The sequence below is a fragment of the Chelonia mydas genome, chromosome 13 (assembly GCF_015237465.2).
Source record: "Chelonia mydas isolate rCheMyd1 chromosome 13, rCheMyd1.pri.v2, whole genome shotgun sequence".
NCBI lineage: Eukaryota > Metazoa > Chordata > Testudines > Cheloniidae > Chelonia > Chelonia mydas.
In genome coordinates this window covers 17471906-17760263 of record NC_051253.2, presented here as the reverse complement: position 1 = coordinate 17760263, position 288358 = coordinate 17471906, and the positions used below count along the sequence as shown (strand labels likewise).

The window sequence follows — 288358 nt, the reverse complement described above, 5'->3', positions numbered from 1 at the left end:
TGGTGATGAATACAAGCTCTCTTCACACTCACTCTGGTTTTGCACCCGTGCAACTCCATTGACTGTGGTGGAGTTACTCCTGATTTGCACTGATGTAAGTGAAAGGAGACTCAGTCCTGAGAAAAATAGAAGTGCCACTGAACACTGTGCTCCCCCTGGGATCCTTAGAGGCATTTACCATTTAAGGTGTGACCTCCCTATTCAGTGCCACTCCCCATGCTGCTGGGGACCATCGGGTGTTCACCCATCCCCAGCATGATTCAGTGCACAAAAGCAAAATTCAGGCCTATAACATTTTTGTGTTTCATGTAAATGCTTCCAAGAGCAAAGAACTACTTAAAATGTATGCTACTGATACAATATTGGTTCTAAATAGAAGTCTAGATTTACCGAACTATATGTCACCGTACATGGCAGCTGCACTTGTATTCCCCTTTTGTGGGCACTTCTCTGTAATTATTCTACACTACCTGACAGTCCAATTTAGGCTCGACTGATACCGTAATTCATCAGTGCTGGGGACCCTGGAAGCTCTTGAAGAGTTGCTGGGAATTTGTATACTTTCATGGCATATAGCATGGGAGACCTCCACTGTTTTCCTGTTGAATAAGAAAACTCCTGGTAAGCAGAGCAAGCTGACACAGGAAATAATGTGTGTGCTGGCTTTCTTGCTATGTGCCATGCATTAAATTATAAATCTCCTTCTTAAAGAAATTGAAAAGTTATCTTACCCAGTTGGTTCACCCCTGCCTAAACTTACAATGGCCCATATGAGAGGAAATGAAAGCCCAAGCAAACATTTCAGAAGGAGGTTGACAGAGATTGATGATGGTCACCAGGTGATAATAGGTAGATTTATAGTGATGTGATATTGGAAGTCAAAGAAGGGTGGAGCTGGATCTTCCAATTCCTGACAGAGGAATTGGACATGGAGGAAATTTGGATTGAGGAGCAGCGGGATTGGGGTGACTATATAGCCAAAGTTCAACAGTACTAGAAGCTCAGAAGAAGAAGAAACTAGAGAGTCCTCCTATTGTTGCAAGGGACGGAGATCCAGAGGATCAAATAGTTGGCCTGACTCATCAAAGGCAGGAGGACTCAGCAAGCTGTGAATGTGTACACTGCTACATACATTTATATACTTAATTTATTACAGGTACTTGCTTTTCATTAAGGAGTTTTTAAACTTTGTCTTTTTACATGGCATATAGTCTTTGCATCAAGTTCATCCCTGGGGTTATTCTGCTGGTGTGTTGTTTTTTGCGTCCGTAAAGATGTTGGGAACATGAGTAAAAAGGTGACCAAATTATTGGCAACACTGCTGTCCTCTGGGAACTGGGCTGAGACCACCATCTCATTTCAAATATGTCTCCAAAGAACCATCAGATGGTTCTGACTTTGGTTGCTATTGACCTGAGACTAAGTTCAATCAGTGGTCTACAGTAGAAGTAAAAGGCTCTGTGTCCCATTGCCAACCCCAGAGTCCTCCACACCCATATAAATTCTTGTGGAGTCACAAAAAGCTGAAAAACAACAGCTGTCATATTTCTGATTATGGTGACAAAAATTCTGTAGCTTATTTTTCTTTTTTTTTAAAGTCCAATGCCCCTAAAGTAATCAGATGAATGAGAGTCTTTAATGGCTGATGATTGGAGGAAAGCTTCACTGATTAAAGACCAAACCTGACAGAGTATCAATCACTGCTCTTTTTGATTAAGTACTAGACTAATCTCTGTCACTGTATAATGACTACCCTGGCAAACAGTCTGATTGCTGCAGGTAAATCATTTACATTAATCAAATAAAGTCAGACAGATAGTGATGAACTTCACTGTACAAGACAAGATGCTGGATATCTCATTGCTAAAGAAGCAGGCTGGATAAGCATGCCCTTTATGTATTGTAGACCTCTTTAGATGAACAAAAACCTCCAGCTGAAAGATATTGTAATGCTCCTTTGTTCCAAAAGCAGAATATAGGAGTCCTGACTTTTGCTTTCACCCACCCAGAGTGATTCTATAAACAATTCATCAGCAAAGCAAATTTTAATAGGGAAGGAATTCCAAATATAAATAGCAATTAGCAGGAAATTAATATTGAAAAGAAATCATGTTTTTTTCACAGTGCTAGGTTTAATATAAGGACAACCCATTAGAAGACCAGTCCAAAGGAACAGCATTGTCCAGTTGATTTCTGTACGCTGTCATGATTTTTGAGAGTCACTTACTTAAGATAGTAATTGTAGTAGGGGAGTATAATAGGAAATTAATAGCTTTTGTACTTGGTTAAACACCAAAAATAAAATTATAGCTCCATTCCACAAACATTATTCCTATCACACTGTGCTATTATCCCCATTTTAGAGATGGGATGAGGCACAGTGAGACTAACAGTACATCTACACCACAAATTAAGGTGTAATTGTAGAGCAGGTAGGCATATCCAAGCTAACTTTAATCTAGCTACAGGGGTAACAATCGTAGTGAAGGCTTGGAGAAACAGGTTGCAGTGCGGGCTCACTGTCCCAGTACAAGCTCACGAGGGACCGTGAATATGAACTTGGGTTGCTAGCCTGCAACAGAGTCTGTGCAGTAGAGACTTATCCTAAGTAACTTGCCTAAGCTCATGTAGGAAGTCTGTGCCAGATCATAGAATTGAAATTAGATGAAGGTTTCTAACCATCAGAGAAGAGAAGTTCTGGAACAGCTTCCAAGGAAAGCAGGGAGGACTAAAACCTAACTGGCTTCAAGACTGAGCTTAATAAGTTTATGTAGGGGTTGGTACGATGAGACTGCCTACAATGGCATGTAGCCAATCTGCAACTGCTAGTAGCAAATATCCCCAGTGACTGGACACTAGATGGTGGGGAGGGAAGGCTCTGAGTTACTAGTGAGAATTCTTTCCCGGTGTCTGGTTGTTGGGTCTTGCCAAAATGCTCCGGGTCTAACTGACTGCCATGTTTTGGGTTGGGAAGGAATTTTCTCTTGGGTCAGATTGGCAGAGACCCTGGGGTTGGGGTTTTTTTGCCTTCCTCTGCAGCATGGAGCACGGGTCACTTGCAGGTTTAAACTAGTGTAAATGGTGGATTCTGTGTAACTTGAAGTCTTTAAATCATGAGTTGAGGATTTCGGTAACTCAGCCAGAGGTCAGGGGTCTATTACAAGAGGGTATGGGTGAGGTTCTGTGGCCTGCAATGTGCAGGAGGTCAGACTAGCAGATGATCATGATGGTTCCTTCTGGCCTTGAAGTCTCTGAGTCTATCCTAAGTGCTGTACCATCCTTCTTCTCATGGCATTGGCCATGAAGTTTTGATGGCTGATTGCGAAAGGGCAGAAATAAACAGTGACTAATTCTTTGAGAAAGTGGTCTGTGTGAATAAAGGAATGGTGGTATTTGGGCACATAATTCATCCCTGTTGTAAAGCCATTGAAATCAATGTAGTTGTGATGCTGGTAGACCAGGTGCCAGCCCATGCCAAGGCTGCAAGCCTTTCTGATCTCTAACAAATGTATAGCTGAAATTAGTCCTGCTTGCCTGTGTGTTAACATCTAATATCTATCTATTTGATAATGCTAAGTTAATAAGAATGTGTTTAGTGTTTAGACTGAACAAAATGCTTGTAGGATGCTATATGTATTGATTTCACTTATAATCTCTATAGCCCAAGATATAAAGTCACATTGAGTGTTTGCATTGTAAACCTCTGTAATTGTGTAACTCACCAAATAGAAAAAGAAACATTAGTTAAGGTAACGTGGTCAAGCTGGTCCATTGAAGGCAAATGAGGTATTGTGTAGCATCAAAGGAGAGAGGCCCTGTTGACTGCATTCCTAACTCTCTACAGGAAGGAGAGACCTATGGATGAACTCATCCCATCAGTTTGGACTCTGGAGTGGAGGGGATAAAAATCCCTGTTTGGACTCTGACCATGGCTGGAGCTAAGAAATAAGAAGTAGAGATTCCCCAGGGTCAACCTGGGTTGGCCCTAAAAAGACATTCAGTGCTAACAGATTACTACATCTCTGTCACCTTTTGCAACCATGGACTGAGCTCATTTTTGTATATATGTTGCCTGCTTTAACCTGTAAATACTTCTTTCATTTATATTACCTAGTTATTAAATTCTTAATTAGTTTACTGTAGGATTGGCTACCAGTGCTGTCTTTGGTGTGAGAGCTAAGGTACAAATTGATCTGGGATAAGCAACTAGTCTCTTGGGACTGGAAGCAATCTGAATATTTTGTGACCATTTATGACTAAGTCCAGCTTGCCTGGGTAGCAAGATAGACGGCAATGTCCAAGAGGACAGTCTGTGATGCCATTATAAGACTATTGTAGTACTTTGGAAGTTCACATTTGTTACTGGGTTGGTGAAATCTAATGATAGAACATATGACCAGTTTGGTGCGTCTGCCCTGCTTTTTGACAGTCTGGCTTGAGGTTGGCACTCACAGTCATGAACCACTCCAGATAGTGTGACTGTAGTTATGCCAGGAACGAATTCAGGCCAATGCTAATAAATATATCCACTTGTTGGAGCAATGGCATTTTTGTTCTGGGCTGTGATTGACTGAAATCTTTCTCCTGTCATATAATTGGTGATTGTAAGTTGCTATGTACATTGATGGCTCTATAGAAATAATAAATTACTGCTGAACAAATGATATATGGGTAGAGACTATGAGAAACCAGTGGCTTATTTGAAAGAGCAATACCTTATTAGTTTTTAAATTAACAACACAAGAAAAATGGGTTCCATGTATTATGTGACAGACCTGCTACAAATATAATACATAACATGCTTTTGTGGCCAAAGATGCTTTGTCAGAGGGAATAAACCACAGCAAGGAGCTCAGATAGAAACTTGAATTTAAAATCAAAGGCCTTGATTTTCATCACATCTCATGCCAATGGCTGCATGCAATTGTGTGCTTAATTTGCAAACACAGTTACTGCACCTGTATGAGCAAACTGGGCAGTTACACATGCAACTGGACATTCAATTGGCCACTTAGTGTGCACAAATCAACACCCAATTTGGGTATGCCATTGCCGTAATTGTGTGCAGCCCTGCGTTTGTAACATTTTTAAAATCAGATCCCTGTAAGTGGAGAGTGGAATTGGAAGAATGAAAAGTGCAGAAAAGAAGAGGTCCAATATCATTTTTGAGGGGCATAGTCAAACATTTGAAGTTTGCCCACTAGTAGCTATTATGGATTTTGCCCAGGGCTTCCAGGCAAATGTAAGGAAGCCAAGCAAACCACTAAAACAAAGTATAAAATGTATTGCGAGATAAACGTTGATAGTGGTAACAAAATTACAGCTCTAAAGCATGTATACCCTGGGTCAATTATGAGATTTCATTGAGAGACAGACTGAGCCTTGTCAGCCTTCTTTCAGATGATGACATTTTAATGATGCGAGAAATTATGTCAGCCATAAATAATTTTGAATGAAGTGTCTGAACTACAGGTAACCAAAATAGTTTGGACTAGAGCAATACAAGCCTGCTGTTTAAAAATAAAACAGTGTAGTTAAAGTCCAAAAACCTACTAACTTCTTAACCACTGAATTTCTGAAGATATTGGTAAATTTCAGGTGTGGAATTAAGATGAATATATAGGAGACCTAAGTCATAATCAAATAATAAAATCATAATTTGAAGGAGTCTGGGTGGGATTTTCAAAGCATCTGAATGATTTAGGAACATTTTGGACATTCCATCCTGTGTCAACTTGGCCCAGTTGTTACATACTGCTCCCCACCACGAAAAAGAAATGAAAGAAAGAGCAGGAGGTGAATAAATGGAAAGCCTCTGAAAGACTGAACAGCACCACCAAGAGCAAATTTATTTTCCACTTTTCAAAAAGCATTTGTCCAACCAGCTGTGAAAGTTGGAACTTATGGCAAAGGATAAAAGACTCCACCATCTCTAGAGGGTTGTGACAGCCAACTTTTAAAACAGTCTGTGTTCAGTTTGTTTCTGTATAGTTTTCAGTATGCCCGTGAAATAGAATATTATAGGTGCTATTTTTCTGCTGTTGTCATAATAATATACTTTGGGAACAAGATGATACCTGTGATTACGCACTCATGAAATAACGCATTTTTATAACACTGATTATAACAAGAACAAAAAACTCTACAGAGAAATCCATTGTTTTGACAGTTTCTCCATTTTGATGGCAAAGATTTAACAAGCATAGGAAAGGGTATAAAAAGAATATTGATGTTGTGAGAGTCAAGATTATAATGTCATTGCTGTCAATAGAGGCTGCAGAAAGGACTGGGGGAAAGCAATTGATGAACTTACACTACAAAGAAAACCATAGAGACAATAGCACAGTTCTTCAAAGCTAAACTGGGCCAGTATCCATCATCTTAAACTGTGCCTTCCTCATATTTATGCAATTAAAACAGGAGGTGATTTTTGACTAACTAGTAACATAGAGTTAAAATAATGAAATAAACAAAAGTCACAACCCAATCTCCAAAAAAATACCTGTTTCTTTAATATCACCTGAATCCCAGTTTTCCTTGTTTTTTTTTTTATATTCTATGTTAGTATGTCTTGCAGTTAACGTTTCAAGTCCTCATTACCATCTTATTACAACCTCAAACATAGGAACATGAAACCATAGCAATTACCAGACTGGATCAGACCCGTAGTCCAACTGTCTCCAACAGTTGCCAGCTACAGGGGACAGTTCAAGAAACTGTGAAACAGTCAGATGTGGGATAATCTGCCACAATAGGATCCCTAATAATTAGAGATTAGCATAAACTTGGAAGCATGAGGTTTTATATCCCTTCTAAAAATTTTAGCATTAACTATTTATAACGCTGCATAGTCTAGTTTTCCAAATTTATATGGAATCTTGAATCTTGCTAAGTTCTTAGCCTCAACAATATCCTGTGACAATGAATTCACTGTCTAATTACATATAATGTAAAAAGGTAGTTGCTTTCATCAGTTTTGAATGTCATTTCTCATTTTCATTGAATGACCCCTTTTTCTGTCCATCAAAGTGCCAGATTAATTTCTTCAACCTTGCCTAAAATAAATAAACATTAAAAAAATTCTCACATAATTTTCCCTCTAGAGAAGGTAGAAAGAGAGAACCAGATGTGAGAGATGCTAGTCACATTGCTTAATGCATTTTTGGAAAGTGCTTAGATACCATGGAGATGGCCATGGCTTAAGAAGGAGAATAGAATAGAGTTATACTCATTTGTTCTGTTTTTATAGTGAATTCTATACTTCTGGATTACATTTGTTGTTTGTCTTCTCATATCTGGGCAAGATGGCCTTCTTACTATAAAGGAATACATTTCCAAAGGGTCTCCAAAGAGGCACCTGGGTCGTTTTCAAGCATTCCTGTCAGCATACATGCTATCACACATTTCAGTATTTGTATATATAAATGTCACCTTTTCAAAATTACAAAGTCTGCGTCTCATTAAACTAATTTGTCATAAGGGGACCAGATCTATTTGCAAACGTCACACTGAAAAAGTTCATTCAGTTTTGAAAGATTCTACACATTTGAGTGACATGTCCTAAACTTAACACAGGGAATGTTGTTGAAACCAGAAACATCTCTAACAACAGAACCAACTTTTAAGTGTGACTCAGATGAGCACCTGAGGATTGCTGACCCAAACTCACAGTAAGCAATAAATTTGGTGTGCAAGGCTGGCCCCGTTCATTCCACACTGATTAATTATGATCCCAGCTATAAGATTTATACTCTGATACAGGTGGACCCATTAGATAAGTGGGTATACTTAGACTATCCAGATTGTTCTCAGAGTAGCAGCCGTGTTAGTCTGTATTGGCAAAAAGAAAAGGAGTACTAGTGGCACCTTAGAGACTAACCAATTTATTTGAGCATAAGCTTTCGGGAGCTACAGAAAGCTTATGCTCAAATAAATTGGTTAGTCTCTAAGGTGCCACTAGTACTCCTTTTCTTTTTCCAGATTGTTCTGTCATTGAGCTGAGAGGCTGAAACTGAGACTATATGGCAAATCTTAAGGAAATCACCTTTTTAGCATATATTACATTCAGCTTCTAATAGTTTGGGAATATTGCAGGGTGACCTTCAGAATGGTCAAGTGATTATGATACTGGGTGCATATATGCAAAAACTGAAACGCTGTTGCCAATTAAGTGGGAGAAACTCATCTAATGCCGTATAACATAGCTTTCAAAACCCAGTGATCTAGGAAGAGTTTTAGCTTGTGTATGGTACACATTTCAAATCCCCCAAATTATATTTTAAGAAGCTTCTGGAAGCTGATCTGATTATAGCAGACCTTGTTGTTAGTGCTTCATAGTTGTTAATGTTGCTAGTGCAGCTTTTCTTGGCCCTCCAGTGTTAGCTACACTAGCGGAGAGTGCAGCATGTTCATTCAGCAGACCTCAATGTTAATCATAAAGAAAGACTCCAGGCTCAATTCAGTGGTGAAGGCACTCAGCCAGGTTTATTACTGACAAACCACTATAGTAGTGCCGCATAGGAGCTGCAGGTACACTAACTCATGTATGCCCACAACAAGGTACCAGTTAGGTCAGCACACTAGGACCCTGTTCCCAGACTAGTACAAAGATGCCTCTCCTATGATTTCTCCTTTTATTCATTGATACAAACAAGTTATGTATTACACTCCAGATGTTGTTAGTTACCACCCTTATCCTTGTGCCTGGTAGTTTGAACAAAACATCCTCATCCATTATCCTGTCATTCCTCTCTTTATCATCATGAGGGGTCGGTGTGTTCTTGTATCATCTTTTGAGAATGTGTTTACGTAATTATCTGAGAACTCTGTGTGTCTCTGCACCATCCTCTCAGGTCAGGAATGTGCTTACTTGCTTAGCTGACATCCAGCATTACTATTCTAACAAGGCCTACCCTAATGTAAGGGGACTGTTGCCCCCTTACTAACATTCAGTGGAGGTGTTTTGGTTGGCTAGCTCCCAGTACTAAAAGGGGGAAGGGTCAATGGGGAATCAGGACCCTGAGACTGACAGCCCCCAGGTACAACGGGGAGAGGCCAATGCTCTAGGTCAGCCTGAATGATAGGGCGAGCAGGCTAATCAGAGAGTCAGGAGGCCAGGGAGGTCCTGTCCTCTGTGTGAGCTGGATTTGCCTGGGTCAGACAGAGGGGGGCCCAAGCTAAGCTGGGGAGCAGAGCTGGGCCAGATCCAGAGGGACCAGAAAAACAGCCCAGAGAGAGCAGACCCTGTCCTGGGAGCAGAGCTGCAGCCCCAAAGCCAGAGGCACAGCCCAGAGAGAGCAGACTTGCCCTGGGGCAGAGCTGCAGCAACCAGAGCCAGAGGGGCCAGAAAAGCAGCCCAGGAAGCAGGTCAGTGCTGGGAGCAGAGTCACAGAAGCAGCCTGCAGAGCAGACCTGTCCTGGGAGCAGAGCTGCAGCAACCAGAGCCAGAGGGGCCAAAGAAGCAGCCCAGGGAGCTGGAGGCAGAGCAGTGCAGAGACAGAGTGGTGGAGCTGGGGCTGGAGCAGTCTAGAGCTGGGTGCGGTGAGCAGCTGGGAAGACCGAGGGGGACCCTGGGCAGCAGGCCCAGCACAGGGAGACGCCTCAGCCAAGAGGCTCTGCAGGCCAGGCTTGGATCGTAACCCCGGCAGGGCGGGGGCGACACAGGGAAGAAGGGTCCTATCACTTAGAGCCTGAGAGCGTGTGGCCAGCACCAGAGCAAGTGTCCAACCCACAGCATCCCTGCAGCACAGCCAGGGCCTGAGAAGAAGGCCTGGGACTTAAAAGGAACAGACTGTGAACGGCCCGGACATTCCAGAGACACTGTTTGTGATGTTCCCTGCCACTGAGCGGGGTGATGTGTTTCCTTTAACCTTTCCCATTATTCCTTATTCTTTTTAAAATTAATTGTTGATTAAATAACTTGCATTTGCTTTAACTTGTATGTAATGGTCAGTGGGTCAGAGAAGTGCCCAGTGCAAAGAGAGTACCCCGGAGTGGGGACACCCTAGCCCCTGTCCTAGGTGACCACAGCAGGGTTGGGGGTCGAGCCCCCAGGAATCCTGGGCCCAGCCTTGTTGGGATTATGAGGACTCTGCCAGACAGGAGAGTGGAAGAGGAGTCCTCAAGGGCAGGGAGGCCACTGGGTAAAGGAAGTGGGAGCGAGGACTCAGATCCTTTCGCTAGCCCACTTCACCAGGGTAGTGCAGAAGCCAGGAAAGTTCCCCACAAGAGCAGGACTATTCCCCTGCTTACACTAATACACAGCCGTTGGTTCATACTCTTTAGCCATGCCTAGAGCTCCAGCAAAGCCTACAGACCCTATTACGTCCACCCTGTAAATTCTCAATACTGCAGTAGTTTTTCTTTCTTTCATATCACACCTGACTTTGTGGCAGTCTCCAGCTAGTCTGGAAAATGAAGTGCCAGAGCAGAAGTCTGAAAGTCTTAATTCTGCAGATAATGCATTTTCCCCCACCGATAATGAGACATCCTGCTCAGACACCCAGAACTGGGAGCACTGTGTTACCGCTCTGCCTTAACAAGAGTGAGAGCATTGCTGCTGGGCAGGTTCTCTGACACACCAGCCTGTCTGCTGTGCTCACAAACTCTTCAAGACTCTGCGAGTCTAAACTTTGCCTTGCAGACAACCAGTGAACCCCAGTTCCTGAGTTCCCCAGAAACATCCCCTTGCAGTGTCCAGCCCCTCTTACTGGACACACACAGAGAAACTGTCAAGTTTGCTGCCTCCAAGCTCACAAAGGGCACATCAGCCTGTTAGGTTAGCTGAAAACTCACACTTTAAGACACAGCACTGAGATGGTTTTGTAATGGAAGAATAAGTTTATTAACAAAGAACAGAGAGTTAAGTGATACTAAGCAAGAGAAAAGGAGAGAGTTATGGTTACAAACAAAATAAAACATGCTTTCTAAAACTTAATCTTAGCAAGTTACAGGCTTTGCCCAAGCAGTTTTTGTACATTGTTACCCGCATCTCCAACCCAGGAGACCCAATGTTTACGGAATCAAAGGGTGATGGGCCCTTTGTTCGCTAAGTGAGGGATAAAAATAATGTCTCTCTGCTCCCCTTATATTACTCAAAGTCCATTGTGTCTGCCTCAAGATCCTGGAAGGATTCCTGGCTTCCGGACTCTGACCCCCCCCCCCCCCCCAAACTGCTGCTTCTTAACTTGATAGCTTTATTTACCATATGTGTAAATGTACTTTCCTTGTCCTCTGCCAGTAATCAAGCTGGTCAGACAGGTAAATACACATTCCTTTGCCAGGGCAGGCTGGGTTTATGCGCTGCCTCCGAAGCACATTTTAAGAACATATTTCCAGCCTACATATATAACTCTTTGTACTCAACCTATACATACATCATGCAATGATTTTTCGGGACCAGTATATCACCAGTTGACATATGATACCTTACAAGACACCTTTAAGATACGTATTATTAGGGTGACCAGATGTCCCAATTTTATAGGGCTTCTGCCTTATATAGGTGTCAATTCCCCGCTACTCCCTGTCCCGATTTTGCACCCTTGCTATCTGGTCACCCTACGTATTATGACAACAGTGTGTTGAGACTGATGAGTGTGTCAAGCCTCATATGAGCTACAATATGTTGGGCCCTCTGTCAGGTGGCACCAAGTGGCTCTTAAGGACACAGCTACGTCCCCAAGGTTCATTACTCCCACGTTCACCTTGAAATGACCCTGCACCATTTGCTTCAGTGTATTGGCCACATTTCCCCACATCTCTGGCACATGTATGTCACACAGCACTGATGAAAAGCAATCTAGTCATGAGGTCTCGGGTTGTCTTAATTAGGTGCAATGCAATATATCCCAATGTGTGATTCATGTCAGGAATAGCCTTCATCTGCTTTCAGAGTAAAGCATAGGCAGGCTGTGGCTTGTGACCAACAACTGTTAGTGCCAGTGTTAGGTGCCAAAGGGTGTAGTTCATTGCAGGCCAACTGTTTCAGGCATCTAACGGGTCTGCACACTCTGCAGTTTAGAAATATAATCAAGTTATTTATTAAGCTAAGCAAAGTCAAAATTAGGCTCCGGTGATTGTATGTTTGGGGTCTCCTTGTCTTGAATCGTTTTGCATGCTGAGATGGCTGTGGTGTGTTATGCTTCTCATCAGTCATGGGCTCTGTTGTTGCTTTCAGTCTCTGGGAGTATTTTACAAAAAATGTCTATTGGCAGCAGATAGTATTATATGATCAGCTGCACTTTCCTCATTGGTACTGGCATATGTTTTCCATAGGTTTCTTACTATCAGGCAAAGACTCTGATTTATTAGATAGCTTATTAATAATAAGAAGGCCCCGAAGCACAGAAAAAGAGCCCTTTCCTGCACTTCTTCAATTTGTGTGATGTGTTTACAATATCAGTTTTTTGCAGGGGAAACCACAGTCCCTTAGCTCAGTTCTTTAACGGTAACAGCTAACTGTCGAAGGAAATGGTTTTCAAATGTCCTGTTCAGAAAAGGCAGGGGTCTGACTCAAAACTGTGGATCCAGACATCCATGGACTTTGAGAAAGTTTCTATATTAAATGTTGGAAGATCTCTATCTCTAAACTAGGTCAAACCAGAATCCCAGATCCAGATGCCCCCAAAGTAGAGAAAAGTTCACATCTTGTTGGGACCCATCTCTAATTTTGTGCAATTAATTAAATGTGTGTGTCTAATGAAAATACAGTTATTACTATTTTAATTCTAAACCATGATTTTAAGGAATTCACGCACAAAACTCCATTCATTTGCACATATAAGTTGTATATGCAATGATCATAATTGTGTTTGCAATGTAAAAATCCGGGCCTTACAGTCAGGATATCCCCTGACTCTTCTCCCCAAAATATCAGCTTTACTCTACTGCAATTTCATTGATTTTAGTAAAGTTAATTCTAATTTACTCTGCTGTAAGTGAGAGTAAAATCAGGTCCATGGTCGGTTCAGGCTCAAATGTGCCTTGAAGCACAACTGTGAACAAGAGGTGGTGGCTGAGCTGCTGGGAAACTGAGTCACAGTTCCCTCCCTGTTTTGCTCTGGTGGCCGTAAGCTGTAGCTGGCCTATATCATATGTGACACCACCCATGCTGACTCAGCTGTGCTGGCTTGCAAGTTGCAGAAGAAAAAGCTCTGCCCACTCGCTGCTCCTCCCTGACCACTCCCACCTGTTCTGGGCAAGGCGCAGAGCAGTGGGCCTGGATTGCTGACTTACTACTGAATGGCTGGACCCATGGTCAGGGTAGCTCACACAGAGGTGTAAGGGTGTTCTAATTTTTCCTTGCACCCCTTTGCAGTTGGATAGTCTTAGTCAGAGACTAGCCCTTATATTATGCTAAAATTAAATTTATTTTATTCGAAAAAATTTTAAATTAATGCTATTCCAGTCATGTTTAACATGCCTGGGATTACAGATTGAACATAGCAGTGGCATTATGTTAATGTTTGAATCTGCCAAACAGAATCTGGAAGAAAATACCACTCAGGGTCTGAACAGCAGCAGTATGATGGTAATAGAGACTTTCCAGTTCTTTGTGCAATCAAGATCTATTCCAGCTTTCTGCTTTCATGCAAAGATCAAAGGTTGCACAGCAGAGTGTCTCACATGTATGTCCCTTTTCATGCTTTCTCCCTAGAAATGCTTTCTCACTAGAGACACAGTGATCAGATAACATAAAACAAACAAACTCCAAACCCAATGAAGCAACCTGTTATTGTCACCTTCTGTTCCTTAGCCATACCTGTACATGGCTTGATTAATTAAAAACAGTTTGCAGGAGATGCACAGTGCTACCAATGACTATTCACACATGCGTAGAATTTGTATTGTAAGATACTGAATTATAAAAAGGAAAGGACTTATGTGGACATCTTCTGAACTCTCCAGGCATGAACTGGGTTTCAGGAATCTGCATTGATGAGAGAAATACCCGTGTGAGCGAGGGAAATAAATTATTTCTGGACATAATAAATAATTGGCCATTTCTAGCTAACATCAAAAGATTCCCAAAGCAATCCTCTGCAGAGGAGCTGACATGCAGGATACTGCAATTGTGTATGTGCTTGGAGTAGAAGAACATAATAGATACATTTTTCCTCTCAATGAGTGACATGCCTGCTAAACCAAAAAGGTGCTGCCTGTCAATCTCTCCTTCCCAAGATGGTTTTGGATCTCCCAGCGGTCTCTACAGATGTGACTGCTGCATTTCAAAGAGAAAACAGACAGATTGTTGCATATGTACATGGACTGTAAAGGGAAGCAGCAGACTAAAATTAGCAGAAGGGGGAGGGCAGGGGAGCAAGAAACCATTGGCAAACAAAGTAGTAATAGAAACCACTTTAATCAATTAATAATTCCACAATGGTATGGGCCGCAGCCCCTGGTTAACTGAAGAAAAAGAGTCTTAGAAACAAAGAATATTAGGATGGGCATACCAGGGATCCATAATGTGTATCTTCCTACTTTGCCCAGATTATGGGATGCTAAACACACTTTACTTTGAACACATTTATTCTACCTGTTTTCACTTCTTCCAAATTCCAAGGATCCTTCCAGAGAGGAACATCCTTCCTAATTTCTATAGCCTTTTCTTATTATCTAAGTAGGAAGAGAATGAGGGGAAATCTTGCAAAGAGCCAGGAGTTGATAGAAGGATATAATAATTTTCAAATACCATTTTCCCTTGAGGAAAAAAACACAATCCACTCTAAAGTTAAGAGATCCCAGTTCTCCCTAAGTAACTTAATTCCTTTATGGTGTCTGGCTTGGCATTGAGGTCCATCAAGACTATAGGTCTCATCATGCAGTTTGACCTGGCTACTGGAACATGATGGAGAATTGCATGCTGGTCACTGAAGTCTTCAGGGGACACAAATTGATTTGAAGGATGAAAGGAGCTGCAGGCTGCACTATATAGCTCCCCGAAAAAAATAGTTTCTGGGCCAAACTGTGACCATCCCTGCAATAAAATCCCATCTGATTTTTGCACACAGGTTAATGTTGGTACCAGGGACAGCTGCAAATGATTTCTCTCCTCTCAGCTAAGGTTTCCTGCTGCTTTTAATAAACATGAGTACTTACTGCAAGTCATGCCATATCTCTGTCTGACGCACTTCCTAGTTTCATACTGAACACCTGTCTGGTGTGGAACAGATAAGTAGTTATGGGAACAATAACAATTAAGGCAAGGGCCTTCCTTGCGGATTAATGACCAGCTGGGAGAGTCTTTAAATACTGCCATTCCCAGCAGAAATATATGGTACCTTTTTTTTTTTTCATAAAGGAAAAAATTCAAAGTCTTTTACCTTTTTGTGAAAAGTGCTGCAGGGAGACAGAGTTTGAAAGACACTATAAGGATGTTGCCCTACAGGAATCATGTCTCCTACAATAGCACCTAGACATAAAGGGTGTAGGAATTCCTGAAGCTTCTGAAGGGCTATACTAGCTTACACAGAGGGTTTTGGTTATCGCAGTCTGCTGCATTGTAAAGCTATGTAATATGGGGTGCTGGATTCATTCAAGAGCTTTGGGCAAACCTAAACAGAGACTGTAGGGTGATCACTTTCACACCTGAGTAGCTAGAGTTAGGGACCTAAAACATATGTCGGCACCTATATTTAAGTGGAATTTTTTTAGGGGTGCTGAATGTTAGCAGTTTCCACTGCCTTCAGGGCTTGAAAATGGAAGTCACCCAAAAATGAATTCATTAGGAACTATGGGTTTTCAGTGCCTCTGAAAATGAGGCTGCTTTTATTTAGGTGCCTAACTATGCATGTAAGTGTTTAACTAAGATGGCAAAAATGTGGATCTGGATTTAAAATCCCCATAGTTCAGGAATGGTTGGTTTGAAACACTGTAATGGCAGGATGTGGTTGTAAATTTCATATGTGGCATTCATATTGGGGTAGGTCAGATCTGAGGTTCTAGCTTGGGTCCATTTCTCCTTCCTAGGCCTGGCTTCATAAAAGTCAATGCAATGTCTGTACATTTCTATGCTAAGTCTCTTGAGGATTGCTCTTGAATCTGGTTCAGCAATACAGCTCTTCATTTATTTGCATGGGAAAAGCTACAGTGCACCTTAAGTGCCTGCAGAGATCGTCTGACTTTTAATATTTTTGTAAATTTCAAAAACATAAACTTCAGTGAGTCATTTAAATATCCACTAATTAACTGACGTTCAGTTAACGTATGTATTCCTCTAGCAATTAACAGATGTACATCAGTGCCAGTGTCAAAAACTGGAAAGGAGCCAGTCTGGGGCTCATTATCGCACCAGAAATCCTTGGTCGCTAATCAGTACTTGATAAAGATTAGACAGTTCCCCGCTGACGCTTGGCTATTAAATTCCATTTATACTGTTGCCCCATAAATACTATAAATTCTCTTGCATTAGTACACTGCTCGCAAAACCCTTTGAAAATGGAAGTTTCGTTTGAGGATGACTGAACAAAATGGAATTTAATTAGGCCAGAAGACCCCCAAACCACCATCGTTTCTTAGTGTGTAGTAACTCCTCAGTAATTCTTTTAAAGCTGTTCTGCTACAGTATTTCAGAATAAATGTGTGGCATTAAATCAGTAGGGCTTAGCAAGCTGGGACACACAAAGGTTTTGGTCTAAAGGACATGGATTTACAGATACCCATGAAGAGAGTTGGGATTTTTTAAGTTGAATTGCGCCCATTCCACGCTGCTATTGTGGGAAACAACCAGTTTTGCTTCACAAAATCCTGATGAAAGTCAATTTTCCAGCTGTAGAAACTATGTCTGTGTTTTTGCACACAAATAACTTGAGGGGCATTAGAAATTTAGAACTGAAGGACATAATGCATTGATCTAGAATCTGAAGGGTTGTGTTGTTCTGAGTTCTGGATGCTCCTCCTTTCCTATTGGGTAGATGGGCTCCTATTGGGAGCAGTATCTTGTATATTATGTTATTTTATAATTTGGTTGGAGAATAAGAACATAAGAACATAAGAATGGCCATACTGGGTCAGACCAAAGGTCCATCCAGCCCACTATCCTGTCTACTGACAGTGGCCAATGCCAGGTGCCCCAGAGGGAGTGAACCTAACAAGTAATGATCAAGTGGTCTCTCTCCTGCCATCCATCTCCACCCTCTGACAAACAGAGGCTAGGGACGCCATTTCTTACCCCATCCTGGCTAATAGCCCTTAATGGACCTAACCTCCATGAATTTATCCACTTCTCTTTTAAACCCTGTTATAGTCCTAGCTTTCACAACCTCCTCAGGCAAGGAGTTCCACAGGTTGACTGTGCGCTGAGTGAAGAAGAACTTCCTTTTATTTGTTTTAAACCTGCTACCCATTCATTTCATTTGGTGGCCCCTATTTTTTTTTGTGGGAACAAGTAAATAACTTTTCCTTATTCACTTTCTCCACACCACTCATGATTTTATATACCTCTATCATATCTCCCCTTAGTCTCCTCTTTTCCAAGCTGAAAAGTCCTAGCCTCTTTAATCTCTCCTCATATGGGACCCGTTCCAAACCCCTAATCATTTTAGTTGTCCTTCTCTGAACCTTTTCTAATGCCAGTATATCTTTTTAGAGATAGGGGACCACATCTGTATGCAGTATTCAAGATGTGGGCATACCGTGGATTTATATAAGGGCAATAAGATATTCTCCGTCTTATTCTCTGTCCCTTTTTTAATGATTCCTAACATCCCGTTTGCTTTTTTGACTGCCGCTGCACACTGCGTGGATGTCTTCAGAGAACTATCCACGATGACGCCAAGATCTTTCTCCTGATGAGTTGTAGCTAAATTATCCTCCATCATATTGCATGTATAATTGGCGTTATTTTTTCCAATATGCATTACTTTACATTTATCCACATTAAATTTATTTGCCATTTTGTTGCCCAATCACTTAGAATGAGCTTGCAAAGACCAACTTGAAAGCCCACTAAAAATAATGTTGTTGCTCCTAAGCTTGTTAGACAGCTGTATTAAAGTCCAAACTCGGTGCCACCAAGCCAGCCTGTCCTTTGTGAGCCATTTACACATCAGCAATGGAAACCTGCATGGTTGGTGAGAAATAATATTTCAGGATCTTACATGCCAAGACAGACTGACTCTCCTTAGGGTTACTCTACGGCTGATGTTATGAATGATAATTGTGGTCAGGGATACGCACTGTTGATGCCCTAAGGTTTTTTGTAGAACACATGGGGCCTTAATAATGCTGGTAATCTTTAAGTATTTTTTCTGCCTTTCCATCCCTTACCGTGTACCCATCTTACTCGGCCACCAAGCTACCTACAAGTTCTTTAGGTCCCCTACCCCATTTTGACCTATTGGTGAGCCTTTAATTGATTTTAAAATGTCTTACATTTGGTTTCAATCCAAACTGACTTGGTGAAAATATGGCAGCTATGCCAATGACATAAATTTTAATTTCTCTGAGGGCAGCATTTGTTTGTTCTTCATCAGGTCTTTTATCAATGTGCTGCTAAATCTCTCTGATAACTGCACCCACTGTGCTAGTGTGTGTGATGGCAGGTCTATCTTGGGAAATTATAGGTATATATTGCAGGCTGTGGAAAATGCATGGGCCAATAAACCTAAATATTATTAACTGTAACATGCATCTAGGTACTACCAGTCACTAGGTTCATCTACTACACTGATATTACTGATTAATAGCAGCCTTGAAACAGACAACTCTCCTGCTTATTTCAGTCTGCGCGAAGGCTACTCATTACTGGTAAAAGAACTTAATGCCTATATGTTTGTGATTTAAGAAATTTCAAGTAATGGGGCAATAGAATCAGAGAGACAAGGGACACCTACACAGTCTGCTCTCCCACCCAGGAGTATTTAAATTTTTGTAGTACCTTGATATTTGGAAGTACATAGAAGTCATATTTAAAAAACAAAAAGGTGAGGTGGGAAGTTGCACCACACAAGTGTGTTAATTATGTGTGCAGATGTGCCCACTTAAGTAGATGATCCAATAAGTCTTTTCTATCTCTGACCTCCATAGAGAGTCAGGTAGGAGGGGATTCAGCCAATCAGAATGACTATCTTTAGCACAAGAAAGGTGAGCTTGATGGGGATGCATTTATTCGGTGTAACTAACTTTAAAAAAGGACAGCAGCTTCCTGTTTGGGGTTGCAGTGTCAGAAGATGGAGAACTTTATGAAATGATCTGAAAAAAACCCGATACTAATCTTTTCCTACCTTGCCCCATTGCATTATTGCATTAGCAAGAACCCTTTCTGAATCAAACTTGACATCATTAGTCACCTGCTGCCATCTTCTGTGGTTGTAAACAGTGTAGCAAATAGAAAATGAAATTTCATTGTGCCTTTTCCTCTCGGCAGATGATGGTCCCCTCCACCCTTCTTGAAATGAGCTCTGGGCAAGTGGTTCAGCTGGAGGAACTATTTTGTTGACAACATCTGGAATGTGTTTCACCCCCAAACGACTAGACCTTGTCAGAGCCATTAAACTCTAGATTACCAGAAAATAACCTCTTGCAGGTTCTTTCCTCTCAATTTCTTCAGCAGCAGCAGATTCCTAGCAGTGCAGCTTTATCACTCAGTGTTACATGTACACTGAAACCTGCCATTGCCATAGAGTTTATCCACATGCCTTAGAGACAGAACAGTTCTGATAGCAGGTAACCCCTACAGATGTTAGAAATATAAAAAGACTATTGTATTACCCAGTCTCTTACCTATGGTGTGTTTTCTAGTGTTTGGTGCAGTCTAGTGCTGGTATGAGATGGAAACCAGATTGAAATATCTTATCAACCATGTTGTAATAAATCTGTAGTCACCAGGGACTGCTGCACACTATGGCAGACTGACCTTCACATTGGCAGAAGTGACCAAATTCTTATTCTTCTGCACGAAGAGCACAAGCCCCTATCACTTGAACTAGGGGAGAACTTCCATTAGCCCTTCATCTGGTCCTGATTTGGCTTCCAATTAAGTCAATAGGAGTTTTGACAGCAAACAGACTCAGGCCCTCTATTGCTCTCTATCTATCTATGGGTACAGTATGTTAAATACATACTGTACATAGAAAAGCTTATTTTTATATCACGGGAATTGGTCATTTTAACTTTCATTGATTTCAGATTCTTAAATGACTTTTTATTTTGTTGCCTTGCTCCCACCTGGGGTTGGTATTTTTATACCAAAACACCATTTGCTTTTATTTTAGCAGCCTGTAGACTATCACAAAAGTAATAAATAATTCTGTTCTATTAAAAAACCCATATTTCTTAATGATAGTGTCAGGAATAAGAGCGCTGCTTTGAGAACTATAGATTACACTAACAGGATCTCAATATCCATTGCACTTACAGTGAAATATATGGCAGATAGTGACAATGGAACATCACGTACCAGTGCCTCATAATGATAATGGCGCAAGTGGGCAATCCCAGCAGGGCCTGGAAGTAAGCTGGTATCTTTCACAAAAGCAGACTAAGCCTGAAATTGTACTTTTCAGATCTGTTTTTTTCCCTTTTCTTGTTCTGTAGGGGGAAGGGGAAAAGGGTCATGGAAAGTTGCATCCTCCCTTCTCCATGCAGCTCTTTAAAATCCAAGATGGCTTGTGTTGTTAGAAACGCCAGAAAATTGTTGAATAATAGGTAGCCTTTCCCAGCCATTCAGAGATATTGTGAGTTTTGTCTGAGTAATTACCTCCTGTTTCATGTGTCTGCTACATATGTGTCCAACTGACTAATGGAGGAGGAGAAGGGATTCTGACTTTCCTGGCCTGTTTTATATGGATCATCTGTCGAGCTGCCCCAATATTTGGGGTGTTTTTTGTGATTTTTTAAAAAAAAACAGTTTTTGTTTAGCTCAAAATGTTTCACTTTTAATTCATCTTTCAACAACAACAAAAAATCAAAATGGAAATTTTCAAAATGTAACTTTTTTTTATTTTTTAGAAAATTTCATTTAATTTAGAAATATTTCTTTTTAAAATGTCAGGGATTTTTCTCCTTTCTCTCACTTCTTATTTTTTCTGCTGGAAAAGTGTGAATAAATTTGAAAAAAGGGAGCCAAAGAGTTACTTTCTCTTACTATTACAAAAAACTGCTTTCACATTTTTCCAGTAGAAAAAAGGGGACAAGAGAAAAATAAAAGTGAGAGAAAATGGGTTTTTTCCAATTCATTTCCAATGTTTACTTTTTCCATCATTCCTAGTGGGGAAAAAGTCAACAAGGAAAAGAAAAAGTAGAATTTTTTCCTTCACTTTCTCTAACATTTTTACTGCCCACCCCCAGTGGGAAAAAAGTGTGTGTTTAAAAACAGATCAGTGGGTAGTGATTGATCTATCGGGGATCGATTTATTGTGTCTCGTCTAGACGTGATCAATTGATCCCCGAATCAATTCCTGTACTCCACCTTGGCAGGAGAAGTAAGCAGAGTCGATGGGGGAGCCACCACGGTCGATTTGCCGCCATGAGGACAGCCAGGTAACTTGAACTAAGATACTTCGACTTCAGCTCTGTGAATAGTATAGCTGAAGTTGAGTATCTTAGTTCGAAACGCCCCGCCCCCGGCAGTGTAGCCCAGGCCTAAGAGTGGGAATTTCCCCACTCATTTGAAATGGAAAATTCAGAAAAATTCAAAACCATTTTGAAATTTGTCACTGTGAAATTTTTTGAAAGCCGAACTGTCGTAACATTTTTTATTTTTTGTGAAAAAAATTATTTTCAGTAAAACTCCATTTTTTGTCAAAAACACTTTTCATCAGAATAATTTTGACCAGCCCTAATCTTACCATTAGCCAGCAAAGACAAATCTTTGTTTGAATTTTTTAAAAAAAGACGTTTACTGATTTCACAATCTGATGTGAAGAAACTATGTTCACTTGCATGATACTGTTACTCTAGAACCCATTCATCCAGGCAGATAGGCGTGACTCCATAGAGGGCTAAATCCTGGTCCAACTGAAGTCAGTGTGAGTTTTGCCATTGACATCAATGGAACTATGTGTTGTGTGTTCTTCAAGTCACTCTTATTCCAGCTGTGTGTCTGATCTGTCTCAATGAGACACCCATACAGATACACTGATATGAGTGCAATTGTTAGGGGCACACTGATGTCTGTGTGGAGCTTGCAGTGACATCAGTGAGATATACCACAGAGAGCCATCCAGATACACTCAGAACAATAACTACAGAAATATGGAAGAAAACGAAAGCTTTCCCATAACAGGGAAGAGTTCCATGCCAATGATTGCTGTGTGTGCTGTGGGCACAGTCAGTGTGAATGAACTGGATGTGGGTGCTGGCTGTGTGGGTCAAGGGTATAGGTATCAAATACATGGCTATTGGTGCAAGAGCTCAGGTACATGGAGGTATTGGGTCCATGGGTCATGACTGAGTAGCCTGGGTGTGGGTAAAGTCAGCAGGATTTAACCTTTTGGGTTGGGAAATTAAAGCCTCTAGGTCCTTCACCAGGGTAGGGCTTAGATCTTGCTCACTGTACCCATCAATTCAAGATGACCGTGGGGGTAGTTCTTGAAAACTTGCTGTAGAGAAAGCACCACCACATTCTTACTAGGATTGGAGGAGTGATGATCCCCAAAATAACCACTATTCCTAAATTGTGTTGGAACTTTAAAAGAGCAGACTGGGAGAAACACTCAAGCTGACTAATGTGTATATAGTGTGCATGCCACATAATACCGCTATAGAAAATGCTTACACTTGCTTCTCCAAAGCAATCTTCAAAGCAGCCACTAAATCCATCCCACATGGCTAACAAAAGGCTTACATACCCTGCTTAGAAGAGGAATATGCAGAACTTTTGAAGCAGTGTGATGAATTTGGTGACTCAGAGATAGCAAAGCACCTCACTGATGGACTCAATGCCTATTGCAGGGAATGTTGGGAAGAAGTTACATCAAATATGGACATGACAAGATCTAGAAAGAAAGCATGGTCACTTATAAGGAAGACGGGAGCAGCACAGAAGTCACCACCTATATGTCAGTTTAAAGTGTCACCAAAAAGCATCGCCACACAGCTAACATGGCAAAAGTCAACAAGGACAAGTTTTTTGAGGCATCAGTATACAGAGAAGGTGCAGATATAGATTGGGCCCACCTTGGAGTGAAGAAGACATCTTCTAGCCTTTCTCCAGTGAGGACGTGGAGAGAGTACTGAGTCACATGAAAGCAGGAAAAGCAGGCAACTTTACCAAGATTTCGCCAGAAATGCTACTACTCCTTGGTAAGGAGATCATAAAATGGCTGTCAATTTTTATATCCCAGGTCATCCAAGAGAACAAGATGCCTAAGATATGGCAGAAAGCCAGAGTGGTAGCTATACCAAAACTATGAAAAAATTACACCCTTCCAGCTAGCTACTTTCCAATATCGCTTCTGAGCTGTGCTTACAAACTTCTGGAGTGACTAATTCCACAATGAATCATGCCTACAGTAGAGCATGCTCTGAGTGTTGCCCAGAGAGGCTTCAGACCTAATAGGAACACTTGTGACCAAGTTCTTGCTCTTACCCCCTTTACAGAAAATTGTTTTCAACAGAAGAAGATGGGGGCTGTGTTTCTTGACTTGACAGCAGCATATGATACTGTATGACACACTGGTCTGCTGGTCAAGATGTCAAAGATGTTACCTTGATGGGTTATTATGGCTATGGAAATGATACTTTGAAACAGACAATCCCAAGTGATGCTAGGCAGTAAACTGAGCACGTGGAGGATCCAGAAGAACAAACGCCCTCAGGGAGCTGTTTGTGCTTCAACTTCTTTCAATGTATTTATGAATGATCTGTCTCCAACATTTCAAGACCAATCAAGTATACAGGAGATATTGGCTGAGCTTCAAGAGTCAGACTTCAAAAAAAATGGACAAAAATCCGAACCAAGACATGGCAGCTATCAGTGGCTATTTCAAGAAGTGGAGACTTAAGCCCAGTGACATGTTTCCATCTCAATCATGCCAGTACTTCATGAGAACTCAATATCTTCTTGAATGAAGAATGACTGGCACAAAACCCAAAGCCAGTGTATCTAGGGGTAATTCTAGCTCACACGTTACCTACAAAAACCACCTCACCAATGTAGCTCAGGCGCTTACAAGCAGAAACGACCTTTTAAATAAGGATGCAGGCTCAACTTGGGGAGTTAGTGCACAAACACTGCACAGCTTGGCACCCTATCTTTACTACTCTGGTGAAGAATACTGCGCTCCTGTGTGGTTAAACTCTTCCCACATAAAAGCTAATTCCTATAAAATGGAATCAAATGAAGAGAATAATAACAGGGACTATGAGACTGACAAACATCAAGTGGCTACCAGTCCTCTCTAATATCCCATCTCCTAACATCAGATGCTATATTGCAGCAAAGAGCCCCCTTGAGAAATTCTGGGAGATGCCACAACTGTCACTTTTCAAAGATATATATAGGAAACACTTTGCCACTGACTCTTCAGTAGAAAACCAATTTGTATTATGTTACTGTCCACTTCTCTGGCGGATGATGCCATATTGTGGCGAGCAGTATGGGAACGAGCTGCTCCCTCTGTAAGGAACTCCTTCCTCATCACTCTGATGAGAGACCACCTGGCTTCGACCTGAGGTGTGCTGCAAATGACCACACCTGGGGACTCAGGAACAGCTCTCTGTGTAGCTACAATGTGACTGAAGATGCTACGCATCAACTGAATGGCTGCTCATCTCATGCTGGTCTATCAGGAGGACTTTCCAGACTCCACACTGTTGACCTCCCTTTGACACTTTTGAGTTTTTCACTCCTGTTTTATTTCGCTACTTTATATTTTGTGTTTTGAACTTTTTTCCATCTTTATTGCACTACTTGTGCATTCTCCAATAATAATAATAATTAATAATTAATAATAATGAGTTATATCAGGGTCACAGCTGATACAGGTGTTCCACTGCATGCCTAATAGCTGATTTCATAAGGAGGATAAGATTAAGCCTCCAACAGCTCCCTCCCTTCTGTTATTCTACATGCCTGACTCCTTCTGCTCCCAATCCCGTGTAAAGCTGTACTTACATGCTTAACTTTACTTCCATTGAAATCCGTGGCAATACTCACATGTACATGTATAAGTCTTTGCAGGATCGGAGCCATGTGAGCACAGGGTGACGTGAGCACTCAGTGCATTATTTTCAGTATGTTAATTTCACTTGTTCTTTGTGAAAAGCTTAAAGGCTCTGACTTCTTCTGTTTGCACTTTCAGGCTTGCAAGTAATTAAAATAGTGGCAGACATCATTTTACTACATGAGCAATGAGACCAATCAGATCATATGTCATTTGTGATATATGTGGTTAGTCATGCGTGAACTACTGTCTCACTACTTTATGAAGTGGTTCAGTCCAGGAGCATTTCTGAGTCTTATAGAGAAACCCAGGCATCTTTCTCATATGCCCTGCAGAATCAGGCTGGTGCATAGTTTGAAATCAGTGCACCAGTTAAAAATACTGGTGACCATATGTTTCCTTAACTGGTGCATTGATCTAAGACTGTAGTCATAACCAGAAAGAAGAATAACTTTTTCATATTGGGTGGTTACATTTTCAGCTATTTGGGGCAATCCAGGAATAATCAGTATATTTTCTGACATCTTCAGTATTGAAATTCTGAAGCTAACCCCAAAGGATTTGAGATGTTGTATGTAATGAATGGTCCATTTTCTTTCTTTCTTTCTTTCTTTCTTTCTTTCTTTCTCTAAAAGTTCCCACCCCCAGATACCACTGGAGAAAACAAGTGGTTATTTTTTCTCAGAAAAACGTCCTTGCCCTTGACTTGAATCAGAGCCCAGCATCTTGCGCTGCTAGTGCCTTTCCCGTCTCACAGAGATGTGGATCACTTTTGCATTGCACCATTATGATGTCATCTAAAGAGACAGCAAATATTGCAGATGAATCCTGCCAAAACTGAAGTAATTATTCTCTGAAAAGTGACAGGCGTGTTATTAAGGCCATATGGCATTACACGTAGTTGGTATAATCACTAACTGGAAAGAGCAGTATTTCTAGGACATAAATGTTTGGCAACATAAACTTGACTAATAATCTTAGTATTAAACATATGTGCACTTCTTGCCAGGAAACCAAGGAACCATCTATTCTTAGGGGAGTAAGCGCATCTTCTGGGTAGCAACACAAATTATTTCTGGGACTCGAAATAAAAATGATACTTGCCATCTATTTTCTGGTCAATTAAGATTGAAGATGGCCATCATAACCCTTAGGGCAGGCTGGCTAATCCTTTCTATGAGCATTTTTTGTTGTGGTTGTTGATAGTGAATGCACTTTGTGTATAGGTGATTCAAAATGTTCCTTTATCATGTCTGACCTCCTGGGCAGCTGGTGGTCGTCGTCAGTCTCCTCCAAGTGGAGTGGTGAAATCAGCTAGAAGGACAGTACCAGTTTCTGCTGGAAATAGTTTGTTTTCCTGGTCTGGCTCTAGGATTTACAGAATAAATATAAAATGACACTGGAGAGTCTCATTTGGCTCAGGTGGGCCTTGCATAGTTCTTAATAGCCTGCTGGTTCTGGGAGTGTTTTGTTGCCACAGCAATGATGGGAGAGGAGTACAGCAGTAATAGTTCCTCTGTTACTGCTGGAAATGTAACTGTGCAGATCAACATTAGGCAGGTTTTGCTAGAGCTAAGGAAAGCATGTCTGAGTGCTCGGTTTTGCCAGGAAACTCTTTATGTAGAGTCTGATCCAGGCACCCTGTAGTTGATAGGAATATTTCTCTGAACATCAATAGACATGGGTCAGGCCCTGGTGAAGAAAGCTGGGTCAACTGAAAACTGACGAAAGCCTCTAGGTTGAAGCTAGCTGGCACGGGGGTGGCACTCACGTTCATGAAGAGATATTCCGTAATGCTTTATGGTGAGGTGAGGATCATATTGCAGAGGCCTAGAGGCCCCAAAACCTCAGGGGCCCATTGTGCTAGACAGTGTGTGCACACAGTTCTGATATGGCACTGGGAACAGTCAAAGGGAATGGTAGGGCATTGGTATACTGTTCTCCAGAATTATACTGCTCACCTTTGCCTGCTCCATTAATGATGGTAGTTGGACAGTGCCATAATAGTAAACTACAGGCCTGCATGGCCTCCACTTTTTGAATTTGGCTCCCCTATGCTCGGGAGATACCTGCTGATTGACCAACAAGAACAAGAATGTATAATATTTTTGCTGTTGCATTATGGGTTTCATAATTCACTTTGCAGATGCTGAGACCAATTCATCCCCAATGCAATTCCACTGATCTCAGTGGCATCACACCAGGGATGAATTGGGTACATTGTATTACAAAAAATAGCTTGGTAATGGTTCTGGTAATGATAGTTGAAATCCATGGAATGGCTCATTATTCTGAATATATTGATACTCCTCCCCCACTGATGGTAGTTGTGAATTCTCAGTGCCTCTGGCCCTGTGTGTGTCAAGGTGGGTACTCTAAATTGATGAACACCTTTGAAAATATTGGCCTTAGTTTCTCTGGCCCAGATCCTCAAAGGTTCACATCTACGGGACTTAGGCATCTAAACACCTTTGAGGATCTGGGCCTCTTGGCCTCTATTTCACCGTTTGTAAAATGGGGCTAGTATACTTCCCAGGATTGTTGTGAGGATCAGTTAGGTACTCTTAGTACAGCAAACAAGAGCCAAGTATTATAATGAATGAGGCATATATTTGTTCATTGGACCCATAAACTTCTCTCCCAACCCATAAATTGATGAGACTTTTCTGGAGCAGATAGCACTTAGCCTTTAAAAAAAAATTATTTTTAGTAAAATCTTTGTCGTAATAAATCTTCTTTAATGTTTTTATTTTGAATGCCAGTTTCTAAGTGGTTACATTTAAGCTCTCCGAGAGCTCCAAAATATTTTCTTGTTCCCACAGAAATGCCACAGTGAAAAGCCTCTGGTGTTACTTTGATATTTATCTCACGGTTCTGTTGCTTTATGGTTTTCAGTTGCAGAGTGTTTTCTGTATTTTCTCATGTTTATAACATATATTGCTCTCAGTATCCCATTAACTGGTATATGGGCATTTTAAATACAGACTGTCCTTAATTTTGTAAGTTCAGAAAAAGGGAACAAACATGGATTCACCATTGTTAAGAAGATACAGAAGGCTAAATTAATCTCTGGTGATGCTTTATGATTTCAGTGAAGTTACATCAGGGATGTAGTTAACCCATAGTAATTGACATGGTGAACTTCAAACATGCACAGAGAATATGCTTTTTCTTTCATTGACCTTTGTGTGCACTTGATTGTGATTTTACTTCTTTTAACATGTCCCGAGGATCAAAATGGTGCTTTATCTGAGGAGGAAGGAAATACATACTCTGGCTGGGAAAGTCTGTGAGCGGGATACTGTCTCTTTTAGTTTGGAGTCTAAGACTGCAGTATATTACTCAGGATTGAGGCAGAGTAAACAGAGAGGAAGGCAGGGAGAAAAGCAAATCCTCCTGTCCTTGATAGGGGTAGAACTAGGCAATGAAAGTCTCCACTCTGAGGAAGGAACTTTTAATCCTCTGTGTAATGAGTGCCACTGCTGTTCTGCTTGAATAGGCTGTCGGGTTGAATATGCTTCTGGAATGAAGCTCCTGGCACAGCCTGTTTAATGCATAAGTAATGTATGTATTCAGTGGAAATAAAATGAAATTAAATGTGCATTAAAAACACTTATGCCATTTTTATTGCTAAGGTTGATGAGCTTATGCATAAAGCAGCATTCCCCTAGAGCTGGGCGAGAAGCCCTGGGGCACCTAGGGTTGCAGTGCACAAGGACCTTATGTTTGTTGTTCTGGGAGATGCAAAACAGAAAATGTGAGATGAATTGTACAATTCCTCCTTCGTGGGTAAAGGGCTAAGTGGCAAATAGGCTATAGCTGTCACAGGGCCAGCAGGCAGTGGTCTTCATGCAGTTGCAAACATGCCCATTCAAAGCAAAGGGAGCCCTACATGGACAGGCATGTCATTATGGGTCTGATCCAGGCAGAGCCGGCTCTGATCCAGGCAGGGCCGGCTCTATAGTTTTTGACGCCCCAAGCAGTGAAAAAACCTGCCGCCGTGGTCAGCAAAAGGGAGAAGCTGCCACCAATTTGCTGCCGCAGCCGGCAAAACAAAGAAGCTGCAGCCGAATTGCCGCTACAGCCGGCAGGACAGAGGAATTGCCGCTGCGGAAACACTGCCGCCCCTTTCTAACTGCCACCCCAAGCACCTGCTTGGAACGCTGGGGCCTGGAGCCGGCCCTGGATCCAGAGCCCACTGAAGTCCTTGGGAATCTTTCCATGGACTTCAATGGGTTTTGGATTGTGCCCTATATAAGTACTCTGAGGCACTGTCTGTGCCGGGGTTTAGCCCCTTTTTCAGTTCGTGGTGGCCAACCACCAGTGTAGTTACCCTGGTGGAATTCCATAGTGTAGATAAGAAAACTTGCAATTTGCACTAGTGGAATTTACCTTGAACTCAAGCAGGGGGAAAATTCTGGTATGGAAACTCTCTGAATAAGGCAGACTAGCTGCTGTCACTGCCCAGAAGGTGAAAAATTTGAGCGCTGGCTCCGCATGACAGGACAGGGAAGACGAAAAAACCCCCAGCAAACAAGATTGCAAAAGTGAGGGCACCTGCCATTTAAGGACAAATCTGGTGTAATTGGAGTAGCTGAAATGTGGCTGAATCAGGAAATAGGCTGTAATATTACATTACCAAGACTCACAGTGCACAGACAGGCTAAGTTCAATGAGAGGGGCAGGAGGAGATATGATAATATAAACAAGGAAGGACATTATGTTTGAAGAAAGAAATAACATTCACACTGGATGGTAAATTGAAGACACCTTGAGCTCAAGGCTAAACACTGACATGGTAAAACAATGATAATAGAAAACAATTACTGATCTCCCACGGCAAGGTGAGAAGACAGATCAGGAAATATTTATGCAGATAGAGGACTGTAGCAGGGTTAGACCATTGATCATAGGAGAGTGCAATTACTCTGACTTTGACTGGAATGAGAATTATGGAGGGATTTAGGAAGCAGAGGGTATATTTATTGACAGATTTCCTTATCCTGCGTTCTCAGCAGCCAACGAAATCAGAGGCCCTTTGGAAAAAATTGCAGTAGATAGGCGAAGGGAAGCATCTGCTGACTGAAATAATCAGATTCGAAGTGAGTCAGTCAGCGGTTAGGACAAAAGGAAATTGGTATTGAATAAGAGTCTGCCTCTGATTTACAAATGCACGAGGACATTGGAGGACCTTGTTATTTCATTTTACTTTTATTGTAGCCTTTGGATGAGCTGATCATCATTCAAAGGACAATACATCCTCTTTCAGGGCTCTCTGTCCTGCCCTTGACTGGAAAAGGACTCCGTGACCCAGGTGGGTCTTTTTTCATCTTCAATTATCTTAAACAAGTGCTGGCACGAACACTGCCATCTCCAGGAGAGAAGTCAGAGAGGGAAGTGTGTAGTTAAGAGCCTCATCTGCAAAACCAGTAGCACACTGAGGCCTCTATGTCTTCACTCTTCAGAAACCCCCATTCTCTGCCCATGCTCCATCCCCTTTATACCTTGCATTGCTGAGAGGAAGGGAGCAGGTGCACATGGGTCTTGGGACTTATCTCTCCTCACCCTTCTAAAGCACAATTTTTAACCTTGCCTGCTCCCACTTGCAGTATCCACTCAGCCTTACGCTCGAGCACAGCAGCCTTACATTCCCTGCTGAGCATCCATACAAGGATGTGCAGGATCTCCTATAACTGTGAACAAAGTGAGTCCCAGCAGCACTATCTCACAGCTGGGCGCCAATCAGGCAGCCCCTGGAATTCCAGATCACCCTTTGACTTCAGTGCAGTGTGGGTGCTTTGCAGGGCCATAAACTTGTCTATTGGACAATGCAACCACTTGAGTCCTGGTGTGATGGCTAATATCTTGGCTGAAATTTTAGGGTCCTCCAGAACTAAAATCTTGAACTAATTTTTCTAGATGGGGCTATAAGAGACTCACATCCTCTGTGGGTTGGGTATAGAAGAGGAGCTGTAACACACACTCACCAGTTAGTTACAATAGCCTTTCCTTTTGTGAGATCGTAGAAGCACCTGCTATCAACATTCTTTTTACTATAAAGCCATGATGAAAATAGCATCCATGGTTCACTAATGTAAAATAAGTTTTCACCAGTTTACCAGCTCCTTTGTTTTCCCATCCCACATTCTTTGCTGCAAGGACGGAGCCAGCTTTAAAAGAAAAACTAAGGAGAAGAAAAACCTGTGTTCATTCAAACAAAATTAAACTGTCAAAAATGACAACAAAAGCCCAGTGGGAGGAAGAAAATAAGCAAGGAGCAGTATTAAATATATACAAAAAGAATGTAAAAGCTATTGAAAAAAACTTCCTGAAAACAGGCAGAATAGGTAAATACAGGCTAATGGGAGAAAAAATATGAGCACTATATATTCACCAAATAATGTACAATAACACTTGTTAAAGTGCATAGAATACACTATAAACCAGATAAATATTAATGCAAACTCTGGCATTTCTCTCACTGAATTCTAATGAGACAGGAGGCTATAAATCCAGCAGAGAGCTAATGTGGAGTCCATTCATGCTGTTTTATTAAGATCATGGCAGCATATGTTTGAAGTCAGGTGACACATGCAAAAGTGGCCAACCCAGGGGTTCATTTTCAATTTGCCAGGGGACTAGGGGCTGCACCTAATTTGCATAGCAAGCTGTAGCTGCCCTCATTCTTAGTACCAAATTGTTCAACACTTACCCTTGAGCATAGACTCATAGAAGTCATTGGGATTACTCACATGCTCACTACTACAGGGGTCACACAACTGGGTTCTTAAACCCTAATCTAATCCCCCCACCCCATTCTTGTCTACTGCTGGAAATGGCCCACCTTGATTATCACTACAAAAGGCTCCCCCCACACCCCCACTCTCCTGCTGGTAATAGCTCACCTTACCTGATCACTCTCATTACAGTGTGTATGGTAACACCCATTGTTTCATGTTCTCTGTGTATATAAATCTCCCCACTGTATTTTCCACTGAATGCATCCGATGAAGTGAGCTGTAGCTCACGAAAGCTTATGTTCAAATAAATTTGTTAGTCTCTAAGGTGCCACAAGTACTCCTTTTCTTTTTGCGAATACAGACTAACACGGCTGCTACTCTGAAACTTTTCTTTTTGCTAATTCCCCTTGGAGTCAATGGGAGTCCGTTCCCCCCACCCCCCAATTTACTTCAATGGGAGCTGGATTGTGGCCTTAAAACTGAGCTGCTCAGCCTGCTGAAAGGAAGGGGGCGCACTGGTTGCTGAGACCTGTTGTCTCTGTAGGTTGCACCTTCATGGCTCAGGTGTGGCCAGCCATTGTACAACTCCAAGGGCCACAGCCAGACAGGCAACTCCTGATGTTCACTCCCTGGCGATTTCCACTCGCTGGATCAGATTCTCAGCCAGTGTAAATTGGCATAGCTCTACTGGCCTGAGGTCCATGGAACGATGACAATTTACACCAGCTTAGGATCTGTCCCTGTGACTGAACATTTCTGACACAAATACGAATTTGAAATATGCTTTCTGTGAATATACTCTAATAGTCACAGAGTATTCGCTGTTTCTGTGAACAGCCCTGCCTGGTTACTCCTTCACTAGAATATTGTGGACATGGAACAAAAAAAGGGGAAGATGGATAAACACAGAAATTCAAAAGAACGTTTATGTGTCTGTGCGCATGTGTGCATACATACACACACACAAATATATATACACAGTAGATGCAGCATGTGCTCAGGACATAAGGGCTACTGGATTGGGCCCAATATTCCTACTGGTTGTTTTAGAAGATAAGTAGTTCAGGAGGGATCCAAGAAGGATGGGTAACTCTGTAGTAGAGATAAGACAGCATATCACAGGCTCACACATGAGGATCACGCAATAATTGACCCTGTCTATTCCAGGTAAATGAGAAAGGGGCAACCACTGAAAAATGTCCAGCTAGGAAAAATAAATTCATGTTTAATTAAAAAGCTCAGCTACCCATATGAAGTCAAATCACTTTGAGACAAGGTGGGTGAGGTAATATCTTTTATTGGACCCACCTTGCCTCTCTGATATCCTGGGACTGACATGGCTATAACTGCACTGCATATAACAGTACTAAATAAGTTTCAGTTCCTGAGGTAAATCTGCTTATGGGGAGGGGTTGTGATGTCTGAACACCCCAATGGATTCAAGCAACTAGGCCCAGGGCTCTCACTGTGCTGTATAGCATGTATCCCTACATGCTGTATTACCATGAAAGCACTGCAGCTAGCCATAGCCACAACACAAAACCCATTGTTCTTTCTGTACTGTGAATGTGTGATTAGTGCTCATGAGAAATCCTGACTTGACAGCCCTGGTGAATCCTGTATCTATCCACCAGTTTGTCTCTTTCTTAGACACAAAGAGAAAGTAAAAGAACACCAAGAAAAAGAGAATAGCTATGTCCTTTAATTGCATGGAATTTAATTCTCTTAATGTGGCTATAATATGCGGTATTTCCTGCACACCGCACAACTAAAATGGCTCGATACCATACTGATGGCCATTATTTCAAGAAACTTTCACATGCAAAGAGAATTAGCACCATCTACCGGCCATATGAAAAATACATCCATTCATTCGGTATAGCAAACCTTCCCTCCCATGGAAGGGAGCACACTTCAGCGTTGTTCCTCCTTTTCACACTGCAGGCTGTTCAAGCATGTGAGTAGCTGTAGTACAGGCTATTCACTTTGACACTTGGATACCAAGGTGATATTCCCTTTATAGAGGGGAGGCAGCATGGTCCAGCAGATAGGGCCCCAGACTAGAAATGTGAGTGCTGTATCTGGCTCTGTGATCGGCTCAGTGTGTGACTGTGGGCAAGTCATTCGCCCTCTCTTTGCCTCCGCTTCTCCTTCTATAAAATAGAGATGACAATACCTATGCTCCTTTTTACTGCATATTGAGATCTCTGGATGGAAAGTACTGTGTAGGAGCTAATCATTATTACATGTCTAAAATAGATAGATTAAAACAGACAGAAATGGTCCTTACAGACCAATTGCAACTGCATCACCCCCTTACAAAATCTGTCTTTTCATGTCCAGCTCATCCCACCAATCACAACCTCAGCACACAACATCCTGGAGTTCAGAGACCAACCGGGGTTAACGGCTGGAGGAACAGCTGAGGGTCGTCAGCCCTTTTCAGCTAGTCATTTATTGCCCGTAAATGCCTTGTGCTGTCATTACTGCTTAAGTAACATCCCTGCCACTGCATATGAAAGGGGATAAAGAGATGGCTTTTGATTTATAGGATATGATCATTTCTATAAGGTATTTGTGTGTCCCTCAAGAGTATGATCTCTGGTAGCATTAGTTCTGTGATTGTTCTTTATCAGAATGATTTGGCTTGCCCATGGCCAGCTGAAATAATTTGTTTCAAAATATGTTTGAATTTTTTCACAAAAATTTATTTTCAAAAAAATGAAGTATCATATATTTTAGCCCTTCAACATCTTTCATTCACTGTGATCTCAAAGCTCTTATACAGCAATTATTTCAGCTACTGCTTAAATGCAGCCACCTCTGGGGTGGAATGTGTCAGCTTTTCAATAGCACACAGCATTGCTGCAAAAATATTTAGGCCAATGCACAGTGAAGAATTCAGTATCTAGTTGAAATTGCAGGGGGAATTTAGGGAATGTGGATGTCTTTACCCCAAGTGGAATTTAACCAAAGCCCTGGGGCTAGTACTTTCAGTCCACTGAAAAATGTTGCAGTAATAATTAAAATAAATAACGGTTGATTGTCTACGGTGCAGGTGTGGAATGTTGCATATCTAAGTACATGGAACAGAATAATGGATAGGAAGGAGAATGCAGGGGACACCAATTCTGTGTTATGAGAGTGTGACTTGTATCTCATTACAGGAGTGAGTCCAGAGAGGGAAGTATATAGCTAGCACCTTGTTAGCCTAATGAGGATCATGCTTAAATCCATGTCCTCTATAGACGCATCAGTTCGGTGCCCAAATCTCACCTCTTTCTTGACCCACCCCACATGCAAGTAGCAGTGGTCATTCAGGGTTTTGAGAGTTCTGCTCAGCACACAGGATTAAGCCTAGTGCTTAATTTTACTCATGCTTACATGTAGCCTCTATGTACATTTGCACTGAAGTGCAACAGTCCTTTGCACCATGCTGTGCACTGAGCTAGGACTTGCAGGGTACAGGGGTTTGCCTTTAATATTTTTTTCATGTTCCTACCACTTTACAAGCAGTGAGTAATTAATGGGGGTTCTTTCTACTTTGAGAGAATCATGCTGTTATCATTGGCTTCATCCATTGGCTATGTTATATTTATTATATATATATATATATATATATATATATATATATATATAATAAATATAACATATATATATATATATATGTTATATTTATTATATATATATATATATAATATATATATATATATATGTTATATTTATTATATATATATATATATATATATATAATATATAATATATATATATTTATTATATATATATTGGCTATGTTATATTTATCTGAATCTCTAAACATGCTGGGAGTCATCATGTCTACAACAGGACTCAAGAAGGTGCTTTTCAGCTGAAAAATAGCATTGTTGTTATCACCCTTACAAGAAGTCCTTCTCAGGGGTTTTAGCCAAAAGAACTGAGATGGGCAAAATCTAAGACTAGCATCCATGAGCTGATAACAGGTGGGCTCTCGATTTTAGGTGTAATTCCAGGCTATATAGGACCAGATTTACAAAGGTAGCCTAGGGGATTTTCAAAAGCACCTAAGTCAGTTAGGCACCTAGCTCACATTTTGCTAATTGAAAGTCAAATGTTTCAGTTGACCTGAATGCGTATTTTGATGAAAAGAAGTTCAGCCAAAAAATGTAGCCCAGCTCTATGTTTGTGTCAACTGGTGATTCCTTCTGGGAGAACACTTGGTTAGAGAGGCAAAGAGGACATCCAGAGAGAAACCAATAAAGCAATCGCCTCTTGTTGTGGTTTCAAACAGGAAATGAAAGAGCTGCTCAAGCTTCACTCTAACTTTTCCAAACTCTCCACGATGTGCAACCACAGTAAAGAAAAAAAAAAATCAAGGTGATTAAAACATAGCGTGGCTTTTAGGCGCTGTTCTTGCTGAGGCTTTTAACAGTCTCATTTTTTATTACAAGCAGTGACGACCTGTTAGTGATTGGTAAGAGGGAGGATGGATTGTGCACTTAGCTTTACCATCTGACTTGGTTAATCTTCCAAGATGCAGTTTATTCTCAGCGAATGTAATGGAACACAGAGTTAAAATGAGAAACCTGAAAAGCAAATATGGTCTATGGAGAAGCCAATCAATAATTGAACAATCTGACTCTCCAAGACCTGAGCCATCTTAATTTAATTGGAATGTATGGAAAAGTCATTACATTCCAGGGCCTACTAGCATCAACTTCCATTACTGGTGACACTGCTCTAAATATACACACGCCTTTCACATGCAATAATGTGAAAGGAGTGGGATTGGGGGGTTGTGCTATGTATTTTAAATCTATTCTGAGTGATTTTTGTGGTTTTGTAAAGAATGCACTTTCCTGCACATGTGGAACTTCTCAGCGTGTCTGAAAATTTTTATGGACTACAGTCTACCTAAACCTAACGAGGCTGAACATCTTTGAAACTAGTTACACTGAGTCACAAGAGTAATCCATCAGCTGTGGTTCCCCCAGATGAGCAAGAGTGGAACAAAAGTAATATTACCATAATGGTATTGTACAACAAATCACATGAATGACATCACATGCAGAAAGTTATATACAGTGAAATTTGTTTTAATAATCACCTTTAATACTGATCATTCAGCTGTTTTGATCAAAAATTGCTTTCTAAAAGCCAGTCCCTGGAAGTGCTGATATTTTGCTTCCTGCTCATACTAAAACTGGGGTACTCAGAAGGAGCAGAGTGGAAGTGATCCCTTTAATTTTCTTTGACTTTCAAAGATAAACAATTTCAGACTAGTTTGAGGGTCATACAGGTAAAGAATGTAACAGTTTGTGGGAGAACCAGTTTAAGGTAGCTGCAACTAACTCACCTTGCTTTGGTATTAAAATGCCTGCCAGGTCTCATTCTACCTTTGCTGGGAAGAGGTTTTGGTGCTGTATGTGTTCGGTTGAGGAAGTTCACCCTTTTATAACTCTGGCTGTGTATGTATAGGGATGATTCTACGTATATAATGGACCAGATCCAGAGCAGGTGTAAATTGAAATCAAGAGCTGATTTATACCCACTGAAGAGTTGGCCCAATATTTACATTATTGCTGTGGCCCATTAAAATCAATAAGAATTGGGGATTCATATCCATAGCCAAATCTAAGGCAGAATTGCTAATGCACCCATCGTTGTGTTATGCCTGGGCACCATTATTGTAAAGCTATTTCCATGCATATTTTTCAGGAGATAACTGAAAAGTGTTTGCTGAACAATTATTTAGGTTCAGGGTCTCCCCTCTCTTCCCCTTCCCCTCCCATTTGGAAGAGCAGAGAATGTGTGGTTTGGGGTCAACGTACATACCCTGTTATCACTTTAGATCAACCCTTCCTTGGAGATGAGTCCAGCAGTATAAACTTAACAGTAAGGAATAAGTGCACAGCACTATGGAGACAAAGCACCCGCCACATGAACTGTGTGATGAAAGATATGGGCTTTAATGGGATCTATAAGGAGGGAGCGAGGGGACAGTGCACCATGCTAGGAGGAAATATGGGGTATGTTCCAACCTCTGCCATTGACATACACAAATCACTTACCTTCTCTGCACTGTTTAGCTGCCTGCAGATGCAAAGCACTATTTGGTTGCTAAGGATTATTAATAGAGAGTTCTAATGATATTACAGCTGTGCAGCGGTTACTGACTGGGAAGTGTAGCCAGTATGTTTCCAGAATCTTTATTGAGAAGGGTCATAAAAAAATGGGATTGCTTTTGTGCAAGTGGCATCAACTTATTATGAATTCTTTGCACTTATTTACTTTAGTGTCTGAAAAAAAGCCTATTATTTCACCTGAAACCAACAGGGTTTTTACCTAGCAACAGGTAGTTCCATAGATTTCTTTAATGTATTTTACAGTTTTACTAGTGCCCACAACTAAAACTCTCTGGTTATGAGGAGTAAAATGAAAAAGTATTAGTCAGCTATAAAGGCTTTATGTGGCTCTGAAACTACTGATAATAAAAGCTGATTCTGAACAATATTTCTGAGGATTCTTGGCAAAGGGTGAAGGCAAAGAAAACATACTAGATGGGAGGAGGTGCTCAGAGCTGACCATGAGAAGCACGTGTTTGAGGAAGGGCAGCAGCATCTGGTTCATTAGATTTGAGAGAGTGGTTAGTACCAGCCTAGGGCTTAGAATAGCTGGGTTCAAGTCTCCGCTCCACCACAAACTTGCTGTGAAATCTTGGGCAAGTCACTTAGGCTATGTCTACACTGTGAGCTAGTGATGTTATTCCCCGGCTTGTATACACATACTCACACTAGCGCTTATCAAGCTCCCATGAGTATAAGTTGCAGTATAGCCACAGTAGCTCTGGTAGCAACAGTGGAGGTATGGCAGAGCCATGCATGCCTTGTACAAACCCACCTGAAACCAGTGATCTGAGATCAGGAGATGATATGGGGACTTGAGTCTGCCCTGTTTTGACTGGCCAGTGGCAAAAGATTTAGATGAGAAGTTCACTGACTGTTAAAACCAGAGGGTGGACTGGTGTTGGATAAGAAGCAGATTGTAAAGTGAAACGGGCTTGAAACAACCCCTACATCTAGACAACATTGACTTTGTGGCGGTTCAGATCTCTTACTTTCTGTCTGTGTAACGGGCCTAACCAAACCTATGAATACGAATCACACCTCAAAATCCAGATCTGAGTTTTATAGACTGAGTCAATCTTTAATCCAAAATTTAGATAATTGTGTCCAAGGAGTACATTCTGTTGATTTGTGAAGAGGTGCTGGCTCCTCGTCCTTATTTTCAGCTGTTGCATTAAATTGCATTAAAAGGCAGATGAAGTTACATTAAATACTTTCCTAATCTTACCATTCTGTGTAAGCAATTGATCTGGGATGATGTTATCCTGTTACAAAGGGGAAGGAAGGGGATTAGTGTAATTGCAAATAGAAGGGCAAGTGCTCCATTGGACTACTAAAGTGCAGTCCACACTGTTTAGAATTTTGAGACCCACTGCTTCATTCTTGCTGGGCCCGAACTAGACGCTGTTCATACTATTGTGACCCCCATTGAATTAATTGGAGAAACACCTGATTTATTCTAAGGTAATCTCTGTATTTGGCACTGGGGCGATTACTGCTGGAATATTGTGTCCAGTTCTGTGTTCACAATTTCATGATATATTGGAGAGGATTCAGAGAGAGCCATGAGAATGATTACAGCATTAGAAACCCTGCCTTATAATGATAGAATCAAGGAGCTCAATTTGCTTCTCTTAATAAAGAGAACCTTAAGGGGTTACTTGATTACAGTCTATAACAGGGGTGGGCAAACTTTTTGGCCCAAGGCCACAGCTGGGTATGGAAATTGTATGGCAAGCCATGAATGCTCATGAAATTGGGGTTGGGGTGTAGGAGGGTGTGAGGGCTCCAGCTGAAGGTGAAGGCTCTGGGGTGGGGCCAGAAATTAGGAGTTCAGGGTGTGGGCTAGGGCTCCGGGCGGGGTCAGGGGGTTGGGGTAAAGGGGGTGGAGGGCTCCCAGCTGGGGGTGCAGGCTCTGGGGTGGGGCTGGGACTGAGGGATTTAGAGAGCAGGAGGGGGATCAGGGCTGGGGCACAGGGAGGGACGGGATGGGACTCAGGGGTGCAGATTCCGGGCGGCGTTTACCTCAAGCAGCTCCCAAAAGCAGTGGCATGTCCCCCATTTGACTCCTATGCAGAGGCACGGCCAGGTGGCTGCGTGCTGTCCTATCCGTAGGCGCAGCCCCCTGCAGCTCCCGGAAGCAGTGGCATGCCCCTTCTCCGGCTCCTACATGGAGGTACAGCCAGGCAACTCTGCAGGCACCACCCCACAGCTCCCATTGGCCACGGTTCCCTGTGAGTGGGAGCTGCGGGGGCGGTACTTGGGGAAGGGGCAGCGTGTGGAGCCCCCTGGCTGCCCCTATGTGTAGGAGCCGGAGGAGGGACATGCTGCTGCTTCTGGGAGCCACGCAGAGCCACAGCACATGTGGAGTAGGGCAATCCCCCGACCCTGCACCCCGGCTGGAGCGACGGAGCAGGGCAAGCCCCAGACCCTGCTCCCCAGTGGGAGCTCGAGGGCCAGATTAAAATGTCTGACCAGCCAGATGCGGCCCATGGGCTGTACTTTGCCCACCCCTGGTATATAAGAGGGGAACAAATAACTGGTTATTCAATCTAGCAGAGAAAAGTATAACGTGATCCAATGGCTGGAAGTTGAAGCTACACTAATTCAGACGGGAAATGAGGTGTCAATTTTTAACAGTGAGAATAATTAACCATTAGAACAATTTACCAAGGGTTGTGGTGGATTCTTCATCACTGACAATTTAAAAATCAACATTGGATGTTTTTCTAAAAGATCTGCTCTAGGAATTATTTTGGGGAAGTTCTCTGGCCTGTATTATAGAAGATATCAGACTAGATGATCACAATGGTCCCTTCTGGCTGTGGAATCTATTCTATGAATCTATAAGCGAAAGGAAATAAGGCCCAATTTGCATATTATCCCATGCAGCAAGATACATTAGAGCTTGTATGGCTATAATGTTGCTTATTATTTCACAAAACTATAATAAAAACAAATTAAAAAAATAAAAGAGGGCCGAGTTCATGTGTGATCAGAGATATACGATGCATCTTTTGCAAATCCTTCATTTCCAAGCACTGTGTTCATGTGGTGGCTTCATTAACTCTCATGCAATAATTTGAAAAGGAATTCTCAACCCAAAAAAAGCAAGTTTTCAAGCTCTGCTAATAATATGAATTTGATTTTACGCGAATTTGATAAAACTGCGATAAAACCGTGCTAATTGTTTTTAATTATCTGAAGACAAAAATGCCTCACTCGTGTAACTAATTATGTACGTAATTTAAAGCTGATTAAATAATAATGATTCTCTGCTCATTGCCCTCAAAGTGCTTTTAACCAAATTTAATTTTAAGAAGGATCAAGAAAATAATGACTTGATTCAAACATTAATTACTAATTTTAATCCTAATTCATTAAAAAACAGACCTATTTTCTCCCTGCAGAGTTTACGGCGCATTAATCAGCATTTCTTAAAGTGAGTCATTTCTTTTTATTCTGGAGCAAACAGCCCTGTCCTAGAGAAATAGAGAGTATGTGGGTGGGAGTCAGGAGTCTTTCTACTTCCATCTTTCTCATCACCTGAAATGGGAATTAAAACTTAGTAAGGATTTCAGGATTTGGACATACACTATCTAGCCTTACAAGTGAAGGATTGGTCCTTGTGATATATTTTATGGGTTTTGATCTACTCTAATTAATTATCGACTTTCTCACCACTAGCCTGTCTGTCTGTCACTCAGGCCCACGACCTGGGCATCAGCTTCGATTCAGACTTCTCTCTCGATCCTCACATCTGGGCTCTGTCTAAATCTTGTCCATTCTTTCTGCATAACATTTCCAGAATACCGCCATTTCTATCCATCCATACAGCTCGAACTCTCATCCAGGCTCTTTTCATTCTGTGTCTCGATTATTGCTACAGCCTTCTCTCTGGCCTTGGCAAATGGAATCTTGCTGTGCTCATGTCCAGTCAGAATGCTGCTGCAAAGAGCATTTTCCTAGCCCATCACTTTGACCTGTTACCCCTCTGTTTGCATCACTCCACTGGCTTCCCCTTCTCTAGCGCATCAAATATAAGCTGCTTGTCATCACTTTTCAAGGCCCACATTACCTATTGTTCACTGTCTCTCACTTCCAGTCAGCCCGTGATGCCAGCTTCCATGGACCACTTATTAACTTTTCAATCAAACACCTTTGTGCTTTTCTCCCATGCTGCTGCAGCCGCTTGGGATGAGCTCCTGTAAACATCCTCAAAGCTCTCTTATTATCCTCCTTCAATCAAATCCCTCCTCAAAACTCTCCTTTGCCGTGATACCGACAAAAAAACTTGTCAATGGTTAGGCTGCCGATGTGCTGAGACCAATGCCAATCATGCTGACCAAGACTGTCTCGCTGTTTCCTTGCATTCCCCTGTCTGTCTGCCTGTCTCCATCTGTGGTCTCTTGTCGTATACTTAGATTGTGAGATCTTTTTGTTCTGTGATAGTACAGCACCTAGCACAGTGGGATTCTGCTCCATGACTGTGGCTCCTAGGCACTCTGATAATTAATAGTAATAGGCTCTTAGATTTTAAGGCAAGAAGGCACCATGATGGTTAGGCTTGAGAGGATTCAGTTTCTATTGGTAAATGTAAGTAAACATCAATTTCACTGTACACACCTAAACTGACAAAAATATTTCCATTGATAATAACAGGAATTTATAGATAGGCAAAGTAAGAAAAATGCTGCTTGAGACTTTATCAGAGTCCCATCTGAATGTGTATAAAATGTGTTGTAATGCCAGGGATCAATAATTATTGTCTGATCCCCCTCTTCACACAACTGTACAAATTTAAATAAATAAAAATTCTAAAAAATGTTTAAATGACCATTATCAGTTGAAATTATAAAAAAAATAAAAATCGAATTATAACAATCTAGTCTGACCTCCTGCATTACACAAACCATAAATTTCTCCCAGTGATTCTTGCGTCTAACTCAGCTAACGTGGTTAAAGGAGATCACCTCTAACTGTAGTTGTACACTCTATCTAGTGCTATAAGTACCAAGTGATATGGGCTTCCACCACTTCCCTTGGGAGACTAAAAGACCAAAGTTAATGGATTTCACCATTAGCCAGTTTTTCTTAACATTGAATTTAAATTTTTCCACTTGTGAATTTCACCGCCTTTCCTCTCCCTTCCTTTCCCCATAGAACTCATGATAAGCAGAGATAGAACTGGGTCAAGCTTCTTATGGTGGATACTAGAGAAACTGCACCTTCCAAAAGGAATTATTTGAATGATAGAAAACCAGCCAAAAAGCTGCATTTTCCCATTTTGCTTTACATATAAAACCTGTTTTGTATTGACCCAAAGTGCTCTCTGTACTTCACCAAACCCTGGCACAAGGAACATGTACAAAAGTAGAAACTGATAATTCAACTATATCAATCTCACTGGTCACACATAGCCATTCTGGGCATAAATGTAACAAGAGATGGCACCACATGACATGGTTTTATTGACTCTGTGTAAACATCAGTGCAACCCAGCCAGGTCTCTATAGTAATTAGAAGGTGATAGTTCAGAAAGAAAAAACACAATGTGTTAACTGAATGGCCAGTGTAAAACAGAGCGACCTGCACAAAACAGACAGCCATTTAATTTAATCATAAGAAAAGAGAATTAACTGACTCAAGGGGATTGCCAGTATTTGAGGGAGCACAGGGGCAACTCAGAAAGGGAAAGGAAATGAAACTGAAAGTTAAGACCCTTTTCTTGGCTATGGCAAAACAGAGCATTGCACTGCTGAGGGGTAGAGTGGGGGAGAAGATGGCCTTTAGACTAGGGTGACCAGATAGCAAATGTGAAAAATCGGGATGGGGTTGGGGGTAATAGGAGCCTATATAAGAAAAAGACCCCAAAATCAGGACTGTCCCTATAAAATTGGGACATCTGGTCACCCTACTTTGGATGCTTCTGAAGCTGGGCTGGCCACGTGCCAAGTTGGCCCCTGCTGTAGTCAAAGAGAGACTGAGGAGTGTGCAGGAAGCACAACATCCAAAACCTGATCGACCCAAGATCTGTGAGCCACTCAGTCATGCTCCCCTAAAGGTCCCCACTAGCTGTAGCAGCATGGCTCCTGTCTGGCCCACTGCTCCCTGTGAGGAGGGATCTATGTTGCACTGAACTGGATTTGGTTTTTCCTTCTACGTTTTGGAGCAGGGAATAATCATCCTAGCATGGCTGCCCCCTGCTTCTTCCTGGCACACCTCAATCACCCATTTATTGTGTAGTTTCTCATGTGCGAATTCAGCACACAGGGCCTCAAAGCAAGATGCTATGATGTCACTGACTTTCTCTGCATGCTGGCCAATTTCAATGGGTCTGGTCCTCCTCACACTGTACAGAGCAGATGAACATCTGGGCCGAAATAATTAGAAATCACTGATAACATTATAAACATAATAAACAGAAGAGAGAGCTAATGGAAAGGGCTAATGAGAAATGCACTGATGGTGCATTGGGCCTCACAGCTGATGCACAAGACAAAGGGCTTGGTCTGGAATGCAACAAGAGAGCGCAAGAGAGCTGCCAAAAGGCACATTTAGTCAGGCTGATGTAAGCACCATTGATATTTCAGACACAGACATCAAATATGATACAACAGAATATAATCAAACAAGGGGAAGACTCCTGGAATAAATAGTCTAATAACTAACATGCTGGAAGAGCTGTCCCTCAGAAGGGGATTGGAAGCCACACAAGGAACCCTGAAAGAAATGTGAAGAATCATCAGGAAGGAATATATTTCTCTCTAAGGACTGAGATGAAGCCATTATACATGGTTTGTACCGCACACAGAGAGACAGAGACTCTGCAGGTGTGTGTATCTATACACTAATACACCTGCTACACAGACTTCTTTTTTCTGCCGTGTTGCATCTAGGGCAAGCAGAAACAAACATGCAGAGGAATTTAAGTTATTTTGCTAATTTTCTAACTAAGGGGGAAAAAATAACATTGTTATGTGTTGCTGTTTACTAATTTCTTGTAACGGTGGCAGACTTGTGAGAATTCCAGCATTTTGTAAGAGTCTGACTATTACTAACATACAATGGAAACAGTTTCTAATTTCCTGTTGCTGCTCTGAGAAGACAGGATATTAATCTACATCACATTCATTTATTCTAGTCTGAAATTGTGTGCAGTATTGGTAGACTATTGGTATAAACTCCTCATCCCAGAGCTTCATTGGTTTTAAGTACCTAACTTCCTGTTGAAATCAATGGGAGTTAGGCTCCTAAATACCTTTGAGAATCTCAGGCTTGCCTTCTGATACCACTCTCTATTTAGAAGTACCATTGTCATATTGGCCCTTTGCTTTAGAAGGCCTAAGGTATAGAACTGGCTCAGTAAAGTCTGTCTCTTTTGGAGAACACTGTGAAAAGCTGCAGAGACCTTACCTGATTTCCAACAAGCAAGGAGTTAACTCTCTGCTCAATTACTAGTTCTCTACTTAGGTGATCAGGAGTAATGAAGCAGGGCTGGGGCAAAAGGGCCCAATCAGGAAAGGCAGGGAACTCTATAAAAACAACGGCTGAGGCAGAAGATGAGAAATGCTTCTGTTAAGGCAGGGTTCCCCACCTAAGTGCTACAGGGCTAAGCTGTACGAGGGAGGAAGGTTGTTTGTGGTTCTGAATTATATTAGCCTATTTTTGTGTCCTCCTTACTACCTACCTATTATAAATCCTTGAGAACAAAGCCCTGAGAAGGGAAACTTGCTGACTGAATTTTCTGTTGCTGAACCCAAATGCCTAACTCCTGTTATCCCTTGTTTTTCATTTTCCCTCCCTTTTTCCTTCTTTCTAAACCGGCTTGCCTTATTGTTTGAGGCTAATTTTTAATGTAGTGTAGTTTGTAATTTAGGATGAAACAATTGCACAGCTTCACCTAGTATGTTGGCGGGGGAGAGGAGGTGTATGTTATCTTCATCAACCTCTGTTAGGTTAATTTCTATTCATATACCACAGCAAACAATACTGTCTGGAGATTAATCCATTATTTATTAATGCTACCTATGGAATTTTAGTGGCAAATACACCCAGGCAGATGCAGCCTTGTTGTACTCACTTGTCTGATACATGTTTACTGGATCAACCCCTTAGAACGCTTTTTAGCAGACTAAAGAAGGTCCTTTGTTCAGGTGCAGAGATTCTGTAGCTTCAGCAGAAGGAGCCCGAGCATTGTTCTTTATGGAGCCCATGACTTAGCAGCATAATGATAGGCTTTTTATGTGCACATTTAAGTTCATTGCAAATGGAGTGGAAATGGTAAAAACATACCAACATTAAAAATCTCACAATTTGCAGGCAATTACAATTTTAGACCTAAACCACTTGACAGGCTAGATTTGAGTAAAGCTAGACTCCTGCCCTACTCTGTCGTGCAGTAATGGAACAGAACTGTGTTTTATTGCCCATCATCACAAAGGATCCCTCTTGAGACTTGCACTTCTCTTTGGGCAACATTTCTTTCTGCTCCTATGAATATCAGGGAACTAAACTGTTAGCTCCTGGCCAGAGGCATACAGGAGATGGTTTTTACAAGAGCTGACTCCATCTCAGTCTGCTTCCCCTTACTGGGAGCCTGCAGAAGTTTCTTCAGATGTGCAGGTGTATGCTGCTAATAATAAACACTGCAGTAGGGATGATCTCAAAGTGCCATGCAAACATTATATACTGTAAGTAAGCTTCCCAAGCCCCCTGGGAGATAGGGAAATGTTACATTTCCCATTTTACAGATGTCTAAAATGAGGCACAGAGAGGCTAAGTGATGCATAAAATCAGTGACATCTGGGAGTAAACTATAGGGACCCAGTCAGTCTGTATTTCCACTGCTCTAACTACTAGCCTGCAGTATATCAGGTGATGCCTTGGGATGTGATGAGTGCTGTCATTTCTTTGGGGATTTGGGATGAACTGAAGGATAAATAGTTAAATTAAAGCATGTAGGTTAGTTTGAGGGTATGTCTAGGACCTACCAGGGTTCCAGGGTTAAAGGAACCAAAGGAAATTGTAGATGTCAATTCAGACTTGAAAGGCAGTAGTCCTCTAATTTTGTGGTTGCAACTCTGTGTCCATAAATACTTGCACTAACAATTTTGTACATGCAATGATATCAGCTAATTGGACATTGAATGGCTTGTTTACAGGCACAAAGCAAGCAGATGTCCAAGTGTTACCTATTGTGCCTGTAGTTTGCTGTGAATGCTAAATTGCAAGTGTGGAATTTTGCCTACAGAATGAAAGGCTAGGTTGAGAATTACCTTAAAATTGGGCCCATGAAGTATTTAAGCTGGATCTCACAGTCTTTTCAGATGTGGAACTGCCGCTGACTTCAGTGGGAGTTATACCTGCAGAAACGCTGAAAGATGGATCCCACCAACTCTAAAATCCAGATCCCATGCCTGCTTATTCAGAAGAGCTAGGATCAAATGAGCAGTATTAGTTTGTTTCTTTAGTTCCAAACAGAGAAGAGTCCATTTAGGGGGACCCTGCTCCGCCCCTCCACACACACACTGATACTGTAAAGTGACTCTCTATGATGTATCATGGAGAGGGAGGCTGCTTGGCCAGTGCTTGCACACACAATGCAAAACCTCATGGACAAAGCAGGAGATGACTTCAACTATTTGCTCATCATAGCCAGCCAGAACAGATGTGGCCCAGTTGCAGGGATATCCTGGGGTTTGCCTCTGACTTTGGTTTTAGTCCTGAAGATTCTATAGCCTGAGCCTGCTCTGCTGACTTCACTTGTAGTTTAGCATGAGCATCACCTTCTGACTCTAACTCTGCTCACTTTTTCAGGCCTGGCCTCAAACTTTGCAATTATTCAGCCTCAGAACTGCTCTGTTCTATTTTTAATAAGAATTCTGAAGTGAAACCGCATCTGTAGGTGGTACTGCACAAACAGGAAGAGCTCAGCACTGCCGAGTCAGTTTGATCAGATATCAAAAACACCTTCAACTTTTGACCTTTCACAGCTCTGCAAAGTCCTAAATTCTGTCTAACAACAAAGAACTAAAGGGATAACTTCTATAAATAAAATCATATCCTCTTTCATTGTAATATAAACCAACTTTTAATAATAAAATGTTCTAGCATGTATTTAATGAGAATAACACATACATTTTAATGTAAAACAGTGCACAGTGTAAATGCCCTTAGATCATCTTCTATGCGCCTTTAATGTCTGTACGAACTGCATGCATGTAGGTCAGGATCCTCATCTGGCAGTTTAAATCAGATCCACTGAAGTCAACAAAACTATGCTGATTTACCCCAGGAGAGGATACTGGCCCCTATGTTTTTACTTCTTGGGTGTTTCAATAGTTTTTCTTTACATATCATTACAGTTAATTTTAAGTTAGGGGATTTTTCAAGAAATATTCTTTTCAACAGCAAATGGCAAGATTAAGTCTTCCAAGATTATGAAGAAGCACAAACTGCTTTGAAACAATGTTCTGCTGATCTGACTGCAGTGCAATGGATTCTACAGTAACTGACGCCTGTGTCTGAGATGTAACAGGAGACTGACTCACATAAGCCTCAGCTGTGGACTGAGGTGGGTCAGAAGGAATACTGAAAAGTAAATAAAACAAACAAAAGTGTGTTCTCTCCTACACCCCCTTTCCCCCCCCAAAAAAAATCAGTCTGAGAATGAAAGAAACAAAAATGTTAAAAACATTTAATAATTCAGGAAGCCAACACAACCCCTCAAAACTTGTAGTAAGTTATTTTGTGCTAGCTGAAGAAATCAAATTAAAAAAACCTTCACAGTCAGGTGGGAAGAGATGATTTTTAACTTTATATTTGGGATGGATTGGATTGTTAACCAAATAAAACTGGAGTTCATTAATGCCCTGTTCAGCACAAAAAACAAAACAAAACAAAAGAAAACCTTCATTCTCTAGAATGTCCATCATGCCAAACAGTTCCTGGAGTCTCCCAACAATGAATGGTTTTAAAAGAGACTATGGCTTTTCTATAGCGAGAGACAATAATGTTAAGTTCCCCCACTGCTGTGGAATTTTGTTAGATATAGGTGAATCATTATTAAGGCACTCACTCCAAAAGAACATTATTTCTGGCCTGAGACTGCTGACATTCTCAATGAGTATCAGCCAGTAATTTGGAGAAAATTACTGCACTAATGCTAATACTGATAGAATGGAGAACAATTTTGAAATAGGAAAAAAATAAAGTACATTATATACATGATTCCTTTTTCTTTTAACTTAAAAGCCTTCCTAATACATTTTAATAACTGTATTAAAGACTACTTAAATATTGAAAGATTTTAAATAATGTAGAATTGTTTCCAGTAAACTGGGATTAGCTGTGTAATTGCCAGCATATTGGTCCCATTTTAAACAATATAATTTTTATTTAAATCTTGTATATATAATAACATGATCCAAAACAGATACTCTACTCCACATAAATAATTATAGTTCTTCTGACCTGGTTTTAAAAACTACATCTGTTCAAATAATCAGAGTATAGGACTGCAATTTATTTTCTTTGTAATTTCTCCTAAAAAATCCTTCATTGCCAAACTCTCCTGTAAAATATTATTGTATTTCCAGAATACATAATAGACCATTAGTAAAAAATGTTAATCCCAAACCTGAACGCTACAGTAAGTAAGAGGAAGTAATGGTAAGAAGTATTATGGAATGTATACTCTGCAGCATACAGAGATTGGTTCTCACTGGGCTGAAGAGGAAAACGACTCTAGAAGAAATACTTTATATTCATATGGAAATAAACCAGAAACTTGAGCTACTCATGGTTCAAAAGTGCAGGTCAGTATGTTAAATCAGTGGTATTTCTGATGCTGTTACTCAAGACCACTGACCAAAATTATGCTGGCAATTAAATGGATGCCGGATACATTATTGGGATAGTAGATGTGCTTCGTCTTGCTTTTGCTTTACGGATCCATAACTTGAAGGCCACAACTTTCAGCCGGTAGCGCAGCTGAGTCATTAGTAAAGCTGCAGTTTCTTGACATGGAATTGCTATTCCTTCTGGGCATTCTGGCAGAAGGCAGTTCGTTTGTCTCAGCTCAAGAGTGTTTATGGTTAGAGAACTTCTCCAATAAGCCAAGGAACCGTAAGAATCTTTGCCCATATACTGTAGGAGTTCTCAGCAGGTGGGCGTCGCAGATTCATCTCTCACCGAACACGAGACACCCAGCACCATATCCTCCCATCTCCATTTAACACCACCAGTGTCAGTTGACATGGGTCCTCGAGCAGGGTTGCTTTCAGCTGAACATTTTATTGACTCCATAACATGAGTGTCTCTTTCATTTTTATAAGTCCCCATCTAAAGGTGGCTGACACAGCCTGTAGAGTCTATAAGGGAGGATTAAAAGTTGGTGTTACATGGAATAATGATAATAAAAAGTTGTTAGAATTAGCATGTGACATTCAGCTTCTTTATCACTCTAAAAAGCACTCATTGACCGGATTGACAGGAAAGATTCAGCTCGTTGTAATTATTAATCATTTCACAAACTAAATGTGCCACTAGAGAATTGCTAATTAAACCACAGAGGTGTTATCTTAAAAAATGACTTTTATTTTTGAGACCTTACTCCACCCCTGTGCAACCCAAGTCAGATTTTGGCCCTTGGCAGTTGGCAATCCATAAATTATGATTTTCACTAAGTTTTTTATTATTTTTCCTGGACATTTTTAACCGAGACAAGTCTCATTCCACTGTGATGCCATTCAATGTACTTGTCAATAGGGTTTGATTTCCTCTTGTTTACAGAGACATTTAAAAATACTAGAAATTGGAGATGAAAAAATCCCCACTTTCAGCATCTTGCCTAGCTCCCAAATACATGACAGTTCCCTGTAGTGTATTTTCCAGGGCTTTGGCCAGTTTAAGTTTAAATAACTCAAATGATGGGGCCTTCCATAACTTCCCTTCCAAGATTATTCCACAGTCTAACAGGCCTCACTGCTAGGAAATGTTTCCTGATACTTAGCCCAAATTCAGTTTACCTGAAATTAATGTACTTTTGCTCATTTTCGTTCCATTTAGTCTTATGCACTTCACACTGATAAAACCAAATAAGAACCTGTGTCTCTAGGCTTTTCAAATGCAAGTTTTCTAAAATGAACGGCTCTTTAAAACCCTAAAATCAAATATGAGGCTTTTCTCTCCTTCACTCTACTTTGTAAATCACAAGTACAGCTCCAGTGTTATTTATCCTGAATTACTTCAAACACATTCCACCTTTAGGATCATAAAAATGGATAATAGGTAATGAATATTCATTAATTGGGGGAAATGTCACGGCTACTTGAATTGTGATGCTTGACATTTGGGATATGGCACAAAGTCACATGTAGACAGTGCATATTCATCCCTTATGGAGCTGGTACTCAGAATCCGAGAGGAGGCAAATGTAGTAGAACCAAAATATTGTTCCCTGTGAAAGGTCTCTGAGAAAGCAAAACCAGGCCAAACTGTGTTACAGACAACTTCACCTCAACCACTGTTTTGATGCCACATGCTTGAAATAACTTTCTACAAGCACCTAAAGCAGTGGTTCCCAAACTAGGGGCACCGCTTATTCAGGAAAAGCCCTTGGCGGGCCGGGCCGGTTTGTTTACCTGCCGCGTCGGTTCGGCCAATCGCAGCTCCCACTGGCTGCGGTTCGCCATTCCAGGCCAATGGGGGCTGCGGGAAGCGGCGGCCAGCACATCCCTCAGCCGGCGCCACTTCCTGCAGCTCCCATTGGCCGAGAGCGGCAAACTACGGCCACTGGGAGCGCGATTGGCCGACCTGCAGATGCAGCAGGTAAACAAACCGGCCCGGCCTGTCAGTGGCTTTCCCTGAACAAGTGGCGCCCCTAGTTTGGGAACCACTGACCTAAAGGGTGTAGTTGCCACCGAAGGTGGGGAATTATTTAGGGTGGTCCAATGAGGTATAGGTCAGAGAAACTGGATGAAAAGGAAAAACTGACACTGAAATATACTATGATCTAAGCCCCATCTCATAGAGTTTTCAAAAGTGGATCAGATAAAACACTATAACAGAATAAACCTGCACTATCCAGGAGGAATGCTGTATACCTAATGATCTTTTCCACTGCTCATTTCAAGGGCCAGAGCTGACTTGCTTTACTCAAATGAATCCCATTAACTTCCATAGGAGCAGATGACTTCCATTGGCTACTGGCCTAGCCGAGCAGGATTCGGCCCTAGCATTCTATGAATGTTCAATGAAGCTATAATGGAACCCTCCTCTCTCTCCTGGGTCTGTTTGGGAGGAGGTGCGGGAGACAGAGAGAGGGGAAATGGGTTAAAAAATCTCTCTCAGAAATAAAGATAGTAAAAACCACCTGAAATTATGTCCTTCAGGGAGACACAATGAGTATCTTCAGCTCCTATTGGAGTCAGTGGGATTTGCAGGTGTATAGCACCTCTCAAGATTTGACCCTCAGACAACAGAATGGCAATAACTTTGGGCAATTGATTCTTCTAGAAATTGCATCACCATAATTTCACTCTGATCTGAACTGCTTGCTCTTAAACCCACTCTGCAGTAAATCATGAGACACTCAGGCTACTCCAGACAGTTCACGGGCGCTCTGGCCAAAGTATTAGCTCATGAATTATCTTTGCATAGTTGCAGTCGGATCTGCCGTTCAAGAATTTCTGCTCCTCAGCATTCCACAGATAACTGACAGCCACTGAGCTTTAGCAACGCATTGCCATTGTCAAAAAAATCAGCAGTGATGTTTTATTTAGACAACACAAGTTAATGGTGAGTGACAGGGGATTTGAAACAAAGCTTTTTTAAATACTGGTGCACTTGGTTTAGTATAGTGATGGCTGGGATAGTTCTGTGTATTGCTGCTGAAGAACTTGTCAATTTGAGAAGGAAATGGCACAGCTGGGTGCAAAGATGCATCACAAATACTCAGATAACACATACTGTATATAACCTACCGGGGTGCAGACTGCGGCATCTGATCCATCACTTTGAGATTTTTAGCAGAGATTTCAACCCTGGGTCCCTAAGGAAACACAGAACTTATGGCATTGATAATATCAATAAAACATCTGACCCTTAAGGGAAAATATTGTAACAGGAGTCTGATTTCTATCTGACAATCCATTAACTACTTTTAGTAGCTCTGGGATCCACTTGGTAGGTGCATCAGCCATCTGCGTTTACTTAAGATGACAGAAGTCCCAAAGCACTTTACAAGCACTACTGTCTAACACTAGGAGATTGCCACCATATAGCGTTGTATGCATGAGAACACATTATGGAATATACAGGATGTATATAAGTACACTATATGGCCTACATTTCAAACACCGGCCTCCTTTTCTTTTGTACATATTTATACACATACTTTACAAGGGCATGTGCCTGCACATTCTGTACATTTTTCGAACATCTGTGCACACAATTTAAATAATGTAACCCTAGGTATGCACTTTAAATAGCCTAATGTCCACACATGCAAATGTTAGAATTTGCTCCTGCAAAGTATGCATGCAGTTGTACGTATTTTACAATGTCTGGATGTGAGTGTGTATATGCACAACACACATCTCCACAGAGAAATTAACTGGTATCGCCACAAAAAGAGATCCCAGGGATTAAGATAGTGGCATGCAGGTGATCCAACTAAGGAAGTAGTAATAGGAAGAACCTAAATACTCACTTGCTTTCTCATGATGTCTGTAGCCTGCATGATACATTTGGGTAAAAGTCCATGACTTCGAGCCAGTATGGCTGCTTGTTCCAGGGACACACTCAATGTACTTCTGGACATGGGTACATAAGGGAATGATAATCCACAAACCATTTTTTAAAATTACTTATGAGTTTTAACAAAGTCTCGAGTTACGACTTTTAACAAAGCTATTTGGCTAGTAACTGCAAATTAACTTGGCCACTACACCATTTTTATGTTTACTTTCTGGCTTCCCATATAAAAATATATAACCAGTTCTGCAGCCCAGCTCAGTGACACCTCTCCCACACCAGGTAAGCTCAAGAAGCTACACTGTTGTGATTTCAGATGGCGCTATCACATGGCTGTGTCTCATTGCTGGTGGTTCACATCAGTGCCTTCCATGAGCTAAAAATCTTCTGAAAATGAGTTATTTTTAACACACAAATTTTGGGCCATTTAATAAAAAGGTTTTATTAGCATGTACAAAAAAAGATTTTAAAACGGTTTATTAGAGGAGGTCACCTCTGTGATCGAAAACTGTGTTGACTGAAAGACATTTGCTCTATGCCCACCCAGCAAAGGTTCTTAGTAGTTGCATTGGGACATTGAGTCTCAACCACTGTATGGCAGTGCTAGAAGTCACAACCCCCGGAAAATAAACCTTGCCAACAGAAGGGCTTTTTTCATTCTCAGTTGTAGGGGCCCATCTCTCGCTAGCAGTATGTAACTGGCTCAGATGCGTTGCTTAGATGCTTAGATTCTTATACAGAAAAAAAGTTAGTATCACAACAGTACCACGGAGGGTTTCTTAAATCTCACCTCTGCATCCCAGTGCCACACACGGCAATCTGACAGGCTCCGAGGCGGTAACAGAGCTCTGAGGATATAGGCAGCAGCCCAGCTCCTGGGGTGTTACTACTAGAGTATCCCGACTGGGTGGGTTTTGTAATAAAGGACTTCATCAGTCTGCACAGCTCATCCATTGCATTAATGGGGCGAATAAGCTACACAGGAACAGTGAACACATGCATCAGTGGCATATTTACTCCTTCATTTATATAGACTCTTATAAGAACTTTTTTCCTATGTCTAATACTCTATGGTAACAGCTCCTTGGTAGATCTCAAGTAACAACTATTCACAGTAGATACGATTTTCTGCACAAAAAAGTGAGGACTTGGCAAGGGTTTGAAACAGTCTGTTGCAAGTGAACACAAATCATATCAATCTACTTTCCAGTATATGTTAATAACTGCACTGACAGGGGAGTCCCTGAATTGTCTCCACTATAATAAAAACACCCAAATCTCGGTTTGCTTCTACAGCATGCGCAAACATTCACATGAAGCATCTGCCCCAAATACAGACTCTGTTTACTATGGAATTGAGCTTTAGGTGAGGGCCTGGGAGATGTTGCTTTTATTGTACTGTATGTTGTGAACAAAATTCTCAAAAAAATAGACTTAAGTGATCATTTCTAAAGTGATTGCAGGCATCAGATTTCTGGGTGACAGAACTCTAACTGATCCTCAGATAGGCTGATTCAAGGTCTTGGGGCAGGGACTGTCTATTTGTTCTGTGTTTGTGTCGCACCTAGTGCTAGAGAGCCCTAGTCCATGACTGGGGCTGTAAGGTGCTACCACAATATAAATAATAATAATAATACCTGGTCAATCTTCACTGCTGTTGTATTGGAATCAGTAGGCAAGTTGGATCTCTCAAGGTAAAATGTCCTGCAATTAGCCATTAAGAATCAGATTAGTTGGTGAGCATCTCACTTCACTAAGTACTGCATAACATCTCAGATGGATATGAAAGGAAGTCCTGTCGTCCAAGATGGTGTATTTTCTTACTGAAACACTTGGATTGTTTCTTTCTATAGTGATTGAAAGACTAACAAAAAGTCTTTTTGGTTTAACTTTAGCTCCAGTCAAAAATCTGAAGTCTCAATTGGATGGAAATTGTTTCTGACACATTCCTATATTCCAGGAGGAGTTTACAATTAAGGCTATTTTTTGCTAAATAATTTAAGAAGTTTTCAATACACCAAAGATTAAAAAAAACACCTTCTGATTAAAAAACAACATGTGAAACTTAAATGGAATATCTTCTTTCCTAGAACTCTCCTTTCCATATCACTGGCTTCTCCAAATAATCACTGTGTAGAAGACATGAGGCCACCAGGAAAGAAAAATCTGTCTGTGAAAGGTCCTGAACAAACAGCACCCTTTTCTTTTTTTATTAGGGGATGGGCGGAGAGGCACATTACCTGAGTTTACGGTAATATTGCTGCACTTTTTCAAGTGAGACGCCATTAATCTGTTGCGGGAGTTCTTCTAGAGATGAGTCACCTGGCTGTGGCTGGCTATCTGGGCTTTCAAGAGCTGGAAGGAGACAAGATTTTTAATAAATATATTACTCTGATTGTCTCTCTAGTTCATCCCCCTACTAGGTAGCTGCCAAAACATGTCAAAGACCAGCCATGTGAAAAATAAGATGAATTTATTTCCCTCAGTGGGGATGTCTTCTGTGAACCACAGTTTTCATTATGACTCCTCAAAGGGCAAGGGGTACTATGGTACCAGATCACTGGAATATGGTCATAGTGTTGTTGCATTGAAGGAAGTATCCTATGCTGGATGCCGCAATGCAGGACAGTGAATTAGCTGGTCCACAAGAGGTCCCTTGATTTTCAGCCCAGATGATTCTATGAATACACACATATGTGTGCACAGAAAATGTGTCCCTTAGAAATCCCAGTCTGTAGCATAGGAACATGGACATTTCCAGACTAGATCAGACCCATGGTATGTCTAGTCCAATATCCTGTCTCTGATTAGATGCTTCAGAGGAAGGTACAAGAAACCCCACAGTGGCATCTGTGGGGATAATCTGCTCCCCACGAACATCTCAACCTAACCTTCTTACAGCATATTAACCGCCCACCCCAGAGTATCAGATTATTATTTTGGGGAGAAGTTAATTTTTGCCTCTTAAAATATTTTCAATGGAGTTGTCAGTTTTGTTTCAATAACAAATTTATAGTCATTCCTTAATAATGAACCTTAAAATGTTTAGCACCTAATTAGATTCACATCACTTGTTTTTCTTGGTCAAGAATTTCGTGGGCACCTTTTGTAAAGAGCACCGTGTGCAGCTTCAAGCTTCCCCCATTCTGAAAGCGAGACGGCAGTTTGGAGAAGTAGTAGCTGTCAAGGTAAAAGATAATCTTCAAGGCCTGCCGACTTCCTTCAATGTGGTAGAAGACGTGAGTATCTGGGGAAACAAAGATAAAGACGTTTGTGTTTTTCCAAAACAGCTGTGAGAGACTAGCAGTGTCTGCGCATGTCAATCCATTTAATAACATCTCGTTACTGAAATGTTAGAAGTGGTAGTAAGCGAAGGAGATGCTGTGCTCAGAAGAAGCATGTTGTTTACAAGACATGCCATCAATTAACATGATGTTTGATACCATCACGCTGATTGCTTTGCTTGTACGTCAGATCCCTTTCCCCCACTGTGTGTCTCTTCTCCTCTCAGATTTCTAAACACTGTGGAACAGGGACTGTCTACTACTCTGTATCTATACATCACCTAGCACAATGGGGCCCTGTTCTTAGCTTGTCCCTAGGCACTAGTGCAGTAAACATGGTTAATCCTGTCATGTGAGCTTGTACTGGATAAACACGGCAAGAGTGTGTGTCCTTTCCCTTGCCGAAAGGCTGGTGAATTATAAACATCTGTCTGGAGCTGCTTGCCCCAGCTGTCGTCTTTCCACATGCTGGGCAAGAAACACAGGCAGGGCCCAGTGGTTCCCAACTGTAGAGAATTTACAAGTGGCATCATTAGATGAATGTAGGCAGTGAGGCTGACACTACTAGCCCTACTATTGTGCAGTCAATTAACAGGTCTGGAGGCAAGGTCCTCAGCAATTACCCGCAGTTATGATTATAATTTCTGTTACACTTTAGCCACTACAGTTGACAGAGACACAAATACTTACTATTCCAAATGTCAGACTTAGAAGGATAAGGGGCTAAGGAGATGGGATTTGAACCTGCAGTTTGAATCTAGATATTCCAAAATGGATAGTCAGTCTGATAAAAGATAGCAAGGGATACTCATCTCACTAAGTCTCTCTTCCTTGCTCATATGAGGCAAGTCCTAGCAGTAGTCCTGGTTATGAAGAAAGCTGATTGGCTACGTTGCTTTCCTACCTGGTCCAGAGAACAGGGAGAGCGGATGTGAGTGACCATTTTAGGGCCCAATCACACAATGTACCCTTGGGTGTGGTGCTGCGTGGCTTTAACTCCCATTACATTCCGTGGAAGTTGTGGGAGTGCGGCACTTCACAAGAGATGCTCAGCACCTTTCAGGATTGAGCACTTCTGAAGGATTTAATATCATGGAGTAAATTAACCAGGAATACAAGCAAGAAAGAAGAGTTCATAGAAAAACCTAAAAAATCTCACTTGCTACGAGGCTTTCGTCCAGCTGCTTGAAATAAAAGGCAACCTTATCCAGCTCAGACAGAGTGACTGGGATGTCTTCTAGCATGATGCGCTCTTCTTTCTGAGGTGGAGAGAAACAAATACGAATGGGTAATCTATCCAAAGGGAGAGTTTAGGCAGAAAAGCAGAGACATTAGAGGTGTGGAAAACTGGATGGTTCCAGAGACTGAGAACAGGGAGGGGAGAGCGAATCTTTCACCAAATCCAGCCCAGGTCAGTAATGAATGAAGGTTGTTTCCATTTGACAACTGTGTGAAATGAGCTTCGGTTGCCTCAGCCCAGTTCTTAGTGGACAGGGGTTCACCACTATTGGTAATATTGGCCCCCTTCTTGGTAGACTCTAAAGGAAGTCAAAGCAATGAACGGATCTTGGAGAGTAAACTCCCTTCTCCAAAATGTTCCCCCTCCCCTCATACTACCCTGAGGACGAAGCCAATTAGTTAGGGTGAAAAATATCTGTGTTCTCACATCTCCTGCAATTTCAAGGAATAACACAGCTGTGCACTGGATTGTATTTAATTTAACACATTGTCCATCATGTTTCTATTTAACAATGGGCATAAAATGTGTCTCCCTCATAGCTCTTGCTTTTGTCAGACCTGATTTCCCTTCATAGCTTCACACTCATTTTCCTTCTAAAATTATTATTTTAGCTTAGATCCTGCAGAAGTTGGTGGCATTTGCCTGAGAGCTTCCTACTCAACACAGGCCAGTGGATTTTATGAGTCCTGCCCTTCTCAGACCTAGACGTGGTGCCTCCAGGTCAGGCTTGGCGCACATAGTTAGGGCAGCATGACAGGAAGCTTTTAATACCACTGCCTGGGTTGCCCCTTCACTCAGCACATGGAGGAAGGACCAGATTTGCAGTTTGCTCTTAGCTCTGGGAACACCAAGAACCACTTTTGTCTGCTTGTTGAAATTCATTTTCTCACCAGCAGAGGTCAGGTCACACACACTTTCCCAGCAACTGTGAAATTAGTCCACAGTAAAGAAGGCAGCATTACTCCAGACAAGGAAACCTCTCTGGCAAAATACCAACCTGCCCCTTCTCTATTGGGCAGGCTGTCTATTATCTTTCAGTGGTGAAATGTGTTCACCTGGCCCAGGCCAGTAGTTTAGCATTTGTGGGGATCAGTGTGTGATGGGTAGGACATTAGGATGAGGATAACTGCGGATTCCTTGAGGGGGTAGGAGTTTCCATATAGATAAACCTGGCCAGGAGGTGAGTAGGAGGAAAGTGTCTAGGTGACCTTGAAGAGGCCAAGAGAGCCAGCATTCACTGTGGAACTGTGAAACCCATTCTTTAGAATCTCTCTTACCACACTGGGGGACAGCAGGGACTGGTAGTGGAGTAAAACCCCAGTGGCCGCTATCTGCTCCAGCCATTTCCTGCTGGCATCCCTGCTGCTATCTTCATACTCCCCATTGTTATTGTATCTGTAGTTGAGAGCAGCCAGCAACTGCTCGGAGAAAGTGCAAATAGCAGCCACGAGGGACTGGCAGAAAATGACATCTCGTCTCAACTGCAGCTCAGTATCTGCCAGAGAGAAGGGAAGAGAGTCACAAAGGAGTCAGAGGGAGTTTGTCTGAGATGGAATAGAAGGCAATCTCTGTATGACCTTTGATTTGAGCTGTCACCTTGCACGGGCTCCTGTTATCTGTCTCCTATTGGGAGTGGGTGGAGGGTGTGTGTGTGTGTGTGAGAGAGAGGATTTTCCAGCCCAGTCTTCCTTTTGTTTCTCCCAGACAGATGCCCTGTGCCTATTTATCCATTTGTCTGGATTACAAGGGCTAGATGAGGCTCCCCTGTGTCATCAATGCCAGACCTGGCCTGATCCCCTTCATTGACAACTGCATTCATGAAACAGGGTCTCCACTATTAGTGATGCCACTTCCCTTACCTCCCACGTTAGGAAGGTTTCCCAGACATGACCGTCCATTAATGGTACCATTTGGTTCATGTTTGCCTGGGGGAATCTCCACAGTGTTAATTGTGCTTCCACTGAGCTTGCCAGTCAGTCTTATGCTGGCCAGATAAACTGTGTCACACTTCAGGGGACTGTAGATTGTACAAAGAACATGCAAAGGGCAGGAAAGGGAAGCACATGAATAAATGAAGAGAGGCTTCCTAGGCACCTTGGGTTTCTCCTGATATGCAGTAGGTAGGTTATAGCAGCCTCTCTTGTTTCCAAGAAAGTGTTTTCTGCAGAACGAAGCTGAATACATCACACCGAGGCTTTGAAGATACAGACTATTTTTATAAAGCACGGAATGCAACAATGAAAGAACTCAGACAATCAAGACCAAGGACCAGTTCCTCAGCACAGGGCAAGTCTCCTTTGCATTGCTGGAGGTGAAGCAAAGAGGGCTCAGAGCTGCTCTACAGACAACGGAATCCATAGATGATGTAAAGGTGGCACGGCCAGCTCTACACCACTTGCTCCTCCACCCTCTATGAAGGGTGTTCCATAAAGGGCTGAGGAGGAGGGATAGGATGGGGCGGAGCCAAAGCCATTATAGCTGTACTTTATACCAGGGGTCGGTTTGGACCCCAGCCGGCCTCAGGATTGGGGGAAGCACAAAGGTGGCTTAGAGCCACCTTTGCCTCCCACCCTCACTTGGAGCAGCTTAGAATCAAGCCTCAGATTTTCAGCCATCTTTTAAAATGATCCAGCAAATGATGAGGGTATATTATTTGTTATTATGGATTGCCTTTTTTACAGATACAAAATATGGCTATTTAAATGTGCCAATGAAGTAACTGCATAAATAGGGAGAGAGAGTTATCTGATTTGCCAGTGTGTGTTTTTGCCCCTTGTAACAATGATGCCTGCAATGTATACTGGTACAAACTTAGGGTACGTCTACACTGCAATGTAAGTCCAGGGTTCAGATTCAGACTCAATGCCTAATCCCACCCCCACCTTCCGTCTACTCACAAATTGCACTAATCAAGGGTTCAGGCCAGGGTCCCAGGACAATATAGCGGGGAGGAGGGTCCAAGCCTGAGTCAAGTCAGGTCCCAGAATTCAAGCCCAAATTATTTGCAGTGTATACACAGCCCCACTGGACTCATGTTCTGGGAATCTGCCAAAAGTGTCCCCCAATCCCAAGGGCTGACTATTTTGTCCTCTGGACAGTCAAGTTTGGTGGACAATCAAGTTTTCCCACACTACACCATGAACAAAAAACTAGAGTGGTCCCATTTTGGGAGGGCGCAAGGAAGTCTGGGATATGGGTGGTTGGACTCAGGGCCGTATAATGCAGTGTAGATGCTGGGGCCCCACGTTTCAACAGGTCCTAACCTAGGTTACAAATGACTGTAGACTTTCAAGCGCGAGGTTAACAAACCCAGGGTTTACTACCTCAGTGTCTTCTAACCCTGGGCTTAGATTGCTGTGCAACATAGCCTTAGGGTCTTAGACTGCTCCTATTAAAATCAATAAGAAAACTCCCATTGTCTTCAGTAAGGCAGAATCAAGCCCTTAGGACTCTGATATGTAAGTTTGGCTCTTGTTAACACTAAAAGAGCTTATATAGGTGCACTGAGGAAACAATGAGCTGGTTAAAGAGGAAATGCCCATCCTGAAATTATACACAGGGCAAAACCCAAACTCCTTATCTGGGTAGTCTGCTTGAAAAGAATGACAGGCCCACAACCTCATCATGAATTGTGCAACAGTGTCTCGTTTTTTGCTGCATGTCTCCACTGCATCAAGAAACAGTGGAGGCCAACTGAGAATGAGTCTTACGCAAGGGGAAGAAGATGAAGAAAGGGCAAAGGGATATGGTATTTGATGACATTTACAGCATGCTTGGTGATACAAGAGCATAAGCAAGACTGAGCAAAAAGGAAGTAGGAAAAAGCTGCCCAGCATGAGGAGCACAAGAGATGGCATAATGTCATCAATAGTGCGGTTGAACCAGATTTGCAAGCACACCACTAGTTGGATAATGTATTGTGATCTCTGTAACAGGAGAGAGCGATTCAAACATAGGCATGCATGTACACGTGCCGGCCAAACTACACACTTTAGGACATCTGTCAGCATGGCAAAGTTTTCCACCAATACCCCAAACCAGAAGCCCTTACCTGTGCATTTTAGCAAGGCCAGAAGCAGTTGATTCTTCCCATCTAAAAGAGTAAAGAAAAGGAAGGACCTGATAAACATGATGCAAAGGTGGATTTGATTGTTCCCCGCTGACACCTCTCTCCATTTCTATTTTGTCTAGAGTTAATCCTCACTAAAAACATTTGATAAAACAGGGAGCGAGGAATAAATCAGGATCCTTGATAGATTAAATGCTCCATCGACTACCATGAATTATGGGGAACAAATTGCATATGTGGAGGAATCCCTACAGAGGTGACTTCAGTGCTGGGACTTGCACTTGAGTAGACACCACCAGACTCACTCATTCTACCTGAATCCTACTGGTGCTTTTTAAGCAAGACATTTTTTAAATGTAATGGTTCAGGGAGTTACAGGGACTGATTACACCCATCTTCTTCACTCATCTCCTTTCAGAATCTGCCTTTTTTCTATTTCATTTTCTTCAAATGTTTTTTAAAATTACACCAGCAAGTAAGTCACTCTGACACAATTCAGTCCCTACAGACTTCGGACGTAGACTAAGAGAATTAGAAAAAATTCCTCATGATCATTCAGTCACAGTTGTGGTGCTGCAATACATCATCACCGGGAAGAATAATAACCCACTCTCCCCACTTCCCTCTAAAATCCAGGTCTATTTATAATCTATATTTCAATTACCATATTAAACTTAGGGGACAAAATTAACCGCCAGAGTGGATGACCAGAAGTCTACCTAGCACGGCATCTTGTCTCTGATGTGGCCCCTATCAGCAGCTTCCAAGGGAGGTGCAACAAAAACAGTGCTTAATTTGTGCCAGGGCTTGCCAGGGCTGAGCACCTCTAGGCTTGACAGTTAATAGCCCCAGCACCTCTGGGCTTGCCGCGTCAGTTATGAAAGTGAAAAAATTCTTGAGCCCTAGCACCTTATTGCTTGAGCCTTGGCACCTCTTTCATACAAATTAAACACTGAACGAAACTGTGCACTAGACAGTTACAGAATAACCTGCCCCTTAGGAATGTTTCCTCTTGACCCTGATAGCTAAGATGTTGGCTTATGCTCTTTAGCATGAGGGCAAAAATAAAGCAAGAATTGGATATTTCAAACCCAATCCATTTTAATATTTTGCAAAGTTGCTGGACACTTAGGGAAGGAAGATTTTTCCATAGATACAATTTGTACCTTAACAATCAGGTGTGGGCCAAAACCAAATGTCAGAGCAACCCCAACCAGTGGAAATGTTTGGCTCCAAACTCTGCAACTGGTTTTTAGCTCCCTAATGAACTCAACAAAAACGCTGGATCAGGCCCCTCCCCCTTTTTATTCACTTCCATGAGTTTTACAGTTTTGCTCATCTCTAGAAACAAAACAATCCTTTAACACTGAAACTGATAAATGACCACCCCGCATTCACAGACCTTCCACATGTTTTTGAATGGTTTCAACAAGGTTCTTGATACGCAGTGGAAGGTTCCAGGGATCTTCTTGGACACTGACTTGAATATTTTTCTGGCACCTTACTGTGGTTTCTTCCTTCTGTTTAAATTCTGCCGCAAAAGAGAGAAATTAGTCCAGCCAGTGGAGAGATGCCTCAGAGTAGCTCATTAGCTATATAATTTTCATATAGGCCTAACCAATGAATACACCACCTACAGCAACCATCACCAATGAGGGAATTTCTTAAATGGGTCTGATACAGATGGAAAAAAAGATTGCTATTTCCTATAGTCTTGTCAAAAACAGAGTCCTAGCTTGTTATATTTTCAGCATCATACACAAAAATTAGGCATGCGACTCACATGCACAATACACTGGAACTGAGTGATTAACTTCTTTTGCAATATATTACAAATATATTCCTGAGCACCACAGCTGCAGAACTAAGCTCAGCATTCCCCTCTGGTTCTCTCTGTCTCTTCTAATGTATAGCCAAGTGTGTCTGTGTCACCTCCTGGGGGAAATCAGACCAACCCTGAGATTGACTGTCACACCTCCTTAAGGCTGGTTTCAGAGTAGCAGCCATGTTAATCTGTATTCGCAAAAAGAAAAAGAGTACTTGTGGCACCTTAGAGACTAACCAATTTATTTGAGCATAAGCTTTCGTGAGCTACAGCTCACTTCATCGGATACATAAAGATGCATCCGATGAAGTGAGCTGTAGCTCATGAAAGCTTATGCTCAGATAAATTGGTTAGTCTCTAAGGTGCCACGAGTACTCCTTTTCTTTCTACTTAAGGCTGCAGCTGCTGGGAAAGTATAAGCTAGTTAATATTCTGCTTTGCTTCACCAGGTAGAAATCTATGTATTTTGAACTGAAGAGGGTAAATTCTATTCCTTATGATGCAGTTATGCAGTTTAGCCAAACACTCTGGTGTCGGTGATACTGCGTGCCAAATTACTGTCTCCAAAAAGAGACAGGATGATTTGCAAATTCTCACCCATCACTGAGATGTGACCACGGTAAGCTCTCCTTTTCACGCTTATTTCCAACTCGGGACTGCATTAAGAAGGTAATTTGGGAAAAGATTCCAGCTGACTATAATCAGGGCTTGTCTATTCCTGTAGTGTGATTCCCGGTGATTAATATGGGACCATCCTGAAGCTGCAGTGAACTGAAAGGCTCTTTCAGTGCAATTGATCCAGTTTGAATAGACAAGTCTGTGTTTAAGTGAAACAAACAAAATAAAGCTTGAAGGAAATATATGCAGGGTGGCTGCTATTTCCTTACTGCATTCAAAGAACGTGAGGGCAGTGATAGGTACTCTACAGCTGTTTAAATGTCATAGGAACATGGCTTTTCAAAACATTTCCACAGCGTTCACAGGAGCCTCTCCTAACTCTGAAGAAGAGTGACCACGCAAGTTGCCAATGTAGCTAAAAATAGGAGATAAAAGAAAGAGAGAGAGCCCTTGACCAGAGCACCTGAAGATCAGCCAAGATAACAGAAGAGTTTAGGTTCCAAGAGGAAAAGGAAATGTAGCAAATATTTAGGAAATAAACTCCTCTTTTTCAGAGAGAAAAAAAACACATTCTGGTCACCAAACTCACGAGGCCAAATTCCCATCATCCTCTTTGAGGAAAAGAAACACAGCATCATTTGTGCTCTCTTTAGGAATGGGTTGATTTCCAGAATGTGCGTTGGTGTTGGTGTTACTCTGGCAATTATCCATCCCCAAAAAGATGTGGAGTAGTTCCTTAAGCAAACGTATGCAGAACTTTTGGGTGCCACAGAGCTGCAGTACCTGACCCTCCATCAGCTTGTTAGGGTTGTGCTACAGAAGTGAGTCCTCCAGGATGTGTAGAGATCCCACTGAACAGTACAGAATACCAACGGTCAACACGTCACTGGTCATTTATATGTCCAGTTATTGTGACTGCATACATAACTGTTGTAACTGTGTGTGCAAATTATCTGTGCACAATTTTGTACATGAACTCGGGTGTACTGACTTCTGAACCTCTAGTTCTTAATGTTAAGGGCTTGTTGTATTCTGGGAAATTACATCATTTAATGCAACCAAACTGTTTTTCTTTTACCTTGCAAACTGTGGTCCATTGGAAAGTGCTTGGTTTCTTCAAAGGCCTTGGTTATGACTGATCCTTTGAGGAGCGCATTGATAGCATCCACCTGGAGCAGGAATTATATTAGGTCACTCTTAGTAAAACTCCAGAATTTTTGAAGAGGCCACTTATTGCGGAAAAGTGCAAAAAGAGTTGCATTTGCTGCATGTTGGCATTAACATATTCACTTAAGCTAAGCTGGATGCCTCCACACCAGTCTAGAGCTATTAATTTTGATGGAAGTCTCATCCTTAGCAAACATAATTAAACCATTCCAGCCCTCATCTCTCCCCAGGAGCCTAGTATGAATTATGTGTATGCAGTATCGGCATGAGAGTCATGAGCTGGGCTCTGGTGAACAAGGGGGACAGAGAAGAACAATTTAGCTGAGGTTATAAATGTGTAAAGACATCTTTTGGTTACATTCTTTCCCGCTAATAGGAGGCTGTTTTTCCAAAAATTATGTCCATGAGATCTTTTCTGGCCACTCATAACAGGAAGATTTCACTCATTGTTGGTTTTCACTCATCTGTTTTCAAATCTCTTTGTCATGAATCCAAAGCTGCAGGTCACCCTTGTCCTAATCACACAGAGCGACTTGAATGTTGGTGGAGACAAAACGGTTTCCTCAAACTATCTTACATCCACTTCCTCGCATCTTATTCCAAAACCTTGTTAGCTGGATCTCTACTGAGATATGATTTAATAACGCAGACTCTGATATTTCTGACATCTTGTTCTGTGATGTAGTGTACGCTGCTTCATGTAACTGTGCTAGTGTCCTGTACCTGGTTAAAAAGATGCTCAAGACAGCCATGGAGTTTGTCTTGTTTGTCCGAAGGAATCCTCATGTCATTGGGAAGTTCGTCACCTAATAAAGGAAAGATGAATTTTTTTTTATAAACCATCTAATCAATTTGGGTCTCTCACATCTTGTGATGTGGTTACGGCACAACCAAAAAAGCACTGTGACCGTGATTTTCACAATGAAGAGTATTATTGCAATATAATCACCTTGAAGAGATCAGTGAAGACAAATTGAGTGGCTTGCAAGCTCTCCTTCCCCAGCCCACAGATCAAAATATTTTTCAGACTATGCAAATACCCTCTGTAAGCAAATCAGCAACAAAGGACTCTAATCTGGTCTAATTTCTCCTCCACACACCAAGAGTACAATGGTCCACTGAGGAAAGAGCAGACCTCTAACTCCTTAATTATCATGTGACTAGTTTGGTCTGTGTTCCTTTGAATGAACCGCCTTTGCAGCTAAACACCCTGGTAATAACAGCCAGCAAAGTTGTAGCCTGCTGTGCCATCTGATGTTGGAGAGCCTCTTTTATTACGCCTGGTTGATAGCCAGGCACTCACTCACCTGATCCCATCTCATCGCTGCCCAGGTAAGAGCTGTTACTCCGTACACTGGTGTAGGAGAGCACGGAGTCCCGGTTACTGTTACACTCACTGGAAGGAGAAGAAAGGAAGATGTTGAATATTTTTCCTTATCCGGGGCCTTGATTCAGTTATTACTTGGTTTATATTCAACCCTACAGTCCCTCAGGGAAATGTCCTTATTCATTAATGTGAGCTGACTTGAGTAAGGACTGAATAATACTAAGTGAGGCCTCCTGATTTGGCTAGTAAATGTATGTCTACACTGCCATTAAAAACCCATGTCTGGCCTGTGCCAGCTGACTCGGGCTAGGGGGCTGTTTAATTGCAGGGTAGATGTTCGGGCAGGAGCTGGGGCTCTAGGACGCTGCGAGGTGAGAGGGTCCCAGAGCTTGGTCTACACCACAATTAAACAGCCCCTTAGCCCAAACCCTGCAAGCCCAAGTCAGCTGGCTCTGGCCAGCCATGGGTTTTAATTGCAGTGTAGATGTACCCTAAGAGGACATCCTTCAGTTCTCGGGACTATTGAAGCATGATTGTGAGCAAGTCTCTTATAAAGGATGAACGCTGATTTCCCAGTGAGTGTCTCATCACTATCAGGGCACAGAGAGTTCATTAAAGATGCTCCTGGAACACCCAGAGAGGGTTACCAATACAAAATTAAACTCTGTGGGCTTGATTCTCCACTGAGCCCAAGCACAGGGGCCTGGTCATGTATTCTCAGCCATCTAACTCCAGCATACATTACAAAGTTGCAGGGGCAGAGCTGAAAGGGAAGGGAACCTTAAGGACCTTACGCCAGTGGAGAATTGAGCATAGTGGAGCCTTGCACTGTCATGCCCACTCCCTTCTCTTCCCTTACCACACTCCCTCCCCTCCCGCCCCTGCCATGCCTGTCTTCAGAGCTGGCGCAAGAAACAGGAGGGTCACTTCAACCAGCTTTACCCCAGAGGAGATTCCTGTACACAGGGGGAATTCTCCAGCACAAGTCTCCTCCTGCTTCAAGTTCACTGCCCCATACTCATGGTGCAAAGAGAACTGGATGGACTGGAGAATCCAGTTCACTGTTTTTATCTAGCCTTGGCTTAGAATTTTTCAAACCTTAGCTTTGGAAACTTACCAGCACTGATTTTAAAAAATGTAAACCTAAACCAGAAGGGCTCTGAACTTTGCTATTGTAAGAATGAAAGTAATTTCCCTCATTAATAAAAAGGACCTACAGAGTCCTATTTCCCTGAACTGGGTTTTGTTTGCCCTTGTAAGAGCTATTATCAGTCAGGTCTGTTTTCTCCTCTTTCTGAAAAAGTTTAAAGGGAGATAACCAGTACTGTTGAACTGAAGTACAAACCCTTTGGGAGAAACCTTCTGAATTAGTTCTCCCAACAGTCAATGAAAAAGGAGCCTGGTTAATGCAAACAAGGCATATTCTTATCTGTAATTTGCTCATTTTTGTAGCTCCTCAGTATCCATTTTCTGGATCAAAAACTATCAAAATACATTTGATTCCCCCTTGGGTAACTACCATATCTGTTACATGTACCTAATTGTTTGCCTCTATTTCATAAAGATAAGACAGAATAATCTTTCCTATTTTACATTTATGTGTAAAATTCTAAAGAAAGTGACAGCCCCACGGAGGCTCTATCTTTGATCTCACTGTGTTACCCATAATAGATTAGGCTCAATTGTTGAATCTGTGTAAGTAAAACAGGATTCAGAAATGGGCTTCCTATTAAAAGAGGGAGACAACTCTTTGCATTTCATTAAAAAGCACATAAGCAGGTTTTCATATTGGGGTGGGCAAATGTCTACTAGGAACAAGTTTGAACCCACCAAAGTCACCCTACTTGGTACCTAGACCAGGGTTTAAAATAAGAAAATGCATTTTTCTACTTGTAAAAAAGCTCCAGTGTTAGAGGAAATAAATGTTAATTCCTGTGAATGAGACTCTACAGCTCATGCTATCACTGTTTTAAAACAAGAAAGTAAAAGAAATAGCACTTCTAATCAACTAATCAACTGTTGTGGCCTATTTTTTTCCTTACTTTGTAGATTCTAAAATACGTTGAGGCTTTCACATAAATTAGCATGAACACTACCCAGTTCAGGGCTGTTTCTTAGTACCGTTTAGTGTTCAGTAGTCATTGCTGCTATCAGACTCATGCAAAGCTCTATCTAGCCACATTTGCATGGCCAATAATGCAGTGGACACGCTGAGCCTATCTAAAAGCCATCTACGTGCCTTACCACACAGAGCAAGAAGAGATCATATGGACTGTTGTGAAGAATTTCCAGATGCCAGCATCATCTAATGCAAAAAAGCTACAATTGCAAATACAGTTTTTGTAGGCTGGATGCTCTGTTCAGATACACTGGTTTAAATCTGGAATAACTATTGTCTTCACTTACAGCTGGTGTAACAGAGATCAGAATCTGGACCTTTTCATGCTTCAGGCCCAGGAACAACCAAACATGTGCTAACTCTCATTTGGGGTCACCCATGGTCAAATCACGACCTCTGAGAGTTTATCCCAACCTAGCACATAAGCAGATGCCAAAAGGTTAAACAGTTAAAGCAAGGCTTCTGATTTTTCACTGCTTTGCATCTTGTGTTGCCACTTACATCAGTGCACAATGAAGATAACATGCTACCATTCTGATAGAGTAGCATTTTATACCTCATTTGCATCAATGTAAATAGCAACAAGGAGAAAAGGTCCATACTGCACAAGCTTCAGTGATGCGTGATTAGACTGAATTATCCTGATTTTTATAACTCTCTTTGACAAGACTGCTCTGTACTAGAGCAGGCCTATAACATGCACATTCTTCTCCATTAGAAGATGAAAAAGACAACTTGTTTACTCTCTTCTGAAGTCCTGCCTTTAAAAACGTACTCTTCCAAGAAAGACGGCTCTTGTGGAGTGTGTGAGATTTCCTTCAGCAGCAAATATTCCAGGAGAAGCAGCAAGTCAATCTTGTCTCAAAAACAAGATTTTGAGACACCTGAGCAAATATTTGGGTTTGTGGTTTCAAAGATCCATTTTTTTAAAAAAAGGCGGGATGTCCATTTCTGCTTCTCAGTGTTTTAGGCTTCTGGGAAAATTATTCACAGACTTGAATGGAAAAATCCTCTTACAATAGCATCGATTATAAGATCAAGCAGTCTACAAACTCTGTTGAGCTTCTGTGGCTCACAGTTATATGGTATAGGAGGGGAAAAGTCACATTAAACTTTTTGATGTTCCAAGATAAGTACATTTTCTAAAAGCCTTGAATTGGAGGGGCTGTGAGTAGGGGATGGGGGAAGGAGTGTTTGCTATGCTTATCTGTGTGATAATAAGAGCAGTGAGATAACTTGAGCTTAATAATGTATAACTGACTACAAAATAAAGCACTGACTTGAAAATAATGCTGTTTATTTCCTAAGAGAAATAAGCCCCAGAGAACCTAGTTCTAACCTTGATCTGCACAGCTGGGTTCTAATCCCAAAACACATGGACTGGGATTTTCAAAGGACCTAAGGGAGTTGGGTGCCTAATTTTTTTTAGGCACCTTTAAAAATCCTAGCAGTAGTGGGCATTGCTGTCTCTCTCTAGGGGCACTCACTGTGGCACTGGTAATTATGCTGGGCTGTGCACCTCAGACCAGAAGCTGGTTCAGAGTGCTAACACCTGAGAAAAACCCTGTCTCTCTTCATTCTATTCTGAAAACCTGAAAGGGGACTCCCAAGAGCTGGCCAGAGGCTTCACAGGACTTCCTGCAAGAAATCATATGGGAGCCCTTGCACCTGCTGAAAGTCCATGAGAAACACACTACTTTAATATTTGCTTGAAGTGAGGACCCCTGCAAGATCTTCTGGTGCCCATAGTAGGTCTTATTGCTTTGTCCTAATAGATGATAAACTCTAGAGTGAACCCCAGGGCATTTGGGAATCTGAGGCAGGCAAAAATTAGCATTATCGGAGGATCCTAAATGGAGTAATTTGATGGGGAATATTCCAATACCATTCCACTTTAAATGCTATACTGGTCTTATAACTTTCCCAAGAATAGAAACACTCTTGGGACCACAACCATTCCTGGTATAATTCTACAAACATGACTGGAGATACACCAGGGATAAATCTGGATGTCTGTGTTTACCAGGGGAAATCCCATGGCGGTTAATCAGCCCACAGTGCGTAACTATTCTAAGAGTGGTTATCCTTGTAGCAAATACCACACCCATATTAATATCAGGAATTACAGTCCAGTACATGCTTTTCCTTTGCTTCCTTATCATTCAATGTATTGCCTAGAAACTGTTCTGCTTAAGACCTAAAATCACAAAGAACAATACAGCATCATTACAATCCTGCTGGTGGGCTCTCCTGACAACTGGTGCTACATTAACATTGTTTAGCCTAGAAACCTCAGACTGGAGCCAAGATACAACCATCAGCATAATCACTCCCAAACCCTAATTAGTCTGCATTTTCTGTGGACAATGTGTTTGTACACATGAGGCACTGAACCATCAGGATCAGATACAGAAGCTGCTGAGTAGGTCTTAAAGCAATGGGCTACACCTCCTGAAACCCTGGAGAATTCCCTCCTGCAGCTGCTGCACTTCATTGGAGAACAGCCTTCTCTCTGACCTTAGATGACTGTCTGATCTTTTGACCCTGCAGTAAATGGATCCTGTGGTAGCCTGTGTGACATGTGAGCCATGTCAAATGGATGAGACGTTGTGAATCCTGTACTGGATACACTTAAATGCATACCATATGAGCAGGAACTGGGGCCCATTCTTACATTCCCTGATGCTGATGGGAGTCTTGCCACAGGCTTCTGTGGGAATGGAATCAAGTCCTAAGTGTCCAGACATATAGGCCCATTAATTAGATAATGGGGGGAACACTGAAGCATTTACTCAATAATAAAAATTGAAGTTACTTCAAGGACAGTTTTGCTAAGTAAGCAGTAAGGATTTCAGGATATATGCTACAGTTTGTACGGCACTTTTAAAGTGTAAGCATAATGTATAACTACCACATATTAGTACTAATATGGTACTAGGTACTAATTCATTAGTATTATGCATTTCAGCAGCATTATCCTATGTATCAGTTACTTGACTTTCTGATTATTAATATGTCTTGATCTGTCTAACTACCATCCAGCACTGTAATATTAAGATTAAATAGCCTCAAAGTACTCTGCCGACCAGAATGGAGAGCCATGTATATCTTTGAACACACCTGTAGGAGTCTCTGAAACTCATTGTGTCATGTCCTGAGTCTTCCTGGTCCTCCTCAGAAACTTTGAAACAAACCTTCTTACTCCCACCATGCTCAGCTTTGTCAGTGTCGCTCTCTTCAGCCCCCAAGGAAGGTGGGGATGTCTCCTCACTGGACAGATGGTCACATGTGCCAGTGGGTTCTGTTATGGTGGACAAAAGCCTAGAAAGGTAAAACACATTGCTCTCAGTGACTGGTGAGTAATCTTGTGAGTTATGCATTCACTACTGTGATCTGAACTCAAGTGCACTTGAAATCAAAAGCAACATTTCTATTACTTCGGCTATATGTAGACGGGAGCTATATCCTACTCAGTTTGATTCGCATGCAAATTTTTTTTGGTTTTAGTTCATGTGAACTCACAATAGGTGAATTTTGCATTCATTCAGAACCTAAAGTGCAACATGAAACTTAGCTAAAACTGCCAAGTTCTGACTAGTTTAAGGTTAAAAGCACTGACTTTCAGATAGCTTGTACAAAAATATCAACCCAGGTTCAAAAACCTAATCAAACATGCCCTGCAAGAACTCTCAAAATCAGGTGAGTTTTGGTTATGAGAGTTTTGTGCAGGTCTAGATGATCCCCTCCCCATTAATACAGTGTTTGTAATAAAAAAAGACAGCAACACAGAACTGTGGCAGTATGCTAGGAATAGTCATCCACCCGATTTTCTGCAAAATACTGTGAGACTCTTAGGCACATTTTAAAGTGTAATTATTTGCTAAAATAAATTATTCTGCACAAATAGTCTCACTTCCATCAAGAGTGAAGAAACGTCCCCACGTTTGCATCCTTTTTCCTGCTGGATTTTTCCTCTAGACACTAACTGGCACTCCAAAAACCACAGAGTATACATCATAAATTTGCCTTTTATTGGCCAGTGGAGGAAGAATTCTAGTCAGTATGTGCTAACTCTTTCAGGAGATCTCATCCTGCTGAGACAGGCCCAAAGCCTTGCAGATTTTCCTGCGTGCTGAGTCTGCCAAACTGCAATCACATTTATAAAGAGTCCTTTTTACTTGACCTATTAAGCTGACTCCCATGGTTAAAGCCAGAAAAAGAAGGATAAAAGGCGAAGACTGAGCCCCTTCTGCTGTTCATCTTAGAATAAGAAAACATTATCCCCCACAACCCAAGTAGGGCATGTATCATAACAGTCTATGGCCTGACCCACACACACAACCACCATGGTCACGAGTTAAATGCACACACATGGGGCATAAGCAGTGGCCTTTGTAATTGATCCAACTCCTGCCATATCCCACCTTCCCTCTTCATTCCACTAACAATGTCAGCCTCATTGTTCCTTTCTTCTCCTGTTCCAATTTCTGTACCTTCTCCCATGCTTCCCCTCTCCATGGAATGAACTCTCAGTCCTAGTCTGCCAGGCCCTCCTTATTCAAATCCCTTTTGACTACTGACTTCCGATCTAAAATAGCTCCCTCATCTGGGCCTCCCAGTGTATTTTTATGTCAGTCTTATAGACAAACTCTTCGGGGCAGGGATTTTCCCAGTGTCTCTGTCTTCTACAGCACTTAGCCCACTCTTGGAGTTTAACAAATAATAGGAATCAGAACCAGAATGGACAACCTTTAGTTCTAACATAGACTTCAAGCCAGAGAGTGCAAAGAGCAGCTACACTAGCTCATTATGTAAGTGGAAATGACATATAGGTAGATGGATCTGCATTTGAGCAACTCCGGCCGCCTCCATCCAGCAAAAGGCCGTGTTGCAGTGCGGGGGGCGGGGGTATGCACACAAATACTAACATATTATAATTTGTGCTAATGGACACAGAATATATTTCTGTGGTTGCATATTTCCATTTTCTCAGATAGTGTGTCCCTTTATTTAGGACGTGCCCTCAGCAGCGCACACACAGGGGTCTCTTTACTCACTTATTTATCTGAAAGACGTATTGCTTCATTTCCTTCACTGCAATATCTAGTTTATTAAAAAGTTGAAGGTACGAGTCCTGTATCTCCCGGTCTTCTTCTTTCAGCAGAAAGCTGAGTCCCCTTTCCTCCTGGTTTGTTCCCCCATTCTGCTGGCCAAAGCTACCCTCATATTGTTCATGTGGGTTGAGTTCTCCATCTTCTGGGGTTAGGCACTTCCATGATGGTGCAGCCATGGTGGTGATGCAATGCTGAGTGTATGAGACTGGATTCAGAGTACCTACTAAACATTGAAGGAAGTAGTTAGTATGGCTCTAGTGACTGTATGTATTACCTCTCAATACTTAGAGCAGGTTTCTATGGAATTTAATAGGAATTAAAACAATAGGCTCATACAGAAATTTAAATAGGTTAGTCTATAGAAATTGCTCTAAAATCCTACAGTGTTTAAGAGAGAATGTGCGCTTCCCTATAGGAATCTTGAACCTTCTTTAAAACACTGTGGCAAAAATATAACTTTCTATTTATTCTATAGGACTTCTCCCTGGCATGCAAACTAAGTTTTTTGCCATTACTGTAGTTCATGATCATGGTAACTCATATAACTAATAATAGTACATTGCCCATTCATAGCACTGACCATCTGAGGAGCTCGATGCATTTTTAAAACGCTAACCAATTTAAGATTGAAACAAACCTGTTAGATCAGTATTATCCCAGCTTTACAGATGGGAAAACTGACCCCTGGGAAAATAACTATCATTGTCAGGAAAAGTAAAGAATAATTATTTTCATTTACAAATGGTGGCAAGGAGAATATCCGCAGCAGAGCTGGAACATGACTGTGATACTGTGATTATCCCCTCCTACTCTCATGAAAAGTGCCGTGGGATCTTTAAAAAGTACAAGTGGGCAGGGCTTCTCTCGTTGGCCTAATTTGAACAGGGTCTCCAACCATTCTTCAATATTTGGGATAGTCCAGATTTCCATGGGGCTGTCGCAAGTCCTCTTGCACACTCATTTTGTTGGACACTGAATGACTCAGAAGTATATTGTGAGAGGTACAACAGTGAAACATTGCAGCACAAGGATTTGCCTGGCAAGGAAATCCTAAGTAGTAGCCATATATCTGAAAGATAGCACCTCCCACATTACAGAGCCGCCTAGTGCCAATGTGGGGGATTAGTTTAGTAACGGCTCAGAGAGAAGAGCACTACTATCTGATTGGCTACTTGAGGTTTCTCACCCTTGCAATTATGATACAACTTCACATTATGGAACCACTTAGCCCCATCACTTTTTTCTTCCACTCAATAAGACAACACTTCTAAGTGGAAAAAACACCCCAGGGCATTTTAGGTGTGATGAGAAAGCCACATTACTTCGCAGTTAAAGATGTTTGACTTGAGGCCATACTCTGTGCCCAAGGCATTGAGTTATTTTACGGTAACTGCATACTGCCTGCCATCTTACTATGAGCATTTTAAGAAGAAGAAAAAAAGTATATTGTCAAGGCAACATTTCTTTGGATTTGTCTTGAACTCACTGAAAATACAACTCCTGTTTTTACTAAAATAATGCCACTGGAGCACTCATGAGCACCTTGTTCCGGATCAAGACCAATTATAGATGGCTTCCGTCCAATGCGAATGCTGAATGACCTTCCTGTTGAGGTAGTGTTTTTGGGGTAGGATACCTCCATGAGATTAATGTGGCAGTTGGTGGGGCAGAAATCCATGCTGTTGAGGGGGTGAGGCTCCGATGTGGCTTGTTTGAAGGCTGGGCTCACCTTCATTTTGAGCTCATCTGCAAACTGGGGGATAAAGCAAGTTTGTGAGATTTCATTTGCAAAAAAAGATGATGCAACACAGAAGATCCTTATTTTTCCCTGCCAGCCTGCCATTTCCACAGCCATATCATCTCTGCTATCCTGGAAGGTACTGTTCCAAAAATATCACTGGAAAAAATGACATTTTAATTTCCTTGAGAATTATTTAAAAAAGTTCTTCTGAGGGTCAGATTTCAAACATGTCAGATAACTGTACCGAAAGCATACTTAGTTTGTGCATACAGGTATACAATGTACTCAAGCAATCATAGTAACTTGTGTGCACAACACAGACATGTGACAGCTCTTGTCATTGATGGGGAACGGGGTTGGGCTCCTCATTTGGATGGGCAGGATGGATCTGTCAGCAGAGGCATGCATTCCAGCCCATAGAGACAACAGTGTGTAGATGCTCTAGAGACAAGTCCTTACCCCACAGAGCTTGCAATCTACATAACTTCTAGTTCTGTGCTCAGCTCAGTAGAACACTTCTCTCTAAAGCAATTAATGGAGAAAACACAGCAAAGAATACTCAGACCCCACTATCTTGACAGTATAGGACTGTCTAGATACGCCACTGAGATCTAATAACGCTGCACCTTGTGGTAGTTGGTGAGTCTTTTGCAGATGCTCTCCATCTTAGTGTCACAGGTTTGCCGGAAATCATACTCTGGCATGGTCTCCACAGCTCTGCTTTGGGAGATGAGCTTCTTGCAGTTCTTCACAAAGTGACTGTCATCTGCAGCAAAGGCTTCTAAAATCTGAAAAAGGAAACAAAATTCCAATGGTAAAGGCTGAGAGCCAGGAATACTGCAATATCCTTCCACTGCAGTATACACCCCACATTTTGGCATGTTTCAGGAAAGTGGCATTCAGCACACATCCAGCCCTCTTTCTTCCCTAATTAGCCCTTCTGAATCATTGTCATGCCTAATCTCAACACTTCAAAACTTCAGCCAGAAGTTTTTAAAATATATTGGATGTGCTCAAAACAGTCATTTTGCCACAGGGAATGTTCAGTCTCTGGCACATTTGCTCTGTCTTGTTATTTCTGCTTTGTCCCAGCATGGACATGCCAATAATGTTATTGTTACTTGATGCAGACATTTATTATTTGTCCATTGTAGTGCACACCAAAACATAATACCAATCATTCCTGCCCACACTAGGCAGCAATCAAACCCATGCTTCATAACAACCAACCCAACGCATCTGATGGGGAAAACCTCCATAGTCTTACCCCAAGGGGCAGGAAATGTTTGCCTGAAAGGATGAACCTCACATTTGCCCTGAGAAGCAGCAAACTCCTGCTCTAGTGGACAGACAAAAATGGGAGAGTTTCACTGGGAGAGTTTCCCAGCTGAGGACCCTCCTGCAAGAGTGTCTTGACTCAAGTCCTCAAGAGTTGAAATGAAGGGAGAGTCAGTGCAACTTGCCTGTACCAAACAGGAGTTAGTTACTCTCTACTGGTGCATTCTAATGAACTAGCCTAAGCTCCAGGCAGGGCCAATAGCATAACATGCCATGTCACCAAACAGACAAAGTGGGTAAGCCTGGCTCATTGGTTTCCCTTATTGTGCTTGGGAAGGAAGCTAGCAATGTATGGTGGCGGGTACCTTTGCAGTCAGATTGAAACAACCCTTTGGCTCTACGGTTTTCTCCAAGACATAACACTTGATCCCAGCAGTGCTGACGTATTCATACACCACCGCGTGTTCCAGATGGACATTGTCCACAGTCAAGCTAATGAGATGCATGTCTTCGCTCATGATCAACGGAGAGTCTGGAACCAAAGGCAAGCCGTTAGGGAACCAACACTCAGAAACACACACACACAGAAATGCAGGTGTGCATGTGCACACACATGCTCAGGAGACATGTATGCCCAGCACACATTTATGGCACAGATCATGGTACCTGGCAGGGACTCTCAAATGGGAGGTAAATTACATTAGCTCTCAACGTCCTTGATGAAACACGAAGCAGTTTACTGTTCCTAACTGACTTCCCTTGAAGCCCTGTCACCACTGTACTCCAAACTGCGTTAGTGCTGCAGGTTCACCCTGGTGAGTGCACTTCACATGCAGCTGTGCCAGGGAAGGGCAGTCAGTGCTATCACCACCTCCTCTCCAAGGCAGCTGTCAATGCCACTCAGCACGAACTTCACCAGCAGAGGCAGTCCAGAGGTGCTGCAGTGCGTCTTGCAGTGGCCTACCCCTGGTTTTTTCTGGACCAGCCCCTACCTTTTAGGAGCAGGGGCATGCGCAGGAATTTAAATTTGACCCCTTCTGTGGGGGGGCACAGAAGCTCTCTCTCCCCGCTCCCCACTGGCCCCGGGAGGAGCTTGCTACCCTCCCTCCCCTCCTGGTCCTGGGAGGAGCTTGCTGCCCCCCCTCCCCTCCCGGTCCCAGGAGGAGGTCACTTCCCCCCTTTCACCCCCGAGAGGAGCTCGCTGCCCCCCCTCCACCCAGCCAGAGCTCGCTGCCTCCCCTCTCTCCCTGGCCCCAGGAGGAACTCACAGCCCCCCCTCCCTGGGAAGAGCTTGCTCCCCCATCCCCCATACAGCCGGAGCTCACTGCCCTCCCACCCCCGGGGAGGAGCTTGCTGCCCCCTCCCAACCCAGCCCCAGGAGGAACTTGCTGTCCCCCCTCCCCACCCAGCCCCAGCAGCAGCTCAATCTTCCCTGCTTCTGCAGCCCTGGACCTGGAGAAGTTCTGTGCCTGCACAAATTTTGGGGTGGGGGGGCATGCCCCTGCTTGCCCCCCCTTGCACACACCCCTGTTTAGGAGATACAGTGTTTGGCTTCAGATCCCCTGGTGCATTAGGGTCTGCATGCAACTTGCATTGCTGTACACGTGATCCCAGATCTATTGTTAATAGGGGTCCAGTGAGTCTAGATTCAACTTGCATACCCCTTGGAGTGTTCTTTGGGAATGTCCTCCCACATCAATTAATTTTCTCTATCAATATCTTAATATGAAGTAAGTCAGTCTTTTTACTTATACTTAGACTAAGGGGAGGGTTGCCTGTAGAAAGTGATGTGCCCAGAAATGTTGCTGACACAATTTGCACACCCTCTGAAAATTTGGTCCGGAATATCAAAGTCACTTGAATTACAAAAAAAAGACATTATTCTAGCTGGAGTTATTTGCAGACCTTTAGTTTGCAGCCATGTCATCCACACAGCTCCAGGGAACACTTCTCCCTCCCCCTGCTGCTGCCATCACCCAGCCCTTCCTTTGTGGGAGATGATACCACACAGCTATCAGAAGTGCTCACTCCAGAAACTTTAATAATGAGCAATTGTCCTGGAGGGGTAAGACGGGGGATATTGCCATCTGGTTTCATTTGGCATAGCAGGCTAAGAAACACAGACAATATGTGGAAGAGATAAACATGGTGGGCCTGAGTCTTGCTTAAGCCCTAGTCTTGCAAATGATTTGTGCACATCCTTCACTGTACGCATGTCAGGAGTACCTCTGAAGCCAATATGGCATAGATGGCTGCTCAATGTGAATGGGGCTATCAGAATCTGCCCCTAAAGGTTAGATTGTACCATGCCAAAGAATCATGCCCAGGGCTCTGTTACATTTGGATTAAGTTTTCTGTTAAGTATAAATACCATATTTATTTTAGTCATAATCTAATGCCCACGATGGGAGCCACATGGCCAAAATGCCAAATGGGGGCCAGATGTCTCAGAGGAAGAACCTCCTCTCCTGTCATTTTAGCCTTTCATTTTCATCTCTCAGCTTTAGCTCACCCTATGGAGGCCAGTAAACCATATCCCATGGTCCCTTACTCAAGTTGAGACCCGACCCCTTACAGGGCTTGTTGAGTATCCCATACTCCAAGAGTGAATCAGTCCCTGCTTTCTACTGAGCAAGAGCTAGGAGAACTATCCAAAGAAGTTGAGCTACACGTGGCACAGGGGCGGGGCTCACTTCATGAAAAGTGTTTTCCAATGTGATGCATCTTGACCCAAAATTCAGACACCGTGTAATTATGCTGGGCTGTGGCTTGACGTCACAGCTACCGACTATACAACTCCTATTAGTACATACTCTCTCAGCATGTGGGGCCCCAGTCATTGACTGTAGGGCATGGCATGCAAGAGAGAATACTAAGCAGATGTACTGAAAAGAGGAGGGTTTTCTGCCTACCTAGCTTTGTGACATTCGTACTTATAGAGATTCCCGAAGGCGCCAGCAAGAAACAGGCTCTAAAACTCCACAATTAATTAATGCTGTCTCTTCTGTTCAGAGCAGGGGACATTCCTCTCTGTTGAGAGCCACAACAGCAAGATTTCCATGTTACATCCCAATTTCATGTTCCTCCCAAATAAACTGGAGCATGATAATATTTCACCTGGGAAGCTGCAGCTTGTTGCACATTTTGCTAGAATGAGAGATTTTCTACAGCAATAATTACATTTCACAGTTCCATCACCCCTTTTCTCCCGAGTAATCAGAAAGTGTCTGGCTTGCCTGCCTACATTTCCTTCCTTCATGAAATTGGGTGGGCTTTCCTTTACCTGCTTCCTGTTGGCTTTTATAAAGGGGATCCAGTTCTGCACTTCCTTCCACTGAGAGCTGTCCTTCGCTTGACTCAAGATGGCTGCCGTTCAGGTACGAGTTAAATGTTGGCTGCTGAGCTCTATCCTCTTCAGCGTCTTCGTGTGTTCGGTACACCCACTGGTACAATCCCTTTCAAAAGAACAGGAACATTATGAAGAGCTGCCTCAACTTCATCAGGGATACACCTGGATTTCACACTCTCTTCTCGCATGGATTTTAAGCCTTTTGATGATGGCTGTGAAAAGTTTTTGTCCTCTAGCAGTCAGGGGTTCTGTGTCATGTATGTGAGAGCTGAGTTTAGTCTACTGGCAACTGGAACCTTGTTGCAACCATAACCTAAGAATTAATAACTTAGATACAAACACCTGAACACTCTGAAGAAGGGGTGTAGGTTTGGAGCATAAACCTGGATGTGTATGTGAATTTTGCAGCTCATCCCTATCTCCAAAGTGGACTGGAGTAGAATCCAGGTCCGATCCCCCCTGAAATTTAGGTGTATGAAATATGAATCTGGGTTTAAATTTTGTAGTGCAAACCTACCTCTGCTATTAGCTGGGAAGCAATCTTTAGAAGTCTATGGACTGGAATACTTGTGATTCATACACATTTTACAACTAAGGGGTAAATTCTATTCAGGGTTTCACCCCAAGCATCTCCATTAATGACAGTAGGGTCCCATGGCAGCGGGCGGATAAGTTAAAACACACTTTTTAAGGAGCACCTGTGTATAAGACTATTATATTATTTTTCCCTCTCAAAACGTTAGGTTAAGTTCCATCCAGGCCTCACATCTGTGTACTTACCAGCAATTCCTGCTGCCTGTTCCTGTACGCTGTAAAGTGCTCCAGAACTTCTGTGTAATTTTCATTCATCATATTATTTCCATTAACTTTCAAAATGCACTGCCCTGAGTGGAGTCCCACAGCCGCAGCCTTGGAGCCTGAAACAGAGACAGACCAGAGGGGAGTTCAAACAGCTCAGCAGCCCAACTATGGAGCAGATTAAGAGAACAGAGGGAGTGAAAAGCATTTCTGGCTAAGATGTGTGGGGAGTCAGGATATTTGGGAGCTATCTTGTGGTTTTGCTGGGTTTGGTGAAAGAGCTCTGGAAGAGCTTTGTCATGTGAGGCAAATGTATATAACCTTCAAAAAGAGCCTTTCCTTTGGGCCCTCAGTGCACACATTATTACATCGTAGGTGATGTGCAAGATGAGGTTGTAAATTACATTCTGGTAAGTTGCTGTGTGTCTGTCTGATTCTCTAGTACTTTGCACTTTGTCTAGTCAGTTATTCCAGTGCATATGCATATGTGGATACTAAGAATTTAGGACTGGAAGGGACCTACTGAGTCATTGAGTCCAGTCCCCTGCTATCACAGGCACCTACATCATCTAATACCATTCATAAACTTATCAAGCACTGGCTGGCCCAGGATCAAGAGAACAGAAAAACAGGTCCCCTGCCCTCATTTACACATTGAATCCAGAGTGTCTAGCTTCATTCTAGAGGGCACAAAGTATACATGAAAGGGCTAGACTGGAGTGTTATACCCTGGAAAAGTCTTACAGATTTCACTGGGGTGATTTCTGATATACACTGTTGAAAGAAGAGATTCGGGCCCTTTGTGTCTGCCTAAAACACAGTGATTCACAGAATATATGTTAAGACTTGTAGGGTATGTCTATGCAGTAATTAAATACCTGCAAGGGGTGAGGGTCCCAGAGGCCAGGCTCCAGCCCAAGCTTGAATGTCCACACCACAATTAAACAGTCCGAGTCAGCTGATCCGGGTCAGTCACGGGTGTTTAATTGCAGTGTAGACCTACCCATAGAGTCCCTGTTTTGCCAAGCCTGTTTCCCAATTTTCAATGTTCTACAGTGAAAACAGAATCCATAATAAAGCAATGAATTAGTACAAAGAAATATTGATGTTACAATGCATGAACGGTTGGTTACTTTATGCAGATTTTCTGTCAAACACAATATTTTATCAACTGTACTGAAACTGGGACGTTCAATCTTATTTTGCAAATTATAAGAATTCCACAAGTCATTTTAAACGTTTATTTTAAGCCGCCCCCTCACTTATCACTGCAAGTTAGTGGTTTTAGCTATCAAACCAGGTTTTCATAATAAAAATTATAGGCAGGCAGCAAGTATGAAACAATTGTTTCATGTTATCGATGCACTTTGGATCATTGTCTAAAGTAATTCATTCCAAAATTACAGAAAATTCAGATCAGCTACAGGTAGCTCCCTCTAACTCACACATGTGGACATATAAGGTATGATTTGCCTCTGGCCTCAGTGGAGTTAATCCTGATTTACTGATTCAAAATTCTTAGAAACCAATGGAAAATCTGCTATTCACTTCAGTGACCTTTGGAAAATGTCCTAGTAAAGTGAGAGAGGGGAATCCGGCCCATTTAACAATGTAGAGTCCTTCTCTCTTTGACTGAAAGACAAATGTCTTTTTATTTAAGGACCACTTTTAAATCAATATGAATTTAAGGTTTACCCCTTCATATAACACAAAAACTAGAGGTTACCCAATGAAATTAATAGCCAGCATATTTAAAACAAACAAAAGGAAGTACCTCTTTACACAACGCACAGTCAACCTGTGAAACTCATTGTCAGGGGATGTTGAGAAGGCCAAAACTATAACTGGGTTCAAAAAAGAATTAGACAAGTTCATGGTCCATCAATGGCTATTAGCCAAGATGGTTAGGGTGTCCCTGAACCTCCAGCTGCCAGAAGCCAGGTCTGGACGAGAGGGGATGGATCGCTTGATAATTGCCCAGATCTGTTCATTCCCTCTGAAGCATCTGGCATTGGCCTCTGTCAGAAGAGAGGATACTGGGCTAGATGGACAATTTGTTTGACTCAGTATGGCCGTTCTTATATAAACCTGGATACAGTCACAGCAGAAAGCTAATGAAATTCTTACGGGGGGGAAACTTATCTTTTGGGAATCTTTGACGATTTTTTCTTTCTAGTCTTAATTGGCTAAGATGTTGTTTAAATTTGCATAACTATACAGTTTGCAGACTGTCGCGTGTTAATTGAAAGAAGCTGAATATTTCCCCATTAGGCAATTTGCCAGAGTCTAGGAACAGCATTCTAATGTCAGTTACACCAGAGTAAATCCAGAGTAATTCAACCAATTTGAGTAGATTTACATGAATGAAATTCAGATCAGAATTTAGCCCCTATGAGTCTACATTAAAGTCATAATTACTTTTTAAGCTCAATTATCTAAGATACAAACAATTTTAGTCAGTGTAATTAGTCCCTTTTCTAGTAAAGGCTTCAGAAATGCTAGCTAGCACATTAAGGAAATGCATTTGTACTTTGTCTTAAAAATTATATTTTGTGCTTGTTTGAAGGTATGTAATGAAAAGGTGCTTTGAAGTAGGGTATTGTTGCCAGTATATGGGATGATAAGTCTTTGCATTGTTTCTAAATACTGACATTATATATTTGTACATACACACAATCCTACTGAAGGAAGGAAGCCATATACAGTTGAAAGGTCTTACCCTTTGTAACTGCCAAAGATAAAGGTAGGAGCAATGCTTCATTTGTGGCTCATTTGACATTTACTCCTGAAGGCATTCTGTGCCAAAAAATTAAAATTCTGCAAAATTCTGCAAATTTTATTGGTCAGAGAAATGTGGAGGCACAGGCCACTGGCTGCACAAAGGTAGGAGATCACTGTGTATCTCGATGGAGGAGCAGCTCCCTGTACAGGGATCCCTCCTCCTGCAGCTGAGGAGCGATGGGTGCAGGAAGCTGGGGGGCAGTGGGAAGGGGGAGTTTGCAGAGCTTCCCTCAGCCAGGGGAGAAATCTGGGGGCGGGTCTGACCCAGCCCTGGATGCCGTGCAAGGGAAGAGGAAGTCCCATCCTCCCCAGCCCAGCTGGGACTAGCAGCTGAGCCTGGAGCTGGTTAGGAGCCACCAGCCAGATCTTCTCCAGTCCTGCCTCCTGCCCCACAGTGATTTACCTCTCTGCTGGCTGCTCTGGGCCTCCAAAATATACTGCTGGGGAGGGTCGCATGACCGCTCCTGTGGCTTCCCTTTGCTTCCCTGTCAGAAAGTCATTTTTCTGTGTGGAAGCAAAGAAATCTGTGAGGGACATAAATTCTGCGCATGCGCAGTGGCGCAGAATTCTCCCAGGAGTATGTCACATTGCAGTCACAGCACTAATGAATATCTCTGTGTCACGCCTTATGCTTTCTCCTTTTAAAAGAATCGAAGGACCCAATTCTCCTCTAACTCATTCTAGTGTAAATTAGGCATAACTCCATTAAAGCCAATGGAGTTACAGCAGTACAAACTGGTGTGAAGGAAAAGCAGTCCCCAAATCTGATATAATGCATTGCAAAGTTCATGAACATTGAAAAGATGATCCATCCACCTGAGAGCATCAGAGTGATTCCTATTGTACATTCTCAAGTGCTTTATCCAGCCTGCAATGGCTCAAGTGATGATGCTTCCTCAACATCCCTTCCAAGTCTAACAACACATTTCTCCTGGCATTGAGCCAAGTCACTTTTTGCTTCCTGTAGGTGGGAACAGCCACCCAACACCCAGCTTTAATAGTGAAGCAATACTTATACTGAATTCAGATTGCAAACTCTTTGGGAAGGGCACTCTCTTTTTGCTCTATGTTTGTACAGCACCTAGCACAAGGGGTCCTGCTCTGTGATTGTGGAACTTAGAGACTTCCATAGAGTTTTTTTAGGACCTTGGGACAATACAATGTGGCTCCTGTTCTGTCAGAGGGATGTACCTGGCTGTCTATATTTCAATATTTCACGCCATAGCTACATCATACACCCCTTGCTTACCTCTGCCCACAGCACGGACATAGGGTGGCGCTGTTCCCCGTATCTGGAAGCAAAGAGCTTCGTGACAATCTGGTATTTTTATAATTCTGCAGAAAACATGAAAGAAAGAAAGCAGCATGTCAAATTAGACTGCTAGACCCATGTGTACTGCTATCAGTTCTTGTGTAAGATCATACCTCTGTGTGTTTGGGGCTCAATAAAATTCCTAGACTGTTTGCAAACAGCTTTAAATATACCCTAAAAGTTTAATAAAAGATGAGTTAACACCATGCAGTAGCTCTTGTCACATAGCAGTAACTTATTTTACCACCTCAGCTGTCCTTCTGTCAGATGATAATTTGACCTTTATTTTATTTTAATGTGGGTTATGGCCGGACTGACAACCCTGGAGAATGAAGATGTCTTCCCAGTACCCACAGAACTTGTGCAGTCTAGGCAGCACCAGTGCAAGCTTCCTCCATGCTGCCCGACTTAGAAGGAACCTTCTCTAGAGCTGAGGGGATAGATTAGCTGGCAAGTCTAGTCACTTGACAACAGAGGTTGCAGTTAGTGCCAACGGAGGGGGTAGATTTTATGCTGTGGACATCTGTGCTCTTGGAACTGGATTGAGACCCACCACACTCACATAGGAGGCCACCAAACAGTCTCTGATGGTAACAACTTTTGACCCTGAACTGGATTTGAATCAGTGGCCTTGTGGTAATATGTACCGTATGCAATAATGAGGCCTGTGATGAACCATCTAATCCTCATATGCAGGACAATGTTATTTTGCAACTGATTAGGCTAATTCTAGGAGTGTGTGCTTCATAGGACCTGAATGGAATACAATATAACCCACTCTAGTCTGTGTTTCTTGTTGGGCTGGTCCATACGGAGAGCCAGTGCATGGCAAGCTGGAATGTAAACCTACAGCATCCTCGCATGCTCATCGCTAACTGTTTCAAACAGCAGTAGGTCAAAGTGCACTATGGAACTTTTAGTGGTCAATTAATGCATGGTGTGCTACAGCACTGTAGATTTACTTCCCAGCTTGCTGTTCATTAACTCTCCGTATGAACATGCCATTTATTAAAGCGACAGTAAAAGTGAAGAAGAAACAAACACTAAACCACATAGTAGTTAAGCTCTCGTGAGCACAGAAGTGACTGTCACTAAGTAGTTTTGCAGATTGTGTTTCTTTCTGGAACGTCATCACAGTCTATGCAAATTAAAAGCTAAAGACAGCTGCTGCACATGTCTGAATGCAAAGCGTAGGAAAGCTGAACATATGGTGGGTCAGCCCCCCTGCATGGAGACAGACTCAAAACCCAGGTCTAACGAAGGCTACAGCTAAGCATAGTGTGCAGGGGGAGCACACAGGACATAACCCCTATTATTCTCAATTCAAAGAAATGAATTCTGCTGAGGTTTTCCTAGGAGCCAGATACTAACAGGTTTTGTTGGCTCACGTCCCTGTTGCTCAAAATGAAGTTGTAGGTTGTATACCCTAGAAACAAAGACAGATGGCATTATCAATATGTACCCCACAACTAATTGGGCTGGACCAACATCCAGCCTGGGTTCTGTAGCAATTTGGTCTGGGAGATAAAAATTATGTCTTGCTAATTAAAAATTGGTGTGTTTAATGTATTTAGCTTGAAAGTGAATGATACAGTCAGTACATAAACCTCCATGTTATTTATTTTTATATTAAATTCCATTTCCAGGATGACTTCAATGCAGCTGTTCTGATTTACATCAGCTGAGGTTCTGGCCAATTGTTTTAAATAAAAGCTTAGACTCTGGACCATAATTCCACATCAAGGGGTAGATTACAAGGCAAAGTCTGTGGCTATGTAATCCAATAATACATGGGACCCTGATTCACTATGGGCCCTCTTTCACGGGGTATCTGACCCTTTAAGGGGAATTGGGGCCCAGCAGTGACTTATTAGCTATCTCTTAGCTGAGATTGATTAGCTAGGAGTCAGCTAAATATACAACCAGCAAGTATCTCAGCTGAGCTGCAAACCTGCAGGGAGTAGGAAGGTTCCTGCAGGGAACCCTAGGGGCAGAGCTGCAGGAATTGGATTTGCTCCTGTGGCAGGCCCTTGACTCCTAGGCAAATCACTTGCAGGAGGATTGAAAAAGAGCTGCCAAGAGCAGAGGGGGCTTTGGCAGGAAGCCCTTGGGTCACAAGGGGAAAGGGCACATGTTGTGGATGATTCTCAGGCAGCTGGATGTAGAGGGGAATCTGCAGAGAAGAGAGAGCTCCTGCAGAAGACCGTGGATTGCGCGGGAAGAAATTTGAGTTACTAGTCTTTTGTGTAGAAGAAATAAAGTTGAGGCCCTGATAAGAAGGGCCTGACCCAAGAGTCTGGGTGTGGTGTCAATCCTTTCTGGACTAGGGAGAAAGACCAGCAGCCTACGCTCTCATTATGGAGCACAAAACTGTATGAACTCAGATGGAAAGACCAGTCCAACAACAAGCAGAGTGATACCGTAGACTGAGGTGCTTTCTCTCAAGCAAAGACCCACTGCTGAGAAGCTTTCTGCTGCTGACAAAGTTATACTCCTTGTAACTCAATTTCATTTGTGCACATGAGGGCCAAAAGTTAACTCTGATGCACAAAGGATAATCCACAGCTGCTTTAAGAGATGTAAGGATCACTAACAAGCATGATTCACAACTTCTACCTCTTTTAACAGCATATTGAACTGCAACTTCTGATGGGTAACATGTTTATGTAGTTACCTTAACCACAGGTAGTAAAAAAAGTTAATGTCTCCGGATAACCTTCTATGTCTGTCCCTCTGGGCACTTACTCTTTAGACTTGGTGGCCACCAGAAGTCTAAGTGGCCTCCGAGAGCAGAAAGATTGGTTTAAGATGGCCTCCACTTCTTGAAATGGACGCAGGAATACCAGGTCCTCATTAATGGAGTAGATCTTTCTTCCAACCTGGAGGCTGGCCATCTGCAAATGAAACATAAATACCACACAAAGCTTTAGGTCATTTGAAAGGTCTTTAACAGTTCAGGATGCAGGGAGGGTTGGCTCTTGTAATACTAACTGATAGTCACAGAGATTTATGGGGACACTGCAAGTATCAACACCAATACACACAGACAGAACTGAATGTCCTGCCAACACCACAGGTGAGATCAACAACATACAAGACAACAACTTAACAGTAAGATACAGATATAGTGCCACCTCTTGCTGGTGGTGCTGTCTACACTAAACATTGCAGTTCACAGGTATGGATTGATAGCTTCGAATACTCCTTGGTTTGCAAGCTACTAGGATTATTAATGTCCAGAAGATATACACAAAGTTTTTTTTTCTTTCCCCAGGTCACCAAATCATTTGTCAGTTACATTTAGAGACCCTACGACTGTCCACAACTAATAAAAGAATCTCTATCCAACAACAGTAACATGAAGTGATAGGGGATACCAAGAATACACTTACTTCCGAAGACTTTGCATTTCTACTGCACTTTTTGTTGGAGGATTGCAGATTGAGCCTCACTAACCCCTGTGAGATAGGGAAGTATTGCTATCCATAGTTGACAGGTGGGGAAACTGAGGCACAGAGACCAACATTTTCAAACTTGAATGACTGAATTTAAGCATATAATCTATAGTTACCTACCTCAATAAATGTAGCCTGATTTTAAGTCATGCAGAGATCTTGCCATGGACTTCAAAAGGAGATTTGGTTGCTCAACATCTCTGAAAATCAGGCCATTTTTATTCATGTGCCAAACTTTAGTCCCCCAAGTTTGAAACTTTTGTCCTTAGTGACTTGGCCACGTTCACATAGTAAGTCAGAGGCAGAACAAGGAAAAGAATGCAGAACCTCATTCTCTATTAGATAATAACCCTTAACAATTCACTTACTAATCCATCCACATATCAGCTCGTTTTAAATAAGTGAGATACCAGGGGTTGGCAACCTTTCAGAAGTGGTGTGCCGAGTCTTCATTTATTCACTCTAATTTAAGGTTTTGTGTGCCAGAAATACATTTTAACGTTTTTAGAAGGTCTCTTTCTATAAGTCTATAATATATAACTAAACTATTGTTGTATGTAAAGTAAATAAGGTTTTTAAAATGTTTAAGAAACTTCATTTAAAATTAAATTAAAATGCAGAGACCCCCCGGACTGGTGGCCAGGACCCAGGCAGTGTGAGTGCCACTGAAAATCAATTTGCATGCCGCCTTCAGCAGGCGTGCCACAGGTTGCCTACCCCGGACCTAGACTGAGAATCACAAAAACCAGAATCCCCCTAATGAAGTTAAAGAAAAACAACATGCTACGGGTACAATTTACCACTCAGCCCCCAGGTTATGAGTAACCCCACTGATTTTAACATCTGTCTTGTTCTATATCTTCTCTGACTGAAAACGTAACTGAAGCTGATGAGGTTCAATGCTTTTGAACTCAGCCAGTTAAAAATTTCCAACACCTGAAGATGGTTTTACTCTCTTAGGCAAAATCTCTTAGGGATTGTACTGGGTTGCTGTTCTCAGCTTAAGTGTATTGCTCTTTATATTACTTGCACTTTCTGTTCATAACATCCCTTTAGAAACCTGTAAATGGCATTTCATTCCCCTCTCCTCTTGTATCTTTCCATCTGGCAAATTTTAATTCCAGAATTGGGCTCTATAAGACCTTGGCTATGCTGCCCTGACCGCGAGCGCTTCGATGTTCCATTTGAAATCTACAGATGGTTTCACTGACTTACAATAAAGGAGGTATACACATTACTTCACAAATCCACTTCCAGGTGTGAAACTTAACCTCTGGCATGAGGGAAGTTGGAAGCCCTGATTTGCCTTAGCCTATGAATGGTTTGGCTCATCTTAAATTAGCACTGCGATTTTGGAAATCAGAGCTCAGTTTATAGTCTAGGGTTCATTGATTTTTTTCATTAGAATTTAGGAAGTACAAGTGCTTGGTTTTGTTCATTTTTATCACAGAGACAACAGGAGCTGGTGCAGCCTATTGCCTACTAAACTATATATTTTTTTCAACCAAATTATTAAAGGGAGAAACCATCAAATACTCTCTATATTACTTGCACTTTCTGTTCATAACATCTCTTTAGAAACCTGTAAATGGCATTTCATTCCCCTCTCCTCTTTTATCTTTCCATGTGGCAAATTTTAATTCAGCCTAATCCTCCACCTGCCCCCAGTTTCTAACACAGCTGAAATGAACATGACTCTTTTGACCTCCTTTGCGACTGGTGTATCATCATTATCAACTATGAGAGTTCTGTGACTAAAGTGAGGAGGACAGATTTTGTTAATATTTTGATTTATAGTTAAATGGAAAAGTTTGTGTCATTAGTAGCTATTTATACTGACAAGTTTGCAACAGGGGATGGAGGAGTTAGAAAAATAAATTCAGATTTTCAGAATTGTGCCTTTGCATTTAATGTTTGCACAGTTACTTCAAATTCATGCATAACCGCACTAATTCCATGTGCAAATGACTACTTTAAATTTCTAATTGTCTGTTTATACATACAACAGACCAATTTAGACAATCATGGTAAATCCATGTACAAATTAGGTGCAAAGTTTCATGCCAAACTGAACAAACTAGGAAAAGATATTTTCTTCCATGGATTATAACAATTCAAGCAGATTAAAATTTGGAGTCGTGTTTCTTTAAGAGTAAAATTCTACATTGTAATGGTTCTTGCATTTCCTGAATCATGGATGTTCCTTATGATAACTCCGTACAGTTGTCTGGATATGGGCCTCTGGTTTTTCTGAAGAGCGAGCAGCCCACTGGTTGCTATTCATCAGATGGCCTCTGGCCAAATGGTTGTATGTTGGACATGGTTTGTTCAAATATCATACATCTGCTTGTCAGTTGGCTGTTCGAAGTCGGATAGCAAGCACAACTCTCAATGGGGTAATTTTTTCCCTGTTGTTTCCTTCCTATGTGTCTGATTGTACTGTTTACAAACAAACTCCAGGATCAAAACATGTGGAAACAAGTGTTGCTGGAAATATACTAAACATGGAATGGGTTTAATGAGGCACACAGGAGATACATACAGAAGGCAAAGTGCCACATGCTGGAATCAGTTTCACAGGTTTTAATCACAGGATGATAGAACTGTAGGGCTGGAAGGGACTTAAGAGGTCATTTAGTCCAGCCCGTAGTGCTGAGGCAGGACCAAGTATACCTAGACTATCCCTGGCAGATGTTAGTCTCACCTGTTCTTAGAAAATTCCAGTGATGGAGATTCCACAACCTCTCTTGGAAGCCTATTCCAGGTTAACTAGTCTTATAGTTAGAAAGGTTTTCCTAATATCTAACAAATTTCCCTTCCCGTAAATTAAGCCCATTACTTCTTGTCCTACTTTCAGTGGACATGGAAAACAATTGATCGCTGTCCTTTGGATAACAGCCCGTAACATATCTGAAGACTGTTTATCAGGTTTCCCCTCAACCTTCTTTCCTCAAGATGAAACATGCCCAGTTTTTTTAACCTTTTATCATTTTTGTTGCTCTCCTCTGGAGTCTCTCCAGTTTGTCCACATCTTTCCTAAAGTGTGGCACCTAGAACTGGACACAGTACTCTGGTGGAGGCCTCACCAGAGCCAAGTAGAGCAGGACAATTATCTCCCATGTCTTACATATGACACTCCTGTTAATACAACCCAGAATGATATTAGCCTTTTGACAATTGCATCACATTATTGACTCATATTCAATTTGTGATCCATTATACTCCCAAGTTCCTTTTAATCAGTACTACCATCTAGCTAGTATTCCCGATTTTGCAGCTGTGCATTTGATATTTTCTTCCTAAGTTTAGTATTTTGCACTCGTCTTTTATTGAATTTCATCTTGTTTATTTTAGATAGATTCTCCAATTTGTCATTTTGACGTCTAATCCTCTTCTCCAAGTGCTTGCAACCCCTCCCAGCTCAGTGTCATCCGCACATTCTATAAGCATACTCTCCACTCCATTATCCAAGTCATCAATGAAAACATTGACCCAGAGCAGATTCTTGTGGGACCCCAGTTAGATCCGTCCTCCCAGTTTGACAGAACCATTGACAGCAACTCTTTAAGTATGGTCTTTCTAGCAGTTTTGCACCCACTGTATAGTAATTCAGTCTAGACCCCATTTCTCTAGTTTGCTCATGAGAATGTCAGATGGGATCGTGCATTACTAAAATCAAGATATATCACATCTACAGCTTCCCCACATCCACTAGGCCAGTAACCCTGTCAAAGAAGGAAATGAGGTTGGTTTGGCATGATTTGTTCTTGACAAATCCAGGTTGGCTATTACCCTATTATCCTCTAGGTGCTTACAAACTGATTGTTTAATAATCTCTTCCAGTATCTTTCCATCTATGGAAGTTAGGCTGACCGGTTTATAATTCCCCAGGTCCTCTTTATTCCCCCTTTTAAAGATAAATACTGTGCTTGCCCTTCTCCAGTCCTCTGGGATCTCACCCCCTCTCCATGAGTTCTCAAATATAATCTCTAATGGTTCCAAGATTGCTTCAGCTAGTTCCTTAAGCATCCTAGGGTGAATCTGATCAGGCCCTGATGACTTGAATACATCAGATTTATCTAAATGTTCTTTAACCTGTTCTTTCCCTATTTTAGCTTGTGTTCCTTCCTCCATGTTGTTAATATTAATTATTTTAAGTATCTGGTCACAATTAACCTTTTTAGTGAACACTGAAGCAAAATAGGCATTAAATACCTCAGCCTTCTTGATGTCATCAGTAGCTCTCCCTCCCCGCTAGGTGGAGGACCTACACTTTCCTTCATCTTTCTCTTGCTACTAATATATTTATTGAACCTCTTCTGATTGCCTTTTATATCACTAGCTTAGATGTAACTCATTTTGTGCCTTAGCCTTTCTGATTTTGTCCCTACATGATTGTACTATTCTTGAGTATTCATTATTAGTAATTTGTCCATGTTTTTACCTTCTGTAGGATTCCTTTTTGATTTTCAAATCATCAGAGAGTTCCTGATGGATCCATATTGGCCTCTTACTATTCTTCCTATCTTTCCTTACATTGGGAGAGTTATGCCTTTAATAGGTTTTAGAGTAGCAACCGTATTAGTCTGTATTCGCAAAAAGAAAAGGAGTACCTGTGGCACCTTAGAGACTTACAAATTTATTTGAGCATAAGCTTTCGTGAGCTACATGCATCCAATGAAGTGAGCTGTAGCTCACGAAAGCTTATGCTCAAATAAACTGGTTAGTCTCTAAGGTGCCACAAGTACTCCTTTTCTTTATGCCTTTAATATTGTCTCTTTGAGAAACTTCCAGCTCTCCTGAACTCCCAGCTCTCCTGAACTCCCTTTTCCCTTAGATTTTCTTTAGGTGGGATCTTACCTACCAGTTGTGCGAGTTTGTAAAAGTCTGCTTTTTTTACATCCATCTGGCCTTATTCTGCTGCTCTCATGCCTTCCTTTTCTTTAGAATCATGAATTCTATCATTTCATGATCACTTTCACCTAAATTGCCTTCAACCTTCAGATTCACAACCAGTTCCTCCCTGTTAGTTAGAATCAAGTTACTTTCCCAGTTACTTGCTCCACCTTCTGAAACAAGGAATGTCCCAAGTACATTTCAAGAACTCACTGGACATTTTGTGTTTTGCTGTATCATTTTTCCAGCACATGACTGGGTAGTTAAAGTCCCAGTTACCAGGTCTTGTGTTTTGGATATTTCTGTTGTTTGTTCTAGAAATGCCTCATCCAACTCCTCCTTCTGATTTGGTGAGCTACAGTAGCCCCCTACCGTGACATCACCCCTGTTCATTTTCCCTTTTTATCTTCACCAGCTGACTGTCAACTGGTCTGCCTCTCACCTCCTTCTGGACCTCAGAATAAGTGTATATATTCTTGATGCATAATGCAACACCACCTCCCTTTTTCCCCTGCCTGCCTTCCTGAACAAGTTATACCCCTCTATAGCAATATTCCAGTCATGAATTTATCCCACCGCATTTCTGAGATGCCAGTTAAGTAATAATTTAGTTTATGTACTAATACTTCCAGTTCTTCATGTTTATTCCCCATATGCCTTGCATTTGTATACAGACATCTTAGATGTTGAGTAGATCCACCCATTATTATTCATCTTATTGCTCCTATGACCCTACTGTAATTTTCCATTCCCCCCCCCCCCCCCCCCCAATATGTAGCCCTATGTTAAGGTCACCTTTTTTTACACTTAGCTGTGGGCTTTTGTCACCTGTCTCCTTTAATCTGGAATAATTCCCCACTGAAGTTGATGGAGTTATTCCAGATTCACACTAGTATATCTGAAATCCTAACCTGGCCTAAAGATCGGTAATAAAATCCAATGAAGTGTGGTTGGGCACAATGAAGTGAAACTCCTTGCCCTGGTTTTGTCCCTGGAGTGTTAAAACAGGCAGAGGATTTCCAAATGGCCTAAAGCTGCTGAGCTGGCACAGAACCATATGCTATATCGCTATGTAGTATCAAAAAGCAATTAATGAAATGCATTACTGCTAGGCTTCAAATCTTGGTAAATGGAGTTGACAGCTTTCCAGTTCAGTGAGATCTTGATTTGGTTCCTTCAAGATTTTAAAGCCAAGTTGAAAAGATGGGCAGATGGTCACAGCTTGTTTGTCTTGGACAGTCAAGAAAAAGATTCCTTAGAAAATTGTGTGCTCCTGTTGTCTCAAAACACAAACAGATTTTCAATGCAGAATGTTCTACAAGCAGCTGGCCAAAGAAATGACCGAGGGATTATCTGTCAGGCAATGGTTTACCCTAGAGGTTTGCATTAATAAAATATTTGGCCAATTTATGTTAATTTGAGTTTGATTTTAGGCATGGGCCCAGCTTTGCTGGCGGCTACAAAACAAGGGAGAATAAGATCATTTAATTCTAATATTAAACTGCCTCTTAAAGTTCCTATTTGGGATTCTCTCAACATGTTGAAATCAATCTGGTTGCTTCCTCTCCTTAGATCATTAAGGAAGCATAGGTAGCCCAGAACAGTACACATCCAAGCAATCTGCAGGATCGCCAGGAAAGATAGCCCACGGATAGAGGTTAGGCTTGGACTTCGGAGATTAGCGTTCCAGTCCCTGCTCTCCCACAAGCTTCCTGTGTGACGCTGGGCAAGTCTCTCCATGCCTTCGTTCCGCAGAATGGGGACAATAGCACTTCCCTACCGGCGGCGGGGGGGGGGGGGGAGGTTTGTAAGGATAAATACATCAAAAGGTTGTGAAGTGCTCCGATACTGTGGTAATATAACTACTTCAGATAGATTCATTAATATATGTGAGAATCCAATAAAGCTGATTAGTGCTTTTAGAAAACACCAGGGATCAAGGAAGAAATCAGTTTATATATGTTTGAAAGAAACAGAATTCAAATATGCCCACTCTGTAAATCCAACTACTGTCTCCCTGCTCTCAGCTTTGCATCTCCTGATACTGTCCAAGCTTTGCGATCATCACAAAAAGGAGCTGTCTGTTGTCTTCTCACTTAATAAAAATGTTCAGCAAGAATGTTTTATGCAAAGCAGCCAAAAACGTATCAATGTACAGAGGCAGTTTATGACCAGAGGAACTGCAGACAATCCCCAATTTCCTATTAGCTGCCACTAACATGAAACAGGCTTATAAAGGATATTGCTGTGCCTTTTCAAAGAAGAAGCTTCTTCCCACTGCAAAAAGGGAAATGTTTATAATTGTCAGAAGGTCTCACCTCTGCATGAGATCCTCGCTCAACAGACTTGACCACGATTGCTTTGTTCTTTTCTTCAATGTCAAACCCGTAGTCGTCATCTCCAGGTAAGATCTTAAAAATAAAAAGAGCACAGGGTAACGTTTTACAGATATGGAAGTGTGTTTTGGAGGAACTGGTGAGCTGAAAGGAGACAGAGCTGGGCTTTTCACTTCTTAAGTCATTGTTGTCATAGATTCATGGATCTGAAAGTCAGTAGGGACCATTAGATCATCTAATGTAATCTCCTGCATAACACAGATTCTAAAATTGTATCCAGTTACTCCTGTAGTGTATTGAACTTAATAACTTGTGATTTCAGTCTCTAATTGTACTGAGTTCCATCAGAGAAGCCTCATTTCGTGAACTTAACACATTTAATACACATCTAATAAGAGAAATAAATCTAATAAATCAGATGAAAAGAAAAGCTGCCTATAATCTAACACGTGCCACTATGACAAGAAAATTATAGAAGATTACTCCCTTGATCCTTCCGACTTCTACACTGCTGAAAAGCACTAGTCTTTTTCTATGACAGTCAATGCCATTAACGTATCAATTTCCTCCTGTTAGTGGTTCATCACTGCAGAAGATTACGAAAATAGAACCTTCCTTCCCTGAAGGAGCCAAAATCTTCAGGTGCAAAATAACTCACTACTCTAGGACACCTACAAGAGAAAAAAAACCCAACAACCGCCTGTTCAGGAGATGTTCAGATAAAAAGGGAAACACCAAGGGGGGAAGATTCAGTGGAAAATGTGCGGTGGTTCTGTCTAACAAAATGCTTTGAGAACAATGCTACTCAAGCATACTCAGTACAAAAAGTTCATTAGAAAATGAGCACAGTGCTAGTTAGATTTTGGCCTTGCATTGTTACAAGTGGCATGAGTTTCAGCCCAACACAATGCGTACTTTATTGCCTCAAGTTTGGGACTCAATTGAAAACTACTTGGGCAGCTCTCCCATTCAACTTGTCATTTTCCATGCAAGGAGGCTGTGCAGTTCCTCTCCTGCTGGAGAAACATGCTCAGGGCTACATTTTCAAAGCACCAACTGGGGAGTTAGTCTTAAAATTCCCATTTATTTTAATGGGAGTCACACGGCTAAAGGCAAATGCAGTGTTAACCTTTTGGGAAACAAATCAACCAACAGCGCTGAGACAGGTTGTTGGGGAATAGTGGTATTTCAGATAGCTCTACTGGAAACAACACGAACTCACCATCCTTGTATTCCCTGATAACACGGTAAAGTTGCCACTCTATATGACCCATGACCACTACTCTGAACAAAACCTGGGGTGCTTCTGAACATTCACATGTGGCATGACAAGACCATATTCAGCTTTCAGACAGCTGTGGATGGAGAAACAAAATGATACAGTATCTTAAACATTCAGGGCACATCTACACAGTGAGCAGCAGCCTGTGGCCGCAAGTGTCAAGCCCAGATCATCAGACTCGGGCTCATGGAGCTTGCACCACGGTGCTAAAAATAATTGTGTAGATATTGCAGCTTAGGCTGGAGTTTGGGCTCTGAAGCTTAGGGAGAAGTGTAGGTTTCACAGCCCAAACTATAATGTCTACACTGCTATTTTTTGCGCTGTAGCCCAAGCCCATCCGCCCAGGCTCTGAGACTCACTGCTGTGGGCTGCTGCTCGCTGTGTAGATGTGCACAGAGGTCTTGATTTGCAAAACCTGAGACGCCAAGGGCTACACACCATTGAATGTCTAGTTTGTGTGCAAATACCATGACTGCACATGGAAACCTCTTTCATGCCCAGTCATTTCCTAATGACCTTCCTGCCCTTCTCAGTTCTAAAACTGAGGGCAAACGGAATTGTTTGTAAAGTTTTTAATGTGGGTTGTTTTCAATGAACGTGATGGTGATGAAACTAACAGTCCTACATTTCTGTGCCACTTTTCAAGCCAAAGAATCCCAAAGCCCTTTTATAAACGTTTATGCAAACTATAGTCAGTGTTCATTTCATCTGCTGCTATGCAACACTTTGAGAAAGCGGTGATGTGTTTTCCACATAATGAAACAGTAATACCTTGCATTTCAGTACAGTACAGCCTTTCATCCCAAAGGATCCTAAAGCAATTAAGAGACTTTCCATATACAGCAATCATTTCTGTCACCCCTGAAATGCAGCCACTTTGGGAGTATAAAACGGCAGCTGCTTAATATTGAACAGCAGCATCACACAATTATACAGTCCAGGATGTAAAGAAGAATATTCAATTGAAATTGCAGGGGAAGTTTAGACAGGCAGAACATCCTCAAATAGAATTTGGCCAGGACACAGGGAGAAGAAATATCCTAAAAATAGCCCATTATATTTGTTTCTATCACATCTGCTTTGTTTGCAACAAGTGAGATCTGAGTTCCAGCGCATGTATCGCCATTTATTAGTGACTGAACTCTTTCCCAATAACAGCTTGTTACCACCACAATGTCCATCGTAACAGTTATATAGTTCTTTGTTTTGCTAGTCACTCTAGCACACAGGTTTACAACTATGGTCTGCAGAGTAGTCCATGCTGAGCAGGCTGGTCACATGATGCTGGCTCCTCTTTCATTCCTAGCTGCTAAATCCTATTAAAAGGCAGCTAAAAATACTGAATTAAATATTTCTTGTGTGACACTTTCCCACATAAGCAATTGTTGTAGTGCCACAGGGAAGTCATATGACTGTGAATGGTGGAGCGATGTCCATGATACAATGTCTATTAAAAGATGATCCAGGCTCTGAAAGAATTGTAGACCCTCTACTTAATGTAATCAGTATAATAAATATGTATAAGGGACTGTGCCTTTAAGGGCTGATCTTTCCAGACAAAGCCACGCTATTTAATGGATGGCTCTTGGCAGAAGGGAAGATGGCTATTTGGGTTATGATAGAGAGGCAGAAAGTATAAGCTTTAAGCTAAGGAGAATTTAAGTCATTAATGATCAGTTTCTGCCCTCAGATTTCCATGGATAGCTCCCCACTGAAATCAAAGGGGTCTGTGTGCCATGATGGACCAGCAGAACTTGGCCACAAGCCAACATTAAAAAATGGTGACAACAACGAGTGAGATGATTCAGTGAACACGGAACTATATCCCTACTGCACTATGAAATTGCCCAATCATCTGGTAAGGGACTTTCCTCCAACATGGAAAACACATGTTAAACCACTGTCAGTTGCCAGCACATTAGAGTACAGTATGGTCTGTCTGAATAAACAGTAACACCAAATGGATAGCTTGTGGCTTCCTTTGTCCCAGGTTAACCTCTATTTCAGCCATCTTCTGCACACAAATGCACATGGGCCAAACCAGTGTTGGGAAGGAAGCAACGTTATATCTGCTACTCCCCTCACATGCTTTCCAGTCGCTGGCTGATGGTGGCTATGCATTCAGAAGGCTTGGAAGCACGCAGAAGGCTGAAGATTTCTCCCCTCACATCTGCTATGTTTTCGCTTCAGCTCAGTTTTCTTCGGGCAAATCACTTTCACTGAGACTTTGTTCCAGTTTTCAGAATTTGGCCCAAAAACTGTATTTTTAGGTGTGCCTTAGGTGTATTCATTGTGCTCCTTGCATGCAGGACAGGCCTAACAAAGAAAATAACAGAACGCCACTAGCTGTCACCTTCAGCCCCCAACTAAAACCCCTTCAATGCATTATCAAGGATCTACAACCTATCCTGAAGGACGACCCAATACTCTCACAAATCTTGGGAGACAGGCCAGTCCTTGCCTACAGACAGCCCCCCAACCTGAAGCAAATACTCACCAGCAACCACATACCACAACAGAACCACTAACCCAGGAACCTATCCTTGCAACAAAGCCTGTTGTCAATTGTGCCCACGTATCTATTCAGGGGACACCATCACAGGGCCTAATCACATCAGCCACACTATCAGAGGCTCGTTCACCTGCACATCTACCAATGTGATATATGCCATCATGTGCCAGCAATGCCCCTCTGCCATGTACACTGGGCAAACTGGACAGTCTCTACGTAAAAGAATAAATGGACACAAATCAGATGTCAAGAATTATAACATTCATAAACCAGTCGGAGAACACTTCAATCTCTCTGGTCACTCGATTTCTGATCTCAAAGTGACTATCCTTCAACAAAAAGACTTCAAAAACAGACTCCAACGAGAGACTGCTGAATTGGAATTAATTTGCAAATTGGATACAATTAACTTAGGCTTGAATAGAGACTGGGAATGGTTGATTCATTATAAAAAGTAACCTATTTCCCCTTGTTTATTCCTCCCCCCCTCCGCCCCTACTGTTCCTCAGACGTTCTTGTTAAACCCTGGATTTGTGCTGGAAATGGCCCACCTTGATTATCATACACATTGTAAGGAGAGTGATCACTTTAGATAAGCTATTACCAACATGAGAGTGGGGGGGGGGGGGGGGGGGGGGAAGAAAACCTGGATTTGTGCTGGAAATGGCCCACCTTGATTATCATACACATTATAAGGAGAGTGATCACTTTAGATAAGCTATTACCAGCAGGAGAGTGGGGTGGGGGGAGAGAAAACCTTTTGTAGTGATAAACACCCATTTTTTCATGGTCTGTGTGTATAAAAACATCTTCTGTATTTTCCACAGTATGCATCCGATGAAGTGAGCTGTAGCTCACGAAAGCTTATGCTCAAATAAATTGGTTAGTCTCTAAGGTGCCACAAGTACTCCTTTTCTTTTTGCGAATACAGACTAACACGGCTGTTACTCTGAAACCTGACTTAAGTGTGTGATCTTAAATTCAATCCCCCTAAGGATACACATCAGTAAAACTCGATTGCATGATTGGAAATCCAACTCAACAGAGAGTGTGAACATGGTTGAACTGAATTAATTGAAAATGTGAAACATACACTAGTGGGGAAAACGTTTGCAGCATAAACCCATCTCTGCTGTAAGCCTTGACAAGGAAGCCTTTGAGCCGCTAAAGTCTTTGGTGTTACATTTCGCCAATCACTAAACACAAAAAATAAAACACAACAAAAATCAAGATCCTTTTGATCCATGACCTCCACAGTGAACTGAACGTTCTGAATAACTTAACAATGAAAGATTTACAGTATAAGAGAGACTTATTTTCACTTCAGTGTTTGCTGGGGTTTTTAGTGGCCAAATCCACTCAAAAATACCCTTATCATGGCGTCTGGCTACACCTGGATGACAGATGCCTCTTCTTATTGACTTGCCAGCCCAACTCCTTGGGAGTTCAGAGATCCCTCTGGGACAGACTCTCATTCGTGATTCTGTTCCTGAGGGTATTTTTAATCAATGATTTTGAATTCTCAAGCCGGAATAGGAAGTGAGCTGTAGCTCACGAAAGCTTATGCTCAAATAAATTGGTTAGTCTCTAAGGTGCCACAAGTACTCCTTTTCTTTTTGCGAATACAGACTAACACGGCTGTTACTCTGAAACCTGAATAGACTTTGGGAGGCTAGATTAATGAAAGGCAATGAGGCAGCCTCTCTTTTGCAGAAGCTGTGAAGAATGAGATCATTTTATATTAGCACAAGACACAAGAATAATTCCCCTGAAATGAGTAAACAGTGAAGAGATTTTATTAGGGAGTGAGCAGGACTTTATTTTAACAATGCAAGTCTCTATTTAAGCTCTGAATAAGAGAAATGTGTTTTTCAATGCCACAGTTTTATCAGCACTTTTAAGGGGGTTGCCTTATTAATTGAAATGGCTCTTTTAAAACTGTAGTGAGAAACATGAATGAGTTATAATGCTACCTAATATCTACACACTTGAGATCCTGGGATGGGAGGGTGCTACACTATACAGAGTAAGTTCAAAGTGCTATTATTATTAATTATTATTTGATTTAGTGCCTTTCATCTTCAAAGCCCCTTCTAAATATGATAAAGATAGCAAGTAAATATTATCCTCATTTTGCGGATGGGAAAACTGAGGCGCAGAGTGGTTAAGTGACTTGCTTAAAGCTATACAGTGAGCTCATTTCAGAAACTGGATTAGGACCCAGGTATATTCCTCATTCTTGTGCTCAGACCACTAGATGCCACCTTTCTCCAAAACACCTACAATGCCAGAAGGCAGCCATGTTGGTATTGACTTTCAATGGTGGCTAGGCTCCTGAGCTCCTACAAGAGCCTAAGGTGCTTTAGAAGCTGTTCCCCAAGATGTTTGCAGGCAGTATCTCTATAGTGATGGGAAAAGCTCTGACACCTTCCATTTAAGATCAGACAAATGATCCTGACTTGGTTGGTGTCCCCTACTGATAGACGGAACTGAGAGTGTGGGAAACTTCTAGTGGATCCTTCATGGATGCCCATCTCCACAAGCACATTTGTCTGTCTGAGATTTGATTCTTTAAGTGTTGGGTCTGATGAGCTGAAGTGTAGAACAAAAGTTAACAGGGGAATGCTGCAACACGGATACAATCCCTGTAGCTGGAGGCAGTCAGAAGCCCTAATTCTTTCTGAACTATGCAAAGAATTTTGTGTATGTTTTCAGCACATCAAGATTTATGTCCATAAATCAAAAACAACTGCATAAATAAATGAATATCAAACTTTGTTTGAAGTGCATTTTTTTCCAGCCTGGAATCACTTTCCTTTGGCATTTGTGATTTTCATTGGCCAGAAAGCTCTTGTTGTTTCCCTCCTTACAGTGCAAGGTTGTCCAAGATAGGGAAAGGGGGGAAAACCTAGCACCAGTTGGTGAGTGAGTTGAGTTTTTTCCCCTTAGGCAACGCAGGTTACACTGTAGCGATACAATACAAAATCCAGCAGAGTGGAAGTTATGTTACCCTAACGACAATGTGGCTTACAGGGAGCCCTAAGGAATGGAGTGATGTACAAAGGCCCAGTTAAAGAGGAGCAAGGCAGGGTTGTTCTGCAGACAGGGAAGCACAAGGATTCCAGCAGCTCCTTATTGCTAACCAAAAAAGGGAGGCATGAATGTTGTCATGAATAAATGTGATGCATTTCCAGTGCTTGTATTTGTGGGATTGTCTACTTCACAAGTATTAGGCAGCTCTTGGTTTGTTTGTGGAAATAGCAGTGAAGCCCAGAATTTTAGCACAAATAATTAATTATTCATTTGAAAATCTGTACCAAGAAGCGTGCTGTTTGTTATTTGCTATGCATCATTTGTTATTCATTTTTGACTGTTTGCTCTTTGGGAGGGGATTGTGTTTGTTTAGGAACTACAATAACAGTAATATAATAAATATTTCTCCTGTTTTAAATCTTTCAGTTACCCAGAGTCAGAGAGTAGATGTGACTTAGGTGCTCTGTCATAAACTACTCGTAATCAATAGCAAAAAGACAAAGTGAACAACCCAAGAGGTTGAAATTTATTCACATAAACTCTTTGGTGAATGCTAATAAACATCCAACGCATTAGCAGAAGGTAGGATCAACCAGGTCTACTGCTGACCTTTAAAAGGCTACCTTATTTCAGGAGTAGAAATAATGCTGTCGTTAGACACTTGAAATTTTAAATAAGGGGGAAGAAAAGTGGACGATGTATGCTGGTTAATCTGTTTCCCCCAAAAAGGGACCTCTGTCCACAGGGAAGAAAATCAAAGTAGCTTGAGTGATGACAGTGCCCTATGAGTGAATATGAAGATGATCTCTGAGTGCTTTGCAAAATGCAGGAATCAAGCCCAGAATGTAAGTTCTTGGCAGTTAAGTAAATTATTCCTTTAGCAGCTTCTTTGTATCAAATGACTTTAAAGGAGGATGAATATAGACACACAGCTCACTAGCACTGGATGCGCAGGTGAACGATTTTTATGGAGAAGGAGGGAGGGACATCATTGTATGGTGCTTTAAATATCACAATTAGCCATTAAGACAAACATTGATTTCCCTGGAGGTAGAATAGCAGCAGGAGGGTGCAATTTTGGCCATCCACCAGGAAAACTCTTTCCTCCTTTAATGGGCCTCAGAATCCTTTCCAGCAAAGCTGTTTTTTGTTGTTAATGATGTGGGCTTTCTTCCTGCTCCTGCATTCTGCCAGTGCTCAACAGGAGAGGAGTATGGGCTCTGGGCCACTGGTACTAATGAGGTTTTCTGGACAAATGGCATCCAAGTCCAAACAAGGGTAAAGCAGTCCACATGTAATCAAGAGTGTGATGGTATTTAACAGACTGGGGATCATGGGAAATAACTATTTGAATCAACATGGAGAACAATACTATTGCCTGGAAAATGGTTTTCTTGGATCCCAGCCATGATATTGGAACTGAGACTTGAACTGGGTATGTTCTGTATAGGAATCCAGCCTATCTGAATCTACTGTATTTGGAATCACTCTCACAGTGACTCCCAAAAACATATGAAACTTGGGGAGTTACCTGACTTTTACCTAAGTACATCTACCATGCTATTTATGTCACTCAGTGTTTAACTTCAGTCCGTTTGATGCAAGGCCTCCTTTTGAATCTACCTCCCCCATCTTGTCTCTCAAGAAAAAGAAGTCTCGCAGTGAATCAGTCAGCTGCAATATCTGGCTACTGTCTGTAATTTCCTACCCTGGTTTTTTTCTACTACACTGTAGTATAAATTTAGTCTCTTAGAAAGCGAAAGATCACAATGCCTTATGTGAAACGAACACCAGACCAGCTCTGTCTTACCAGCAGGCGCTTTGCTAGGATGTTTTCAACAAGCTTGAAGTCATTACGCAGCTGCTTGCTCTTGAAACTTGTACCCTCCATCTCCTCATCAGCATAAAAACGGAAATATTGGGATTCATCCTTGAATTCGCTCTTCTCCAGGACTGAAAACCAAAGGTGGAAGACACACACACGTGGACAGAGAGAGAGCGAGTTAGAAGGAAATCTAAAAATATCTGTCCAACCTTTAGAAAACCAGAGACCAAGCAAAATCCTGACCACCAATTCCAGCCAATCATTTATTTAGCACACTTTGGGCACACCTCTCCAAGCTGCATGGTGGATCGTGGTCTGATCTTCAGTTCTTCTGATCATAGGCATAGTTTGACTTCTATATTTGGGGGTCAGCTCCAGTCAGGCCAACGGGGCTGTGTGTGGGGGAGCGGGGAAAAAATTCCATGCTTGCCTGAGGCTTGTAGTTTGGGAGGGCAATGCCCTCTCTGACACCCCTAAATTACACCCGTGCTTCTGATGCATGTGGAATGCCCATCGGGTCCTCTTAGAAGAAAGTGCTATGTACTATATTATTAAGCATTAGACAACTATGTATTAAGAGGTCTCATCTCTGGAAACACCACTTGGAACCTGGAAAGTAAATATTACTTCCCCACTGAATCAGCACTTCTTCATTGGTCAAATGCTGATTTATCTTTGACAGTTTGTCTAATGGAGCTGAAACACATATGGATGTGATTTGTTTACTTCCCTGTCTTGGCACCAGCATCATGGAGGAAGACAATGGGCAGATTCACAGCTCTGGGAACAATATTGCTCTTGAACTGCTTGTTAGAGGGACAGCAAGGGAGTCCACACGTAACGGTTCAGCGTGCATGTGGAATGAAGGTATTAAGAATGGATAGGAGAGCTGAAAATGGAAGTGGAGTTCCACCATATGGCTCTGAGAGAGGAAGGCTGTTGTATGTGTGTAACAATAGCTTTATAAACCAGAGTAAATTTGGGTGCTAGTGCCCAAAGAGTTCCATGCTGGGCTCCATGATCCCTATCCTTACAGTTTTAAGACCATGCCCAATCCCCATGGCTCCTGCTTACTCATTTTCAGTGTGCCTCTCCCTGCAGTCAGATATGGGACACCTTTTCATGCTTTGGTGCAGAATCTGAAATACTCAAGGGAGGATGCAGTGGCTGCTTTTTCAGCCACTAGCTGGAGAAATTCCCATCTGTAAACACAGGCCCATTGTGAGGCTTCCAAGGGCCAGTCAGCTCCACACAACAAAAAATGGCCTCAGAAGAAAATTTAAAAAGCTGCTGAAGGAAAGAGACTCTCTTGAGAAGTTAATCACTTGTCTGGCAGGGACTTGCAGAACCAGTTTGGCCGTGGTGTCTGTTTCCTAATGTCTCTTTCGTCTTCTGGGGCCAGGTCAAGGGTGGTTCTGATTAAAGCCTATGGGTAAACACTGCAGAGAAATCTACAGATAGCCTCTGATCTGGCCCAGAGCAGCAATACCGGTGCTCGCCACACTCCTCCTCTCCAGTCCCTGACTCACCTTTTCCAGGAACATTTCATTAAAATTTTTGCAGCCATTTCATTTATATATGTATAAAATATATCTATATAGTTAAAAGCCTGCCGTTGTCACAGGCAATGTATCCCAAAATCTGGGCAATGGCTGGGGCACTACCTGAGGGTCTGCCAGAGATGGGGGCTCTACAAGGCACATTTTCCAGTTCTGAGCTCAGGTCTCCATCACCCAATCACCAGGCTGGAGGGAAGGGATGAAAGTTTGGACCCTCTGCTTCCCTGGGGATTGCTCATCACTTGTCTCGTTTTCATGATGGGCCATATTCTGAGACACTTGCTCATGTTGAATAGGACCTTGCTCTGAACGGATCATTGTGGCTCTTTGAGAAGTAAGGGACTACGCAATGTGAATAAGGGGATCACAATCTGACCCTCCCATCCCTCTTCCTCCAGGTTTCCTGACTGGGGCCACAGCTGCCAGCTGAATTGAAAGAGAACGAACATGCTAGTGAGTTTCCATATGGTGAGTTCCCCCAGTTCCATAAACTGAGATTAACAGTTAGACTCTGGGAACAGGCTGTGCTTGCTACAATGTCTGTTCAGGGATGGGCAATGGGGGCAGAGAATTTAATTCAAACTCTAAAGCCCCAAATGGCCACAAATTCTCAGAATCCATGCTTTTACCACCGATGTGATTTTTCCATTGGCTTTGCCCATCTAAAATGCCCATTGGAGAGATGGTACCTTTTCATTTTGGGGCACAAATTATAATGATGCTCCTTCACATCCCCTCACTAATTGCTACTCCTATATTGCACTAGGGTTTCTGGATATTTCCGCTGGGTTTCCCACATGCCGCATCTTGATTACTATGAGGACATGGGAGATGGCAGAATATGGGGTCATTAAATAGCCGGCGCTTTTATTTTAGAGCAAATCTTCACTGCTGGAGGGGTGCAAAAACAATCTAAAATAGCCACGAGAAATTAAAGAGCAGGGCAGACCTCAAAACACAGGGCTGAGCTTGAGAATCTGGCAGCTCCAGCCGCTCAGCTCTGAGGGCTGCCAAGGCAGATCCAAGAGGCAGAAACTGGACTGAGCAATTTGGCAATTCCTTTAGAATAGCTCAGCCTAGTGTTTGGAGATTCAGCACAGGTTAGACCAGTGCATGCCATGTTATTCCTGAGACCCACTGAGGTACATTTCAGGACAGTACTTAGCATGTGCAGCATTTCCGATGGCCCAGTCATGGCACTGAAACACATGGCGAGAAAAACATCTCCCCTCTAAACTGGCTAGGTGCTGCAGTGCTTACCAAGAACATCATCAACATGGGGACACTACTGGGGAGCTATTACCCCAATAGGCTCAGTGCCTGCAGTATTCCCCATGGCTGCATTTCAGCTGGATCCTGCTGGGACCTCTGCAGCTGTTTGTATATCAGCACGTGTGGCACAGCCTATAGGAGAGGGATTTGCAGATCTCCCCAGTTAATGAGACTGAAGTGAGAGCTCTGTTAACTGGCTATGAGATGGGTTATTGATACATTACCATGATGCATGAAGCCGTTATTGCACAGTCCAACACCCAGTGCGACCGCTTCCTCCCGAGTCTGACAGTCTCCCTAGAAACAGGAGGATAAATGTTACACCTCAGACTACTTCCTAATCTAAACAATTTCCCCTCCCTGTGCTTGCAGCTCTGAAATTAGCAGACTGGCAGAGAACAATAGCAAGCAATTAAAATAGGCCTCCCTTTGCCCAAATCCCATTCATTCCTATATATAGCACCCCTTCCCTCCCACAGGAATTGGGAGGACAAAAGACCAGGCCTCTGGAAAGCAGCTATTTTACCAGCACAGACGCATAATATTACCTCAGCGTGGAGACATTTTTCTTTATTACTGGCAATCGTGATAAAGATTGAGTTCAGTACCCATTAGCCACAGACAATACCACTCATTCTTAGAAGGAGAGAGAGATTTTTATCTATATCTAAACCAAGAAAGGGAAAACGCTCTCTGCATAATCAGTTCAAGTGAACTCCCAAAGGTTGCATTTAATTAAACTTCTATGGTACTCTGTGTTCTCATACAGCCAAATCTGCAAAAAAACGACTTGCTCAGTTAAATATCATTTGAAGCCCTCAAACCAACATTTCAAAGTAGGGTGCAAGAGGTGAGTCTGCAAATGTGCCTGTTACAAATCATTAGAAAGTAATTTGCATGCAGAAAATTGGTTATTTGCAATAAATGCCCAAATTCTGCATTGCAATAGCTTATTTGGCATGCAGAAAGGAAGATTTTTGCAGGTGTGCCTGCTGCACCCTCTCTTGCTCACTGCCAGACCTTGCAAGGTGCCGAGTAAGGTTCACAGCTCTGAGTGACATCCCACTGAATTATGGGTGCTCAGCATCTCTCAGGATCAGACCCTATTGAGGTGCCTTTATTTCTAAAATAAAGGCTGCAACTGCAGCCATTTGAGGTTGTTCTCAAGAAAAAATACAAAGAAACAAAAAATGAAAAATGTATGAAGAATGACGAGGCTCCACGCTGCAGACTTTACCCATGCAGCCTGGGATTTAGCACTCAGATTAAGCTCACCGTTTGAGCACAGATCCCAGCCTCCCCAAGCCCACACCCTGCAGCTGGCTAAGAATGACTGACATGCTTAGGGGTAGATTCCTGTTACCCTGCCTGACTCATTTTCATTTAGGCTCCCTCCCTTCTACTTCCTGATCTTCTGCATACGCTGCTCACTGTGAGATGGTATGACTGCCACTATCTGACAGCAAGACAAAACCCATGGTATCTGCAAAACAAAAAGCAATGGCTGTATCCCTGCCAGGATACAGTGCGACTGCTCCAGGGGTTGCCTGAGTCTATTTCATAATCCCCCAAGGATACACATGCAGTAGGTATTAATAAACATTAAACTCATTTTTTAACTGTAAACTAATTTCAAGGCTTTACAATGCTCTTCTCAGTTTCAACATCCTGCCATGTGACAACTCCCAGCTACCACTATGACTTATTTTTTAGGCTAAATGGATAGTTCATTCTGCATAGGGGCTGGGATTTAAAATCTAATTTAATTCTGTAATTGTGAATAAATTGAAGGGGAAATGCCTTCTGACACCGTTCTTAAATTAGCCTTTGGGATCTGGTTCTCTTCCAGGCAACTGCACATTAAAATCTCCAAGTGCGGGGATTCTAAAGCAAACTTGGCTAACTCCTGCTGACGTTAGTGTGGCCTCAGATCACATCTCTTGAAAACCAGCACCTTTTAAATTTAGGAGGCAACTGAAAATAGAGCATTGCAGATCCTCTGTGCATATTTCCAAATAGTAATCCCTCCAACTGCAAGAAGAGCAGTAATAAAAAAACCTTAAAGAGAGACATCATTGAACATTCTACATATAATTTTAGATGCGTCTCTTGCAGAAACTGCACATGAAACTCAACACCCCACCATGTTACTCTGGTTTTATGCCAGTGTAATCAATGGATTGCCCTCAATGGAGCTACACCCCGGGAAACAATGAGCTAACATAGCGGTGAATAAGGCCCAATATCCCTTCATTATTATTTGTATTGCAGTAGCACCTAGGAGCCCCAGTCATGGACCAGAACCGCACTATGCTAGGCACTGTACAAACACAGAGCAAAAAGACATTCCAAAGAGCTTGCAATTTAAGTCTAAATCAAGAGACAACAGATGCAGACAGACAAGAGTACAAGGAAACAATGAGACACTATTGGCCAGCATGTTAGGCAGTGTTCTCAATACACTAGTGGCCAAACCATGGCTAAGTTTTTTTTGTAGACATCACTCTAAAGGAGAGTTTTCAGGAGGGTTTTGAAGGAGGAGGAGGAGTTAGTTCTGGGGATGTTCACAGGGAGCTCCTCCCAAGCATGAGGGGCATCATGGGAGAGAGCACAAAGGCACCTGTTTGGAAATTTAACAAGGGGGTGATGGATGGTGGCATCATGAGCCAATCGGAGGTGGGGTGCTGGAACAATTTTTATAGTGGGGGAGCTGAGAGCAATTGAACCAAACTGTAAACCCTGGATATAATTGAAACCACTTCAAGTTAGGGGGTGCTGCAGCACCCCCTCCCCACATCCCTAGTTCCAGCACCTATGATCAGAGGTGGGAGTCTACATCTCAGTAGTGAGTAAGAGATGAAAGGTAGAGTGGGGATAGGCCATGGAAGGCTTTGAAAGTGAAGACAACACTACAGGTTTCCATAGCATGGAAGCAATTTTCTGTTAAATTTTATGGGAAAGTTAAAAAAAAAAACTATAGAAAAGTGATAATTTACTATTAAGTTCCATAGGACCTATTCGTAAAGCAAGGAATGACATAAGTAGCAGGAAGAATCCTGATGGATTTTGGTATCCATGGAAGAATTTGTAGTGCCACCAGTTAGAAAAAAAAAATCATATTTTTGATTTTTAATTTAGCAAATTTGGGACTCAATCCAACTCCCACTAGAGTCAAAGGAATATCTCCCAATGACATGAATGAGAATTGGGCCCAAGTCAAGATGCAGAAGTTAAATGTTGACAATGTTCCTATTAACTAACTGAATACATCAGACATTTTTTCTCATATAACACACACACACACCAATTTAGCCTCTATACACAGATGATTCAAGCCTAATGCATGAAGCATAAAGGAAAATTCAGTGAACAGCAAACCTGCAGGCTGGATTAACCGAAGAGAATGAGGAAAAGGAGGAAAAAAATGAGTTCACTTTCTCCAGACCTAAGACTGATCTTTTATTTTGACCTCTGAGTCAACCTCTTGCCTGCAGGACTGTGATGAACTACAATCATGGCTGCATTAGATTGATTAAATTGCTCCCTTTTGGCCACAGCAGCTTCTTCCCCCCCGTTCTCCATGGACCCTGTTTAGCCACATGGAACAGATTCAACAACCTGAGCTCTAAACTGCCTGTTTTCCTCCCGCCTTTGCTAGGCGGGAATAGGTAGCCCCTCTTTCAGCTGTTTCATTTGATAAATGGGGTCCCACAGTGTCTCTTCAATCACATTTGTTTCCTTAACGTAAAAAGATGTCAAATGCAACTGAAGAGAACCTTTCCGAAGAAGAACATTCCAGGCCTAATGCTCATTTACACAAAGGCCCTTTTACGTCACTTTGGCAATATCATGATACCTAGCTCTTATATAGTGCTTTTCATCAATGAGAACTTAAAATAAAGGGGTCTTTATGTAAGGGAGAGTCAGGTTCTAGGGTTGTCGATTAATCGCAGTTAACTCAGGCGATTAACTGAAAAAAATTAATTGTGATTAAAAAAATTAATCATGATTAATTGCAGTTTTAATCACACTGTTAAACAACAGAATACCAAGTGAAATTTATTAAATATTTTGGATGTTTTTCTACATGTTCATATATATTGTATTCTGTGTTGTAATTGAAATCAAAGTGTATATTATTTTTTATTATAAATATTTGTACTGTAAAAATGAGAAACAAAAGAAATAGTATATTTCAATTCACCTCATACAAGTACTGTAGTGCAATCTTTGTCGTGAAAGTGCAATTTACAAATGCAGATTTTTTTTTACATAACTGCACTCAAAAACAATACAATGTAAAACTTCAGAGCTTACAAGTCCACTAAGTCCTACTTCTTGGTCAGCCAATCACTAAGACAAACAAGTTTGTTTACACTTACAGGAGATAATGCTGCCCTGTTCTTATTTATGTCATCAGGAAGTGAGGACAGGCATTTGCATGGCACTTTTGTAGTGCCATTACTCAGAAGCTAGAAGAAGATATCATGACAGCAATATATATAAGTACTATTTATCTACATTTTCCTACCTGTGCAATCAGCCAATCCACTAGTTTACTGGCAGGGATGACTGATTTGTAGGTCTTCAAGTGGTAGTCTCGGTCTCTTAGGTCAAAGAAAATAAGAAACATCAGTATAAAAACGTACACATTTCAATTAGGCTGAATAAATAAGTAAATTATTGCAATCTGTATTTTATGCAGGAAGAGGAATTATAGATGGGAAAGACCTATGAGGTCAACTAGACCATCCCTGTTTTGTGTAGCATTGTAACTAAATAAAAGAAGAAAAAAAATAGTAGAAGGTACTCTGCTCTTCTAGAAGAAAGGACCGAGATTTAAACTAGGGAAGATCTCACAGCCTGGATGAGAAACATATTCCAGATCAACAAAATGTCCAGATTCAGATCCACATTTTTCTAAAAACTTGGCATTTAGATTTTGTTTCCCACCATACCCAGGGAGAAGAGGTCAAATACAGTGTGTTCTTTTTAACTGCTAGTACTTAGGTCTTCTAATATGGACCAGCACCATTCTTGAGACAAAGAAAAGATACATTTATAACTCAATGGTCCTTAGAGGCTTTGTCCATTCCAGTTCAAGATCATGGAAATAATTGATGTTTTGGGTCTTTATGAAAATAAATTTGTCTCGAGTCTCTAAAGCAAAGGGGATTAGGTGGCTCAGGTCATTGGGATATAAAGCCTTTTACCTTTAGGTCACTGGATCGAATACATCCCAGGGCAGCAGTGAATGAAAGCTGTTTCCATTTTATGGAAATTCACTGGCCTGGGTGAAATGAGTTTGGTGAACTTGATCCAATTCCTAATCCCACATTGCAAAAGCCATTACTGCAATTAATTTGCATTAATTGGCTCGCTCTCGTTGGCAGTCTCAGCAGAGAGGCCAATTGCTGAATGGACCATGTAGGATGAATTCCCCTCTCAACCCAGAGGTGGTCCTTCCAATTCAGGTTTGAGGTCCACTGGCACAGCTTTGTGGGAGAAACTTTCACAACCACTGCCAGGATGTACCTATTCTGTAGCTCAAGAGAAGATTTTACTCTCTGGTGCTATCAACTCAGCCCCTTTCATTAGCACCAAACTATACAAAAGTTTTTTTTTGAAGACAAAGAAGAAAAATCTAAAATTAAAATTCACCCTACCCACATTTTTCCTTTACTAGTCACCTACAGATGCGATTGTGCTGTGTCTGGCTGTTTTAAATAACTTCAACCTGCATGTTTGCATAACCCAGAGAGTAAGAAATTAGAAGGGGAAGTAGCACTTCCAGAACTTGAAAACACAACGTAACATTTCCAGAAATGTGTGTCCTCAGAGCAAAAGCTTTCCCCATAGCGCTTACACACATTTTTTGGCCTGGCTTCCAGTAATGCACTAAGTCCAGCACAAAGCTGTGGGAGTTCTGAGGGCACCTTCCCCCTCTCACACACTTATCATGAGCAAATGTGCTTTGGAAATGTCAGAATAATAAAGCAGAGCATGAAAATATTGAGCTCTAATGAATAGGGTTTTCCAGATTGTCAGAGGTGGCTCCTCGCATTTTAATGCTGGCCGGCAGCGTACAGGGACAGCTTTGACACTGGGATGAAAGGGCTAACATTTCATTGGCTTTGGGCTCTTGGTCCAAGGCCCAGTTGCTCACTGCTGCCAGTTAAATACTTCTCAGGAAGGAGATCTGGACCTAAACTCACTGACCCATCAGCTGCAGGTGATGCCACGACATGGAAACATATCTGTGTGACGTCTGAATCGCAGCCAGTCACCCTGCCTCCGACAAATTAAAGTAGCATGATGCCTGCCGCCCTCATAACACAGGTAAGTGTTTTCTACCACTCACACATTTGTGCCAGGGGAATAAACAAATGCTCCTGCTATGCCCCTTACCATCATTAGCCAGTCAATCACCTATTCCCGGTCTTCCACAAATCTAACAATTTTCTGTTTAGATGCCCTCCTCACATACTTTGCTGTTGAGGCAATGCCCTCCAAAATATGACATGCTCTGCTGCCAGTGGGCCACCATCATATTTGCCCCAAGGCTTCGTAAAACCATTGGTGGATGGGAACAAACTGCAAAGGCAGATGCTGTGTTGAGGTCACTGTGTTTTCAGTAAAGGGAATGGATTAGAATTGTGATGGAGGGAATATCCACAGAGTCATAAAATCAGGGACTTCCTGTTTTCCCCCCCAATACTTCTTGGCATTTACACCCAAATATTCCAATTTCAGCAGGTTTCCCAGCTTATTAGAATGCTAAGCATGCTCTGAAAAGTGGGCTTCCTCAACCAGGAGCTTATGACAGCAGGAACGGTAGGCTCAGATGTTGCCAGACAGAACAGTGATCGAAAGGCAGAACAGTTGGGTATTGCGGCAACGAACAGCTGAATAGTGCCAGGCTGCTGCCTGCTGGGACAGGCTGAGACTTGTCATTGAGCAGGAAGATCAGAGATTCAGGAGTGGAAGACATCAGTCCACCTTGGGCAGATGGTAGGAAGAGTTTGTTTGAAGGACAATGGGCTTCAAAGAAGAATCTGAGAGTGCTGAAGGTCTAAGTCTATTCATGGAGAGCCCAAAGTTTTCAGTGGCTCTAATTTTTCACAGTACCAGGTCATACTCCGTTTAAATCCATCCCTGTCATAAACTTAGATTAATCTTGAAATAAAAGAATGGCTAGAGAATCTCCTGGTAGCAAAAATGGTGCATTGTTAAAATGCCATAAAATAGACCCACAGTGGTTATTTCGTCCTTGCTGATCCTTATCTCATGAGACTGCTGCATCCAGCACAGTCCGTCTGATGTTGTAGGGACCCTGAGGTAAGGGACATTTTTTTCTCAGCTCAAGTTACTATTAGCTTTTTCTGCTTTACATATGAATTACTTTCTTAATGGATTAGGCACACACACATTGCCACTTTGCCTACTCAAAGCTGCATCACCCTCCAGGGTAATTGTCTTTTCAGTTAGGCAGAATTATGATTGATTAAGTGTATCCATTCTGCAGATAGACCATTGTCATGCCAAAAGTATCTTTCGCCTTGGAACATCTCCTGAGCAACTCAGGGACAGGAGGTCAACTCTGATCAAATTGGGACTCCAACCGGGCTCCATTTTTGTTTTTTCCAGGGGTTAGTCTTTGTCATCAAAATTGTATGAACCTTAAAACAGAAAGTTCCTGTGAGTGAAAATGTCACATTCTCAACCATGGGCAGCTGAACAGGACATCCAAACGCTTCATTCCAAACCTCAAATAGGCTCATGACACAGGCTTCAGTAATTGCGAATCTGCACGTTCCATTAAGGCATTAAGGTTTAAAAATCCCATGTCTTGGAATCAGGTTAACTAGTGCACCTCGATTAGTTCTATGCCTTGAGCTGATATTTATTTACACAGGGTCAAATTCCAAAGCCCCTAGCCAAGCTATCCTCCTGCCAAAGTCAGTAAGAGTTTTTTGCCAAAATCAGGATTTATCTCTTCGTGGTTTTTTATGAGCCCTTTAACTTAACAAAACAAACAATACTGTCTGCAACAAGCAACAGCTACAGATGCACCTCTGTGATCTCTCCTGGTTCAGGCATCACTTATTAATATGCCCACTCTAACCCCAAACTCAGGAATATACCTGGGGTAAATAAATGCTCTGAAGCTAAGGGTTGTGATGAATGGGTAGAGAGAGCAGACTCCAGAATGGCCCTGAAACCAGCCCTCCAGAATTCAGTTCTACAGTCCTTCAGCAGAAGCACCTCTGCTACTCCCAGCTGTGGAGATAGGATGGTAGCAAAGGAGCCCGGATAAACTGAGCCAACTGTTTCATTACAGGTTATAGGGAGAAAGAGAGAAGGTTTCAAATGGCAGCATGTTATCCCCTTAAGAAAGACAGACAAGCGGAACTTACTTTATCACTGGAGTGTAAAGACTATGCAGTCGGCAATAGAGCCTCACACCCTAAGGAACAAAACAAATGTGGCTTTATAATTATGCACCAGATCCAGTGTTTTTTTAAAAACCATACTCTATAGCAGCTCTGGAACTACAGTAGCATGGCCTTGGACATCTTCTCATCAGGAATTAGACTGATCAAATATTTCTAGAAACTCTTTTCCTTCTCCTCTTTTTCCCCTTCCACTTCCAACCATCTCTCTCCCATCCCTGGCATTGAGGTTTCACTTCTGCTCTCTACCTCTAATATCCTCCTTTCCAGCATCCACCCCCATTCCAGCCCATGCAAACTGCAGCTGCTAAGATCACTCTGACTGAATCAAACCCCTGTTTGAGTCCCCCTTCACTGGCCCCCCAGTATCATTTTACCAAGCGTGAGCTTCTTGCCTTCACCTTCAAGTACCTCCTCACCTCTCTCCCAGCTTTTCCACTCTTGTCTCTTACTGTGTCACCCCACCTCCTTTGCTCTGCCAACAACAGCAGCCTTGTACATCAGCTTGTCAGCTTCTCACACAAACACCTCAGCTTCTTCTATGCTGCTTCTTACCCATGGAATTACCCCTCTTCTCCTCCTCCTGATCTTTCCTCAAGAACCACCTCTGAAGTGATAGCCATGAGAAATCAGCCAATTAATAATGGATTGAGGGGCACATGGGGATCACTGGAACTCACCTTAGATATATGTAAGTATCTGGAAAAAAACCTAAATAGCTACACACCATTGCTACATCACCTCTCTTCTTAAACTGGAAGGAGGCCTCGGCTAGTATAAATTAGTCTATTGTGTTTTTACAGAATTCAACACCCTTATCCTGACTGGGGGCTTTGGGTGCAACCATAACGTACATAATAATAATAATTTATCACGAGGCCTCCCTTTCTCTCCTAATCAATAGAATAATAAATAACAATAATAAATAAGTAATAAATAAATAATGTAATTAAATAATTTATTTATAATAAATAAATACATAATAAATAAGTTGGCAAGATGGGGAACGAGAGGGAGAATGTCTCCTACACTACCATGGTGGCAGATTGATACAAATTAGTGGTTTTACTAGCTTCGGAGAGTATGCTATAGTGCTGGTCACAGCCAAACATATGTAAAAAAGACACTTTTATAACTATTATTCAGAGTTATTATCAGACTCCAACCTGGAAGGGAGATCGAGTACCTTGGACATGATATCTTCCAGTTCGCTCCTTGGTTTATATGTTCCATCATCATACCGAAACCTGTACATCACCTGCTCATTCTTAAAGTGGTGCTTATCTGAAACTGAAACCACCAGCACAGCAATTAATAATCAGTCAATCCCTCCTCCCATGCCATGCATTATGACAGCACAGTATTTCTCCACGCAAAGAATCTACCATTTTCTACAGTCCCTCTGATGACAAACGCTCACATTCTCAGGTTTGCCCACACACAATTACCAGTCCTGCTGTTGTGCATACCTTGCACAGATACATTTCTGAATGTCTGGCCGCAAAGGGATGGTTCTTCAAAATGTTGCCATTTCAGTCAAGTGAAATACCCTGCAAAATGCTGTTCTCTTCCATCAAACCTGTTTCAGTTGTTTACAGCTTTGGAACCAGCTCCACTGAAGTCAATGGGAGTCTTTCCAATCAGCTTTGAATCACGCCCTTACAGATTCTGTAACCCTACAACAGTCATTCTAACATGAATGAAATGATTTTTGCAGCTGCCCAGGGCTCTGACATAGGCATCTGCTGCAATTCCTAAAGGAGAGAGCATGCTGGTGAGATGAACTACAGATGTTGGATGGATTCTTCCACCAGAGCACTTGTTTTTAATAATGGGCTCACTGATATAATTAAATGGTGCTCTCCAGACACTACTTACTTTGCTAAAATGGCCATTCTGCAATGGTGCAGCTGAGATCTGATTGGTCCTGGCTGTATTATAATGGTGACTCGAGGCGAGCATAGGAAGCGGAATATGATTCATTGGGGATAGGGACACACCCCAAATGGAAAGATGAGTCCAAAACTGAAAGCAAATACAGAGGAAGGAGAAGGGCAAGGGAACAGAGCAACCAAAGCATCAGGTAGAGATGAAGGAGGGGAGTGAGCAGTTCCAATCATCCTTGTCATCTCTAATGAGTCATATGACCAGGGCTGAAAGTAAGCTGGTACAGGCCGGGACAGCGTACCGGTAAAAAGTAGCCACTGGTACTGGCCCGTAGTCAGCTGACATTAAAGCGCTACTGTGGCAGCGCTTTAACATCGCCACCCCTTTTGTGCCCCACCCCCCCTGGGCCACCGATGTGGGAGGCAAAAGGAGCAGCTGCCCCAGGGCCACGATTTAAAAGGGCCCGAGGCTCCGGCTGCTGCAGCCAGAGCCCCGGGCCCTTTAAATTGCTGCTGGAACCCCGGGTGGCACGGGCCAGGCAGTGTGGATGGGCTGGCTGGGGGACGCTGACCCCCAGTCCCACCCCTTCCGCCCAAGGCCCCGCCCCTTCCAGGGGCCGGAACTGGCCCCCGTACCGGTAAGTGTGGAATGTTACTTTCACCCCTGCATATGTCTGACCAAAACTAGCTGGTAGCCCCATGCCTTTTTCTGAAGCCCTATATTCTGGGCTGGGAACCGTGCTTGATGAATTGACTTAAAATGTGGTTTAAAACTGCTTGAGACTAGCTCAATTTAGATGCAATTTGGCCAACCTACAAGAATGGGGATTCATTGGCTGGCCAAAGCTGTTTAAACTGAGTTAGCCTGAGCCAGTTTAGTCCCGGGTTTTTGTCTGAGCTGCATAGTGGACGGGCCCCACCCTTAGAAGGCAAAGATTGTTCTTTTGTGGATATTTGGGGATGGGGCAGAACTACCTATAATCTACCTCCTGTCCTGTGGGTGTCTAATGCTGCTTCCTCTCTTTGGCAGGGAGGAAAGATTGTATAAAATTTCAAAGGGTGAAGCTGGTTCCATGTTGCAGAATCTAATCACCATTTTGACATAGGAACACAGGACATAGGACCGGAAGAGACCTGTAGGCTCATCAAGTCCAGTTGCCTGGTACTGAAGGCAAACTCATCATATAATCCTGTTCAGAAGTTTCTCAAGTCCTTTCATACATGGGAAATTTTTGATGCCCTCTGTAATGGCTGCTGACTCTTCCTTCATTGAGAGTCTGAATGCTCTGGGTCTGATACTTCTGAATCTGACTGAGAACTGGTCCTGCGGGGAGATCCCTTTGATCCTTTGTGCCTGGCACAGGTTAGGACAAAGTTCTGATGAAACTCCTTTAGCTCGCTGCTATGCGTACCATGCTGTCACTTACACATCAGCAGCCTCAGATAAAGGAGCCAGGATTAAAGGAGATGAGGAAGCAAAGTGATAAAATGCACAAAGCTCAGCACTCCTGCAAGTCTGTGATCTGCCAGGGTCTGTTCTGCCTTGCACAGAGCCCTGTTCCCAGAGAAGGTCAGGCAGGCTGGGAGAATCAGCAGTTTTCTCCCAACAGTCACATTATACCAAGTGAAAAACAAAAGATAAGACACATTGCCTAATGTGGGGCCACATTGTGGTGTTTTGGTTTTAACTCAATTCAAGATAAGGAGATGGATATTGTGACTCTTTTCATGTCAGTAAAACTCATAGCCTAATTACACGGGATGTTTCCTCAGCTAAAAATAGGGTTCAAGGTGCCTTCTAAAGTATACCAATTGTCACCAGGAGACAGTGACAATAGGAGCTCTAGATACAGGCAATATTTTAAACCCTAGGGATCTGCTCTTTGTCAGGGGCCTCTGGTGGAATGTAATATTTAACTATTTTTGTTTCTCTGTGCTGGGAGATTTTGTTGGGATAGTTGCTAAATCACATCTAAGAACATCCAGACCAATGCCAGGGTGGTCAGCTACAGCAGCTTGGATAGCTGTAATAAAATATCAATACTGGATCATGCAGCCTCAGAAGAGCTTCTTGTGCTGTGCAAGTGATTGAGTGTGTGTGTACAGTATGCGATATCTGTATGCATATGCACATGGGGCCATAGTTTCAAGGTCTCAGAATCCACAATTAGGGCTCCATTTCTATTTAGGCAAGTAAATAAGACATCGGTGTCACAATGGGAGCTCCTGGGTACTGAGCACTTTTGAAAATTTGGCCACTTATTTTGTTGCCTAAATGGGAGTTGAGCATTTTTGAAAGCCTGGCCCATCGTGTGAGTGCAAACGAATGACTGTGTCTGCACGTTGGTGGTGGAAGTGCATGTGCATGGGGAAATCTGGTGCTGCTGGTATTAGCACACAGCAAGGAAAGGCTTCCCTGTGTTTTGATTAAGAGAAGACAACAGACCTCATTTCTTAACACTGTTATAATCACCTGGAAAAAGCCCTTGTGGAGCTGTAATACCAACAGATTAGTGCTAAAGCAATACAAGTCTAATTAAATAGCTCCCCTATTTAAACTGGATTAGAGATTGCACGGACTTGTGGACAACTGGTGACTTAAGACCTTAAGGAAAAAAATTCTTATTCCCTTGATGAGCATTTTCCAGCCACATACACCTAATGGCTAGAAACGGAGCACCTGCTGTTTAAATTGTACATGACTGAGTTATTCTGCTTTCTGAAACGGAAAAAGAATGGGAAAGAACAGGAGAAATCTGGGTTTTGAAGGGCACAAAAAGCAGGAGAAAAATCATGCTTGACTAGAAATACGGGGAGTGGGTCAGATTTTCAAACAAGTCAGGTGTGCAAACGCTCACGCAACCGCTCATACAAAGAGGCCTCAGAGCCTTAAAAATCTGCCCTAGGATTTCATGTAGAAGGGACATTTCCTGGGCTTCATCAGCAAAGTCACATGACACTTTTAAAAAGATATGCTCTTGGAAAGTGAGCTGGAGGGGACAAATAGTCTCCCGCCCCCTTTACTACCTCACTCTATGGCTAGGAATCTCACGGCGTAAGGAGGATACTGTGTGTCTATCAGAAAACACTCCTAACTTCTGCAGCTCCTAAGGCTGACCCTCATTTTTGAAGGGAAATTGTCAAATGTCTCTACACTCAGTCAGCCACAGCCCTCCCTGTTACTCAAGTCTCTGGCCCTTTCCTGACTTGCACAACTCGGCTCTCCTCTCCCGCGTTCCATGGCAGACATCAAGACTGAAATTGTTGCTCAAGGCTGGATTTTTAAAAATACTAAGTGCAAATGAACACACCATTTTTAGGCCTGTGTGTGTGTGCGCGCGCGCGCGCAACTACTGAGATGGAACACGCAAGTCAAGTAATTACAGGCATAAATGGCCGACTAGGTGTGTTTGTGCATCTGAAGTCTGAAAATCTGGCCCTGAGAGAAGACATGTGCCTGGATTGTCATAGATGAGGGCACTGCACCTGGAATACTGTCCTTCTACTCCCTTGCTCAGTAAAACAGCTAAGAGGCATGGAGAAAGGACCCACTTACTCTGTAATGCATTTGTCTCAAACTCAAGAGTCACTTTTCCTCCATATGCCACTTAGGGTTGTTACCCAGTCCTAGATTCAGAAACGGCCTTGATTTTCACAAGACCGTCACATAGCCTGTCATTGGAGAGATGCGGGCTTGCCTTAGGATGGATGCTGAGTCACTGTTATGACACAGCTACCACAAAGGTGGCCCCCTCATGGGAATAACTCCCATTAATGCTAGCTGGAGTTAAATGCCCTCTCACAGTGGGACAATGAGGATTTGAAGCAAACGTTGAGCGAAGCTGTTTGAATGTCATGTGGTTACAGCTAATGTGTGCAGGTAACAATGTGAACAACTGCAAGTGCCCTTACACCAATGTCTCCAGTGTCTTACTAAGATCTGGCACCTTGCTATGACACAGAGCACTCACCATGATGAATGATGCCATTTTCCAACAGAGCTTGTCCCAAGTTGACCCCTTCCTCCGGCTTGCTTATCTCCCCAATCTCCATGAGCCAGGATACAAACTCACTGCAAGGGGAAGTAGAATAGCAAAAGCAATTAGCTCTCTCTCCCTAAGGGCAAGCAAACATGTCTCTGCCAGACATTAACCAACCACTGGTGACTCTCTTCTTGAAGCACCGCATTAACATCTACACGACATTTCGGCTACAGTACACAGAAGGGAATGACGGCGCCTCTTCTAGACAGCTGGATTTCCTACATTTCTGTGGGAAATGGTCTGCAGATGAAGCATGTTTCCTGTGGGAAACATTTCCCTTAATTCTCCAAAACTAGCAGACTTGGAGGGAAAGAAGGTCCAATTGGTTCAAAAAGGGCTACAACACAGACTTATTTCAATGAGCGCTCCAGACTCCCAAATGAGAGCAGGAAAGGAAGGTGTACTGATGCCCTTAAAAAACAATAAATCACAGACAGGGAAATGATATTTTTACCCTGGTATCCATCAAAGCAACGTACATGGCTTGAATTGAAAGATATATTCATCTTACTTCACTGGGTCTGATTCGCCTCCCTCACTGGTTTTGCACTGGGGTAACTCCATCATCTTTAATAGAGTTACATGATTGTAAATTAGAGTAGACTCAGACTGAGTTCAAGTCCTGTTGATAGGCTAATTTAAGGTCACTGCATTAAAACTGGTGCCTGTCTTATAATTAAATGATTATCAATCCCTCCTACCCTACTAAAAGTTGGTGGTATGTGGGATACTAATTCTGAATGAGCAGGTGAATCACAGTGCTTTGACACATAGCTTGTTTCTATGATGAAGGCAGAGCTGCAAACAGGGCAGAGGAAAACTTCTGAATACAGTTAGCTATGTTGTGTGTGACTCAAGAGTGACAGTATGTATAGAAAATATAAACATTGCCAGCCTGATGAATGGGACACTGGCAGTGCCGTTGGGGGACCTAGCAAGTTTGTCGGTTTAATCAGGGACTACACCAGAATGTGTAAAATTCATCAAAAAGAACAAAAGGAATATTTGAAAGCAGAGCAACATATGGGAACTCTGAGTTCAATAAACCAGTTGGGTTCCTGCCAATTTGTGTAGGGCTGTTGCTTATCAAAACCAGCATCCATGCTTCCAATTATGGGCTTTTAATGCAGCATTTTTAGTCTTTCTGTGTTTATCACAGGCTGACTCATCCCAGCCCAGGTAGTGTAACTGTTTTGCTTTTAGAACAACAACAATAAAAAACAGCTTCAGCTTGTTGAGGGACTACCATGAAATTGTAACGGCAAAAAGAAAGCGGCAGAACTGCTTCGTTACACCAGCGTCATCTCATAGAAACCAACAGTTTGTAAAAAGACCAGAGTAAAACAGGGATGTATCAAGCCCAACATCGTAGAAGGGTCTCCCAGTAATTCTGAATAAGGAAATAAACTATCGGAGAGATGGGTGGGAATCAAATGCTCCACTCCCATTACTGGGAATAGGAGTTGTGCTACCTAATTATGTGCCTGCAGAATCGCATGCATGTTCCATTGTATCTCTCTGGCACAGCTCCCAATAGGCTTTGCAGGTGCAAACGATACACTTGTGTGCTAACAGGTGTTAGGTTATTTAAAGGGCATATACAAACATTAGAATGTGCAGAGGTGTTTGCAGCTGCAAAGTACAGGTGCATACTTGCCAATGCATGATTTTGTGTGTGCACAAGTAAAAGCTGAGGGTTGGAAGACTGGCACCTAATACTTTCGGGAAAGAGTATGTGAAATAACTCCTGTATGGAGAGACATAGAATCATAGGGTTGAAAGGAACCTCAGGAGGTCATCTAGTCCAACCTGCTGCTCAAAGCAGAACTAATCCCCAATTTTTCCCCCAATCCCTAAATGGCCCCCTCAAGGATTGAGCTCACAACCCTGGGTTTAGCAGGCTAATGCTCAAACCACTGAGCTATCCCTCTTCCCCACTGTGACAAACACTATGAACTCCTCTTGTAGCCCCGGCGATCCTTTGCTTTCCCCCATGGACTAAAGGTGAAGAAGGTAGGATATGTCTTTTCTTTGAGCCAGTCAATGCTACTCCTTGTCTGCCAGAAGGGGTCATTAGCAAATGAAATGAGGAACTAAGCCCCAGGGACTCATGGGAGACCGAATTAGACACTCAGGGTCTGATGTTAAAACACATTTAGTTCAAAAATTAACATGCAATTAAATTGTAGGCGAAGTTACCTGCAATATTATTACCTTTGTGCCTGGAAGTCATGAAAATCAAGGAACTGTGTGTGCAAATGATCACTCAGCTGTCTACCTGGCAATTTGCACGCCCACCCCCTCCTGCTTAACAAATGCCTGAGGTTAAAATTCCATCATCCTGTAAACTCCTTAATTGTCCTTCTTTGGCTTCAAACAGATGTTTTTTTGGCAACAGTCCAGCAGCTGCCAATATTTCTGTGTCACATACTTCTCAGAGTTTATTAAGTCTGCAGAGCAAACACTAATTTTGCTTGAGAACCAAATGCCATAGAAATCTTAAAGTAGCACTTAAGAAAACCATCTTACTTGCTACAGGCTTCAGGGTCTTTGGAGCAGCATTCAGTTATTTTTCTCCATCAGTTCTTAGTTTTATACTTAAAGAGAACTGTTTTATATTGGGGAGTCCCAGCAAACTCCAGGGATCTAGTTCTACACAAAAAAAGCAGGAGCTGGAAGGGCTGTAGCCTCCCTCTCAGATCTGGGGGCAGATCCACAGAGGGTATAAATTTTCATAGCGCAAATCAATGAACAATTTGTACCAACTGAGGGTCTGCCCCCTGGTATCTAAACACGGTTTCACTCCCTGGTCTGTATGTCTGAAATGGGGCACACCACTCTAGAGCTTAGCCAGAGGCCCAGCACACAGCAAAATTTCCCCTAAAGGTAGGGTTGCAAGGCGTCCGGTTTTCGACCAGAACGCCTGGTCAAAAAGGGACCCTGGTGGCTCTGGTCAGCACTGCTGACTGGGCCATTAAAAGTCTGGTCGGCAGTGCAGAGGGGCTAAGGCAGGCTCCCTGCCTGCTATGGCTCTGTGCAGTTCCCAGAAGTGGTTGGTATGTCCCTGCAGCTCCTAGGCACAGGGGCAGCCAGAGAGGCTATGCATGCTGCCCCTACCCTGAGCGCCAGCTCCGCATCTCCCATTGTCCAGGAACCGCATCCAATGGGAGCTGTGGGGGTGGTGCATGTGGGTGCGGGCAGCGTGCAGAGCCCCCTGGCCACCCATGTGCCTAGGAACCGCAGGGACATACCATCCGCTTCTGGGAGCCACCTGAGGTAAGCGCTGCCCAGAGCTTGCATCCTGAACCCCCTCCTGCACTCCAACCCCTGCTCCTGCCCTGAGCCCGCTCCCGGAGCATGCACTCTGCACCCCTTCCCACACCCCAACCCCTGCCCCCTCCCGGAGCCCTCACCCTGCACTGTCTCCTGCACCCCAAACCCAGCCCTGAGCCCCTTCTCTCACTCAAACTCTCTCCCAGAGCCCATACCCTGCACCCCCCCCTTCCTGCACCCAAACTCCCTCCCAGCATTCGGCCCCAGCCTGGAGCCCCCGTCTGCATCCCAAAACACTCATGCCCGGCCCTACCCCAGAGCCCACACCCCCAGCCAGAGCCCTCACCCCTCCCACACCCCAACCTCTTGCTCCAGCTTGGTGAGCGAGGATGGGGGAGAGCGAGCAATGGAGGGAGGGGGATGGAATGAGCAGGGGCGGGGCCTCAAAAAGCAGGCAGAATACGGGCAGGGCCTCGGGGAAGGGGCAGGGCAGGGTTGTTTGGTTTTCTGCAATTAGAAAGTTGGTAACCAGTGCCTACCACAAATGTGTTAGTTAATTTGGTGCTATTTGGGAATGTCCTTAGAGTCACATTCTACTACATACATGATTTCAGTGTTAGCTGTATGCACCTGTGTGAGGGCAGAATTTAGCCCTTGGTATTTAAACATAATCTCTCTGAGGAATTGTCTATAATCCTGCCTTTCTATTTCAATAAAATGCACTTTAAATCCCTAAATATATGGTCATTCATTTCACTTGTCACTTCAATAGGTGGAAAGTGGTATAGATGGCCAATTTAGGTCCTGGGGGCAAGAAGGTGCTTGGACACTTTTGCCTTAGCTTAAATAGGGACCACGGGCAAATACTCAGCTCTGCTCGGCTCAGGTGGGGTTGGGAGATGGGGTAAAGTTTGTCATAAACCCCCTTGGCACTTGTCGGATCCCTGGTTTGTACCCAGCATAATTTAGATTAGTCTTAATTCTAAATTCTGACAGCCACATCACTTCTCCCAACTCCTGAAGTTACTGGGTTTCTGCTCCTCAAGAAATACACAGAAAAATCTTTCCAACCCATTTAGGTTGCTCCAATCTGCCCAGACACATTTGAAACTTTCTAGGGTTGCTAACCCCTCTACATTGCAAAACTCAGGACAAAAAGTACAAAAAGCAACCCTTGTGGCAAATGCATTCTTGGCACTAAAGCATCCCTTTCACAGAGTATGATTATTTGCATACCTGGATGGTCTACCAGTGCACCTGAAGAGAACTTAGCAAGGTGAATTTACTCTCTAATAAATCATTCCTTGGAATCCAATTCCAGAGAGAGTCCAAAAAATAAATACACTTGATATTTCTATAACTCATAACATCAGAGTGTGGGAGGCAGTTATGGCTAGTTCACAGCACATCGTGTTAGCTTTTCCCTCCACAGCCACACTTTCTCCCTTGACTCATTTAGAGCTATTGCTCTAGTGCAGTAGGATCCTGCGAGATAGTCTAAGGGCAAGAGTGAAATGAGTTTAGCAGCCTCAATCTTATTCTCAGCTGACACATGCCTGTACCTCAAAGCCACCAAGCACCCACTGGGAAAAATTAGTGGGTGATCTGCACCCACTGGCAGCCAAGACCCCCTCCTCTCCGCCCCAACTCCTCCTCTGCCACCTTCTCTTCCCCCCCGAGCATGCCGCGTCTCCGCTCCTCCGCCTACCTCCCAGCACTTCCCCCCGGCCGCTGCCAAACAGCTGTTTGGTGGCGTGCTGGGAGGGAGGGAGGGGGAGGAGCGGGAACGTGGCACGCTCAGGGGAGGAGGCGGGGCCGGAGATTTGGGGAAAGGGTTGGAATAGGGGCAGGGAGGGGGCGGAGTTGGAGTGGGGACTTTGGGGAAGGGTTGGAATGGAGGTGGGGCAGGGCCACATGGAAGGGGTGGAGTGGGGGCAGGGCCAGGGGCAGAGAGGGGGTGGGGCACCCAGGGGAAAGCAGGGAAGTTGGCGCCTATGTACACAATTCAACACGCCAGTAACTTCTTCTTTGAGATCCTGGGCTGGAATGGCCCACAAATGTGCAGGTCACCACTGAAATGAATTGTTCAGGGCAAGCCCAGGAATGGAATGGCAAGTCTGCAAAAAGGCTAAGATTGAAATGCATTGGCTGAGCTGTCCTGGGGACCCAGGACTAGAATAGCAAAGTTGCTTTAGGTAAAGGCTGAAGTGCACTGGCAAAGCTACTTTTTATGGAGAAGAGTGGCATTCTGGATGAAATAGCAGGGACACAATAGTTCAGGATTAAGGTGCTTTGGTAGGTCATGGGTCCTAGGAGGGATCAGGATTGTGGGGCATTGGCAGAGCTGCATCAGGTTTCCAAGACTGGAATATCAGGCTTGTTGCCAGGCAGGACTGAGGGCAATGAGCAGAAGAAAGTGTGAAACATTTACAATACCAAAAAGAGTATGTTTAAAAAGAAAGAGCTTGACCAGGAAATTCCATGACTCTTGAAACTAGATAAAATACAGAGACTCAACAGAGGAGGGAGGCATAGCTCAGTGGTTTGAGCATTAGCCTGCTAAACCCAAGGTTGTGAGTTCAATCCTTGAGGGGGCCATTTAGGGGAATCTGGGGCACAAATTGGGGACTGGCCCTGCTTTGAGCAGGGAGTTGGACTAGATGATCTCCTGAGGTCCCTTCCAACCCTGATATTCTATTGTGAGAACACAACCTTTTGGTCTGGCACTTCTGGTTGTGCATAAACGGGGAAATACTAGAACTTGCCTCACGTCCAGAGCCCAAGCTTTCCATGTGAATGTAGCAAAATAAAAAGGAGTCAAGCACTTTCACTCTACCAGGAATACCAATCTGTCCATCAAGACTGCTGTCTGTCAGGCATAAAGACAGTGCATCACTTCCACTTCACATACACCCAAAGGCTGCTGCATGCAAACCACCTCGCTACAGTGACTGGGAACAGGAGGGAGGGGAAGTATCTGGATAAGCTGTCTCTCAAAATTATTTTTTCCCAGCTGATAATTTCAACTATAGGCAGCCGAGTCGGAAAAGTCTTCTCAGGTCACCAACTCTGACTCCCTGTGAGCTGTGCAGGACATTTCCCTACAATAGTCCCACTAGTGCCTTATCTAATCTCTCCTTGACCGCCTCTTGTAATGGCGCTCTGGCAGCTCCACAGTGTCTCTTCCAAGACATAATCTCTGTGACGGTTAAGAATTATTTCCTAATGTCTAGCCTGACTGAGAGAGTTTTCTCCCATAGAAAAGTCATTTTCATCCCTTACTTCTACAAGACATGAGGTCTCCTGTTCAATTTACGTTGTCTCTGGTGAGCAATAACTAAATGAGCACACTCTAGATTTGATACTGAGGCTGGCGTAGCTCTACTGGGTTCAAACGTTGCTCGTAAAGCATCCCCTACAGGTGGGCTACCAGGGGGTTAGGCTCTTTTCCTTACTCCTGCTGCCGATCTGAAATAATTGTTGTGAAATATTCCACAGTGGAATGTGCTGCTATTGTACAGCCTGCACAGAGCACTGAATAGAAATTAATGATTAATTTTAATGAACTGCAGCTGTAATGGGGGTTATGGCCTTTCTGATTAAGCCCTGGCAAAGCACAGCTGATCTGCCCTCACAATACCATCCACAGAAAACCCAGTCCCTTCGGTTAATTGGCATGAAAGGGCCTTTTCAAACCAAACACCACTTACTTGCCAAGAAAGCACTTGGGAACAGTGCTTAATTTTCTCCTCCTGTCTTTGATAAGGTTCACTTTCTTGGTCATCATCATGTGATACAGCTTCTCTCCTTTCTCCGCAATCATGACGTACGCATCCCGCTCCATCCCCAGTTTCAGACCTGGAATACAAAGCAGGGGTTCCCTCAGATCCTGGCCATCAAAGCATTCGCTCAAAGCCAAAAGTTGAGGCCAGACGCATACACAGAGCAGCAGCAGCCACACGGGACAATAAGAGTTTATGGCAGTGTCTTATTTTACAAGCATTGGAAAAGTGGGCCCCTTCACAATCTGGATGCAAAATTGACGGGTGGTTCAGTGCACAGGTGAAGCTTGCAGCCTTTCTTCTGAGTTTCCCATGGAGATCATCAGCTCAGAAACAAAGGACCCCAAACACGAGGCTTCCATCACATCCCACATAGTGGAATGTTCTCAGAAACAATGCACTAAGAACATGCGCGAGTTGGAACGAACAAACAAACAAACAAACAAACAAATCATTCCCCATTCACTCCTGGTGCCGCTGTAACCTTCACAAGAATTAGTTCAAGATGACAGAAATTTTGTCAGAACAGATGATTTTAAGAGACTTCCATCATTGGGGCCAAAATTCTGTTGACACTAAATCCGGACCCTGACTTAAACCCAATCTAGATATGAACGCTGATTCCTCGGCTTACCGCCAGTAAATAAGCTGTTTATAAATGCCCCTGTGCTAGACGATACACTGTGGCTACCATATCAAGCAGCCAGCTGGAGAGATACTGGATGACTTAGGCAAGTGGTGATGGGATATAGGAAGGGTGTCACCTTCCAGCTCTCAGTTTGCATGTGGCCCAATTTAATCATGACTGAAAGTTGCAACAACCAGACGGCTAGTCTGAAATCAGCCTATTGGTCTGACTCCAGCTCCTAGTAAACATGCATCCATGTCACAGCTGGCCTTTCTTATCTTATGAAAGACCATGGAAACTAACTTAACTTTTTGCCCCTGCCATTGAGGGTTAAGGCACTTGGGTGGGACAGAGCATGGAGGTAGCACACACTGCTGTTGTCTGTGCTGTACCTGTCTGGCAAATGAACAGAGGACTTCGTTTTCCAGTTATTTTATTCTGGCACCTTTCACCAGCAATACATTCTCTTTATAGACTAAAGCAACAGCCTGAAAGGCTAGTTAGATAGAGAGATACATAATTATCTCTAAAGGATGCCGAGTTTACCTCTTCTAGCCTTATTTTATGCTTGAAGAAATAAAGTTGAACAAAAATTAACACCTCTGATAGCCACCAATTATTCACCACAGTGCCTTTGAGTTTTTTCAAATGGTTATTGCATTTGTTTCATAGGTTTGGTACATGTGCTTAAGAAGTGAGAGGCTTATGCAATATTTCATTCTGTAAAGGTAGCATGTTTCATGTATCCAATATCTGTCTAAAGGTTTTGGTTCTGCAGACCTCCTGACTTAGTATTACCTCCCCTATCCTATGATCTGATTCAAATATGTATGCTGTTATGTGTAGCCAAAGCTAATTTGCAATGTGAACTTGTGATAGAAAACAGCCAGTGTAATAGTACACGTTTCATTCTGGTCTGACATGACCGAATTCCCCAAGCTCCGATGTAAACAGCAGACTAGAATGAACATTCTACACAGCTCATTCCAGGATCACACAGAATTGGGAAGCTCACCAAGGTTTCTAATCCAAACACTGATAGCTCTGTGACCTTGCAAGTACTGAGTCAAATGAAGCTTTCCAATAAGGTCTGGAATGTCTGACATGATAGTCGTGTTTATCCAGAGTTCCTGTCATCGACTGCCACATCATAAACCAGGATGATGAAAAGCAGCCGGAAAAAAAAAGACAGAGTGGCTGATGCTGCACATAAAATTTTGAGAAATTTCCCGTTTATATATAATTTCGCTTCCTTCACCAAGATTTTCTGTATTTTTTTCCTAAGGATTTTGTTGTGTATTTTTATTGTTGTTGTTGTTGTTAAGAGTTCAGCTACCCCAACAGATGGTTCCTCACCTTAGTCAGAATTCTCTGTTTGAAAGGCACAATAATAATAATTGATATTTCTCTATAACTTTCCACCTGAGGATCTAAAAGCATTCTACAAATATTACATTTCATATTATGGCCCCAAAGTAGGAAAGTATTGTTTCCCCTGCTTTACAGAGCACACACCGTGGCACACAGTGGATGAGGTCATAATTATCAAAAAGTAACCAACAATTTTGAAGCAAGGCTGTAGAATTGGAGTCCGTGTCTAAGCAGAACGGACCCTGGGCGCCGGACAGCAGCAGAGCATGGGGTGGCAGCCAGGACCCTGGGTGTGGGGCGGCAACAAAGACCTTGGGCGTGGGGTGGTAGCCGGGAGCCCGGGGGTGCTGCAGCACCCCCCGCACCCGTAGTTCCCGCGCCTATGTATACCAGCAAAGAGCCTGTATCATTACAATACTCTAATTTTTAAGTGTTCTTGTGGTTCTGCTTTGTCCCCAACCATACCGATGGTTGTCTCTTCTCTCCCCTGCCCAACCGTTTATTTAACCATGGTTCTGTTTGTCTCACCCTTTCTCTTTTGTTTCTTATTAAACCTTTCTCTCTTTTTTATTTTTAACCTGATTGCACAAAACATCAAGCTGCCATAAAACAATAATTTCATCTGCAATGAAGATTTGGAGTGACTTGGGCTAGTGTTCTGAGCATAGGCCTGGGAGCCAGGAACTTCATTTGAATGAAAAATGCTAAAGTAGCACAGCAGGATCCCTCTGTTAGAATGTGATGCAGAATTGATTAGTGAGCAGAGACCTCCCAGCCCCCAATGGCTAGAAACATTCTTTAAAAAGGCAGAACTCTCTCACTGGCCTTCAGAGATATTCCTTCTCGTATTGATTTTGGCCTGAGGTTAGGAGTTCACTTTCATTTATGCTATGGCTGGACAGTATTCTGAAGCTAGTTTCCCTATTATTGGCAGGTACCTTGGCATTCAGCTATGACAAGGCATGCTATCAATGATTCTTGTATTCCAAGATAACAGCCCACATTGGAATTTGTATTGTATTACACTACTCTGTACTGCATTTTATCATGCCGTAAAGTATTGTATTATAATAATTAGAGCTGGGATTTCCAAAGCAGCCTGAGGGATTTAGGCACCTAACTCCAATTAAATTTCAGTGGGATTTTGGTGTCCATGTTCCTTAAAATCCTTTGAAATTCCTAGTGAAAACCAGGATCACTTAACATTTATAGGGCTTAGGTAAAAAAGGGGTCTCAGACTGACCTCAGTTTATCCTGGCAGAAGTAGGTAGTTACAGCTGCAAATGAGGCTAACTGCACCCACAAAACAGTGCCTGCAAAATGGGAGGACACTTCTATAGGTCAGGCTCCTAATCTCCAAAGTGCTTTGGAAACGTTAACTGGCCACACCTCTGCCAATGAGTTATTGTTCCCATTCTGAATATAGGGAAACAGGCTGAGTAGTCAAATAACTTGTCTGAGGCTACAGAGGGAGTTGGTGTCAGAACCTTTTCACTCAAGGATTCCTGGCTCCCCATCCTGTGTTTAGGCTCCATCGACCTTACCGCTCTCTTACAGAACAGTTCGATCAGACAATCATGTGTTTCATTCAGTTCCAGAAAGATAAAAGCGACACAAACATTTGCACAGATTTGTCAGCATTCCTAGTCTGCGAAGTCCAAACAGTCCCAAAGATGTTCTCCCTGAATTGTTTTATTTCAATGCACAGCCCAGAAACATTTAGGTTGACTCCTTGTGAGGATGAGTTTGTAGCACCGCCTGGCAAAAGGCTGTTTTTTTCCATCTTGCAGACTCTATTTACAAATAAAAGACTTAAAAATCGATTAAGTATAGACGTTTCAAAGTGCTTCAATGCATAAAAGAAACTGATAATTTGATTCCTGTAAATATAATGATGCATGGGGATTAAAATGCCATGGGGTAAATTAAGAAGTAGATGCTTCCAGTCACTTGATTCTCTTGTCATTAAAGTTGGCCATTAAAAAGCCACTGTCATATGGAGGAAAACTTTAAGAAACTAAAAAGAAAAGGAGTACTTGTGGCACCTTAGAGACTAACCAATTTATTTGAGCATAAGCTTTCGTGAGCTACAGCTCACTTCATCGGATGCAAGCTGTAGCTCACGAAAGCTTATGCTCAAATAAATTGGTTAGTCTCTAAGGTGCCACAAGTACTCCTTTTCTTTTTGCGAATACAGACTAACACGGCTGTTACTCTGAAACCTTTAAGAAACTAGAACAGCTTCTCTCTCCCTCTGACACATTCACAGTCACCCAAACATGTACGCACACATCCATGTATGCCTACACACGTGTTCACATACACAGTGTCTCTCCTGTGTGAGTCACTCAGTGCTGTTAGAATATATGCCATTCACTTACTCTCTCTCTGTTCCCTTTCCTTGATTATAGCATCCAGCCATTTCTGTTTGTCCTCTGGAGTCTTGGCCATACAGACAAACCATTTGTTTTTGGCAGTGTTGTGTATCTTCCAGCCATTAGTCACCGTGTAGCCATTGCTGTGGTAATCTGCTGCAAAAACACAAAGCACAGCCCAGACAGTGAATGGAAGGCCTGGCCCTTTAATGAAAACAAATTAACCTTGGACAACTTTGGCCACAATTTCCATATTTAAATGCCCTGAATTTCACAGGTGCTGGACACTTGCAGCTGTCTTATGGAAGTCAATGGAAACTGAAGGTGCTTAGCTCCTCTGAAAATCTAATACTCATGTAGGTACCTATCTTTAGTGTGCTAAGTTTGAAACTTGGGTTCTTGTACATTATGGGCCTGAAATTGTGACTGCTCAACAATCAGAAATCCCGCTGATGGCAGTGGGAGTTCCATGCCTGAGGAGCAGTCCCTCAGTCAGCAAGAGTCTGAACAAGTCTCATTCCAAGAGCCATGTTAACAGTGGAAGTCCGCAGTGGGCTCACCGATGGCTTGAGTTCCAGTGAAAATCCACTGATGTATTTATGTTTTGTATTAGACAAATCCCTTAGTGCAAGGTCCTGCCAAGGAAAGTGAAAAGTGTCAAAGTACAGCCTTAGAGGCTGAAATTCTCTCATCACCCCAGCATAAATGACATATGGCAGGGAGTGGCAGTGCACACCTGGAAGTGACACACACTCCCTCACACATGGACACATATTCACACCGTGTTTTCCCAAGAGATCTCCTCTAGTTCAAACAGTGATTCATTCAGTGCACTCCTTATGGCCTGTGTTATATAGGAGGTCTGACTGCCTGATCACAGTGGTCCCTTCTGGCATTGGAAGCTATGAATCCATGAACCATCCCCTGGTTTCTCTGCTACAACCCAGACGTACAGCAACCCATAGTGTGAATCCTTTTCAGTCTCCATGCTCCATGTCCATGGCCTCAGCCCCAAAAGGGGCCTAATTAGGGATGCCTTATAGCTTGGCCTCATCGTACTAGAAGCTTTCAAATGAAAATCCTTTAAAAGAAAATATCTGGATCTAAAATGTTGAGTGAAAAAGAATCTGCTCTTTGTCAAGATTCTCCATTCTGAGCCTCCTGGGAATCCACTAGCTCCTCCACAACTTACATTGGGAGGATTTTTGCATTAAGAACATAGGGACTCTTGCACTGTCCCCTTAGCCTGCCCCTGGCCTCAAGGACAGAATACCAACCCCATGACCCAGTGCAATAGCAAGAGGTGGGCCACTGAGGATTTGAACTGAAACCCACTAGTTCTTTTCTATCAACGCCAAATTCCAGCCCACAAGGACAGTAATATCTGATCATATTGCATTCATGGCAGCAAATCCTTTATAAATGGCTTGATTCTCAGGGTAACAATTGACAATATTTCAAATGACGAGAGTATATAATACTTTTTGCTGCTCACATGGGGCCTGAGTCAAAGGCCCAGGGAAGGACCCAAACTGCAACCAGATGCAGTACTTTTGTACTTTGCAGTTTACCAAGAGAGGCTATGGACCTGCTCTGTCCTTAGAGGGAGAAATCTGATCTCTTACCTGTCCCATCTTCCACATTCTCCACTTCCATGACCTCTGTGTTTATTCGGCCCCTGAAGATATAGAGGGATCCGTTGATTGACTTGGTACGTTTAGACGCTTTTTTCCCAGCAACTCTGCAATTAGGAATCAGAAATGCAGTTAATAGCTCTCCTTTATCTTTGCCCAGAGGAAGAGATTGGAGTTTGTAAATGTGTTGGCTTTCTTTTAAATATCTTTAAAATAATTTGTAGTAATCCTGTTTTCAATTTACTTTATTAGGAGCTGGGAAAGTAACTATTAATAAGGCAGTAAAAATAATATACTAAATGCAATGAAAACCTGGGGCTGATGGATTTATATTGTTACCAATTCTACATGTGAATAAACAAGTGTAGCTGATAACAAATATCTTGCTTTAAATCTAGTGAACACTAGAAACAATAGTTCCACTCCGTTTGAGATATATTAAGACTAAAAAAAACCACCATGCCAACTGCATCCACATTATTCCAATTTCACTTTTCATGGGGATCTGACCACTTAATATAGTAATTCAATTATTCTATTGCACAACATGTCAATGATAACCATGCCATGTTGTCAGCGTAGCAAAAAGATCTAACAGCTGCATTTTGCAAGGTTTAATGAGCATTTTGACCTCTCTGAGTTTTGCTTTGTTGTGGGTTTGAATCAACCAGAAATGTCAGCACAGATTTCAGTGGACACAGCTGAATTCCACATGTTATTTGATGAAACCTCCAGTTTCGCATGATTTTGAGGTAAAATGTTAAATTTGGCCTCTGTTTGGTTGACAGTTTTTGGAAACTTTCAGAACCTCCATTCTGAGTTCCTAGCTGGCAGTGAAACACACAGAGGCTAGTGTTACATGGTTTGCTATATGCATTTTGAAAGTCTTTGCATGCTGCATTCATATCATCATTGTTTGGTATAACAGCCCCATTGATGCAACCTTTGCATCAGAGTTTGTACCCTGATCATTCAATTTACAGAAGAATCTCTGTTAAAGTGTCTTGTTAAAAAACCTAGGAAAGGCCTTTTCACTGTTATGTCCTGGGCCTTTATGCATAGAAGATGTTTAAAACTATCCAGCTGGCACCTGCTGTGCTTTAATTGGCTCTCATATTTAAAAACAACCCCACTATATGAACCAGCACAAAACTGGCCAAATGAGCATCGTTTAAGATGGCAGGTGTTCAAACTCTGTGACATTAAGGGGCAGCCGTCGTGACATGCCAGGAGTCCAAGGGACATAAATAATGTTGCGATAAAAAGAGCTAGTCATAGAATTTCTGTTGAAATGAAAAACAGGTGTCAGAGGTCGGGGGAGTAGAGAATCAAAAAACTTTTGTGAACATTATCTTTCGTTTTCCAGCTAGCACTGGTGATAAATACAAGTTGGTGATGATCAGATATTTACATGCAATCAGATTGACAAGGGTTGAAATCTTAGCGTCATTAGATCATTTCCTCAAGGGGACTGAGTTGATTCAAAAGAGAAGCTCTCCAGACAGCCCTGATGAAGACCTTCGGAAAGACAGCCAATTTCCCCAAATGAGGCATATTGTTCCTGACATCAGGACGCAATTTGAACAGCAATCAAAGCGGCTTCTAGCGTAACAAAACAATACTCAGCCCTGAAAATCTGTGTCATCAGTTTGTCAGACTTTGCTAGGCCTCTGTAAAAGATCAAACAGCAAACCTGCGTTTAAAAATCTGGGTCCGGACTCTGATCCCAAACCCATTTTACGGTGGTGTAACTCCACTGAGCTTAACAGATCGACTTCTGATTTACACCAGAGTGAGAGTCCATATTTTCCAAAACAGAGCAGCAGCATTTTGTCTTATTGTTGACATTTTACTGAAAGTTGTGGGCCTGATTCTGATCTCAGTTACACTGGAGTAAATCAGTAGTAATGCCAATGGAGTTAGACCAGTTAAAATCAGCGTAAGTGAGATCAGAATCAGGTGATTAGGCTTTAAGCCAGGCACCACTGTAGAAAGTGTTAACTTTCACAAAATCTGCATCCCATTAATGTGTCAGTTGTTTTTCATGCAGCTGGCTGACAGACAATGCTATCACTTTTGCATAGACTTTCATTTCCACTCAGGACCAAATTATAAATAGCAGCTAGACAAGGGAAATATCCAAAATTAAAGTAGCCTTTTAGTCCCTAAATATATCTTTCATATTATGCAATGCCCAAAGGCTTCTTTGAATACTCTGCTTTTTAATGGAAATCATATTCTGGAGATTTGGACAGTCCATGTTACGTTACTGAAGAAAGAGAAACAACACTGATCCTTTGGGGGAACTCAAAGCGTTGGAGCAGCCTGGTCTGATCCCACGCCAGAGTACAGAGTAGCTCAGTAATGTCTGCTGTGCAAAAACATAGACACTTGCTTAAAAGGCAGTGGAACATTTTGTTTCCTAAAACTTAGTGTTCCAGGAAGAGTGCAAAAGAGGACGGGTTGTACCAACCTAAACTACAAAGAGAACCAGAGAGCGAGAAAGCTCTTAGGCAGGCCAAAACTGAGCAGTAAAAGGTCAGATCCAACATTCTGAGTGTGAGGCTTCCTTCAGGAATGATTTGTAAAGGGGGAAAAGGAGCACCTTTAGCAGAGAGAAGAGAGGAGAGGAAATCGGTGAGGGTTATGAGAGGGGATATAATAGGAAGCAAGGAACGAAGAATGAAGGGAAAAGTAGGGAAAGGGGAAGGTGTGGGGATGAGATATGAGCCATGAAGGAAGAAATAAAAGTTGAAAGGAGAGTTAAATCAATACAACGTGGACTAATTGCTGTAGTAGCTATATCTCTGAAGAGCCTTGCACACTGTCAATGCTACATTAGTAATAATAGTTTATACTAATAGGGCTATAAGGTGGCAAGATGGGAGAGTTAGTGTTACCAGGAAAAGAAGGGAAAATAATGCGTACAGTTCTGTGGCTGGGAGCCTGGAAACCCTGGGATCCCAGACCCTGGGGCAGTCCTCATAGGGATGTTGCCCCACAGCCATAGACCATGGAAGCCCTGGGATCCCTAAATCTGAGGCCCATGCTCCCCAACAATCCACCAGGCAGGGTTCCATGGACACCAAGCCTATGTTTCAGCAGAAATTCGTCAAAACCGACACATTTCTAGAGAATATTCCAGGTTCAGTGAATCTGCGTTTTCCATCAAAAAAAAACCTCTGTTCCATCAGAAATTTCCTGACCAGCTCTACTCCTGTGGCCTGTCTTCTCCTTCCATTCTCTCTGGACTCCTCCTCTTGTCTCCTCTGCCCTCTCCCGATTTCACATCTTTCACCTGGCCCCTCTTCTGCTTGGAACAACCTGCCAATGAATAGTGGCGAATTGCCCTTCTTCACAGCATTCCTAAAGACTCACCTGCTCTATGAAACTTTTCAGCTGTAAGGGCCACACCTTACTCTGTTTCTTCTGTGCTGTATCAACTCATGCCTTTAGACTGTACATTTTTCAGGGCAGGGACTCTGCATAGCACTTTGTATGTCCACCCGACTGAATGAACAACAGTAGTAAAAGCAGATGAAAGGAACAGATAATAAACCTGTGACTCAGTCCTAGAGGCTGATGGGAGATAGCATAGATGATAGGTTGATGGGAGATAGCATAGGCTGTTGCTGTTTTTCCCCTGGTGGAAGAGGTACATTTAAGAATTATCCCATAAGCCTGTTAATGCCTAGGGGGCTCACCTGGATTTCCGCTTGCAGTAGACCAGAAGGTTATCGAACAGAAAAAATGTTCTCTCCTGGATGTTTCCTGCTGAGATTTTCAACAAAGTCCCTTGGAGCAGGAGTTGTGTGCAGATATCAGTCAGATTGGACCCCTAGAGCAGAGAGAGACCATTTTATTTATTTTACCTTTTCTATTCCGAGGCTTCAAACATCGTTACTAATAATCTATGCATTTGTTTATCACATCTGTCACAACTAGAGCTGGGCAACATTTTCAGACAGTTTATTGCCCCAGAAATGCAGTTTCGGGTTGACTGAAACTATTTGTGAATCAGAGTCAGATTTGGCTAATAGTTTTGGCAAAGAAAGAAAGAAGGGAGAGTAACGCATACAGCTCTGTGATATTTGGTTTTGCCACTGAACTGAAAAACCAATTATTTACTCAGCTCTAATCACAACTACTGAATGGTGAACTTATCATAAGTGAGATGGTAAATCTCTTTCTTAATTTGGAATGTGACTATTTGTACTGTCCTCTCCCTGGAGTTTAAAACATGTCCTTATTGAAAACCCTATATACCATGATACGATTTCCCTGTTCAAATCAATGATCCTTTCTTCATAAGAAATCCCTTTGAGTCCCAAGACTGTTGTATTGCCACCTGTGTACTCTCCAGAACATCAGTCAGACTCTGTGCCCAGCATTGCAAATACTACAAGTTCTAGCCTTAAGAATGGACAACGGAGCCTCCCTGATATTGCAGCTTTGTCATGTTCTCTGTTAACCATCTTTCTAGAAGATGAACTTACCAGAGATCCATCTCCTCAGTCCTGCTGTCAGTAGCATAGATAGCTGCTCTCCTTCCTCAAGTTCTCAATAAAAATGTCCAAGTTAGAAACAAACCCAACATATGGTTGTGTCTTATATGGGCCAGATTGTGCTCTGCGACAGTCCATGTGTACAAAAAGCAATCACAAAGCTGGCTGAGGTAGCTGCTCAAGGATTCCCCAGCACAGGGGAGTCCCTAGGACACACAGGGCCACTGTAGCTGGTTCCTGGCCATCCTCTCCTTGTACCATTGTACAGAGTATGGCTGGAGTGTCATTGTACTTGGTTAATTCCCAGCTAGTGAAACAGACCCTTGAGGACCACTGCATTTGGCACAAATTAAGTGGTAGGAATGTTCTAAGTTGCACTGGGGGCTGAACCAGTTCCAGCCAGCTCCATGATCAGGGGGTATAACTCCCTTTTCTTCCCCCTAAGCCTGCACCAAGGGCAGTTTGGCCACTCCCTAGGGTCTCGCCCTATGTTCCTATGTTTAGCATTATTTCGCAGGCACCGACAGGCTTGGAAGTATTCTATTTTTATCAGTAAGATGTGGGTAAACATCGATTTCACCATACACACACAAACTGATGAAAAATATTACTATAGATAATTGAAATTTGCAAATAATCAAAGTAAGAAAAATGCTGCTTGAGAATTTATTAGTTTGATTTACGGTTATTTACTTTGTATATTCTGACGTGATGTTGGCAATTTGTGTTTTAACAGTTGTAAACCTTTAACTTTTTGAATCTCAATGCCTACTGTCATGAAATAATTATTGTCTGAACCTCCCATTGTCTAACCCTGCCCCTCATAATTTCCTGCAACTGTGAAAATGTAAAATGATAAAAATAGAAGAAAATGCTTAAAAATAAACATTGATATTATCTGTCAAAAATATGAAAAAACCCACTGAATTCAAATTAGAGCCAATCATAAAATGATTGATCTGCCTCAGCATTAACACATCTCTTACGATTCCTGCTGTTCTTTTAAGATGTGAATTTTGCTTCTCTGCACATATCAGATTTGGGGGGAACCTAGGGTATCAGCATGTAGTGATTGCACAGGGAAAACAGTCTATATGGGGTGTCCCTAACTGATTACTGTAGAATATCTTCCATTGTTCCTTGCAGTGTTGTTGCAGCCATGTTGGTGCCAGGATATTAGAGAGACAAGGTGGGTCCAATAAAAGATAAAAACCTCACCCACCTCATCTCTCCCCTACAGAATTGTCAGTATGTAGTAAACTGAAACAGTGTATGAACTGGTTTTGTGCTAAACAAAAGCCCCATGTAAATTATAAATTATACTGCCCATGATTTAGCACAGTTCCCACTGAGAAATGAATGTGAGCGGAGTTCATCCTGGCAAACAGACCCTGCCCTCAAAGTGCAGCTGTTTCCCTGTCCCTGACATAGTATAGTGCATCCCATCATTACATTATGTCTCGGAAATGGATTGAAACAACATTAGGCCAGGACTCTGTCCTGTGCATGGAACTGAGCAGGGCTGTGGTGGAAACTCAGAATACTTGGTGAATATGTTGCAAATAGAGGCATAAGTGAGAAAAGGCTTTTAAAAAATGAAAACAGTACCCAATGATAACCTGGATTGAAGTTACATGAGGGTTACAGTATAACTACAGCAAAGAAGGCATTTCATAGCGTGGGTACCCATACCCTTAGAAGGAAAAGGAAGAGAGAGTACAGGAGCAGCAAGATGTCACCCTGTTTCACATGCTGGAAATAATAATGGCAGCGCAGACTGCAAGTGGGATGAAGACTGGAGACCCCACTTGGACATCCAGCAGGGCAGGCAGGGTCAGGGATGCCAGTAAAACTGCCCTGGTGTATTTAATTAGAAACAATCGAAAAAGTGGAGCTCCTCCCAAATTCGGTGTGCAGATTTAAACTGAACTGAACAAATTTAAACTGAGCTGCTCTCAGATTCTCCAGAGAGCCATGCAGCTTTCTTGGTAATCATAAAAAGCCTATCTAGTATATCAAGGTGATATTTGCTGGCTTTTTGACAATGTACGTGCTGTGGATTAAGCCTGCTAGAAGCAAAGGCCATTGTTGATCTAGAACAGGGGTGGGCAAACCTTTTGGCCCGAGGGCCACATCGGGGTTGCAAAACGGAATGGAGGGCCGGGTAGGGAAGGCTGTGCCTCCTCAAATAGCCTGGCCCCCGCCCCCTATCTGCCCCCTGACTGCTCCCCTCAAAACCTCCGACCCATCCAACACCCCCTCCTCTTTGTCCCCTGACCACCCCCTCCCGGGACCCCCTGCCCCTAACAGCCCCCCCGGGACCCCCCACCCTATCCAACCCCCCCTGCTCCCTGTCCCCTGACTGCCCCGACCCCTATCCACACCCCTGCCACCTGACAGGCCCCCTAGGACACCCGACCCATCCATTCCTCCCCCACTCCTTGTCCCCTGACCACCCCCTTCCAGGCTTATTTGAAAGCCTGGGAGGTGGGCGGGTGCAAGCCGCGCGGGGGCAAGATTCCCTGGCCAGGAACTCAGGGGCCGAGCAGGACGGTCCCGCAGGCCATAGTTTGCCCACCCCTGATCTAGAATGAGTGATGCAGGGAGCTTATATACATGATGCTAACATTTCAGGGGCCACATCAACACCACTGGAAAGGGAAGAATTCGTATTTTAAAGATGAGACTGTGATTAAAAGGTTAACTGAAAATGAAGGGGAAAACCTGTCCATGTTTTTTCTCTTTCCACACCCAACCCTGGAGCTGATATCACTGCATTGTTAAAGGAAAACATTTTGCTTAGTCCAGAAGTTGGAAGTTGCCATAGGTTGAGAGCCCTTCTCACTGGGAATAAACTGTGAAATGTAACTGAAGACATGGTTCTGAACTGCAAATGGTATCTGAGTCCCTATCACTTCTAGGGATGGCTACGTTGCTCAAATGTGACATCATTCTGTGAGACCCTGGCAGTGTGGAAGCCCAGGGGAAGGGACTACAAACCAGTTTCCAACTTGCTTAAATGTACATCAGAACAAATGACATGGTCAATATTGATTTCTTTCTACAATATGTGAAGGTACTGCAACCTTCAAACCACCAGTAGGAGCCTCAGAAATGTATTTCATAGCTTATTGCTAGTGAAAAACACTTCTGAACTTTCAAACTGATGGGCTGAGTGACCTAGGTAGCATACTTGTACAACAGTGCAGATAAACAGATCTCAAACTGTTCTCCTCCCTACAATGTTGCTGTGGGTTATTTAAACCCTAAAAAAATATGTGCGGTTTAGATATTGTTTTATATATGACATCATGGACACTTGCAGAGTCACCAGTGAGGCTTCAAAGTTCAAGACATGCCTCTGGACTAACTGACCCCCAAATCACATCAACGCTGTAAAGGTTTTAACTGCTTCTGAGAGTCTTGCTGTACTGAACTTTATCTGGCTTTGTTTGCTGAGCTTGCTATCCAAAAACCACACAGCTGGATATCTGTGTTGCTCTCAGGTCTTCAGCTGGATGCCAAGAACATCCTTCGGGGGGAAAATGAGCAAGGTTTAAAACAAACAAACAGTCCTGGAGCACACCCAAAAGTCCGAACATGAGGAAGTTTACATGACCTCTGGATAGATGTCATCAGCGAAGGAATCCTTAGCTGGCAGCACTCAGCCTGGATATTTTAAATGTCTGGCACACGAAACTCCTGACGCCTATCTCTCCATGAAGCCATTTCACACCACTAACTCCCTATGGTGGAGTAAAAATAAACTGTACATCTCCCTCGGGTTTGCAGCACTGCTAATCCCATGGCCTCGGCTAAAGACATCAAATTACAAAACTGACAAACTTTTTTGGATTAAATCTACTGCCAGAATCTACCACTGGATGGCTCCTTTCCAGACTGCCTTTCCCCCCAAATTTCTCATTCTCTCTCTCTCAGTCTCTCTCTCGCCGTTCTCTTCCCCAGCATCAACTAATAAATACTTCACTAGAATCCCTTCCCTGAATTACCTAACCACAGCAAATATAGACATAGCAGCCCTAGCTCGTAGTTGTTTTGGGGGAGAGGGCAGGGGAGACAGAAAATTTTTATTAAGGCAGGTGGGTTAACTTCGAAAGCTCCCAGGAAAAGTCAAGACTTGTAGGAAGAGGAATTTAGAACACCTTCGATTTCATCCTCTAGACTTCCAAGTTCCTCATATATATATATATACCACATAAGACATGCAGAGATACCTGTATACAATGTGAGTCATTGCGCTCCAGTCCTTTGTGCTATGCAGCGTAATTAACTGCCTACAGGGGATTTAGCAGCCCCACTGAGCTGCCACCATACCTCCCATCCTTCAATGTGGGACTGCAGCTGCTCAAGGGCTTCCAGCTTCTCCATCTGCCTCTTGGTTTCATTGATATTGGTGCAGACGGTCTTCATCGCCTGCAATGCATTCTGGACCGCTTGGTGATCGGGATGCTTAGAAGGTGTCCTCTTAGCTAGTTCCTAAAAAAGGAAAATTGTAAACATGTGTGAGGCCCTGTCACTAGCATGGGATTCGAGTGCAGTTGCATAAGAAAAGCACTCAGGAGCTTGTTCAATTGAAGAAAATCGTATGTCTGTTGCTGTAAATGCTTGTCTCTGAAAGGCTGTTAGCCAGTGCAGGGTTATTGTTATATTGCTATGTTGCTAAAAGAGTGCAGCCATTGCATGCTGATAAATATGTTGTCAAGGCTGATTCCCCACCCTGGCCCTTTGAGTGCAGAAGGTGGGGCCCACAAGGATTCTAAAAATTAATACTGGCCACTCCAGGCTTGTATTAAACTCCCAAGGTTACAGTTTTTCTCTGACGGGTGAGTAGGTGCTGCCACCACCCAAGTGCAAAACTCCTTTGAGAACCCAGGAAGGGGCACTTGGGAATTCCTTCCTGTGGGGTACCCTCAAGACCTTTCACCCCACTTCCCAGGAAGAGCTGAGAAAGAAAACAAAGGAAATCAGCTGTTGCCACCAGCTAATTAAACAACGTGCACAAATCTCTTAGGACACAAAATCTAATCCTGTTCTTAAAAAAGGTAAATTTTATTAAAAACAAAAAAAAGAAAATACATTTGAAAACTCAGGCTACTGCTAGATTAAAAAAAAAACCCACTTACAAGAATTAAGCATCAAGAATAACCTTCTTGAGGTCCAGCTTAAAGGTTACAAGCAAAACAAAAGCATTTGGGGTTAGCACAGAGCAGTAAAAAGAAATAAACCTAATGGCATCTTCCTCAACATTTCCTGATCTATTTACATATCTGGGGGTTTCAAGTGAACAGTTTCTAGGTATGATTCAGATGATTTTTCATACTTGGCCCCAAGCTTCTTACAGCATAGTTTCAGCCCTGTCTCCCCTTCTTCCCGAGAACAACAACAGACAGACAAAAGGGGAGTCTTGTTTCAATTTTTAAAAGTTATAGCCTTCCCATTGGCTCTTTTGGCCAGGTGCCCACACAATTCCTTTTACCTATACATCACAGTGACTTTTAACCCTTTACAGGTAAAGCAAGTAGAGAGCAGCTACTAAGAAGGATTTTATAGCTAACTGGCTGGCTCGTTAAAAGGGAGCTACTCCCCCCCCCCACCTTCATTTATCACATATGTCAAAAGAGGAAAGACATACAAAGCGTGTTGTGCTGTGTCACATGTTTGGTGCTAACAAGAACCACGCTAAATTGCATTAAATAATTACATAAAAAATAAATTATTTTCTGCTGCACATATGCAAACAGACATGTTCTCACGATAGCCCTATCTATGGGCTTGATCCTGTTCCCACTGAAGTCAGTGGTGCACCTCCCGTGGTGTGAGATAACGACCTATAGTCCAGATTTTCAAAACAGCTCTGCCCTCAGCAGCCGACAGAAGCTGCATTCTTTTGAAAAATCTAGCCCTGTACATGCAGGTAATAGGTTGGGTATCCCCATGTGCAATACTATAAATAACAGTGATAGTAACACTTTGGAAATCCTGGGTTGCAAGGCACTGTACAAGAACACAGCATCAATTCATCCTTCCAACATTTCTGGGTGGCAGGTGCTCATTATACCATAGGGGAATTCAAGGCACAGAAGATTAAATGACTTGACCAATGGTCGCAGAGCCAGCCAGTGGCACAACCAAAAAGTCCTGACTCTTACAACGTTGCTATAACCCCTAGACAATCCCTGATGAGCCAAAGGCCTTAGTGGCCCCCGGACAAGCACACAGTGATCGCAGAGAGGTCCCAGAAAGGAAAACCCTACCAAAGAACCTAGGGTGGCAATGAGAGAGGTCCAGATAACAGCAAGAGCTCAGCAGTTCTTCTCTGGATGAAGTGTAGTCAATGGGCGTGTGTTGTCTGGACTGATTAACATAAATATGAACAAACTGTCACCTGTAAAGAATTCCTGAGAGACTCCAACTCACATGGTTCAGATCAGAGCAGCCCAGCTAGCCACTGCCCGCTGGGGCACAGCCATGGGGATACTTTGGAACCTGATGATAATCACCAGTGATTAGGGTTTGGCAAATAGTGTAACCACTGTCAAATCATAATTCATCATTTTTCAGACCAATATTATTTTATTGCCAGCCTCAGTTGGATAAAAGACTAAAAATTAAAAAAACCTTAGTGAGATTCACTGTTTCCTCTTGATACATAATATGGTGTTTAAGAGCCACATTTTGAGCCCAGCTGGAATATTTCACGTTCTCTCAATATTCTTTTTCTTTTTCACATGACGTTGGTTGTTTTTAAGTTCTCTGACTGCATGGTAAACTGCTGCTGAGCTGCCTCATTCCACATTTCCAGAAAGGAAGCTGGTGTGAGCTTAAGTGCAGCAGGGCGGGCTGCAAACAGAGCTAAGAACTGTCACTTCAGGGCTACAACACCCAGACTGATGGTCTTCCATCTAGGGTAGAAGATTGGCTACAAGATCTGGGTTCAATTCCTTGCTCCTCCAGATTTCTTGTATGACCTAGGGACAAGTCATATAAGGTATGTCTACACTGCAAAAAAAACAGAAGTGAGTCTCAGAGCCCACTGACTCAGGCTCACGGAGCTCATGCTGCTGGGCTAAAAACAGCAGTGTAGATGTTCCCTTTCAGGCTCTGGAACCTGGTGAGGAAGCTGCGTCTCAGAGCCCTGGCACCAGCCCAAGTAGGAGCATCTACATTGCTTTTTTTAGCCCTGTAGGACGAGCACCGTGAGGGCTGGTTGGTTTGTTGGCTGGTTTTTTGACATACCCTTAGTCTTTTCTGTGCCTAAGTTCCCCATCTGTAAAATGGGGATAAGAGCACTCTCTACTCCACAGGGCTGTTGTGAGGAAAAATACATTAAAGAGTATGTATACGGAGACATGGGAAGGGGGCCAGATAAGAACCTGAGACAGAATATGGAAGTTCGTGAGTCAACGTTTGGAGATGTTTAAAAGATTTGGACAACTGCACATGAAAGAAAATAATTAAACAAGGGGCATAATGTCGAGATTTAAAAAAAGATTCTCAAAAACTGCTAAGGATTTAATAACAATATTATAAAGCAGGAGGCTGGGATTTGGGAAATCTGGCTTCCATTTCTGTCTTTGCCCCAAAATTCCCCATGTGACCATGGGTAAATTACTTAACCGATGCGCCCTGTTTTCCCCTGCTGTAAAATGAAGATAATAGTATCTACCTCACATGGGATGCTGAGAGGCTTAATTCGTTGATTTCTGTGAAATTGTTTAAGAGCCGATGCTACAGAAGTGCAAAGTACTGTCATTACTTATTTACTAACTAATCAGTTTTGTGTAACCTTTTAAAATGAAATCCACATCTTGAGGCTAAACTACTGTTCTCATGAGAATCATGATGCATTGGTATTGCATTTTCTGGTCTCTCTCTCACGCTCACATGTTGGGTGCTGTATAATGAGACTATTCATCTTTGTACAGTAGAAGGTAAATTTACAGGGCTATACAGATTTGCAATAATAATTGACCATCAAATTCAAAACTGATAGTTTTAAAGAACAAAGTCAGAAATTTCACTCCCTTGGATTATTTTTTTCAGTTTATCAAACCCCGTATTGCCCTTTTGCCAGGGCCCCTTTTTGCATCATGTATGGAACAAGCTATTCTAGGAACTTACACTCAGCTACAAATTTTCCTTCCTGAAAATTATAAGTGGTGATTGGTAATGGCTGTTGTCAGGTGGATGATGGAGCGGAAGCATATTGTGCTGACAACCAGGAGTCCCATTAGGGGAGCAGAGTTAATTATCCTAGGCTCCAGGGTGATTTCCAGACTGGGTAACATATGCAACAGGGAAAGGAGCTGGCTCCCCAGTTTTCACCCTGCCTATAACTGTCAATCAAAACTCACAGAAGGAGATCCCATGAGAGGGCTGTTCTTACTCCCTGTAAGCTCCAGGTAAGGCAGGAGATGAGTGTTCAAAAAGAAAGGAAAGGATAATACGGGCATACATTACAGTCATCTGTCTCAGCTTCACATATTCAAAGGGGTGCACGACATTTTTGTTGCATGACTCTCATTAAAGTTAATAAAAGGTGTTCTGCAGCTCAAAGTCCCAAGTGCTGCTTTGGAAATGTATATGTATACATTAGTGCTGGCTATATACCTTCCGAAATACCATTGAGAGGTGGAGAAAATGGCCCTCCACTCCCATCACACTAAACAGAAACAGGAATTCATCTTCTTCCAACAGAATGCCTGCCTGTGTGCTAGATCAATCTCCACAGCCGGCATATGCGTAAAAAGGAATGGCTTGCCACAGACTGACAGAAAGGCAACTCCCGCTCAAGCTTGGCACAGAGCTGAGCGCCTGTGCTCTGAGATACCCCTCCCCTGGAAAGGCAGTGCCCAGGATTTCTGAAAAATAGCTAGGTGCTTTTTTATTTTAGCAACAAGTTTATGAATGCGCAGAGTAAACGTTTGCCAGCATGCTGAAAAGCACTCTAGAGACAGTGACCAGATGTCCGACCATGGATAGACTGTCCTACCCTTCATAAATCCCATATATGTTTTGCCTGGCCTGAGTCAGGACTGCCAAATGCCCTGCGTATTATCATTTATGCACTACTGGCCTTGCATGGGGAAAGTAAGGCTGCTGCTTGCAGTAAGCATGCAGCCACACAGGAGTCCTTAAACAAAGTAAAAAAATACACCAACTTTCTCCCAAACCTGCCTTCACTGGGGAACTGAAAAGCCCGAGCTTTTCCAACAGCCACTGTTGTCTGAGTCACAGACCTTGGGTTTCTGTCTTCCATTTGAAAAATAACTATCATTTCAAATGCATTATTTTAATTTAAATTAAGAAAAGAACCCCTCCCCTCTTTAAGGGAATTGAGAGGACAGAGGGGACTGTTTCCCTTGGGTCTGTCAGGACAGGGCCTCTCTGGCACTCCTCCACTATACTCCAACATCACTTTCATAGTTGCACGGCCCTACAGACATGCCACCCATAGCAGCCACCATGTTCTGACTACACAGCAGTGGAGACAGAAGACTGCTTTAAAACTCACTGAGGAAACAATGATTAGCCACTCCATGTATTTACTGAACTGTAAGTGTAAGCTAGTACATGCAACAAATGTTAGATATCTAAATAAACAAAGCAATGAATTTTGCTTGTGGTGCATGGGTATAATCTCATTCCTCCATGCACCATGCTTGAAAACCACCTCCCCAAAAGAGTTAGCGTCTGATCAGATGCTCATTGAAATCTATTTAACAACTTCCATGAATTCAATGCAAGCAGGACTGGATCCCAATGTAACTGAAATCAAAACTATTTTGCCGCACATATGCACCACTTCATTTGGAAATGGCAATTTGTGTGCTTATTTTTGGAAGAAACAACATAAAAGCGCCATGTTAACAGCTTCGGTACTTGGATTCTAAAAGCTTATTTTTGCTTGTGATTTCCATGCAAACATATCAGAGCCTAAGTAGGATTGCCAGGAGTCTGGTTTTCGACCGGAACGTCCAGTCGAAAAGGGACCCTGGCGGCTCCGGATAGCATTTCCGTTAAAAGTCCAGTTGGAGACACAGCAGGGCTAAGGCAGGCTCCCTGTGGCTCCCAGAAGCAGCAGCATGTCCCCACTCTGGCTCCTATGCATAGGAGCAGCCAGGGGACTCCGCACGCTGCCCCCTTCCCAGGAGCCGGCTCTGCAGCTCCCATTGGCTGGGAACCACGGCCAATGGGCACAGGCATCACTTTCGTTGGCGCCAGTGGGTGCTTGTGCCCCCCATCCCCCGGCCCCGCCCCAACTCCACCCCTTCCCTGCCCCTATTGGGCCCTTCCCCAAATCCACGCCCTGGCCCCTCCTCTTCCCCCAGCGCACCGCATTCCTCCTCCTTCCCCCCTCCCTCCCAGTGCTTGCCGCGCAAAACAGCTGTTTCGTGGCACAAGTGCTGGGAGGGAGGGAGGAGAAGCAGGACGCGGTGGCCACTCAGGGAGGAGGCGGAGGCGGAGATGAGCTGGGGCAGGAGGGCGGGGTGGGGCAGGGAGCTTCCGGTGGGTGCAGAGCACCCACCAGTTTTTCCCCATGGGTGCTCCAGCCTCGGAGCACCCATGGAGTCGGCGCCTATGCCAATGGGATCTGTGGGGGCACTGCCTGCGGATGGGGCAGCACGCAGAGCTGCCTGGCCCACCTCCGCATAGGAGCAGGAGGTGGGACATGCTGCTGTTTCTGGAAGCTGCTTGAGGTAAGCGCCACCCAGAGCCTGCACCCCGACCACCTCCTGCACCCCAACCCTCTGCCCAAGCCCTGATCCCCCTCCTGCCCTCCGAACCCCTTGAACCCAGCCCGGATCATCTTCCTGCACTCCAAACCCCTCATTTCCAACCCCACCCCAGAGCTTGTACCCCCAGTCAGAGTCCTCACCCCCACGCACCACAGCCCCCTGCCCCAGCCCTGATCTCCCTCATGCCCTCCGAACCCCTCAGTCCCAGCCAGAGCACCCTCCTACACTCCAAACCCCTCATCCCCAGAGTCTGTAACCCCAGCCAGAGCCCTCACGCCCTCCCACACCCTAGCCCCCCGCCCCAGCCCAGAGCCCCCTCCCGCACCCCAAATCACTCATCCCCAGCCCCACACCAGAGCCCACACCCCCAGCCAGAGCCCTCACCCCCCCCACACACACACTGCAATCCCCTGCCCCAGCCCGGTGAAAATGATAGAGTGAGTGAGGGTGGGGAGAGCGAGCGACAGAGGGGGGGAGGAATGGAGTGAGATGGGGCGGGGCCTCGGAAGAGGGGTGGGGCAGGGGCGGGGCCTCAGAGGAGGGGTGGGGCAGGGGGCGGGGGCAAGGGCGCTAGGGTTTTGTGCAAGTAGAAAGTTGGCAACCCGAAGAAAGCCTAAGAAATGTGCACACAGGGAAAGCCCGTGCTGCCCAACACGCATTTTCTTTTGAACTGTACCATTCTTTCGGTGAGATTGTACTCTGAATATTCTTCACATGCTCAGTGCAGCGGTTTGCCCCAGAAAACAGAGAGCTCTATGCCCGACAAGCAGAGATGCCAATCATGGACCATGCAACACCGCAAAAGGATTTCCGACTTAAGTCAAGCATTTCAGTCATGAATGCCAGTCACATAGCTCAAAGCTAAAAGATTTGCAAACATCCGATAGAATCCAAGGGTAAAAACTGAATCACTCAGGATGAAAACCGTAACATCGGGCAGCAGAAAAAGCATGCGCTGCTAATTGTGCGTGCCCCCATAACCTTAAAACGAAAACAGGGTGGCGAGGACTCAGTGTAATGTGCGTTTTAAAGGAAGGTACAAACCCTGAGGGGAAGAACAATGCAGATTATTTAGACAGAGGAAGTATGGGGGTTTTCAAATATAAGCCCAGCTGTAACACTTCCTAGCAGAAAGGATGTTATTCGGCTAAACTGTTCTCTCTTGTTTTGTTTTTTTTAATGATTAGGTCTCTGCCAGCCTTTTCTCCACCACCCTCAAAATGATTATCTCTAGTTGTATACTGTAAACTGAAAGCTGAGCACATATTTTGCAACTGAAAATTACAAGTATCCACATAAAAATATTCCCATGCTTCTTCCTCCATATGTTCGAGAACACACACATTTACAGCCATACACTACATTTTCCACACTGGAATGTCCACTCTGCACATTCATTGCAGATGCAAATCGTTGCCCAGATTTGCACAACCCACTAGTGCACATGTAAAATATAGCTTTAGGTGGGAATCCTGTGGGCTACATATTGAAAAGCTTAGGGCAACAGATAAAGATAACAAAGACACCAGATTTCCTGATCTAATCTACTTGGAAAGGCGCATTAATAAACAATTCAGCTCCAAACTGTATGTTTGCAACAGAACCTAATATGAATAGAAACGATTCCATGATTTTAATGTTTGTGTGATTCAGTATTATTTTCCTTAAAGTAACTCAAATAATAATAAATAATAATAATAATAATAATATTGCACTCAGTCAACTTGAAATTTAGTCTCTTTTTAATTAAGTTAAAAGTCACTTCAGGTTGCATTTCTGTCCCTGAGTCTGCCTGCCAATGTATGTGATTTTATAATCCTATTTTTTAAATGTATTTTCCCCCCTTCTGCTCTGTGAAAGACTCTCACAAACAGTGGGAGAAACAATATCACTGATTATACACGAAGTGCTGTAAAATCCACAAAGTGAACAATCATTAACCATGAGAAGTAATTTTTCTCTTTTTCATTGATAGGAATCTTAGTTATCACTTGTGAAAATAGCAGATAAAAATTACTTCGTGCATAGGTGGGATTCTTAAATTGAACAGCATCCCTGAACAACAGTATATCATTCATTTATGAACACATGTTTTTAAAATTTCAATTCATTCTGGACAGGGGAATTAATTTAAACGTTTGATGCAATGTTATGAACCCAAATACAACCCCATTGTCTCTCCAAAGTGGGAAAGTTAGATGGTAACACATTAAATGCTGGCTAATTAGAGGTGTCCTGTCTTTTAAACAACTCTGAGGGGAATAGAGGGGAAGTTAGCTCCATCCCACTCTGTATCTGCATCATTGGCCTCATTATTCTCCATTTCAAAATTCAGGCACCATATTCATTAGGGTTTACATATGCCTCATGGTTCTGCTTTATCCTTCAAATGGATTATGAATCTGGCAGCTCAGCTTTTGCCTCCAGGTCCTTCTTTCTCTCTCAGGACCTAGAACTCTTCCATCACATGAGGCAACAGATAATTACTGCCCTGGCTTTTCTGTATAGCTATGCATATTATGGGGCGTATCAGAAACAAATAGACAGGGACTTGAGTGTAAATGTCTGGCTGGGTACTTAGTAACTCCTAAGCAGAATATGCATAAAACAGGAAACTTTCATAACCTCTGTGACATGCCTTCAGAGATCAGATGATTCCAGGGGTGTGATTATCATGTGCTATACATTCCTGATATAGTATGAAGTAGGGGAGAAGGGGGTTAATGCCTCTAATCCCACCTCCTAAGGGTGTGATTAACTCATGGTCACCACTTCCCCAGGTTCTCTTCTCACTGATATAAATGCACTTTCTTAGAGGGAAATGGCTATTTTTGCGCTGGGATTAGCTAGCACAAGAGCTGCTTCTACTCCTAAGAAGTGTAGCAGTTCCCACTAATTAAAGTAGAGTTATAGGATTGTTATCAGCCAGATAGAGTGCTGCTTTAATACAGATCTTCTACTAATATTTACTCAGTGAGATTTCCAGCTGACACATCCATGCTGGACTCCACCTCATTGGCAGAGTGTGCGCTACCAAGGTCTGTGGTGTGGGTCTTTGTTTCTTCTCCTCTTAAAGGATCAGAACGCTTGCCATAGACAGCACATTTCTCCCTGTTTAATTTAAGCCTTCACTGAGCCCAATCCCATGCTTAAAAGACGATCCCTGTTATTTCATGTACATGATGAAACTCATTGTCAACAGACAGATGAATAGTGGGATAGTCTGAATGCCAACCTCCCAAATAGAGACTCTAAATCCTTTGCCAAAATGCAGGACCAACAAGAAAGAGAAGAATAGAAAGTAAGATTAGAAAGACTTTATATTGAGGATCATTAATGTGCAAGCCAACAAATTCTGTGCTTAGTCCCTTATACGTTAGGCAAAAGCAGTATTGGGAGGAAGGGGGCCATTAACAGTAGTATCAGAATTGTTCTACCTATACACAGAAGCTGGAAACCTGTGTTGAGGTTTGAGTAACTTTCCACACCTGGGATAGGCAAACTGGGGAGAGTTCAAAAGAAAAGCAACACAAACATTAAAAAACTGCTCACACTCATCTCTAGAGCTGCTGCATTTGATGGACAAACTAGGAAATTTTAAATTATCATTAAAATAGCAACAATCATCAACATTTGAATTCATTTTTCCATCTCTATTTCTATCATGCATTGGTTCAGACACCAAGTGGCCTCATCAGATGAGAAACTATAGGAGGATCCAGAGTAACAGCCGTGTTAATCTGTATTCGCAAAAAGAAAGGGAGTACTTGTGGCACCTTAGAGACTAACCAATTTATTTGAGCATGAGCTTTCGTGAGCTACAGCTCACTTCATCTCCTGTTGGTAATAGCTTATCTATTACCAACAGGAGAGTGGGTTTGTGTGTGTGGAGGGGGGGAGAAAACCTGGATTTGTGCTGGAAATGGCCCACCTTGATTATCATACACATTGTAAGGAGAGTGATCACTTTAGATAAGCTATTACCAACAGGAGAGTGGGTTTGTGGGGGGAGAGAAAACCTTTTGTAGTGGTAAACACCCATTTTTTCATGGTTTGTATGTATAAGAACATCTTCTGTATTTTCCACAGTATGCATCTGATGAAGTGAGCTGTAGCTCACGAAAGCTTATGCTCAAATAAATTGGTTAGTCTCTAAGGTGCCACAAGTATTCCTTTTCTTTTTGCGAATACAGACTAACACGGCTGTTACTCTGAATTCTGAGGAACTGGTATTAAAACTTTCCATTTTTATTTTATTTTTTCTCAGTAGAATTAACTGAGATTTGGAAGGCACACAATGTATCCATCATAAACTCATCCCCTGAGAAACTATCAACACGTGTAGCTTCTGAAGATTAAGGACATTTTCTGAGCTGAAAGACATTTCCACTAATGACATAAAGAAAAGGAGTACTTGTGGTACCTTAGAGACTAACCAATTTATTTGAGCATGAGCTTTCGTGAGCTAAAGCTCACTTCATCGGATGCATACTGTGGAAACTCTAAGGTGCCACAAGTACTCCTTTTCTTTTTGCGAATACAGACTAACACGGCTGTTACTAATGACATAGACTCTCTTGATGAGGCTGACATGTTGCTGGACGGATGCTGAATTGCCTTCAGCATTTTCCAGTAGATCTATTTCATGTCCATGAAAGTTTAAGAAATGAACAGTGATTTAACTGGGATGTGAAAGGAACCCCATAAAGTAATGACATGTAACAAATAAGAATTTCCACCCAGAACATCTTTCCCGATAATGCGTGACAGTGCACTCTACTACTGTTTCATAAGTAGATTTAACACTGGTGAAGAGTTCTAGATTGGCAACACTGGTGTCCTCTATCCAGAAGTCAGGCATAACAGGGACATCAACAGTGCATGCTTGACCCCATTCTTCCAGTGTGCCTTCCTATTGACCTGGAGGGACCATTTCTAGGTAGGAGAGGCTATTTCAGTCTCCAGGCCTAGTCAGTATTTAGTCTGCCTTCAGAGAATGGAGATTAGTGCCAACTAGGATTTTTATCACATACACACCTGAGTATGAGGGAAGGAATTGAAACCACCAGACCATTTCAAAAAAGGCCAATAAATGGTCAACAGATAATAATGACTTGGGTTGCAGCTGAGCTGGGTTAGATTTGAACTTGTGGCTTAGAGGCATTTATTCAAATGTCTTTTCGCTTTTCTCCATTTATAAAGCAACACATTCTTTATTAAAGCAAAGCAGGAGAAACGGGCCCTATGGAAATTCCATTCATAGGCACTGCCATCTCTTGGCATAGAACCCATTACTAGCACTCAATGCCATGCACCAAAAGCTATGGAAGAGAAGAGAAACAGAAGAGAGAGGGTGCTAAAATTCCATCATATCACTAGAACTGCTATCTGACAATCAAAAATGTCTGTCTCTGTCTGAGATGTTGCCATAGCAACTAAGGTATTTAAATAGTGGCACATATCCCATCTGTCTTTGAATGAAGGCACTGAGGTTTCAGGATTCGCTTTAATATTTGAAGAATATGCTGTTCTAATATATTGATGGGCTTTTAAAATAGAACACAGATTTCTATTCGCATGTCATTAACTTGCAGCCAATGGATAAGTATCTCCATAGATCAACACAGACTAGTAGAAATCCATGTTAAAGTATCATATTTTCCAAAGACTTAGGAATTCACCAACCCCCAGTCAGCACAGGCTGACTCAGCAGGCGAGACTTACCAGACATGGATGGAAAAGCAGAAGGCACGAAACCAGGGGAGGGCAAACTTTTTGGCCTGAGGGCCACATCAGGGTTCCAAAACTGTATGGAGAGTCGGGTAGGGAAGGCTTTGCCTCCCCAAACAGCCTGGCCCCCGCCCCCTATCCGCCCCCTCCCACTTTCTGCCCCCTGACTGCCCCCTCAGAACCCCCCCACCCATCCAACCCCCCCTCCTCCCCATCCCCTGGCTGCCCCGACCCCTATTCACACCCCCGCCCCCTGACAGGCCCCCCAGGACTCCCACGCCTATCCAACCCCCCTCCCCGTTCCCCGTCTCCTGACCACCACCCCCCAGAACCTCCGCCCCCTGCTCCCTGTCTCCTGACTGCCCCCAGGAACCCCTTGCACCTTATCCAACCCCGCCACTCTCTGCCCCCTTACCATGCCGCTCAGAGCAGCAGGCCTGGCAGTCACGTCACCCGGCCGGAGCCAGCCACGCCGCCAGGCTGCCCGGCAGGAGCTCGCAGCCCCGCTGCCCAGAGCACTGGTGGCATGGCGAGCTGAGGCTGTGGGGAAGGAGGGACAGCAGGGGAGGGGCTGGGGGCTAGCCTTCCTGCCTGGAGCTCAAGGGCTGGGCAGGACGGTCCTGCAGGCCGGATGTAGCCTGCGGGCCGTACTTTGCTCACCTCTGCTCTAAACTGTCTGAGAGAAACTTCAAGCATGTGGTCTGAGTGAAAGAAAAGGTCAATGGGGGGGAGGAGGAAGGGGGCAGCAGGACAAATCTAGGCATAGAAAACCAATGGCCTTCCAGAAGCAATATCTTTCATTCTCTTTTAAGGCTCGATTCTCTGCTATGTCCAGCTTCCACTAGGTGCAGTAGAGGAGATCACTGATTCTCTGTCACAGGTGAAAACAGCCCAGAGACCATTCTCCAATTGGGGATAGTTAGACGATATCATACACTAGCCACTCTGGCCATCCACATCCAGCATGTCCCCAACATGCCCACCATGCTATGCGAAGGCAGGTGTAGGAGCCAGCTCCACAAGCTCTGCACCTGCTGGGGACTCCCCCATACAGGCAACCCGCAGGAACTTTCCTGAGCAGTGCAAAGAGAGTGGAGCAGGAGCAAGAATCCGGTCACTACTCTCCTGTGTGTGGCCAGTGTTTTAAATCCTTTGGAAACTCCAGTGAATCCAAGGAACCTCAGATTTTCAGTCTTCACCACTCTGCATTTTAACTCTCTGATAAACACAGCTGGGAACCAATAAAGCAGCTAGCCACAATGTGGAAACAAGGAAGCATAAATATTACTAAGGTCCTTGATCAGGAATGCAAAGCAACCACATTTTTAGATCCCCACTTCCTCTGCTCTGTTTACCCTATCAGATACCACAGCAATCATCCTTCTATGCACAGTAATGTTGCTCACAGTCCCAGTGTAAATTCAAAGACTGAACAGACATCCAGTCCTCCCTAAACTATCCCACATGAACAAATATATATATATATATATTGCAGGAGCTGAGACACCATTCAAACCAGGCTTCACAAGGTCTAGATGTGACCAGTATTATGTCCAAAGATACACCAGAGCTGGTGGCACTGTAGGACAAAAGCTATTGTCTTCTCCCAACTATTGCTAGCAGTAAGGAAGAAAGTATCAGAGGGGTAGCCATGTTAGTCTGTATCCACAAAAACAACGAGGAGTCCGGACTCCCCGTTGTTTTAGTAAGGAAGAAAATGTTCATAGCAGTCTTCATTGGCTTCCATTTCTGCATTTATGCTCACACTCTCTTGTGTATGCAAACCTGATGTGAACTCAGCCCGCACTTGGTTTGCACACAAAACTGGTTCAGTGTGTGTAAATCCTAACGGTTGGGTCCACAAATGATAGTGAGTGAAAACCAGCACGTACATGTGATTGGGCATGTGCAAAGTTGCACAAGCACAAATGGAAAGCGTGTTTGAAACACTTGACACTGAAAACTCCAATCAAGTGTCTGGAGGGGAGGTGAATTAGAGAAAATACAATAGGATTAAATAAACAAAGAGAGGTTTAATAAAAGGAGAAAAAAAGCAAGGAGTCCACACCTAGGTAGTGATAGTTTTCACGCATTTGGGATTAATGGACACAGTAGTACAGTAGCATTCTGTGGCATACAATGGTGCTACAACATTATGCCTGGCAAAGGCAGCTTCCCCAGCCCTGATTGGGACATATATTTTCTTACTTCACTCCCCACGAAGGGACCTTTCTTTAGAGATGGAAGGCAGTTGTGTCTTTTATTTTTTGTATTAATAAATGAATGCGATTCTAGTAGAAGGCATAAGACCGGCAGCCCAGGAGACTCACGACTTCTGTCTTAACCACAAAACAGGTACATCACGGGCAGTGCAAGTTCTCCCACGCCGACCTGCTTTGCCTATGTGCCTCAGTCCTGACCTAGAGGGGCCACTGCTAGGGATGAGAAGTAAGTGCAGTTCTCATTGCCCATTTGTTCCTTGGCTCATCTGCTAGGATTGCCAACAAGGAGGCCAATTAGTGCTCACAGCAGGGGTGGTATTTGCAGTGTTACCTGTCAATTGGGAACTGAGCTGAGACAACTGAACACATTTCAGACAAGCTGCCAAACAACAAGAGGCTGTAATCCCTATAGACACACGTAGATTCAAACCAGTGACCTAGAGATGAAAGGTTGGGTAGCCCATTACTTGTCCCCTGAGACCATCCAACACCCTCAGAATAATGGTGTGGCTGTGTCTACACTGGTACTTTCAGCACTAAAACTTTTGTTGTTCAGAGGTGTGAAAAAACATCCCCCTGAGCAACAAAAGTTTGAGCGCTGAAAAGCACCAGTATAGACAGAGCTTTATCTCCGGGAGCCACACTCCCAGTGATAAAGCTACTACCGCTCGTTAGGGGTGGGGGGTTTTTTATCGCCGAGAGAGTTGTCCCCCGGCGATAAAGCGTGTCTATACTGCCCACGTCACCGCGCTGCCGCAGCCGTGCTGTCACGTGGGTAGTGTAGACACACCCTGTGTTTGAACACAGCTTTTCAGGAAGTGGCTAAAATAGCACTGACTCTTCTGAGTAAGCATAAGAGACTCTCAAGCAGAACAGCATTACATAGTCCGTACATCTCCTTTTCCCACCTACCCAAACCACTGCAGTAATCACTCGTCTGTTAAGACTTGAGCCAGCCTTTGACTACACCTACAAAAGTCATTCAAGCACATAGGGTGGAAGTTAACTTTTAGATATGCAAACTGGGAGGGCAGAAGTGAGTGCACACAAGCCAAGGCTGAAAATCTGCAGAAGCAACCCAGGAACAAAGCAGCCAGCTGGGGAAATTCTATGCTAAATGGTACCTTTAGGAGAAGTGGATATTTGCAAATTCTCTGAATTGGTGTCAGCAGATAACCCTCTAGTGGAATGTCTGTCGTCTTTCTGCCTCCCAAAAGCATGCAGCCCTGTAAACAGAAAGGTAAAGAAACATCATCATTGATACAAAGCTCCTATACATTCTTGGATAATGACTTTATAGTTCCATAGCACTGTTCACACATTAGGATCCCTCACCATATTGTACAGGAAATAGAAGCACTTCATCACCATTGAAAAGCAGCCACCCCCTGAAAGGCAGCAACTGGTTTTCTGCTGCTGTAACACTCAACAGCATTTCAGAACAAGAAGTGCAGAGGAATGCTGCACCCTATGAACACTGCATGCACAAATCCAGGGAGACAGAATGTCATTCCCAAACAGCGGTCAAGAGTTGCCGGAGGAATTCTGATAAATTTTCAGGACAAGTCAGAGCTGGGGGCCAGTCGATTGTAAATTGTATTGAGGTAGTGCCTAAGAGCCCCAGTCATGGACTAGGACCCCATTGTGCTAAGTGCTCTACAAACAAAGAATGAAAAATTGCTCCTGACCCAAAAGGAACAATGATACTAACAGCAACTGAGTGGGAGTAAATCCTGCATAACAGGTCCCATCAGCCCTCTGCAATTATGGGGGTCGGGGGGTTCTGCCATATTTTATATCCTTTATCCAGTGTTTTCCTTTTTGGCGTTGGAGCCCAGCTCCTTCTGGAAACCAAGAATTGGTCTTCACCTCCTAAAACTACCTGCACAGTTGGAGCACTGACAAGACCAGGAAAAACCCCCAACATGCAAGTCTTGCTGAAACTCAGTGGATGGAATGTGAAAGGATGGGAAATGCTCCATGAAGATGCTACTATGCGTGGTGGGAGATTTATATGTGCAAGTGCTGATGACACAAAGGAGGGAGTTCGATGCTCAAAGCTCTCCAGGTACCAGTAGGAGATGAGCCATTATGGGTAAAGATGGTAGTGTGGAGGGTTCTGAATCCAAAGCTAAACATTATACTGCCTGAAGTTCAGAAAATGTCAAACAATGTGAAGGGAAAAATGTGCAATCCTCAAAAGGAACCCAAATAGCTCATTACTGTCATTACTCAATAGTCCTGTTGAACTTAATGTGACCTCTTATGTGAGTTAGTGCTCACCTATATAAGGCTTCCACCACTGGGCCCCAAAAATATCGAACCCAAAGGGCGAAAATAGGATGCACTCATTAGGAACAGTATAATAAAGTTATGGCCAAAGTTTGAGTGCAGGAAATCAAAGTCCACTGCATTCCATAGACAGTCTCACAGCCTAAGCATCATGTGTGAACCCATCGTTTGGTTCCAGGGTATGTTTCGTCTACCCTGTGTGAGACCCTGCAGTTTCCAAACAGAAAAGCGTGCATGAGCATGTCTGTACCGAGGATAGGGCAAACCCACCCAGTTTTGGTTAGACATAGTTAAATGAAAGGGACAATATAAACACTACACAAACTCTAGAGTCAGTATAGTTATTGCTGATACAAGAAGTAAGAGAAGTAAATCCAAACCCAACCAAGTCCAGGTAAAAGGGTCAGAGTTGTTCTATAACTCATTCGACGTGTATTTGAAAGACTCACAAAACCCTCCAGTCAACCAAAGCTAAGTTTTATTTATTTATTTATTTATTAAATATTAGGGTTGGAAGGGTCCTCAAGAGGTCATCAAGTCCAACCCCCTGCTCAAAGCAGGACTAATCCCCAATTTTTGCCCCAGATCCCTAAATGGCCCCCTCAAAGATGGAACTCACAACCCTGGGTTTAGCACGCCAGTGCTCAAACCACTGAGTTTGTAACGAAGCCCCAAACAAGCCAAGCTTCACCTGCTTTGTTCATTGAGAACATTTTCCCAGTGCATCATTCATTCTAGTGGCCCAGAAGCACTCTGAGCACTGGTGCTTTTTTGGCTGTAGGTTTAATCATCTCTCTATTTTCAAACAGCCCTCACAGACACCATTCATCAACAGCCCTGAATGATATTTTTATGTACAGTCTCCTGCACAACAACCACTCTCCAGGCTACTCTATATCTGTGGTGCTTGCTACCAGCTCACAAAGCTCTCAGTTCAATTTTCCAAGAGTCTCGTCTGATTCAGTCCTTCCCATGCCTCTTCTCCACCCATCGCTCCAACACTGGATCAAAATTGCCATTTAACTCTTACTGAGTTTTCAGATATATTCCCAGATCTTCTGAGGCTGGGCTCTATATTTCACCAGCTGTGAGGGGGCACCCAGGCCAAATCCATTCACACAAGCAATGCTTTGTATTCTAATGTAGCCCTCGTTGCAGAGTGACATTATATAATGTGGGCTTTCATGGGAGATTGAGGGTGGAAGGAATTACAGCAGCCACAGCAAAGCACAGGCTTTAGTGCTTTCCCCATACTTACAGCTATTTTAAGAATCTTTTGAATTCAGGTGCTACAGAAAACAACAGTTGGCAGCACATTATCTCTTACTCTGGGCCTCCTGCCCAGTTTGCCAGTTGAGGCCAACAACCTAGCTAATGCTTTTTCTCTGTTGGCACAATTAGTAGGTGCAGAGAACACTCTAAAACATTGGCTGGGAACAGCGAACCGCGGCCACTGGGAGCTGCGGGGGGCCGTGCCTGCGGACAGTCAACGTAAACAAAATGTCTCGCGGCCCACCAGCAGATTACCCTGATGAGCCACGTGCCGAAGGTTGCTGACCCCTGGTCTAGACCTTCTCCCAAATAATTTTTCCTTTGCAGTGACACACAGAGGAGCGAACAGGCTAGAAGACGACACTTCAGTGCTTCAAAAACACAGTGACATTATGGAACTAACTCAAACTCACAAGAGTGAATAGGGCCTGAATATTTAAGGGAATTAACTCTTGTTCTCCATGCTTCCTGTTAGGTCTAGGAATTGTGGCTGAAAAGTGCCCAGAAGATAAGGGCCTACCTGGAAGGGATATTCATTCATAAGGGGCTTCTGCTTCTCTATGTAATCAGGAAGGACTAGGCCTTTGGCAGGCGGGAGACAAGTCAGGAGTGGAAGGGAATGAAGCCCCCATATGAAGGGCCACATTTTCAAAATGGCAGCCTCCTTTCTACCTCAAGGCATGCAGTAAGAACTTGGCCTAACATCCTGAATCACCCTATCAGCTGGTGGCAACTCCCACTCCCAATGTCTGTGCCCATGGTTGGGAACAAAGGAGAGATGACCTAAAACCAAGGAAGAAGGGAGAAGGATGTTGGAGGGAAGAAATGCCACCAATGAAACAGAAAATAATCAAGAAGTGTAGTTCACTTTTTTGGGAGGGAGCTCTGTCTATTGGCTAGAGCATGGAGTGGGAAATCAGATCCACTGGGGTTCCACTCCTAACTCTTCCACTGACTTGCTGGGCAACTCATTTAATCATGTGTGGGTCAACCCATCTTTAGCCTAAATAGGAACAACCTCCTATTGAAATTGCTCGTTCCAGGGCTGAATTTAGTTCTGCAACTCAGTTTGCCAATCAAAACAATGGGCATATTAATATCTACCTTACCAGCAGCTGTAAGGCTTGAATGGTTCGTGTCTGTAAAGTGCTTTGAGCCCCTGGGACATGAAAGATTACTTGTAAGTACAGTACAAAGTTGGATTGTTCAGTGCAAGATGCTAGAGAAGATGCTCACCAGGAGGAATGCTCTCACTGCTGGAATCTTGTTCAGTTCCATTAGGAGCCTGAGTGCTTTCTCATGGTTGCTGCAATATTCCTCATATACAAAGAACTTGTCTTTCTGCAAGAAAAAGGTAACACATGTTGACTCAGAGTGTGATTGTGTGGACAGAGCTGGTTTGCATATTTTCTCTCAGAATAATACAAATTAAATACTTTACAAAGGAGTCTGAGTTTAGGCACAACATTAACAATAAATGGAGGTGCTCCTTTAATTTCTCATCTACTGTGCTGTAAATATACACAATCCCTCTGGCCGTACACATGATGTCACGCCCACAAACTGAAATGAAATCTCCTTGTTAAAGTACAAGAAGCAGCTGGTAGTACCACGTTCTACTTTATTTAAACCACAGGGTGAGAGTGACGGTAGAATTTTTTCCAGTGTAATAGATTAGAGATGCTGAGTACACCACAAACATCTCTTATTTGGAGAACAACATGGAATATTTTACAGAAAAGCAATAAAAACCATTTCCAGCACCTTGCAGTTTAAAGGCCCTTGTGCCCTAGGGGGACGAAAGCTCCATGCACCCTCCCATATCCAGGGACCAGACAAAATCTGCCCCAGACTATGAGAAGGGCACTTTTAGAAGCAGTATCTTGCAGGTATTAGTCCATATAGATCTTCCTGTGCAAGCTGCAGATTAGATACTTGCAGACTTTAACAGCTTTATTTATGTAGATATGCACAGATCCATGTAAAAACTGTGGCTGATTGAAACAGTTAAGTAACATGGATCCGGAGAAATATAGCTGCATTTCCTATGACTTCATGGAAGAGAAACTGTGTTTACACACTGATACAGGAGGCTAACTCAGCATTCAGGTCAACAGCTTCAGGGCTGGACACGTGCTCATGAACTGAGTAAAGTGCTGCTTGTTTTTATTCCAAAGGATCACTGATCTGATGGGGCATTTGTTTCTCCTTTTATTGATGGGTGTAGAGCTAAGACTAAACTGATTTCTCCCCAAACACAATAATACCAATGGCATAAGGCAAACAAAGCAGCAGCCACAAAGAAATTGCAGTGAGAAGCTGGCAAGTAGATGCTCTGGACCTTTATCTCTCAGCTGCATGGCTCACATCAGTATATGGCTTTAATCCTGGGGAGTTCAATAGAAAGGGAGGCTCCAGACCACCAGACACAGGAAAAGGCAGGCTGGGTGCATGACACACATGGATGGAGGGAACTGGGAATCATGCTGATTGTGTCTTTAAAAGAGCAAGTTAAAGAAGGAGAAGCTGGGCATGTGAGTTCCTCAAATATTTGCTCTTCTTGACTCCCTCATGCAGCTCCAGATGCACAGGAGCAGCATGCTTGAAAACTAGCTTCCTAGAAATAGCGTCCATTAACATGACAGCATCTGTTTCAGATCAGAAGAGCTTGTATCAATGCAACACGAGCAAATGTCATTGCTCAGGTTACTGACTGCAGCGTCATGCGTTCAACATTCTGAGAGGTTATATTTTTATCATGACAAAATCACCCTGCTAAACTTGACTCAATATAATAATTATACACACAGCAGAGTGCTTTCATCCAGTCCTTTCCAGCTGCCTTTCATGCATAAGACCCACAAGTATGAGAGCTATGCTTTAAATTACTCAGTATCTGAAGTGTTTAATTTCCTCTCTGGGTGACGCTGAGGTTTCCCTCCTCCCCATCGATGAAGAAATGATCAGTTCCATAATTAGAGATGTTATCCCCAGGAATGCTGAGCCAACAGTTACCACTACCTTAAAGTGCAATTATGGTCAGAAAAGGGACCATGTAAAAATGGCACCTTCTTACTCAGCAGATCTGCTCCCCATGTGCTTCCAGAACCAGAGATGCTGTAGTGACAAAAATAAAGTTTTACTGCTCTAAATTGGAATATTCCTAAAAGCCTTGTTCCCCCATATTCTCTCTGAGCCTTGCATGGAATCCTTGGAGTGGGAAGAGAAAGAAATTCTCCTCAAAGGAGCCCCTCAGTTTTTGGCCCCAATTCATCAAAGCATTTAAGCACACATTTAATTTTAACCATGCGATCCTTTCCATCCTTATTCAGGAACTTAAAGCACATTCTTAAATGCTTCGAGATTGCTTGATTCCAGTGTACTGGGGAGATCCTGCATTAACTTGCCTCATCCTTGAGACAGCATTGTCTGATCATATTCACACAGCACCAGGCAATCAGCAGATGTATCTAATTCAAATTAATAAGAGCTCAGAAAGCTGATGGAACCAAATAAACCAGCACTGCTGAACTGGAGGTTGGAGCTACATGTGGTGCATCTATTTTTGATACTCTTCCTTTCCGTCAGCCAGTAAGGCTCCTACATAGACCTAGTGGCTTGCTTAGTCAGCAACCTGTCTTGTCCTCATCACTCCTGATCCAAGGTGGAATGAAGGCTAAGGCTGGCCTACAGTGCAGGTCAGTTGCCACAGATATACAGCAATAGATGTTGCTTGGCTGACTTGTGCCTAACTGTTGTGTCATTGATGGGAAGCCCCATTGTTCCAGCAGGGAGGAGTCAAGTAAAAATAACAGAACTTAAAGTCCTATGAAAGTACCTGGGTGTTGTGGGGGGTTTTTTGGGGTGGGGAAGGGGAGTTCTGTGTTTTGTTCAGACCATAAGTTACATGGAGGCAGATGCTGCTTGGCCTCTGAGGTTATATCACTGTCAGCAGGTAGTTCACTGTGATCCAGGAATCTGCACACAGACTTCCTGTACTGCTTCCACCCGACATGAATCAGCTCTGGCAATAACAGAGAGACCAGGCTCTGGCCAGCTCTGTGCATTTCTGGTCCACAGACAGCCTGATGTTTCCATGGCCTGCACAAAAGAGCCTTTATGACAAGGAAACTCAGGGAAAACGTTTAGAGCTTAGAAATTCAAGGCAAATGTCAGAAAGAGGGCCCTTGAGTCCTGGGATTCTCACTCTATTTGCTGAATTTAGGAACATTTTTTTTAAATAGGTATCTGCTGCAGGGGGACATCTGTGCTAACATCTGGCAGGTGACACGGAAGTGGCACTTGTAATCAGGAACAATGATGATCTTGCTAGTAAGTCAGGTGATCATGAAGATATACGGGCACATTCAGGTCAGAGGCTTTATCTAATTTCCTCACCACTAACCCCTTTTGGGTAATGCTGTGACTTGACCATAATGAAAAACAATGTGGTGAGAGTGATGTTTGGAGCCACAAAACCTTTAGTGATTTTCATATGCAATCCAGGGTGGGAAATCCATCTACCCATTCTACTCTATTTGCTGGGGGGACCCAGAGACTTGCAAGATTTATTTTTAGAATATTTGTTAGCTCAAGGTTTCCTCCCTCCCTGCATCTAGGTTGTTTGCTCACTTGTCAGACTGGCTAACAACATGTGCTATGGCAAAAGTATCAGCTCCACATCTATGTCCCAGAACTACATCTCTTGGAGATCACCGTTGGCTTTTTCCCTTCGAAGCCCAGAGTGTTCCATCCTTTATTCTCCTTGTGACAAAATACTGCCCACCATTTTGCTGAAACTATGCAACGACTCCATGGAAAACTGCTGAGAACAACAGTTGCTCCATAGTACAACTTGCTTGCATGTGCCACCACTTCACTAGAACAGTACCAATTACAGACATGGGACACTGGTACCCTAAGCAAAGAGGGGAACTGGAGATCTGCTTTAAACCCAGGCCACTGCATTAGAAATCTCTCTGCCAGTTGCCAGGGGCTCATTATTTAAATCTGCATTGTGGCAAGACACAGACCCCTGAGAATTAGCCCTTTCTGTCTTCCACATTGCTGCACTTCAGGCTGTATATTATCTTCTGAGCCCCAGCAGGACTCCACATACTAAGAGATTGCTTTCTCCTCCTTTGCTAACCTTCTCGTGGTCCTTGCTTGCCTGGAACTAAGTGGCTATAGTGCCTCCCAGCATTATTTCTGCATCTCCTTCGATCTGGAGCCCTAGGTGGATACACATAGCAAATTATGGTTATGACCAGTCTTGACTGTATATTCTGAAATGGAAGGAGTTTGCCTCACTCGCAGTGTATGGACTGCAGGCTTTTGTCTCTTGCGGGACTGTGGGACAGAATCATGTAGACATTATGAGCAATGCATTGTACAGGCTTCAGTGCAAACTGATGCAGAAGGTGCCAGTCCATTAGACTCCAATAGAAGAGAAATTTGCAGTAGCACGCATCCATCTGGCATTACTGTCTAATCAGTGGCTCTCAACCAGGGGTCCGGGGCCCCTTGGGAGGCCACGAGCAGGTTTCAGGGGATCCACCAAGCATGGCCAGTGTTAGACTCGCTAGGGCCCAGAGCAGAAAGCCAAAGTCCTGCCGCACGGGACTGCAACCTGGGGCACCAAGCTCCACCAGCTGGGGCTGAAGCCAAAGCCTGAAGAACTTAGCTTTGTGGTGCCCCGTGCGGCGGGGCTCCGGGCAATCGCTCTGCTTGCTACCCTCTAATGCCGGCCCTGGCTTTTATATGCAGAAAAACAGTTGTTGTGGCACATCTGGGCCGTGAAGTTTTTATAACCGGGGGGGAGCTCGGAAAGAAAATGGTTGAGAAGCCCTAGTCTAATAATTTCTCTATTACACATTTATGTATATTTTAAGGGGTATTCGATTAAGAATTAATTACTAAACATTTCATTAACAAATTATACATCAGCGGTTTTCAACCCTTTTTCATTTGCGGACCCCTAAAAAATTTTGAATGGAGGTGCAGACCCCTTTGGAAATCTTAGACATAGTCTGCAGACCCCCGGGGGCCTGCAGACAGCAGGTTGAAAACAACTGTTATATTATATTACTTGAAGTGTAGTTGTGGCCGTGTCGGTCCCAGGATATTAGAGAGAGACCAAGTGGGTAAGGTCTGGAAGAAGAGATCTGTGTGGCTCGAAAGCTTGTCTCTCTTACCAACAGAAGTTGGCCTAATAAAAGATATTACCTCACCCACCTTGTCTCTCTATACCAGGGATCGGCAACCTTTGGCACATGGCCCATCAGGGAAATCCGTTGGTGGGCCGGGACGGTTTGTCTACCTGCAGCGTCCGCAGGTTCGGCCGATCGCAGCTCCCACTGGCCACGGTTCACTGCTCCAGGCCAATGGGGGCTGCAGGAAGCAGCATGGGCCGAGGGATGTGCTAGCCGCTTTATCTTAATCCTGCCTCAACACAGGGGGGTGGACTAGATGACCCCTTGAAGTCCAGTCCAGCCCTACATTTCTATGATTTGTTGTTCTCCTCTGTGTTTGCACAGCCTTAACATGGTGCGGCCCCACTCCTCACTATTGCCTCTGGGCACTACTACAATATAAATAATACATTATACTACTAGTAATAATATTTACATGATTGTCACATCATAAATAAAGGTTTCAGAGTAACAGCCGTGTTAGTCTGTATCCGCAAAAAGAAAAGGAGTACTTGTGGCACCTTAGAGACTAACCAATTTATTTGAGCATAAGCTTTCGTGAGCTACAGCTCACTTCATCGGATGCATACTGTATGCATCCAATGAAGTGAGCTGTAGCTCACGAAAGCTTATGCTCAAATAAATTGGTTAGTCTCTAAGGTGCCACAAGTACTCCTTTTCTTTTATCATAAATAAACAAACATATGCAAAGGGAGAAGGTGCTGTGGTTCTATGAATGTAATGAATGGCTGTATAAATTATGTGCGCTCAGACAAACCCAGGTACGCTATAAAGTCTGGATCACCACAGATTATTGAAGCATGATGGAATAGATTTGAATGGAGAGTTGCTGCTGTTGAATATAGTTATTAGAGTTCTCAGCAAAGATGTTATGTGGGAGGTTTCTGATTTTCAAATGCCTTGGGAGTGCAGTTGCACACGCAAAATGTCCATGCAATTGTGTGTTATTGTACGCAAATCAGGTGACTGCATGAAAATGGCACATGAGTGAGATGCTAATCAAGTTGTACACATTCATAATTACTTGTCTTGCATGCACAATTAGTGTATTTTATGCACAAATTAGTCATGGGATTGCACACCTAAATGTTTGAAAATTGGGCCTTCATTGTGTAACCAAGTTATTAAGGAGAACTGCTACAGTAGGTGCCTTGGTATTGAATTTCCTGTCTTTTGTGGGTTTAAAATCTCCATCTTATTTTGCATTAAAACATAGAGATTTTTGTATTGATTCTATTTAGAATGGAGATGTTCTTTTGAAATTTTTAGAACCAAAGAAATAAACTCTTAGCAGTAAAATGTGATCAGCTGGATGAGAAGAAAAGAAAAAAGAAATTCTATGCAAGAGGAAAAGGAAGAATTTCTAAAAATACCTCCTTGTTTTGCTGGGTTTGATCTGGTTTCCATTGTTCCAGTCTCATTCACAAAGGTTTTTCCCACCCCACATAGTACGTTCATAAAAGATACACATTGTCATGGTACCGTTACCAAAGCTAAGAGATTAGGACGTGGGAGCATGTGACAGGAAGCTGCATTTACAGATAGCATTAAGTCATTGTACTCACAAATTTTAAGAAAACATTTCCCAGTTCATGCTGAGATTGAGGTTCTGGTTGTAAACAAAATTCCAGGGCAGCCAAGAACTCCTTGTGAACGTCAAGAATGTCTTCGATGTTGGAAAACAAGATCTGAAATACCAAGAGAAATCCAGTGTTAACCGTTGATGAAGGTTGGGGTGTCTTATTAAAGTAGAAGTGCCTAAATACGGTGCCTATCTACTGCTGCCAGGAAGTAATCATTTTAAAATGTCTCTGGGGTATGAATGATTATGTGTCTTTCACACTCTCGGCATTCCCCCAGGGAGGATCTTAGTTTTGCTTGTGCCATTGACCTATGTAAATAAAGATGAACTTTCCAAGTATCTAGGCCTGATAATCATCATCGGCCTTTGTCAGTTCTATAGAAGGTTTCTCACAAACTCTCGAGAAGGTAAATGGAAATACCATGTGGGCTCACAAAGGCCAAACTCACATTAAAGGAGACGGGGCAAAAAAAGTCTTCTGCCTTCCCCTCCCACTCATGACAAATCAATTTTTGGAGGAAACAGCTGTAAGAGGTCATTTGAACACGTCAGCACTTGTGGTCATTAAGGATCCTGTGGTACTTTTTGCACAACATGAGGGGCTAGCAATAATTTTCTAGGCAAACTGGAAGGAGTTATTATTCTTATCCTTTAAATAATTATGATACTATTCACTTATGTATACCATTTTGTCTGACCCTGCAATACAATGTTGCTGTGTGCTGTGAAATAGCAGCCATGTTCCACACCTTTAGTGTATTTTACTAGTGGACAAAGCATTTTCTTCAAACACAGGACCTAATTTTTCAGACCAAAATTAGGCATGTATTTACATATGCACAATTGCACATTAAGGGCCTGATTCCCAACTTGCACATACACATACACACACAGAAGTGCATGTGTAGATAAAGGGGCTCAGTTCTCTATTACCTTGCTCCTTGTGTTGCCATTTACACTAGAGCAAAATCAATATAACAATGCTGCCAAATCAGAATAGTAGCATTGTACTCCCACTTTGCACAGATGTAAATGGCCATACAAGCTGCAGGGTAATGGAGAATTAGCCCCCTAATTTGCATATGCACTACTGTGTGTCAGTGCAAGTTGGGCATTTGTGCACTCTTTTACTTGATAAGTATCTTGCTAGCCATGTGTGAACATAATTTCTGACTTTGTGTGAGCATCTAAGTTGTGAGCATGCACAACTGCTGATGTGCAAACACACATTCAGTTCAGGTCTGAAAAAAATCCTCTGGGGTGTAGTGTGCTGACACAGTTCTCTGGGTGAAAGGTGCTACAAACATGCAAGCTGTATAATATTTAGTAATCACCATATGAAACAGGAAGAGAAACCAGGAGTGGAAGTGCAGGGGCTGGAATGCTGCCATAAAGAGAAAGGAATCCCGACAAACAAGTGACCCAGCTAGACTGTAAGCACTGGCAATCACTAGAGGACAGGCTTAGCAGGCAGGCTGTATACAAGAGCCTCAGCTGGGATATATGTGTTACACTATATTTTCCAATCCTTTCTTCTAACCAGGCCAGTGTCAAACGGAAGGTATGCGGTGAAGTCAAGCCATTTCTCACACTGCAAACAGCCTCCTAGCTCTGGCTTCATCAATAAGTGACACTCTTGTGATGTAAACAATACCAAGGAGAAATGGCTTCCAGTTTCCAAACATTCAGTGGGTGAAGTGCAGGAGACTCAGAAGGTTCTAGCACTTCCCACCCCACATTTTAGCTATCAGGCATGCTCTCAGTTGCAATATTGTGCATTGGATTTTACCCATTGGCTATGAAATCACATGCTTCAGCCTGAGTTAATGCGATATTAGCCACTCACGGGAGGAACCACCTTGAGCTCAAGTTCTAACTCTCCCCAGGACAGGTATGAAGTCCATTTCCTCCTATAGCCAGTTTGTGTCTGGCCCCTGCCAGCATGTGCAAGATTGAGGATTCAAAGAGCCTTCCACTCTACATTAAGGATAGACACAACTGTGTCCCTCTAAGGCACTGGTGGACAACCTGCGGCCCGCGGGCCACACGCGGCCCGTCAGGGTAATCCGCTGACGGGCCACAAGACAGTTTGTTTACATTGAGCATCCACAGGTTCGGCCGCCTGCAACTCCGAGTGGCCGTGGTTCGCCGTTCCCGGCCAATGGGAGCTGCAGGAAGTGGCGCGGGCCTCAGGGATGTGTTGGCTGCCACTTCCCACAGCTCCCATTGGCTGGGAACATCAAACCACGGCCACTGGGAGCTGCGGGCAGCCCTGCCTGTGGATGCTCAATGTAAATAAACTGTCTCACGGCCCGCCAGCGGTTACCCCGATGGGCCGCATGTTGCCCACCAGTGCTGTAAGGTTCTCAAGGGGGCGGTGCCATAGTCCTCTCCCGCTCCACACTTGCTGGCTGGATGTGCAGAGAAAAGCACGCTACATCCTCCTCTCGGAACAGCATTGTACATGCTTTCCCCTTTCACTGCAGGAGGCTCAGCGCTTGCCTTAGAACAGGGGTTCTCAACCCTTTTCTTTCTGAGGCCCTCTCAACGTGCTATAAAAACTCCATGGCCCACCTGTGCCACAACAACTGGGTTTCTGCATATAAAAGCCAGGGCCAGTGTTAGGGGGCAGCAAGCAGGACAATTGCCTGGGAAAGCTACATTTCTCAGGCTTCATCTTCAGCCCCGGGTGGTGGGGCTCAAGGCCCCAAGCTTCAGCCCCATGCGGAGGGGCTTCGGCTTTCTGCCCTTGGCCCCAGGGAGTCTAACCCTGACCTTGCTTGATGGACCCCCTGAAACCTGCTCACGGCCCCCCAAGGGGCCCCGGACCCCAGTTGAGAACCACTGACTTAGAACACTGTAGCCCTGCACCATGCCCAATGCAGGCCTGTGGCTTAAAGCCACCATTTGGCTCAAAAAGAATCAAGCATTCCAACATGGCGAATTTGCACTGTTGGCCTTTGAACAGTTCTCTGTGCTCAACCAAAGAAAGCAGAGGAAGAAGGAGAGGAACACAAGCTTCTCGCTCCACAGAGGGACTGTTTGTTTGCTTGCAGAAAATTCCCAGTGCAAATCCTAGCAGAACATACCACAGCTCTCCAGCTCAGCTGTGACTGATGTTATGATATATTAGCCTCTGTTGGATGGCCAGGAGGAAAGCTATGCCAGAAGGAGATTAGCAAGGAAGAGGAAAACATCTGTTAGGCATGATTTTACCCTACAAGGAGCAGTCTTCAAGGGGGTATTTTATGATCCAAGGAATATCTGCTGTGTAATATACTGTGTTCTGTGATGGTCAATGGGATCCAGGCGCCTTAGGTAACAAAGGTCATCTGAGGCTAAAGGGGGCAGAGGGACCTTCCCTAACTTTGCTAAAAAGTCTGTTTGTTTGATATGAAGTTTCTATTTCCCAGAACTATGTCAGGGATCTGCAGCTGGGGACCTGTCTACACACGACGGTTGTATCACTTTAGTTAGATGAGTACAGTAAAAGTGGGACAACCATCATAGTGTGGCTGCAGTTATAGCCATATGCCCAGTGCTTTATACTGGGATAGTTATTCCCATATGGAAAGGTGAATAAGCTGTATGTATTTGAGGCACCTTTATGGTGCTATAACTGCATCCAGACTAGGGGTTGTATCAATCTAATTATTTCAGTAAAACATCATCCCTTGAACCAAAATAGTTATATTAGTACAAAAACTGTGTGTAAACCAGGCCTGGGACTGGTCATTTTAGAGGTGACACAACTGGTGCCCAAGGTTCCCTGAACTCTCCAACCACCTAAAATGCCAGCTGTAGGAGAAATCTACAGGGCCAGTACTGACAATGTTACCCCAGCTGGTCCTAAAAGACATTTTCTTCCTTTGCTTTGCAGTGAATAACAGTCAAAATACTCTAAGCTTCCCTCCAGACATTCCCACTGCAGGAAGAGGGAGAGGAGGAGAGAGATTCATCTTTAAACAGGCTTCCAAACCATTTATACACTCTCCACAGTTCGTGCCACCAGCCAGCCAGGATGCTAGCTAGCTCACAGCTCCCTGGTAACCAGAGATACAGAGCACAAATGGGCACGTGCCTGTAGAGGGCACCAGGGAGGAACACCATGGGGAGGCCACGAAGGAAAAGATCTTGGCTACAGGAAAGACACTGAAACTGCTTCTGGTGGGAACAGAAAGGAGGAAATGATGTTCATACTGTGCTGCCATGAACCGGCCTCCACTGTAACGTAAACAGGCCTTTCATTTCCAAAGGGAAGCTCTTTTACTGCAAGCTGGTTAAGATATTAATAAGGAAGAGCCTTTAAAAACTGCATCATGAAAGCCCTCTGGGCACCTAGCGAAAGAATAAACCAAAAATATAATGGTGCATCCCCAGAGAGGTGCAATGGAACTTCAAGCACAAATCCATTTAATCAGCAGAGAAAATGAGGAGTTTTCTGGATGGGCCAGTGGTTGTTGCATTTGATTATGGAACAGTCATAATTAGCACATGTTTTAGTACTAAATGAATAATAGCAGCAAGAATAACATTCAGCAGCATCTTTGTTCATTCGTCAGATCTGCAAATTGGTGTGTGGGTTTATTAGTTTTTTACATATTTTGCAGCACACAGGATCTGTAGTCACTAGTCACTGCATGTGTTATTCCCCTGAACACACGCTCTCCGCTGATGGGTGACACTTCTGCCTTGCTAACAGGCCACGCTAGACTGCACAGGGAATGCTTAGGGACTCCAGATAACTCTTGCCTTCACTCTGCCAACAGTGGCAGCCTCAGTTGCCCACCTGTCCGCTTCTCTCTCAAGCCTCTCCATGCTTTCTCCCCTCGACCCCCCGATGCACAGGAAAAACTCCCTGGTAAAATCTGTGCCCTTATTCTTTAAAATCCCTCCTTCAAACCCACCCTGATGCCTCTCAATCATTCCCATGTGGCATAGGTGGACTAAGTGATGAGCTGTGACTTCTACTTTTTGGGTAAATTCTGTTAATTTTATTGTTATCTCATCTTGCCAACCCACCCCCACATCATCTGGCTTGGTTTGTGCCACCCGTCTGTCCTGTCTGACATATAGATAGTGAGTTGTCTGCAGCAAGGCCTACAGTTACTGACTGCACACCGAATAGCTCAACAGAGGACTAAATCATTGATTAGAGTCTCTAGACATTATAGTAATACTAACATATGAAAGGGAGGAACCAACTCTGGGGAAAACAGAGGGTGTTAACCTCCTTGTTCATGTCATGATGAGGATGCTGCTGCTGTCCCCTTGTTCTATTACTGTCAGATCCTCTGCCCATTAAACCTCATGGCAAAGCTTTCATTGATTTCACTGCTACAGGAGCAAGCCCCAATTCAGTTTATAAACCTTAGATTAATGGCTGAAGCTCAAGTACTTCCATTTCTGCCTGCCACAAATTTCACTTGCCTACGGGTCCCAAAAATTGTTTTTAACTAAAATTCCTACAAGACAAATGTCACTCACAAAATGTTCATGAAGAACAAATGAAAAACAAATGTGAATATGACCTATGCATGTTTGGTTTCTCATTCATTGAAATGTTCATGAATAATTTTCCCCAGGATTCTCTAATGCGGCTAATTATGAGTACTTAACATAAATGAATAAAACTGCCAATAAAATCAGAAAGCTGGAAGAAGTACCTTGATATTCTCCTCTGTTATGTATTTCTCGGCTTTGTCCACAGCATTCTGTCTGATTCTGTGCAAAAATGCCTGAAGGAAGAGAAAAAGGGATTATTTTCAAATGGCTTAATACTGGTTGAGTTCACTGCTTGTGCCTTCTGGCTTTTCCCGAGCATCCAGCCACACAAGTACGATGTTCTAACACAACGAACCCATCACTTCTGAGACTTGAATCTAAACCTACCTCATGTCATTACTAGGACTCTTAGACTGAGCTTAGCATTTCAGGTACATAAAAGGCATTTCCTTAAAGATGTTTGGTTTTTGCCCCGTGGCAAATGTCTTTCCTCAGAAGTTCCACTGACTCTTTTTGACTTAAATATCTGTTAGCACCGGCAGACCAACTTGAGGAACTGTTTGTTTATTCTTTTGAAGGCTTTCTCTCTCTCCTCTGACTTGACTTTGGGAGGCAAAATGCCTGTCTCCCATCAAGATATATGGAAGGAAAAGGACTGTAAGGAACAACAAAGGATGTTCATGTTGCAGAAGCTGAGCGCATGTCAGAGCTAGGAACTTGGGCTATGGACAATCTCAGTATACCCACAACTTGGGGAAGGGAAATGGAAACCTGCAAATAGTACCTGGATTGCATTTTCATTTCCATTTCATTTTACTTGGACTAGTTTAAAGGTGCAGTCAAAACGACGTCAGAACTTTTCACCCTTGCCTAGGCCCCCCGACTCAGTACATCTTTGGCTGTAAAAGTCCCAGTCCAATAAAAAGCTCAGGTCCAGATACAAATGGACAATGTTTCCAATACCTGTCTTCAGAGTTCTGTTCAGGCTACTGCTAGTGAGGGACCGTCTGTATTTACACTGAATATATATGACCACAACATGTTTGATTCAGTTGTAAGGATTTAGCAGAGGACATTCGCGATGCAGTGATGGGGTTAAAAGCCTCCCTTAAGGTGAGGAGAAGAGAATTTTACCCTTCCCCTCCAAGGCATCCTGGCAGACACAGACAAGCACCTGCAGGGGAGGCTGACTGAGGGGGAACCCAGAGGAGGGAATCTGCTGGGATCAATTAAAGCAATCAAGACATAAAAGGGGAGAGGGTTTTTCCTGTCTGTCCTTGTTAGTGGTTTCTATACTCACCTCCTATGCAAGGGGCTGAGCCCTGGGGAGTGTTGCAAGCAGGGGAAGAAGAGGCTTTCCTTACCCTCCTGAGACGGAGGGGGATTTGTGTCATTCCTTTGTATGTATGGTACAAAGCTGTCCTGTTACTGAACGATAAAAAGCCTTTAAAAGTTGGACTCTTTCTGAGCAGCGTCTATGTCAACTGATGCAGACCCAGCTAATTATTGATTCGGCTTCATGTGGAGCTGGCAACTGCCCATAACACCACAGGGAGCTATGTTGCTGAATCAAACCTGTGGCCTGTGACTGTCTCTGCCTCTAGTTTCTTGGCTTGAAGAGTGTGAGCGTGAGCCATTTATTTGCCCTTCAGTACTGCATGGGCACCACTATATTCCTGCTCAGCCCTGGCCCTCTCTCATTTGTTACTGCTGGACCACAAGGGAGAAGAGAATCAGAAGGTGTTCAGACACTACAGGGATGGATGCCAGTACACAACTGACAGTTAGATGGATGGAGAGACAGATTAGGCCCATCGTATATATATTATTCCCAGAGTATGGATTCTCAAGCTGGGGTTCACAAAGAAATGTCAGGGGTCACAACCACCTTGCTTTTCCCATATGGCTACATAAGAAGAGGATCCTGGCTAGATCCCAGCTAGCTGTGGGGAGTTGGGAGCAGAGTCCCAAGATGGGAAAGTTTTTGAGAACCATTATTTTTAGGGGACAGAACGTTTTTTTCCACATGACCCAGGAGCCAGTTTATAAGAACCCAGCCAATAACCTTAACCAGTAAGTTTGCTGAAGTCACCCAAAATGTTCATGTGCTTCCAAATGTCCTGGCAGCAACTGGGGAAGCCACTGGGACTGTTTGAGATGAACTGTTCAACATGATGAGCAACGGCACCAGGATCGACAGGAAGTATGGGGGGAAAGGGGGAGTATGATGCCCCCCTCCCCATCTCCAGCACTGGGTGTGATATCTGAGCACTAATTAATAGGCGTCAGATTTATATGAGACAGAAAAGCTGTTCCCCTAATTCTAAAACTATAAGCCAAGCAGGGACTCTTGCTTGCTTTAATACAGGCTCCTCTCGCTGTTTGGAAATAACAAATCCAATTGGAATAATTAAATAATCTACACAATTAGCGAGCTCCACTGGTGACTAATATTTACCAACATCTAAGTCCCAGCAATATATATTTCTAATAATAGAAAGCTGGTAAGAAGAAGGTGCAAATCACATTAGCTGTTACAGTCTAGTCAATAAAAAGCAGAGCCTGTGTTAATTTAAAAAACAGCTTTTCTGTGACGCCTGTCTGAAAAGATCATTTGAGTGTGAGACTGAGAGAGTGAGGGGCACACACAGAGAAACTGAGATGAAAAAATAGCGAGACATAGAAGGAGAGAGAGAGAAAAGAAAGAGGGAAAGGCATGCTAGGGGGAAGAGAGAGAATCAGCTTTGTAGACAAACTGTCTAGTCTGTTCCAACCTTCTGATCATCTTGATGCGTATAAACAACAATCTCTCTAGTGTCTCTGAAACGAGACAGTTGTTAAATGAGATTGTTGTTGTTTTTTGTCCTAGAAACCTAATAGCCAACTTTTCAAAATGTAACCATAAAAATCTGGACTTACTGGATGCAAAACTATCTGTTCCCTGGTTTTAAATCCCTTTTCTTCTGAAATCAAAGTCTTTTGCAACAGTCACTCAGACTAAAGAAAACAATCCAAGTGGTTAAAGAACAGCCCAACAGCTAATGTTCCGTGCTGTGATCACATGACAATGCTGCCTTCCTTCCAACCTGCTCCCAAATATGCTTGGGAAAATAAGTCCTTCTCTAGAGACATTTTGTTAAATGCTTTGAGTCAACGTTTCCCATCCTTTGCAGGTAACTCTTACCAGTTTTTACCTGGCTTAGACCACATCTGCACCAGCATCGTCTCCCATTTAGCAGTTGGCATAGGCTCAAGTGCCCGCAATACACTGATGGCAGCCAGCTCTACATATCTTCTTTAGCATCCAACATCATCAATAGTACCATCACCCTGGTACCTGGAGATGAAGAATAACTGGCTGAAGTTGAGCCCTGGCATGACAAAGGTGATGCTGGTGGGAAGAAGGGAGCACTTTGAACAACCTGCCATGTCCATAACCTCACCCTCCATTAAGGGCATCCGCTCTCTCAGCATCCAAATAGACTTCTGCTGTGGCGTCCTTCTAGATTCCTAAAGATCTGGGAATGCAAAAAATGGCCTCTTCCATCTCTGACTGGCCAGAAGTCTGTATCCCATCCAACTCTGATTTGGCCACAAAGAGCCAAACATTAGTGACCCCTTCACTTAATTAAAAAAGATTCAGTTGGTTCTGAAGTCAGCCACTGGCTACTCAGAATCCAAGGCTGCAAAGAGCCCCGGCTCCATACTCTGCACTGACTACACCGTGAATTCAAGGGTTTGGTCCTGATGCCTTAGACAGATTGTCAGAGGAACTGTCTCCCTCAGCACAGTCATGTTCACCTATAATAGCTGTACTTCTCTGGGATAGCAGAACCATCAATCACAAGGGCAAGACTCATAAACATAGGGAACTGAGCTTTCCATGGTGATGGAATTCATTCACACTAGGATGGCCAGGAAACTCACCCTTTCAGAATCAAAGGCAAAACTCACTTATTTGACTTGTTTTAGCCTTCCCCAAATTATAAAGAAAACGATGGGATGGTGGGGGAAGGGAGAGCAGCTTAAGACATACAGTATAAGAAAGTTATAAGTAGGGCTGCAGATTTGTCATGGTGGAAAACATGTCACAGATACTGTGATTTTCCCATTTGTCCATGACTCATCTTTGTGTCTATGATTTTAATAAACTCACCCTGCAGCAACAGCTCCTGAGGTTTTTGTTCCATGGCTTTGGCTCCCTGCCACTGGTGCGTGAAGTCACAGTGCTGCTCAGGTTTGGCCTGGCTGCCTCTCCACTGTCATGATGGAGGGCTGGCCAGGCCAAATCTGAGCAGCGCTGTGACCCCATGTGCCAGGTTGAAACACCTGGAGTGGGGATCTGGGCCCAACCTTGCAGGACAGGAGCTGCAGGAACAATCACTGCGGTGCGCATGCAGGGTGGGATCATTATCCAGCCCTCCCCAGACCCAGAACCCTCCTCCTCATTTGTTATTGCATTTTTTTAAATCATAAATCACTTCTACTAAATTTCCCATGACTGCTCTGTGATTTTTGATTAAAAAATTCTGTGATAAATCTGCAGCCCTAGGTATAATCAAAAGTTAAACCGTGAAGATGCTCAGGTCCCATGGCAGTGAGCCTGGGATGGATGGACAGACAGTAGATAGATACTGTTCCTATTCTATCTGCCCATATACCTTGGTCTTGTGCAATCATTAGGCTGGGTTTTAGAACAGCTCAAGCTCAGTGGTGGATTGCTGCATGCACAACAGAAAAGAGAGGGGAAATGGTAGCACACCAGCACAGAGAGGTAGAGCCTAGCTCAGAATACTAGGACTACACAACGTCTAGAAGCAAATGGAGAATCACTCAAGTCAATAGCACAAGCCAGATCAGTAGGGCAGATTTTCCTTCCCCTCCTACTTTTCTTGAAACTCAAGGTTCCTTCTTCCCTGTGTGCGTGCTAATTGCTCGGAAAACAGCCCATTGCAGAAAAACAGCCCATGGAGGATTTGTTTTTGTTTAAAACTCTGCTGCTGCATCAACATAATATTTATTTGTGCACTATGAGTCTGTGACTCGTTGCCTTAAAGGTATGCTCGCTCCCCAAACACAGTAGGCCATGTCTGATTCACCACACATCATGCATGTTTACTCAAGGTGCAAATGCCTCGCAGGATTCGTGAAAAGCTATATTAAGCGGAAGAGACTATGAAGTGAAATGTTTCCTTTCTGTACTACATCACAGGGCAAGCTGCATCATGCATCTTTATAAGGATAGGAAAAATAAGGTCCTCTCCATCCTTACACAGACTCACAGGGAAATGCACACACACTCTTGGAATATGCAAACAATAGTTACATGGATATTTTCTTTTCACAGGCCAGATTTTTTTAATGCCTCCCTTTGCATGCAAGTCTTACGCCATTCAGTCTACTACACTGACAGTCTACTGTCACAACTGCAAGTCATTTACCTTGAATTGTGCAACTCAGAACTTCCACTGCATGTGGCATTCATTTAAGGCATGAATCTGGCAGACAGGAGTCTTTCACAGATGGATAATCACATTGGATTCCCTCTGAAATGGGTTCTGAGGGGTTCTTGTTGGGGCTTAAATACTTAGTCTTTGTCTCCACTAGGAAACAAGGTGTGTTTTTACCACTTGTTAGTGAATGTGTTAACTAACACATGGTAAAATTCTAGTGTGGACAAGGCTGTTGTAGTTTTAACATGTATTAGTACGTCAAGTTAAACATACCTTAGTGTTTAGTTAAAACATGGTAAAAGGACACTTATTTTCCTAGTGTGTACATGCCCTTATACTCAGCTATCTTCCCATCTCCCCGTTTTCCACCACAAACCACTAAGAAGGCTTGTTAAAACCACACTCCAAGAACTTTTCACTCCCAGCCCTCAACAATACTAACTTCCAGACAAAGTATCATTGCAACCACATTCAAAACTGAGTAACACTTAAGAAACTAGCCCTATCCCTAAAAAGAACAGCACAGTGTTTGGAGTTAGCAAAGTACCTGGATTAGCAGATGCTGCATCCCTTGCATTAGCAGCTCAAGTGTCAGCTGCACTCGAATGTCAACCCCTCCGCACCTGATGGGCCAGCTAGCTCCAGTTTGAAGCACCACTTCCTTCGAGCTAGGACTGATCTACGCTACAAAGTTCTGCCAGCACAGCTATGTTGGCTAGGGAGGTAAAAACTTCACACCCCCATAGGAGACATAATTATGCTGGCAGAACCCCCACGGTAGACGCAACTACACAGCTAGGCCGACATAGGCTCTGTAGTGTAGACATGACACTACAGATTTTTGTGTGTGGATGGGAGACAGGTTAGAGGTCAAACTTGAGTTATAGCTCTAGCTAATAATGCAGTGACAACAAGTGTTACATGACTACATGAAATATACAAAGCAAGGATAGGCTCTCACCAACTCTAAACTCCGTGATCGCAAACTAGAAATAAAAACAAGGAGTGGACGACACAGTCGAAAACAAAGTGGGAATGACTCTGTAATCAAAACAACAGAGCAGAGATTGCAACGAGACACATGCTCAACTTCCCTACCCAAAATTCAAAACATACTTCCTCAAATGTTCAGGAATAGAAAGAGATTTCCAAGTAAATACAAGGAAGAGAAGCTGTGCATAACTCAGGGAGAAATGAAAAAGGGAACAGAAACAGCCAAACGGCATGGGACAGCCCACGACCAAATCAGCAATAAACAGTATCTGAAAGTGCAGTATTATGAAGCCTGTTCCCTAGACAGGTAGCTGATGCCATATATTGGCTTGGATTGATATTTGACAGACTATTTTTTAACTTTGGTAATACTCAGGTTTGAATTAAGGCAACCCAGCATCCTAGCCAGCTCCTTATGCCTCCTCATGGCCCCACTCCAGCTGTGGGGGTCGGGGGAGATGAGCAAATTTCAGAGTTAAGATAAAGGGGCTAATTCAAACTTCCTGGAGCTATTGTTTCAGGCTTCTGCAAACTCAGACATGCATCAGTTACACTCAGGCAGGGGTGACCCATGCCCTGCCAATAGTGAGGGGGCGGAGTGAGGGCAGCCGGCTTCAGCAGTGTTACTGAGCATGCTCAGTCCATGTGAGCATGCTCAGTACAAGCCAAGCAGCAAATCGGGAGGGGAGGAGGCGGCTGGCGGGGGTGCGACCCTGCCCGCCCCTCCCCCCACATATCCCCTCTGGTGCACGTCACATTTCAAGCTTTTCTTTGCATCTATGAGGAAACAGAAACACATTTTTCAAATGAAAGTTGAGATTCTGATCTCATCATGTGCTTTCAGAAAGTGGAGCCCTCATCACAGGCCTGCAGTTTCTATACCTTAATCTGGCCCTGGCAATGCTGGGAATAACTTCTCATTCCCATAAAAACCCTGTATTTGAATGTACAACACCTCCTTTCTCTTCTCATTGCTTCGGTGAGCACTGCCACTGCCCTTGGGTCTGCGCTTCGGATCAACTGGGACACCAAATTGACACTGTTATAACTCAATTGTCTTCAATGCAGTTGCTCACAACCTCTTTGGGAACATGGATATATTAAAATATTTGGATGGTTTCAAATGAACATTTGGTGAAATCTGGGCTTTGAATTCAGGTGCATCCTAGTTCAAGCTGCTTAACTGCTAGCCCTCAGCCTCAGCAGAGTGCTCACATTCTTCTAGTGTGGATTAGATGCACAAATCATAACCAATCACCCTGCAGAAATTACAGGAAACATGAACATCCTTCATCCTCCATGTGACAAACATTCTGTGATATACAGATCTGTGCTTAAATCTCAACCACAACATAGTAAATAATCTCAGGATAATTTAAACAATGACTGCACTGGGGCTATTTCCAAATATTTCAATCTGATATGAGACATATTTTCATATTAGCACATTCAAACTAAATATATAGGTCTAAGGAAACCCAGGTCTTTGGGTACTTCTTTCTAAGCATATTGAAAACCACCTAAAGAAAGAACTTTTATGAAAGAAACTCTGCTACAGTTCCCAGTCACATTCAATCAGAAATCAAGTAATTTCAATTGGAGATGGAATTGTTCTCCTCTTGGTCACTTCTAAACTTTTCCATAGTGTTATGTGCTGTTAAAAAGCTACTGAGTTCCACCCAAGAGGAAGCTGGATTTTAGTAATGAATAAAGTGATTCCTGTCTATATATAGACAGTATGGTTTGTAAAACTATTTGGGCTACTTCAGGATGAAAGCCAGAATATCAGTGTAAGATATTGGGCTTGATTCAATTTTCACATATACAGGTTTTACATGGGTGCAACTCCATTTACACCGGCGTAAATCAGGAGCAACTCCACTGATGTCAGTGAAATTACGCCAATGTAAAACTGGTGTGAGATCAAAACTATTTATTATTATAATTTACTATCATGCCTCTTATATTGCAGATAATACTGCAGCGATTTATTGTGTTAATTGCAGAATTACTGACTGCTGATATTTAGGCTTTCATCATGAGAAATTTAAAATCAGCAATTTCTGGTAAAGGAAGAAAAGAACTTAAGTACCATCATACAAGCATATTGTCAAGAAATACTTATGTGCAGTATTTGCCCATATGAAGACCATTTTCCATCTCTTTTTGAAACAATGAAGAGTCACAGCTGAGAGGAAGAATGAAGCTTTAAGAAAGGGTTCAGATCTAATTAATTCATCTGCAAACAGCTAAATGAGGCAGAGGTGTTTAGTGACAGGAAATAACTTCACAATGTTCTCTATTGCCCTAATTGTGTGCTTCCTGTGTATTACGTTGGCTTCAAACTCTCAAACCTCACTGGCACATATTTATATTTTGACCTAATCTCTGAAGAGGAACTGAAATGCTAATGACCTGGAAATGATAAAGAAGGAGAAGTAGAATAAAAGCTATGTATTATTTAAAAAAAACCCTGCAATAGCCCAGTCAGTGCCTGGATCTCTGAACTGAGGACCGGCATTACTGCTTTTTTCTGAGTAGAATATCAAATCAGTTTTTCTATACAGTGTTTTCAAAAGGGCACTTTTTCTTCAAATGTAAAAGCACCTGCATAACACTGGGCTTTGTTAGACATGTGATGAGGCGGATTAATAGTAATAATCACTTGTGCTTTGTGCTGTACATTTCACCATCCTTTGCAGGCATGTAAGAAGATCTCTGTGTTATGTGCAGAATTCTTCCCAGAAGGACATTGTCTCTTTCTTGCTAACGTACACTCTTTGTCTCCTCTGATATGAACCTCTTGCACATTTTAAGAACATGGACGTTAGCGCAAATAGGGTTACCAGGTTTCTGGTTTTCGACCGGAATGCCAGGTCAAAAAGAGACCCTGGCAGCTCCAGTCAGCACTGCTGACCAGGCTGTTAAAACTCTGGTCGGCAGCGCAGTGGGTCTAAGGCAGGCTCTGCGCCCGCCATGGCTCTGCGCAGCTCCCAGAAGCAGCAGCATGTCTCCCCTCCAACTTCTATGCATAGGGGCAGGCAGGGGGCTCTGGCATGCTGCCCCCACTGCAAGTGCCAGCTTTGCAGCTCCCATTAGTAGGGAAGGAAATAGACTTCTAGGATGGAGGCTGGCACAACTGATTAAGAGAGCTTTAAACTAGGAAATTGGGGGAGATGGTTGGGAGATGTCCAGGTAATCTCCACGCCAGAATTCAGCATAGAGTGGAAAGAAAATGAAGTAAGAGTGGATACAGCTGTAGGTAGGAGGAAGGGCAGTGTAGATACAAGTCTAATAGGTTATACTGGTAGTAAAATAACCGTGCCTAATAGGGTACAGAATGTGAGTGAGGCTAAACAGCAAAAATTAAGATGTTTGTACACTAATGCAAGGAGCCTAGGTAACAAAATGGAGGAACTAGAGTTACTGGTGCAGGAAGTGAAACCAGATATCATAGGTATAACAGAGACCTGGTGGAATAGTAGTCATGACTGGGCTACAGGTATTGAAGGGTATGTGCTGTTTAGGAAAGACCGAAATAAAGGTAAAGGTGGTGGAGTAGCACTGTATATCAATGATAAGATAGAATGTAAAGAAATAAGAAGCGATGAAATGGGTATGACTGAGTCTGTCTGGGCAAAAATTAAATTGGGGAAGAAAACTATTAGAGCCTCCCCTGGGATAGTGCTTGGGGTGTGCTATAGACCGCCGGGATCTAATTTGGATATGGATAGAGCCCTTTTTAATGTTTTTAATAAAGTAAATACTAATGGAAACTGTGTGATCATGGGAGACTTTAACTTCCCAGATATAGACTGGAGGACGAGTGCTAGTAATAATAATAGGGCTCAGATTTTCCTAGATGCGATAGCTGATGGATTCCTTCAGCAAGTAGTTGCTGAACCGACTAGAGGGGATGCCATTTTAGATTTGGTCTTGGTGAGTAATGAGGACCTCATAGAGGAAATGGTTGTAGGGGATAATCTTGGCTCAAGTGATCATGAGCTAATTCAGTTCAAACTGAATGGAAGGATTAACAAAAATAAATCTGCGACTAGGGTTTTTGATTTCAAAAGGGCTGACTTTCAAAAATTAAGGAAATTAGTTAGGGAAGTGGATTGGACTGAAGAATTTATGGGTTTAAAGGTAGAGCAGGCCTGGGATTATTTTAAATTAAAGGTGCAGAAGCTATCGGAAGCCTGCATCCCAAGAAAGGGGAAAAAATTCATAGCCAGGAGTTGTAGACCAAGCTGGATGAGCAAGCATCTTAGAGAGGTAATTAAGAAAAAGCAGAAAGCATATAGGGAGTGGAAGAAGGGAGGGATCAGTAAGGCAAGCTACCTTATTGAGGTCAGAATATGTAGGGATAAAGTGAGACAGGCTAAAAGTCAAGTAGAGTTGGACCTTGCAAAGGGAATTAAAACCAATAGTAAAAGGTTCTATAGTCATATAAATAGGAAGAAAACAAAGAAAGAGGAAGTGGGACCGCTAAAAACTGAGGATGGAGTGGAGGTCAAGGATAATCTAGGCATGGCCCAATATCTAAACAAATACTTTGCCTCAGTCTTTAATAAGACTAAAGAGGATCTTAGGGATAATGGTAGCATGATAAATGGGAATGAGGATATGGAGGTAGACATCACCATATCTGAGGTAGAAGCGAAACTCAAACAGCTTAATGGGACTAAATCGGGGGGCCCAGATAATCTTCATCCAAGAATATTAAAGGAATTGGCACAAGAAATTGCAAGCCCATTAGCAAGAATTTTTAATGAATCTGTAAACTCAGGGGTTGTACCGTATGATTGGAGAATTGCTAACATAGTTCCTATTTTTAAGAAAGGGAAAAAAAGTGATCCAAGTAATTATAGGCCTGTTAGTTTGACATCTGTAGTATGCAAGGTCTTGGAAAAAATTTTGAAGGAGAAGGTAGTTAAGGACATTGAAGTCAATGGTAAATGGGACAAAATACAACATGGTTTTACAAAAGGTAGATCGTGCCAAACCAACCTGATCTCCTTCTTTGAGAAAGTAACAGATTTTTTAGATAAAGGAAACGCAGTGGATCTAATTTACTTAGATTTTAGTAAGGCGTTTGATACGGTGCCACATGGGGAATTATTAGTTAAATTGGATAAGATGGGCATCAATAGGAAAATTGAAAGGTGGATAGGGAATTGGTTAAAGGGGAGACTACAACGGGTCCTACTGAAAGGTGAACTGTCAAGTTGGAGGGAGGTTACCAGTGGAGTTCCTCAGGGATCGGTTTTGGGACCAATCTTATTTAATCTTTTTATTACTGACCTGGGCACAAAAAGTGGGAGTGTGCTAATAAAGTTTGCAGATGATACAAAGCTGGGAGGTATTGCTAATTTAGAGAAGGATAGGGATACCCTACAGGAGGATCTGGATGACCTTGTAAACTGGAGTAATAGGAATAGGATGAAATTTAATAGTGAGAAGTGTAAGGTCATGCATTTAGGGATTAATAACAAGAATTTTAGTTATAAGCTAGGGACGCATCAACTAGAAGTAACGGAGGAGGAAAAGGACCTTGGAGTATTGGTTGATCATAGGATGACTATGAGCTGCCAATGTGATATGGCTGTGAAAAAAGCTAATGTCGTCTTGGGATGCATCAGGAGAGGTATTTCCAGTAGGGATAAGGAGGTCTTAGTACCGTTATATAAGGCACTGGTGAGACCTCACCTGGAGTACTGTGTGCAGTTCTGGTCTCCCATGTTTAAGAAGGATGAATTCAAACTGGAACAGGTACAGAGAAGGGCTACTAGGATGATCCGAGGAATGGAAAACTTGTCTTATGAAAGGAGACTCAGGGAGCTTGGCTTGTTTAGCCTAACTAAAAGAAGGTTGAGGGGAGATATGATTGCTCTCTATAAATATATCAGAGGGATAAATACCAGAGAGGGAGAGGAATTATTTAAACTCAGTACCAATGTGGACACAAGAACAAATGGATATAAACTGGCCACTAGGAAATTTAGATTAGAAATTAGACGAAGGTTTCTAACCATCAGAGGAGTGAAGTTTTGGAATAGCCTTCCGAGGGAAGTAGTGGGGGCAAAAGATCTATCTTGCTTTAAGATTAAACTCGATAAGTTTATGGAGGAGATGGTATGATGGGATAACATGGCTTTGGTAATTAAATATTCATGGTAAATAGGCCCAATGGCCTGTGATGGGTTTTAGATGGGGCAAGATCCAAGTTACCCGGGAAAGAATTTTCTGTAGTATCTGGCTGATGAATCTTGCCCATATGCTCAGGGTTTAGCTGATCGCCATATTTGGGGTCGGGAAGGAATTTTCCTCCAGGGCAGATTGGAAGGCCCTGGAGGTTTTTCGCCTTCCTCTGTAGCATGGGGCACGGATCACTTGCTGGAGGATTCTCTGCTTCTTGAGGTCTTTAAACTACAATTTGAGGACTTCAATAGCACAGATATAGGTGTGAGGTTTTTTTGTGGGAGTGGTGGGTGAAATTCTGTGGCCTGCGTTGTGCAGGAGGTCAGACTAGATGATCATAATGGTCCCTTCTGACCTAAATATCTATGAATCTATGAATCTATGAATTAGCTGAGAACCACAGCCAATGGGAGCTGCGGGGGCAGTACCCGCGGACGACGCGGCGCACATTGCCGCCTGGCTGCATCTTCCCGTAGAAGCTGGAGTGGGGACATGCTACTGCTTTTGGGAGCTGCTTGAGGTAAGCATCACCCACAGCCTGTACCTCTGACCCCCTCCTGTACCCCAACCACCTGCCCCAGTCCTGATCCCCCTCCCACCCGCCAAACCCCTCGATCCCAGCCCGGAGCACCATCCTGCACCCAAAACCCCTCATCCCCAGCCCCACCCCAGAGTCTGCACCCCCAGCTGGAGCCATCACCTCCCCACTCCCTGCATCCCAACTCCCTGCCTCAGCCCAGAGCCCCCTTCCATACTCCAAACCCCTCATCCCTGGCCTCAGCCTGCACCCCCAGCTGGAGCCAAAGCCCCCTCCCGCATCCCAAACCAAAGCCCCCTCCCGCACCCTGAACTCCTCATTTCTGGCCCCACTTCAGAGCCTGCACCCCCAGCTGGAGCCCTCACCACCTACTGCATCCCAACCCCCTGAGCCAGCCCAGTGAAAATGAGCAAGTGAGTGAGGGTGGGAAGATGGAGCAACAGAGGGAGGGTGGATGGAGTGAGTAGGGCAGGGCCTTGGAGAAGGAGTGAGGAGGGAGCAGGGCAATGGTGTTCGCTTTTGTGTTGAGTAGAAAGTTGGCAACCCTAAGAGCAACCTAAGGAACAAATCATCTGCTCCTATGAAAGGCTGTGTGAACATTTTTAAAAGGTAGCCCTCCTGTGGAACTGGATAGACCACTAGAAAACAAACGCCAGAGGCAACAGAGGCAACAGCTGCCTCTCCGAACAAACACAGGGAGAAGTAAAGTAAATACTGCTAGGGTTCCCCGGAGACCTGTCAAGTCAGGCTTACCTCCTCAGACCGGTAAAAAATAACTGTGTCTATATGTATTACAAAACACACACGGTACCTACAATCTGATAAATATGAATTAAGCCCAGACACTGGCTACAAAAAACCTTGTGCTTCCACTTTTTAACGCAATATATGGGGAATCCCAATGAGGGCTGTGTGCACTGTGGAAAAGAACAGCTGTTTAAAATCCAGAAGTGTATGAATAAATTGAAGGGTTATTTCTTTATATTTTGGAAGTGAGAAGTGGCTGCTGCTTACACAAGCCAAATCCTTGATAGCATGGCATTTATCCTTTCACTTAACTAATCCTGCATCAAAAGGACCACCCGAATATTAAAATGGACGACTGACTTGTCTAACGTGTCTAACTGTAAGTGGGTATCATGCTGTATAACACAGAAGGTAATCGCAAAAAGAAAAGGAGTACTTGTGGCACCTTAGAGACTAACAAATTTATTTGAACATAAGCTTTCGTGAGCTACAGCTCACTTCATCGGATGCATTCAGTCACGAATGAGTCACGAGAGTCAGTAGCTCATGAAAGCTTATGCTCAAATAAATTTGTTAGTCTCTAAGGTGCCACAAGTACTCCTTTTCTTTTTGCGAATACAGACTAACACGGCTGCTACTCTAAAACAGAAGATAATAAAAAGTTTTGCAAAATACAGGTATTGCATAGGGCTGGGATTTTCAGTGGAGGTCAAGGGAGTTAGGCACTCAAATCCCATTTTACTCCCTTAGGCTCAATTGTAAATCTCAGCTGACGTGTCTGGATTGTGTCAGCAAGTCATTACGTACCCAATGCTGGCTTGCCTGGATGGTACCAATCTCATAGTTTGTGCATGTACAAAATTCCAGGGCAACTAGTGAAATGTAAGAGAATCAGCTCAACCCATGAGCCACTGTCTCTCAGCATGTATGGGTGACAGCACTGTGGCTCTGCAAGCAGCAACTGGGAGTGTGATGCCTGCAACATGAATATGCATACACATGGACATTCTCTGTAGAGCCTTGCTCTGGATCTAGGACATGTGAATTTTGTTATCTCACCTAGCATAGCTTCCTGGGGAAAATCATTTACAGAGCAGGTTTGAAAAGGACCCAGCGTGTGTCTACATTTCCATTATACTAATGTTTACACCTGAAAACTGCAAAAAGTGAACAAAAGCTATTCATGCCTTGGTAGGAAAAAAGTGGGGAGTGAGAGCAACATGTGGCCTGTCTGACACTGCAGAGAGAGGGAAAGATTCCTTTCTTATGGAGAGTTTGTTTTCATTTAAATGATAAAGACTACTTCTTGAAGTGACAGACGGTTGTTGCTGCAAACCGGCTTATTGCCACTTCTGTACCTTTGCCGTGACCTCTACTGAAATCCTCTTGGCTGTCACCACCTCCTGCCTTTGCACTGCAGCTTCCACCTGGCTTCTCCAAGTCCCAGCTCCACAGGCTGCCGTGTCTGTAGACTGCTGCTGCTGCCCATGTTCTTCAATGTACAAAGAAGTGAGGCCAGAGCAATCCCATCGTCCGGCAGCACTAAGGGCTTTCCATTCATTTTGAAAATTGCCACCTTCATTTTTAAAACCCTTCATGGGCATGCTCCAGCATACCTCATGTCCCTCCCCTCCCCACCAATCTAACATCACTCACTCAAACCCCTACACATAATCTCACCACTTTGGTGAAAGAGTCTTCTCCTTCTCCTGCCATCTGGGTTAGCCTTCCTATATATCTCCATCTCATTGCTACTCCAGCTCATTTCTGATCTCACGTGAAAACATACCAGCTGGTATTTTCAAAGGAGGCTGTGTGCCTAACTTCCCTAGGCTCCTTTGAAAATTCCATACAACTACTGTCCCTTTCCAAGGCCTCTTAATTTCTCTCTCCCTGTTCTGCTATCATTGGTTTATTTTGATGTTTTTGCTGCATCACTTAACTTGGCAAAGTGCTTTAGGGTGCCGTTTACATGAAAGGTGCATTGTATTCTGTCCCTCTTTTAGGTGGTTTATGACACCATAGGGCCAAATCCTGAGGGCCTTACTCGGGGTTTATTCAGCCTTTACTCTGACTTCAGTGGGAGTTTGCCAAATCCTGAGGGCCTTACTTGGTGTTTATTCAGCCTTTACTCTGACTTCAGTGGGAGTTTGCCAAATCCTGAGGGCCTTACTCGGGGTTTATTCAGCCTTTACTCTGACTTCAGTGGGAGTTTGCCAAATCCTGAGGGCCTTACTTGGTGTTTATTCAGCCTTTACTCTGACTTCAGTGGGAGTTTGCCAAATCCTGAGGGCCTTACTCGGTGTTTATTCAGCCTTTACTCTGACTTCAGTGGGAGTAAGGGCTGAGTAAATACTGCGTAAAGATCTCAGGAGGCGACCCATATTACCTAAACTCTCACTGAACCCATACCTGAAAGGGGGCTGAAGACTAAAGCCAATTCTAGCCCACTGAAGTTTGTTCAGTTAAACAGAGCCCATCGGTACCAAGAAATTCTGAACCATTTTCCAGTATATGTTACATTACTCCATTCTCCAGGGGAAGGTTCAAGCATCAGAGTGTCCACAAACATCAAAAGGTGCTAAAGTCAGGTTTGGAGGAGGACCCACACACACAGCAGTGTCCAGATGTTAAACTGACGCATACCAAACTGTTGGACCCTCTTGAGTTTATGTTCTGATTGCAAAGCTGTTGCTGACTTCTGACCTAACTAAAGAACTGAGATGATGGGGAGATGACCGTCTCCAACATCTCTCTCTCTCTCTCTCTCTCCCCCTCTGCTCTTTCTCTTCCTAGTGATTCTTTCTTAGTCAGAATATCAAATACTTCACAGGGAAGTCTGAAATTTTTTTAGGGTAAAATCCTATCTCATTGAAGTCAATGGGGTTTTCACATTGATTTCAGTGGGGGCAGGATTTCACCCTCCTGGGTCTTCCCACAATGTGGAAGGGTCATTTCTGCTGAACAGAAATAAACCAGTGGGCCAGATGAAAACCTGCAGAAATCCGTGAAAGAGCCCAGCCTATCCTTGCAGACATTGTGCTCTGGCTCCCTGATCATTTCAAAGCTGAAGAGAAGTTGTTCAGGGGTTCATGCAAACATAAGGGCCAGATGCTCAGCTGAGGTAATTAACTGTAGCCCCACTTTAGCAAAACCAAATTACACAGCTGAGACTCTGGCCATCGGTCTTCAGATTCCCACACCCCGAGTTTCACTTTGATTTTCAAATGCAGAGGAAAGCTCAGAGTTAATTGAAACAGGTGAGATTATGTATGTTTCCACCAGTTTTACCACCAAGTTTACACAGTTTCCATGCACAGTCATCGTTCAACGCAGGCTTGCTCCAGAGTCTCATGAACCTGGGTGACCCACAAACCAGCTCTATGCTTTAAGCATGTAACAAAATCCTAAACGGAGCACATTCACCTGGTTTTGTATTTCATTAGGAACATGTTGCTCAGATCTAATTATCATATGGTTAGAGGGTCACTGAAGTAGCTTAGGTTCCAAACTGGATCTTAATATTGAGATCCTGCTGTGGGGCATACTCTCTATGAGCCATTTTTTCAAGGAGGCCTCACCCTGGTCTCTATTTGTGTGTATGCAAATATGTAATGAGCTGCATTCACAGTTTTGTGTGCTCTATCATTTGCAAGCCCAAATGGTAACATTTATGAGTCAGGCACCCAATTGCCCACACAAAATGCATCTGCATTTGTGCATCTACTTTGCGTGTGCAACTACTGTACTGTTCTAAGGTCACCTTTATGGTACACAAAAAAAACAGGCCACCAGTTCTGTACTTTGATCTTTGTACTAGATTTTAAAAGGACCCAGAAAGATAAAATGATGGAACACAGAGCGCGGTTTCTGTTGTATTTTTTGAGCTGCTGTATTACAAAGCTAAAAAGGAACTAAGTAAAATTTTAAACTGGAGCAGACATTTCCATCTGGAGGGATTTCCCCCAGGACACAATTACCCGTGCAAGGGGTTCTTGTTAGTCAAACTTTAGTGTTGATATAGAGAGGATAGCCTCAGAGTCTGTACATGCCCTCTACAGCCAGAGAGCTGGTCTTAGAATTTGGCAACAGTTGCCACGAATCCACTTCAAACAATCTGCTGAATTCCAATGAAGGTATATGGGGCACCAGAGTTTAAATAGCAAGTGTTAATGACTGAAGTTAACAACCCTCTGCTCCCCATATACACTCTGAACAGTGGTGCAGGAATGTATCTATGGGACTTACATTGGTGGAGTTAATGTTTCTGAACTAGCCCATCCTAACATAAATGTCTTCAGTAACAGCAGCCCCTCTAGTTAGTTCTCCTCAGAATCATGTCAGCATGGCACAGCATCTGTCAGTTCACTATCAAGGGTTATAAAGACTTCTGGGATATTTGAAAAGTCCCTTCAAAGCTGGCGACTGGAGTTCCAGTGCTGAACACAAATGTTATAACTTCTGGTCTTCGGCGCTTCAAATATCCTGCCAGGAGAACTTTGCTAAGCGGCCGTGATGTGACAGCAGGGAGCTCAGCTTTCTTTGGAAGCAGCACAAACCCCACAAAGGGCTATGACAAGCTGGGATTCTCACCATCAGAGCCTAACACGAGAAGCTGTTTCTCTGCGGAATTGTGAGCAATTTCCAAGAAGTGCAGACATATGGAAAAATCTGTGATCTGGTGAAAAGGGCAAAAGCAGGAGTGATGCCACAGAGTCCCAGGAGGTGTGATGGGATTAGAACAGTCCCAAACTATCTATATCGAAGGCAGGATAGGCTGCCTCCCCTGGCATCTGGGAGATAAACTCTCTCCCCTCCACTTCTATGCCCCCGAGAGTGTGCAGTTAATTCACTTTGGGCTGCTTTCAAAAAGCAAAATGCATGTTGAGCTTTCCCTGCTGTGGATTCTTCCACCTCATAAAACAAGCAATACTTGTGGCACCTTAGAGACTAACCAAGGTGCCACAAGTACTCCTTTTCTTTTTGCGAATACAGACTAACACGGCTGTTGCTCTGAAATGAAACAAGCAGTCAGTGCATGTGTGTCTGTCAGCTGCAGGATTAACCTGCTCAGGATAAATGGAAAAGAAACTGAATCCAGAGGAAGACACGTATCAAAATCCCCCTAAGAGCTAAGAATATAGGGGCTGATCCTGCTCCCACTGAACTCAGGAAACCCAACATTGGATCCTTAGTTAGGGTTTTCAGGGAGGGAGGAGTGTCTGAGTTTAAATTAATACTCCCTTCTACAGCTTGCTTACAAATGCAACAATTTGTCTGAAAGTTCCCGCTTCCCCCTCCCTTTATTTGGCTGGAAATGAGGACAGAAAGAGTTAACTGTGTTGTTGTTTTTTCTTAAGGTGCAACTTTGGCCAAGTCAAACAGCTAGTCTGAAAGATTTCAATGTACAGTGAAATATTTCTGTTTTATTTGCTTTTTCATATTTATTTTGCAAACCACTGGTCCCTGTGGCAGGGTTCTCGGCTCTCAATCCCAACACAGATTTGCTCACTTCCATGGCAATTACTGCGGCAAACTTCAGCTGAAGTTCCCTACCATTCCTCCTAGGCCTGGCACTAAGGACAGCACTCATTTGTTGTTCTTGTCCCAACATCTAGCCAGCAGGAGGTGCTCACAAGCAGCACAACTACTGCTACAGGGTCTCACCCATCCATTGCTGTGATCAGATGTCACCAGTCAACATAGAACTAATTTCTAAGCTACTTCTAGAAATAGGATATAGTATATCCTGTCATAGAAATGTCCAGCCTTGCTTGTGCCTTGTACGGCAAGTGTGTTCACCTGAAATTATCAATATATTTATGTGGGATTGTTTCTTTTCCTCTAGGGAAGATCAACCCTGAATTACAAGCTGCGATAGGCAGGTCATTGACAAATAATCAAAGCCTGTAGGAGCCAAGGGCAGATATACATAATGGAGTGCTTTACAACTATTGACTTCAGTAAGCCCTACAACACCCCTGTGAGGCAAGTAGTAGTAATCTCCATTTTGCAGATGAGGAAAGCTTAATGGACTTGCTCAAGGCCACACATGGAGTCAGTACCAGAGATAGGAAGTTTCTGATTCCCAGGCTTGTGATAAGACCATCAAATCACATCTTTGTCTCTAAATAAGGTAAAAACTTAGGTAGAGTTAAACAAGCCCTTTCCCTTCTTCAAACACTGATGCCTCCTCACTCCACTCACTATTCCAACACACCCACGGTGAGCCTGAAGTCAATTGGGAGTTTTGTCATTGATTGCAACGGAGGCAGGGTTCAGGACTGGTACTTCCATTTCTAGAGAATGAAGACAGGAAGTCTTCTGTGTTTAACTAAAACTCAATTGTCAATAAAGCTGTTTATGTAAATCATCTTTAAAAGAAACATAATCTCTTTATAGTTTCAGAGTTAGAAAATAAAGGGCCGGATTTTGAAAGGCTCAGTTTTGCACACTCATAACTTCTGAAGCTCGCACCCAAGTTGTGAGTTGTGCATACAGATCCTGGGACTTGCATGCATGTGACTCAGGCCACATGCAAAATTGCACCTCTCAAAATCTGGCCTGGAGGTGGTTTAGTTTTCCAGCAAATAAGTTTCTTTATATGCAGGTTTTAAAAAAGGAATTAAAAGAACAAGCCTCGCAAGCCTCAAAGCCACATTTGATGTCATTAGCAGGAACAAACAGTTCACTAATGAAAAACTGCCTGATGCTAGTGCAGTCACTGAACTGAGCTGCATTCTTTACTGAGCCCACACAGCAGTGTCTCAGATCTCGCCTTCCGGGAAACAGTTAGCCATTTGAGTGCAGTAGGGCACAGTGATGTGGAAATCACTATCACAAAAGTCAGCCCTTTATTTACCTCTTGGCACAAGGTCCCTGCACCACAGACTGGAAGATGCCTGTGCATGTCAGCAGCCTGCACTTCCACAAGAATAATGTGGTCAATGAAAATAATGCAGAGTTGGACAAACAGGCAGCATAAAATCCTCACAACGCTGTGAAATGTGGCCCCAAATTCTGAACCAATCCAAAAATCTTCCTGGGGGTGAATTGCGCAGATTGTTTTTTTCCTCTTTTCACAGCTGCCTTTGCATCCCTAAATTCCATATAAAAAAGCAAGCATCAAAATGCTGTGAGAGACAAGCTCAAGTTCTCCAGATCACAGAACACACCAGCATATCTCACAAGAAAGCTTGTTCCTGTGAGATTTCCTGCCCAGTTTTACAGATTTAAGAAGTCTGGATTGTTCAGAGAATCATGTACAATTTGGGGTGCTTACTGAGACCCAAATTCAGAAAGCTGTCCCGTGCCTCCCAAAAAAACCAGGAAACAATGTGTCATTTTGCCTGATCAGAGAGCTAGACAAGAGCACAATCTAAATATCTGCTGCCCCACTCCCCCAAACCCACAAAAAGCTAGGTTTCATAGTTCCCCTTACCATACATTTGTTTTGTCTTGCTGATTCCTTCTCATTGCAGCATTTCTTCCCTGCACACATGTTCTTGCAGAACACAATCATATCACACACAGCCTCCAATGCCCACTTCCTCTGAATCAGGGCAAAGAATCACACCATTATGTTTTAAACATAATGGGGAAGTTAAGAAGCTTGCTAGCGTAACCTGACCTGAAAGCAGTGGCGGGCCGGGACACTTGTAATAAGGCATGCAATTCTACATGTGCATTTGGGGACCAGACAGAATCGTCCTGAAGGCACAGCCAGTTGGAAATCATATTCAGGGCTTCCCTGGGCATGCAATGCACACCACTACCTGAAATGCACCAGCAAGTCGGCTGCCCTCCCCAGCATTCCCGTCGCCTCAGACTACATTCAAACATTTAGCAGGGCGTATTAGTTCCACCCTTGGTATCCCACAGGATGTTTGGGGTTCCATCTGCCATTACACAGACTGTATGAAGAGGTCACCCTCACCACAGGCAGTCTAGAATCCACGGCTTAAAGGCCTTGTGCTGTGTATGCATAGGCATGTGTTAAAAATGTGCAAGCATTTGTGTGCCTAATTTATGAGAACATGCTACACATGTGGCTTGCTACTGCAGTAAATGCACCCTCAAATGCAGCTCTAACCATGCCCCCAAGGTATTTGTGTGTACTTTCTGTACTGCGGATAGAAAGAGGTCAATAAATATATTAAAAGAGCTGGTCAAATTTTATTGACAAAAAATGGCTTTTTGACCAAAATGGAAATTTTCCCAGAACATTTTTATTTGGGTCAAAATCTTCTGAACAGAAGAAACCAAAATCATTTTGAAAAGTTAAATATTTTTGGTTTTCAGTTTTGGTCTTTCATGGGCAAACTAACAAATTTGCACTGGATATTTTGGGAAAAAAATGTTTTTACAGTATGTCCTGTGCAATATAATTGGCAGTTTTCAGTTTTCAACCAGCTCTATGGAAAAAACTTAGCTGGCTCTGATGGTGGTTATTTATTGTTCAGTCAGGGTGATTAAGGGCCTTTTGTGTTTAGTGCCCCATCATGGGCATTTTCCTCCACTGCCCTTGGCATGAGGGCTATGCTATGATGTGAATCTGAATATGATCAGGTTCCAGGGGGGATGGGGGAAGAGGGGTTTTCCTAATATTTCCAGGCCTTCCTACATTCCAGAGTGACCTCTTTCCCCCCCTTCCCTATAACCTCATTTTCCATATTTATATTACATTGCATGCTACTCATAAAATACTTAAGTAAAGCTCCAATGGCAGATTCTGATCTCACACACACCAAGTTTTCTTTCCTTCATGTGATGGCAACTGAGTTTCACCAGTGTAAGATGAGAATCAGGGCCTGAGATTCCTCCCTGGGCTAGCGTTTCTGCAGCCAGTGCTCTTCCCAGCAGTGGTGCTGGCTGTATCCGCCTCTGTACTATCCACGTTGCTGGTAGGAATAGCTCAGCAGTGGTTCAAGGCACCTATTGCCAGGACAGACCTCTGAAATTGGGACAGCCACTATGAAAACAGACTATTTGACAACCCTAGATTTGAAGGTAGGATTATCCAGGGCTTTGGGACCCCAAAATATGAAGCATTAAGAATGGCCCCTGCTAAGAAAGGCACATTGACCATTCAGCCTATGTGCCAATGCACTGACTGGCTGTACTAAGCAGCCCATTCATTCAGGCTGCCATTTTCCCGCCTGAGCTGCCCTTTCATTAGCTGCTGAATAGTAGCACCTAATTTCTGGCCAAGAAATGCACACAAGGAGTTCCCTTTGGAGCTGACACCCCTGCCATTCATCCTATCTGTCACTGTGGGAGCTCTCCATCCAAGACTATCAAGCATCCTCAGCCACCCCAAAGGCTGCCTGCACTACATTCCCCACATGCTCCTTCCTTACCAGCCCACAGAACAAACTCATGAATGTGCTGCCAAAGCCCAGGTCTCCCACCACAGTGTCCTGGGCCAAGGCAAATAGCTCATTTAACACTTCATCCACCAAGTTTACACACTGGATTGAATTTAGTCTTTGCAAGAGTCGTAACCGCATCTGTAAATTCAGCTGAGTGCCAGTCACTGAGGGCTCACACAGAGCAGAGCAGAGACTTTATTTGCAATAAGATACTGAGAGTGGAAAAAAGACCCCAGAATTTAATAAAAGCAACACTCAGAGATTGCCAGTGACTTGTGGTGCATCTGCTGAGATGCTCAGAATTCCCTATATAAAAATGGACTTTCAAGGCCTGCCAGTTTAATTAATTCTCCTTCTTTTCGTCAGCATTTTGAATTGAAACAGTAACCAATTTTACTTTAAAAAATATAATATAATAAAATAAATAACACTGGCTGTTAAGTGTGAGATCCTGATTTGTAGGGTGACCGGATAGCAACTGTAAAAAAGCGGGACGGGGGTGGGGGGTAATAGGCACCTATATAAGAAAAAGTCCCAAAAAATGGGACTGTCCCTATAAAAATGGGACTTCTGGTCACCCTCCTGATTTGTAAGAAATAGATTCTGCTATTGGGTGCATTTGCACAGGGTTACGGGGCACACAACACACCCAATTTGCCTCTCCAACCACAATTATCCTGCAGGTCAATTTAAGGGCCTCCTCCACTCCCTTGCATGGAGAAGCAGGGCTTCTACACAATTCCTCCCCACACTTGTCTGATGTGGTGAGAAACCTACTTCTGTTTCAACCTGCTCTTACCACTGCTGCAGCTAAACACAGTTCTAAAGCCTTGTCTAGATTAGGATTTAAAGAGTGACAGTAGATTGAATTAGTTCTTCTAACACCTTCTAAAACACAAGTCAATACAAAGCAATTCTACTTCAGAACATGTTAAACTATTCAAGTTTAAAGGGGAAGGGGGGAGTTTAGAAAGGTTTGTCTTGACTAGAGCTTAGAAGGTGGTAATTAGATAACATCACACCTTTAAATCCTAGTCTGGATAAAGTAAAATGATTTGGCCAGTCCATATAGATAAGGCCTCATGGTTTGTCTGCATTTGTTTACTGTAGTGTAGACCAGCCTTTGGACTGTAATGTAAATGCAGAGGCATAATGGTTTTACTATAACATCCTGCATCCAACCACTGCTGGTAAGTGCACATAAGAGTTTGTCTACACTAGCAATTTACAGCACTGCAACCTTCTTGCTCAGGTGTGTGAAAAAACACCCCCCATGAGCGCAGTAAGTTTCAGCGCAGTAAAGAGCCACGTAAACCGTGCACCAGCACTGGGAGCTACGCCTCTCATTGAAGTGGGCTTTTTAGAGCGCTGGAAGAGCTCTCTCTCAGCACTGCTCCGCGACCACACAAGCCATGTTAAAGCGCTGCCGAGGCAGCCCTTTTGCGTTGCTAGTGAAGACTAGGCCTAAGTAAGGGACTTGTCCAAGGGCAACCTAAGGGCTGGGGGCTAAGCCTACACTTAGAAAATATGTTGCAAGCATGGAAACTTGCCTGAAAACAGCCTTCTGGTCCCAGGTTTCTCTATTCACTCAAGAATTCCCTATTCACTTCAGGCCAACTCTATATGACTTCCTGTCACAATGGCAGCCTGTTTGTTTTTAAACTGAATTTTTTAAAGGGCAGTTAAGTGGCTTTACAGACAAGATGATAGAATTCTAGAATTCCTGACAAACTGTTGTTTGCCTCTGATTACTGGGGCTTCCCTACTATTTATGCCCTGTTTTATTCCCTATTCTCCGCCACACCCTGTTCATAGTGTACACGGGACTACTGGAATTTAGAAAGAGTCCCACTTTAGAACTGCATGAGCAAGAACAGAGGACAGCATGCAAAGGGTCAATAATGCCCAATTCATTCTTCCCGCTTCCCCCATAGGAAAATTCTGGAGACATAATTAAGGCCTGCCTACACAGTGATTGGCTTTGACTACAGCCATCAGTGGCTAGGCACAAGTCACCAGTGTGGCTGTACCAATGTAAATTTCTCATGTACACAGGGAAAACTGTTATAAGCCTCAAATGGCACCAATGTGCTTGCGCTTTTGTAAGCTGTACTGGTGCAACTAGTGGCTTTGACTAGGAGTTTGCACAGGTGCAGCTTCACCAGTGACTCGTCAGGAAAGGCTGTAACTAAGACAAAGCCCCAGCATAAGCAAGGCCATAGGCTTCTGTTGAAAGTCAGAGGGCAGGGACTCAGTCAGGTGCATTTAGTAAAGAAGTTCTTGGGCCATCTGACAGAGGGGGGGAGCATCTGGAAAGCTGAGTGAAGAGCCCTGAAGACACTGAACAAAACCGAGATTAGAAAATATACTGTCCTGTGGAAAGAGACCTGGTTGGGCCTCTGCCTCCGAGCTCCAACTGTAGTGACATGCAGGAAACATAAGCAAGCTCTTATCTGTAACATTGTCAGTGGTAGGGCTGCCAGGTGTCTGGTTTTTGACTGGAACACCCAGTCAAAAAGGGATCCTGGCAGCGGTGCTGACGGGGCCATTGAAAGTGTGGTCGGTGGCACTGCAGGGATAAGGCAGGCTTACTACCTGCTGTGGTTCCATGCAGCTCCTGGAAGCAGTGGTATGTCCCCCCTCCAGCTCCTATACGTATGGGCAGCCAGGGGGCTCTGCACGCTGCCCCGCCCCAAGCACCAGCTCCCATTGGCGGGAAATCACTGTCAATGGGAGCTGCGGGGGAGGCGCCTGTGGACGGGGCAGTGTGCAGAGCCGCCTGGCTAAACCTCCGCATAGGAGCTGGAGGGGGGACATGGCACTGCTTCTGGGAGCTGCTTAAGGTAAGTGCCACCCAGAGCTTGCACCCCTCGCCCCCTCCCGTGCCCCAACCCCCTGCCCCAGCCCTGATTCCCCTCCCATACTCTGAACCCCTCAATCCCAGCCCAGAGCACCCTCCTGCACCTCAAACCTCTCATCCCCAGTCCCACCCCAGAGCCCGCACCCTCAGCCAGAGCCCTCACATACACCCTGAGCCCCAATCCCCTGCCCCAGCCCTGATCCCCTCCTGCCCTCCGAACCCCTCAGCCCCATCCCAGAGCCACCTTCTGCACTCCAAATCCCTCATCCCTGGCCCCACACCAGAGCCCGCACTCTCAGCCAGAGCCCTCCCTCGCCCCGCACCCCAACCCCCTGAGCGAGTTAGGGTGAGGAGAGCGAGAAACAGAGGGGGGTGGATGGAGTGAGCAGGGGCGGGGTCTTGGAGAAGGGCAGGGCCTCAGAGGAGGGGTGGGGTTGCGGGCGGGGGCGGGGCAAGGGTGTTCGGTTTTATGTGAGTGGAAAGCTGGCAACCCTAATCAGTGACCACAGAAAATAGGAGACCCAAAGCATAGAGGAAACCAGGAAGAAGAACTAGGGAAGAACAACAGTGTGATGCCACAAGTGAGTCAATAATTATTATTTAACCCTCCCTCTAATGGGGCACCTGGTGGCAACTACAGGGAGTGTCAGGCTCAATTAAAGATAAGCCCCAAGTGGGGAGGAGCTGGGTGGCTAATATAAAGAAAGGGCTTCCAGACAGAAGGAAAAAGGGGATTGAGGGGTTGGGAGTCCTGATTCTGTCTCTTATGGAAGGAGGTGTCAGGGGAAAATAGGCCTTGGGGATCCTCTCCTAGGAAGGAGGTCTGGCAAGAGCAGGAAAAACTTAGAAGGGTTACGGGAGAAGTGTGAATCCCCGTGATGGGCCTGGGTAAAGGGGCAAAACTCCAGGGAGACAGGCCTGACAGTTGGTATGCCAGCACTAACCTGCTAAAAAGCCTTCCACAGACTCCCTAATGACTGCTCTACCGGCTTATCTTGGGTCTTTTCCACCAGGGAATCCAAAAGGCTTGCTGGTCAGCTTAGCCATGTTTAAAAGCAAGATGTAGGAAAAAAGCAATAGCGCATAGGAGACGTCCCTGTGAAACCGCTCACTGTATGAATTTTAGCAACTGGAGCAGAAAGAACACTTGAAAAGCCAAAGCATTTTGCTATTGTATGGCAGATGCACGTACACTCTAGTACCTCTTTATTTATTAAAAAACTTTGGGTCTCCTAAGTTATGAAATGCTTTAAAGGTCAGTGCGGGTGGACCGGCTCCCGTTAGGGATCTGCAGTGGATGTCCTGAAGGGGAGAGCTTAGTCTATCCTACCAACATCTGGAAGTAATAAATAAGGAGATCAGGGGAGAAAAATAGGGACACAGAGCGGGAGAACTCTTTGGAGGAACGTGAGGACACCTGATCAATATTTTCTGAGTTGTAGAATCTGCAAACTCCCAGTTTCTAATCTCACCAAGGTTTCTTAGCCCTTCAGCATTTAGAGATAGATAAATGGGAGTTCTGCACAGCTTACTGCTTGGGTGTGTCTTTCAGATAATGTAAAAAACAAGGTTCTGTCTGTGATGTATGGATGACAGAGATCCCTTTGCACCTTTCATCAGAGCAGGCTCTTCTCCCAGATTCCCCAGCCAGAGTTTCCCTTCTCTACAGGATGTGAGATGTGCGGGGTGCTAACTGTCGACCACACTGATGTTCTCCTTCCTCAGGTGTTTCTGCATGTCAGTGGTGCACACACATTTTTGTGGGGCCTCTTTAGAGAAAGGGGTGTCACAGAAATCTAAAATATTATTTATCTGTAAAAGCCAGGTGGTTTGGGCTGAGTTAGCATATCAGGGACAGTAACAAACCAGCAGCACAATCCCAGCTAATCACCCTAATTACACTAGACCTGCTATCTGTTGTTTTTCCCCTCCTTGGCTCCATGCATTGTACAATAGATGATCGATCTTTATTTGAAATGTGCATGTTGATTGAACTGAGATAATTTAAAGATGTAAAAAATGCAGATCTCCATCCCTAAGGTGACAGTTCCGTTGCCTTTGACAGTGTCAGAGGCTCATTATCATAGTGTTAATTTACACAGCTTTAATGGTGCTGTTTCTGATGCCTTGTCAATTACTGAATGTTCAGACAGACTGTTACCTCTCCTTCATTGTATCCCTTATGCTGGAGCTGTCAGCAATGCTTCTAATTACAGAGGGATTGTCACGAACCAAACTTCTTCTTTAGGGCAGAATTCTTAAAAGGCATACACCAAGAAGCGAGGAATGTCAGAAATCTGATGAGACAGAATTCACGGTCCTGATCATTTGTAGTTATTACTTACAGATCCCCTGGCACATTCTGCAAGAGTCAGTGTGCTAATCCTGCTGTCTAGCCAAATTTCAGCCTGGGTAATGAATTACACTGTGTGTACCTAGAACCTCTTCCCATTATCACTGTATTCACTTGTTTTAAAAAGGGGCTAAGTTTTTTTGCTTTGTTTTTTTAATTAAAAGAAAATAGACCACAATTCTTCTTACCGTATGGCATTAATTAATCAGCTCCTTCAAAGATAGATCCTTCTTTCTCCATGGGAAATGATTAAATATTCCATTGTTGTACTTTATATAATAATCATTTTCATTTTGCTTGGCTAATTCATTTTTGAGATCTGAACACTCAAGCCACAGAAATAACCTGGATTTGGGGAAAACCAGTCTCCAGTGCTCCTTGGGTTTGTTATTTTTCCTGCAAATCCTTCATAAATAACCCTTAATAATTCTGCAACATGGTGGGGGGGAATGTCTGAAATCCTGCTAGATGTGAAGGAATTTGATGGGCTCGAGCAACCTATCTAAACAGTGCTAGAATATTTCCAAGCACCATTGTAAACCAAATGTTTACAGTTATGGTTCATATTAAAAAGGTCTGCAGTTAGTTCACTTTTGAAGTGGAATTTTGAGAGGAACCTTGATCAGAAAATCGATTGCAATGCATCCATACATTGTTAGCAAACTAAGTTACAGATCACTGTACAGATAGTTGGCAGAACAAAGGGAGGGGACTGTAAGGGAGGCTGTAGCCCATTACCGCCCCCCACCACCATCAAAAACTGGTCTGATCATATCCTACCTAAATGTTCCCACTTAAATGGCTTACTCTGGGGACAATGCCAACTCGTCAAGATGGTCTGTCAACAGCCAAGCAAGATGATATATAAGGTCTATCGTGACATTCAAGCCTTCTTTTGTCCTCTGCCTCCTCCAGGAATAGCAGAAGGGTTAGAGGGACAAGGTAGGGGAAGAAAGAGGAACGGCTTCACATATTATGTAGGCCAAGGATCAGGAAGGCACTAAAGGACATGCATAACTTTAAGCATAAATCTCATTAGCTTCAATAGTAATTAAGCACTAGCTTAAAGTTAAATATATGTTTAAGTACTGTCCTGTAGAGGGACGTTTTCCTAAATCCAGGCTAAGTGAGATCTTGGCCATGGTCTGAAAGGTACTACAGCAATACGGATGTGTACTGTGTGGAATACACAATCACACATCTTTGCCAAGATTTCTGTGTTTCATCGTCGTCATCTCTCTCTTCGATTGTCCCAGTTCTGAAAGGTCTCACTTGTGTATTCCCACTGTGTGGTATGATCTTATCCCCCTGCTGTATGGTGGGGAGAAGCAGGCCTATACGGCTCCTGGATCTGGTAGTGTTAACAAGGCACTGGGAAGTCAGGAGCAAATTGCTTTCTTGCTGGGAGAGTCTCTCCACAGGCCTCACACAGAGAGCACCCCAGACCACTTCCACACAGTCAGTTCAGGGAGGTCTCTGCAGGCAGCTGAGGCATTTGACTGCTGTACTCCTTTGCTTTGCATTGCTCCCAGGTGCACCCTATACAACACAAGGCTGCCTCAGAAGTCCTTCAGGATAGGAATTTGAATGTCTGCATTATTGAGATGCCTGTGTTTCTAGTATTTGACACTTCAGGTGCCTTTTCTCCCTAGTAGTCTACTATAATAATACTAGATTCTCTGGAGCCACTGGTTCAAATTTTGGCAGGATCCCCTTGCATTTTCCCTTCTCCCCAACAACCCATAGGTTCTTTGATGCCCATCCAGAGCTTGGAGGAGCCCCCCAACTTTCCCCTTGATACTTGCTTCTCCAAAGGCCCACATTACACGGGCTCCCCATTAGCAAGGGAGGCTGGATGTAGCTCATTCTAGAGGCCATCAGTGAAGCTCCTGGAATGATCCAGCATTGACCCATGTGATCAGTGGCCACATGGCTTCCTAAGAAACTGTCACAGCCAAGTTTGTCTTGGATCAGCTGAGGATGTTTTTTTAGTTAACTACAAGTTGAAGCCAATGTATTTGGAAACAGCACAGGTAGGTCAGATATGTCAATCAACAGCAAAGGCAGGGAACATTGTTCAGCTAAGTAAAGATGTCCTATGGCTGATAAAGAAGGGTCTTCTGCATTGTTACTTGTTATGTACCTTAATCACCCACATCTGCATGTGTGTGCGCACATGCACACACACGTACGCTATACACAATAATCCTCCCAGCCTTCCCCTCTCTTCAGTTGTCCAACCCAATACAATAGTTTTGCTTTGGGAAAAGAATTGCACAGGAAATGTCAGGAGCCTTTTCTCTCCCTTGCCTCTCTCTAGAGAATCCTGCTTATTTTTACACTCTGTCTCTTTTGTACATTGTTTCCAGAGACCGTCTCCTACAGCTACATAAAACAACACACCCAGCCCACCGTGGCAATTACTCACTCTGGGCCAGGGCACAAAGAATTGTTTAGGGAGAAGTATTTTTGGTTTGATTAGAAATCATTCTCTTTTGATGTCAAGGATTAGCTTTCATTGTTCTCAAGTCAAAATCTATTTTATTTTTGTTTGCCTTAAACCGAGGATGAAGAGCCAGAAACTCCTGAGATCTAATTCTATCCTTATAAAGACATTATCAGTAACCTGGAGCAAGTCACATAACTTCTCAGCCTTTACTTGTCCATCTGTAAAATGGGAACAATATAATTTGCCTGTGTCTTCACTGTGAGGATGCATTAGTTGATTTTGAGAGCAAAGTTCTGGGTGAAATCCTGGCTCCATTGAAGTCAGTGGGGCCATGGACTTAGATGGGGCCAAATTTCACCACGTATGTGTTATTGAGCATTAAACAGGCAGCCCAAGCTCTGAGAAGCTTCTAGTATTCTGACCATGCCCCCTTTGTGCAATCAACTATAACACACTGATGGATTTTTTTTCCCACTTTGTTTCAATGCCTTTTTCTTTCTAGTGAACATATCAAATTTTTAGTAGTTTTTCCCACTTACTACCAAGCACCTTGAGTATCCACATTAGATGCATTTTATGAATTTTAAAATGATATATAAATATTTGGATATAAGTTGAGAAATGTTTACATTTCAGACAGCTTTGAGGGTGGAGTCGTCAAACGGACTAATATAATTAGTGTAACAGTATGTCTGCCATCTGAGGCCTTCAAGGCTGGAGAGAGCATGGTAGGCCAAAAATGAATCCTAAGCAGAAAATATCCTCAAACCATGTTGCTTTTACATTCTGACTGACAGAGTATGCTGAGCGTACCAAGGGTGGGTCCAATCCTGCAGTCCTTACTTGGGCGAAATTCAGATTGACTTGAACTGAAATTATGAACACTCATCATCTCTGAAAATCAAGCCCTGTTTAGCTAACACTGGATAATTAAAAATGAAGGCACCCAAATGTAAAGGACACTTTTGTAAATTTGGGCAGAGCTGGGTTAAGAACCTTCGAGTTCTTATTAGAAGCCTGCTCCAATCACTAGGTCGCGCTCCCTGCTTGAATGGCTTGTATTCTTGCGTGACTGGATGGTGAAGGGTTTTGGTTTGGGAATAAACTAAAACTACACATCCTTTAAATTCAGTAACTCATTACTGCTGGCATGAAAGGGAACTCTGTATGGGGAATGTAAAGGAAGTATCTGGGAAGAGAGAAAATGAGTCTGTCATAGGAAAACAGAGGCTATCATACCTCCTGTTACCTGCTAACGATGAGAGAAATGTGTTGCAAATTTTATCAGATAGGCACTAAATCAAGGCAAGTGCTGTGTGGGGGGAGCACAAGTCCTTTTAACTCACAGATCCCTAGAAATGGACAGATACATCCCACAGTTGCCAGCTGACTGCTGGTGGAGATATAAAAGCTTAGGCATGAGGATCCTTCCATTCCTGGGATTTACTACATACTTTTAACTGAGAAACACAACTAGCCCTTCTGCAGGCAGATGCCGTTGGAGAAAGCTGCTTACTCATGAAATGAGGAGCAGGTTTCATGCTGGACTGAACTTGGAAACAGCTCTTTGCTCCTTTCCTTCTTTTTCACCCGTGAATGTGGTTCTCATTAAAGTGAGGGGACCAAGAATTCATAATAAAGGAAATTCAAATGATTATTTATGCCTTAAAACCTGAAGGGAACCAACCTCACACACTGTATACATACAGGGCTGTTTATGCAGCTACCTTTAGGGCAAGAGGCAGCAGCCAACCAATGGAAGGCAGATGATCCACCACTGACATATGTAGATATTTTGTCCAAGGACACTAAAGGCAAACTCCTTCGCTGAGGGAACGTTTTGCTGCAATCCTATTGCACCCCCATGGAGTAAACAGCATGGAAATCTGCCTTGACGGGAGGAAGGACTTATGTTTATTCTGTAGTTCTAGAGTGTAGTCCCAACCAAGATAATAAGAGAGGTACCCTGTGTCCCGAGCCTAGCTGACCGCTAACCATGAACGTGTTTATGCCGGGCAATGCCAACCAGTCATGCCAGTGGCCTGCTAAGCGTTCAGACTCTCATTGCATGGATCTTCAGCCATCTCAAAATGTTCTGTCCTGATTAAAAGAGGTTCTAAAAAAGAGGCTGTGGATGTCTCACTGCGGGTATGTGATGCCTGATATTTTACCTGGACCGCATTCTCTAACAGCTGATCTTTCTCACCATTTTGATAGGAACCGCTCAGCAGTTGGCCTGCATGAACTACCCCCCAATAGTGAGAGCTGTTGCCATGCTTCTGAGATGGCTCTGCTGTCAGGGACTTGGCAAGTCACATTCCAGGAACAGAAAAAAATAATTAGACAATGTCATCAAAGATGGTAGAGATTTATGGCTCCTCTCATCATGTCAAGCAAAGGCTATTACAATCACCGGTTCCATATTCACTCTCTGGCCCATTGTTCATACTATGACCTTCAGATCATTGACTACTGAAAGGATGAGCCAACTGTGTCCTCTCCTGCTAAAGGTTTGTCAGTGAGAGGGGAATGTCCTATTGAACTTAGTTCACATCCTGTTCACTGTAATGAAGATGGAAATATCCTGACTGCAGACTAAGTGGATGTGGAGGGAACAAGACAGAATGATGACTCAGAGGTGATACCAGCTACTGGGACTTTGTACCCTGTGTTGACACTTCTAGAAGAGATTTCAAATTTGATGGCACTACCAAAAAAAAGTTGCATTTATATTATATCTTTCATCAAAGCATCTCACAAGCATTTAATTAAATCTCACAACAATTTTGTGATGTAGATCCAACTCTGTTTGTACAGAACCTAGCACAGTGAGAACCTGGGCCAGGATTGGTGCTACTGGAATATAGAATAGTAATAATAGGTAAGTGATACTATTGAAATGAGGTACAGAAAAGTTAAGCAACTTGCCCAAAGCAACATACCAAGTCAGTGACAAAGCTAAACATTGAACCCAGGAGTCTCATCTCTCTGTCCCCTGATATAACCATTAGGAAAGACTCCCGTTAACCTGCTCTTTCAGTATTCTACAGGTACATCAACAGATCCCAGTGCAGAAAAATGCTGATAATATTAATGGATTACAAAAATATTAGAAATCTTAGACTCAAACCTTTCAGCCTGCACAGTTGCAAGCCCATTTGTTCAGCACCTTAGTGCTGTCGAAAGCAGTTCTCAACCTTTTTCCTTCTGAGCACCCCGCCCCCCCCACATGCTATAAAAACTCCACTACCCACCTGTGCCACAACAAATGTTTTTTTGCATATATAAGCCAGGGCCAGCATTAGGGGGAGCACGCAAGGCAATTGCTTGGGCCCCTGCTACACAGAGCCCCACAAAGCTAAGTTGCTCAGGCTTCAGCCTCAGCTTCAGATGGTGGGATTCGGGGCCATGGGCTTCAGCCCTGTGTGGTGGGGCTTTGGCTTTCTGGCCTGGGACCCAGCAAATCTAATGCCGGCCCTGCTTGGTGGCCCCCCTGAAATCTGCTCGTGGCCCCACAGGGGATCCTGGACCCCTGGTTGAGAACCACTGATCTAAAGAACAGTTATCGACTCTTCTGCAGGCTTTCTCTCTGCAAGAGGGCTCTGTGGCTGCAAGTTATTGTGAGCTAAATCAGTTCTGTAACTGATACATTTGTATGCTTTTCTCCAGTGGGAGAATTTCCTCTGCAAAATAATATCTTGGGAGAGAATGGGTTAAAGGGCAGCGTACTCCTCTGGTGCTACGTCTACATTTGAAGTTAGGGTTGTGATTCCCAGCTTGCTTAGACATACTTTCACTAGTTCTTATCAAGCTAGACCGGTAAAAATAGTAGGGGAGCCACAGCAGCACGGGAAGCATTGAGTAGCGGCATGGGCTAGCTGCCCCGAGTACATACCCTCAGGGTCCAGGTGGTTTGGTCTCAGAGCAGCTAGCCTGTGCTGCCACTCATCACTGCCCATGCTACCCTGGCTACATGACTATTTTTAGCACATTAGCTCGACAAGAGCTAACCTAAGTACATCTATGCGCGTTGGGATTTACCCCCCCTAACTCCTCGGGAAGACACAGCCTGACAGTGAAGGGTTTTTTCTAAAAGAGACAGGCCTCTTCCGTCTCAATAAACTGGGAGACTGCTGATTTGATAATTATTCTGAAGTTGGTCTGAGATTTATGTTTACATTCTAGTTTCCCATCCCTTTGCCTCACTTAGGGTTCTCTAAAAGAAAAGGAGTACTTGTGGCACCTTAGAGACTAACCAATTTATTTGAGCATAAGCTTTTGTGAGCTACAGCTCACTTCATCGGATCCGATGAAGTGAGCTGTAGCTCACGAAAGCTTATGCTCAAATAAATTGGTTAGTCTCTAAGGTGCCACAAGTACTCCTTTTCTTTTTGCGAATACAGACTAACACGGCGGTTACTCTGAAACCTGTCATTAGGGTTCTCTGGCTCTCCCTTTTAAACCAAAACCAAAATCCGTGCTTAGATATTTTTAAAAGTGGAAAACAATGGAAAGATGGAGAGAGTCAAATTCTAAATCATTTCTCTTCACTATTTAGTGTAACGGGTAAGTGTGAGTGTGTGTGTGTGTGCAAACCTCAATATTTTTCTTGGTTTCATTTGTGGAGTGAACACACACACACACACACACACACAATGCAATCAACTGCCATCTTCCAAAACCAACAGCTGCACAGCCAATTAGTCCCCCTATAATACTAAAGCAGATGCTTAGACTGCCAAGGAAAAGTTTTATAGGAGAGGTGAAAGTTACTGAAAGCTGTTGGTTGTTCTTTTGCAAAGATAAATGCAGAGAGTAATTTACCTGCTGGGTAGATTTCAAGTCCAACACTTTTACAGGGTGGTCTGATGGACAGATCGGTCCCAGAGTATTAAACTTTCCAAAAAGATGCTGCTTTAAAAAAAAAAAAAAATTACAGCCTTTACAGAGGGCTTCAATGCCTTGTTGGAACAGCTTTGTGAGAAGCATTTAAAGGCTTACAATCCCTTTGATAATCTCAGAAGAGTCTGATTTAACTTTAATAATGCCAAGAAGAGACCAGCATGTCAGGAAAGCAAACTTTGCTTATAACTGCTTCTTTGCCAAGTATTAGCCACAGCTACAGTGCAGATTTCTCAGTAAGCAACACAGAGAAACACTGAAACCAGGGCTTGGTAAAAATAAAACCACACCACCAACAACCTGATCCTTTGGCCAAAACCTGAGCTGAAACTTTCTTCTGTACTGCATTTAGTTAATTCTTTTCTCATTATTTTTCATGCTCACACATCTCTGCTCTTTGGGGTTCCAAACAGAAGTGAAAGGACATGGCAATACCACAAGAAATAACAGATTTCATACAATTTCCAGCCAGAAATGCATTACAGGAGTAACTGGGTAGGGTTTAGTGGCCTGTGACGTACAGAAGGTCAGCCTAGATGATCTGGTGGTCCCTTCTGGCCTTGAACCCTGACTGTAGGAGATTATCCTGCTTTAACTGTATTATTATGTACTGCTTTAATTATAGTACAGTTAAAGCGGTACAACTAATTCAGAGTGTCCATGCAGACCCTTACACCACTTTAACTAAATTGGTTTAAAATCACACCCTAAATTAAACCAGTGTATCTCTGCATTTAGACAAGCCTTTAGAAACCCATTAAACATAAAAATGAAGATTTGCCAGCTAATCTATTTGGACTGACCCCAGAGCTCAGTAGATTTCACAACTACAGGAAACACAGAGTTGTGGTTAATCTTGACATCTCACAGTGCAGGGAAGGGTGCACCCCCTTCAAAGCTCTGGAGTAGCTATGGTTGAAAAGTGGATTTATACCGGAGATTGTCAATCCTGCTGTCCAGCAAGAGTGTCAGGTGTGGCTAGTGTGGTGATGGCTGGTGAAGAAGGATATCACTGAAGAAAATACGACAGCCTCAATGGCTGGGATTTGGCTGGCAGCGGAGAAGCTCCTTGTACTGTACATTTGGGGTGATAGAAGGTTTCCATCCCAGTTGTACTCCCTGACTGTGAGCTAAAGCCACTGTTTTTATAATTTGGAGAAGGGACAGAAGAAAGGTCCGAGGCTGGCATTGGGGGAGTGGCGAGATGAGGAGAGACACAATAGGAAGTGAGATGGGAAGCGGTTATACAGTCATACATGAAAACAAGACATTTAAACTTAATCCAGTAGGCAGAGGAAGGGAGTGGAGTGATTAAAAGTGCGTGTGAGTAGACAAAGGGGGTGAGTGACGAGGTCTGAATGATGAGCAAGGGGGATAATTGTGGACAACTGGTGCATAGTGATGAGAAGATCGAAGAGGCCAGAGATGAGGCAGTTACAGTAATCAAGATAAGGACACGTGTTTTGACCCTGAGGATGAAGAGGAAGAGTCAGATTTTTCAAATGTGGAGAAAGAAAGGGACAAGATTTAGGGTCTGTCTACGCTTGAAATGCTACAGGGGCATGGCTGTGCAACCGTAGCATTTCAGTGTAGACAGTAGCTATGCCGACAGGAGGGGATCTCCTGTCAGTGTAGGTAATCCACCTTCACCTCTTGGGGTTAGGCCTGCTTAACTATGTCACACAGGAGCATGGATTTTTTAACTTTTTAGTTAGGCCTGGTCTACCCAGGAAAGTCACACCAGTTTAACCTAAGGGATGAAGTTAAACTGATTTAATTAAATAGGTGCAACCCTCTGAGTGGATGCTCATAGACTTGTCCCTGGTAGACTTAAGCTAAACCGAAATCAGAGCAAACTAAGGGCAGGTCTACAATGCAATTTATGTGTACACTACCAGGGTAAGTCGACCTAAGTTACACAACTCCAGCTACATGAATAATGTCTTCACTAGACTCGCTAAATCGATCCCTGGTGCATCAATCACCAGAATATCGATCTGGCGGTAGTGTAGACTAGCCTCAAGAGGTGTGAAAAAGACACCCTCTGAGCAATGCAAGTTACAGCGACCTAAGCGCTATCCACACCAGCCCTATGTTGGCGGGAGACATTCTCCTGCCGACAGAGCTTCCGCCTCCCGCAGAGGTGGAATAATTATGTTGGCGGGAGACGCTCTCCTGTCGGCGTAGAGTGTCTTCACCAGCTGTGCCGCTGTAGCACTTCTAGGGTAGACCTGCCCTCAGCATGTCCACAAAAGGGATTGCACCAATTTAACTGATTCTGGTTAAATTCACACCTAAGGTTAGACCAGTGCAACTCTGTGAATGTGTGAGGAGGTGGAGAGGGAGCCAGCAGTGACCCAGAGGCTGTGAAACAGGGAGGAGGGAAACAATTCAGGAGGGAAACGTATACCCTTTTCTTTCAGGGTCATAGGAATGAGCAAAAAACCAGCCTAGGTCCACCCCCAGCTCATCCTGTCAATCTGTGCTGCAAGTCTCAGTCAGAGTGCCAGCTCCTTTGAACCTTTGTTAGACTCTCTGACATTTGCATAACATTACCTACAGCTCTCTTGATTCAGGATCCTGCTTTAGGCCCCCTTTCAATGATTGCATTAACCTATTCTCCTGTACTGATTGCATTGACACTGACTCCTAAAGGGCACTGACTCAGACACTGGCTTGCTCTGTGCATGGGGTGAACTCTGGGCAGGTATTTTAAACCGCCAGGGTACATGATTTTAATGCTTCAGTGTCAAAAACGTCAGCGTAGGCAGAGCAACGCAAATCCTTCCTCTTGAACAGCAGTCACCCTAATTGACGCAACCCACAAACTCTCCCGATAAAAATACAGTTCTGTTTCCTCCTTTCTTCCCAGTGCTGTTTTGTTATTCATTTAGGGCCAGCTGTTGCTCCACTTACACCAGCTGAGGATCCATCCTCTTGTAAGCAATGAAGTGTAAGTTTGCCTCACTCCTGGAATCTGTAGGGCACCCAAAGCTTTGTTCTCATTCATTTCGCTTGCAGAATAATATTGTCAGAGATACAGGGTTGGACCTTGAGCTTGTATCTGGAATCAAACTCCCCAAAACTGTTTTAAGAGGGGGCCTTGCCAGTTGTTTGGATGCTCTTAAAGACACTGTATCTCTCTCTCTTCCTGCTGACGGAGAAATAATGACAAGATCAGACTGGTACTCTGGGATTTCTGATTGCTTCTAAAGAAGCTGCCACATTAAACAATGCTATCAGAGCTTACTTCCCCAATCCCCTCCTGAGAAGTATTCACCAGCTAAAGGGAACACCAGCAGTTGTAAGTCTCCTTCACAAAGAAAGAAAAGCTCCATTACCAAAGTGTCACCCAGCAGCATTAGCTTTCACTGACCCAGAAGCATCAATTTTACATTACAGTAACTATAGAACGGCTAGGCAGGTCTCCTAGTGCAGGCGTTATTCTTAGCAGCATGTCTGCACATAGGAAACTTCTTTTGGCGGCTCACATGCTTCTCTTTATTTTTAAAGGCATATCAACCAAAAAGTACTTACAGATCAGCCCTGACATAAAAGCCACAGGATGCCTGACAATTAAACACAAGCAAAATTTGCAGCAGATCAGAGCAGTTAAAAGCAGAAGCAGATGTATTATGTATATTTAAATTTCATTTTAAATGGGACACAAAATTGGACAGCACAGATGTCAATGGGAAATGAATTTCTGCTCTCAAGAGGCATGGTTACAAAATGTCCCAAGGTTATAACCTACTACAGAACAACCTGGTGATTCTAATCACAATGCACAAGAAGGTACATCAGCTAAAAAAATGCTTGTCAGATGCATATGCGGCTCTTAAGTCATTGCAGCCTGGTGTAATTAAAAGAACCTTGAAATCAATCTGAAATGTTACAGGCAGCCGATGCAAAGATTTCAGAATTGCAATGATCAAGGTCTTTGTTCCTAAGGAAACCACCCCTTCATCCCCTTCCTTTCATTAACATCTCCCTGAGAGATGTCAGCTCTGAATCCTTCCCAAAGCATTCAGGGACTCTCAAGCACTGGAAGCTTGCCTAGAAGGCTTGTAACCAGTCCTGAGAGGGAGGGGGGAGACTCCATCTCCAGGGAACTGAGATTTGCTTGGCTATCGAAAATTCAATCACCATGCTAGGAATATAAATCCATGGGAGGACTTGAGGGATGTGGGTGAAAGAAACCATGCCACCACTAGCCACAATGGGCAAGAAGCTAAGTCCCTTAGGCCCAGACTGATGGTGTAATAACCACATACTTCATATATTTGCCTTAGCACAATAATTCACAGTCCAGGAGTTAGGCCAACTGTCTATATTGCGCTGCTTGTTTCTGAAACTCAGCTGTTGTAGTCACACCATCTGCCCCAAAACTTATTTATATTTGCGCATCAGTTATCTATGGCAATAGATCTGGCTTTGTGAAAAATAAAAACAAATAAAAACAGAACTGTGCCCTAAAAACCAACATAGAATTATGATGCAAAGGCCATTGTGTCCAATGCCTGCCCCCGCAGAGCCTTCAGGTCAGGGCCGCTATCCCCACACTGAGCAAAAAGGAGTTCTGACTCACCATTATCATTAGAATCCAAATCTCCCCAGGCTCATAAGCAGAGCTGGTTGGAAATTTTCCGACAAAAAGTTTTTTCATCAGAAAATGGTGATTCAACTAAACGAAAACATTTCACAGGAACATATTGATTTTTGTCACCATTTTTGATGAAACTTTATTGAATTGTTTCAATAAGTCAAAGTATTGCATTTTGACCTTATTCTGATATAATATAATATAGAAACAAAGTACGTCAACCTTACTGGAAAGACGTGTTTCGATATGGTCATTTTGACATTTCTGAGAAACTTTAAAAAATTGATTTTTTTCATTCTGGTTTGGGACAAAAGGAAATTTTGAACTGTCGGAATGTCCCGCAGAAAGGGGAAGCCCCTCAGTCTGCACAATCACAATACTCTATTGCATGTTTTTGAACTAGAAAGAGATGCGGCTCTCTCAGATTTGTTCATTCATTCAGGGAAACCTGCAAGGCTGTTGGATACAGGGTTTGTCAAACATGAAATACTGCCCATTCTTCAACCTGCCACCTAATGGTGGAGACCAATTGAGTCTAGTGTCCAAGAATCTGTTGGTAAAAATATCTCTGTTAAAAATGTGTGCATTGACTGAAACTTGCAGCAGTCCTTTAGGTGAATGATCACTGGCAATATATATTGTAACTGCACTTGAAAAGAGATTTAGATTGATTTATAATTGTAATCTGGGGTTCTGATGAGAGCTTTGTATTGATGTTACTAATGACTGAGGTTCTTGTAATAAGCAAATGCAGCTGCCCTTGACAATGGCCGACAGGCCTCTGTGGGAGAGGAGAGGCTTGTATAGTGAGGTTAACGAGGTTAGTCTGGAATGAAACTTGAATTCTGTAAAACAAGCAGAGGAAGACACGCTGCCTTGTAGTGCTCTGCATGAATGCACGCTCAGCATATCTGCAAGAGAAGACTTCCATGTCTAAAGAAACATTATCAGGCCTCAAAATAGGTAGGTTTTTTAAAGAGAAAAACCAGGTTTTCACTAAATCTAAGACCAGTAGAAACTTTTCCATATTTTTTTTATTTAGTTGAAAATAGTTTAAGTCTATACCAGACTGGAAAGCAATATAATCCCAATGTTCAATTTATTATTATTATTATTATTTATTAATTATTTTCCAGGTGCATGAGAGCCAGACAGTAAAACTGACTAGGTTATTTTCAATATGCTAACCTCATTGCAAAGATCAGGGAAATGCTAAAAATAAACAATAAGTATAAACAGTGACAGGTACATTATATTTTAATAGTCTTTAAGTTTTAATAATCTACAATTAATTAACCGCTAAGCAAATAATAATTACATAGGACAGAAAGTGATGTGAAGACTTTCAAAAACAGAAGCCTAACTTAAGGTTGCCAAGACCATATTTAAACACCTACCTGATTTTCAAATGTAGTGAGCAACCAGCAACTTAGCATGGGAGCTGACGGGTGTTGGGCACTTCTGAAGATCAGGCAGGTACCCAAATATGGATTTAAATCGTGGCTGGGGTTTGGTTTTGGTTTTGTTTTTTAAAATATGGGACCTGATTCTGGTCTCACTTATACTGGGTTTACATTGTATAACTACACTGACTTCAGCAGATATTTCTGATTTATGCTGGTGTATGCGAGGTCAGAATAAGGTTCTGGATTTTCTACCTGGCAGTATCCCTTTCATACACTGCCTAGCAAGGGTAGAACATAGAGTAAAAGGGTGATGATACTCTTCCAAGCTCCGTTCTTGTGACTTGCCATAAAAGGCTGCTGGACACACAATACAAATGTTATATATATATATCTCCTCCAAATCGGTTAGTAATTAAGATTGCGAGTTATCCTTTGAAGAAGCCAGATGTGCTCATGTCACTTTATCATTTTGCTTTGTTCATGTTGCACCCATACGAACGGTCTCATTCAAATCACTGTCCATTGTGAACATTGCCACTGGTTTAGCAAAATCAGACTCAACTCCTGGGACCTCGTTTCCAGAGGAAATCGGAGAGCATCAGAGACCCACCGAGGAGAAGATGCAGTCCTCAGAAAGTATCTACCCTCATGCGATATCACACATAATCGCATTCTTGACAGGGATCTGCGCACAAAAGTGCCCAGCTTTGCTTCATGCTCCTGTTGCTTTAAGAACACATGGGAGAGCCCCATTACATGGAGAAATGGGAATGAGACAATGTCAGGTGCCTCATTTTGGATTAGAATTTCCCCAGCAGCAAGACCAAAATGAGCGGGAGGTAGAGTGAAGAGCAGCTCTCTCTGATAGGACAGAGACACAGATAACAGTCAGATCTCCCCGCAGGAGGGCTCATCCCGCAGGCGAAGACAAGGAGTATCGTATCAGAATGACCAGCTGATCAGTTTGGAACTGCGCCGATTGGCTGAACATTCAGTGTTGCTTTATAGCGTCTCACCTTCACATATTGTACTTTGAGGCATCCATTGTTCTGAAACAAGGGTTGGTTGATTTTCTGTCAGGTTTCATTCTTATCTGCAGGGCAGTTATAATACTCACCGGAGGCTACACACGATGCAAGTAACAAATACGGGCGGATACATCCTGCTATTTACCATTCATACAAAGTATGTTGCTACATCTGTGAATCAATTAGAGTACACAAAAGAGGGGCCTGGATGGTTCAGGGGACTGGTGATGGTAGACAACTCTACAACTGGTCACCAGTTTGAATCCAGCTCAGATTGGTAGTGCCCAAAACTTATTATCTGACAGCTAACTGGTGTCTTGTGTGAAAAGAGAGGAGTGGGTCTCAACCCAGTTTCTCCAAAGCCACCACCGCAGTTGGCACTAATTAGCAATTGTGTTGGTAGTCTCAGCAGAGAGACCAAGGATTGGATGAGCCATGGAAAGTGCCAGGTTTCAGAGTGGTAGCCGTGTTAGTCTGTATCAGCAAAAACAACCTTAGAGACTAACAAATTTATTTGGGCATAAGCTTTCGTGGGCTAGGACCCACTTCATCGGATGCATGGAGTGGCCACTCTCTTACCACTTCAAAAGTTATTTTTCCTCCCTTGGTATCCTGCTGTTAATTGATTTAACTCATTAGACTGACCTCACACTTGGTAAAGCAGCCCCCCATCCTTTCATGTATTTATACCTGCTCCTGTGTTTTCACTCCATGCATCCGATGAAGTGGGTTCTAGACCACGAAAGCTTATGCCCAAATAAATTTGTTAGTCTCTAAGGTGCCACAAGGACAACTCGCTGTTTTTTTATGGAAAGTGAGTCATCCTTAGAGATCACCCCTGGAGGTCAGAGTTCAGGTATATTGGTCTGGTAGGGTGAGGGGAAGCTTGTTCTGCTAAACTGTCTGTGCTGTGCTTGGTGTGGGGATAGAGGACCTCCATCTCCAAGGCTGTCAATCTGTCACCTCCACCCACACTGAATACAGGGATATGAAATGGTGAAGTTAGCAATAACCCGTAACTGTCTGTTTAGGGAGATGTTTTCTGAGCTGGGCCTGACACACTCCCGTAGAGTTATTAAAGAATTGCCTAACTCCTGCAGTTAATACTACACCTCTTAATGCCGCTGCAATTTCAGCAATGTGTTTGCTTTCAAGCCATATACAAACAGAGGGAAGGAAGCTCACGCTGATCCTTAATGGTGCTGTAGAGTTAAGTTTCCAGGCCCAGCTAGAATTACAATATTTTGTGGAATTTAACACTTCTGGAAAAGCTGTCACTCTAGTGACACCTGTAAAAACCAAGCCAGGCATTCAGCCCACCAGGCATCACAGCCCTAAGCGCACAAGCAGACAGCATGGAGTGGAGAAGCATCGCCGGAGTGAATAGCAACCATGCACACATTGCAACACAACTGCTCTGGTCTCACCTCTGCTTTCAGCATTCTTTACAGCCAAGCAAGTCAAAAATCACCTCCACTGTCATGTACTACTCAAAAATCTAATTGGCTTGATTCCTCACCAGGTCGCTCCAGGTTACACGAGTGAAGCTCTGTTGACCCCAGGGGAGTCACACTGGAGTAATGCAGTGGTCAGTCATGCCTTGCATATTCTGTTCCCCATGCAGACCATGATCACTGACAGTCTAATAGTAAACATAAAGCAGACACGTCGGCTCTTGCTCCATTAGAAATACAGGGAGGGACAATAATACATATTCTCCCCCACGAAAGGACAGACGCTGGTTGGGCTAAATGTTTTGAGCCAGATTCTACTCTCACCTATGCTGGAGTAAATCTGAGTAATTCCAATTACAACTGAGAACTAAATCTGACTCTTTAAAATTTAGCCTCTACAACTGAAGGATAAAGAGTAGTTTAGGCCCTGAACACCTTTCAAAGGCTCCCATCTTATAGAGAGAGGCGGTTGTATGGCCTGCTGATTTCTCCCTCTGCACTACCTCAGGATTGTCCCTGATCCTCTCTCTCAAAGGTTTTATGTAGACGAGAGTTTGATATCTAGGGCCTATAGCCCACTCATCAATGTCTTTTTAACCCCCCTCAAAAGTAAATCTGACAAAAATCCCTTGTATTCTGTGCCTAATTTACTCGAACAAAACAAACTTCACCAGCATTTCCAGGGTTAATCAGTTGAATAAGCACTGCAGATGTCCCCCCTTCCCTCCTGCACTCTACACCCTTGGGAACTGCTTTGCAGCCCTTAGGAACCACACCTCTAATTTAGGGTTAGCTGCTTAGGATGCTCTGGCACCAGAACTCCTTCTATTTCTATCACGGCTTGTGATGTGGCATTAAATATGCATATGTGAGTCTAAAGCATAGGCACTTTGAGGACAGCACCACCCACCACATCTGCTTCAGCAATCAGGCCACTCTGGCCTGCTTGATAAGGTGCTAAGCCATCTGATGGTGGCCGTGTGTATCTTACCCCACCCCCTTGTGAACTCTGATCTAGGAGGCTCAATGGGAAATCTACAATGCCAATGAGGAGCAGCATATCTTTGGCAGCTCCTTTCCAGGGACACTAGGTTCATCAGCAGAGGTGAGATGGGGAGAGAAAAATCCAGTGTGGAGAAAGAGAGTGCCAGAAAAGCTTTAGACCGCTCAATGCTCTAAGCCCCATTTACAGGCTTCTTAGGGAGCAATATCCAGTCCTCCTCAGCAGGATGGACAGGCTGCTCCAAGAAGGAGGCAGAGGAGAAAATAAACATTTAACCAAAAAGGGTTAAACACCGAGGGCTGTAAAATTATCCTTTGCACGTCTAGCTTGCTTTTCCTCATAGAGAGCTCAAATCACTTTCCTCTAGACACACTGATTGATGAACTCTCAAATGCCCCTTCTGGGGGGGAGGGGGCATTATTATCCTCCCTACACAGAGGGGGAAACTGAGGCATGGTGAGGGACCATAACTGGCCTCAAGATGCCTAGTGACTCCCTGGCAGAGTTGAGAACAGAACCCGGGAGTTTTTGGCTGCCAGTCTCACTAAATTAGCCACAAGACCCCACGCCTTTCTCACTACCTAGTGGCTTTATCATAGAGATTATAGACAGGAAAGGTCTAATAGGTTACCTTCTTCTTCCCCCAGTGTCGTGGCCAGTACAGCTCCACGATACCAAGGAATATTAATTATTCATTCCTACCATCAACAAACACCAGCCAGAGAAGTGCTGAATGTCAGCACGCTTGGAATTGAGGCTATCTACAAAATCATTCTGCAGGCTGCGAGGCTACTGGGAATCCAAAACACCTTCTTTGTACTGGTCAGCGCTGAAACTGCTCATGAAAACCTGGGATCCATCATCCATGTACATGAGCAATGGGACGAGAAAAGGGGAAAGAGGGCTCTTTAGGATGTACGGGCAACCTCCAATTTATCAGGGATTTCATTTAACCCTAGGAAAACAGTGAAATGATAGTCGGTGAACTGACGGGTTAATGATGGGGGAAATGTGATTGTCCCATTTTTCTCCCACTAAAAGCAATTTTTAAGTGTAAAAATCAAAGAAGTTTTGTAAAGAAAATGACAATGACATGTTAGGTTAGTGCTGTGTGTCCGTCTGCCAGTTACGTCATCATCATTCTTTGTTTGTTTAGCACCTACGATGTGCCTGACACTGTACAGCATGGAGTATGAAGGCATTCCCTGCCCTAACTTACAGTCTAAAGAGAAGCTGGGACACATTTAAGGTCTTGTCCAGCACACTGTAATAGAAAGATTCCCACTGATTTCAGTGGGTGTTGGATTAGGTCACTCACTGCACTCAGCTGTAATCTTCCTTTTTCTATTAAAGACCAAAGCCTACTTGGATAGTGACCAAAGCTCCTTCATAGAGGCGAAGTACTGAATAAGCCATGGACCTGAGGCACATTGACAGGGTGTGTGTATGTGTGTGTGTGTGTGTGTAACATAAAGAGAAACAGAAATCTATAAGTACAGAAATAAATAACAACAGAAGGATTTCACTCTATGTATCACCTTCAAACTTGTTACTGCTCCCACTGAAGTCAACAGCAAAAATCCTAGTGACTTCAGTGTGGGATCAGGGGTAAGCCCTTTGTCCTTTTTGTCTATATTTCACATAGATTGTTAACTGCGATGGGCAGGAGTTGAGCACTAAGCTGTGGGGCTCAGTAAACAATAATATCTTTGCCAACACAGCTTCCAGCTTTGTGTGTGTTGCCCAAGCCCGCTACAGAACAAGTTCCTAACCCCCGCCCCCTTGTGTTCCTGAATGCACTGTGATATGGTGTCCATGACAAAAGAAACTTGAGGAGAGTCCAAGCCTTTTAGCAGCTCTGCACTGCACCTGGTCCATGTAGAGAGAACTGACTATCCGCCAGAACTCTCTCCTGGAGATTTGCTCCCATTTTATTCCTGTGAATTTCTATGAAAGCATCTCCCTGTGCTGCCGCTGAATAACATTTGGTAACAGATGAGCGACAGTGGGTGCCAGGGGAGCTCCATCTGACAGTGGCTAAATGAACCCTCTGCCTGGCTTCAGTTTTCAGAAGTGGATTTGAGATATTAGAACTACACAGATTTAGACATGAAAGGCTCAGATCATTTTAAAAAAAAACCGCATGTGCCATAAAAACCAAGAATGTCATATGGCTCCGAAAGGATTGGAACAGAGCTAATTCTCCAAGCCAAATTCTGCTCCCACTACCCCAGCAAAAGTCCAGAGTAACTTCCCTGATTTCAGGACTGCTTTCATGGTCCACTCTCTGCTCTGTTGTTTTGTACCCGGTCAAGTCAGCTGCTGCACAGACAGTGTTCACCAATTATTTTTTCTTGAGTGAATTCTAGTGTCGATGAAAGGAGCTGGATTCACAACTCTGGAGACTACGTCTTCTAATTGCCCATATAACAGGGGCCATATAGCCAGGGCAGCATTGTTATAAGCATCCCCATGGCATGCACCCTGCAGATTGCCCAGCCAATCTGCAGCAACCCTGATCAGAACTTCAGGATGAAGGGAGGCTACTCGTTTCCATGCCCACAACATGCCTGGCCTCTCTGGTGCAACTGCCAACAAGCGAGACAATCAGGGCCATTTATGATGGAGGTCTGATAAGATGGCCACCTCTTCCCAGAGAACTGGACTAAGACAACTAAGCTCAATGCTACACATGGGGCTACATCTAAGCAGGCATCAGATGCTAACAGCTATCGACCACTAATGACCTGGGCAGATAGTTTTCATCGATGTACCCTATTTGGGTGCGCCTTCATCTCACTTATCAACCCAAAGGGAAGCAAAACCCCTGGATGCCAGGAAGAAGTATGGAGAACTTGCTGGATATGAAACATGAGTAACACACAAAATGTATAACACACATACAGACTCGTGGTTCCATTCACCCCCAACAAATGCACATCTGAGCTAAGTGCAAAGCCCAATACACAGCTTATACAGGCTCTGAGATACCCAACCCAAGAGGCAAGCATGCCCCTTATACTATGTTCAGTGAGCAGACAGCATCTTCCCTCCAACATCATTACTTCTGGCTACATTGGATACCTGATCCTGTAGTGCCATGTATCTCCACTCACATACCACATGCTGTTTATGGCTTCCACCAGACAACTATGCTTTGTTCTCACAGTGAAGAACTTGCTCCCTCCTGAAATCCTTGGGCCAGATACTCAGTTGGCTCCACTGAAGCCAATAGAGAGAGCGATGACAGTTTACACCAGCTAATGATCTGGCCCCATGTCATTTTATCCCTTCCAACTTTAATGCTTCCCCCTAACTTTCTCCATGGTGTTGGGCCATATTAATCAGTCTGTCTTTCCACCCTTGGTCTTTCCTTTATAAATTGCCCCTCCTTTGTTTTAGTGTGTTGGTATTTTCGGTGGTGATGGTGGCATGGGGGGAAGGTATTAGGTTTTTGTGGTGGTGTAGTTGTTTGCATTTGTGTGAGCCACAGTGGCCTGTTCGCAAGGAGCTGTTAATATACAGCAAGTTGTTATTGTGTAATTATTTATTCCCATTGAGTCCCTACCACCTTCATGTTCTACAAGAAACTAAGAATCTACCCAAGCCAGGAGGGGTCACCCCCACTGTTTATTTCAAATCTGAATAAAACGTGAAAAAGAGGGGAAAGGAGCATTTGGTTGGACGAGGGGGAAGAGAATGAGAGCCCAGCTGGAGTGTGTCTGACATATCACTCCTCTTTGGTACCACCATATGGCTGCTGGCGTGGGAAAGCCATAAAGGTGGGCTTTGATGCATGTAAATTCCAGCTGTTAACATGCAATCAATCTGTTTTTCCCCTGCCCCTGTTCGATTCCCACGTGACTCTAAAGCCTCATCCCCATGTCAGTAAACTGCACCCGTCCCCATCGGTCTCAGTTTGTGCCCAAGCAGAGCACTACAGGGCACCGGCTGGGCACCGGCAATACCCAGAGGTACGTCACTGAACAGTCATCTCATTTATTTCATTTTCTAATCTGCAAAGAAATAGATTTTTGATTAAATCCCTCATTCTCCACCCCCACCCCCCACAGAGGATTTGTATTATAAACAACAATTGTTCCAGTGGCTTTTAAAAGCTGAACAAGATAATTAGCACTTTGAGAGCAGCCTTTGACATCTCTGCCTTCTGTGACAGCAACTTAACCTCACATAGGACAGCTCGCAACAACCTGGGACCACTGAATAGGGATGGTGATTGCATCCAGGAGACTCTGCTAATTGCCCCAACCCTACCAATACGCACAAACCACTAATCCATTCAACACAGGAGTGATGTGATGTCTGATTAGCAGTTTCTGAACTGAAAACCACCACCAAAGGTAAAATGATAGCGTCTTTGTTCCTGAGGTTTCACAGCCACCTGTCACTGTCCGGATGCAATGTGCCAAATCTATCCCTGGTGTAACTCTGTCAGATTCAGAGGAGCAGCACCAGGGCTGAATTTAGCTTAGGTTTATGGAAGTCTTTTCCAAAGCTGGACATAAGGATTACAGGTCAAAATTCTGCAGAAGGACATTCTGCTCTTGCAGGGCGAGAGGACGGCTTCTCTGTGTGGCCTGAATTAAGCACCAGAGGCCCAATTCAGAGCCTGGCAAAAGCACCTAAGGGGCATTTTGATAGTTGGAGGCCGAGAGGGAGGCAATGAGCTGTGAGAAATTCAATTTTACTTTAAACATTAGCACAATGTAAAGTAAACTGTTAAATAAATAGGGACCAACCTACCACTCATCATCCTCACTCACTGAGTTTGATGGGAGTTTTGCCTGAAGATATGGCCCCAGAGTAAGATAAAACCAAGTCATGGAACAGTCAGAAAAAGCAGGAAAGCAGTATAAAGTGACAACGGGCTGCCCAGTGGGAAATGGATGCTTGGAAACACCAGTTCACAGCTCTGAATAGGCTACACGCTACTTACACAAGCTTGGGGTGCCATATCTCCAGTGTACAGTCACTTATGTGGATTTCACTTATACTAATCCCTGGTAACAGTCCCAGTTGCGGGCTCAGTTGCAATTGGGTGTAGCAACCTACCTGGAACTTGGATGAAGGAGGACAGGTTGCAAGAGGGAAGAGTTTGGGGTAGGCATCATAAAGTCAATCTGTGGGCACATGGTTAGAATACTAACAGCAGCTGCAGGCTGCACCACTGTAAATAGTTCTCTTAGTAAAGGTCCAGTTTAGTATTACAAGCATGGAGTGCCCTTGTGTTGTTACCCAGCCTGCAATACATGAAACACTGGGGAAGGAGGGTGCAGAACCGAGCCACCCCATCCCAGCAGGAACTTTGCGAGACACAGGACCTCGAAGATGCAAAACGCTCACTGGAGCTCAGAGGGGAATGGGCCCACTGCCACACTTCTTAAAGGAGTGCAATGGGTGCTCCTTTCCATAGCCAGTCAGCCTCTACCTAGCCTTGCCTCCTCCTCGCTCCTGTTAGGGTGCTAGCCTTGTGCTTGCACTTAGGGGAGCATGGAAACTGCAAGTGAACAGGGACTGCAAAGAGCGGGTCTCTTTGTGCCTTCCCACCCGTCCCTAATGCCGCCACACAGGGGCCAGCCCCAGTCTGGCTGTAATCATGGCTATGCTGTGTATTGGGGACAAAGCACACAAGCATGAGGTCGTTTAGTAAAGAGAAACCAGACTTGTCCCACACTTACAAAAGCCATAGAATGACAGTGCTGGAGCCCTGAGCTTATGTGACACTTTTAACACAGCCATTAGGATTGGCTACTTTAAAAAAAGCTAACTCTCAAATGGCTGGATGCCACAGGGTAATAATCTGTTCCAGAGGTTTCTTTTAGGCTGCAAAGACAATTCCTGCAGCCGCCTGAAAGGCCTTGCAAGATAAAAGGCTCAGCCAGGCAAAGGACAACACAGCCTCAGTTATTTTGTGATTAAGGTACGGAGATGGCTGTACGAAGCAAACCTCTTCCACACTGTTTTCCTGCAGATGGAAAAACATGTCCCCATAAACAAGGAGGAAAGGAACAAAAATTATAAACAGAGAAAACCTCCCTTTGAGCAGCAAGCTTTGCCTGAGGCCAAAACACCAGCCGGAGCAGCCAGACGAATGGTCTGAGCAGCAATGGGATGAGCCACTTTAGGTAAAATGCCCAACAACTCTTTGCTCAAACACAAATGGAAACTTTTTGGAGACTCACAAGCAGTTCAGGATTGCTTGTTTGTTTTTTTAACTTTTGAGTCCCTCTGAGCAGCCTGGTGCTGGCAACAAGCAGTAAAATAAACTGAGAAGAGCTTTGTGTGGGGTATTTCTGACCCATCCTCTTCTCAACAGATTTCCAGGGCAGGTTTTTTTGCAGACCGAAGCATTTCAGGGGGTTCAGAGAAGAATTTATGCTTCTCTAAACCAAATGAAACTTCACAACCTTCTGACATTAACCCAGCACTAAATCTTAGCCATTCATGGCTGAATTCTGCCCTGACCTGCAGAAGCTATGCTTGGAAAGCACTGGAGCTATACTACCTGTGCAAGGTGACTCAAGGATGTGAATGAGACTTGCATGATAGGATGCAAGAGCTGCTGTTAAAAGAAACATCCTGCATTCCCAGCTATGTGTGCTGCACAATCCAGTTGCCTGGGTGTCTTCATGCACCTCTAACCAGCAGAGCATAGTCACTGATGAGGTGCTGTGCCAGTATGCACGACTGGCCCCCAGTAGTGTTCTCCTGAGTGCAGGTAGGTATCCTACTCTTCTGCTGCATAGAGTCGCTGGGGTGAGAGAAGCAGCGTTCTGGCCACCTTCCTTTCCACATGCCCAGGCAAAGTAGAACAGGATGTGGCTCTTATTCATGAAAAAGTGACGGGATATACTGCCAAGACCTAATATTCCAAAGAGGTGTATAGCTCAACCAAGTAGCCCAAGACTTTTAAAACTAAACCTTAAGCAGTGTCTCGTCACCAGGGCTCCACTTTGAACTGGGCCCTCTAGCCCTTCACATACCTGGCATCTATCAGACTGCAGGCCGAATACATCCCTGGGGTAACTTCAATGAGTCCCTTCCAAATTGGGACAGCCGACACAGAGCTGCAATTTACAAAGGCCAGAGCACTGATTCCCACCTAGACCCACTGATGCATACAGAGCCATGCTTCTGAGAAACTCTATTGCCAACCCCAAGTGTTCAAAAATCATGATTCAGGTCCCAAAATATCATGAGATTGTCTTAAAAGTAACACATTCTGACTTCCTTCAGTTTGACTACTTTTTTGGGGAGGTTTTTCTCATTGTATAGTTTTGATGCCCGCCCCCCGCCCCCCTGCCAATACATCTTTTGTTAAATTTGCTATTTGTCGAAAACATGTCGCACAGCTCGACGCATGATAAAATCATGAGAGATGGCAATTCTGGCAAATCACAGGGGCAGGGAAAGCTCGCAGACTGTAGTGAGCTTTCATCAGAAAACACTCAGTGCATCATGGAATCCTCTCATTAAAGACCCTTTTGGCCTCTGTGTGATCCCCAGACCTCCAGCCACTCCAAGGCCACTGATCAAAGCAGAGCCTTATGTTGACATAGCAGGTCAAATTTCCACCAGGCCTCCCAAAATGCACCTGCAAAATTTATGGGTGCACCTCAGCACCTGTTATTGTGGATAAATGCATGCACAGCTTCCCAGCATGTCCACATACACGGTGTGCACAAGCCTGATGTTTGTGGATGTTAGTCAGAGACCCATTTAAAAGCCTGCCCCTGTATATTTTTTTAATCATTAGGAATGTTTGGTTGGAGCAAAGTCACAAATGCATGTCAGAGAGTTATTTAACATCTACATTTACATTGTGGAGATAATTTGCAGACAATTGCTATCAGGCAGCCAAATGTCTCCTTTAAACGATGACTAATTCACACAGGGTTGTAATAACAAAAAACCATTGGCTTTGCAGCAGCTTTCTGGGTCTCCTCCCTGCTCAATGATAGCAGGATGGTGTGTTTGTTACCCCTGCCACCAGCTCAGATCATCCCCTGAGACCCAGCTGCAAACACATACAGAAGAACTAATGTAACTTGTGTAAGGGGACTCTTGCCCCCTTACTAACATTCAGTGGGGGTGTTTTAGTTGCTAGCTCCCAGTACTAAAAAGGGTGAAGGGTCGATGGGGAATCAGGACCCTGAGACTGACAGCCCCCAGAACAATGGGGAGAGGCCAATGCTCCAGGTCAGCCTGAATGATAGGGCGAGCAGGCTAATCAGGGAGTCAGGAGGCCAGGGAGGTCCTGTCCTCCGTGTGAGCTGGATTTGCCTGGGTCAGACAGAGTGGGGCCCAAGCTAAGCTGGGGAACAGAGCTGTGGCAGATCCAGAGGGACCAGAAAAGCAGCCCAGAGAGAGCAGCCCCTGTCCTGGGAGCAGAGCTGCAGCCCCAAAGCCAGAGGCACAGCCCAGAGAGAGCAGACTTGCCCTGGGAGCACAGCTGCAGCAACCAGAGCCAGAGGGGCCAGAAAAGCAGCCCAGGAAGCAGGTCAGTGCTGGGAGCAGAGTCACAGAAGCAGCCTGCAGAGCAGACCTGTCCTGGGAGCAGAGCTGCAGCAACCAGAGCCAGAGGGGCCAAAGAAGCAGCCCAGGGAGCTGGAGGCAGAGCAGTGCAGAGACAGAGTGGTGGAGCTGGGGCTGGAGCAGTCTGGAGCTGGGTGCGGTGAGCAGCTGGGAAAACCGAGGGGGACCCTGGGCAGCAGACCAGCACAGGGAGACGCCTCAGCCAAGAGGCTCTGCAGGCCAGGCTTGGATCATAACCCCAACAGCGTGGGGGCGACACTGGGAAGAAGGGTCCTACCACTTAGAGCCTGAGAGCGTGTGGCCAGCACCAGAGCAAGTGTCCAACCCACAGCATCCCTGCAGCACAGCCAGGGCCTGAGAAGAAGGCCTGGGACTTACAAGGAACAGACTGTGAACTGCCCGGACATTCCAGAGACACTGTTCGTGATGTTCCCTGCCACAGAGCGGGTTGATGTGTTTCCTTTAACCTTTCCCATTTTTCCTTATTCTTTTTAAAATTAATTGTTGATTAAATAACTTGCATTTGCTTTAACTTGTATGTAATGGTCAGTGGGTCAGAGAAGTGCCCATTGCAGAGAGAGTACCCCGGAGTGGGGACACCCTAGCCCCTGTCCTAGGTGACCACAGCAGGATTGGGGGTCGAGCACCTCAGGAATCCTGGGCCCAGCCTTGTTGGGGTTACGAGGACTCTGCCAGACAGGAGAGTGGAAGGGGAGTACTCAAGGGCAGGGAGGCCACTGAGTAAAGGAAGTGGGAGCGAGGACTCAGATCCTTTCGCTAGCCCACTTCACCGGGGTAGTGCAGAAGCCAGGAAAGTTCCCCACAATAGCGGGACTATTCCCCCGCTTACACTTGCTACGGTGCTTCATTTAAGAAGAAACAAGGAAAGGAAACAGAATCATAAAGTTGTTTAAGGAAGATTGGGAGCATCAAATCAGTGTATCAGCCTAAGAGGCTAATGGAATAGCCCTTCTTTAGCTTCCCTCCAATGTTCATAGGTGGAGAAAGCCTGGTGCTGAATTGTAACAGCACAGGGGAGCCTGGATGCAGAAGCAGGGGCACATCCTACTCCCGTTATTAATGGAATCACTTTAGTTTAACTAGATGTGCCCTACTCTGAACCCAGCCCCAGCTCTAATCAGAGTAATAAAAAACAGCTCGTTTACGAGCAAGTTTAATGCACATGCATTTCAGAAAGCTTTTCACGGATCAATGACAGAGAGCCAGGTCCTGAAGACCTTACTCAGTTTCCACTGAATTTTTATGCCAGCAAAATTCAGTGGAATTTTTCCAGAATTCAGTGAGTTTTTCCAGAATGAGGATTGATGGTCTGGGGGAGAAATCCTGCTTTCAGCCTGCCAAAGGGTCCCGAATTTCTGAATATTCTGCTGTCCTGGGCTTTTACTGTTATAGTCAGCAAAGCGTCCCTGGTGATCTACAAAGGCCTGCAGAACCATCAAGAAATGCCCCTTTCAGTTCAATTACTCTGAGTCTCTCTAGGGGAGGGGGACATAAAATTGGTATATTCATGCTATCTATAGCTCCATCACAGCTAACTGCTTAGTTAGACCCATCTGTTATTTCCTGCACATTGCCCAGCCTGATCACTCTGTGCCGCAGCACACATTTTATTGCTTTGCAGGCCTCCATGACAACTGCCCGTCAGTTTTCCCATGCTGAAGTGGTTCCTCACTGACTGGCAGCAATCTGTGCATGCAACCTTCTATATTGAATCATCACTCGCTTCTCCACATTAAAGGCAGCTTGCTCATCCCGGTGGTTTCTGCACTGGCAGAGCAGAGGCTAGCTCAGCACACAGCTCCAGGATCATGGCCTTCTGCATCTTGAAGGTCTGGAGTCAATGCTTGTCCTCCTGGGTTTGTATAACAATCAGGTCCCACTATTCAGTGCTTGTTGGACACAACCCTAAACATCACTGCATCGAGTGCAGTTGCTCCGCAACCAGATCAAACAGGAGTCCATCCACCGCCTTCATGTGCGAGTTATCTTGTCAAGTCCATCTGCTCACAGGGTCCTTTCCAGTACACTAGGATCGTACGCCCTGTCCCAATGATGGACAAGAGCGCTACATTCTTCTATGCCTCATCCGTGGTGGTAAGCAGTTCGGAATGCCATGTGGGTGAGTGATGGATTTTGGGACAGATCAAAGAGAAATCTGGGCATTTGACCCCCAACTCCCACAACGCCAGCAGGTACCCCATAATACACTGCAAACATTTCCAACAAGACAGTGAGCCTGCAGCAGTGCAAAGGCTACTGGAATACCTAGCCTAAGTTGCACTATACCAATAAATGTTATACCAGTGCAACGTTTGTGTGTAGAGAGCCCTTGGTAGAGACATCAGAACTAGGCTTACAGTGGTAAAATTATAGCGTTACAGATGGACAAACTGAAGGACAGAGAAGAAGAGTGACTTGTAGGTTGTACTGAAAATAAACAGTGAAGTTGGGAATAGGAGTCTGAAGTCTTGTCTCCTAGACCCCACTCTAACCACTAGTGAACACCTCCTCTCTAGACCCAGATTTTCCTAAAAATTGGGTGCACAATTGCCTGGGCAAAATTCATGCATGATTGCGCATGTAATTTGTGAGCGCAGTTACCACAACTTCACATGCAAATCTGGTAACTGTGCTTGCAAATGGTCATAATTATGAAAGGCACATGTAAAACATGCTGGAGCTCTCTGAGGTGCAAGGCTGTATATAATCAGTCCAGGTTTTCAGGAAAGATGGGACTCTGCTGAGAATGATCTGAGACACATACAACAGGATCTTTCACTCCAAAGAATTCTAGTATGTGTTGCAAACTTTAGCTGATGTCCAAACTATGAGAGAGTCCAGTCTGGCTAGCGACTGAGAGGTGGGCAGACGGCTTAGAGCACTGGGCGGGGGTGTTCTCGCTTACCAGCCAGCAAAGGTTACTATGGACACACACAATTATGAGCAGACTATCATTAGGAGAGAAGCTGAGCTTTCACCCTCTGACCTGAACAAAAACAAGGGCACTCCAGGAGCCCTGAGGCAAACCCACAAAGTAACAATCCTGATTCTTTCTGGTGTCTCCGTTCTGTAAAATAATCCAGAAAAAAAACCCTCACTGGGTACGTGTCATTTCCCATAGCAAAATAGGAACCAGTTGAGGTTATCTGGGCAAAAGATCAAGAAAAATTCAAGCTGCAAACAATGCATTTCCAAGGCAAACATCAATTGAGGCTCACAGAGTTTCTCTGCAAAGCTCTCTGAGAGCTTGGCCTGGGGAAGAAACCCTTCTGCTAGAAAGGGGCCTGGCGGCTCAGCGCTGTGAAACTGAATAAAACCTCCCTTTGTGGCAGCATCCAGCAGAGAAGGACAAAGGGCCTCTGCCACTGCAGCGTTTCTGAATGACAGGGGCCTCCAGCACCCCTCCCACCCACAGCAGATCCCAGGAAACTGAGTGTTTATTCATGACTTGGGCTCTGTCGGGCTTTCCGAGTTTCTCCCTGCATCCTTCGCGGCTGAGCATTTAACAATATCTTCTTTTAGCTCGTCTCTTGTCTGCCACTTCCGCCTTTAATTGCAAGTTCATGGGTATTAAGTGGCCTATACAGCTGAACGAAGTCATCTTGATTTGAAGGCTCCCTTTCCTCAAAAAAAAAGAAACAGCTCTTTCTCTGTTCTCCTTCCCTCCCTCTCTTCTTTCCCTCCTTTTCCTTTCTCTGCTTACTTTTCCCCTTCTCTGTCCCTCCCCTCCAATTCTTTCTCTCTCCCCCAATCCTTTCCCTGTTCTCCCTTTCTTCCTCTGACTCTCCCTATACGTCTAATTCACACTGCTCAAGAGGAAGCTGAATTTGAAGGTGGGGGGAGGATGGCACTCTCAGAATACCGACTACCTGTCTCCTGAATTCCCTGTTCCCAGATTTCTGCTAGAATTTCCCGTCTGCATCAATGTTCGTAACAAAACAAAACAAAACATTGGTCTAACACATGCTAAATCACTACTTTGGTTTAACAGATGTGAATGGCTAGATGGCAAGCAACTGAGATCAGCAAGATGCATAATGTCCATCTGCAGAGGTGGGGTTACACCCTGAGTATAGACCAAATCCTGAAAGGAAGATGTATGGGCCTGGGTGTGACTTCTGTGAAGTTACCTCATCTTATAGTCTCCTCTTTAGAGAAGTTGCAGTGAGGAAGGCTTCACTCACATACAGATACGCACTCACACACATACATACATATGGCAAGTTACATACCAACTCACAGAGATTTAAAGTGTAAAACTCCACCAGCACTGAGTGTTCCCAGTCACACGCATGGTACCGACCATGGTGAGGCTCTGACTTACCGTCCCTCGCCCACTGGGATGAACTGACTTTGTGGAGTCTCCGCAAAGGAATGAACAGGGCAACAGGTGCCTGACTGGAAGGAGCTGAAGTGTGTGCTGGACTCAACACACTTCAGCTACTGTCTCAGACAGGGGAAAAGCAAAGAGCTGGTGCCAAAACCAAAAGCCACAGCTAAACAGCAGCCTGAGCCCAGGGAAGGGGGGCTGACACCTGGGACATAGACTCCAAGAGCTAATTGTGACATATGTTAACCAAAAACCTCACATCAATCTTCCTCTTCTCCCATCTGCAGTCATCCATGGAGTCATGATCCCACCGGCTGGGTTCATGCAGCCAAACTTACGGTGCAAGCAAAATTCATACTTCAAAACCTAAAAGCCTGACTCCATGTATCATTACTGCCCTATTCTGCAGGCACTCTGTAAATGATGATCTCTGCTCACTGAGTTCCTGGCTCACAACTCATGTTATTTGTTATAGGATGATAATACTAAGATAAATACATAGTGTCCTCCAGCACCTTCCAATGGCATCAAAGCGTTCTACAGACATTAATGAATTAAGCTTCAAATTCCTTGTGTTCGCTAGCTATAATTATCTCCTTTTTATAGAAACAGGCACAGAGAGGTAAGCTGACTTGTCCAGGTCATGCACCTTGAGTCACTGAGAGGGCTGGGAACAGAATCCTACAGTGAAATATTGGCCCTATTCAAGACAATGGCAAAACTCCCATTAACTTCAATGGGACCAGGATTTCCCCTTCAGTCTTTGCAATCCCAATACCCTGCACTAGTCAATGTCTGCTCCATGACAGAATTAGGGAGGAAAAGGACCTACTCACTCCTCCCCCTGCCAGGGTCACAGGTGGTCACCTGACAGAGGACATATCACACAGAGATGGTTGAAAGTTTCCTATTGGAAAGCTGAAATTTTCCACAGGAAAATGTCAATATTGATGAAAATGTTTTGATTTTCCAACTGGGAAGTCTGAAACAAAAGATTTTGCTTAGAATCAACATTTTGAAACAGAACACAGTTTGTTTCAAAAATTCCCCAAATGTTTTGGTTGAAAAGTTTCGAAAGGGGGATTTTTCTTGCAAAATATTCAGCCCTTCCTCCCAGAAGGCTCAACAAAGTGGTGACTTCCAGGAAGACAGCAGAAAAAATGTGCTAGGGGCAGTGAGCATTAACTGCCTGGATAATCATATGAATTCGGGAAATGGGGCGAGGGGGGGGGAAAGAGAGTTTTCTTAATTTATTCATTTTATTTATTCAATTATTGGCTGCATTATGATTATGCAAAATAAAAGCAACGGGAGAAAATTCCTCTTTTCAAATGTGTCCAATTGTCAACATGGCAGAGAATGACCCATTGTGTGAAAACAGAGCTTGCCATATTTTGTAATGGTGGATCTCTCTGTTTACAAGCCACGATTACCATGGAGTGAGTTCACTCTCCCGCTTATGGAAATGCATAGCCCAAAGCCGTTGTACAAATACATGCATTTTTAAAAACAGTGAAAAGATTTGTGTGCTCATCAATTGGTTGTTTTACATTGACGCACACTCAGAAAAGGAAGCCCAAGTCCACATTCGGAGCTACCCACCTCAGTGTTCCACTCTGAGCTGTGAAAAAGCCCCCAGATCATAGACAGAACTGCAGGCAGAAAGAGGAGGCACAGGAAAAGATCCGGTCTATCCCGCAGCTATTTCCACAACCCTTTCATATCTCTAGACCGGGAATGCTCATGAGGTGCATGTGATCCTTCATAGCTCAGCATGTGGCTCATTCTCCAGGTTGAGTCAGTCCACACAATGGCTATTTAGAACAAAAACACTGAGACTGGCAGACAGACACAGAGATGCACACCCACAGACACATATAGGGGGTCATAACAATGAGAAAGCTAAACTCCTCTGATGACAGGCTGTGAATGCTAAATCTCTCCCTGAGCCCTAAATAACTCTGTGACCTTTATTTTGCTGTTTTGGTGGGTGAACTCTCACCAGCTTGTTACGTGCATTGTTGCAGACGGAGTAGGGACTGTGACTCACTGTGGGACTCGTTGACACACAGGTAGCTTTTGCCTTTGTTGAAGGTTGCGTGTCATTGCCCTGCACTAACTCCAGTAATTGATCCTCAAGATGTGACTCAAGTCTTTCAAATAATTTTGATTCCACCATCTCTTTCAGAAGCTGCTCTTATTCCCTGGTTGCCTGAAAAGAACTATGCAAATCTCCAGCTTGGAGCAAATGGCTTAGGGCAAGTTAAACTTGTCAAAAACTGTCAAAAGTCTGTGGCACCAGCAGAAGACAGTAGAATCTCTCCTGCTCTTTACCTATGTTAGTCAGCTCACACACCCCTCTGCCCACTCTCTTTCTTCCCACACCTGTTAAATGCAGTACGAAGGTTTTGTAGGTACTGGAGCAGGGAAGCCAGATCACCTCAATAGTTCATCCCATCAAAGCATGTTTTTGTTCGGCAGATGTAAATAGCAACCACTGGGAGTTCCCTGAAAAAGCAGGATTTTTAGGGAGGCTGTTGTCCAACATGGACTTTGAGGTCAGACTCTGATCAGTTTGGTACCAATGGTCAAAACCAGCTTTTGCCAAGTTTCCCACCCTGAATGTGGGGGACCAAGAAGCGTAAAGGGAAATCGCAGTTCTGCAGCCCTTTGTGGCGCTTTGGAAATGTAGCCAGTGCCAGATGAACACTAGGCTTGAAGGCGTCTCATAGATTTTTCCTAATGATCACAAGTTATCTGCTGTCCAGTCACAGCCACCTATGTCTGGACAAGACAGAGCTATGGGTCCCTTGACCTTTGGGAAGGCCTCAGTTCAGGTTTACAGCTGTAGAGGCAATGCCTCCCAGGCTACCGTTAATGGCACTGGGACATCTCAAGCGCTTGCTGCACAGCAGACAGCATGACCTCTGGCCACATGGAGAGACAGCTCAGTAGCATGAGGTGCCATCTGGTGTAGTGAACTGAGCAAGGGACTCAGGTGTATGCCAAAGAACCCTCTCCCTAAGCCACCTCCAAATTCTCAGGCTGGCACTGTGCCTAGCAGTGCAATCACGGTAGACAAGAAACTTTACAAAATGGAGGGAAGGGCTTTGGGGGAGGGGGGGGAGTGTTTTTCAGACCCACCCCAAAATGCTAGGGCTTGTCCTATTGTAGAGCTTTCATACCAATGGCTGAAACAAATAATCCCCCTGACTTTGACCATTAGGGACTGACCAATGCGCTGCAAGACAAATGATATGGGCTACACTACTGCCAGCCTCTTTGAGTTCCCGTTACTTGCCTTACAGTTTCTGAGCTGTTAGGGTGCCCTGACTTCACATTTTCAAGCTTTTCCTAGAAATGAAAGCTGAGATTTTCCTGTAATCACATGAGCTCGGGCTTTAAGGAAAACACCAAATACGGTGAGACGCACCATAAAATCGCAAGAGTTGGCAACACTGATACTTAAACCTTCATCCCCATTAGCCTGTCTGAATCATATTATGAAGCCTGGGCTGCGACAGACTTACCCACACCCCTGTGCTGCTACACTGCACGTTTTCCGGACTGTGCCTTCCGGAGATTATAACTTTTGGAAACTTAAACTGTTCAAGAACCCTTGAGCTCCTCTGGTATGGTTGCAGGCCTGGCAAAAAACTGCTAAGGCTAGTCCTGATGATGGTCTAGCTTGGCGACTGAAGGAAGGAGCAAGGAGAGAGAGATGGCTGCGGGGAGAGGGGGAAGAGGTGCAGAGAGAAAGAGGTGGGTGTTGAGAGCATGGAATTTCTATCCACAGAGCTTCTGTAGTACTGTTTGATTCACTGAAGATTTTTACTATAGAGTCAAATATAGTAAAATTCTTACATGAATCAAACTGTACCACAGAATCTCTGAGGACAGAAATTCCATACTTGAAGAGTATAGCAGTAGGAATATACTACACACCATCTGACCAGGACAGTGACAATGACTGTGAAATGCTCAGGGATATTAGAGAGGCTACAAAAACAGAAAACCCAATAATAATGGGGGGTTTCAACTATCCCCATATTGACTGGGAACATGTCACCACAGGACGGGATGCAGAGATAGAAGTTCTAGATACCATTAATAACTGCTTCTTGGAGTAGCTAGTCCTGGAACCCACAAGGGAGAAAGCAATTATTGATTTACTCCTAAGTGGCGCATAAGATCTGGTCCAAGAGGTGAATATGGATGAACTGGTCAATAATAGTGACCATAAAGTAATTAAACTTAACATTCTCGGAGGTGGTGGGGGGGGATACCAAAGAACGCCACCACAGTAGCATTTAACTTCAAAAAGGGGAACTACACAAAAGTGAGGTGGCCAGTTAAATGGAAATTAAAAAGCACAGTTACAATTGTGAAATGCCTGCGAGCTGCATGGAAACTTTTTAAAACACCACAAAGAGGCTCAAACTACATGTATTCTTCATATTCAAAAAATAGTAAGAGGACCAAAAAATGCCACCATGGCTACACAACAGAATAAAAGAGACGGTTAGAGGCAAAAAAGGCGTCTTTTAAAACAGGGAAGTCAAATCCTACTGAGGAAAATAGAAAGGAGCATAAATTCTAGTAAGTCAAGCGTAAAAGTATAACTTGGCAGACCAAAAAAGAATTTGAAAAGCAACTAGCAAAAGACACAAAAACTATCAGCAAAATATTTTCAAGTACATTAGAAGCAGGAAGCCTCCCAAACGATCAGTGGAGCCACCGGATGATGGAGGCGCTGCAGGAGCACTCGAGGAAGGCAAGGCTAGTGCAGAGAGGCTACATGAATTCTTTGCATTGGTCTTCACTGCAGAGGATATGAGGGTAATTCCCACACCTGAGCCAGTCTTTTAGGTGACAAATCTGAGGAAGTGTCCCAGATTGAGGTGTCAGTGGAGGAGGTTTTGGAACAAATTGATAAATTAAACAGTAATAAGTCAGCAGGACCAGATGGTATTCACCCAAGAGTTCTGAAGGAACTTAAATATGAAATTGCAGAACTACTAACTGTGGTATGTAACCTATCACTTAAATCAGCCTCTGTACCAGATGACTAGCGGATAGTTAATGTGACACCAATTTTTTTAAAGGTGCTCCAGAGGTGATCCAGTCAATTCCAGACTGGTAAGCGTAACTTCAGTACCAGACAAACTGCTTCAAACTAAGTAAAGAATTGAATTATCAGTCACACAGATGAACACAATATGTTGGGGGAAGAGTCAACACTATGTTTGTAAAGGAAAATTATGCTTCACAAATCTACAAACATGTGGTCAAGGGAGATTCAGTGGATATAACATACTTGAACTTTCAGCAAGCCTTTGATAAGGACTCTCACCAAAGGCTCTTAAGCAAGTCAGCAGTAATGGAATAAGAGGGAAGGTCCTCTCATGGATCAGTTACTGGTTAAAAGATAGGAAACAAAGGGAAGGAATAAACTGTCAGTTTTCACAGTGGGGAGAGGTAAACAGCAGGGTCCCCCATGGATCTGTACTGGGACCAATGCTATTCAACATATTCATAAATGATCTGGAAAAGGGGATAAACTGTGAGGTCTATCAAGATAGTTCCATCCAAAGCTGACTGCGAAGAATTACAAAAGGATCTCACAAAACTGTGTGACTGGGCAAGATGAAATTCAGTGTTGATAAACACAAAGTAATGCACATTGGAAAACATAATTCCAACTATACATACAAAATGATATGGTCTAAATTAGCTGTTACCGCTCAAGAAAGAGATCTTGGAGTCATCATGGATAGTTCTCTGAAAACATCTCAATTTGTGCAGCAGCAGTCAAAAAAGCCAACAGAATGTTAGGAATCATTAGAAAAGGGATAGATAATAAGATTGAAAATATCATAATGTCACAATATAAATCCATTGCATGCCCTCACTTTGAATACTGTGTGCAGTTCTGGTTGCCCCATGTCAAAACAGATAGTGGAAAAAGTACAGAGAAGGGCAACAAAAATGATTAAGGGTAAGGAACAGCTTCCATATGAGGAGAGATTAAAAAGACTGGGACTGTTCAATTTGGAAAAGAGACGACTGAGGGCAGATATGATAGATTCTAAAAAATCATGAATAGTGTGGAAAAAGTGAATAAGGAAGTGTTATTTACTCCTTTATATAACTGGAACCAGGGGTCACGCAATGAAATTAATAAGCAGCAGGTTTTAAACAATCATAAGGAAGAACGTCTTTACCACAATGCACAGTTAACCTGTGGAACTCATTGTCCAGGGATGCTGTGAAGGGCAAAAGTATAACGGGGTTCAAAAAAGAATTAGATAAGTTCATGGAGGATAGGTCCATTAATGGCTATTAGCCAAGAAGGTCAGGGATGCAACTCCATGCTCTGGGTGTCCCTAAACCTCTGACTGCTAGGAGCTGCGACTGGACGATGAGTGGATCACTCAATAAATTGCCCTGTTCTGTTCACTCCCTCTGAAGCATCTGGCACTGGCCACTGTCACAAGACAGGACGCTGGGCTAGGTGGACCATTGGTCTGACACAGTATGGCAGTTCTTATGAAAGAGGGAGAAGAGAGAGGGAGATGAATATGAAGAGAGATCAGCCTGGGAAACTGAAATGGATATGATGTGAGCTGATAGCAGGGACTGAGTCCAGAACAAGAAATTTGTGATTAGTTTGAACACAAGCTCTCCAGAACATGCACTGTTAAATAAATGTGACTGTCTCTTTGTGGCTGGCATTTTGAGAAACCACATCCCCTATGTGTCTCTAGCGTGCACGAGAATCATATGCTTCTTGGTGCAAAGCTAATCATTATTATTAATTGTGTCATTAATTGCTGTTTTAGCATTAAAAACATTTTATTCTTACCAAGATAAAAGGCCCAAGAATTTCCTGGAAATGGTTATGTCTGGTACGTCATCACCAGAGCTCTTTTTAAAATAACAATTGAGTCTAAGCAACTTTTAGACACTGAGCTGCTGTGGCAACCAAAAAGGATCCAATCCCACCTACTCTGGGCATTTATGGAAGGGTGATTTTGATACTGCACAATTAACCATGAAACCTGAAATGAGATCTCCTGAAAGCAGCCGATGGGGCATATGCTCGTGCAGATCATATCTTGCAAACAGATTTCAGAAGCAGACTTTGGAAAACAGCACCATCTGGATTGAATTTGCAACTCTGTCCATAAATAAGGAGGGTTGGCTTATAGCACTTCTGCAAGTGTATTTATAAAGTGTGGGAATACCAGGCTGACGAGGAAGAGCACTAAGGGGTGGGGGGTGGGGGGGGGACTGTCTATGGGAGTGAAAAATACAGCTATACCATTGTGTGTGGAAGTCACTTCCAAAGAGTAGTGATACTGATCAGGATAAAGAATACTGGAAATGCTGCAGAGGGATGCCAAGAACACTGAGCAAAGACAAAACCCAAGTTCTGGATCCAGAGTTATTTACAAACTATGGGCAAAATTCTCTGGGATCTGCCCATCAAAGCTTCACTCTGATCTGCTTCTCCTCCTACTTGTGCAGATTTCAGAGACCCAGGCATGTAAGGAGAGCACAATAGAAGAGTCCAGCTCTGCCATGAGGAGTTGGGCCTTAATGCATTTCTAAATTAGATCCCAGCCTTAGCAAAAATGACTGCAGGGTGAGTGTCAAAGAGGATTCCAGTGTAACTTCGGTATGTTTCCAGCCTCATCAGTTTAGCAGATGTAGAGAGCTGCGTTGCATAGTTCTGCCTGATGTAATAAATCTCTGAGCCATTCACTGATTTGTTTACTGAGCACAGGCTGTCACTTTGCCACCTGTCCCAACTTTTGTAAGATTGTCCCAGTTCTGATGGGACATTTCCACAGCCTTTAAACCAGGTCAGCTATATGCCAAAGTGTGCTTGGAACTTCTTCCAGACCCAGCACAATGACATCACCCCCAGCCTTGCACCACAATGTGCAACAGCATGAATCATTCTTTTATCCCCGAGGAGAAATCATTCGTGGTGGCACCCCTACCCAAACAGACTTTTAACAAAGGCTGGGCCACTGACTGTAGACTGAGTAACCGTTACACTGATTCCAAAGACACTGTGAACAGTGCAGTACAAGGGCACAACGTTGTAAACCAGAGCCCAACTTTTCAGAATGTCAAGCCTAATTTGTGCACAGAATTACCATCCCTGCACATGCCAATGACCAGTTTATATGAATGCGCAACTTTGAAAATCCAGGTCAAAAACCATGTTGAATTTGGGAGGTGGAAATGTTCCAAGTATACTAAAGGTTCACAGAATTCCAGGAAGGAAGGAAACCTTCATAAACCAACCTGAAGATTACCATGAATGATTTGTAATTATTAATGTATTTAGAATCATGGCTGTACAAGGTGCTGTACAAAAACACTCCAAGTGGCAAATCCCTATCACAAGGCGTTTATAATCTATTGCACGTTCATTGGAAATTCTTTAAAATCATAAAAAGAAAAGAAGTACCTGTGGCACCTTAGAGACTAACAAATTTATTTCTAAGGTGCCACAAGTACTCCTTTTCTTTTTGAGTACAGACTAACATGGCTGCTACTCTGAAACCTGCCTTTAAAATCATAGACAGTCAAACCAGGACACCTCTCAGATCTCACCTCATCTGATCCTGAGTGAATGATATCAGACTTTGACCTCCAATAGTCCCCATAGTGTTTTAGCTAATCTTGTCTTGACTCTCTCCTGTACCAGTGCCGCAGCTACCTCTCTGGAGTATTGATTCCGAATGTGGATTCACCTTTCAGCAGCAAGCTGAATTTTTCCTTAAACAACATCTGACAACCTAGGGAAACGGTTCTGAACACTTTTCTCTCGAGTTATCTCTCTGCTATGATCTTTCCCAGGCATAGAAGTGAAAGGGAACTGAATGACAAGTGTTCAGGAAGCTGGATGGGTGGGAGGATGAATGGGTCGGAGACAGACATGGGCATTTAACCATCCCAGGGAACGAGAGTCACAAGTTCGCGTGCATGGATTGTCAGATGATTCTTTTAAATAACTTATATTCTCTAAGGGGCTGATTCTGGCATCCTTACTCACACTTAGGGGCGCTGGGACAATTTTTACAGTGGCGGGTGCTAAAAGCCGTTGAACCAAACTGTAAACCCTGTAGATGACGGTAGCCATGCAGTCCGTTGCTATTATTAGTTCAAGCCAGGGGGTGCTGCTGCACACCAGCACCCATCGTGCCAGAACCCCTGCACTGAGTAGCACTTTACTGTTTAATGAGACGACTTGGAGGGGGAATTACTCGGCATAAGAGTGGCAGAGTCTGGCCCAAAGTGAACTTAGTTCTCATTGAAGGTGCTGGAGGTAGGGCAACTCCTCTGTTTGTGCACAGAATAGCTAAAGCATCTGCAGTAGCAACACAGGAAACCTCTCATATGCCATGGGGCAGGAGTGCTACTTGTGATATAGGCACTTGCTATCTAGTAACTAGACTACACAGTAACATCACACAATTCGTTACAACTGGCAAATTCACTCACGGTCTCTGCTGAGGAGAAGTTCAAGCCTGGAGTAGCAAGTTAGAGATTGGGGCTGAAATGCACTGGCAGAGCTAGGAGGAAGGCTGGAATAGGTGGGACAGCTGTAGCATAGCACACAGCTGAAGTGAACTCGCAGAGCTACGTGGGGGATCCCAGACACAGAACAGCAGGGTCTAGATTAAACTGCACTAGGAAAGCTGTGTGGGGCAAGCTTTCCCTGTGCCTCACCCAAGAAACAGCAACAAATTCATTGATAAAAAGCAAAGACACATGGCGATGCTGTAAACGAAGCATCTGTCAGTAAGACCAAGACAGAAAGGGAGAGAATTGTCTGGGACATTCACATTTTTAAAAAGTAAGTGTCATAATAATAACCAATGCCAACCAAATGTATCTAAGAGGCAAGGGTTCCCCGAACCCAACAGACTCACATAGGGGTTGCTAATGAATTATTAAGACATAGTATTTGCAGGAAATACCTGCAATTTATCTAGGTGGGTATCACTTTAGCAGAAAACACTCACTCTCCAGAAAAACTTGGGCAAAATATTTACCCAGTTAATCACCTCAAGATGTGGAAATATCCTTCCAGTGTCACAGCATGTGACACACAAGATTGTTTCTGCACCTGTGGCTAGCGGTGGTATTTTTAAAACTGCAATCCAACATCTGACACAAACTTAAGGGAAACTTCCAGTTAAAAACTTTCCTTCATTCCACTTGCTTTACCCTGAGATTTCCCAACATCAAAAGGCCAAGCCTTTATACATTTGGGTATTTTTTAAAAATATGCTTTTTTGATTTAGAAAAGACAGGGTAAAGTTTTCGAAAGCACCTAAGTCCCATTGACTTTCAGTGAGACTACAGGGATAGGATAAGATCAGATCAGGTAACCAGAAAGGGAAGCTACCTAGAAGGAATGTCCATGCTGAGTGAAATGTATAAACAAAGAGCTTCAATGACAAAATGCAAATCAGACTTTAAAACTCTTTCCGTTTTAATAGCATATTAGCTGCACACAGATGAGGGAATTTGTTTTATTAACGGTGTGTGATTTTTAAGCAGGCACTGCCTGTCCCATTCGTTCATAAGAGGTCTTATATATTAGCCTTGCTTTATGACCCATAGGGCTTTTCTCCACTCGTTTGTGCTGTCTGTCTCCCAGCAACGTGCTCTGTCTGTGTTGTCCTCTTAGGGTATGTCTACACTGCAATTAAAAACCCATGTCTGGCCTGTGCCAGCTGACTCAGGCTAAAGGGCTGTTTAGTTGTGGTATCGACGTTCGGGCTCAGATGGAGCCCAGGCTTTAGGACCCTATGAGGAGGGGAGGGTCCCAGAGTCGGGGCTGCAACTCTATGCTGCAATAAAACAGCCCGTAGCCCAAGCCCAAGTCAGTGGGCACAGGCCAGCCACAGGTGTCTAATCGCAGCGTATCCATACCCTTAAAGAGTGACTGATTACTTCTGTCCCCAATCCAGCCAAACAAAAACCAGACAGAGCCATTCACCTGTTCACTCAAGGAATCACTGGGCACAGTTGGGATCATCTCCTTTCGTGCTTCTCCCAGAAAAAAAGAGGGCAGCTTTCACCTTCAGGCACAGCCCCGAATTAGTGCATTCCAAATCAGGTGCCCAGATGGGGAGCCTTGAGTTTGCTTCATGCTGAAGTGAGTGTTCAGGACAGAAGCAGCAGTGGGATGGGGGCAGCAGGAAATGTGTTGGCCAACTGACATTTCTTCTTCAGCCCGTTGATTACCTGCCTTAAAAAACCAACAACCCTCAACTCTCCATTCCTGGGATTGGAGTGTTTAATCTTTGTTCCCTCTTTCTTGAATCCTTTCTTCCCATTTTATTTCAGGGGAGAGGCAGTCCAGTGACATTTCCGTGCTTGACTCTCCCTGCTGTAGGCTGTGCTTCAGGCCAAGCTGCTCTCCAGCCAAGGCACATGTGTGCTGGTCACTCAGACATGAGAGGAGGGGCTTCCTCGTCCTTCCCCCAGGCCTGAGCATGCTGCCCTGTTGTAATTACTCCTGCCCTCTGCAAGATCGTTGCCTCAGTTTCCACCATTGCATTTGTATCTTTCATTTTTCCTTAATAAAATCCAAACCAGGCTCCACCATCACTGCTTCATTGTTCGTTTTAAAGGGACCGTCAGAAAACTCCCCCCCGTCCCAAATTAATTCTTAATCCAAGCTCCTAGAGGGTAGAGAAGGGAAACAGCAGTAACTTATCTCCCTCTGACTTCTTAGTCAATGAAACACAATTCTAATATGAATCAAAATGCATTTGGTGATGTTATTGTTGTTGTTTAAAAACTAGCCATTGCGCAAGCAAACAGCTGGAGACCTGGCAAGCCCATGTGCTTCATGTGAACCACTGGGCAGGAGCAGCATCACATAATACTAACTTCACACACTCCATGCATGAATGCGCTTCATAACTCACTCCAGACTCTGCTCAGATTTGCAGCTGGTGCATGCTTTAACAGTTGGTGCCACACATCAATAGATTATGCATTTGGAGTTATGACTGCTATGTAAACTCATCAGAGCTCTACATTAATCTTCAGTAACATCCGAGCATTCACTGTCGAGCACGATGATGAATACCATAATTCTGTCATTGTCAAGGAGGTAAAGATAGATAGATGGAAAGAATATTCAGAGTTACTGATGTATTAGAATGCATTTAGAAATACCAAATAAACATAACAAACTATGAAATATACGATGGCGTGGTGTGGTACATAAACTTTTGTGGCATACATATGAGATGTCTAAGTTACACCCAATTTCTTCTCTGCTCCCCTCTTACTTCAGGAAGGTGGTCATTGTTGTTGCCCTATACCAGGAGCAAATTACACCTCCTATCGTCTCTGGCTCAGCTCTGCCCATTCCTCACCCTTCCCCATCCACCTGTCTCTGGGACAGAGGAGTAAGCAGACATGGAGCACCCCTTACGCCTATGTGCCTGGACCTAAAGTCCAGGTAGTCCAGCAGCAGGTGTCTATGGGATAGTCTTCCTTCCCTGTGTTGGTACACAGACGGAGTCAGATTTTATCCCTTATCCTTTTATATCTCTTGTGTAATCTGCATATGCTATATATTGCATAGAAAATCCACGTTTTAGAAATGTATCGCTCCTGCTTTTGTATCCCTTGGTTAACATGAACACAAATGTATCCTCCAACTGGAGCTGAAGCCACATAGAAACATCTGAAACCTATTCGTTTTAGAATCCACTCTATCCCCAGGTCCTTTACTTTCTAGAGTATTTACTGTAATTACTTTATTTTGTATCACTGGGGACGTATACAGAGGGGATGGGGGAATATTCTATTTCCTAGCAGTTCATCTGCTTCTCCTGTCTACCTCCCCTGAGATTGAAACCCTGCATGGCACCACAGTCATTGCCAGAGCACCTGCTCTCCTATCCACCACTCCGGAACACGTGTCAACACACACAGGATTCTGGCTGCTGCTAGGGAATAAGCAGAAGAAGCAAATGAAGTCAGGAATAAGGAACCTGCTTTCATGCTAATGTCTCCAGCAATAACAAAAAACAGTAACACAGAGGCAGAAAAATTCCCATTTTATGTAACAGCAGAATTTGTCTCCAAATGGGCTGGTTTTTTGAGTTCCCCACGAAACATCAGTGGATCTTTAAACAGTTATTTGCCTTCATTTTTGACCCTATGAAAACGTGTCTGCTCTACAAAAGGGTCAGTTTATAAGCTGAAATAGTTGCATGTTTTAATGTCTTAGACTAAAACCCCCACACTCTTCCAGAACAAGAAATGAAAACATGTGGCGAAACTGGCATTTTCTGGCTTCACAGTCTCTCAACTGAAATATGTTCTTCCAGAAACCAATGAAAGCCTCTTCAATGGTATGCAGAATGTTGCACACCTAATGTAGATCTCATTTCAGTGCTGATTAAAGAAAGATGTGGAGAGAGACCTTGCTATAGGATTTCGCTCCTTGTCACAACTTGGAGTCCATATTTAAAACTAACCTGAAACTGATATGTAGCTTCTCCTTCTCCCCTGCTCTAAGAGAAAGAAAGAAAGAAAAAAAACGTCTCCATCAACAAGGACAAAGAGAGTGAAGAACCAGCACGGATTCATCATGCTCGAACAAACAGAGCCCTCATCTTCAGAGGGAGCCATATATCAGGAGGTCTCAATCCTTTTTCTTCCTGCCATACTAAAGTCAGCCATTCTTGCACAGATGCACCCGAGATTCCTTGCAGCTCTCATAGAACTTCAAATGAGATGTGATTTGATAACAATATCAGGGCTCCATGGGTTCTAGGCCTAGGGATGGTCTTGATGGATGTCATTATGCAAACTACCCAACAGTCTCAAAGGGCATCCTCAGATGTATCCAGGGAGGGGCAGGAAAGGTTGAGAGGAGGATAACATCAAGGAAGATAACAGGATTAGGAGAACTGTAAAAGGCTCAAGACAATTGATTGATGTGTAAAATACTGGGGGAAAGAGGCCTCTTTCAATGCACAAGAGACCTTTCGCCTTTGAAAAAATATAAAAGGAAAAGACAGCTTTGTCCAAGGAGGAGGGAGGTTGGAAATGATTCACTTTGTTCAATTTAAGATTAATGCATATGAAAATGGCTGGGTTATCAATCCCTAAAGAAGAAGATTTGCAATGGAAAAACCAAGAGACCCCAGTCTCACCGCTGCTAGGGCTGGTATACATTTGAGTCTTATTATGGTCAGAGAGAGAATATGCCCACCCCCAAATCCTGCTTCACATTTACAACCCTGGGGCATTTGTTCCTGTTTCTTGTTAAAGCCTCAACCATTTGACCATATTTCATCAGTTCAGCTGGAACTGCTGTTTACACAGCAAACATAACCAATGTCATCATGAGTTCATAAAACAGAAGTAAAAGGCAGCAAGATTTCTCCCCCCCCCCCAATATTTGTTTCTTTTGAAGCCATCTCTCAAGTATCTTCTGCACTCACCTTTGAAAAAAGAAAAAGCTAAGGGCTTGGGTCCCAGAAAGCAAGCACTGTACTAGGGTACGTCTGCACTGCAGAGTTAGCCCAGGTGACCAGCACCCAAATCTGAGCATGAGCATCCAGGTTAACTTAGTCCAGGTGTGAGCGTCCACACCACAAAGCCTGACCCAAGTTACCGTGTTCTCACTGGTGTTGGAGTCTACCATGTGTGTGACTAAGGCTTTTGGGGGCATAGCCAATGTGCTGCAGTAAGCTGAGCCACTCCAATTCTTTTGCAATGAATTCTGGGAGAACTTGTCTGTCCTGGGCACATGAGGGGAACTGTGGGACGGCACTGGAGGACTATCGACACTTGAGTGCACCCTCACTCAAAAGTGAGTTACCAGCCTCAAGTGAAAGTGGACCTGAGTCCAGCCAGGTCAGAGAGGTTGAAAACGCCACCAAACACAGTTAAGAGTGATATGAGTGTGTGGACAGGAGGTGGGTTAGGGGTAACACCTGAGTCAAAGCTTGAATGAACTCTGAAGTGAAGACATACCCTTAGAACAATGCAAAAGAGAACAGGAACAGGATGCACCCTTGAGAGGAACAGAGAAGTTGAGAGAGATTCATAAACACACCGGAGATGAGAGACTCACAGCAGAGTCCAGCATTTGTTTCTGAAAAGCTCAACTACTTCTCCACTCCTCATCCAAACTTCCCGAGCCTGTACCTCTAGGCTGGAAATCTCCTCAGAAGAGGCTTCTGTTTTGTGGCATCTCAGCATTTACATCACTAGCTAAAACCAGGAAGTGCAGAGGAAGCCACACAAATGAAGCGTTCTCTATTTTTAAATTTAAATCTCCCCAGATTTTTTCACAGAAGGTTCAGTTCAGGTCCAAGTCAGCTCGTATTTTACTAGAACAGCTCTGCCCATCCCCAAGGGACACAGAGGGCATCCTGGTCAGATCTCCTGACAAGGCAAGCCACTGACATGTGCAGTTTGCAACTGGCATTGTGCAAGTCAGACTTGGTTACAGACTTCAGGAGTGTGCTCACCTCTTAGTAAGAATAAGCAATTCCCTCTAGCACTGAGGTCAGATCGTTTCCGCAACACGTGTGAGTACGCAAACAGGTAAAGATCCAGATGTCCAACTGCTTGGTTGTGTGAGCATTTGCTGGGATTGCACTTTAATCACAACAATTGCTCACACAACTGTGATCAAGCAATTCTGCTAATTTGAGACATAACTTTATTTTATTATTCACTTGAGAAGGCGGCAGCAACTGACAGCCCTGGAGAATGAAGTCCTCCTTTAACCACCCAAAGAGCACTCCACAGGGTTGCAGCAAGGTAAACTTTCCACTTCACCCTAACAACAGTGCCTTAATTCTACCAGGGCAGACAATTCCTGAAGTGAGAAAGGAGTTAATCTCTCTGGCCCCATCAATTCTTGGTGTCTCCACTGAGAATGTCAATAAAGGCCAATTAAGGTCAATGTGATGCAGACACTTCCTCTGGAAACACCAGCTCATTTTGCATAGGCTGCCAAAGAGCTGTCAGATGGTTGTCAGAATAGTGAGTTAAAGTTCCTTCTTCACCCTTTTTCAATCAATGGGGCAAAAGTTTGTGTTCTGCTGTTTGTTCTGCTTAGTTTCCTGTAAAGGGTCCAGGAACAAGGGGCCAGGAGACTTGGGTTCTATTCCCAACTCTGCCACTGCCTGCCTGTGTGGCTCTTGGGCAAATCCCTTCACCTGTCTGGGCCTCAGTCTCTCTATCTGTTCCTCAATGCTTTTGCACCATGGAGGGGGTACAGATGAAAAAGTGCTGCATAAATGCAAAGTAGCAATATTCTGTCTTTAATGTACTTCAAAGCCAAATGTTCTTCTCTAAGTGACTTTTCTGGGATTTTTTTTTTTCCACTGGGCTAAACTGTTTCCTGGTATCTCTGCCTGACAGCACACCCAGAACCACATTAAAGGAAAACCGACGTCATAAAGCACTGTCTCCAAACACACACCACCTGGACCCAGCAACTGCTGCCACTGCAATTTAATTCTTGCTGCTGGGTTGCAAATTTCAGTTCCTCTGGCTGTACTGAAGTAAAATTTTGATTCATACTTTACTTTCCAAATATTGTGGCTTTTTTCTTGTGCAATCGCTTACGAAAGATGTAGTGTTCCTTTGTTGTGCAAAAGAAACCCTCCATGACACACACAACAGGCACAGTCAGACAAATAGTTGTTGCTTCTGGCCGTATTTTATGTCAAAATACTTATTAAGCTGTTTTTAAATGGCGGAAGGAAACACAGTTCAAAGCAAAAGTGTCTGATGTGCCTTGCAGATTACAGTGCTTGCCATCTGCACACACGATTCTGAAGGGTGCTAGGCACCTCTTGACAGGGGCTGAGCTCCCTCAACTCCCACTGGCTTTCACACTGCTCAGGATTGAGCCCATAGGGAGACCAGAATATGGGGATAAGTTCTACCATGCTGGTCTCAGAGATGGATTTTATCCAAAACATTGTTCGGGGGTTTGTTTGTTTGTTTCTTTTGCTGCTTCTAATGTAGCCTCAGTAGATTTCTGAGACCCTTCATTCCAACACAGACCCTCCCACAAGGCAAAGCTTTGTCAACCTGAGCTGCTCACCAGCTCAGAATCAACCTGCAGCTGATCACGTTAAGATTGTCTTCCTTTAAATATCTGACAGCTGAAAAAAAATTGTCTTTCTTCAGGGAATGTTTTGTTCACTGTGTAAAACTATACAGAGCTTTATCCGGCTTGGCAAACGTACAAAAAATAAAGTAATAAAATAGAAAAACCATATGCAACTTCTAAGATTGTAATACCTGAACTTGCTCACAGCTGAGTTTTTATAGGGCACAATAATAATTAGTGAATAGCAAAAGGCTTTATTAAATGCTTCCATTGCCATCCATCTACTTACTCCAGTAATCTCACAGATCTCCTCTCTCCCTTCCTACTCCTTCCATTCATCCAGAATCAACCTCCTTTCTGGTTACTCTTAGTACCAGAGCTTTCTCCTCTGTTGCAGCTTCATCGGTTCATTTTTCTTTCAAAATCTCTCTTCCCCCTGCCCTCTATCTCTGAACGATGGTTACTTTGGAATGTCCTGCGTATAGTGTTGGTACTGATGGCAAGCATAGAAAAGGAGAAATGTGAGAAGATGTAAAAAATGTGTGGGGTGGGACTTTCTTCCTTCAGAACTTGTGCAAAGTCTTTGCAGGCCACTGGAGAGGCAATGGTAAGCCTGGAGTTTGGATGCACTGGAAAGCTCAGACTCTCAGCCTAGAGGCAAAGCTGTAGGTCTGGCCCAGTTACAAGTCCAGATGCATTTTAAACCAGAGCCTGTGACATGAAATTCTGCATTTGGTTTTGTGTCCTGCAGTGCAGTATCAGCACAGTTCACCTCACCCTCCAGGCTGCAGTGACTGATGACACCTGCTGCGATTTTCCCCGGACACAGCTTGTGAAGATTCTAAATATAAAGGTGAGCTGTGCTTAATCTGTACCCCACGGCAGAAATTCAGCCCTGTGTACAGGGCCTGCACAAGTCTCAATGCAACACTGAAGATCCACATTAAGGACTTAATAGGACTTAAATGGTCCAAAAGGGCTTTGTACAAACCCTGTGCCCTGCAGTGAATTCCACCACCCAGGCAAAGTGTCTAGAGAGGAGAGCACCTTCCTGCCCAAATGGCCTGCAACACTGATTTGCTCTGTTCAATGCAGTTCAGCGGTTCGGGCCACTTGGCCTCTCAGCTTCATTTGGCCAATAGCCAGGCACAGGCGCAGATAGGGTGCACTATAGGAATGTTTGCACATGCACTTGTTTATATCTGAAGGCAGTATAGGGGCCAAGTCCTGGGATTTCTGATCCACCCCTTTTCTGTTTCTCTTGAAGGATCACGCCTCCATCCGTTGCAAGTTCACATCAGGCGCAACTCTGAAGCTTTCTTGGGAAATGTTCCCTTGTTGTTCTTTCCTTTTTCTGTAAGCATCTTGACATAACCCCTTCCTCACCCCAAGCCACTCCCAGTCTCACCCTACGTCTGAGCACAGACAGCTGGTGAGATGACACACAGAGCCCCCATTCGGGCATCCAGCTCAAGTGACAACATGTGGATGCCCAGCAATGATCATTCAAAGCCTCTGATTTCCCTTGATAAAATAAAAGGGATGGGGAATTGACAGAAGTTCCCAGGCAGAGTTTGATGTGAAGGACCCACATCCCAGCTCACAGACACTGGTAATGACTTTCAGAACGAGCCAACCACAGTCAATCTGAACTCTCTGAAAGAAGAATCTGGTCCCTCTCACTCTGTCCTGATCTAGCCCTGGCCCAGATCATCTGCATTCTCTTCCCATCTCCTCTCACCCAGGCATATCAATAAGAGACCTGGCCCCTGGGAGGAGGAAGGTGGTAGTGTTAGTAATGCCAGAAATTAGCTATGGAAGCCAGGAAAAACCTAACCCTCCGGCCGGGGACCAGAACTCAAACCCAAAATTCCCACATGGCAACACAGCCATGGAAATAATACCAGCCGCAGAACAAGCGGAGATCAGGACTAGTTATGGAAGATAGGCCTCTGAGAAATAATCCCAGTCCTGCTGGTCCTATGTTCACAAAACACCCCAAGGCTGGGAAAGGAACTTATGCCTCTTATTCAGCAATACAGAGCATTAACCACTGCTACAAAAGGTCATGTCTACCCTACAAACTTTGGTTGACACAAGTTACACTGGCATAAAGCCGCCACAGTCAGTCTATCACTTGTGTGTGTGCACACTTGACTCCTTCTGCCAGCACTGTACTCACCAGGGGTGCTTGTGTCAATGCCAGTGTGCTGCACCATGGGTAAGTATCACCCTCACCCAGTACACAGTCTGTTGGGAAAGTTGGGCACTGCATGGTGAGGCAGAAACAAGTTGTGCAGGAGTGACTGGGACAGAGGGGTTAAGTTTCCGACATGCAACTTTCCCTATCCCATAATTTTTGCACCTTTTTTAAAAATCCCACACACCCACATGGCCCTTCTCGCTGTCAGGCATCCCTGACAGGAGAGTGGAGTCTGCACAGCTCTGCACTATTGTCATGAGCATTGCAAACACAGGGCGCATGATCTGCCAGTACTTGCAGAGACACAAGAAGAACCACCACAGCAGGGAACATGATGCTTTTGTGGAGGGCAGATTGGACACAATAGATGAGCCCAATGTAGTTTATCAAAGGACCTTGACTATTTCACTTCTAGGTCACACAGGGGAAGAATTATGAACCATGAAGGCAAAGGAGACCTGTCTGTTTATCCCAATCTTGTTTCAGGCCTGGTTGACACTACAAAATTAGGTCAATGTAAGCTGTGTTGCATAAAGCTAGCTGTGCATATGTCTACATTTCAATATGTCTCCCGCCGATGTAAGCACCCCATTATGGCAACTCAGTAACACCACCTCCTCGAATGGCATCGAGCCAGGGTTGATATACTTAGGTCAACTCAGTGCGAGTGTAGACAGGGTGTGACTTATGTCAACCCTAACAGTCCTCCAGCAGCTGTCCCACAATGCACGACACTGACCGCTCTGGTCACAGTTGTGAACTACACTGCCCAGGGGTTATGGAGACCGGAAGCCACACACCCCCTTAAAAAAAAACCTATGAATTTTTGAAATGTTTTTTCCTGATTGCCCAGCTTGGTGAGCACACCTAGGAGCTCTCCTTTGTTTTGTGCAACTTCCCAGTGGACTATGCCAGCTACATGCTCCAGATGTGGTCCTGCCTGCGTATTGGCTCTCCTGGGCCTGTGGGGAGAAGAGGCTGGGCAGGCACAGCTACAAAGCAGTCATATCTATGAGCAGATGGCATAAGAGTATGACAGGGATCAGCAGCAGTTCCTCATGAAAGTGAAGGAACTGCAGCAGGCATAGCAGAAAACCAGGGAGTTCAGTCAATCCAGTGCTGAGCTGCAGACCTGCCACTTTTACAACAAGCTTCCTGCCATACTTGGCGGAGACCCCATCACCACCCCCATGGATACCTCCCAGGCCTCTGCCATGAACAGCGAGGGGGGCAGGGGGGAGGGTCATGCGACTGGGGGAGTCCAGCTATGATGTGAGTCAGGACCTGTCTGAGACTCCACTGCCGTCCAGTCAGTCAAGCACAGGTGAGCCTGATGCAGGGGAAGGGATCTCGGGTAAATGTTTGAAGGCATTTCTCATTACAACGTTAAATGTACTGATGGCGCCCGACGCCAACTCAGCAGGACACAGCTATCGACTTTCCAGTAATGTACTCACACTAGAAGAGGCAGCGGGTACAACAAAGAGAGGTGGAGCTGTTATCTGCTTTCCATTCCCTTGTAGAGTTAGACGGGGGAGGGGGCATGCTGTGTAGCTTGTTTATGTACACAGGGATGTCCCATGAATCCTCCTGAGAGATCTCGATGAAACATTCATGGAGGTACTCTGCAATCCGGCGCCAAAGGTTTCTGGGGAGGGCTGTCTTATTTCTTCTGCCGCAGTAGGACACTTTCCCATGCCGCTCTGGGATCACTTCGGCAGGCACCATTGCAGTAAACAGGCTAGCGACATATGGGCCCAGGTGGCTTTGGGATGCCAGCAGCAGCTGTGCTCTCTGTGGCTTTGTTACCCTCAAGAGGGAGATTTCAGCCAAAACCACCACAGCCTGTGGAAAGCAGTGCCAGCATTCGGTGCCATTGCCCAATGCTTGTTTCATGCAACTAAACAAGCATCACACAATTCCTAGCAGACCCCATAACTTCAGGTCTGGGTAGAGCACAGCCCGCTACGCCACATTACTGTGGCTGCTGGCTGCAGAGCTCCGTATTGAGCTCTTCTAATAGCCCTTGTGCCTGGCTGTTAAAATGCATCAGACAGCTGCTCCACCTCAGTCCTGCCTGGCAGGAGATGATTAATGGCCCTGCACACCTGCGTTACAACAGCCCGATCCACTGTGGATTTTTCAACTCCAAATTGATGTCCAACTGACTGGCAGCAGTCCAGCATTGCAACGTTCCACGTGCCATCACCACTCACTGCTCTACTGTCAGTACGACTCTCATTCTGGGGTCCCTGCTCTGGAGGGCTGGGCTGAGGTTGGCACACAGATCCAGGAATGTGGCATTTTGCATCTGAAAGTACTGCAGCCGCTACTCGTCACGCCAAACCTGCTTATGATACGATTCAGTGCTTGTTTCTTGGTCTGAGAGGCAGTGCTCCACTGTCTGCAGCTGCTCCATGAATGCCACCAACAACTTTGACGAGATTTTTGCTAGCTACGTCCCATAGAGAGCACAGCATTTTTGCAAGATCAAAAGTTTTACAACCTTCTGTATCTGCCCCTCCAAAGGAAAGGAGGGGGGCTACCTTCACCACCCAGTAACAACACTCGGAGCAAATGGCTCCAGTGAGGTGATGAATTCAAAGTAGTCAGATTAGGCAGCGAATCTCATAGGGCCAGAGGCTCTTTGCTGCATCACTGAAACTAACCCACCTAGCTGAGATAAGAACGCAGTAAAGTGCAGACCCCTTATTAGCACTCCATTCCTAAGCCTTGGCACCTACCAATTAGAGTCCTCTCTCAAGAACAGGGAACTGCCCTCATTATCCACTCCCCTCACAACCCATTCTGGAGACCCTTCGTGTTTCCTTATCCAGGCTGCTGGAAAAGCCACAGCACAACTCTTCATGCCACTCTCTGTCTTTCCAGACAAGCATTTCCCTCCTGTATCCTATCAGGGGTCACCAAGAGTTACCACAAGTGTTTCCCAAAGCAATGCTAGAGGGCCTTTAACAGCAGCCACGCAACACTGTCAGGGTGACAGCACCAGCCTTAGAATGATTTATTGTGGACAACTTGATGTCTCAGGGGATTTAGAGTTTATCTATAGGACCCTGGTTCAAACCCAGTTCCGTAGTTAACATCTGCTGGCCATTCAGTGGCCCCTCTGTAAAATGGGTTTGGTTTCAGTCTGTTTCATGTCCGCATCATGTTGGCAGTCTCAGCAGTGAGGATCAATAGGCATAAAGACTGAGCTATCCTCTTCTATGTAGAAGTAGTCCCTCTTGGGCGGGCCTGAGGCACACTGGCAGAACACTCTCAGAAGTAGCACTTATGTGCAGGATATCGCAACTGGAAGGAGGTGGGCCTGTGCCACTCAACCCATGCGGTCCTGCAATATCAAGTGCTTCTGTAATGCCAACAGACCCTGGTCGTCAGCAGGCGAGATTGAACCTGGGGCCTCTGGAGCTTAGTGCATGAGACGATACCGCACAAGCTAAAAGCCAACTGCTTGTTAGCTAAGGCTGCAGAGCAGACTCATTTTATCTCTCTAAGTGGTCTCGGTGCCACTAGACAGGACAGAACACCACACCCAGGAGGTGTGTGGGTTACACTTCCTCCAGCACTCTGATTAGTGCAAGCAAAACATTTACTCATGCATCTAATTGCATGCCCAAATCAGATAGCTGTGCACCTAATGTGGCCTATATGGAGCCTTGGAAAATGTGTCCCTAAACACTGGCAACTGAACAACTGGTGACTCACAGGGGGAAAAAAAAAGTTCAATTCTCCAGCTGTAAAGCATAGCCCCTCTCTTTGCTGAATGCTGCTTTTGGGGCCAACTGAACAGCAATTAGCCTCTGTTTTTGCAGGGATAAATGACAGTGCCTGAAAAAGAGGATGTGCATCCATTTTACACAGGCAAACTAGGCACTTTGGGAAGCACAACACAACCTGTCTGCACAGATCAGGGATCTGCCCATGCAAAACTGGGAGTGCAAAAATGGAGGCCAGCTTGAGACTGGCTGAAATTTTACCCTCTGGGCCACTGAAGTCAGTGGAGTTACAGCAAGGATGAATCATTCTCCTCTGTGTAGTTGATATGGTCCCTCAGTAATGACCTGCTGCAGGAAGTTGATAAGCTCCAGTCCACTAAGCAACCAAAGGCTTAAATGAACATAAATGGTTCCACAGCTCAACACTCCACGCCCTCTCCAACATCACCTTGGGAAACCTGGCCTAATCCAAAAATGCCTGAGGTGCAGAAATCGACTGCCTCTTCCACAATCAAAGCAATAAAGGAAGTGGAGGGCTGCAGCTGTGCTCTGCATTGCACAGTCAGGCTGCCAACCAGTTCATAAGTCCCTGTGCTGCACAGTGGTGCTGAGGAAGAGGGGTCAGACCCTGTCTTTCTGTCATCAGGCTTCCAGTGGCCTATCAGAGCTGCCAGTCAGCCGCTAGCAATCACTATCTTATGGCCTGACATCTGGCTATCAGCTGTGTAAGCAGGGGGTTATTCTCCTAATGAGGAGGGCTCTGCATTTCCCAGCGGAAGAGGGAAGAAGCACAGCCACAGAGCTGTTTTCTCTCACTCTGGTGTTGGCATTTGCAGTTCAAAGGGTTCCTGAGGCCTCACCAAGAAAGTGGCTTCTACAGCAGGAGAAGGAGGGAATGATCATCAGCAAGGCATTTTGAACAATGACACCTCCTGGGAGTTCTTTCGCCATCCAGTTCTGCCACCAGTCAGACTCTCCCTAGCAGCATGACTCACTCACGTCCACAGGAGGCAAGGCTGAGGTCCCAGTCAGGCCTTTGATCTGCAGCTAGATGCAAGTTCATGATTCTGCTCAGGTTGCAACTACAATGCTGGATGCACTCCAGAGACCAGGCCTCAGCTTATGGTCCAGCAGGGAATGGGAGAGCTGCAGAGACAGCAAACTCAACCCCTACATAAGAGAGACCACGTGGCACTGCTCCTGGCTTTGTGGCTGATTAAGAACTGACATCGTTGGGCATTTCAATCCCCTGCCCCAGCCTCTGACTCGTAGGGGCTGGGAATGTTGCACTCATCCCCAGGAACACTTCAGATACTAAAAGGCAACCCTTGCAAATAAATAAGGATTGACACGAAGGGAGCTCCAGAAGGGGATCATAGTCCCAGCCCATGCTCTGTGGACAGAAGGATGGCTGCTTTAGTGTGAGCTGGAGCACAGAATGTAAATTACAGGGGGAAACTGGAAATGGATGGACAGGAACCACCCCAGCCCCAGAGGATGAAAACAACAGTGAAAATCCAAGATGATGACTGTGCCCTGCCCCTGCTTTTTAGCTCTTTAATCCAACTGGCCTTCATGTGCCCTAAACTAGCACCACCTAACTGATTATATTAATGAAGGCATTTAACAATTCTGTCAATTCAGGGCATTTAACAGAAATACTGCTGTGTAAACATGGATTAAGTGTCCCACCACAATACAAAGAGGTTGGGAGTAAGCGGGCAGCACTAATGAACTGCACATTCTTTCCTGTCATCCAAAGCACAAAACAAAAGGCTCTGGCTTTTTCACAGCTGAAAGTCAGCTGCAGAGGAACCATCATGCCATGTAGCCAGAGAGGGACGAAGAGAGAGAACAGCCTGTGACGAATGCAGAGATTTCCCTGACAAGACAGATTTTTTTTGCCATCATGAAAACTGTTACTTGCAAATCAAAAGTCTCTCCAAAATAGCAGAGTCTGTGGAAGCCACCAGCAGCCATGCTCCTCCCCTTCCCTCCAGCACCTCCCACTCACCGGGGGTGGGGGGGCCCACTGATCAACTCCTCCCCTTCCCTCCTGGTACCTCCCGCCCGCGCTGTTCGGGAGGGAGGAGGAGGAGTGGGGACGGGGCACAATCGGGGGAGGGGGTGGAACTGGACGGGAAGAAGCGTGGTAGGGGTGAAGGTTTGGGGGAAAGGTGGAGTGGGGGCAGGGCCTGGGACTGAGTGGGGGTTGAGCACCCTCAGGGAAAGTTGGAAGCCGGCGCCTATGGTTTTATCTGCTAAGGCTGTTACACAAGGAACTGGAAGAATATGAGGAGCAAATGAGCCAGGTCACTGCCATCGGCAGGGCCTGGGTCAGGCAAGAACTCAGAGGTCAAATGAGGTCTCTGCAAAACTTCTGCTCTTCTCCGTTACTGGATTTAATTTTTGCGGTGGTGAAGGTGGTGATGGTCCTTGGTGGAGGTCAAAGCTATGGGGAGTAGCAGAACATATCTGGGCCATCAATGCATTTCAGCTGATTTCTCAACTGGCAACCCACATAGACCTTCTGACACTGGACAACAAATTCCAAGAGCCACAGCAGTTACATCTCACATTTGAAAAACGGTTGTGACGGCTGCTGTAAGGCATCTGCCAAGAAAAAACTGAGCTCAGATAAAGAACCCAGCTCCCAGGATGAAGAGAAAAACCCAAGATGTCAGGAGGAGCAAGGAATTTCAGAAACTATCCTTGTTTTCAGTTCTCTTGTATTTTCTTCCAACTGCCTGAGGGGAAACAACAGGCAGGCACCAGAAATTCTTTATTTTTTAGCTGCTACTTTGACAGGCTTCACCTGTCACGCAGACTCATTTGGATGAGTACAGACTCACTTCACTGGGGAGCACTCTACTCCTTACAACAGGGGTGGCCAACCTGTGGCTCCGGACCCACATGCGGCTCTTCAGAAGTTAACATGTGGGTCCATGTATAGGCACCGACTCCGGGGCTGGAGCTACAGGCCCCAACTTTCCCATGTGCCGGGGGGTGCTCACTGCTCAACCCCTGGCTCTGCCGCCACTCCACTCCTCCCCTGAGCCTGCTATGCCCTTTCTCCTCCCCTCTCACTCCGAGCCTCCTGCACACCATGAAACAGCTGATCGGGAGGTGCGGGGAGGGATGGGGAGGCGCTGATCGGCTGCCGGTGGTTGGAAGGCACTGGGAGCAGGGGGGAGCTGATGGGGGGCTGCTGACGTTTTACTGTGGCTCTTCGGCAACGTACATTGGTAAATTCTGGCTCCTTCTCAGGCTCAGGTTGGCCACCCCTGCCTTAAAACGTCAAATGCTAGGTTTTGCAGATAGTACTGAGGGCAGGTGATGATGACCTTGAAAAGGGAACCCAACTTTTGCAGATGTGCTTTTCTGACCACATTTCACTGTGGCTGCAAATTCTCCCAGTTCAGGCGGAAATCTTCCTCCCCACTCTGGCCCCTTCATGCCAGATGGAAGGGCTGGAGCAGCATAAAAAGGTCTTAAAAGTCAGGGGACGATTCCTCCATTACAGGCTACAGCCCACAGTGCTGCACACATTCTGCACTCGGCGACAGCCCATAGGGCAGCCCCAGGAGGCTGCTGTAATATGGACAACCCCCAGACTAAGTTACACCAGGGCCCCTCCAACCTCTGGATCAGGAGAGAACAAAAGTGGCTTAAAGTTGCCTTAGCCCCTTCCCCCGGAGCTGTGAGATCTATGTTGTACCTAGCAGCACAACACAGACTCTCACCCTGTATGTCTAAGTACTGGAATGCTGCTGCAAACCAGACACTCACACATCTACAATGCTAGCACTGGCACAAGCAATAAACTGTCTTAAAATTGTAGGTGCAAAATCTGTGCCCACAAAAACAGAGTAGGCCTTTTAAAAACATGAGTGATTTGCTATGATAGCTATAAAAATTACAAAAAGAAAAGGAGGACTTGTGGCACCTTAGAGACTAACAAATTTATTTGAGCACAAGCTTTCGTGAGCTACAGCTTACTTCATGGGATGCATTCAGTGGAAAATACAGTGGGGAGATTTATATACATAGAGAACATGAAACAATGGGTGTTACCATACACACTGTAACGAGAGTGATCTCTTAAGGTGAGCTATTACCAGCAGGAGAGCGGGGTAGCGATAATCACGGTGGGCCATTTCCAGCAGTTGACAAGAACGTCTGAGGAACGGTGGGGGGTGGGGATAAACATGGGGAAATAGTTTTACTTCGTGTAATGACCCATCCACTCCCAGTCTCTATTCAAGCCTAAATTAATTGTATCCAGTTTTCAAATTAATTCCAATTCAGCAGTCTCTCGTTGGAGTCCGTTTTTGAAGTTTTTTTGTTGAAGAATTGCCACTTTTAGGTCTGTAATTGAGTGACCAGAGAGATTGAAATTACAGGATCACATAGCTCACCCAATATGCATCACCTCTGCTCATAGCACACAGCAACCGTAACCAGTTTAGGGCAGGAGATGAACAATAATAAGCACATTTGAAAGCATAGGAAAAATGTAATCCCTCTCGTTATCTATAGAAAGCAAAATATTCTTAATGGATAACAACCAGTTTCCCATCATGCAAAGCCAGGGATTGGATGTTCCCTGCCTTCAGCCATATAGGCAGAGGGTTCACTCAAATCATGTGCCAGGGAAGGGAGCCAGAAACATCTTCACTATTAGTGGTTTGTTTTATTTTTCTATCCACAGGTCCTTTCCTGTCAGAGCCCAGGGTCTCTGCCCCTCACTTGGGCTCACCCAGCTGCTGTGCTGCTTCTGAAAAGGAGATTCGTTGCAGAGGCACCAGAGTGGCTGGGAAACCATAGAACAATTCTCTGCTCCCTGCCCCCTTATAATGACACATGGTCAAACCACTGGCATCCTTGTAGCGAGGGGAAGGACTGAATGGCAAAAGGGCAGATTGCTGGTTACTGCAATTCAGGGGAGAGATAAATAATGGTCTTTGGGCACACAGCAGAACTATATTCAGCTGAGACACCTTGATCTGTTGAGGTGGCTAGCACAAGGACAGTGGGGTTGAGATAAACCACCACAAGGGTCATTCCTGCATTGGGCTGGAATGAACCAAGAACAAGAGAAATGATGGGTTAATCCCCACCAAACTAGCATGTCTGGTAGCGAACTGGTGACAAATGAGCTGTACACAACAATTAGTTCAGGGGTGTTTTTAGCATGCAATGGTCCCATGGGCTGTATGCAGCTCAGTAGAATTAGGGGTTCCAGTTCTCTTCCCTTGAGTCCTGTTCATGCAGGAAGGTGTGGTAGGGCAGGGTGAGTTGGGCACACCCCCTTGCATCACACTTGAGATGGCATCTCACTTGCAGGGCCTGCTCCGTTTGGTCACTCAGATTAACAGATGATGGCCTGGTCTTCAGAGGTGCTGAGCACCTATAGTTCACCTTGGCTTCAACTGGAGTTCTGGGTGCTTCGTGCTTCTACTAATCAGACCCTGAGTGAGCTCTTAGGGCTCCATCCATGTGCCATCTACTGTTTATAACAGCAAATAAAAAAAAGAAGAGAGTTTTCCAAGCTGCATTCTGTGAAATAACCCCCATCCCAGTTTAAATGTCCCTTTGGCTGACTTTTTGGTTCCTTATGGACCAATCCGCAGTCCCCAGTGCCATGAGCTGAGCAGTCTGAGATTAGTTCTGGGCAGATTATAGTGAACAGGATAGGATGTAGCTGGTCAAATCTATGCTCTGCGGTAGGCAGGGCTCTGCTATTCTATCCATCATGTCTATGCAGTAAAGGAGACTTTATTAGAAAGCAGTAATAATACATGGTAATTACACGGCTCCCTTCATCCAAGACATCTGCAGCACCTTTACTCCTCTTAATTAACAAAGTCTCAGAGCAGCCCACGAGGTCGGTATTATTCACCCCATTTTGCAGATGGAGACACCCTTACCAAGACCTCAGAACAAGTCATTAGCAGAATCAAAAAGAGAACCCTGGATTCCTGGTTCACAATCTCCTGTTCTAACCCTTTAGACCAGGGGCAGTCAGTAGGCAGACTGCGGGCCAAATCCGGACCCAGATGCTTTTGAACGGACTGCAAAATCTTTTTACTTATTTACTCATTATTATTATTATTATTGCTATTGCTGTATGAAAAATGTTTCTCTGGAGTCTGCACTTTGTCTATACCTTGACCAAGAAATTTGGATCTAGACAAAAAATAATTGACTACCTCTCCTTTAGACTATACGCTGTTGCCTTCCAATCTATGCTGTAGAAGGAGGGTGAGAGGAAGCTGCTTACTGGCACATCGAAACAAGTAAAAACTGTAGGGATCTCTCAGCTCCACAACACATAGAGAGCTCAGTGTCATTAGCGTCTACACAATTCAGCCTCTGGAGTACCATGCTCTGAACTACAAAAGATGAGTTCCACAGGAGGCACTGGAAACATCTGAAAGGCATGAAGATACCAAGGGAAAAAGCTAATCCCTGCCATTCTCTTTCTCCTCCCTTTCAGACATGCTAGTGCACACTTCGGAAGTACACCTCTTTTATCTTTGGTACCCCAATTCAGCAGGGGGGAGGGGAAGGGTTTACCCTATCCTTTTGCCTAATAACCCTTTCATCGCTGCTAGGACATTATGAGCCAGATCCTCAGCAGGAGAAAACTGCTGGAGCTCCACTGACTTCAGCTGAGCTACACTGATTTACATCAGCTAAGATACTGACTGAAGAAGAAACAGGGGTTTGCACTGGGGTTGGTTTGTCTGGTTTTAATTGCTTTTGTTTCATTCCCTACATTCAGGTTGCTTTCTGCAGTGGAAAATGCAAACTGCCTCCCATGGTTCGGCTGCTGCCTACAGATATTCTCTCTGCATACTCAGTGATCTGAGGGGATGTCTACCTCTAAAACACTACAGCAGCACAGCTGCAGTGCGTCAGTGTAGACACTCCCTACAGCAACAGGAGGGATTCTCCCATCGCTGTAGTTAATCCACCTCCCCAGCAGGTGGTAACTAGCATTGTCTACACCGGGGGTTAGGTCTGCACAGCTATGCCTGTCAGAGGTGTGGATTTCTCACGCCCCAAGTTTTCAGTGTAGACCAGCCCTGAATCTCTCCCTGATTCTCTGTCTGTTGGTTTAACTACATCAGTCATGGGGTGTGAAAAATCCACACCCCGAGCAGCATAACTGAGCTGACCTAAGTTCTCATGTAGACAATGCAAAATCGATGGAAGAATTCTTCCATCAACCTAGCTACCGTCTCTCAGGAAAGTGGATTATACTGTCTACAGTGTCTATAGTGAACCACTACAGTGGTCACCACTGTAGCATTTTAAGCCCTAGTCCTTAACAGTCAGTTTTGCTGGGAACTTACCCAGACTGGAAGGGAGGACTCTTCTGAGAAGGGAAATCTCTTTAACTAACAGAATGAAGTGTTGCCAACCCCAAATGTTCAAGCACCATGAGTCAGGCCCCTAAAAAAATCATGGGATTTAAGAAAGAATAATACACTTGGGAGTTTTTTTCTTTTGCCTTCTGGAAGGGGGCTATCGCTTCACATTTTCAAGCTTTTCTCCGCAACCTGGAGGGCTAGACACTTTTTTTTTTTAATGAAAGTGGAGATTCCCATGTATTTATACAGCTCCAGGAGCTGGAGCTTTAAAAACAATGCTGAATATGACTCACAAAAAAAACATAAGAGTTAGCAATATTGAGAATGGTAATGATTTTCGAAAGGAAAATAAATAAACCTGAGTGCCTCTCACACACAGTGTAGCAATACATAAGCACATGGCGCTGATCCCCAGAAACTAGAGGCCAGCAATGCTAATTTAGATCTTTTCCCAGTGAGTTCCTTTCCTCACTCCCTTCCGCTCCCCAGTTACTCCTTTAGCTGCCTCAGAGCAAAGAAACAACAGTTACCTAAACCACAGAGTACACTTTCCTGCAAGCAGAGCTTATCTGCATCTACTGAACCTGAAACAGGCGTAGAAAGGGCAGGACAGGAAACCATACCACACCTCTGAGACAAATGTCCTGTTTTCTTGACTCTGAACCCCAAAGCACTGATCCTGAATGCAAACAAGCTGGTGAAAATATGAAAAACACCTCTGCCTGTTACATCTCGAGATGGGTGGAGTGCAGAATTCAGAGATACCAGATCAATTACAATGCAAAGCAAACAGAAAATTCTGCAGGGTAGGGAACAAAAATATTTTGAGTCTGTAGGATGTGGGCTAATTTATGCGATGGCACATGTCGTAACATATCACGTTTACACAAATGATAAGATATGATAAGATGGAGAAAGACGTCTAGATTCTATCAAAAAAGATTATGTAATACTTTGATCTAAAAATAGGCCAGGTGCAAATACTTACCCTACATGAAACCTGCCTTAGATAGGGACAGTCTAAATTAAAAATTATTCTCATGCCACTGCAATACACACAACAGTTGCTCATAATGACCAGAAAGTATATTCTGTCAAATGTTACAAGTTAGTGATCTGACTTTACAAAGATGAAACATGGAGCCAGATTTTCATACAAGTTGGGCACAACTTAGCCATATATCCTTGCAATTTCCTGATTTCAGGCACAATTGTGGTAGTTAAAAGCATAAGTGAGGGCTCAATGTTCAGCAAAGTTCAAGGTGTGTACAGAAATGTGCATACAATAGGGTACCTACATTTGCAGTGGGAGATGGGGTTCATGTAGTTACCACAGTTCCACCTGGAGATCAGATGTTTACACCGGCAAACTGGCCGAATGAACATGTAAATAACGATGTCTAGCTAACTATTTGTGGGCAATATTTGGTTTGCTCTTGGAGTCATAGTAAATGAGCATGCATGGAATTGCAAATGCATTTCTAAGCCGGCTTTCAGGTCTCCCTTACCAAATATCTGGCCCTTCATAATTGCAATGCTGCAGCTTTGATTACGGATTTTTGGAAGTGAATATACAGAACTCTAACAAACACAGCTTTCTCGTTTTCTTTTAATTTGGTAGTGAATTTTAGTGCTGCTTTAAGATGGACAATGCTGGCAAATGAAGCATTATCTTTATCCACAGACTAGGCACAGCATGAACAATCAGTTGCACACATACAAAATGGGAAATGACTGCCTATTAAGGAGTACTGCAGAAAAGGATCTGGGGGTCATAGTGGATCACAAGCTACATATGAATCAACAGTGTAACACTGTTGCAAAAAAAGCAAACATCGTTCTGGGATGTATTAGCAGAAGTGTTGTAAGCAAGACATGAGACACTCTACTCTGTGCTGATTAGATCTCCACTGAAGTATTGTGTCCAGTTCTGGGTACCACATTTCAGGAAAGATGTGGACAAATTGGAGAATGTCCAGAGAAGAGCAATAAAAATGATTAAAGGTCTAGAAAATATGACCTATGAAGGAAGATTGAAAAAAATGAGTTTGTTTAATCTGGAAAAGAGAAGACTGAGAGGGGACATGATAACAATTTTCAAGTACATAAAAGGTTGTTGTTACAAGGAGGGAGAAAAATTGTTCTTCTTAACCTCTGAGGATAGGACAAGAAGCAAGGGACTTAAATTGCAGCAAGGGAGGTTTAGGTTGGACATTAGGAAAAGCTTTCTAACCCTCTGGATGGTTAAGCACTGGAACGAATTGTCTAGGGAGGTTGTGGAATCACCATCATTGGAGATTTTTAAGAGCAGGCTAGACAAACACCTGTCAGGGATGGTCTAGATAATACTTAGTCCTGCCACAAGTGCAGGGGATTGGACTAGATGAGGTCCCTTCCAGTCCTATGATTCTATGGGCAATAGCAGTGCCCAGCCAACATGCCTCAGCCTCAGAGACAATGGCCCATTCTAAATTATCTATTCCATTCTTGGCCTCTCTGGTGGGAATGCCAGCAAGGCTGCCATAGTGTCAACTGAGATGGTGGGTTTGGAATGTACCCAGCTGGGCAATGGATTGAGATTGTCATTGGATTTTCACACAAACCCTTGATCACAGCTTCTTATTTTGTCACACAGAGCAAAGGACCTCGAGAAGCCTTTCCAAATCACAGTGAAGAACGTTAAAATGGGTAGCAGTGATAGAACAAATTAATTAAATCTTTAGGTTCTGGAGACTCTGAAAATTCTTAGGGTTTACAATCTCAGCAGACACCCAGGATAAAATTCTCTCTCTGAAGCCCATCTTCTGCCATCAGTAACTTTCAGTAAAGTTCCATTAGCCTTTGACATGTTTTCCATTTTATCTCCTAGTTGGTCAATATTCCTTTAACTACATTGGCATCCTCAGATTTTCACCTTCTCCCTCACTGATCGTTTAAAGAGTGGTTGATGGAAACTTTTGATCCCATCTGCACCACAAATGGCTTCAATGAACTTATACTTGTGTAAGTAAAGTTAAGTTACTCATGCACGTAGGTATTTGCAAGGTAGGGTCCTGATCGTCTAATGCTTTACCCTTATGGCTACATCTACACTATGAACTAATGTGATTCCCAGCTTGTGTAGACATAATCATGCTAGCTCTCCTCTGAGCTAGCGCACTAAAAATAGCACAGTAGCCGGGATGGCATGGGTAGAAGAAGCATGGGACTAGCCCTACTGAGTACAAACCTGCCTGAACTCCATGGGTAGCTATGCAGCTTGGCTAGCCTTTGCTGCTGCTACCACCACCCAGGCTACCCCAGCTACACTACTCTTTCAGTGTGCTAGCCCTGGTGAGCGCTAGCACAAATATGTCTAGGCAAACTGGGAATCACACCTCTAGCTTGTAGTGCAGATGTAGCCTTACATAGCAGGATTCTTGTACATTGCAGTACCATGCCTGCTTAGGAGTAAGGAGCAGATAGGCAGATAAGAAAGGTGGTACAATGATACATATCCACATTCATGATAAAATCCGTTGCCATAGTTCATTAGTGGTGGATTGCCCAGAAGAAAACTTTGACTTTTTATTCGGGGTGGTAGCCCTTAGTTTAAGGAAATTATAGGCTTTGCAGGCTCAGAAGGATAGTTAAAAGGACATTAAAGGGGTGCTATTGATTTAGGATAGGTTGAAAATCTAGATATTGTTTTAAAAAATTGCTGGAATTAAAGTGAATAGGAGCATTTTTGTGAGAACTTGAAAAAAATGTGATAAGTCGCTGGTTTTATATAAATCTCCCCCTCCAGGATTCTGAAACATAACATAATGCTACCTTCTACAGGAGTTCCAGAAACAAGACAAGACAGGGACAAAACTGGCTAGAGACTCTTTTCATTGTCCAAAGCTCAATGAAATGCAAAAAGTTAACCAATGGCTAACTGGTGAAAAATTCATTAAATATTTTATATCTTGCCAAATTGAATAATCTTAGATTCTAAAGTATTATCAGTAACACAGGACATTGGCATTTCATGTATATGATTATTTTGGGCCATTTACTTTAAATATTAAATATATTTTATTTAGATACATAAATAGCTGAAGCTTGACAACTTAAATCAAATGCCCCTTTCAACGTACATCTTCTTATTCCCCAGGAGAAAAAAATGCAGGTTTTCTGTGGTGACTGTCACAGTTTTTGTTGGGAACCTAAAAGACGCTCCATTCTATAACTTCCTTGATGTCCACTTGACTGAGCCATGGAAGCAAAATAAAGGCCATAGAATCTTTCATACAAAACAAATAAAGGCTGGGCCTCTGTGTGTATAGGGACCCCCACTTAGCTTAGGGGGAAAAGGTCTCGAAGCACCAAAAAAACAAAAATCCTTTCCCTTTACTGCTACATGACCATATACAAGTCTTTCTAAAAGAGATAAAAATGCTCTTAGTTACTTTGATTTATTGGAAAATCCATAACATCAAATACCCATGAGATTCCTTTACATTACCAGGGAAGACAAGGAGGTTGCTGGTAGATGGCTGTGTCAACACTGTGAATAAACCCATAGAATTGTGTTGTTTGCTTTTTAAAACATTGTTTATTGAGAATACTAAATGAGAACTAGGGCTTGAATGGCGAACGTTTAACAGGGGGCACCGACTCCCTCTGCCTAACCTCCTTCTAGGCCCATCTGTGTTGTCTTTATTTAGGAAAAACTCCCACTGATAATTTTGCCTGAATAAAGATGGTAGGATTTAGCCCTCTTGTATTTATCAAACTAATATTTAATGTCATTAACCAAGAGAACTGTGCTCCCCCTGCCCTTGTGTCTCTCCTCTTAAGCACTGACGGGAACAAGTTGGCCTCAGACAAGGGAAATGAGTTTCTGTGGGTTTGCACAGTGAGAATACTGCACAGACTTTTGTTCCAATTGGGCCAATAACTTCTAATGCATATAGAAATCCACTTGATGGCAATAAAATTCGCAGCATCCAGTGAAGCCTAACATTTTCCTCAACAATACTTGAATGTTTACTGGGTACGTCCCTCAGAATGGGAGCAGTTTCTGCTCACTTTACACAGGGGTAAATGACTGGTCACACAAAGTGCCAGGCAGTGGAGGATCAGATCCACAGATGGGAAGTAGCAGTTCTTAAGCAATATTATCAAAGGGCCAAGAAAAAAAAGAAATAAAAAGTGGACCAAGGCATTTGTACTTGGGAGCATAGGGTCATCTCTTGTTTTTATTAGAGCCACAGAGCACAATCCTTGCCCGACAACCCCATGCAATCCCACTGACTCCACAGATCATATTATCCTAGATGTTAAAGATGGAAAAGACCGAATGGGTCACTCGTCCATCCCCTGGTAACCAGTGCAGATTGTTCCCTGCACTAGAGTCACAGTCACAGAGTTTAAGGCCAGAAGGGAACATCAGATCATCTAGTCTGACCTCTTGCATATCACAGGCCACTAAACACCTCCCACTCACCTCCACTCCAAGCCCCACAACCAGAATTAGAGTATTACAGCTCTTGTATTTTTAGAGCTTGTGCAGTCAAGTTTTGAAAGTACCAAGTCATGGAACTTCCACAACTTCCCTGGAGAGGATATTCCACAGCCTAATAGGATATTCATTCCTAATCATCCTCCTAATGTTTCACCCCATTACTCCTAGTTTTACCCTCATGCTCCACACTACATAATTCTTCTCCCTTATAGGTGCTCATACCATTCAAATATTTGTAGGGGGCTGCATGAGGGGTAGCCAGGGCAGAATCTGACCCATAAAAACTAGGCCCATGATTCAGGAAATCATCCTTACTCGGGATAGAACTTAAGCACTTAAACTCATGCTTAAAGTTAAGCACATGCTTAAGTGCTTTCCTGAATCAGGGCCTACAGGTGGAAAAGACCTGTTAGGTCATCCAATCCATCCTCCAGGCCTGGATTCAAATATCATTACTGCAACTCAAACTTTTCAGTGGGGTAAGATTCTATTGTAACAACCAAACCTCCCAAGATAATACCCAAGCCAATCAACACCCAGCAGCCTGTACGGCACAGAACGATGGTGAAAGACAGAGACTGCCTGCTGCTCTGTTCTGAAATGTGGAAATGAAATAAAGTGCCTTTGTCAGTGTTTTCCCCCTTCCATTACATAAGTCATAGTAATCACTACTGCTGTCCTGAAAACTAATGACAATAAATAAATTTGCTATTTTTTAAAAATAAATGAAAATCCCACTAATGAGACTGAATAGGCATTGGACTGTACATGTTGAAGCTAAAATACACTCAGCTGGATTGTGCCAGTGACTGACATTCCAGCCTGCAGATGACAAAATCGCAAATTCAGTACTTAGGACAGAGGAGTTTTTCTCTAAATGTTTTGTTATGTCTGGGGCTGGGGGCAGTTTTGCTACTTGTAGCATTTTAGAGAAGCTCATCAAACTGAAATCGAATTGTGTTTTTAAATGAAGCAAACTGACACTGTAATTGGGAGCTTTCAAAATGTACAGACTCTTCTTGTGTTCAACCACTTGTGAGAGAAAAGTAGGATTTAAGTAGGTACTAGCTCATAAAGCAACCACAGTCTTTTCATTTATCTTTTATGTTAGGCAATTTGCCACTTAGGAGATGCCGAAAAACCCTGCAGCCAAACTGATAAAAAAACAACAACGCCAAGCTTGACAAGCTTGCCAGAAAGGACAGCTGAGAAAGGGTTCAGAGTATAAGTCAGATGAGTCCAGGATTTAGAACCTGGCTAGCAATCCACCAGACAGAAAATTTCTGCCCTCTCCAATCTGTTAGAGGTCTCTGCAGGGATTCTTCCTCCAGCTTTGCATCTAGATCTACTGCAATCAGTGTATTTAGTCTCTCTCTCTCTTTGGTTATTTACATGAACCGATTAAACCCTTTAACTAAGTTACACAGGAGTGTGGTGGCATGCTGATGAATTCCAAGTCCAGATTTAAAAATTTTATTAAGATGATGTTAAAATAAAAAGAAAGCGGTACAGCGTAGAAGTTTCTGGTATCAGGGAATAACGTACACAGAAAGAAATGGAGCTTTTACTTCTGAACTTGTCGGTGGATAATTTCAGAGGAAGGGTGTAATTGCCCCTGCATGGACAGACACACCCTGCCCCACTCCTCTAGTTATGTTTAGCGTTACAGTAAAAACCAGGCAACAGGGGGAGAATTTCCATCTGGGTGTAATAGACAGTCACTTCTCAACAACAGCGAAAGGGACACGACTCATTTTTCTACAGGTCCCCGTCATTATCCTACAAGACACCAGACGTGAATCCCCCTCCCGCTCCACCCCAGGCTGGAGAGCAGCGCTCACAGATCCTGTGACTGTGGGCTACAGAAGGAGGCATTTAGATCACTTTGCGTTGAAGGGTTTTCTTAGTTTAAAAGAAAATTCTGCTGCTAATAGCAATGCTTTTCCGAAGCGCTCGCATGCCTCCCCCCTTCCCCCGCACCACACACACCCGCCCCCCACACGCCCCCTCACAAACACACACACACCTCGCCGCCCCCCACCAAACACATACACCACACACACACACCCGGCCCCACCACACACACACCTCGCCGCCCCCCACCACACACCCACACACACACACCCGGCCCCACCACACACACACCTCGCCGCCCCCCACCAAACACATACACCACACACACGCACCCGGCCCCGCCACACACACACCTCGCCGCCCCCCACCACACACCCACATACACACACCCGGCCCCACCACACACACACCTCGCCGCCCCCCACCACACACCCACACCCACACACCCGGCCCCACCACACACACACCTCGCCGCCCCCCACCACACACCCACACACACACACCCGGCCCCACCACACACACACCTCGCCGCCCCCCACCACACACCCACACACACACACCCGGCCCCACCACACACACACCTCGCCGCCCCCCACCACACACCCACACACACCCCCTTAACTGCGCAAGCCGCTCAAGTATTGTGAACGCGCCTCTGCGTAAACATCACGACCGGCATCCCGTAAAAAACACACCGGCAAAGCCGCAGCGTCCACTGGGCCAAGTGCCCCCCTATCCCGGGGACCCACTCGCCGCCTCGCTGCCCCCCCGGAGGCGAGTGCATACATCGTGGACGCCGCACAGCAGGGCTGCATAGGGGGCGCCCACCCACGTGCCCCATGGCAGACCCCAGCTTGGAACCACTGTGTCCTCCCAGCTGCCCCGCGCCGGTGCCTTGAGGACCGGACGCGCCGTGCGCTCCAGCTGCCCCGCGCCGGTGCCTTGGGGACCCCCAGGCCGGAGGCGCCGTGCGCTCCAGCTGCCCCGCGCCGGTGCCTTGGGGACCCCCAGGCCGGACGCGCCGTGCGCTCCAGCTGCCCCGCGCCGGTGCCTTGGGGACCCCCAGGCCGGACGCGCCGTGCGCTCCAGCTGCCCCGCGCCGGTGCCCATTGGAGACCGCGCCCCCCGCCCTGCACCCCAGCACTCACCGACTGCAGGAAGCGCAGGGTGCCCACATAGTCCCGCTCGGTGCCCAGGATCTCGCTGAGGACGCAGAGGCGGAGGCGCAGCTGGCGGTCGGAGTCCTTAGGGAAGCCGGAGGGGTCCGGGGCCGTGGGGCCCCCCGGTGGCTGCGCTTCCATGGTGCTGTCGCCTCCCTAGCCGGCTGCAAGTACTGGTGCCGCCTGCTCTTCCTGCTCCGTGGCCGGCTCAGGCTCCCTCCATCCCCGTGCGGTGCCTGGCGCTGCTGGGCACAGAGCCCCCAGTGCAGCCGCCCCGGGAAGGGGGCGCTCTGTCCGGCTACAAGGTCCGGCTGCCCGGGGGAGCTCGGCTCCGGGACATGGCGGGGACAGCGGCAGCAGCGCGCGGCGCGGGCAGCACTGAATGGAGCGGGGAACGGGAAGCCCCAGCGCCGAGGGAGGGAGGCGGGCGCAGGAGGGGAGAGGGAGGGGGCCTGAGCCCAGCTCCCGAGGCGAGGGCTGCACGCAGGAGGGGGGAGAGAGGGGGCAAGGCGCAGCCGGTGGTGCAAGTGCAGGGGAGAGGGAGACAGACACACAGAGACTGCAATTCACACAACCAGAGCCCCAGACAAGTCAGTATCCCCATAGATACACAGGGAGCGACGCACACTCACACAGACTAACCAGTACCTCCACAGAGACCTACAGCGAGACAAACACGCAAACAGAGAAATACACACAAATACACGGGGGCACACCGATGTACGCAGCTACAGAGAGAAATACTCATAGGTAAAGGAATGTGTTCGTGCTCAGAGAAATATACATACACACACCCGAGGAAATCTGTACCGACAAACACACGCCGAGATAAACACACACACAAAGAAATATACACACCGAGAGGACACAAATATGAAGAGAGGGATAAATATATGCACACACAGAGATTACAACAAAAATACACGCAGACAAGCAAATACAAACGCAGAAACACAAAAGGCAGCACTTAGAGTACACGTACACATACACATGCTTGAAGAGAGAGCTAATGCTGAGCTGACACGCTGATAGACACAACTACCCCCTCCCCATATATATATGTGTGTGTATATATATATGCAAACAGATAAACACATATACAAACATACACGCATGGAGAGATCATCCATTTAAAATTGTGACTTTTGGCGTGTTTGTGGTGTGGACACACACTTTTACCATCGCAGAGCACAGTACACAGGGGAAATACTTCTTAATGTGAACCAAACAAAATTTGACTCTTTAAAAAAAAACAGTTGGTCAGGTGATTGTATGTGCAGAGTGGAACTGGGCAGTTGAGCCAGGTCATACACAGCACACGCAAATGGGACACACCCTGAGCGGGTGCAAATTGGCATCATTCCCATTGACTTTAACGGAGTTATGTTGATTCAATGTCTCAAATGGCTATTGAACCATAACAAAACAGAGTAACAGCCAGGCATTCTCTGGGCTGCCCGTGTTAATACATATTTATTCCCCATTTAAAAATATTTCAACATCTCAAGGGACAAATTATGAAAGAATGAAGAAATGTTCATTTGATCTATTATTAATTATTAGTAGTAGTCGTATTATTTATTATTATTTATATTTATATTACCACCAGAAGAATGGAGGAAAACTTACTAGATACATATTTAGGATCCATCTAGCTTATCTACAGGTGAACCAAAATGGACATTACCTTCTCAATTTTAACAATAAGCTTTGTTCTTTCTAGAGCTCCTTTATTCTAATCTTTAGGAACATTTTCTGTTTAGCTGCAAAAAATGATGCCAATGAAAGAATGATGCCACACATTGTCATCCTGAGGTTGATTTAGGGTCCATATCATATTTCATGAAATAAAAAAAACATCTATTCAATAAAGATACAGTTGAAATTGGCAGCAGATTTCTGGTATAACGGAGAGATCTCTGTTGTTTTCATTCCTAGCTGGATGACAATGTCCATTGTAAAGAGGTGGGGATTGTTCAGGGAGAATATGTTGGTTTGAGAAGTTGCCTGCACAGTATGAAAACATTTGTTTTAGTTTAATATCAAACACACACATGCACAGATGCACACAACAGAAGGCCAAATCCTTAAATGCTGTAAGTCCCCTTGTGCCATCATGGTGCCACAAACGGATTTAAGGCTGTGCTAACAGCAAAGTAAATCCCCAAGCAAAGTAAAGTGAGCCCTAAGGACTACACCACCTGCTCATAGTCCACCACCATAGGGGCTGTCCCAGGAGGTTTGTCTAGAGTGCTTCTGTACTTGCTAATCCTGGACAGGTGTAATGGCTCCTACAGGGGCCTTTATGTCCAGTGTAAGTTAGAGCAGCCCTGCAACTTCTCTAACTTGTTCCAGCAGCCAATCTGACACATGGCTGTCCCCAGGACTGGAGAAGGCAGAAACGTGGCAAAAAGTCCGGTGTGTCCCATGCTTTTCCTCAGGTGTACGAGCTCTGGTGCAATTGAAAATGGAGCCCAGAGTGTGCATTAGAGTTAGCCAGGAAACTGAATTTTAATTCTGTTAAAATTTTCAAGTATTCAGACATATTTTTCATTCTGAATCATAACAAAAGGCCCAAAACTCAAAAATGTTTGCAACACTGAAACCCTACAATATTTCATTTTGGAAATGTAGTTTCGGAACAGCAACAGGGTAGGGGCACAGCTTTGGGGATTTTGAGCTCTCTTGGACCCCTCAGCTGCCTCCTGGTGGCCTGCAGTGGAGCCAGGGACCCTGGAAGCTGTGGCAGCTACTGGTTGAGAATGACATGATCCTTGATGTTTTCACCACAGCCCACCACTGAATAGCAGCCATGAAACTGTGGAGACTCTCATTGTCAAGTTAATAACAATCTGGTCTGTTTCATGACTGCTATTTAGTGTTTGGCAGTGGGGAAAGCCTTGTAAGTGCCAGCTCCCAAATGGAATGTTCCTGACTCAGAGGGCTGCCAAGGAACCAGGTGGGCAAGCTGGAAGGAAACCAGTCAGGTTCTATGGAACTCTGACCGGTGTCCACCAGAAGACCATTGAAAAAGAACTGTTTCCACAAATCATTTTGATTTTCACCAATTGGCAAATTCGTACCAAAAATGTTTTGTCAGGATTTTGCCAACCTGCTTTAGACTGTCTATAGGGAGACAGACAGACACACACGTTTTATGTCTTGATACACTGCGACACCACAATCTGCCTCCATAATAGTAATATTAAGAGACCAGGCTTTTCTGAAGTGCATCGCCCCCAAGTGTCAGTGCTCAAAGTGGAAAGAAAGATGGAGAGCTCCTGTAACTCTATAGGCAGGCCGTCTGAGAGAGGAGCAGTAGGGTAGATGGGAAAGCAAGGGAAGTACTGTAACACTGCAATACAGGTCTAAGCCATTGTGAAGAAGAGCACAGTAGGAGATGGGAGAACAGCTGCAGTGCAGGCCTGAATGTGGAGGTGTAGAGCAAGCACTGTAGAACGGATCTGATAAGACCCTCAAGTTAATTGCTCTTTTCTTCAAGTCTGATTTAATTTAACCTTATGTTTCTGTCTCAAAGTCACTGCGGCATTTATTTATTTATTTTCCTGTTGCATAAGTTAAATACTCTCAGATACTTTTTCTGTTCCAGGCAAATGACAGGACCCAGTCACTGATTCCTGACATAATTACAATCACATTGCTTCCCTCTGCTTCGTCTGCCTGGGAGCTCAAAATCCCCAAAGCTGCGCCCCCACCCTGTGGCTGAACCAGAAAGTTGGTAGCTTGAAAGTTGGTAGTTTGCCAATTTTTTCTCCTGTGTTCACCTCAAAAGTGAATTTCATTTCCCTTTAGCAAATGCTGATGCAGGAGAAAGTCATGCAATCGATGCAATGCTGTCTGAGTAATATTTAAACTACTATTTAATGTGGCTACCTTTTTTGTTGATGCTGCTGATGAACTACCCAGCTTCAAAGGCTTTCCTGATTTAGATGCTAACATGGGCAGCAGTGCTGTGACTGTGTCCTTACAAAGGTATTACAGTTGCTAAAGGGATGTTACCCGTGTCTGGAAAACTCAAAGTGCAAATAAAATGCTTTCATTCTGGAATTTTTAGTCACTTCTAGAGGATTTCTTATGAGATGTTCATGTTAAAGTTTTGGGAGAGAGTTACATTTCATATGGTTAGCTGCGCTGTAGGGACTGAATGGTTCACAGGGAAGGAATATGATCTACTCGTTAGAGCCAGTAATTGGGATTCAGGAGACCCGGATTGTGTTCCAGGCTAGCAAATTTGATGCCCATTTTTCACCACTGGTGCAACTGACAGGAATGGTGAAAGTCCTCGTGTAGCCATGATGGCCCAGGTGGTTTTACTGCTATGTCATGAAGGGATCTACACTGCTGGTACCACTGGTATCAACCAGATGACGACTGTCGGAGTTCAGTGAACAGATTGTGCCAGCATGTTCTGTCTATTGAGCCTCCATCAATTATCTCTACAAGTTATCGGGTACTTCAACTCCATCATGGCTTCCCTATTAGTCAAGGGACATACTTTTGCAAGGTGCATCTTAATCAACCGAGGAACATAATCAACTGATGTATTTAAAGTAGAGAAGGCCTGAGTTAGTCCTTTCATGCAAGTAGCATAGCTAGGCTGGTGATTTTTGAGCTGAAGATCCAGGGCTTTTTACTGACTGGTAATCTTAGTGTCTGTTTGTTTATGGATGTGGGCTCTTTACACAAGACTGGTTATTGGGTATCTTCTTCATCCTAACTGCTCATCTGAGTTGCAGCACCCCAAGAAGCCATATAGACCCAGAAGAGAACAGATAAAAGGAGTTTTAGTAAATCCAGAGGTGAAAGTAAGCTGGTACACCCCAGTATGGTGTACTGGCAAGGGCTTTCCCAGATGGCAATTTAAAGCCCTGGGGTAGCGATGGAGGGGCTCAAGCGGGGATTTAAAGGGCCCCGGAGCTCCAGCCGCCACTACCGCCCTAGCCCTTTAAATCCCTGCCGGCGCCCTGCTGCTGAAGCCCAAGGGTAGCAGCAGCGGGGCTCCGGAGGGGATTTAAAGGGCCCTGGGGCTCCAGCCCCCGCTACCGCCCCGAGGCCCTTTAAATTGCCGCCGGAGCCCCGCCACCGCTACTGCAGGGCTTGGGCAGCAGGGCTCAGGCGGGAATTTAAAGGGCTCAGGGCTCTGGCAGCCACTACCACAGCAAAGCCCCAGGCCCTTTAAAGCTCTGCCAGAGCCCAGAGCCCCGGGATAGCGGTAGCAGCCGGGAGCCCACAGGGCTCCTCAATGATTTAAAGGGCCCAGGGCTCCGCTGTGGTAGTGGCAGCTGGAGCCCTGGGCTCTTTAAATCGCCCCCGAATCTGGGGCTCCCAGCCGCCTCTGCAGCTGGTAGCTCAGGGGTGATTTAAAGGGCCTGGGGCTCCCAGCCACCACTACCGCAGCTGGAGCCCCGGGCCCTTTAAATCAAGATTTAAAGGGCCCGGGGATTTAAGGCCCTGTCTCTTCTGGTTGAGGCTACGCCCCCTACTCAGGACTCCGGGGTACTGGTAAGTCCTTTAACTTACTTTCACCCCTGAGTAAATCACCCCAAATATGGAAGAGATAATGACTGAGGCCCAGTAATCCCATTACCGCTTGGCAAAGCACTTAAGCATACGCTTAACTTCAAATAGTGAGTAGTCCTATTGTCTTCCACGGGTACTTAAAACTAAATCATACACTTAAGTGCTTTGCTGAATTGGGACCTGAGAAGAAAAAGTAAGATGTCTTTTTGATAACTTTTTTTTCCAAATAAAAAGTTTTAACATCTTCAAAACATTGGGGGATCATTTTTCTTTTTTTATATTTTCTAAAAAGATTTTCATTAGTCTTTGTACAGAACTTTAATTTTGGTTGGGTGAAGGTTTTTTTAATTTCTATTTTCTCCTAGCAAATCTATATTCCTTTATAAAACGTGTCTTCCTTTGCTCTTAAAACAGTGCATTTACTTTAGAATCCTCATGATCCTTGCTTTAGACTGGAAATTTTATAGCTTGCCAGCATGGAATTTCATTTTAAAAGGGAAAATTTGTAGTTTGTCAGTAGGAATTTTCATCTTTAAAGGGACACTGTGTGTTACCAGGATGGTGTCTCAACTAAAAATTCAGTTGTTTTTGGCCTGTTTTCTGTTTCTTTATTTAAAAAATGAAAATTTTGTTGCTTGACACAATTGCTGTTTAATTTTAAAAGACAATTTCATTGCCAACATGTTTTTCCAACCAAAGATTGACAAGACAACCTGAAAGAAAATGCAACTGGCCACTTTGTAAAACATCCACCATGTCAAGGATTATCACTGGGTCAGAGTATTAGATGCCATGAAATTCCCTGTTTTTCATAAAGATTCAATTAATTTGCAGTAGATTGTAAGATGTTTGGAGCTGTCTTTTTGTTATAGGTTTGTACAGTGTGTACCACAATGGCACAATGGAATTAAGGGCCCTAGGTGCTACCACAGTATGAATGACAAATAATAGTAATAATCCATTGTATGTCTATGTCCTTATTGGCCCTAGTCCACAACCAGGGTAAAGTTCTACTGTTGTAGAATGTTATGCAGTAAGGGCCTCATCCAGCACACACTGAAGTCAATGGAAAGGCTCCCACAGACTTCAATGAGGTTTGGATTGGAGTCCAGATGCTGAGGAATAAGTATTAGGTGATATTCGGGGAACTTGTTGTGTTTATCCATAGTGGACTCATCCTTTAGACTTATGAAGGAAGTAGGTACTTCAAGAGACAACCAGAGCCCATAAGCTGTCTACCTGCCTCTCTCTGCTTCTTTCTCTCTGTTTAACAGACTTGGATTATCCAATTTTGGGAGAATGTCTGTTCAGCAGAATCAGAATGACTCCTTGAAAGTCTTCCCAAAAGCACACTATTCTGTAGTGTTGCCTGCTGTTCTAAAGTCCATTGAACCCAATAGGATTCTTTCCACTGACTTCGGTGGACTTTTGATCAGGCCCCTATTCCTGGCTGAGCAAAAATTCACCACTTGGTGGTTTGGGGATGAGGGCAGATGTTCACTACATTACCTATCTGTCATGACCCATAATCCATTCACACATTGCATATGTGATTTATATGAAGCAATCCCCTACATTTGTTTATGTATTTATTTATTTATTGTGGTGCCAAATAAACACGAGCCTCACGTGCCTTGACTTATGAAAATGTTTATGCAGCTTTTCAGTGGACTTGACTGCATCACAGGTTTGCAGTTTATTGAATCTCTCTGTGGTTGAAAGTATCCGGACAAGTGAAGAAAGTTTAGGAGACAGCATGAGAATAGGAGCAATATAACTGTGCATTTCTTTGTAATGGGGCTGTGTGTTTGGGGGGGGGGGGGGAGGGTTCTCCCCTGTGTCATGACTGGTGCTATTTTGTGTGTGTGTCTGTGTCAGAAAAGCAGCTAAATAGTGTCTACCTGTATTTTACTATATAAGATGGCTTTGCAGATTCTCGTTGTGAATATGGGCCACACGAAATCTTCATCTGGACACTGTTGACTTTAACATGTATTTGCCTAAAGCCAGCCTATGTTACAGTGTCACTCATTCTTGAACTGAGGTGCACAGTACTTACACATTGGACCAGTAGATCTTCAAGGGTCCATATATTCCAGTGGGGACCACTCCACAGATGATGTTCAACAGTGCTAGGTCCCTGATTAAGGATTACTTCCTTAGCAGTTTTCAGCAGCACCAATTGACCCATACCGACTATAAATACTTTGCTGGTATGGTCTGCTGTTAGAAACCTTTTAACAAAGACATAGTTGATGGTTCTAGCCCGATGAGGCTTCCCTCTGATGGTGAAATAAGAGAAATAGGGGGCTAGAATCTGACCCCCACACTGATATAGATCAAGAGTAAACCCACTGAAGTTAATGGAATTACACTAGTATAAAACCACCAAAAGTGAGATGAGACTCCAGCTAGAGAGGCTTTTGTCTGGTGGAATGTTGCAAATGTTTATAAATTCTGAGTCATGTTACAGTAGTACACTGTTCAAAGAATATTAGATAAGTAGCATATATCAGTCAAAGACAGTTATAATTTGGACTGTGGCCCACCCTTTAAACATTTCTGTTGGGCTTAGGTACGGCAACAGTTGTAATATGTAAAAATGTCAAAGAGAAGCAGCAGGAGAGCCATGTTCTAGGTGCTTCATTAGCTAGGCAAAGTGAGGTCTTCAAACTAAATTCACTTGGTCATTTGGATTTAAGGCATCACCGTACCAACTGTAACCTAGTTTTTTGGTCTTTCATTTCCTCCGTTTATTTATTTGTTTTCCTTTTTAGGACAAATTGTGTTGCCATCATTTTGTTTTACACTGAATTCTGCTGAAATTCTTTCCCTTCCATAATACACATTATAATGGTTCCCCTTGTTGGTCTTATCTGGTGACATTATTTTCTTAATTTAAATATTTTGGCTACTTTCAATCTTCTTTCTTTTCTTCAAAGTCTTCCTGTTGGCATCTGACAATATGGCACATGTTGCCTGAATAGCAAATACTTTTTAAAATTAAACATTATTTTTAGATTGAATTAATCAGAAAAGCTTCTAAATTATGTAACCTTTAAAAATCTGTATTTTTTTATATTGGGGCATGGCATAGCAAGGCACTATATATATTAAGAAGCATGAACAATCTACACTGATCCTTAACAAAAACCTCAACTGATTGACAACTTGTGTACAAGGTTTCTTCCTAGTGAGACTTGAAACAGATGAGATGTTAAAATCAGGGTTGGTAACGGAAGCCCTTGTGCAACTTTAATAATGGCATTACTGACCTAATGGAAGAGGCATAATTATACCATCTTCCATGCACTTTGGTATAACATGCACCCCTATACAGTGCACACCACTTAAAAGAAATAGGAAATGAAAACAGATTTCTCACATATACGGCCAAATTCAGTAAACAAATGTGGTCTAAATCCAGAATATCTCCTTCAAAGTCAGTGGATTTACACCCGTATCAGTGAGAAGAGAATTCTGCCTAATATACTTTTTCTTTACTTACCTAAAAATAACACTTTGCCCCTAACAGTTCATTACATTTTAGGATTTTCAGGGCATAAGAAGTCTGATAAAAGGCTAACTGGTAGGTAGAGTGGGCAAATTCACTGAGTCAAAGATGCCCAGTTTCTGCTCTTCATTACATTGGTGTAAATTCAGAGTAATTCCACTGAAGATAATGGAGTTACTCCAGATTTTCACAAGTATAACAGAGATCAGAATCTGGCCCACATATAGTTGACATGAATCTTCTTAAATTTACCTCTGTGTAATTCACAGCCAATTCATTGACTTCAGTGGAGTCATTCCTGATTTATTCCCTGGTAAGCAGCTCATAATCAGGCCATTCTCAGGCCTTTGTGTCCTACAAATGAATTCTCTACAACCAAGATAAATTGTGTTAGTTTTCAATGAGCTTTGCAGAAATCATTTCTCGAGTTCTCACTCTCCAGGAACCATAGCTGACAACAGAGCATTTGCATTTCCTTTTTCAGCATCAGCATAAAAAATTCCTTGCAAAGAAAATGTTTTCAAGTTCCTAGACTGCAAAATGAATTTGAACAAATATAGAGAGCAAAAAACCAGACTTGCTGGTTAGGACTGGATAAAAAAAATCTCTCAGTCTAGAATAAAAATAGCTTGCACCTTTCACATGAGGATCATCAAACACTTAATTAATTTAGACTCACAACATTCTGCAAGGGAGATAAGTGTTATCATGCCCATTTTAAAGATGCGGGAACTGAGGCACAAAGAGATGACGTGACTTGTTCAAGGCCACACAATAAGTCAGGAGTAGAATTCTTGAGTACTGACCCTCAGTCCCCTCCTTTAACCAACAGATCCCACTCAAAGAGGATCTGTTGCCAAAGAGCTTCCCATTGTGGCCACCCCCTGTTCAACTCAATTGGTGGCAGCACTTATGTAGACAGGATCCCAAGCTGCTACTCGTATTTTAACCACCCTGATGTCCAGACTTTTTCTGAGCATGATAATGACACGGTAGTTAAAACACTGACTGCTGCTTGGCGCACAAGCTGGTGCTACCACCAGTGCATTAGGGGACAAGTTCTAGTGTCAACACAACCTTATGTCAGAGGGGCTTCAGCACTTCAGGATTTGAGATAAGTAGCATTTCAATGTGTCTCTTAGCTGTACAGAACATTATGTAAAATGCTACATTACAAGTTGGTTTAGCAAAGGACTGATGCACCCGCACTGTACATCTGCATGTGGGTGTAGCTGACTGGGCTGTAGGTGGTCAAGCCTACTGGTTGAAACAAGAGTTTGTCCTACTGGTAAGAGCTGGTCCAAGATGGGCAGAGTCCAGGAGGGTCAGAAGCCAAATGCCAAAGCCAGAGGGTCAACCACCATCATAGGCCTGAGACAGACAGGGATCGAAGCCAGAACTCAGAAGCTGTAGGGTAACAGGGCCCTAGGCAGAGCAGGAGCATGGCTGGAATAGAACAAGAGCAGGGACTGGAACAATGGCAAGCACAGCCGTGGGTATGGTATACAGTGAGCAGCCACTAATCTGCTGTGGGGGCCAGGCGTATAAGCAGGACTGCTAAACCAGCAGTCAATCAGGGGCTGTGGCTACTCCATCAGTTGCAAGGCAGTGTAGAGGGGTCATTTGTTGCCTAGCAAGAAAGTCAGTCATGGAGCAGGCCAGCAGGTGGTCCTAGCTGGTATGACTCTGACCGCCCCTGCTCCTTTTGGGGTCACATTCTAGGAATCTTTGGGCCTGGTTTCTCAGGGTAGGCCTGGTAGAAGGCATGGAGGAGGTCCGGGGCATGGACATGTTCCACAAGTTCTCGAGACTGCTCCTCTGGACCACATTGCCTCCCAATCAATCAGATACTGGAGTCTTCCCTGGACTCGGCCAGAATCCAGAGTCTGCTGGACCACATATTCCTCTTGACACAGGGGGAGGAGTAGTGCAGCATGGGAAGGGATTCTCAACTAAAGGTTTCAGGAGGGAAATGTGGAACACGTGGTGTATCTTAGGGATTGTGGCAGCTCCAGTTGAAAGGTTATTGGGTTAAGTTGTTCCATGATCACAAATGGCCCTAAGTACTTCTGCTCCAGCTTTGCAGACAGATGGGAGCATCCATCTGAGCGGACAACCAAATTTTATCCCCTGCGGCAGGATTTGGGGCCCTGCCATGAAGTTGGAGGTTGGCTAATGGTGTCTATTGGTGTGGTGCTTGTACGCTGTCTTAGCCTCTTTTAACTGGTGCCTGAGTTCTTGATGTATTTGGTGGATGTGGATGGCGAGGTCAGCAATGGTGGGTACTGGAGAGTTGAAGGGGATTTTGGGTGATACCAAGGGTGGAACCCATAATTCACAAAGACAAGGGTCTGGTGGGTCAGGATGTGTTTGGAGTAGTAATAGACAAATGAGTGTCAGCCAGTTCTCCTGGTGGCAATTTAGAAAGCAGTGCAAGTACGGCTCCAGGACCCGAATGACCCTCTCTGCTTGATCATTGATGCTAGAATGGTAAGCAGTTGAGGTCTGAACTCCAATACCTAATCAGTGCAAATATTCCCACCAGAAGCAGGAGATGGTCTGGGACTCCCAGTTGGATATTATGCTTCTGGGCAACCCACGAAGACAAAAGGTGTTGTCTTCAAAGAGATGCACTGCCTTGGCACTTACAACTCACTCTCTGGCCATCATACACTCAGGGCAAAACTCTCTTCTGAGCTACCATTGCTCCAACTGGACTGTGGGGAATGATTAGGGGCACAGCAAAAAGAGGAGCCAGCACTGGTTTAGGAAACCTCAGAACGGACCACTATGACCTCTAAACTTGTCTGGGAGTGGCACCTTCAACTCCCTTCAGAGACTGGGATGCCAGTGAAACCACCTAGGCTTGTAGAGCCACATTCTGTGCCTGCGGGGTGGATGCCTGCGCCTGCAAGTCCTGTTACAGCCCCCGTCAGTTCCACAAGGAACAAATTGGCCTGAGTGGGGTCATGCCAGTGAGGTGGGCCCCTAGCCTTTGTATTGGGCTGCTCAAACTCGAGCCGACCAGACTGTGGGCAGCCAGGCCTAGTGGCTGAAATGAGAGTCTGGTCTGCTGGTTAGAGTGGGGTCCAGGATGGGCAGAGTCCAGGAACAAATCGAGAGTCAGTACTGGAGGAACAGAAGCTGAATGTGAGAGCCAGAGGGTCAATCCATGTTGTAATCCAGAGGCAGAGCTGGGGATTGAAGCCAGAGGTCAAAAGCCAGAGGGGAACAACCCTGGAACAGAGGAGGAGTAGTGACTAGAAGCAGACTGGGACAGGGACTGGAACAGAAAAGGAGCAAGGACTGGAAGCAGAGACTGGAACAAGGGCAAGTGCAGCTGCAGGCGTGATTAAAAGTTTCTAGAATCTAGTTCCTAAAAATATGTTTCTTGTCTTTGTAATCTCTCATTATATACTTCTCTGCCATGTCTTGTCCTTCTTGCACCAGATTCAGCCCATTTGTTGTATGTTCCCCTCCTTTTGCTCTTCCCTAATTAACAGCTTCTTATGTAAAACTCATCATATTCCAAAAAGGGCATGATTGGATTTTTATGATGCTCTTTCCTGGCATAATAGTTTTGATGATGTGATGAAGAGCTCTCCTTGGGCCCTTGAACTCAAGGATTTTGGGTTTAATCGGAAGGCCTTGCTCAGTTCAATGTGTTGTGTTTTTTAAACCGGTTTAGTGCAAAAAGCACTTTCACATAAAAGAAACCACAGATTTTATCTCTGCCTTAATTTATGTAGCATTATATGATACCATGTGTTGGACTTAGGGTGACCAGACAGCAAGTGTGAAAAATTGGGATGGGTGGTGGAGGTTAATAGGTGCCTATATAAGACAAAGCCCCAAATATCGGGACTGTCCCTGTAAAATTGGGACATCTGGTCACCCTAGTTGGACTTGACCCTTCTCCTGTTAAAGTCAATGGTCAAAACCCCTTTTGGTTTGAATGACATCAGGGTCAGGTCATTACTATCTGAAGCATAATAATGAGAGCTGAGGAAACAACATTCAAGATGCCTGAAACAGGAGGATTTTTGTATCTCATCGCTAGGGTGACCAGATAGCAACTGTGAAAAAACGGGACAGGGGGTGAGGGGTAATAGGTGCCTATATAAGAAAAAGTCCCCAAAAATGGGACTGTCCCTATAAAAACAGGACATCTGGTCACCCTACTCATTGCAGATTTGAAATTGGTCCCATTCTCATGAAATGATCCCATTAAAAGGGGTCCTTTTCCAAGTACAACTGTTTTTTTCCTTCGGAATCATTTTATAAACACACCATTTCATAAGTTTTGCTGCCAAATTAACATTTCTTGTGAAATTTCATGAAGTTTTTGGAGGAACAAGAGAAGTATAACAAAAATTGCAAGAAATTTTGCAAAAACTATTGTGAAATATTTTTGTCCAGACCTGTAAAACAGCTAAGCAAAAAGGCCACTCTTGCATGTTTTAATTTTTAAGTAAATGAAGCTATAATGAGCAGTAGCGATTGTGGTTATTTTTGTTTGTAAATAGCTCCCTTGTAGCTTTTTTTCCACTGGTCGATTCATTTTACTAGAAACCCCTTTTCCTTGGTGTCAGCATGACCAATGAAGATGTTGCATATATAATTATGAAGCTACCTCTAAACTCTGCAGTTTCTTTAAATAGAACCAGAAAAACCAATTCTCACTGATAGAATAGAGAATTAGAGATCAGACAAATATTGTTTTAGTAGATAAATAAAACACACTCTCCATCTTTCTCTTGTAGGGTTATGTGACATGTATTTGATATCAGGAACTGCCTCTTTGTCTAAAAGTTCAGAAGTAGACTGGGCCTACAAAATACTAAATCAGCAGAAGTTGCACTACCTTGCCACTTACAATTCACTCTCTGACAATCGTACATTCAGGGCAAAACTCTCTTCTGAGTTATCACAGTGCAAATCCTTTGGCATCAGTTACACTGATGTAACTGAGAGATGAATTTAACCCCGAAGACGTAACTTACACCACGGAGTTCAGCCCAGAGAGTCCCACTGGAGTTAAAGCTACTTATATCAGGACAGAATCTGAGCTAAGATCTCAAAGGGTAGGAGTAGAGAGACATCCTGGGAAAATGTCATACAGCTTCAACAAAATACTAATCAACTAAAGAAGTCACACTAGGTAAAGTCAGAGACAGGGAATGATACATTTTCTGCCTGATTGATATCACTATGGCATGATTTATCTTTTCTCTTGCAAATTTCCCGCAAAAAGGTTAAAAGTTGATGAAGTACAAACCACCGATAAACTGACAGTATCACTCATGTACTTTCAACTGAATCTCACTGCAAATGCCAGACAAGTCATAACACGAAACCCCTGGCAGTAAATTAAACACGTAAGGCGAGGCCTGCATGCTCTGCTGAGGAAGATGTTACTGTATGTAAATGCATAATGACTTAGGCCCAGATCCTCCATGGGAGTTAGGTACCTAATACCTTTGAGGATCTGGGTCTTAGTGCAGAGCATAAAGGAGATGTAGGTATTCGCCTAAAGATGTAAGGAAACAGATCAGATATGTTCTTCTTACAGCTTTTTGTGACAAATCAGAGTTACAGTGAAGGCTGCAAATGTTCCAGCTATAACCCCTTGTTTTCTGAAGCTCATAACTGTAAGGAGAATTTCATTTCTAGGCCAAAACTTTCCATGCCTCATCTCAGCCCAAAAGCAGAAAATTTGAAGAAATTTTGTTGAGACATTTTGAGTTTGGCAAGGATGAAAACAATGCTCTTTCCATTCCTGATTTAAAAAAAAAAATCACCATGTAAACTTAACAGTGCATTAACATCCCTTTTGAATGTGTCTACACTGCGAAGTTGTTGACAAAACTTTTGTCTTTCACGGGTACTTAAAAAAGCTCCCCCACGAAAGACAAAAGTTTTGCCAATGCAAGTGGCAGTGTGAACGTGGATTTGTTGGCAGGAGCTCTCTCCTGCCAACCAAGCTAATGCCGCTTGTGGGGCTGGAAGTATTTTGTCGGCAAAAGTGCCGACACAGTACCGACAAAGAGCATTTACACACGCTGACTTTTAGTGACAAGGCTGTGTCGACACAGCCTTGTCACTAAAAGCTGCGTGGTGTAGACAAGCCCTAAGTATCAAGTGGATGTTGCAAAGGCAAAGCTTTGGGTGAACAAAAAGGACCTGCCAGAATTCCAGACACTTCTTGTTAACGTGGTTTGATTCTTGTAGCCCTCAGACACTCCCCACTGTTAGGATAGGTGTAAGGTGAATAAAAACATGTGACAGGCTAAGAACTGTTTTGTTTCCTTTTTTCAGGATGTTGACTAAAGCCTGGTTTATACCTAACACTTTGATTGATTAGCTACATCGCTCAGGGGTATAAAAAATACACACCACTGAGAGACATAGTTAAGCCAACCCAGCCCCAGTGTAGACACTGCTAGGTTGACAAAAGAATTCTTTTCTCTTGAGAAGATGGATTTACTACAGTGACAGAAAAACCCATAAGTGTTTACAGACTTACAGCATCTACAATTGTGCTGAGGTAGTGCTTGTAATGTAGATATACTGTAGTGGGGTGGTCACCCACTCCCGGCCCAAAGGGGTTAAAAGCCAGCC

At 43.7% G+C, this 288358-nt stretch overlaps 1 protein-coding gene across 5 annotated transcripts; it reads right to left on the bottom strand.

The window, feature by feature from the left end:
• Nucleotides 1-48048: 48048 nt before the first annotated feature.
• Nucleotides 48049-273274, bottom strand: PREX1 (phosphatidylinositol-3,4,5-trisphosphate dependent Rac exchange factor 1). 5 transcript variants are annotated; one of them, XM_037915550.2, is made up of 40 exons: nucleotides 272671-273274; nucleotides 175609-175680; nucleotides 169926-170048; nucleotides 163385-163489; nucleotides 159709-159810; nucleotides 144208-144369; nucleotides 139072-139205; nucleotides 135359-135474; nucleotides 133740-133889; nucleotides 129288-129435; nucleotides 122233-122333; nucleotides 117562-117665; nucleotides 116340-116389; nucleotides 112454-112529; nucleotides 108147-108219; nucleotides 105077-105219; nucleotides 96422-96514; nucleotides 88498-88646; nucleotides 85690-85775; nucleotides 81642-81778; nucleotides 80796-80967; nucleotides 77878-78044; nucleotides 76861-77022; nucleotides 76036-76246; nucleotides 74437-74713; nucleotides 72500-72700; nucleotides 67241-67329; nucleotides 66657-66739; nucleotides 65845-65935; nucleotides 63726-63854; nucleotides 62306-62347; nucleotides 59532-59749; nucleotides 58174-58273; nucleotides 56834-56977; nucleotides 55971-56085; nucleotides 55368-55434; nucleotides 54521-54705; nucleotides 53687-53789; nucleotides 52959-53026; nucleotides 48049-50345 (listed from the first exon to the last, which is right to left on the bottom strand). In XM_037915550.2, the coding sequence occupies exons 1-40, from the start codon at nucleotides 272821-272823 to the stop codon at nucleotides 50303-50305; spliced, it is 4944 nt and encodes a 1647-aa protein (XP_037771478.1). In that variant the 5' UTR covers nucleotides 272824-273274; the 3' UTR covers nucleotides 48049-50302. The 5 variants fall into 5 exon arrangements, with proteins under 5 accessions (XP_037771478.1, XP_037771477.1, XP_037771479.1 ...); XM_037915549.2 differs by having other exon boundaries at nucleotides 74437-74716; nucleotides 272671-273086; XM_037915551.2 differs by having other exon boundaries at nucleotides 74437-74716; nucleotides 133740-133886; nucleotides 272671-273081.
• Nucleotides 273275-288358: the final 15084 nt, after the last annotated feature.

Bases quoted from the DNA above. Each gene is read 5' to 3' on its own strand.
- PREX1 (XM_037915549.2), bottom strand. From the start codon at position 272,823: ATGGAAGCGCAGCCACCGGGGGGCCCCACGGCCCCGGACCCCTCCGGC. The intron at 139,206-144,207 runs GTATGGTGGCAG...TCTCTGCTCTAG, and splicing joins CCCACATTGAAGGATGGGAG to GGGTCCAATCTGACTGATAT. The intron at 81,779-85,689 runs GTAAGCAAGGGG...TCTCTGTTTCAG, and splicing joins TGTCCGTGCTGTGGGCAGAG to GCTCCAAGGCTGCGGCTGTG.